Raw genomic sequence first — 288,358 nt, forward strand, 5'->3', positions numbered from 1 at the left:
CACCGTTCCGACGGTCCTAGTTCAGTAAAAGTTGCTGTCGAGCTAGTAACTTTTCACAAATTTACTGGTCCGACGTGACCAGTAAAAAAATATATCAAACTGGAAATGATATTTTCTCCTCTTTTGTAACTTATGAAAATGGCTCTGGCATCTTAAAAAATGGCTCTCCTGAATTATGTTGTGTGTGTGTGTACTGTTTGTATGTTTTTCTAGGAGCAGCAAAATAATCTCAAGTCTTTTTAAAATGTTTTTTTCTTTATTTTGGGAGACCAGTAAATTTTAGGTTTCGTTTGGACCAGTACAAAATTGAAAAACTGGGTATGTGCTGGTCCGACATGAACAGGTTGGACCAGTGGAATAAAAGGGTTAGCGAGGAGCTCAGGTTTAAGTGTTACATGTAACCTGTTGATCTTTTGGGGAACATTTCATGAAGAAATAGTGATTTTCACTAAGTATTGTTATAAGCTACTGAAATCCTTACATATAATTGGCTCAGAACAAAATGCTCCCTAGGAGTTCATATCTAGTTTCTTGGCACACTCGAAGACACCGTACACATTTGCAAACCTACAGTACTTTTGGGTGATTTTACACTTGGAAGTGATCAAATTTTAACCTAATTAAATTTAAATCATATCAGGTTTGAACATGAATTGGAATCGTAGATGTCGTAATTAGGAATCCTTAAGGATTTGTGAAACTTAGTAGAAGTCTGTATGCTTAAAAAGGAAGTGAACAGCGTTTGACCTACAAAATTGAAATTTGATAAATTATGAGTAAGAATTCATATTGGAGATACATGTATTTAAGTTGGCCATCAGTTTAAAGTTTATGCAAGGTTCAGTGTGGTTTTGGGTTAGGTGTAAATGAGAGCAATCAGATGAATGTAGCTTCTAAATAACAGTAAGTAGGGTTCATTCACCTTTAATAAGAGGTGTAGTGTGTTCAGTAGAATTCAAATTTATATTCTATTTTCTATTTCATTTCAATTAGTGTTTATGTGTATACATGTTAACTCTTTGCATGCTGAATAGAATTTTGGGGGATAATAATGACAATTGTTTCCATGTTATTTTCTTTAATTCAAGATTTCCATATTGCACCATTGATACATGTACTTATTATTATTATATAGATGTTATCCAAGAACTTTTGCTTTTTATTAGCTTATCTCATTTGAAGGTAGGGGAGAAAACTAATTATTACGATAAATTTGATTGTACGAATGTGCAAGATTGCAACATCAGCGCACAAATTTCCTGAAGCGCCATGAGCATCAAAAGGTGGACCTATTTAGTGTTCATGTGTATATTTTATTTTCTTGAAGCGCATGAGCACCAATAGGTGGACCTGTGCACTGTACTACAGTAGTAGCCACTATTATTATTATTATTGTTTTTATTTTATTTTTTGTATTACTTGTCCTTTTCTTATGTAAAGTAAAGCCTATTCACTTGCCTTCCCTGATATATTACCAATAAAGGACAGCACAACAGCTATAAAGCTGTATGCAATCAAGTCATTCACTTGAACCAAATTAAATTTATTCAGAGATGATGTGAGGCGACTGGGATGCTGCGTTGAATTCCCGGGAGCAACCTACATCCAGTTATGTCACAAGACAAGGCAGTAGATAGGAACATTGTAGACTGGTTCTAACAAGCTCGGTTGGGTATTACGGTGACACCGTTTCTGAATAGTTCATGGTCGTGTTGCATTATGCTTGCTTGGTGCATCCATGTGTCTCACTAGTCTTGCAATTTAGACAGATACTTTCTTCTGGTCATGAAACAATCTGGGAATTTTATACAGTGTAGGCCTTTGAAAGTTATTATATTCAGTTTATTCAGGGAGGTTGACTGCCACCTCCCTGGTTTATTTATTACACAAATTTTAATTGGATATGAGTAGTACATGTGATGTACGTGTGTCATTCTATTCACTCTTTCTTGCATCTTTATGAGCCTTGACCTTCCCTCCTATTGAAGGAGGAAAGGGGGGGTATTTGCTTGTCCCATTTTCTTAAAGGACAAGTCCACCCCAACAAATAGTTGATTTGAATGAAAAGAGAAAAATCCAACAAGCATAACACTGATAATTTCATCAAAATCGGAAATAGAATAAGAAAGTTATGACATTTTAAAGTTTCGCTTAATTTCACAAAACAGTTTTATGCACATCCTGGTCGGTATGCAAATGAGGAGACCGATGACATCATCCACTCACTATTTCTTTTGTATTTTATTAATTAAAATATGAAATATTTTAAGTTTCCCCTCATTGTCAAGTGAAACAATGATTAATTCCTCCCTGAACGTGGGGAATTGGCATTGTTTGATACTATATGGTTCAGTCAAGTTGGTCCTCATTGTCAAATCTGTAAAAAATGAAATATTGTATAATTCAAACAATAAAAAACAAATGAAATAGTGAGTGAGGGACATCATTGACTGTCTCATCTGCATCTCACTGAGTTGTGCATATCAGTGTTCTGTGAAAAATAAGGGAAACTTTAAAATGCCATAACTTTCTTATTCTACATCCGATTTTGATGAAATTTTCAGCATTCTGCTAGTTTGATTTTTCTCTATTTATTCAAATCAACATTTTTCTGGGGTGGACTTGACCTTTAACTTTCAGGTTTAGCAGGGGTGCATGTATGTTTTGATATCAATCATTGTAAAAAGAATTACTATGATTGCACATGTTTGTAATCTTTAATCATTCAAGTCAAAATCAATCATGTTTAAAAGGCATATTTGCCAAGGCAAAGGTCAATTGTACATTTAAAGCAAGGCCCACCTTTGTGACAAACGCTTCAAGTGTGTGAACTGCATGTAGCGTATTTGTTTTAAAGCCAAAGGTTTGGCAATGGGAGAGTTAATACTCTAGCATTTGGATTGCAAATGTCAGCTAGAATAATATTGAAAACTAAAGTGTAAACACAAATCAAATTTCGTTTATAGTAAAACTGGTTCTGAAGTGGCTGGAATCTTTATGAGTTTTGTGCGTATAGCTCATGTAATGTGCATTTAAGTACACTGCTATGTGGAGAGCTTAGAGTGCTAGCAAGTGCAGACCTTTACGTTTTTTCCAAAGCGTTGCTTTATGATGGTTAGTAGTGATTTTTAAATTATTTTACTCAAAGCCAGAAAAATTACCAGAAATATCAGGCGATGTCTTGCATGGATTTTATTCTGGAAGTTGGATAACATGAGAATCAATTTCATGCTATTAAATTTTCCTATCACTCAGTAAAGTTGACATTTGAGAGGCTTTATTCATATTGCCTGAATGAAAATTTTAGTATTTTCCATTCACTTTGAGTCAATATCTTCAACATATGACCAGACCATCTGACACTACTCCAACATTTGAACTACATTGTAGGTCTGTCATTCATCTAGGCTTGAATATGAACAGAGAGTCACTGCCACGTTGTGTAACTCACCTCACAGTGACCCAATGTTACATGGTGTGTTTGCCAAGTTAAGCGAGTGCGATTAGATATCATGCATGCCAGACGGATTGTGCAACTATGGAATGTATAACGATCTGTCTACGGGGTGTATTGATGACCCAGCGAGATGGGAACCGGGTGGGAGTAAGGTGGGAGTGGTATGGGAGGGATAGGAGGAGCATGCCCAGAGGGGAAGGATGATTATTAGAGGGGTACATGCAGGATCAGGAGGAGGATGAGAAGGAGAGGAGGGGGTATGATGAAGGGGAAACGTGGAGCAAATGAGGATGAAAGATGCGTGCCAGACGGATTTTGCAAACGTGGAATGTATAACGATCTGTCTACTGGTGTATTGATGACTTAAGCGAGATGGGAGTGGTATGGGAGGAAGGTGGGAGGTGTAAGAGGAGGGTTGGAAGGAAATTGGAGGGTGTGATTGGGAAATTGGTGCAAGAGAAAATTTACTAGGATGAAAGATGGTGGAATAGAAGCATTGATATGGATTAGAAGATGGAAGTATATTAAAGACTAATTCAATCATGATACATGAACATTATGGAAAGTGGGATTAATAGGGAAAAGAGAAGATACACACTATATGGGTGAGTGTAGGAGTAGAGTGTAGGAGTATAATAGCCTACATGTACAGTTTGCAAATATTTTTTTTGTTGAAATTCTTTATCTTTTTTAACTGCATGTTCAACATGACATCTTACTATAAATGCCATGGCAGTGAATCATAAGATGCCATTTTGTGATGTTGATATTCTTTTCAATATAATTGAGGATGCCTCCATGATTAAACTCGTCTAGAAAACATCAATGCACCAGTAATAAATTACTTCATCTCTATGTTCATGCTTTGTATTTTTTTGTTTTTTCAGCTGGCAGGCTCCATCATTAGAAGAGAAACAGATCCGACTGGTTGTCATCAAAGAGTGTGATGTGAAGGGCAAGAAAACTATCATCGATTCAAAAGCCATTCATAAAGTGGACCCCCAAACCACAGAGGTAAGTATTACTATTACATGTATATTTCATTAGGGCCCCCTTCTTACAAATGCTTGTGATTGATCAGATCAACCACAACTATGGAAAGCCAGCAACGCCAACACCTGAAATGTTTATGTTCAAAATGTTTTCTTAATATGATGGCTACTCATACATTTCATTGTTGTTGATGATGATGGCTTCAGTATAGTTGAGGTTGATTGGATCAATCACAACTCTCTAAAGACAGGACCCAGATGAGCAGTGTCTTAAGAGATTCTGAAAATAATTGGAAAAGAAATAGATGAGGCAGGCATAATAGTTTGATGCATAATGTTTTCTCTTTATTATATTCTAAATTTACATAGAAATTCATGAAAATTAAAATAAATTACTCTACAAAGCACATGTGTCTGAGCAGTTTTTAAAGAATGCAAAAATGTTTTATTGTAGAGCAAGAATATGCAATAGGTTTAGGGTCATTTTCCTTTTTAATCTACCTATGTGATTGCCACATCATTTCCTTTGTTGGTGATTACTGCTAATTGTCAGACCTTCATGTGACCTTTTGGCCTAGATGCAAGTTTGTTCTGGTCAAACATAGTTTTAATGGAGAAAGGCAAGCCCCTTTGCTCATGAAATTATGAATACAGTGAAACCCTATGTAAAATACTATAAATAATTAAGTTATGCCATGTAATACAAGCTTCATTGAGAAACCATATTGAAGGGAAATGGACAATGTTATACAGCCTCTCTTCATGAAATTATACTGTGAAATCTTATATAAAATAATTATTAACAAGTAAGTTATACCTATACAAAGTTCATGCTTCAGTGAGGAACCAAACATAACTGGAAATTGACAACACAGCCTCCCGCACAGCCTCTACAGACAGTGATCTTGATAAAAGATAATTCAAATTGATTTCACAGCACTATTCTTCATATTCACATTGCTATCATCTTGCAACTAATCTTGCTTTTCTCTCTATGTTTTTTACAAAATTTTCAGACTACTGCCAATAGATGTTCCAGCCGATCCAGCCATAATGCCAACGCTGATGTCAAGAATAACAGCAAACCAATTGGTTCGAATATTGTGGATGGCTATCAGGTAAGACTAAAATAAATCATTATCAGGGGTGTGAGAGTTCAGATTTTTATCTGATTTCAGATTTTTTTTGTTTTGATTTTCAGCTTAATTTCAGCTTATTTTTGGCCTTCCTCTGTACAAAAAGTATGGGAGCTCTTTCTATTTCAGACTTTTTCAACACTCTTCAGCTTTTTTCAGATCTTTTTATTTGTGACCACTCACACCCCTGCATTATGTAAAATGATTAAAAAGTTATTTATTGACCTGTTGTCTACTTGATGCTGTTACCTACTTCATGCTGTTGGACACTGTATAAAGCCCAACAGATTTATGGAATTCAATAGGCGGTGGGTTAACAACAATACGTTTTGTCAGTCTTTTATTACACTCGTCCAGTATCTGACATGAATTTGTTGAGTGAAATGCTGATTAGGGTCTATTCCGATTACTGTATTTTCCAGTGTATAAACCGCACCTTTTTTCCCGCTTTGTAATCCTAAAAAATTAGGTGCGGTTTATCCAAGGAAACAACTAAATTTCATCAGTTAACTGACTATGTTACTTTGGTAATTAAGGTTGATGATCAACCAAGAATTATATATAATATTTAATGTATAATTATTTGTTGGTTACTAAAAATAGAGAGTATATTTTGCGAAGTTTTCTTTGAAAAATCTTCTTTGTAAAGGTTGTTTTATATTATTTATTTAATTACTATCAATTTAATAATGTTTTCCTAAAAAAAAACTGATTGTTTTGTGATGAAAACTTTTTTTTTTCAGCTAAAATTGCATGGAAAATGCTCTTTAATAGGCATGTAATCGTTATCGATCTTAATCGTAATCGGTTATTAAAAAAGGCAATAAATAATGTCCTTTATTCTTTATTTCTCTCCTTTTTCTCTCAATATTAAAAAAAAAACTTTCCCTTTTTATACCATAACTTTGATATTCAAAAATGCCATTTTATGGTCTCCTTTTCCTTAAAAAAACCCTGGTTGTTTTGTAATGAAAACTTATTTTTTACACCTAAAAAATGCATGGAAAATGCTTTACAATAGGCATGTAATCGTAATCGGTTAGAAAATGGGCAATAAATAATGTTTTCTATTCATTTTTTTTCCTCAGTTTCTCTCAACATTTTTTTTTTCTTTTTCCGTATTTTGGCTATAAGTTTGTTTTCAATACTGCCATTTCATGGTCTTTTTTCCTTTATTCTACAAAGAAATTATTTATATTCTTTTTAAAATAAAGTTAAAGAATGAAGTAACCATTTTTTTAAATACAAAAATTAGGAATATATATTTTGGTCTTTCAAAGGATTTTATTGAAATTGGCTAACCGAAAATGCTATTAAACCAGGTTGGCCAATTTTTTTTTTTTTTAGCCTCCCGATTTTTGGGGATGCAGTTAATACACGGCCGCGGTTTATATTCCGAAAAATACGGTAGTTCCAATGGTCCAATTTTTCAAAGTCCACACCTTTAATGTCCATTCATTATCCAGATATGATTAACAACATTCTTCTCTCTGTGTATATATATATGTATATATATCTCTTTCTCTCTCTTCTCTATCGTAGTACACCCGTCCAGGATCCGATGTGAAGATGTTGGGTGAGATGCTGTTTGGTTCTATCCCGATGAGTTCCAACGGTCCTATCATCAAAGTCCACACCTTCAAGATGCCTCCAAAGGTGATGCTGTCAAGGGTCTTTCAACTCAAACCTCCAAATGAGCAATTGTAAGTTGATTCCCTGTTTGTCTAAAAATGTATCCATTTCTGAATATATTAAAAAGCACACAAATGATTTGTTCAGTAATTACGGGCAAGTTTTCAAACTGCCTGCTTTACAAACTTTACGAAACCAGCGGGTGATGCTGTCAGACCCTAGCCATTGTGCCTAGTGCTCTTGCAACAATTCAGGAAATTTGCATCATTCTTGGAGGCATATCTGATATTCTTCGAATTAAAAATATGTAATTCTGCAGAGCCTTATTCATGATATTGAGAAACAACTGTCACAAATCTATTTTGCTCCTTTATCTTCTCTGAGCATAGAATTTACTATGTAATGCATATTTGGGGATTCAATTTTATTGACTTTTATTTGGTTTTTGTTCATCAGTTTGTTTATTTGTTTGTTTATTTATCAGAGAAACTGATGGAGGAGACAAGGACTCCATTAGCCTCTACTGTGCGGACATGACCATCCCGAGGAGTATTAGCGCTAATAGCCTGCCCTCTGTTGAGATCGGTGAGTCATTTTTCATACAGGATCCACAGGATTATATTTGTCAGAATGTCAGTATGAATACTCTCTCCTGTCCAAGTTCCATATGTTCCTGCATATCCTAGTGGATATGCAGGAACAATGGTTTGGTTAGCAACTTGGACCGTGTTTCTTTGAGTCACTGCGATTCTGGATTAAATTCTGAATGGACAATGAAAGAAGGGATCAGTCGTGGTCAATTCTTGTTATTTATTATGTGTAATCTTGTGATTATGACAGATCTAATTGATAAAAAGGGTTTGAATTGGGATAAATGGTTAAGGTACTTTAGGCAAATGTATGCTACTGCCCTTTGTCAAAATCTAGCTTAGTTTCCTTTCAGTCTTCAAATACATGCATTAACAAAGGACTGGAGGATTTGTAAAGGTGCTGTGAAATCCAGCATTCTGGTGCCCGTTTCATATTGGACTTACAACTGTTGTAACTTTGCCATTATGGTAACTACCATGGCAACATGACTCAGCAGCCAATCAAAATTCAGGTTACCGTGGTAGTTGCCATAATGACAAAGTTACAACAGTTGTAACTCTTTATGAAATGGCCCCGTGGTGGGCTAGTTCCTTTGATAAGGCATTAGTCCTAATCACCATGTCCTACATGTATGTAGATGATGTATAGCCATCAGTCCTATGGTCTTGAAGGAGCATCCAGGGGTGAGGTAAAATAACCAGTTCAATTCAACCAATTTACTACATATATATCTGGGTTGTGCTTCATAAAAGTGTTCAGTGTGACTAACGTGTTTTCATGTGCCATTGCACACATGATATTTACTGCACAATCTCTGATCAATTTACAGTAGTGCGCGTTCCCTCAGCATGATCTGACCAAGGTCTTGATGCTTCTTATACAGCACGCAACTGGCAATTTCAGTTCGACTTTTAGTCACACTTAATCTTTACGAAACACCCCCTTGTTGCTATAAGTCTGTTTAATTTAACCTACGTGTATCTTGTAACACATCAAGAATTCATTTCCTTGTTTGTTATAGCTCGCAGCATGCCCATAGCGATGCCCACACCACCCAACAAACTAGGTCTGGATGATGAGAGTGGGGAGTTCTCAGGTAAGTCACGTTCTTATCATATTCCATTTATTCCTCCTCTACCAATGGTAGGTGATAGAGGCATTGTATTTTTCTTTTCCATTCACCATTGAGCTGTTGGTCAGAAGAAAGTGCCTTTTCATCTATTGCTCCATGCCACTGGAACTCCCTCCCTTCGCTCCATGAAATTGACAGCATTGAATTTTTCAAATCATCCCTCAAAAACCCACTTATTTCAGCAGTTGTGTAATAATTAGCATAATCGGATGTGCCTGTGCATATGAATGTTTTTAACAGAAATATGGCGCAATATAAACGCTGTTGATCATCATAAACTACATCATCAATAAGAAATAGTAACTGCAGAAGTAGGATCCGTAGCCTCTGTTCACTCAGTCTACATGTAGAAGCAGTTGGTGTACTTCTTAGATAGGACAGACCCATTTCGTCTGTGATCAATTTGGTCTATACTAAATAGGGTCCAATTTCCACCTACATTGTAGTCTAATTCTCATGTAGTCTAATGCCCAAGTGGTCTTAATTCTTAAAGTAACAGCAGATGGGGAAGTAGAATCAGTATTGGAACAGTATTGCTAAGGTCTGTGAAAATGACTCCAAATGGACCGATGATGTGTCATTAAAAATAACTTTAAATGGTCATTTGTGTAATTGTTGCTTATGCCATAGTACATTGTTAGATAAACTAGAATTACAAAAACAGAAAAAAAATTCCTGGTAAACATAAAGGTTCTATCAATTATATTACCAGCTCATTTAAAAAGAAGATCGGATATTGCCATAATATTCAAGGAAGCACATTGCAAATTCTCTGATAGTGTGGTTAATTTGGTTGTGAATTCGTCAAGCAATAGCAAGATGTAAGCGTATTTCCATATTGAAAACTTGGAAATTTAATCGCATTTGCAATGACATGATTGCAGTAGCAGAAGGATATTGTTAACCATAGAAGAACTTGGTTATCAGTAAAGAAGCATATTACTACTTTCAGTCTGAGTGGCCCTGGTTATCCTATTTAGCTTTCACAAAGTTGAGTTTTGAAAATCACCTGTTTTACGATCACATGTTTATTTTCACTTTATTTCCTTCCTTGCTGACTTCCTATTCCCGACCATTGTCACGGTTGTGTTTGGTTTTTAGTAGTACATCTGTACCTGCTTGTGATTGGAAAGCAAACACCTATCGTATGCATCTGTTTGCATGCACATTGAATGTCAGTCAGTGTTTAAAAGGTGCCCTGTTGTATTCTTGTATTAAAGGGATATAGACAAAATGAAAGATTTATCAAAGTGATCTTTGAAAGAAATCACCATATTCAAATAATTTTTCTTTTGCATCTATTCATATCTATCAAACCGAAGCAAAATTTTAGTTTTCATACTCTAGGAAGATTGAAAAGAGAACTTAATTACCTGGTGAATTAATCATCTGAATTATTTCCTTTTTCATTTTGTTCATCAGATATTTAAAATTAAGGGGGTGTTTAAGGGTTTGGGTTTTGTAAGGTTTGGATCTTAGGTTGATTGCATTGATGAACCGAATGCAGGTGAAAGTTTAATGCCTAGTTAGTGAGAGGTATCCACCCCAAAATTACTACGGAATAAAAGACATTTCAACTATTTAGTTGTGTAAAGCCAATTTTCTTTTACTGAAATAAGTTGTGTAGGAACCAAGCAGGTACCATTGTTTGGGCCTCGTAACACAATGTTTAGCATTTGATTGTAGGGCTGGTTTTTACAATTGACTACATTGATCATTATGTGCAATCTAGTGTACGGATCAACTGTATGATCGATCCTAAGGCTTTGCATTTCAGCCCACTTACTATGATTATATTTGGAACTTCTTTGTAGCTTAAAACATACCCTTGGTTTTAATTTGGTTTTATACATGTAGTGTGACATATTTTGATGCAGAAACATGTGACCTGTCACCCTCAAGGTATCAAACTATCAAAACAGAGTAGACTTTAAATCCGTGATGTGGTTGACATTTTTTAATATCACATTGGAAATTAGATAGGGTCACATGATAGTGGGTTATGTCGGAATGTAAAATATGAGTATGGTTAAACTAAAGCATACAGGGTCATCTTCAAAAGTTTAGATACTTGTCATGTTGGCTGTAAATCAGATTAAAGTGATTTGATTACCGTGAGATCTTGTGACATTTAATTGATCTAGTAATTGAAAGACCAAGGTCCATTTTGTCATGTGTTCATAATGTCATTTTTGGTAGTAATTAAAAGTATGAATCACAGATTTGTTTCATTATCACTATGTTTACATCCATTATTATGTGACCCCATTTACACCATTTATGTTGCAGGATTTTTAGCATGTGGGATATGATTTCAGGTGATATTTCTGTGTGATCATTGAAACTTTTGTTTATTGTCAAACTCTTAACATGATTTGTGATTCAAATCTTTCAAACAATGATAACAATGGTAATAATTATGTTTGTGCTGAGTCGTGTTGATTCTAAGCACATATGTATTGTTTTTTTTTAAATTGATATACTGAGTTTAAAAATAAAAGTACATTCAATTGATCTCTAAATCTTATGAATGAAATAAGTAATGAAATAGACGGAAAATAACAATCTTGTAATGTTCTCCACACAAACCTTTTTTTCCTTTTTAGCACCTATTTGTTGATAATTCAATTGTCAACTCTTAAAAACCGCAAGTATTTTATCGTGTATTATTAAAGGACCTAGAATGGCATTTTTCAACCTTTTATCCTTTTTACAGCATCTGGAAGCTTCTTGGCACCTTTCTTGCCATCATCTCCAGGGAGTGTTTCAAGCTCCGCCTCCAATGGTAGCCTCCACAGACGATGGTTACGCAACCAGGTTACCAGTATGGAGAATGTTGCTAGGAGAAGGTCATCAGAAAATATTTCCAACGTGGAGGAGGTTAGTGTTACCTTTAAGTGGGTTTTGTACAAATGGAATTTAAAAAAATCAAACAATATAAACAAATGAAAATTGTAAATAGCCGTTATGAAATTGTTGCCTAAAGTAATATCTAGATTGAAATGTTTTCCATAGTTATCTTGATATTACTTGTGGACCAATCATTTGAAGAGATTATGTGAAGGTGTATCATTCAAATCCGTAGAAACCACATGCCCACCAACATTACTCTGGTTACAGTATGATGAGATAAAGAGAGAAAATAATTGTCTTATATTCAGACTCTTCAAGATATTAATTTGGAGTGAACTTTTCTGCAATGTATGTCTCCATTTTTGTATGAGATCTTCAGCTAGTCCTGTTATAATGTAATTCTCATTTTTGGACTGAGAGATTTTTTATAAAATTTGGACCATGGCTATTTGGTAGGAGATTGATTATAAAAACTTGAAGTGAAATTGGAGAACATCTTTTCATTAGCAGACAGGCAATTTTGTCAAAACCATTTTAGTTGTCGAATTCATTTAATCAAATAAGCCTTGCAAAGAGAAATAATGAATACCATGTGATCTCTAGCAGCCAATCAGACGGAGGAAGCGCTACCCAAAAATCGGTGTCGCTGTTCTATTCAACCTGCCGGAGCAACCCTCTGGAAGGGAGGACGAAGAGTTTAGACGATTTTTCTTCTCCCACTTCTCTCTGCTTGAGGGACACTTCCAGAGACTGGTGTCTTCCATTGAGAAAGCACTCAATTATCATCGCAAGAGCTTCATTAGGCCTGTGATGGAGGTAGGTGGAGAAGGGATACTATTCTTTTTATGTTACATCGATTGGTGCTAAGAAAAACACAATTGGTACATTCAGACAGTACAGCACTTTATCCACTTACAGTTTTGATTCTATAGTTTTGTGAAAGATGTTAGTCATTGCATTTCCAGATAACAAATTTACTCTCCAAAATGTGAGTAGTGATGGAAAAAAATTGTGATATTTGAATATATATCTGAATTACATGCCTCCAGTTTTTCCACAATAAGTGATTAATATCGCGAGCTGTTTTGTACCAAAATCACTGAGCTAAGGAAAGAAGAGAGAGATGGAGAACTCCAAAGTGAGACGAGAAGTTTCAGAAAGGTCCTGCATATGGTGTATTGACATTTTATGGAATTTTCCAAAGGGTATGGACATTAATTAGCACATGAGTTGGCCACCTTTATGACTGAGGTTAGTCATTCAGCTCATGGGTACAGCCTTCCAGTTAAGAATTAATTAAGGGACTTATATTTCAATGGTGTTATCTTTACAGGCCCTTGATCACTTTAAGCTGAGTGTGATCCAGCTGTACACCTCACCTAGAATACAACGACCCATCTGGCTTAACCTCATGACCTACCCCCAGCAGAGAGGTCACCTGTGTGAGCATCTCATTCGAGAGTTGGGCAGGGTCCTCGAAACACACAACAGCAAACAGAACAACTTGTAAGTGATTTGAAAGATCTTTGTAGGCGATGCTAGGTATTTCTCTGAAGCCAATGTTTAGAATGAATTATGCATTTAGAAGTATTACATAGAAATATTCTGATTGAAAAAAATCAAAATTTAGTAAATGAGGTTATTTTTTAAACATTAAATTTTAAAATTATGTATGATTTGATAATTTTGATGTTTATTCTAGCAGCCATATGTTATTTAATGGCATTAGGATATACTTATATTTGCAGGTTGTCCTAAAATGTTGCACTTACATAATCAATCAACATATATCAAAATCACTTTATTGGTATTTACAAATTTTGATGATTTTTATGAACATTTCCTACAAAATTTTCATAACTTATTGGTCTGCAAAAGAACCTTCATTTTTAGTCGGTTAACATGTTGGTTTCAGAACATAGTGAATATGTAAATATACCAATGAGTTTGAAAGATTAGTAGTCTATGAAACAGATTTGATTAAGCTTTTGAGTCTCTAAAAAGGACTAAAAATATCCCTTTATTTTTATTATACAGTTTTATGAGTCGTCTGATGACGGGTGTCCTGATGTACCACCTAGCGTGGGTTCCTACAGTGATGCCTGCTGGTGCCACACCAAGCCGTGCCTTCCTTGACAAACATTCTTCAACAACTGTAAGTTTATAGATTATTTGACTATTTATGATAATAATCTGGTCTTGTAAAGCATATATCTCTATGCACTTCCAGAGAACTTTGGATGTTATTACCTTGGCTTCAGCTCACCATAGCTTTATACAGTGCACAAGCTTTCAAGGAATTTATTCTTGTCAGGTTTCCATTTACCTGGCCTGGGTAATTTTAAGTGTGGCATTGCTCAAGGTAATGAGTTCTACAGCAGGGAATTAAACATGTGGTCCAATATCCAGAATAATTCACTGGACCACAACACATTCATGGTCATTTTCACTTAGTTTAGTAGGAAGGAAGTATTACCCTTAGAAGGTTTAAAAGTTTATTTATTCTGCACTTTTTTCTCATTTTGTTACAGCTTGATATATTAGCCAAGTGTCATCCATACAACCCACTCTGGGCGCAGTTGGGGTGAGTCTTCCCCTATAATTTATGTGTATTATTAACTGTCTTTTTAATTCAGCTTAGCTTTTATATTACAATATTTTCTGGAAAAAAAACAAACTATGTAATAATCTTCCTTTCCACTTTCACAATGTTGGGGACCGTAATTTTGACCATCTGAGGAAGTTTAGTTGCCTTCATTTTACAGTTTCAAGATACCAACTTGCATTAAGTAGTTAATCAATGGATGCTCTGTTGATTGGACATTTTCAGGTACAGAGAAAGAATGTCTACTTCACTTTATAAATAAATATGAATAGTAGATATGACTAATTAATGTGAGTAAAAACCTTTTTTTTGCACCATTAGCAGAATTGTTTAGAATAAAATTCAAGATCCAATTTCTTTTGTTACATGCTTCATTTCATTATTTGTTTGTAAATTTGCAGGGATATGTATGGCAACATTGGCCTTCCAAACAGGGTAGCCAAGACGGTCATTGTTGGAAAGCGTGCTGATGTGGTCTGCCGGTTGCTTTACGTGTTGTCCTACTTCATCCGATGCAGCGAGGTCCATGAAATCAACGAGAAGTGCGAAGACATCATCATGGAATGTACACAGCTAGCACTGTCCGAATCTGACGATTCAATTGATCGTCGACGAACTTTGACTGAGGACATGTTTCTTGCCAAAACAGAAGACAGTGGCATTGAGGATGTAGGAGGTTTGACTCAAAGTGAATCAAGCAATAAGCCTTTGTTTTACATCCAGGATATGCCGAAGCTTGTGGAAACCTCTAGTGATGATGGGGTAGGGTTGGAGGGTGAGTCACAAGAAGGTTTGGCGGTAAGGAAGTTAAGATGTATTCAAGAGCGTAAGAAGAACAGAACTAATGTAATACTGTCCAACAACAGCAATGCAAGAACTCATAGTCGGTTTGAGGAGAGCGATGATGTTTTCAGGGACAGCACTGATTCTAGAACTTCTCAATTAAATCAGGTTGTAGGAGGAGGGGATACTTGCAAAGTTGCTGAAACAACTGCAAAGTCAAATTCACAAAGTGTTCAACATGATCAGGAACCTTCAATCGTATGTAAGACTTTAGACAACAGTTTGCTTGTATCTAAATTAGAAGTTGTAGTGCCTGTTGGTCGGGCTTCGAGGAACATTGAGGACCTTCTTAAATTTGACATTGATGAACCTTTAACAGCGAAAGATTCATCAAAAGATAGTAATGATAGAACGTTACATAGCATCAACGATTGCAATGAAAATGATAAGTTTGTGATCTCTAAAGTTGCGAAATTTTCAAATTCTCAAGGATCAGGAGAGAGTGTATCGAAACCAGATATTGTCCTTTCAAATGAACACAATTCTGACTCGAACCACCGTGTCCTGAACTCACACAAGGTTTCAGACTCCATAGATATCACCACAAGCCCTTGTCAAAGAACAGTATCACCACCAAGCAAGGAACATTTAGCGGATGCAACACAGCATCGGCTAACACCAAGTCATACCTCAAGTAATCACTCAGGCCAAGCCATTGGACAGAATCAACATCAAATGTGTAGACTCGAGTCGATAGAGGATAAAGGATGCTATGAACGATCATCTGATTTATACAAGCGATCTGTCTCAAGTATGTCGGCTGTATCTTGTGCCTCGTCAGCTCTTTCGGATCACACCTGTCTGGAGCATGAAGAACTTCCATTGGCTTGGTAAGAATTTAGCAATTGTATTCAAACCAAGTTATCTCTCATGTTAAAGTTACCAGGTAACTTAGGATTGTCTGTTTTATGTTTGGAGGTAGTAACTTGGAGAACAATGCTTCAGAGACGTGAGAAAGAACAGATGTAACCTAATTCTTTTGTGGTATGGTGTAATGAATGCAATGCCTTTTTTAACAGGATTGGGTATAGTTTGGTTTGCTTTTTTAGAAAAATGCCATTTCCCTCTCGAAAATGGATATTCAGTTTTTTATCCGAATTACTCCATAAATTCTTCCCTCTTCCTTTCAAAGGTTAATCGCTGACTGATCACTACCTCCCTCTTTGGTGTTAGTTAAAAAGTTGTGTCTTTGTACTCATAATTCCCCTCCTATTTTCTGAATACTTTAATTTTTAATTCACTCTTATCTTTAATTTCTTTATTAGCTCTGAACAGATGTTTGAACTGGAGTTGGAAAGGACCAAGTCCCACGTCGATAACTTTGGCCGCTCCCTTCTCGGAGGTTACTGTCAAAACTTTGTGCCTGACTTTGCCCTTCAAGGTGTCCCTAAACTGGACAACAAAATGGTGGAGAGGAGCCTCATTGATTCTTCACAGGTATTGTAATAATTGTTGTTTTCTTTTATTTTTCATACATTCATGGCACTGATGCCGTGAGGACTCAGCAGAGTGGATGCGTTTGCTCTATAAGTTGCATTGGTATTATTATAACTACAAAATGTTAACTGGTTCTATGAAAATAAAGAACCGAAATTAAATTGGGTTGAGGAGATTCATCCAGACACTACTGTTTTTTTTTAAAACATTATCTGGCTATTTTAGAAAAAGAGGGGCCAAAGAATAATAAAGGAGAGAATTTTCATGAGGCAGGTGTTTTAGTCCGGTCAATTGTTACAAGTGTTAAAACTTTTTTTTCAATTTATTTTCCCCAATATTTTTAAAGATTGTGGAAAAAATGTTACCAATTTGAGTATTGACAGTCTACCTCTTTGGGTGACATTAGATATAACTGCAAACACTTCTTATCCTTCCACCAACAGCACCCAGTCCTGGATGACTCCGTCTTGGAGGATGTGTACCTAGTGGCTGATACGGACAACTGGTCAGTTGAGACAGTGTCTTGCGAGAGGTATCAAGGATGCAGCAACAAACCTGTCAATCAAGATGTAGGGATCTCAGGACTTGTTGATCAGCTCTTGGAATCAGTCATGCAGCTCCACCGCATGAAACTCTCATCAGACTTTGTGAGTTGAAGCAACTTTTGTACATTTAATCCGTGAATATTTTTCATTGGGTCTATTTTTGAAGTTGACTGATAAATGTATTTTGAAATACCCACCCTTTAGTTTTTCATTTGTTCTCGCTATGGTATGTCAACATTATGATCAGGGGAGCAAATATTCAGTGATTTTTATTGACAATTGTTATTAGCTACTGTAATCCTTCAGTTATTACCTCTAAACAAATTAGATAGTGAAAATCACTGCCAAAATGCTTCGTGATATACTCAAGTGATATTTGTCATATTTGAAGAACAGAGGTTTTGAATTTGTTCTCTCTTATTGTTCCTTCCAACAGTGTCTAATGCACCTAGAGGATCGTCTGCAGGACGTGTACTTCCAGAGTACTTCAGTGGCGTCCTACCTAGAACACAAGCCTATGATCAAGGCTAAAGCCCTGGCTGGAGCTGTGGGTGTTGACTGCACAGATCTTCCCTTACTCTTGGCTGTAGCGAGTGTCCATTCCCCGCATGTCATTGCTAATGTTGTGAGGGAGACCATCGAGCAACAGCGGCTATTGGTTCAGCAGGACTCCCCCTGATCTACCTACGAAAAAGATTAGCAGATGATCAAGTCAAGGTCGAGCCGGTGTAAGTGTGGACAGTGATTGTGCTGATCTTGTGCCTTTGAAGGTAACAATTCCTCAGGCCTTTGAGCAACAGACCACAAGTAGAGGATTGAGGGATAGGCCTATCCAGTTGAGCTGTGGACATTGATTCTGCTGATCATACTTCAATGTGAAGCTAAACCATTCCTCAGTCCATCAAGCAACAACAGCATTTTCTGCTTCATGCAACTCTTTGGGACCTCTTTACCCAAATGACCAGCAAAGTATTGAGGACAAGGCCTATCAGGTGGAGCCATCTACATTGATAGCATTGATCATACTTCAGTATAACCTTTAGATCATTCCCTAGACATTTGGAGAACAGCCCTTTTTCCAGCAGGACTGTCTTCTATCTGCCTACCTAGAATGCAACCCTATGGTCACTACTAGGGCATTTCTGATGGAGCTGTAGACATTTACTGCGTACTGCATCCTTTGCTATCGGCAATAGCAAATGATCATCCCCAGACCATTGTACAGTAACACCTCACTGTTGGCTTTTGAAATTGTCCAGAATTTGTGCATCATCGATTATACCATACTGGTGACCATCAAACAACAGTATCTGTTGCTTCAGGAGGACATACCCTGATGGGTTCTCATTTTAGCTGATGTTCCCACCTCTCTCTAGTGACTGCGGACAGCCATCTCTTCCTGTTACACATTCAGTAGCTCAAGGGAACGCTATTTTCATGACTGCAGATGACATCACTTTGCTAACATAGCGTGATTTTTTTGTTGCAATCGCGCTATCAGTGGCAAGATCTGTAGGGGACACAATATGCAATCCCCCAACCTGGCTGTACCCAAAATACCTGGGACTACGAGGGTTAACTGATGTCAAGATATTGATCTTAGCATGCAAATACAATTCAAATGTTTTTGTTTTACTCTTACAAATATATGAAAGTTAAAGTTTAGCAATTGGTAAATATTCATGGAAGTGTTATTGAAAATATTTATGGATATCCAGTGATAAATTCAAAATGTTTCAACTCTAAACTATATGGGGAAATTTTGAAGTTAACTTATCGCACATTTAAAACATTACAAGATACACTGTATAAATGAAGTCAATTTGAGTGCCTTCTTTAATCTTTGCAGATGAGTAGATTTGTGGAAGGAAACTTGCTAAAGATGAGAATTATTGTGATAGCTGAAAATGGAAAATTATTCATTATTAGCAACGTATTTCAAAATGATTGTATGTAGATTGCCTTACATTTAAATTAATCTATATACATTGTATAAATGCAGTAATGAACATGTAATTACAATGTAGGATCGTATTTATTCACATTGTGCAATTTTTGATACAATTATGTAGACATGATAATATTTTCTGTGTAGCTAAATCACCGATAAGTATCTTGTTACCACATTGGCTACCTGTATCAAGTCATCCTTTAGCCTGGTATTCAGTTAAAAACTTTGAATTTCTTACAAAGTATACTGCTTGGCAAAGGATTTTGCTGATATGATGTTAATAACTAGCTATATTCCACTTTAATGTTGCACTTATCTTATTTGAACAATGTCTTGTAAGTGATGCCTCTATATGATATTGCTCTACATAAAGAATTCTCTTCCCACTGGTCATCAGATGCTGGGTTACTACTCACAGTGTACATGTATAAATCTCAATTTCCTAGGATTTCTTGAGTCGTGACATAAGTCCTATCCAGGTTAAAGTACAAGATCTGGCTTTACAGGACAAGTCCACCCCAACAAAAAAATGATTTGAATGAAAAGAGAAAAATCCAACAAGCATAATACTGAAAATTTCATCAAAATCGGATCACAGAATAAGAAAATTATAACATTTTAAAGTTGCACTTAATTTCACAAAACAGTTACATGCACATCCTTGTTGGTATGCAAATGAGGAGACTGATGACATCATCCACTCACTATTTATTTTGTATCTTATTATATGAAATATTCTGATTTTCTCCTCATTGTCAAGTGAAACAACAATTAATTCCTCCCTGAACATGAGGAATTAGCATTGTTTAATACTATATGATTCTGTCAAGTCGGTTCTTATGGTCAAATTTGTAAAAAAAGAAATATTGTATACTTCAAACAATAAAAAATAGTGATAGAAAAAATAGAAATAGTGAGTGATGGACATCATCGACTGACTCATTTGCATGTCACTGAGTTGTGCATATCACTGTTTTGTGAAAAGTAAGTGAAACTTTAAAATGCCATAAATTTCTTATTTTACATCCGATTTTGATGAAATTTTCAGTGTTATGCTAGTTTGATTTTTCTGTATTTATCCAGATCAACATTTAGCTGGGGTGGACTTGACTTTAATGTTCAGTCTCTAGGGGGCCTGTTTCATAAAACTTATTACAGTAACAAATTTGCAGTAACAGTTAATGGGTACTCCAATCCTTAATTTTGATTGGCTGAGTTTTAAACATGTTCAGAAAAATGTGTATTTGTTATTATAACTGGTCTTTATGAAACAGGTCCAATATGGTTAACAGTGCATGGCAATGGGCAGTCGGGTCGCTCAAATTGTGAAGCCAGCAGCATTGATATTCTCATCTTACAAGATACCAATTACCGGTAAACACCTAGGTGGAAACTGATATTCAGTTCATAGAATCTCACTTAAGTCAAAAGACATGAAGCCCCAATTCTTGCATATGAGAATCGTAACACCTCCAATTCATAACAATTTATTGTTCAATTTATGTATCGCATCCAGTTTTTGCTATATTTTGCACAACTTATTACGGTGATGACTGCATATAAAAACGTATACCTGCCGATCAAGGCATTCAAAATACGATGCAAGAATTCAGTCAGACCTAAGTAATATGTTCATATTTATAGGATACATTGTATATGCAAGAAAGGCATTAACTTGTTAAGTCAGTGGGGAATTTTTGCTTTCATCAGAAGTGGTCATGAAAACTGCCCATTAATTTATATTCTCAATAACCATATTGTGATGATTGTTCTAAATGCGAGAGAGAGAGAGAAATGATGGTTATTGTAAACCTTTATATGTGGTAAACTTGAAGACAAAAATGTACACATTAATTCTAGAATGAAAAGTTTGCCTTGCCAGCAGTGAAGCATTATGTCCTCTTGATTTCATGGGTGTGGTGGGGAGGGGGGCAGTGGGCATGAATATGGACAATGTGACTTAGGGGGTGTTGCAAGAAAATATTTGCGATCAATTGCAAATATTCTGTTGCAAATTTTAAACTGATAGATCAACGTTAGCTGTAGCAAATCAGATTAAACTTCTTGTTTTTAGGAGCAAATTAGCAATCAATCAATAATTTGCAATTAACTGCAAGACATATGATTGATCTAGGGACCAAAAATTGACTTGCAATTGATCGCAAGTTTCTTGCAACACCCCATTAGCAATACAACTATTAGTTGCAGGGAAAAGCATTACACGGGGGGCTGGGGGTGATTTAGCCCCCAAAATTATCAAAAGAGCACTGGAAACTGTAAAGAAAAGCAGTCCTGGAAAATCCCCATTCACTGCAATGTTAAAGCTTGTCCAATGTAGCAGATGTAGGCAGTAGGTTAAAAGTAGCCCCAGAAGATTAAAAAAAAATAAAAATCTGCCTGATGAGTTGTCTCACCATCTCTCCACCTTTCCCTTTCATTTTATCTCTCCAACTTCCTGGGGCATGGAGGTGTGGGGGGGGGGAGCCTCCTTTGTGATGTTAACATTTCTATAAAGAACTAAAAAGAAATCATATGTATGCTTGAAGTAAGCAACCAGGGGACTGATAACTTCAGGTCTTACCTGAGGGACTAACTCCAGGTATATGATTGTTTACTGGATCACATTTTTTTAATAGCCAGAGATCTGTTTGTTGTACTGATAACAGTTTTATTAATATGAATTGTAAGCATTGCTACTCTATAATAATGCAACTCACGCTATTACGATCCGACATGAATCTAACAAAATTTCCTTGTCAAAAAGAAGCTGCTGAAAACTGCTTATCTAATAAAAGAGAGCCAATGGAGTAAATTAGAAAGTCAAAAAGGGGCCTAAGCTTTCGATCCTAGACGAAGATTCTGCTAGGATCGAAAGCTTAGGCCCCTTTTTGACTTTCAAAATTTCCTTGTAACACTGAGTAAAAAGGAACTCATATTCCTTTGACTGAATGTTTAAACAATGGATGCTTCAATAATGGCTTGTTCTACCTAACCCAATCTACATTTTTGAATGCCCAAATGCCAATATTCTTAAATGATTATGGATTACCAGTACTAAACATGCCTGTCAAATGTGATATAGATTTGCCTCGTAATTGAAGATTTCTGAAATGATTTCAGTATTTGAGTGTGAAATCTGAAATGAATATTAAGTTATTAGCATGTATACTTGTGTAGATGTTTGACTAATCTCCAATGTAAAAGAACATTTATTTGGCAAAATGAATGTTATACTTCTGATTTATAAGGAGATGAATAATTTTACAATTCCATAGTCCATCTCCTTCACGAATTTATGCATTGAATCTGTAGCAATGAAACATTTTTTTTTATTTTTCTTAGGCCAATGCATGGTTTTCAGTGTCTATAATTTTCTTATTCCCTTTTTATCTTTTCTTAGAAAAAGGAATGAATATCTACCAGGCTTCATGTCGAAAAGCCAAATATGTAGAATCAATAAAAATATTATAAATTGTAATATAATTTAGAATTATTGCAGATTTTTCTCCTTTAGTTTGGAAAAAAAATCCCATTAAAACAGAAAATGATATTTCACTGTCTGTCTTACTGCAACTATGCTTTATCCTTGTTTTGTTTTTCTTGTGAAATGTATACAGGCCCATATTGGATCAGCTATTGACTATTATTTCCATTTATTTCTTGGTTATTACCCCATGATATGTAATTTCATAAGCAGATTTGAAGTACAAAGTGAACTGCTGGATGTTAAATTTATTATCTTATGAATGTTTATTATTTTTCTTGTATGTTTTTAATAGTAGTCTATTATCAATTAAGAATTCTTTCTTTATTTTTCTTTTGTTTGCCCTGATTGTGAAATTTTCTGACCCCCATCCCCTCTCTTTGTGTTTCACTGATTCTTTCACGGCCAGTGTGCCACCTCTGTGTGGTTTGTCTCCACAGTCTTGGTTCATGGTGGAATTTTTCCTTGCATCATTTCCGATGGTATTTCTGCCAATGCCTATAAGGGAGAATTCTTTCTCAATATTTCTTAAGCTTTATCCTCCCTTTCCTCTCTATCTATACCTTACTTGAATTTGAGGACTGCTTGAATCATAGTTAGGTATTCCCTTTCACATTTTTTTAACTTTACGTTACCTTGTATTTTCCTACAGTTAATTTCTTTACCTTTTACCTTACCTACCTAGCCTAGCCTTACCCTACCCTTCCTTACACTGATGTGAACCTTATTACTACACTTTACCTTTCCTTAACCTTTCTTCTGTTGAAATTTTATTTCATATTTGACCACAAAAAAGTGGTTTTGTGGCCTTGTTAAACTCATTTAGACCTACAAATATTTACAGAAGATTAACTAGATTTATTCAGATATTTTTGCAGGTTTCAAAAATATTCTTGTAGAAAATACTAGAAACAATACAGTAGATATTAATTGCATATTCTGATGTGAATTATAGGGGGAAATGTTCATTAGTTCTATGGAGTAAATTAAACTGATTAAAAAGTGCAAATCACCATTTGGTGAATTATCATATGAAATATGGATTGTAGTGCATCTCATTCTTTTAACATTCTTGGTGGTTAAAATTATTCAATGTTGGAGAAGCATCCTCCACTGCGATATATACATTATCATCATCGTCATGATCCTCCTCATCATTATTGTTATCATTATCATCCCTTTATCATTACCTTCATCATGATCATTATCATCATCACCACCACCATCATCATCAGCAGCAACATCACCATCATCAATCATTAATTATAATGGTCTTCCTCAACCACATCATCACAATCGCCGTAATCATGAAACAGAGAGTGAGAGAATGGAGTGAGTGGGGGGGGGGGGGTACGTGGGGGGCAGGGAAGATTGTGTGCAGGTGTGTGTTTATATTCAACATTTTTTTATAGGCCTATGAAGACTGGCTTGATTTGTAAGCAGCCGCAGTGGCTCAAATTCCAGATAAAATCAGAAAATTAAAATGTACACAATAATTGAATGTTACAAGTTTCTGGCTGATATTATAAAGGCATAGATGCTATATGTCTCATATTGTAGCCCCTCCGGCCCGTCCCCGCCCCCGGCCTCCCCCTTCAAAAATTATACGGCACCGCAACCCGTACCGTACGTATACCACCGTACGCTGAATCGGTGGAAGATGGCGCTAATTGGAGCTCTGCGGTGAGATCGTGATTAGAAACAAGTTTTGGTAAATATATCACATTGTAGTATTTACAATGCCAAATTCTTTCTCATGTTAATGAATAATGATGATGGTCTAATAAATAAACAAAAATGATATGGGTAATGTTTAAATATAAGCTGTTTAATTGAAATAAGACGCTGCCTAAGGCTAAGTAAAACAGCTATGACTGTCAACGGCTTGCTCGGTGGCCGCGCTGCCGGAGCTGATCCGGTCGGATCCCTAGCTGTCGCCGAATGCTGTTGTCGATCGCTGAGCTCGCGCTAGACAGCTGGCAGCCGTCTGTTTCGAGGAGTCTTTAACATTTTAATTTTTTATTAATTTCTCCTCGTACACAGACAGCTCGCTATCCGATCGTGCAGCCACCATTAGGGGTTAACAATGCAAAATCGCCCGGATGGGGCTTATCGATTTTTGTCTTTTCTTTTCATGAATAATTATAACGTTAGAAAGAACCGTACCAAAATAAAGATTTCCGTTTTGGCCTGAAATGCAACGAAACGGGGAAAAATAAACTTAAAAGGGGAAAAAACAGTGACCTACTTTGGCTGACGTGCAACTTCACTTCCCTGACCCTGTTTTATCCGAACTATGATACATAATAAACATATGGCCATTGAGGCCTGTAATCCCTATCATATGGCAAGTTCCCCCTACAGTAGAGGCGCACGGCCAATATTGGAGACTGTCTCCATTGTGGGAGATTATCTCCAATATCAGAGACTTTTGTAAAGAATTTGGGTATCCAATTTCAGAGACAGTCTCCAGTTTTGGAGACCAATTTCCTTTGTTTACATTTGCTGCAAAAGGATTACCTTGGCGGCAAATAAAAATGTGATAAGCAGATTCCTCATGAAAAATAACCCCTTTTCACCGTCTACTTTAAAAATTCACCGTCTACTTTTGTTTTGATAAGGAATTTTGTTGTCAATCACACACAAAACAAATGGGCTTCTGACCTCAGCGAGACAAAATTTTACGTGGAAAAAAATCATGCTTTTGTTGGTGTTGTTTCTTTTGTCCTTTTGCAAAGAAAGTCTCCAATGTGGGAGATTGTCTCCCCTATAGGAGAGAGTCTCCCAATATTGGCCGTGCGCCTCTACTGCCCTAGTCTGCGCAGTCCCCCTTGTCTTCGCACACGCGTATCTGCGCGATTCTACTAAAAGAAGATACGCAACGAGCACAAACTTTACACATGCAATACATAGACAGGTATTCATAAAAAATCCGACTCAAAATGGTGGAAAAATAATTAATTTAGGGCATTTCATGTGACGGCCTCAAATGCAGCCTTTCTCATCAAAATCCCCGAATCGTGTGCAAATTAAGTGAATGAGTGTGCAGACATGGGGTACCATTTTTTTTTTCAATCTGAAAATGACTGCCCAAGGTTTTTTCCAGAAAATCCTATATTTTCTTTCATTTTTTAATGAGAAATTTGGTACACTTACTCTTAATAATATAAGGAACATTATTAACTGAAAAATTTTGTGAAATAAAAAGAGATTCATGTTAAATCTTATCTCAAATTGTTAGGTGCGCAGACTTGGGGCCCACCATCATACTAGTACAGATCGAGCTAGAACTTCGGTCTCCGTATTTGGTTAGTGGAGCCAATGCTGGAGTTCAGCGGAACAACCAACATAACAGAGACCGAAGGTTTTGGTCTAAGCTTGCGCTAGCTGGGCCAGGTCGCAAGGAGACTGAAAAATCTGCTGTTTCGGAGGGTTTTTTTTCAAACATTTTCTGGAACTCTTGCCTAGTCCTAAACAGATGGAAGACTCCCATAGGACTTTTAGTAGTGGTGGTGGTTCTCCGTGCGATGCTAACGACTATCTAGACACCTGGCAGCCCTCTGTTTGAGAAGTTTTTTATTAACATTTTTTAAAATTTCTCGTACACAGACGGCTCGCGATCGTGCAGTCACCATTAGGGGGTTAACAATGCAAAATCCCCTGACATGGCTCATCGATTTTGTCTTTATTTCATAAAATATATAAAAAGAACTGGACCAAAATAACGATTATTCCGTTTTGGCCTGAAATGCACCAAAACGGGAAAAATAAACTTCAAAGGGGAAAAAAGAGTGACTTACTTCGGCTGCCGCGCAACTCCCACGACCCACGTCCCTGGTTTATCCGAACTTCATACATAAACATATGGCCAGTGAGTCCCTGTACAGATCGAGTTATAACTTCGGTCTCTGTAATTGGTGAGAGGAGCCAACGGAATTCAGCGGAACAACCAACATAAGAGAGACCGAAGCTTTTTGTCTAACGACTATCTAGATCTAGGCCTAGTAGTAGCAACTAAAATATGGCCTGGACTGGCCAGCCGGCTCTGGCTGGGGAAATCCTCTTCAATTTCTCTAGAGTCTAGTTTAAGTTAAATAATCCCACTTTTAATGGGGGAAACAAAGCGTCGGAATGAAAATTAACATTTAACGATTGCAATTAGCTTAGGCCTATCAGTTTCTCAAAATGTGATGTAAAATCCAAAATTTAATTCCAAAGAGCTGGTGACAGGTTGGGTGATCATTCATCGTCGTGTCTCACTTTTAGAAAATACGATTGCGCCAGCCAATCACGTTCGTGTTACCATCATTGCATGATATCTACCACCACTATGGCAGTACGTATGGGATGCTTCGGTCCATGGAGGGAGGGGATCGCCGTGAAGCAAAGTCTCAGTGGAGCATATCCTGACGGAAGTAGACTGATTATTTGGTCTAGATCTACATGTAGGTTGCCAGTGAAATTTGTGAATTTTGATAGATTGCAAAATCATATTAAAAAAAAGAGCATCTGTCATGTTAATTCATAACTCGAGAAGCTCTGGAGCCAAGAATGGTTAGACTGAAGTTAAGTTGAGGGGGGGGGGGGTATCATCAGATGTCACTTGTCAAATCTGTGTTCCATCTGTTTCAGTCATGATCTTTTCAAAAAAAGATTAGACCTACTCTAACACAGAAAGTTATTGCAATTGAATGGAAATTAAGAGAATAACAGGACTAATACAAAGTTTGCCCTTTAGAAGCTAAGTTAGACTGTGTGATTAATTATTCTAAGTTCTTTTCCATTATTTTTTTTTATCTAGATTTAGAATCCAGCCTGTCCAATGGCAATGCAGCATCAATTCAAAGAAAAGTGTCTTAGAAAGAGAGATATTCACCTAGATCAACCAGTAGACGTGTATTTTTGACAGTTAATCATCATCATTGATGAGGATTCATATTGTTCGATCAACTAGAATATAAGCTCAGATGCATCTAGATTCTAACTTTTCCTTGATTTTGACACTCAAATTTGGTCCTGGTCCAGACAGAAATGGTCAAAGTAGAACCTCCAAGGTCATATCAATACCAGTAATTTTTTCCCCTTCAATCTTGACTTGAGTACAAGTTCTAAATGGACCAAATCATTTTGGAAGAAAATAATGGTATAATTCACTAAAAATTTGTTTCACCCACATTTTCCACGATCAACCGCTCAAAGTTGATTTTTGTTTGTTTCTTTGAAGGAATAGTCCTAACAGTCACGTCTTAGCATTATTTTATACCCCCAAAAATAGATGTATAATCATTTCTTGATGATGATGATGCACAGCATTTCTTAAGACTATTTAAATAGTGCAAGCAAAAAAATTTTGAATTTCATGTATTTCGTCCTGAAAATTGAATGTGTGGAGCAATGTTTGTGTACTAATCAAAATGTACAAAAGCAGAGCAGAAAGTTTTACTATTATGTTCTGGCTGTATCAAAAAGGAACCTGTCAAGGACTTTTTGCAGTTAGCCATGAAGATGATATATGAAGATGATACATGAAGATGATACATGAAGATGATACATGAAGATGATAGGTGAGGTGAATGGGTACCTGGCAGGAATTTATTCCTTGAAATGCCCCAGCGCTGTAAAAGGCTGCGGGGCTAAAGCCAGGGTAATAATATCCAAGTCCTTTGGAAGCGCATAGAGACGTTATTTATAATGTGTTATGCGCTATACAAGAACTGACTATTATTATTATTATTATTATTACATATTTCAACAATCAAGCATTGTGAGCACGATGCGCGAGCTGAAAATATGTAATATTCCGATAACAATTTAAGCACTTTTTCAAGCACTGTATAAGGAAGTTGTGAAGTGAATATGGATCACACTTAATGAATAATGCAAGCTGATATTTTTTATTATTATTTTGACCTAGGACCGGGACATTCTCAGGATATTATGTCATCATATGAAAATGATGACTATCTTCCTATTCCTCTTTCTAAGCGTTAGATGAAACTTGTCAATATTCCATTCTGAAAAAAGGGACAATTTAATTATTAGGAACTTTTGAAAATGTTTTTATCTCATTAATTAATCCAATAAGCCTTAATGAGAGCACAAAATTTGTTGACATTAAGGCCTGAAAACTGGTAATTTTAAGCACTTTTGTAGTTATGAATAGGATGAACTTTATGAAATACTCGAAGAGAATAGGTACTTGACAAATTAAATAATGCGAATAATCAAATAAAGGTAAAAATGTTTAATATTCAGACCATAAAAAGGACATTTCACAGAGCACTTTAAAAAAAATCAGTTTGTAAATCACACAAAATAATGAAAGCTTGAAGCTGAGCTGAAATATGTTTTGTATTTTGACTTCAAAACTTGATATTTTAAGCTCCATATCAGCCTCTTAAGCAAGATATATATCATTGAACAGGCAATGCGAGCGCAAAGTGGGGGCAAAAATTTTATATACATGTAGTGACATGAAAGATTTATTTTTATTTTCCAGCTCTTCCCCATATTTTATTCACTCATCTTCCTCCTCTCTTTTCCTCTTCTTTTTTCTTCTCCCATTCTTTTTTTCTTTCTTTCCCCCTTTTTTTGCTCTGCCAATAGGGGGGCCCGGGCCCCTTGGGTCCTCCTGGATCTGCCTTTGATTTCACAACCGATTTTGCTGAAACTTGTTTTGAATTGTTCCTCTCATTTTACTATTTCCAATAAGATTGCCTGTCTTCCTGGGTTTTGGTTTCCTTAAAATGACTTTTCTGAACTTTGGGCACTAATCTTTAGGGCTATCGACTTCTGCATCCTCTTTGGAAATCATATAAGAAACTCACTTTTTTGTGAATAATGTTAATGGCCTAGAATCATTTCTCAAACAAAGTTCATAGTTTATCACCTAAGATCAAAGCCAAGGTCGAAGAAAGCCACCTACATTTCGACTAAACTCAACTGTGCACTCTTCTAACCTGGTGGAGTTTCATAAAGCTGTTCGTAAAGTCACAAACGACTTTACGCATGACTGGAACATGTTCTTAGGTCATAACTCAATTACATAGGGATATCACCTAGCACAAGAAAGGATCACCAGTCGTAAGTAAAGTTATGAATATCTTACGAACAGCTTTTTGAAACACCCACCAGCCTGGTGCGTTAAACCAAAGAGTCTTGCACTGTACGGTATTACTGTTTTTAAAAAGAAGTTCATCTGGAAACAGCAATAAGGGTAATTCATTTCTAACAACAGCACTTTTTCAGAATATCAGACATAGGCCTATATGCTTAGCTTTAATTTGGATCCCTTTAATAAGGACATGACTTGATAGAACAATAAAATTTTCAGTGAATGGTCAAACTTGTATTGTTAGAAATATTTATGGGACTTAAAGAAAAATAAAAAAGAAACAAATATTTTTTGTTGTGCTCATTTAAACTGAAATTTAGTAATCTATTTTGTTTTCATTTTAGGAGAACATTGAATCTTTTTTTCTACCATGCCGCGTGTCCAGTACAGCCGACTGCCAATGACGGACAGTGCAGAGAGCAGCCCAGCCAAGGATTCCGTGGCTTTAGACTTCAGCTCTGTACACAACTTCAAGTCTGTGTTCTCTTACAGCAAGGCTGTCCCACCTTATCTCAATGAAGTGAAAGGTGAAAATATTGATATAGAAGTGGTTTTGAGTTGAGTCTATGGTTAAAGAAAAGAGTTTATGCAGATTTCATGAATTAATTAAGGTTCTAGCATTGTGTTTTTTTATAGAAAGAGTCCATTAATGAATATTTGTCAGAGTGTGCTCAAAGATTTTTGGTATAGCTTGCAGGTTTATTGGCTTAATGAGCTCAAGGAGTTCACTTTTTTATTTATAGATTATTTATTTAACAGTTGGTTCAATCCATAGCAATTTAGTGCCTTGTGACAAAAATGTGCATTGAATGTTTTACCCTTTGTCAATATACGCATAATAAATTCATGAAATCTGCATAAAACATGGTGTTGAACCATGGTTTTAAAACAACTTTAGTGAAGTTGGGCCATTGTGGGAGGAGCCGTGGTGTAGTCTTTCTGACTCGTGTGTTCGAAACCCACCTGGCGTCCTTTGGCAAGGCGTTGATCCACAGTTTACCACTCTTGATCCAGGTGCTAAATGGGTACCCGGTAGGATGTGAAAGTGATTGTAGCTTGTCCAGTACTGTGTGCGCCTCGCCGGTGACTGACTGGAATACTACCCAGGGAGTGGAGGATGTGCACACATTGTGTGCGGGAATGACAGATTGAATCTGATGACCGGGGTAATAATATATCTGTAAAGCGCTTAGACACGTCGTTCCCATGTATTAAGCGCTATATAAAAGCGGATTGTTATTATTATTGTATATGTTTTAATGTTATTTTCTCTTATCCATGATGGTACCGTGCTAATGAATACACACACTTAAAACCCTCATGAGAACAATATTCGACTATCAGTTCTAACATTCCAAGCATACCAAAGTGTAGTGGCTGTAGAATCTTGATTTTCTGTGAATTTTGATGTCTTAATGTAGCAACCTCTCTCAGTACTATTTTCTAAAGGAACCTTTGAGCTCTAATACAAATTTAATAATTCGATTTCAGAAAGCTTACCGGTAATGCTGAAATTTTTATCCCATTCCAAACTTGAAAAGTGGTTTATATAAAAAGAGAAACAAATATGCAAACATTTTGTTCTGTTCAGGCACCCTATGTTATAACAGTTTCTCATATGTTATCATTTTCTGCAGAATATAAGCCTTCAATCATATCCTCTGTATGCAGTACTGTGGTTATTCTTTTGAGTTTTATCTTGCTTCTCTTGACCTTTCCTGTATCAGGATGGGTAGCCATAAAGGTAAGTGCATTCTATCTTATTGATATCATACTATATAAGATGAGATTTTGATTGTGTGTAATTGAGAAGATCTCCCAAATCTTTCAAATTCTCCCTTTAAGGCAAATATTGAAGAAGGCAGCTCCTGATTTGTACATATCTCTAATAACGCCAGAAAATTGACACATCATACATTCAAATTTATTTCCACAGTTAAAAATATACATTATATACAAATAATTGACATGAAGAGATATATTACATGTGGAGGGGTCAAAGAAAGCACAACTGCTTGTATAAATTGGCCCCAATGTAAGAATAAATCATGTTAATACATGTAAAATGAACAATATAATCATAATCATAACATAATTACAAATAAGTCTAAGAGAAAGAAGGAGGGGGGGGGGTGAAAACAAATCAATACAATAAAAAGTCATTACATGATTTGTGTGTGTGTTTCTCTTCCCCCAACATATTAAACAATGTACTTTTCTTTCAGATGGTTCAGCAGTTTGAGAGGATTGTTATATTCAGACTGGGTCGAATGAGAGCACCACAAGGACCAGGTAACAATTCTCTCATCTTCATATTGTATTTTTGTTTCTGCATGGCAAAGCTCAGAATAAAAACTGAAACACATTTTTTTTGTGTACAAACTCCATGAAAGTTCAATAAGAGGCATAAAATATTATGTTGGAGATGTATGCAGCATTTTTTTTTTCCTTGCAAAATAATCTGATAAGAATTGAGTGTTCAAACACATAAAATTATTCAACCTAAGTCATGAAGTAATATTAAATTTTAATGATATTATAATGACATGAGTCTTTACATCATTTAGAATCATGATGTCATAAGTTTGCCTGACCAACTTTAGACAATTTAGGGACTTGAAGGATGTATTGCATGTTTATTGGCATAAGTGAGGTGATCTGTTGAATCACCATATTCGAGCACTATCAATAATGTTGCGGACTTTATTGAGCAAGGCTTCAAGCTCTTTAAAATATTAGAATGTATTAGAATTTCATTATTATTTATTTGGTTTGATTATCTCTTATTTTCAGGAGTGGTTCTCGTCAATCCTTTTATTGATAAGTGGCAGATAGTTGACATGAGAACCAGAGCCTTCAATGTTCCACCGCAACAAGTGAGTCTGAATCAAAATAGTCTGTTTATACACAGGCTAAAAAGAAAAAAAAAGTAACTTTGTGAGAAAGTTGTCAAATTTTGATGTCTGTGTTGTAGTATAGTGTTTTGTTGGATGAAAAAAAGACATCCAGGAATACAAGGGTTTTGAAATATTTTGATGTTTTTTTTAAATGTCTTGTACTGAATTCAGCCATTCAATTCAGGAGCATCATTTGGTTAGTCTGCAGGCGCAGACCCTGATTGCAACTTTGAAGAACAGGTTGGTCTTCACACCAGACTAGCACAAGTGGAACTTGTTGTTTCATGAGAGGGATCTTCTGTGCACTTGCAGAAAGAGTTGCATTTATACCATTATAAAAATCCAGTGTAAGTCCTAAATGGTTACTTTTGATTGTCAATGAGTACTGAAAAGTTAGTACACTACTGATGGTTTCTTGCAAGATAGTGATTTCTAAACTTCAGTTTTATGTAGCCTATTGTTTCTTTGGTAATTCATTGAAAATATTGATTTACTGGCCAAAATACTGATTTTCAGCTTTTGATATCTTTCAATGCTCTTCTTCATGTTGGCAGCTCTGCTGGCATCAGATCTTCCAGTCATTTTGATTTTGGAGAAAAGTTCAGTTTTGTGAAGTTGATAGCACTTGTCCCCTTGTACTTTCACTTGTTCTTTTTGTCTTTCTCAGCTGTTGACGTCCAATGGTGCTGCCATCTCAGCGGGTGCGATAGTCTACCACCGCATCATGGACGTGGCGCTGTCGATAGCTTCCATCCAGGACATGAACCACGCCATGCGGAACCTTGGACACACCATCCTCCTCAACCTACTCAGCTCCAGGGAACTCTCTGCCATCGAACGGGACAAAGCCCTCATCAACGCTGAGATGCAGGATCTTATGAACACTGCCACGTTGAACTGGGGCGTAGAAATCAGCAGAGCAGAAATGTGAGTTTTGATTAGGGTTTATATGGATCACCTAAAGTCAGGGAATTAAACAATATGCATTTCCAGAAAAAAAAATCTTCTCTTGGGTTTGGACATTAAAAGAGCAGAAATATGAGCTTTGTTAGGGTTTATACTAGTCACAAAGTCTCTTAGAAAATCAGAGATTTTATAAATGCTTATTTCTAGAAACGAAAAGTCACTCTGATTTGGGGCATGTAAATGAGGCAAGCAGAAATGTGAGCTTTATTCAGCATTTTTATTAGTCACAAAATTTCTGTTAAGTCACAGTTTGATAGCTATTTCCAGAAGCAATAATTTAGGGGAAGTCATAGTATTCAATAATAACTTCTGGAAAGTCATGGATAATAATCTTTTCAAGCCATTTTTGCAATCTACTATTTGGGTTGAGCCTGTGTGCTATTTTAGTTACTTTGCAAATCAGCAGGTCAATCATATACGGAAGTTTTTTTTATGCCTCCGCCCTCTGGAGGTGGTTGCCATAGGCATGTGCTTTCAGGTTGTTGATCCGTCCTTCTTTCCTTCCTGTTTTCATTCTCTTCAAACTTATAAATGCTTGATGGATCAACACCAGCTCATAGAAGTGATGATTGGATTAGTTTTGACATGTCAGAGGTCATAATATTTAGCGTCGTGTTGTTGCAGGAACGCCCTTAGCACATACTTTCGTGCATTGTATGCGGGCAGAAACGCCCCTAGTTGCGCGCATAAAGGCATTGCTTGAGGGCGTTCCTGCACCGATAGGGTGCGCGGAAGTGTGATGCTAAGAGTGTTCCTGCACCGACATGACGATGTATACTCAGAACTTGCTTGTTCTTGTGATAACTAATGAAGAAGAACTGTACAATGTTTTTACATGTTTTATATTCTTATAGTTCTGAAATCACAGTGATTCAAGACGCCACGTCAGCTTCTGTAGACTTCCAGAAGGTGACTGGAGTCCTGGGCCAAGTTGCAGGACAAATGGCAGGACAAATGGCAGGTATGAGAACAAATTATTACTGCATTTCATGAATTTTCTATTTGAATGACAGTTCTTGTACAGATATTCTGATGAACAGTTTCTGTGTTACCAATGCTCTTCCTTGTAGAAATAAATGTTATAAATACTGTATTTAGAGCAGGCAAATATAATGGTTGTCTGGGGAGATTGACATTAAGAAAATGATCAATACTAAGAATGGAGGTGGAATAAAAAAAAATTATCGAGCATTCATCATGCAAAAATTACATTTATCACTTTTCTTTTAATCGATGCTATGGCAATATTTTATGTCATTTTTAATTGACACTTGACAGTCTAAAATAGCTTACATTCATTTGCAAAATTTATGAACATGGAATTGGTATGAAAAGCAATGCATGTGCAGTATCCAGTAAATGCATAGGTGTACCTCTTCACTATATATACTAATTTAAAAGCTTGTCTGCTCATCAATTCATAGCTGGAGCCAAACCCCAAAAGGGAGAGCCGTCATCGGCCCTTGCATCCCTCCTCTCCATGGTAACCACATCACCAAACCAAACCCCTGCCCTCACCATGGCATCCTCACCCAACACCTACCACCAACCACGCCTTACGGTACCCCATTCTGTACCCGTCGCATCAAACCTGGTGGAGCTGGGGGGTAATACTCCAGCCACGCCCGAACAACTCATCCAGCTGGTCCAACCGGTATTGGACGAGCAGCTAGTGGAAGAAGTAGGTGCGGTCTTCAAGTTCAACGTGACCGGTGCAAGCGGTGGACTTTATTATCTGGATTTAGCCAGAGGTATGTGTCTTGTATCGCCCCATTATCTATCTATTTTAACATAAGTCAAGTTGTGGTAACAGTAAAATAAATTCCAAGAGAATCCAACAAAATTAGTATTAAAGTGTTTGTAAGTTGAACTTTTATGTAGAGACATAATAATTTCCCAAACAATTCTTTTTGAAAGTGATTTATTTCTCAATGATTAGCAAATGGAATTCTGTACATTATCGGTTTTTACCTTGTATGCATATTTGTTTTGTTGATCTTTAGCTTGTTTTCATTATTTTGGTGATTTTCTTTAACAGCTTGCTGAAACAGTGTCAGACTGTGATCCTCTATGGTTATTCAATATCAATTTAACCCTTGTTTGAAAGCGTAACTGTGCTGTAACACATGCTTTGCCATAGGGCCATGTGAATGAGGATAGACTTGATAATTACACCATTTCACAAAACATTCAGAATTTTCTTGTTACTTTTGGTTTTAAAATTGTGATGTTACTCTTTATTGAAAACTCAGGGGTTCTTGGTACAATTCTGTAAATATTTCATTATTTGACAAATATTGTAATACACCAAATTGTGTATATTTTTGGTAGGTACATGTTTATAATATAAAACTACATATAAAAATATTGCATCCTGGGTAAGGCTCCAGGCTCCCTATGAGTAGTTTTTGTGTGTATGTTTTGGCATTTAACTCAATTTATTAAGCTAGTAGAATGCTAATTTTTGGCGAACATATAGATTTTTACATTTCTAACGAAACTCTACAAAAAATAATTGATTTCTTATGTACCTTATTGTTTTTTTAATTCTTATGTATTTCTTTGTTTTTTCACACCTTTGTTTTTTTCGATGAACTTTGTCGGGGACACTTTTGCGATCATAAATAACAAGATATATCCATCTAAACCAACAAAAGTAAAAATAATCATACATTTATGATTTTTGGTTGAAAAACACAATCTGCATTGACTTTGTACACGAAATCACGTTTTTGAGCAATTTTGGGACCGGCATGCGCTTACAAAATATTGCGTAATTTCAGAACCGCGTACCCGGGCGTCGCAAATTTGGTTTCAAAAGATGCGGAAGACTTGAAAGTAAGAAGTCAGTGAGCGACGCGGTCAAAAAAATTTGCACGGCGGCGTAGCGGCGAAATTTGTTGAGAGGGGGTCAAATCCCCCCAGTTTAATAATGGTTAATTCATGTATTCTCTTCTTGTGCTGTATAACAGGTGCAGGTCAAGTAGGTGTTGGACCACCCCCTTGCACCCCTGATGTCACCCTAACCATGTCTATTGATGACATGCGGGCCATGTTTGAAGGAGAGCTACGCCCCGCTGTGGCCTACATGTCGGGTCGTCTGGAGCTTGAAGGGGATAGGAATATCGCCATGACACTGGAGAAAGTCATCAGTAGAATACGAGAGGGCCACAGGTGATTGTGGAAGCTCTGGATGAGATCAAAAGTCAATAGCTTCATCGGGATCAAGCAGCCTTTCATCAGACTCCCAACTTAGTGACACTTGTCTGGTTTTAACTTGAATTTGTGCTATCATTTTCTGTTGTTTAGAAATGAGTACTGTACATGTATGCACATGCTTTTTCTCTTGGAGGGAATGAGATTGGGTAGCTAATTAAGTCACACAAACTGACAAAGGTAACTTTTGTAGGTTATTAATTTGAATCGATTCATAAAAAGAATGTCCTTTTGTATAACAGGTTGAAATCTGTAGAACTTTGATATTCAGAGAACTTATACTTGATAATGATAATAACAGTGGGTTCTTATAGATATGTCAAATATTACAGCAGACCTAAGCTCTTTATATATGACAAGATGGCTCTTGATGGGACACAGTAACCAATTTTTTTGCAAGGACTACTTTTCCTTTGTGGAGGTGCTTGACCAAGTAGTCTAAGGTCCCTGACTACACACTGGAAAGTCCAGGGTTCAAAACCTAGCCATGTTACCCATACCCCTGAGTGAAGCATTGTTTTCTGAATTTGCTCTGTCAAATGTTGATGTCTTTTGGAATTATTACCTTAAAAGTCAATCACAAACAATCATGTGATTGATACATGCCTATAAAAACTCAATTACACACACACACCTAGACCACAAGCTATTTACAACAGGGGGATATTATAAAGTGGACTTACATTAATCTTTTTTTTTATTTATTTTTTTATTTATCTTTGCGTCAATCCTCGCTCATTGGCCTTGGACATTCTGTGTTCTCTCTCAATATCCCACTTGTGCTGTAATATGAAATTATTCCCTATCTAGAAATTACTTTTCAAAAATATTGGAATTTTAGGCCTGGATATCTTGGATATATTATTAAGTGAATCAATTTATATCAATGAATTTGTAAGATTTGCCTTACACAAACATTTTAAGTCATAGCATGAAATTGGAATATTGATCGAATGAAGAATAATTCCTCCTTGAATATATAGATATGAGTGCGAGATCAAGGTAACAAAAAAGGCACAAGTAAAAAGGAAATGACAGTTTAATAAACATCAAAGATGCTGAAAGGGACAAATGGAAGGGAAGTTGGAAATGTTATTTCCCCCGAGATATGCTGCTATCTACAATGATATCATTATTTTTGTTATTATTTTGACATTGCTATGCATGGGAACGTAATGGTGCATGATTTTCTTGGAATGCTAATGTACTTAATGTGTCACATATAATTTCTACTTATTGCAATATAAAGTTATGTACCATATTTATGCAACTGGATGTACTAGCATTACAATTATTTATTTAGCAACACATTGCAAGTGTTTCCCTCTTTAATAATCATAATAGTGTACCTGTTTTCTGTCAGTGTAAGTTTAATGTGTATATTCTAGATTTAATTTGCATGCCAACTCACATTACACCTATCGTTTTTGTTTCCTAGTACTCGCGTTGTGTTTGTGCTGTAAATAATTGTGATGTAAAGTATTATGTGTACGATAGATTTGTAGATAATAAGAAATAGTTTTATTGTGTAAATAAAATACATGTACATGGAGACATAGTATATATTTTTAGTATACTGTTATTGTTTAGTCAACTACTAGTATGATGCCAAAAATCAATTCACTTTGATCATTGTTAAAAGGGGTATATTACATAATTGACCTGTGATTCATTGAATAGATTCAGATTTATTTACAACAGAACATAAAGAATAATACAAATTATTTTCATACATGTATAACAGACATTTACAATACAAATCATTGTCATAATTATATTTAATAGCATCAATGATAATTAACATATAAAAATATTTACAAAATATGATACATTTTGTTGACAAATTATAATATATAATTTAAATATGAGAAAGGCCCGAACCAAGGCAAAGGCACACTCATCCCGTGCTTGGCTTCAGCTCCCAGTGGGATGTGTTCACCGATTTCTTCGCAGTGGAAACTATGCTAAAATTATTTTTGCATAAAGTTTGTTCAAGCAATCTTACCTCAAACAGAAAAACAGCATGTTGGGTCAAAGCACTATTCTGAAATAAAAAATCCTTTAACATCTCCTTTCCTTTGATTAAAAAGAAATTAGACAAGATTACATTTACCCTTTTATCAAGGCCTCCATCTGATAAGTGTATAGGGTCTGATGCTAAAAGACTACACTCATGAACTACCTTGCCAACTTTCCTTGGCATGAAAACACATAATTCATGTCATCTGTTTCAAGAAAAATGTGTATGATATATGTGTATGATTCAAATAAGTTTTATATCAAAGCCTGTACTGATTTAATCTCATCAATGTACTACCCCCCCCCCCAAAAAAAAAGAAGAGTATTTCTTGAAGATGATGCATGTCCATTACATTTAATTTTGTCTTCTATGAGTCAGTTGCCAAAGCACAATGTACAATCAATCTCAAAGACATTGTGGGAATTAAAATCAAGAGCAAGGCTGTTTGTGGATAATTGTAAATTATTTTCTATCTCATCAATGTTTGTGCAATAGTAAATTGTATTATGAAAAAATGCAACTTTTTATGAGGTTTTTGTCTTGTGGTGGTTATGGGATGCCTCTCGGTGGAGGCTTTGGTGCATTGCACAGTGGTACAATGAGAAATAATTGAAAGTGGAAATAAATAGGAAATATAAGAGGTATAAACCTGAGGAACGGAATGAGAGGAGGGAAGGATATTTGTGGGGGGGGGGAGGAAAAAAGATAGAAGGAAAGAGAGAGAAGGGGGGGGGGCAGAGCACGGGTGAGGAAGATCAGATGAGAGAAATGGGAAGAGCAATGTTGTGTTATTGGGCTGATATGTTAAGGAGTGGGGTATATTCTCATTCAATATGGTTGCATGAAAGCATTCAAACTGAACTTGGCATGAACTTTAATTGTAGCCTTTATGTCTGGATTAGTAAACTGTTGCGAGAAATGTTTGGTGGGAAGGGGATTTATGTGCAAATAATTTTGATTGAAGGCTCTCCTGGGTAGAAATAAAATGTAAGGGGTAAATAATAAAGGTAAAAGCATACTGAGGCAAAACATCTGAAAAGGATGAAATTTTTAACAGTGCTAAATTTCTCAAAATTTTCGAAAAGGCAAAGCAAGTGAGGCCAAAATTTTAATTAAGTTGGTAACAGAGTTGGTATAAATAAACAACAATGAAATCAGACAAATATCCAAAGACATTCGACTAAAACTGATGTAAGAAACAACCATGATTCACTTGAAATATTTTCAGGAGGGGGGGATAGCCTCTTAAAATTCTCCATTCGTAGCCTGATGAGGAGAGACCTGATCAACATGGAATGCCTGGTTGGACATATTGGTCCACAAATGGCATTCACGCACCCCCTTCATTCACCACTACCACTCTTCTCAAGCTACAAGGTGATCTTTTGGTCTGCTACCAAGCCTTTAAACCTGTGGTGGATCAAGGATTGACCAGAGGGGAGGGGGGGGGGGTGTAGAATAATGTTCTGCCAGGAATTATTTTGTTAATAATTTTGCACGCATTTGTTCAAGTTGAATTTTTAATGTCGAGTTCAATGTTCTATGTTTTGGTATTATTTGCCCCCTCCCAAACATTGAAGAAGTAAAATTCTTTTTAAAAAAGGTGGCAATTTTTTTTTGCCTTTTTGAAGTGAAAATCTGATAGATTTGGACATAATATTAAAAAGAATGTTTGAACCCTTTTCTCCACATCCTGTTTTTTAATTCATTTTTTCCTTGAATCTTGAACATTTGAGGGTCAAGTATGATGGTATGATCCTGACCCCCCCCCCCCCCTGCCATCTACACCTCATATGTGTCTTGGATAGTGTGTACTAAGAGAAGGAGCTGTATATGATTAATGAACAGACACTCGTGCCTAAACCATCTTGGGGGCTAGGGGGGCCAAAGCACCCCCCCCCCATTGGCTCCATCCCTTCAATAGCATGCTTTAAAATATACACACTCAAATAGCGGAGCCACAATGCACCACGACAAAGGCGCTGCACCTGCTGCTAACCCAACGTCCGGGCCCAACGTGATCATAACTTTCAACCAATCAGCTGCAGCCGACCAACTCAGATGTGCTCTGGAGTATTAAGGTATTCATTACTTTTTATTTTTCTGTGATTGCAAGATTCATCACTAATTGGTTGTGGTGCAATGTAATATTTTTCTTTGTCTTTGTGTGTTTTAATGCATTGTGCTTCATCGTATTTCTGCGGCGAGATTCGTTCACAGAAGACTGGACAGATGCAGAGTGAGAGCTTCACTCCGGTTTCGCTTCGCCTGGCCGGCTTCGGCCGAATTATTATGGAGTGATGTAGGCCGACGAAGACGGAAAACAGGTGCATTGGCAGCAGCGGCGTGACTCCAGGCGGTTTCGCTCCTGGCAGCAGTCGAGCCACACTGAATTCTCTTTCGCCTTTCAATTAACTTATGTGATTAAGCAATTTTGAGTCACTTGTAAACGTTTGCTTCTGATGTTGATAATAGTTAAAAGTTTTGATCAATCAAATCATCTCGCATGATGGATACCAAAATTGGTCCCAAAAGTTTCAGTCTCTGTACATTGGTTGTCAGAAATCGTTAAATAAATCCCCATTATTCCTGTCTATCTCACATGACCCTCTCCCATTTATCTGTCTGATAATTGGATGAGTTTGATACACTTGTTACATTTCATAATATATTTTATAAAATAGTTTCATGATATATCTAGGCCTAAATTTTAATTTCCAATTAATTGAGCATGCAAAACGAAATGGGGTACAACTGCTCAAAAAGGGGTGCACAATTTGTTCCATTCATTCTCCAATTCCGTTTTCAGGGGCTCTGCCTGGGCATTTGGATAGGATTGGGGGAGGATGACCTAAAGATCAATTTGATTAATATTTTAAAAGTATACCGGCATATTACACTGGTCTTCTTCTGGAAACAGCTATACAGCTAGGCCACTGTCTGGTGTATTGTCGTACAGTCGGGGTACATGTGCATTAAAAAAAAGTCCTTTCATAGACCAACTCTTTTCTCACATTTTTTATATTCTCCAGTGTAGAGACTGGAATTCCATGCAGCCAGATGTTAGTTTCAGCAAACATATCCCAGAATATCCATTTTTTCATAACCTTTGTGCTGCCTCTTTCATATCTATTTCTTTCAACCCTTGAAAATGTACAGAAAGGCTAGGGGAGGGAAGGGGTTGTAATCCGCTCTGTCTCACTGCCACTGTGTATTTATAGAATGTGTTCTATTTTCCCAAGTATGTTGTCTTTTAAGTTAGAGAAAATTCCAATAATTGTGGCCTTTGTATTATAATCACAGTGATCTGACTTGAGCAATGAATGGTTGAATGAATATAACAGTAGATTAAAGTAGCACAAATCACTCCACTGATATCTTAAAATGAAAGACAGACATACTCATGAATTAAGAAGCAGGTGTAAAAGAGATGATCTCAGAATGAAGATAATCTTCACAAAGTTGCTAGAATATTTTAATTGTCAAAAGAATGTTTGGGTTCATTCTTTTGTCAAATTCAGTTCATATCAATCTTCATTTGCTTGTAGATAAAAATCCAGCTATCCCCCTCCCCTTTCATAAAAAAAATAATTCTTTACAAGAAAAGGATATGCTGGATCACATACATGTACAAAGTTTGATATGTTTTATTAGACTCAAGTGCAGCACAAAGGTCAACTGTTTGCCATTGAATAATCGTTTTGTTTACTGACAGAAATTGAGCAAACATTGTTTGCTGTGCCTTAATAGTTGCATGCTTGCTTTTGATATGGACCGTGGAGTATGATTGATCAGATATGAATTAGACATGATAATCGTATTCAACATAGATTTTGCTGGGAGTATTTATTGGTGGCAGCAGTGGGATTGAGCTCATCGATTTTGTGTGGTATGAATATGAATACAATAGATGATGTAATATGTGTACATGTATATGCAATGAAACTGCTAAGGAATAGAGTGCATGATAGTCCAGTCAAGATATCAGATAACTCAAAACAAATTTCAACAGATTAATTTTTTTACAGAATTGATCGAGGCGTACCAAATATCAAAAGTGTAGTAAATAAAAGCTGTGCAATGGTCTCTAATTTTCATTTTCAAAATGGCCACCAATCGATTATTGATATTCTTTGCACATGATGGCCATTAAGTAGTTATTTTCACTTGAACATAAGAGATTGAAATATAAATTTGGCTAGAAAATTACTAAATTAGAATATAATGGAATAGATTAAATTTATTGTCCATAAAGGAAATTCCTTTTTCACTGGTTTTCACAGATACAAAAACAAATAATGATGGCAACAGAAGAAGGAAAATAATCTATCCCAGGTTATCAGGATTCACATAAAATATACAATACACAAGAATTAGAATTACCAGGCACAAGCTACTTTTCTGCTTTAGTATAAGAATTATTTATAATACATGTATATCATTGTTTTCAAAACTGTGAAACTTAAGAAGGGCGAAAATACTCCTTGTTACCAGAATTTATAAAGGAATTCTTGAAAAATTGAAGTTATGTAGGCCTAATTAGTCTATGTTTCCTGTTCTTAATGTGACTAGTGAAGTTTTAGTAGATCGTATTTGACATGTTGTTTTGACTAAACCCACATTTATTTAAAAAGGGGGTGTTCTCATAGATATGGAACATATTTTTTATTGTCAGATTTTATTGTTCATTTTTTACTTGGGGTTTGCCAAATGGACGATGGCAGCTGGCTTACATTTCTTGAGTAAAATAGAGCTGAGGGAAAAAGGATGAAAGGAGAAAGAAGGAGAAAACTTGATCGAAAGAAATTATAGTTTCAGGTTGTGGAACTATAATAGGCCTACCACTATCATTTAGTTCGGGAAGAAAGGTCACTTCCAGGCTGTCATATGCCTCTCCCGCTTAGTAAGCATATTAACAATCTTAGCAGTATAAAAGTGAGCTATAAGCATTGCCATTTTTTACATTCTCATAAAAATCATGTTATAAAAAATCAGAGATAAAATAAGAGATGAGGGATAAATACCTTTTTTATAACATGAAATAACATGTTAATCCCTTCCTCAACCATGTTTGTTTTCTCCTTTACTGCAAATACACAATCATATGGGGAATTTGAGAATTGATAGATCTATATTCCAAAGTGCAGATGGTGTGTGTATTTTACATTTTGAACCTTAGCGCTTTGTGCAACGCCTTTCTGAGGTAATTGCACCTGTAATGAATTATAATGTTGGGGTGTTTGCTCTCCGGCTAAGGAAATGTGATAGGGAAGTAATCCTCATTATTCAGAGAAGAAGAGTAGACAGCTATTGTTTCTCAAAGTGATGCAGCTATTAGATTGACACTTCCATGCTTATCTCATTGAAGGAGAACAAACTGATGATGTGATATCCACCCATTGGACAGATTATCATCCACTCTCCAAGGTAAACTGGACTCGATTTCAAATAGCTTAAATATTAACAGCATTAACATAGTGTATACATCTCTGCATCTTTATATTGTTCAGAAAATGTGTTGAGGGGCATGGTTAGTAGTAAAAGCGGAGAAAGAACAAGATAAAAAAGATATGGTTTAGAGAATTAGTACTTGAGAAATGCATACATTGGAAAAAGAGAGTGCCTTGCTAATATATTGCTTGAAAGTGTAAGATTCTTGTAGATATTTTGCAAGTTGTTTCAAATCAAAGTTCTAGTTTTGAAATTTTATTGCCAACATGATTGTCTATCCAATTATGTTATATTGTTACTTAATTATATGTATAATCTGCAAAATTATTGTTTTATGATACATATATAATATAAAGAGAAAAATTAGCAATGATTTTCTTCAATTTAGGGCAGACTTTTCTATTTTACTCTGGTTTGAAGAATAAGTTCAAAGTATTGAAAAAAAAAGATGTAGGCCATTTGCGATGAAATAAATTGCAATGTCAACTGTAACTTTATTAAATTGATGGTAAAATTACATTCAATTGTGTGTTAATCATATTCCTTCATCTTACACCCGTAGAGCTTTGGTCATTAAACAAATAAGATATAATTAATTCGTTGCTAAATTAAACTGTAAGATGAAAAATAATGTAAAAAAAGTAGCAATTATTGGATAAATATTGATAAAATCGCTGTAAATTACAAGACCATTGTGCATGTGTTCCCAAATTTCATGTGAAACAGATCTTCCAATGTGGAGACTGACCATTCCAAAGTCTATTAGTAATGTATCTTTGATTCTCATTCTCCTCATCAGTCAAAGGAGTGTTATGTTTCATTCTATGAATAACATCCAGACTGGAACAGTTATACCAGCAAACCGAATCCAGACCAAACATGTTATTTCTAATGATATACCGGCCAGCAGTCAGTTTGGAGGGTAATTTGTCTACTGCCAACTCATTCACTCACCACATGGTCGCCTTTCATTTAGTCTAATGCCACTCTGTCCATCAACATTTCGTCTAACAACCATTTGGTCCAATCATCACTTTGTCTAATCACCATTTTGTCTATGACCATTTCGTCTCGTAACCAGTTGGTTTAATACCTATTTCATTTTCATTCATTTTGCACAATTAACACTTATTCCAATTAGACCAAATGGCATATGGACTAAATGGCTGTTGGACCAACTGGTTATTAGACGAAATGGCAATTAGACCATGTGGATATTGGACAAACTGATGGTAGACCAAATGATAATAGACTAGTTGGTAATAAGACGAATTGTCATTATACCATTTGAAAATAATCTGGTTTGGAGTTGGTTTTGTTGGTGTGTGACCAGTGGCATACCTGGCATATTTCGTCAGGGGGGGGCAAGCGACTAGGATGAGCAAGGTGGGGGGGTAGTAGGCATGGACGTATACAGGCACAAATTTTTCAAGGGGGGGGGGCTGATAATAATTGCCCAAATATCAACTTCACAGTTTTTAATTTTCGAGCGAGCAAAGCGAGCGAACATTTTTTTCCAATTATTATTTAGCCTTTTTACATTATGTGAAACGTGCAGAAATTATACATTCGGTCATATAATTACCAATACACAAGGATATTTGGGCACCTCGCAGTCCTCGTTGCCCTGCATTTTACAGCCCAGCCCCCCCTCCCATACACGTTTGGATGTGTAGGTCTGGCAGTGGCACTGAAGGTGGGAAAGGTTACCCAGGGGGTGCCCAATAAAACAGTTGGATCTTGCTTGCTACTACTGATATTTACTATCGGGCGATTGCACTTTATTGTCGAAATTAATTCTTTTTGTGTATATCATTCCAGAAATGAAATGTATTTGATCGTGATCGACATATTTCTAATCAAGTGGTAATTGCAATGTTTATATTAAAATTCTTCTTTTGTTCCCCTTTGAAGGTGTTTACATTATGTTCCCAATTCTGCTCATTTGGAGACGTTATAAAAGAGGTATTTGACATTGAAATCAGTTAAAAATAATAATATAAAAATAGTAATTGCGAGCGCGAAGCGCGAGCTGAATTTTTTCTAAGAATTTAGACCTAAAACGATACATTTCGTGGATTCAATTATGAATAGGATGGGTATATTCCTTAATAAATTATACGAGCGCGAAGCGCAAGCTAAAATTTTGATATTCCTAACTGGACACTAGACATTCTAAGCAGTTTTACAGGATGGGTATCTAAACAGTCGTGCGGGTGCGAAGCGCGAGCTAAAACTTTTGATATTCCGACTTAAGAACTTGATATTCTAAGCACTTTTAGTAATGAACAAATTAGTTTCTAACTGAATGATAAATTGATGTGAGTACGAAGAGCGAGCTGAAAATTTGAGATATTCCCCTCTGAAAAGTGGACATTCTAAGCACCTTTTTTTAAAACTATGATAAAAATATTAGTAAAAAATAATTAATTGGTGTGAGCGCGAAGCGCGAGCTGAACATTTTTGATATTTCGACCTGAAAACTTGATATTCTAAGCAATTTTTGTAACCGTGAACAAATTGGTTTCTAATGATATACTTTTGACATCTTTTATATTCCGACCTGAAAACCGTACATTCTAAACACTTCATTTAACTATGAACAGGATGGATATTCCTAAACAGTTATATGTGAGCACGAAGCGCGAGCTGAAATTTTTGATATTCCGGTCTAAGAACTGGATATTATAAGCACTTTTTGTAACCGTGAACAAATTGATTTTAAACCAATCAATTGACGCGAGCGCGAAGTGCGAGCTGAAATTTTTTAATATTTTAACCTGAAAACTAGACATTTATCTTAGGTATCCATCTAAAAAATTGATGCGAGCGCGTAGCGCGAGCGAATTTTTTATTGTTATAATTACATTACCTAAAAGTTGTTCTCTACCTTTTTCCTGTCTCTGGTCAGCCCAGTCTGTCCCCACTTTCGGTACTAGAGAACTCTAAAATTCGCATTGCGTAAAAATCACAATTTACCGATAAAAGTGTACAGTTTACCGGTAATTGACATTTACCGACAAAGATGGTGGAACTAAAAAACCGAATCAGTTGGAACAGTCCCGTGTGCCCGACAGTTTATAATTTTTTCCGACAGTCTGCAGTCCAGGTTTTGTTTTCCCCTTTCTTTTAAACTCTTTCTTCTTTTTCCCCTTCCCCTTTTTTCTCTCTTTCCTTTTTTTTGCTTCTCCTTTTTTTGCTTGTAACTCGTCAGAGGGGGGGGGGGGGGGCAGTTTGCCCCCCCCTAGGTACGCTAGTGTGTGTGACTGTAGCAGTCTAGATGATAAAAAAGTATATATTCCCTCTAAATAAAAGTGGCATATTTTTCAGCTGAAAGGTTTCAAGCAAACTTCTTTGTATCAATGCTCATACACTTTCTGACAATTTCTACTTTGTAAAAATATTAAAATTAATCTCTTCGGTCATGCATGAACGAAAGCATGTTATACAGGAAAAAATGTATTTTTTTTCAATTGTCAAAATAGTCATTTTCAGAGTTTCATTCATTCATTCATTTATTTATTAATTTTTCCAACAAAATTTACAATGCAATAATTACAATAAGTAAAACATAACATCAGAAAATATAAATGACATAAATATTCAAATAAACCAAATATAAAGAATATACACCTGATGCAGAAGATAATATTTCCAATTTGATAATAACAATATGCAAGATATGTTGGAAAAATGGAGTGGCCCACTGAAAAGCAAAGCTTGTAAAGTGTGGACCACTCCAGAAGAAAAAAAAAGTATAACACTTAAGTCTATATGGGCCAAAAGCAAACAGCAATACAAAATAGATGATTAAATAAAGATGTAAAAAAAATAATTATAATAAAGGAAATTAATATTAAAAGGTGAGCAGAGACAAAAAAGACATGAAGACACAACAAAACAAAACAACAACAACAAAAATAAGACACACAACACAACAGAGTAAAAATAAACAAACATTGCTGCACAGACTGCGAAAATCAGAAGAAGGGAGAAATGGAGAAAGAGAAAGGCAAAGAGAGAGAGAGAGGGAGAGAAAGGAAAAGAAATCATGGGATGAAGAGTGAAAGAAGGACAGATTTGAGCAGCAGGACAAACAGAAACACAATGCTCACAAAAAACTAACATATTAAATAAGAACATGGATAACATACTTAGGCAATATTAAAGGAAAAAGGGGAGAACAAGAAGGAGAGAATTAGAAAAACTTAACTAAAATATATGGTAAAACAAAAAACGATAACAACAACAAAGACATTAAGTATCCGTCTCTCCTGATGGTTTTTCTTGTACATCAATGAAAAAAATTAATGAGGATAACACGATTTCAAAGTAAGGATAGGTGTGAACCTATCCCATTCACACCTATCCTTACTTTGAAATCGTGTTATCCTTGTAGGTTTTTTGAAAAAAAATTACGACTGATTTTGCTACTAAAGTGTCTTCAGTTTGTTGTATTACCACAAAAGGTCACCTAAATATCTTGGTCAAGTGAGCTCAATTTGAAAGAAATGACACAAAATGATGAAATTCACTCCTAATTTCTGCATTGATAAAGTCTCCTGTCATCTTTGAATAGCAATTAAGCCTAAAAAAATGCTCACACATGCATGATTTGCAGGATCAGCTGCATCATTTTCACACAGAGGTTAGTCAATAAAGATAAAAATTACCAGTAATTTTGCTCAAAACATGTATTTTCATTAAAAAATTAAGCCATTTCGTTTGAGAACTTGTGTGATATGTTTAAGAACGCAAATGTAACTTCTTCCGGATAACATTAAAAAATCTCTATCAACAACTAGCTTCAAGTCTGAAATGAAAAAAATTGCCTCTGTCATTTTACATATGAATATTTTCCATTGTAGGTTTCCTTTTGAATTTAAGTTAAAATGATAATATGAACCATGGACAATTGTTGTTGCAGCATTTGTATTTTGCCCCCCATTGATACATTTGTTGAGCATTCTATTTTATTTAGTAATTCATGCCCGCCTCCCTGCTCAGGTCTCCCCCTCTCGTTCCCTTTCCTTCTTCTTTTCTCTGCCCTTTCCTTTATTGTTTATTGTATTATATTTTTCTCTATAGACGTATCCGGCCACAAGCTTAAGATTTTAGGGTATACGCCTTCTTCTTTAAACCCAGCATGTACATATTTATATTCTTCATAACTAATTGATTTTGTATGAATTAATGTTTATGAAAAATGTAATGAAAAGGAAGAGAATAAATGTTTATTTGAATTTGAATTGAATAATTTCTTGTTGCAAAGTGTTCTCAAGTATTGAACAAATAATATTATTATGGTTTATTAACGTTATTGTCACATTTTCTTTGTTTCTTTACAGATTGTAACCAACCAATATGTCTTGCCTATTTACCATTTTATTGCTAGCATCTTCTGTGTCCTTCGGTAAGAATGACTCATTTATTTCCCCAATTTCTTGTTTTACTTTTTAAAATCAATTTGCCATAATTGTTCAATTGTAGTAGGTGGTTTTGCTGTGTATGAATGTACATGTAAGTAGTCCTTGGAGAAAGGTAGAAAGTTTCAATGGGGGGTGTTGCAAGAAACCTGTGATAAATTGCAATTCTATTTTGGGTCCCAGAATAAATTGTTTGTCTTGCAAATTAATTGCAAATTTGCACTTGATTACTGCTTAGCTTCTAGCAACAAGGAGTATGAAATTGATGACATAGATAATAAAATTGCTACAGAAATTTGGGATTGATTGCAAATATTTTCTTGCAACACCTGTTAAGAATGTCTTTAGAAGATGTTGATAAACTTAAAGGAAAGAAAAGTAGGCTTTGTCTTCAACTTTATAAACATAAAAATTGTAGATGAGAAGTACCTTTATTTTTAATACTCAAATGATTGAAAAGGCACACTCGCTCATTAGCTCGTGTTATGGTTTTTCCCTCTACAATGAAAAATAACAATAAATACATGAAGACACACTGTACAATAAACTGATTCCTGAATTGAAGAACTGGTCTCATGAATTCATGTCTTCAAACCATCTAGATAAAATGTTACCTTTTGATCCTTCAATTTTAAGACCGCTTGCATTAATTTTTTACTGTATTTGTCTTTTGGGTTTGGTTCAATTATTCTCGAGGTGTTATTTGATTACTAGTAATCTAAAGTTCACATTTACGGTATAACCTCTAGTGCTATATGAGCCAACCTCAAAATCCTGTACAAGTACATGATTAAAAAATACCCACCTGAAAAATTCTTTCCTTTTCTATCAATTCAAAGAAAAGCTTTCTTTCGAATGTCATTTGAATAACAATAATAACAATTTATCATTTTGCTTCCATGAGGAAAAGGTTTTATTGTCATTTAACAATACAAGACATTACAACTTCAATAGCATATGAATTTTATAATATTTGCTCATGAATCATAACAACTTTATGGGAATTAAACCCTATCAATTTTTCATATATTGTATCCATTGTTTCAAAATCAAACTTTAATTTTAAAATTAAAGTCCAAAAGGTTGCGGATTACATGTATGTTTGTTTCTGTGTACTATGAAATTGAGAAGAAAAATTTGTGTTGTTTATTCTGTGATCTAGTTTTCCTTTTGATATACATGTATATTTTCTTCTTCGATTTACCACATGATTTAGAAAGTGTAATTTTGACACATGTATTTCCAAATCAGTTTTATTTTGTTTCTTTCTTTGATCAGGTCAGGGAGCTATAGTTTTTGATGAAAATTTGGCAAATGAACAGATTTCTGAGGGCTTAGAAATAGGTAACAAATTTCAAAGATTCATGTAAACACCTTCTAGTCCTATTAGTCCTATGGGCACATCGTGGTTTAGTGGTTCTGACTCTCGCCTTTCAAACAGAGGGTCATGGGTTTGAATCCTAGCCATGGCATTTTTTGCTTCAGCAAGAAAGTTATCCACACTGTGCTGCACTCCACCCAGGTGAGGTGAATGGGTACCTGGCAGGATTAATTCCTTGAATGCACTAAGTGCCATTGGAGAACTAGAAGCTCGATCTAAAGCTGGGGGTAATAATAGCAGTAGAAAGTGCTACATAAATCCAGCTATTGTTTTTTTTGCTGAGTGCTCATAGCACCATTGCAGCACAACTTCTTTTCAATTTCTTTTCCATTGCTTGTATTTTGTTTTCAAATTTCAAAATTGCTGAAAAAAAATCGTGCTAGAAAGAACCCCTCTATAGGCTCTATTGCCAATTATAATTATATACATGCAAATGTGATGTTCGTGTAACATTGTTAAAAAGATCATTTTGATTGCAAGAAATTTATTACATAATAGATTTCAAGTTCAAACATGGATAACTATGGTAGGATACCTTCCTCACAATGACATATCAAAATTTATCCACATTTTGAATTAATTTCCATTGGGAATTAAAATGTTTGATACCTATGTTACATCAACATTTCATAATCAGTTTCCCCAACCCAGTGGAATGAATAATCTAATTTCTTTTCCTGTCATTATTTTGCTACAGGTGCATATGTAGGAACTATCAAGGCTATAGACACTAATGATCCAGATGCAGCGTTTGTATATGGTATTTTTGACTTGACTAGTTCTCCTGATGCCTATGACTACCTAGAGGTTGATGGAGCATCTGGTGCTGTGACCATAAAGGTTAAACTAGATTATGAGGTAATATACGACAGAGGACGAGGGAAATGGCGAAGATGATTATGATTATAAGAATAATTGTATAGTGATCTTACATCAAAGTAGATGATGTTGACGATGATTATGGTGATATGTATTATTGTTGAAGTAGATGATCAATGAAGATGATAATGATACAGTGATAATTATGTATTTATGTTGATGTAGATGATGATGATGGTGACATGATGACCCGGGGGGGGGGGGGCCACTTACATTGACGAGTGGATACCATGCGCGACCAAAAAAACACGTAAAAAGGATGTATTTTTCAAGAAAGGGCACGTTACGTAACGTAATAAGGGTGTCAAAAACGCTAAAATAATGAAAAAAGGGTATCTTTTTTCGCTAGGAAAGCTTCGTGGTTAGGGTCAAATTTGCAAGGGTATAAAAAATTAAGACTAAAATGTTTTATAAAGGATCTTTGTACTTTTTTGCCCAAGAGTCAACACTTCGTGTTTAGAGTACGATTTGCGCGAGATGTGGGAGGTGGGGCTGTACCATAGAGATAGCAAACTAGTAATATATCTCTATGGGCTGTACTAAATCCAATAATGATGTAGGTAAAGGTAAAACTGACAATCGACGTCCGTAACATAACCCCATAACAATTGAAATATCGCTGAATACTTGTTTAGGGGTTCAATTCAGGGAATACTTGCCAATATAGTAATTTGTTTCCAATACTTGTTAAGGGTAGGGTTTCACACGCCAATAGGATGCATTTTCAAAATATGGAAAATATGTGTTTAGGGTGCTTTTCGAGACCCCATGGTTGCGCATGGTATCCACTCGTCAATGGAAGTGGCCCCCCCGTGCATGATGATAACAGTGATATAGTGGTTATGTATTGATGTTGATGATGATGAGGATGGTGATAAAAACTATGCTAATAATGATATTAAAAGTAGTGAATTAAAGGGTTAATTTCTATTTGAAATTACAGCTTAGCATCAATGTTGGCATGTAAATTAATTATATTCCTAGCGGAAGTAGTAGATTTAAGTAATGAGTAGCATTCTTTAGGTAGTAGATTGAGAAACATATCTATCAATAATTAAGTAATAATGCACAAACTGCTGTGGAGTAATTATAATAGAAGTAGGATCAATGTTGACAAAGATGTACTCCATTCTAACTGTACTTTCTAAAACTAGGTTACTGGAAACTGGTTCAGTAAACCAGTTTGGAGGATCGCATTGGTACATGTAGTGTTCCCATGTGATCACTCAAAAGTGGTTTTCAAAACCACCTCTCGTGAATTGCTCTTGCTGCTTCAGGAATGCTCTCAGGAAACTTGAAGCCACAGCCTAGACATTGTACACACGGTGTGTGGAGTACGTAGCGCTATCAAAATGTGCAAAGATCTCTTCCTGAAGAACAGTTGTGTCCTCAGTTATGCCACAATGAGTTTATCCATTGAAAACTACATCACAAGGTGGTTTTGGAAGATCTCCTCCAAGACCGCATTGACCGTCTCATCACTAGTTTCCACTAAACTAGTTTCCAGTTTTTAGTTTTAGAACAATAATGAGAATGGGGTCTAAGGCTCATCTTTTTGTTTCACCAGATCTTCACTAGCATGTCTGTCCAATGGTCAGCAGACAGTACAAGGGTAAGTTATCTTTAATCTATAATTAGAAAATTAATTGCTATTTTCACAAGTATAGTTATCAATTTTCAGGGTGGTTGGTAACTATATGCAAAGGCATGCCAAGTCCAGTGCATACCTTTCAATTTCATTGTCCAAATTGTTTTTTAAACGTGTTGCACTTCTGTACCAACATTCTGTATCAACATTAGTATGGGGTTATAATGTGCTTGTTTAAGATTGTGAAGGGAATACATAAATGATGGAGATGTATAGAATATGATGATATTTGTGGTGAATAGAAAACTTTGTTTCCATAAGAAAAGTCTTACAATAACATGGAAGTTTATGCATTCTAAATAAATTCTTTTGTTTCTTTTAAAAGCAATGTTTATTCATAAAATTTCACATACACATTAGGGGACATAATTGACTTTAAGTGATATATTTTCTTTGTCATTAAATGCAAGTTTAATCAGGATGGATGTCTTTAAAAAGTTTCTCTCCTATGCATTAATACAACTTTATGCTGCTATTTTTTTAAAGCGATTTGGTCAATCATTCTTGTAAAAGAATAGTACCACGATTGCATGATTTTTTTTATATTGTTTGTTAATTGAATTTATATTTCTTTTCCTTTTTCTTTTAGTCTGCTCCATTAACATTGTATATCACGGATGAGAATGATAATACACCCAAATTTCAAAATGAATCATATTCTACAGAGATATCAGAGGTAAGTAAAATTAATGATTTACAAGAAGATAACCAAGAACACTAGCGATAATAATAACTGTAATGATAATAATAATAATAGTAATGATGATGATAATAATAATGATAGTACATAATAATAATGATAATAGTAATTATAATAATAAAATAATAATAAAAAGTATGATAACTATAGAGGTATAACATTATCCCTAATTGCAGCTAAGATATATTATTCAGTGCTTCTTAATCATTTGATTCCATATGTTTTTTCACTTCAGTTCATTTATTCATTTCTAAAAAAAGGTAATAAGTACAGATATATAAATACATAAAAAATACATTTCAAATATAAACATCAATAATCTAATCTAATCTAATATACAATGATATTTGTGTATAATCATGCCTGTGTACAGTAATAATATGAGAAATGAAGAGGAGGAAAAAAGTCTCTTAAAATAATAAATGATAACTTGGAGGCTACTTGATATATACAATAATCAAAGCATATATGAGAACTTAGGTTACAAAAGTAAATGGATTAAGAAAACAGACTTACAGTATAAGATAAGCCAAAAAAAATGTATAGCAAATCTTCTATAATATTGTAACATAGCTGCAAAATTAGGAATATTTTGAATAAAAAGTATTGTTTTAATTTTCTTTTAAAGAGGGAAAGAGACTTGCATGTGCGAACAAATATCGGTATAGAATTCCAGCTTGTTGGGAAGTTAAAACGTATATAGCTTTTTGTACATAGGACTTTTCTACTTTTCCTACTTTCCATTATATGAGTCCTGTGACAATGTACAGCATTATTGATACAAAACACTTTACTAATCTTATTTGGTAATAGTTTTTTAAAGTAGAAAAACTCCAATATTGCAACTTGATATTGATAAAGATGGAAAATATTTAAAGTGTTCAGTTTACTGAATAATGGAGTTGAGGGTGAAAGATAATGACTGTTGGTCCATATTCGAAATGCTCTCTTTTGTAATTTAAAAAGTTTATCTAATTTGGATTTACTGCAATTACCCCAAACAGCAATACAATTAAGAATGTGTGATAGTATTAACAAATTTTTAATAGAGAGTAATGCAGATTTAGGAAGTCAACTTCTTTATTTATACATAACTCCAGTACATTTCGATACTTCAGTATTTAAATAGTTTATATGTGAATCCCAATTAAAATTTTCATCGACATGAACCCCTAAAAAACAAACAGCTTTAGACTTAGATAATTGGATTGAATCAATAATTAGAGTAAGATCATTACATATATTGCTAGCATTCGATAATTTGTTATGAAAGTATATAAATGAGGATTTATTAATGTTTACCACCAGTTTGTTGGCTTTAAACCATGGGGATACATGAAGTAATTCAGCCTTAATGTTTTCATTATATATTTAAAGTCTGGTTGAGTATAAAAAAGTGTTGTATTGTCTCCATGCATTATGAAATCAAATTTACCAGATGACATTACAATATCGTTTGCGTAAATAAGAAAAAACAAGAGACCTAATATGGAACCTCTGGGGACTCGGTGTTTAACTAGGCTATAAGTCGATCATTTATTGTTAAATTGTGTAAATTGACAATGATTATGTAAACAATTTTTAAACCAGAAAAATGGAAGCCCACGTACACCATAATATTGTAATTTGTTTAACAAAATATTATAATTTACCGTATCAAATGCCTTGGAAAGTTCCGCGTTACAGACGGGCGTATTATGTGCTCGCCTTAGCGACACTCTTGTTAATTAATTTTAATATACATTGTTACACATTGTTTGTATCTATTTTTATCTGTTATTCTCTTGATGATAAATAAAACTCAAAATGAAACTTGGATATATTTTCATTTCAATTATTGATAAGACTGATATTTCATACATTTTATTTTGTGTTAAATAAAATAAGATGAGAGTGATATCTTCGATGACTTTATTAACTTTTTATCTCTTGTCATGTTTAACTTCATTAATGTTATTTGTAGGATAAGCCAGTTGACACTACTGTTGCTAAGGTAACTGCTACAGATGGTGATACTCGGGATACAATAACATATAGCCTTTCTAATTTTACTGCAGTGAGTATTGATGTATTAGGCCTTTCTTGGTCACGTGTGACAGAAATTATGACAAATCTTGACTTTAATTAGTTATAAATCTAAAAAATTTAGAGATTCAGTAATTCAAAGGTGATATAACAATAACATGTTAAGACAGCTATCATTTGGAAATATTTTTTGCTGTCTCCAATATGCAGGTTCAAGGTCAAAGGTCAAAAGAAGAAGTGGGTCACCTAGCTGTGTGACTTTACACAGAAGCACCAATTTGAAAGTTTAATTTCATTTAGAAATTCCTGTGAATTTCAAAATGAAACTAAAAAGTAAACTTTCAAAATCATCAGTTATAAATCTAAAAAATGTTTAGATATAGAACTAAGTCCAGATTTGTCATAATTTTGGTCACACATGTGACCAAGAATGGCCACAAATGTAATGAATGTTTATTCTAGACATTTCACTAGTTAATATCATGAGGTATATTATACAAATATACCATGATGCTTGAGGATCTGGCGGTAGTGCATGGTGCGTGTATGCCTAGGTTGGAGTCAGATAAACTTATTGTTAATTTTTCCAGAGGGACAAAGTAGACTGCATAACGTCAGCAATGAAAATAGACTATTTCATAGGAATCATTTTTCCTAGTAAATTTTTTTCTTCTCTATGTACGCTCACTAAAGGTGGTTTCAGACCGCCTCGAAGTTCGTCAGTTCCAGGTATTCTCTGATCGGGAAATTTACCCCGATCAGAAAATACCAGGTATTTTGGTAATGTGAAAGCAAACTACGCGTAATTTCCCCGAAAGAAAATACCCGCTAAATAGTAGGTAATTGGCGAAATTACGAGAACTTTCGCAGGGATTTTTCCAAGGTCGCAGGTATTTTGGCAATGTGAAAGCAATTTACGGGAACTTTTAGCCCAGCGTGTTGTTGGGCGCGGGCGCCGTGGGTGGCTGCTGGGCTAGTGGTTTTGAATCTCGCGCCTTGCCTGCTTATTAGACCATACTGCGCATGCTCCTAACTTCAGGAATTTATCCCGAAGGGTATGTTTTGGGGCGGTGTAAATGCAGGAATAATTAATGGGTATTTTTTAGCCTAAAATGTTCTCGTAATTTAACGGGGATTCTTGTGATCGAGGCGGTTTGAAACCGCCTAATGTAACGATCTTGATCTTAAGACAATTAGGGATTTAATAACAATATAATATCTGGCTGTATGCAAAAATTTCATAAAGTAGCTTTTACTTTATTCTGTCAATGCAGACGTTGGATTCCATTTTAGTCTAGGCACCTTAACATATATCAGGTTCATGGTATTGCTGAATGCAAGATTTCATGCAATGCAGCATTCCTGATCCCCCATTGTTCAGTCAATGCAGAATGGCTTGCATATACATCAGTACACTGGCTAAGTCCTTCAGGTGGGTGTGTCCCGGGGGCGGAGGGGGGGGGGGCACTCGCATATATTGGTGATACAGGGACGTGCCGCTTTGATGACCCCCTTTTTCATAGATACTCCGTTTGACAAAAGTTATTATTTATTATTATTATTTGTTTGGCATCACCTATGCCTGGGAGGCGAAAAGCGAGCTGATCACTGTGACCCGCAGGTCTCTCCTCCCGATATAACTGATTGGGGGAGTGCAGGTGGACCACTACACCGGGGTTTCCCCCTACTCTTATACGAATAGTGCAGTGGGTTCTTAACGTGCAAAGGTGGTGACTCTCCTCTACACGGGGCCTCCATTTAACATCCTATCCGAGGGATAGAGTTTTTTCCACTGTAACATAGCCTCTATGAAACATGGGAGAGACGTTTACACACAACGCACATGGCTTCAGTCATCCGCCCGGGGTGGACTCGAACCCACGATCTTTGGTTCGACGGGCAGATGCATTACCGACTGAGCCAACTTCGCCAAGTTCCGTTCAGAAGCCGCCAAGCCCCGCTCGCAAGACCCCTGTTATGAGACGAGCTTGCACCGTACCTAAAGTGCTGCGATCCCTGTTATTCACACCGCATGGTATATATTTAATTTCCTAAGACCCCATACTTTACCCTTGTACTCAGTTCCTTAGACCCCCATTTCAGAGTTTCGTGAGGCACACCCCGATCAAAAAATAATCTGAGTGCCCCCCCCCCCCCGGAGTGTGTCATGATGTTGTTTCAAGCCATGGTGATCCTTTGATACTACATCAACACCAGTGGTGTGCATCATTTACAGTGAGAACTTACATGTACAAACAGCTTTATGAAACACACACATGGATCCCGTAACACAAAGGTTAGTGATTAATCGTATGCTTGATTTTCACGACTAATTGTTGATTGTAAGGTAGTCAATGGAATCAATCATAGAAAAATGTTCTATGATCATTGCTAAGCTTTTAAGCTTTGTGTAACAGGCCACCGGTGTGATATACCCCTTTTAACCAGTGAAACTTTCATATTTGTACTATAATATTTGTGATTCCCTGGATATGTTCTTTTACCAAGTGTATATGTTTCTCATGACATTGATACATTATGAGAATTTTTTCACATATAAAGGATCGATGAGATCTGGGCATGTTATTTGGAACACTTTAAAAAATGTTGTCATAAATTTGTTAATTCCTCCCTGAGATGTGACATCACTATGATTGTCATAGTGGTGTTAGTATTGTCTTTTCTCTGTCAGATAGTTCCGACAAATCTTTTCATAGACAAAGCAATCAAAATCACTGTTAGTTCCGGATGGAAGCATTTCTAACCAATAGGAAGACCCAGGAATAAGCCAATAAGATTTAAGTAAGAAAGCCATTTACCTGAAAATAAGCCAGCAAGCTTGCAGGAATCTTGACCTGAATGCAGACTCCTCTGTGTATCCTGAAAGTATTTGCTTTAACAATCATTATATCAATTGTGGAAGTGGTTTACATGTGTAAGTCCAGGAGTGAGATAATTACCATGTAAACCTTCAAACATCATCTAATCACCACATTATAGTTATATTTTTGCCTGACTGCATTATAAATGTCATTGTCATTGTAGCACACTTCAGTCTTGACTTTGAGTTTCTTTTCAAATTTATTTCTTAGAATTGTGAAATGGAGGACTTCCGGGTAGACAGCACTTCAGGTGAAATTATAGTTGCTAAGAAATTAGATTATGCTTCGGTTGTGCAGTATACAGTCTGTGTAATAGCAGCAGTGAGTATATCACAAGTTTTATTAATTTCAGGAAGGGTTTAAGAAAAATAATGTAGGATTCTCTAAGTGAACTTATAGTTTGTGAATATCTTTGTGTTACCTTCTGTGAAGCTAGGTACATGTATTTGACTCCTGTGAAGCTGTCAGTTTGATAATTGATGGGTGATTGGCATGAATATATATTAAACTTTTGAAGTCCCCAGAGTTGCTTTGTTTAGGCCATTGAAAGTAAAAAGACAGTATTAGAAAAATCAATGTTTGGTCCTAATCATGGGCGGAAATCCCAGGGGGGAACAGGGGGGACGTGTCCCCCTTACTCAAAATAGTAGGGGGGACACAATATCAAATGTCCCCCTACTATTTGTGGTCTTTTATGATGGTAAGAAATACATCATTCAAAATGGGATAGATTTCCGCCCCTGGTCCTAATGGTAGTTAACAGCCTGATCATGGGAATTGCATGTTATAATATACAAATGCAGAAGGGGGTGCATATCCGGTATCTATCTTACCCTTTTATGATTTTTTTTCTTGTGAGATATATAGGTTTGGGGAGCAGTTGCTTCCTTTTGAGAGAGAACCATTGTTTTTTTCCCCTGTAAAATAATTTGAAGAAAACTTCCTACCTTTTTTCACTGACATCGACATTTTCTGTGTTTCAAAAAATGTGTGCCATGGGTTTATGAAATTCTAGACGTGTGCCTGTCCTTACCATACTCATGTTTTATAAAATGATTTACTATTTACTATAGGATGGCAGGGGTCTGGACGATAGCACAACAGTGGTTATCTCCATCAGAGATGTGCAGAACCAACCCCCTGTTTTTCTTGGTCAGCCTTACGATAAAACCATCCTGGAAAATGCCGCAGTGGTAAGTTAAATTCCAATAAACTGAAATATCACACCTTGTATCACTCCTTAAATAATGCATTAAATTAAATCAAATTTTATGAGGGCATCGTAGTCTAGTGGTTATGACTCTTGTCTTTCACACTGAGGGATGTGGGTTTGATTCCCAGCCATGGCGTGTTTGCCTACAGCAAGAAATTTATGCACGATTTGCTGGTTACTAGTATCTGGTAGGAAGAAATTCCTCAAATGCTTGACCGCCTAATTAGGCAGCGCAGCTAAAGCCGGGGTTATAATAGCATGCACTTTGTTTCCTTAGGCAAAAAGCACTATATAAATCCAGCTATTATATAAATTATTACATTTATGAAATTGAGGCCTTGTGTAGGGGAGTCAACACCTTAAGATCTCGCAGTACTAACAGTATAAGAATGAGGGGAAATCTGATTTTAGAGGTCCACCTTCACCCCCAAATCAGATATATCTGAAACCGGTTTGCTGTTTGCCTCTGATCCAGGTACAGCTTACACCAAACAAATTACAATAATGACAATAATGTTGCTATGTGAGTGGAATAGATGTTATACATGTAGTCAACCTTGCCTAATTTAAATCTGTTAGGAATGGGAGAATAAATAGTAACTTGACAAATGAACGGTTAAAAGTATAGAATACAAAAAGAAGATTACTAAAGAGACCTTTGACTCTGGCGATTATTGGACTTATGCAAGTTTGACTTTGGCAAGGTTGCAGTCTTTACTAACTTTAGTCATGATTTTTTACCAATCATTGAAATCTGCTTCCTATTCCTTGTTTCGTAATCTGATGATGCTAATTATCTCAAAATTATATTGCCAACCTTTCTTTTTTATAACATTTTGGGAATCAGGTTTATCTGGCATTAGCATATTGTCTAATATGGAATGGATTGCACCTTTATTCTTCATGTTATTTATGTATTTATTTTTGTACTCAATTCAAAATGATTTGTATGAATATTTTTATTGTGATGTATTGCTTGGCTTGCAGGATGATGTCGTTCTAACAGTTGTTGCAAACGATGGAGATCTTGGTGTGAATCCCAGGAACACAATAAATTACACTTTGATTGATGATGGTAAGACACTTGGGTCATGCACTGAGGTATAAGGATCAACTATAGGGTTGAGTAGTTGGCAAGAAATTCACAGGTTGTACATTGTAGGATCGAACCCAAAGATGAAACTGTAATCACTGCTTTATGGTGTGATATTCATTGTTCCATTTCCACCCTGAGTCTGAGGGCCTCTGTTAAAATTTCCTCTGACCCAATTGCCAGTTGCCTGAATTTCTTACATGTCGCTTCAATTTTGTTTTCTTGGGTAGACTAACACATACCCCTTAATAATATGGGGATTTATCTGCATTTATATGTAGTAATAGTAGTAAAATTATGGTCTTGTTGAGTGCAAAAGTCATTGGCAATTGATTGATTTGATGATCATTTGAATCCATCATTTCATTTCATGAATACTGTCTTTAGGCTTCTAGAATTCACCCGGCATCAGCAATTTACCCAAGATACATGTTGGGCATAGAAGCAAATACATGTAGCTGAATGAATTATGGCAATAATAATGCTTTCTTGTTATTGTACTGGTTAGCTGAAGGTAGATAATAAAAAAAAAATATTGGGCCAACAACAGATCCTTCTGGTAAACCATATGAATGGGAATGTTTTAGTTACAGTCCACTCCAAATTTTGACATTCTTTACCCAGTTGATTCTTGGCATACCTCCTTGGCCCCATAACATAAAAGTTTCTATTATGGTATCTTTGCTATCCAATGGTAACTACCATGGTAATGATCAATAAGCCAATCAAAATCAAGGATTCCATGACAGTTACCATTAGATAGCATAGTTACCATAATGGTAACTTTTAGGCAACGGTGCCTTCCATCATATTAAAAAAAAATTCTTTGGTGCCTTTTGCATGTCCAAATACCAGCTTTTCTTTCCCTACCTATTTATACCTACTAGTGTTGTTTGTTTGTGCCCTGCCAATATTTTATTGATTGGTCTTCATTTGTTCTGTGATATGATTGTACATGTAATTCTGCTTTAAGGACGTTCCACAGTTATGTTTGTGCGCATTATGATCTGCGGATAGTTTACACTCTGCGAGCTGACGTCACAATGGATGAACAGGTGATTGATTATCTGCGGGTATGAGCTGATTTTTCTCATCTTCTGCACCTAAAGTGCAGATCCGATGCATTATTTCATGAAGCTAAAAATGGAATTATTCCATGGACCATTAAAAAAAATTCTCTACAATTTCAAAATACTTTACTCTGCAGTGCTGCCAAGAATAACGAATATTATCCTGAGTTTGAGTAAATGGTAGAGTGGTTTTGATTTTTTCTTCACATAGATACAAAGCATTCGGCGCATTTTTGGTGTTTTAAAAAGCACATTTGCTCTAATAAAAATGCTAATAGTTTAAAAACAAGTACATGAATCCCTATTTTTTTAATGTTTGTACCTCTTAGGTATACCTTCCTCTACAACTCTGCAAATTTTGGTGAAAATGACATGGATTTTTAATAAAGTGCAGCATTTATTGTACCTTTGTAGTTTGTTACTGAAATTTTACATTTTTTAGATTGGGATTTTGTTATCTTTTATGTCATTTTTAAGAACCGACAGTGCTGTTAAACTTAAAATTGTAAACAAATAGCACTATGAATAGATTCTCCATTCTAACGGTACAATTATTAACTCTCTTGCGAAATTTGATGACTTTTTCATGTATTTTGACTGAGTAATAGAGGTTTAAACTCATTGTAGTAATCTTGAGCGGTCTAAAAATGCCAAATTCTTTTGAATGCGCAATTCTTAAAAAAATCACTTTGGGTGAACTATGAAGCTCTGTAGCAAAAAATCAAGCTCATGGACCTATGTTAATTTTTGCATATTTCGAATATTAAGGTTCTAAAGTATCTATGTGCAAAGTTTGGTGAAAATGACATGGATTTCACTTTAACTGTGGAACATCCTTAAGTGGATATATCAAGAGATGTTGATTTTAGCCTTGCATCTCATGCTTATCTTGTCCAAGTTCTGCTCCTTGCGAACAGTTTAACAAATGGATCTTGAGCACAACTTCTAACTTCTTTTTGAGAACAAGTTTTTCATTCTTCCTTTCTGTTAATTTTTCTTTTATTCTTCACCAACATTAATTTTCCAAAGTGGAGTATTTTTTTACTAGAAATGCTATTTATAGGTATTATATCATAAATATGCGATATTGATTGATTGAATTCATTTATTTTCCATTAAAAATATACAAAGTCAAGAATATACAAACAAACATTAAAAAGTATAAAAATGAGACATTATACATATGACGTATCATACACATACTTAAAAAAACAGTTCATTATATGTATATATATATTGGCATTGTGACAAAAGTAAACATCCAATCTCTACTCACTTCTGTTCTTATATTAGCTGAGGGCACATTTTCTGTGCAAACAAATGGAGATATTGTGGTAGAGAAGGAACTAGATCGGGAGACGGAACCAATAACTCAACTTTATACCTTGATCGTTCAGGTAATGTCATATTCAATCTCTCTGTACTCCGGTGGCGGATCCAGGTTTTCATGAAAGCAGGGGTCTAGTAGCTAGTTCACGAAGCTGTGGGTAAAAAGATTTGATAGAGAAATGTCTTAAATGGCAAGAAATAGTGAAAGAAATGGTTGTTGAAAAAACATTGACCAGACCCCCCACCAAAAAAAAAGAAAATAAATAAAAGCAAATGAACAAAAAATAACAAAATGAACATAATTATGAAAAAAAGTTATCACTATAAAAAAGAATATATTCAGCTTAAGAAAATCTGACAAGTGGAAAAGGAGAAATGATTACAGATTTAAAGAACTGGGCCCCACTTGATCTGCCCGTGTTGTATACTATATCTTCTAAATGTAAAAATTTCACTTTGAATTAATGAACCGTTTATACTGATTATCAAAGAAAACGGGATCATCATAATCGTTGATCATTGAAAAAAAATGAGCAAACTCTATTTCTTCTCTATTTCTACTCTGCAGGCAATTGAAGATGATAGCTCCCAGCCATTTGCACAGATTAATACAAACACATCAATCTACATTCGTCTCTCAGATGTCAATGATAACATTCCTACGTTCAACAAAGAAGGACCAATTGACACAATCATCCCTGAACACTCTCCACGTGGAACTCAACTTGATTTTGGTCTGGAGGCTTTTGATCTTGATTCAGTAAGTTTTTCTTTTCTTCAGTGGTTATATATGCTTCTCAGAATGCACAACTTTTCAGATTATTATATGACTATTTGCTCTGAGAGTACATTGTTGCCCCACCAATGATTTAAGAAATTAATGTATGGTACTCTCATAATTTCTGTCCTGACGCAAATGGCACAAGATACTCCTTACCTTCAATCTTTGGTTATTATCAATGATGCAGTAAGTTATCACAGATGATAGTTCGTTATAGGGGTTGCACATGTGCATACATACTTTAATCTATACTAATACATATTCAAGTGTAGCAGGTACTTCAGTATACATTCAGTATAGTACATATTCAGTATACATATCCATGCACAGCTGCTATCCATATGCTATAACATATATACACACAAGAAGATATTCCTATATTCCTAGACCCCCTTCCTATTCTGTTGTCTTTTCTTATCAAATTCCCTTTTAAAACTAGATTGGATGTTTATATGCCTCTGTTTACTAGCTGGACCTTTAAGTGCAGTGTTTCTGACGGTTTGTGACTTGGGGGTGTCGTGGTCTAGTGGTTACGAATCTCGTTTTTCAATGAGAGGGGCGTGGGTTTTCTGCAAGAAATTTATCCACATTGCGCTGGACTCAACCCAGGTGAGGTGAATGGGTACCTGGCAGGATTAATTCCTTAAATGTACCAAGTGCCTTTAGCAGCTGGAGCTACGTACAGCTTGGGTAATATATAGTGCGCCATTGAATAGGAAACTAGATAAATTGGCGCCTCATAAATGCTTTATTTGATTATTATTAGTATTATCATATTTGACTTGTAACTAACATTTCTAAACATATCATATTTGTCTTCATTGCAGGGTGACTCGGGGAGAATCATTATATCGCTTGAAGATGATGAAGGTGTATTCTATCTAGCATCACATACCATTTTAAACAGTGGGGTGGTTGACATTAGGGTCGATAATTCAACCGCATTGGACTTTGAAAGGATTTCCGAAATTACATTCCATGTGAGTATGCTTTAAGTATGATTATCATCAATGTTTACTGGTACAGACAGTTGGCATGGGGTATTTTTCAATTCATTTTTCTCTTTCTAATTATGTTCTGTAGTTCAGCGCTTCACAAACCTGTCCGAACATGGTATGTCTGATCAGTCTATGCGGGTAAAACAAAACTAGAGCACGCTTAGGTACCATGCATGTTGCAAAGCATGCACATTCACACTAAGATGGTTCTAATGTAATTGTCGGACATTTGCGAATGCAGATTAGTTCTCAAAATATTTGTTTCAAGTGTGATTCAGAGCTTTGTGTTCAAATTTCATGAAACATTTTTTCATCTAAATGGCCGTTTTCTTAAAATTTTGGTAGGTGGGCCTTGGAAAAAATCTTAGAGTCAAAGTGGTCCTTGAGTAAGAAAAGGTTGAGAAGCGCTGCTGTACATGTAGGTGCTTGCTACCTTCAGAATAAAAAAATGAAATTAATTTGTCCTAACAGAATTCTAAAGAGACTCGGCATCTGTTTGGTTAGGAATTCTTTTGTGTTTCATAGAGCTGTTTGAAAAAAAATTCTACATAAGTGTAAAATTAACTACTGTAGGTTTGTCAGAACATATGGGTCTAACATTCATTCTGATTTGCATCATATTCTAAATGTAACATACTCATTTGGTATTGTATAAATATGTTAAACACATTATTTTAAATGCAAAATGTTTGGAAAAAATTAACAAAAAAAAAAGAAACCTAGCCTAGTAGAAACACAGTCATTGTTGTTAAAATGTTGGGGAAATTAAGCTATACATGTACATTGGCAATATTTTTCACTTTATAGAGTATGCCCTTCGTTTTTAAAATCATATGTAACTTTGAGATCAGCATCATGAAAGACTTGATATGTCCTCATTTCATATCTACTTTAGATTTCCTTTCATTGAAATATGTGTTGGTGGAGCGATTTGTCTGTTTAATTCCAATAACAAACAATTAGACTCTGGCTTGCTAAAAGAAAAAGTTGTATGAATTGTGGAGCGTTGTGGCCCAGTGGATTAGTCTTTGGACTTTGAAACAAAGGGTCTTGGGTTCGAATCCCAGCCATGGCGTAATTTCCTTCGGCAAGAAATTCATCCACATTGTGATGCACTCGACCCAGGTGAGGTAAATGGGTACCTGGCAGGAATTTATTCCTTGAAATGCCATATGGCGCTGTAAAAGGCTGCAGCGCTAGAGCCAGGGTAATAAGATCCAATTAAGTGCATAGGGACGCATTTGGCAGTGATATGCGCTATATAAGCATGTTGGTATTATTATTAGGCCCTTTGTAGCCTTTCCAGAAGTTTGCCAGACAATTACAAGTAGGGCCCCCTCTTGGTCATAAACGGGAGATTTAGAGGTCACACCTGTAAACATGTCCCTGTAGACACGCGTCTTAAATAGCATGTAAGAAAAATCTATATGAAATGGGGATTGAATGAGGGGGACTAAATCTTATGTGAGATTTCACATTCATCAAATCGTGTGTTCACCACCTGATTCAGGAAATGAATCAACCTGTATGGAAATGTCTCGTGGAAAAAAATCTCATTCATCACCTGAAAAAAATTAATATAATTTTTTCCTTCTGCTTGTAATTAGTTATGTGAAAGCTCTATTGCTTGATTTTTTTATGAGTAAGAGTAGATTATGGTGTGCCAATTTTCAATTCAGCTTATGACTTATGACAATATGACCAATAAACAAGTTTTGCCTCGGGCCCAAATACTTTTCAGAAAGGAGGAGGAAAAAGCTTTGGGAAAAAACATACCCTAAACACGTTTGGCTAGTCGTAAAAAATAAAGCTTTGGTAAAAAATGCTTTAAATACGTTTGACCCTGCAATTTGACTATTGACCAGTCTTTCAAAACCACTTTGTTTGGGAAAAATCATTGTTTTTAAATACCCTATAACGAGTGCACGCGCGGTCCGTGTCCAAAACTGAAAAAACACCCCTTTGAACATGTTTTTTTTTGTCACGCATGTGTACAGCAATATATTTGACTTGCCCTGGGATAATGAGGATTAATGCCTTACCAAAGGCCACTAGTGCACCAAATGGGAATCAAACCCAGGTCACCGGAATCCGTACTCCCCGCTCTACCGATTGAGCAATCTCAATCGGGTAGACGGACAAACATGTACTTTACATAATTGCTCCATCGAATTGTTCTAGACTTCTATAAATTCAATTGTCTAATTTCTGCGAGGATTTTAGTTTTATATCCAATTTTGAAATTTTATTAAATTTTTTTTCAGATAAAAGCTTCAGACTCTGAGACTCAGAACTCCAGTGATATCACAGCTGTAGTGATCTTGACAAACATCAATGACAACACTCCAACATTCAGTCAAGATCAGTATGATATAGCCTTACCAGAGAACTCCCCTGAGGGCACCTTTGTTATCCAGCTGGAGGTAAGATAGTGACATAACTTTCTCCATTTGTTTTGGACACTATCCCTCAAGATCTTGGAGTCCATATCCCATCATAGTTTGAATAAAAAAACTCAAATATGGATGTAACATGAGTCAGAATTGCAATTATTAAATGTTGCATTTAAAGATAAATGCCAGTTGTGGTAACGATTTCAAAATGAGTTCGTACAGAATCCAATGAAATGACCACCAAAGTGTCTGTTTGTATAAATAAAAAATATGTGCCAAAGGATTCTGGAAGAAATTGTGTAATTGCTGAGAAATTAGCAAATAAGCATGGGATTAGGGTCAAGCGCCGGGCTGACATTCAAAGCAATAATAATACACTGTCCCACGTGCGCTTATCTGTGTTGATGATCTTCAGTGTGAACATTTTTCGGCATAGATTTCAAGATTTCACAAAGTTCAGATTATGTAACTGAACCAGATCTAGATCCTCGATGATATAGTGACAATTAAGCCTTGCTTTACAGACTTTCTTGTGAAATCAGTGTTTACTGCAACTACTGGAATTTATCTTTAATGTTGCCAATTTGCATTATAAAAAGATTTTGTTTGCCTGATGTATAGCCGACAGTGGTTGGTGAAATGTCGCGACTACAGAGAATTGTGAATTTCAACTTTACAATTTTCAAAAATTTCCAGTAAAAGATTTTTATCTGTTTGATATTTCAAGTTTACTGGATGAACCATAATATTCATGGATTTAGGGATTTTATTGTTTCCATTGTCTTGCCAATTTAAGGAGTGCACCTTGATTAGCTTTATTTAAAAAGCTATGAGTTTATCTGCAAAATTCTCAACCATTCTTAATTTGGAGGAAATATTATGCATTTGGGCCATTCTGAGCTCTTGAATTACTATTATAGTTTCCTGTTTTTCTTGATAAATTGAACAATCCTATTAGGAATACATGTATCAGGTCTCCCATTTCTTCATGCAGAAATCATCCATATTTTCCGGTTTAATAGGTTGGGAGGTCTAAAAACTGTCCTTTTTAGAAGCAAATGATAATTATCACTATTATTAGTGAAAATATCTACCATTCAGGCATTTAGTGCCAGGAGTTCACTGGGCTAGTGCCAGTTGGCCCCAGTGCAAAGTGGCTGTGGCGCCTAATGTTGCCAATAAGGTGCATAGTGGCGTGCAGTGGCTCAACCTGCCTCCCAACTGGTGCGTGGAGGTGCATAATGGCACCAAATTAATTTTAGGCGCTGTTACGCACCTCCATGTGCCAGCATTACGAAAATACTCCATTTGAGGCGTCACCGCAGTTCGGATCGCAAACTGCGGTTTTAGACCCCATTTTTCATTTGAAACTCTCATTTTTCATTTGAACATTTCCAAGCCCCGATAAACCCATCTTGGCCAGGTAATCCTCATTGTCTCAATTTCACCTCCACACGCCAGTAAAGCCAAGGACAAAATGATAAACAACAGCTGTGCTATTACGTAAGACTTCTCTGCCTGTAGAAGGACCTCCGGAATGAAATTATTGTATTCGATATTTAATCACGTTTCCAAAGGCATATTGTATTCAGACATCCAATACTAGTCCTTTTTCAATTTCGAACGAAGAAAATCGACCTCAAAATAAGGAAAATAAGCGAATAAAAATTACAATTTGCTTTGCATGCAGGCACCGCCCTCAGCGCTGCGATGCATCCCATAGTTTCTGTCCGTCCAGCAAGAAAATATGGGATGCATGCCGTTCACTCGCGCATTGATACAGTCCTAACGTTCGGAAAAAAAAACAGCCAGACAGAAAGAAAGAAGGAAAGAAAGAAAGAAAGAAAGAAAGAAAGGAAGGAAGGAAGGAAGGAAGGAAGGAAGAAAAGAAGAAAGAAGAAAAAAGTTGTACTTCACCGCGTGTATACACGGAACTCCATAGCAGGCTCTTAGACACATTGCAATCCATCGTGTGTGGCCCCCTGCTGTGACTGTATGTGCTGGGCTGTCCTGTTATCTTCGAACCGAGGTCAAGAAACAGGTGTTTTGATACTTAAATTGCTTGCTGGGGGCAGTTCGGGCTTATAGTACTTGGAGAAGAGAATTGGTGAAAAAGAAACTGGGGTATAGTGTTCTCAAATGGAGGTTTTTCGTCATGAGTTGGGAAGCAGTTTGAGCCACTAGTGGACTCCTGGCATAAGCCTCTTTTATGATTGCTACATTTTAAATCTTTTGTGTTTTAGCTTTTCAGAGCATATAGTTCAAGAATAAAAACTTTGAAAATTTTCAACATCTGCATCAATATCATTGAAATATTCTTGCTAGATTATTTTCATATTGTGGGTATAGATATGAATTGGGCACTAAGAACTGAGATATTTCATGAACTGTGTTAATGCAAACTATAAAACTGATGAGATATTAGAACTTTCTTCTCAAACCATTTAAAGATTATTGTCTATCATGTTTCATTTTATTGTTTTAGGCTACAGATGCTGATAAGGACTCTGACTTGAACTATGAACTTCTAGGCTACAACAACGGGTAAGTGTCATTTCTCCTGTGGTAACAGCAAAGTCAGGGTGTCATAATTCAATCTTCTAAATGTTCTGAGGCATACACTTCAGTCTCCTTATTGCTGGTTGTTATTATCCTCTATCCATAAGAATATATTCTTATTTTGTGATGTTGCCGTCTTTTATTTTGTTTTCTAATTCTATATGATAATAATATGTTGTATTTATATAGCAATTTTAATAAGGCTTTTAAAGTGCTTTACCGTGTTATTATTAAACTCAAAATCATAATACTAATTAGTGAACATGTACATTTCATATCACAATTTCTCAATTTCAGTAGCTTTTAATTGTAGCTTGTAGCTCGCAATTAATTGTAAGTCTTGTAAAATCGCTCTTGCAGGTGGTTTGCCATAGATTCCTCCTATGGCAACATAACTGTATCTGCAGATGCTGAATTTGATGCCGAGCTATTGAGTGTCTATTTTCTAACATGTGTGGTCAGTGATGGAGAAAGGTTGTCTACAGCTCTGCTGAATGTTACCGTAACTGACATGAACGATAAAGCTCCTGTCTTTCAGTCAGAAGACTACTCTGTTACCATTCCTGAATATAATTTAGATGACTTGGGTGAACAAGAGCGTCAAATTCTACAGGTTGTGGTGAGTTGAATACTTTATTAAGTATTACTCTAAACCAGGATCTATGGTAGATCCGTGGTTTTACAATGGAAGCTTAGCGTGACACAAATACTTTATAATCGGTATTTAATTTATGTTAGCGGCAATTGACTAGAAATTGAAATTCTAATTGTTTACATTACCAAGCATGAAAAAAAGAAAGAAATGCAGCAAACATATGGAATCTACAGTGTAAGCAACATTTTTGTATGTTTGGTTTCCCTCAATGTTAGCACAGAAATGCTCCTTTAAGTTAAAACAGACTTCCGAATATGGGCCACTGTGTTTAATGTAATGTATTGTCTTACGGTTGCAGGCAACAGATGCGGATAGCTATGAAGTGAACAGGGTTTTGACCTACTCCATTGAGAGCGGGAATGAGGATGGAAAGTTTGATATTGATTCCACCTCTGGGATGATATTTAGGAATGCTAGTATAGATCGTGAAACAGAAGCTGCAACCTATGAATTGTTGGTAATGGCAACGGATAGTGGATCACCTCCGTTGAATGGCACCACTGATGTGATTATAGCAATTGAGGTAAGCAATCAATTCTCTATATTTACTCCAGACTTTTTTGAATTTGAGTTTGAATTTGAATTTATGAATAAACTTCATTCAGTTGACATGAACATTTATACAATGATAGCATGGAATAATTCTAACAGGTTTTTCTATATACAACAGTAAAATATCAGATTATTTTTATCACAAATACCGTTTTCATGGATTTCCAATGATTTTATTTATTCTGCCTATTTAAGTACATGCAATACAAAAGGTGTCAAAATTTGATATATGTAATTCAAACAGCATTCATTACAATCATAAGTGATAAAGTGAAACAAATATCTAAATTGATTTTCAAATACGCTATAAAAAGGTTGAAATCAAATAAACTGTCTTGATTAATCATAGTTCACTAACATTGAATATTTGAAAAAAAACCTAGAAAGTAAAAAAAAAAACCTGTCATTTTAATAAAAGCAACAGGGTGCTTATAATTTCAAAAATTGAAAGGAGGTGTAGAGATTGAGACAGAGAATAGCCAAAGAATCAAAACTAAAAACAATTATCACCCGTATCAGACATCTGAGCTGGTCATTTACAAAACCGTATTGCCCTACATTTTCTGAATATCGGGAAGGGTATATAGGTATATTGTTTGTATTTTCCTCGGTCTCAATGTGCGTATTTACTTTGTATGCAGAGACGACGCAAAATATACCTTTGTATTTTCCCTGGTCTCACATCCGGGCATTTGTGGATGCGTATAAACAGATACGCTTCATAAGGATCCGCGCACCAACAGTATACGTCATAATAAAGACAACGCTGGATCCGAGCGCTTGCAAGTATGTCATAATGGTAAAGTGCAGAGCCTAGACCAATATTAACATGACACAATAGAACTTTATTTTTAAAAGAAATATCCCCATTATCATGATTTTTGCTCTAGATATCTGATTTGGATGATAATAAAAATATTGACTGGCTCTTCTTTCGGGGAACATCAAATATATTGCCCTTAAATGACCCATATTGCCCTCGTCTAAAGACTCGGGCCAATATGATTCTTTTGCTGGCAATATATTTGATGTTCCCCTCAAGGCCAGTCAATATATAATTATAGCTGACTGAACTAATGAGATATGGTTTTAGTTTGATATCTTAAACCTGACCTGAATTGATGTCATGGTCAGTTTTCTCCTTGGAGTTGCTCATTAAGGGCCCATTATGAGCAAAAGCCATTCATGAGTTCATATCTAAATTTCATGGTAGGATGAAGCAGAGGTTTCTGAGAATGCTTGAATGTGACTGATGTTAATGGGAACATTTGAAGCAATAATATTTTTTTTCAATTTTTGTTGTTGGTCTTTTTCTCTTGCTCTTGTAGGATGTGAACGACAATGATCCATTATTCTTGGAGGATGTTTACACTGCAGAAGTTGCAGAGAATGCTGCTTTTGGAAGTAAGTTTTCTGATGTCATTTCACAAGTGTTAAAATCACTCTTAATGGGTTGTTTGAGTATAGTACGGTTTTATATATTTTTCTCATTTTCTAATTTGTTATAAAATCGACTGCATTTGATGTAATGTTGACAGCTTTGTTGTGCCGTACACAGCATGAGATATTGTGTTGATAAGATTTTGTTGTTGTAAATTTACGCACTAGAAGATTTACTATGCAAACCTAAGGTATTTATTTATTTATTAGAACAAAAGATCAGCATAATACTGTTTTTCATCAAAGACCTGATGAAAACGTAAAAAACAACATAAATCATATAATACATGAAAATAAAGTCAAAATCTAAGTCAAAGATAACAATACTTAGTAACATAAATAAAGAAATATTGTTTCTTAAATGATAATATGAATCAAACTAAAATATTTTAAGTTATCAAAAGGGAACAGTTACTAATGATAAAACTACTAATTGTATAATTTATTCACTGATAAAATCACTGAACAATGAAATAATTATGGCATTATAGAAAATTGAGTGAAACAAAGGCAATCGGCTAGAAATGTATGTCTAAACTATAACATATCAAAGGGATAAGATTACAATAAAGATTTAATGGATCAATGGAATATTCTCTTTATTTACAGCGAAAGTGGCCAACGTCACAGCAGTTGATGCTGACGTCGACAGCCTGGCTGTGCTGTACACAATAGAAGAAGCCAGTCCATTTCTGGTGAATCAGGAGGGAATAATTACACTAGGTGGGACCGTGGATTACGAGGTACAGATGACGTACAACCTCACCGTGACTGCTACGGATCGGGAGGACACATCCAGACAAGACTCCTGCCAAGTTTTGATAGCAGTAGTGGATGTGAATGATGAAAGTCCAGTGTTTAATACAACCTCACCTTCTTCGTTGTCAGTCAATGAGAGTATGTATTCACTGCCCTTCTGATCGAAGGGAGGGGGTGGAAGGGCTGACCCCCCCAATAAAAAAATGATAATAACAATTAATTTAATAAACAAAATAAAAAAATAACATTGAAAATGAATAAATAAAGGAAAATAAAATAAAACGAAAACAGATAAATAAATAAATAAAAAATTGAAAATGAAAAAATAAGTATAAATGAATAGAAAATAAACAGTTTCTGTCTATTTTTAGTAAAATCATATTGTTTGTATTTTTCCATATTGATTTCATTAAACTGCTTTAAAAAAAAATGGCTATTTGATCTATAACAGAATTATAATTATCTATTGATTACAATATTGATGATTCTTAGCTTGCTTGTTTTGCTGGCTTGCATATTTTGTATTAGTAGCCTTATACTTGCAATCCGAAACTCTGCATTTTCAATGTATTGCCTATATGCAACAATGTATGAAGTATATGTATTTATACACTGAAATGAAGATGCCATTCAACATGCTGTCTGAGTACATTATTTCAATGTTTATTTTACATAATCCAGTCAGTGTTATGACTATTATGTGTTCATCATTTAGATTTGAAGGTAGATGAACTCCTCTCCCTCCTCCCAGTACCTGCAATGGCAGTGACATTTCATGAAGCCGTTTGTCAGCAATTTTCCATTGTTGGTTGTTATAAGCTACTGAAATCCTTGCATGTGATTGGCTGAAAGCATATTGGTCAATGACTTTCATTAACAATATGCTTCATGAATCACTCCCCAATCCACTGATCATTTTCTCTTTACAGGTGCTACATTTTGTGATAGCCCTACTGGATCTGATGACTGCGCAGTTCTAATCACTCTGGAAGCCTCAGACCCAGATACCAATGCAGATCTGAGCTTTTCCATTTCAACGGTCATAGGGTATGATGAGAATAGCAAGATGGTAGAAACTAACTTTTCAAGCCAATTTGGAGTGGTCAGTGGGACGGGCGAGGTCTTTGTCCGGACAGAGCTTGATCGAGAAACTGTTCAACGTTTTGACGTCACCGTAGGGGTCAAGGATTTAAACGCAATGGGAGATCAGACTGACTCAGGTTACTAAGATGCTTAATTTCATTAAAGCATTTTTTTGTAGCCCTGCTATGTTTGCAGATTTAAGCAAGCAAATGCACCGAATAATTCACACAAGTAATATATCATGGCTTTAAGCAAAGATATAAACATAGGTGTTGGTTTTTTCAGATTCAGATTTATTTCCAACAGAAATAACATATTGATACAAATCGTTTTCATACATTGTAACAAATATTTTCGATACAAATCATTGTCATTATAATCATAGTAAAAAACATCCATGATAATTAACATATAAAGATATATACAAAATGTGGTGCATTTCGTAGACAAATTATAATATATAATTCAAATAGAAAAAAAAGGTATCTGTGAAAATAGGAGATTCACTCAAAAGCAAAGCTTGTATAATGTGAACCTCCCTCAAGGAAGAGAAAAGAGGAGAGAGAGAGAAAAAGAAAGAGGGGGGAGAGAGAAGCAATGGTTGCTATTTGCCTACGGAGAATTACTGAATAGATTAAAAAGAACAAGATAACCCACAGAACAAGACAAAACTAATAAAGACTAAAATACCATGAAGAAAAAAAAACAAGAACAAGAACAGGACGACAAAAGGAGAAATAAACATAAATAGAAACAGGACGAATTGCGACCGAAATTAGAGAATAAAACAAGATGATAAAGACTAATAAAAATAATTTGATGTCTGAGAGAGGGTGGTAACGAGCGGGAATTAGTAATGAAGACCTCGGTAGGATTTAAGTAAGAAGTCTTTCAGTTTTTTTTTAAAAGAATGTATGGAAGGGCTGTTTTTTATGTTATTGTCGAGGGAGTTCCAAAAACTAGGGCCATTGAACATAAATGTACTCTTTGCCAATAAAGTTCTAAAATGGGGTAAATAAAATTTGTTAGATTGCCTCGTAGGGTAATTATGAAAAGACCGATTAAGAGGAAACATAGAATCAAATACACGTGGAAGGATATTTTTGTTAAATTTAAATTTAAATTGCCCTAAATGAAATAAGTATAGGTCGCTTATCTTCAGCAATTTGCTGTCAAAAAATAGTGGGTCAGTGTGTGAACGAAAAGCTGAATTATGAATAATACGAAGGGACTTTTTTTGCAGTAATAACAGTCTATCTAAAATGGTTTGATGGGTGCTGCCCCAGGCAAGTATCCCATAATTCAAGTAAGGTAGGATTAAAGAAGAATATAGCATTAAAAGTGATGACGACGAAAAATGATATTTCAATTTATTGATAATGCCAATATTTCGCGAAATAATCTTACAAGTACAATCTATGTGGTATTTCCAGGAAAGCTTATTATCAACCGTAACACCGAGAAATTTTATGAATGTGACACTTTCTAAATTAGTGTCATCTAAAACAATGTCCATCGGAAGTGTATCAATGGAATTGCTAAATAGCATATATTTAGTTGTAAGTAGATTAAGAGACAATTTGTTGGATCTTATCCATTCTGTGACTTTTAAAAGTTCATTATTAATAGTATTTACTAAGGTATATGGATTTTTATAGGAATAAAATATATTGGAATCGTCTGCAAAGAGTATAAACGAAAGGACATCAGATGATTTACAAAAGTCATTAATATAGATGATAAATAATAACGGGCCTAACAAACTGCCTTGCGGGACTCCACAATTAATAGATTGCATGTTGGATGCATGACCATTCAAAGATACAAATTGACGTCTATCAGACAAGTAGCTTCTGAACCACTCCAAGGCCTTCCCTCGCACCCCATAATGAGAAAGTTTATGTAATAAAATATCATGGTTAATGGTGTCGAAGGCCTTGGAGAAGTCCAGAAAAATGCCGACTAGGTGTGAGCAATTATCAAAAGCGTGGGCCACTTTATCAACGAAATTCAATAATGCATGTTGGTGGGGGGGGGGGGACAAGGAGCACGCAACTTAAAGTAAGGGTCATGTTCAGATCAACATCACTTCATGTTGGGTTGTCAGTAATGCAACAAGTTTCATTTTCTATACCTAAAATATGTATGGAGTTCAGTCCAGCATCCTGATTTAGGCACCCCATCAAACACCAACACACAACACCATGCTTGAAATAACCAGTGGTTCAGACATCTGTTTACAAAATGCTACAGTATATTTCACGGCGCCTCGTAAGAAAGTGTATTGTAATATTATAATGAGATTGTGTTAATCATTAATCCTGAATGACTATGTGTTTCCACACATTGATGGATGCTTGTGTTCCTATAGTCAATCATGTTTATAGGTGGTTTGCTACCTCATACATTTTTCTAACACATGCTTCACCTTTCATCAATATGGTATACTGTTAGTATAGCCTGTTTATCCCACTGCTGCCACCATTAAAGCTACATCATTAAGTTCTTTGAGATGGAGATTTATTTTATGGATCCTTATAATCTTGAATCTTAACTGATGAATTGCTGAAAACCCCAACCTCTATTCCATACCTCCAGCCGAACTTGTGATCACAGTGTTGGACGTCAACGACAATCCTCCCGAGTTTATCGAGCTCCCAGATAGCTTCACTACTCCAGAGACTGAACAGGTGGGCATGGTAATCTCTGTGGATATTCTCGCTGATGACATAGATGCTGGAGAGAACGGCAGGGTCATCTATGGGCTTCTGGATGATGCTGATGGCCTTGTGAGGATTGATCCTGACACAGGTTTGTTAGAAACTTGACAGACAATCACTTTGATTGTTTGTGAGAAATACTAAGGGCAGTCTCAAGTCTCTTAATAAAGTTTTAGAAAATATGTGAATGCTTATGACTCTTATCTAAAGTAGATGTTTACTCATGACATGACAGACACACTTAACCTAAATCTTATGTTACGTTTCCAAGAAATTCATTTATTTATTTATTGATATATTCATATTCCACAAATCATCAAAGTACAATTCGTAATAAATCATTTTGACGATGAAATGAAAAAAAAACGTACCAATGAAATGAAAAAAAGTGGAGGGGCCTACTAAAAAAGCAAAGCTTGTAAAATGTAGACCCCCTATCAAAATTTTATACAAGGGTAATATGATATAAGTAGAGTAAAGATAATCAGCAAAATTCTATAAATTTATATAGATATAAACACTGTAACACAAATGTATATACACTATATACAAAATTAAATTATCACAGGAAAGATCAATTTTCATAGGAGCAAATGTCAGTTGAACTATAATTGGTGCTAAGCTTGCAGTTTTGTCCAGATCATAAACTGCAATACTCTTGTCTTGATGTTATTTCCAAAGTTTATCCTTTCTGAATGTTGATTCTTATTTATTCCAGGCATTCTTAGTGTGAACAATCCTATTGACAGGGAAATGAATGATTCTCTGACTATAATATTGTATGCTAAGGATTCTGGAGATCCACCTCTGAATACCACAATAACACGTCAGATCTTCATCACTGATGTTAATGATGAGCCACCGGTGTTTAATGAGACACTTTCAAGTGAAGCAAACCTTCTTGAGGATGCGGCCAACGAGACGTGGGTCTTGACAGTGCACGCTACTGATAAAGACTCCGACTTTGGGGAATTAACTTATTTCATTTCAGCTGGGGTTGGTGCAGAGGATTTTGAAATAGATCCTGAAAATGTAAGTATCTAGTCCTAAAATTTCATGAGTCTGGGGAGCGGCTTGTACCAAAATGAAGTGACCATCTGGAGCAGGCTTTTACAAAAATATCCTGTGACTCATGGTTATACCACAGAGCGGAACCATAGGAAATACAACACAGGAGTAAGGAAGTAAATACCTTATGATATTCCTGAGTTCTTTTGTCACAAATACCAAAGGACAATACCACACAAAAATCACCACACAGGATTACCACACAAAATTACCACACAACAATACCACACAACATTACCACATAGCATTACAACATAGCAGTACCACACAACAGAAATACCACACCACAGTACCATACAGCATTACCACTCAGCAGATGTACATTACAATTTTATCACACAGTACCACACAACGTTACCACACAGCAGTACCACACAACATTACCACACAGCAGAACCATATAACAGAAATACCACACCACAGTACCATTCAGCATTACCATTCAGCAGTATCACACAGCTGTACATTACAGTTTTACCACACAGTACCACACAATGTTACCACACAGCAGTACCACACAACCATTACCACACAGCAGAACCATATAACAGAAATACCACACCACACTACCATTCAACACAGGAATATCTTTTTTTTGTCTATGATATTCCTGTGTGCTATTGTCTTATTTGAATGATATACCTCATAACTTTTGTTGGCAAGGATAATAACATAGTCTTTATGGAAATCTACAAGTATGCAGATGGAGATGTGCATGGGAAAGGACCACATTATTGACATAATTTTGCTAATTGTTACATTTTCCAGGGAGAGATTACTGTCCAGAAGGAGTTAGATCGAGAAAGACAGTCTGTTTATACCTTGACCGTAGTGGCAAGTGATGGTACCAGACAAGACAATCTAGAGGTGAAATTAAATTCTTAAAGATTATTCCTTAAATACAAGCTGTTTAGTTGCTCAAGCTGAACTCTTACTGTAGGTATAGTAGGAGGACGAGCATAGTAGCAGTATTAGTAATTGGAGTAGTTGTTATTTGGCAGTAGTGTCAAGAATATTAGAAGTAGTCTAGTGGCAGTATATGCTATTTGTAGTAGTAGAAATTGTATTTGTAGTAGTTTTAGAAGTAGTAGTATTAGTAGTCATGTTAGAAGTGGTGGTAGTGGTAGTAGTCGTGGTGGTGGTAGTAGTAGTAGTAGTTTTAGTTGTAGTGGTAATATTAAAAGTATGTAGTAGTAGTGTTAGTAGATGCAGTAGTAGTAGTAGTAGCAGTAGTAGTAGTAGTAGTAGTAGAAGTAGTAAATGTAGTAGTAGTAGTAGTAGTAGTAGTAGTAGTAGTAGAAGTAGAAGTAGTAAATGTAGTAGTAGTAGTAGTAGTAGTAAATGTAGTAGTACAGTATAGAAGCAGGAGCAGCAGCAGGCAAAACAATAATTTTTCTTTTTCGGGAGCTTCTTTTCACAACTTACTGTTTAAATCTGCAACACTGGATATGCTCTAACACTTTAATGGGGATTTGTAGGGCTTCTCATTTAGTTTCCAGAGCTCTTTTGAGCATTTCAGGGGCTAAAGTGCCCCAACCCGTATGAATTTCTTTCGCTGAGTAGCAGTAGTAGTAGTTGTAGTAGTATTGGTAGTATAAGTGCAAATTGGTGATGCATCTGTAGGCTTCAGTCAGTATTGAAGACAATAGAAATGTACTACTGCAGCAACAAAACAGAGAGCATCAAGTGGTTCATATCATTCTTATGCCTACTTCCAAGTTACGATATGAATATGAAGTTCTTCTTTTTTCATTAAAGGGGAATCCAGCCTTGGCCATAAAATGCTGTGTGGGGAAGGAGAAAATAAATGAAACAGAATGGTGAAACTTTGAAAGAAATCGGACAAGCAATACGAAAGTTATAGCTGCTTTAAATTGAGATCACTAATACTATGTAGATTTCAAATTGGCAACTGGGTAAGTAAATTATGACAAGGGGCAAGGACAACTTTCCCATAGGCCATGTACTTTATTATCTGGGATTTGTGGTTTTCTCCTAAGTACCCATTCTCCTGGGGCAGTAATCCAAATATAACCCAGGTAGTATATTGTTTTATGTCCTCATGGAAGAAAAATATAATTTGAAATAAAACTTTGGGGAAAAATGACATTTTAGCCATAATATGTATTGGAGTACATGGAGAGTAGTCCTTGCCTTACATCACTATGACATCCCATATGCGGCCAATTTGAAGTCTCCATGGGTATAGTGATTACCAATATTTACAACTTTTAAAAATTCATAACGTTCTTGTTGTTTGTCCAATATTGTTCAAACTTTCACCTATCAACTTGTCTGATTTTTCTTTTCCTTATAAAAACAAGTTTTTATTTGGGTTGGATTACCCTTTAACTTCAATAATTAAGGTGACAATCAACATTCTAGATGTGAATGATAAACATCCAGTATTCACAGAGAGTTTCCCTGAAAGTACAGTGATTTCAGAGACTGCCGCGCCTGGATCTAGTGTAGCGGCCATCATTGCTACAGATGATGACGAGCCAGGAACCAACAACTCGGAAGTACGTTACTCTATGATCAATCATAATAAAACAGGTTTGTAATATTTACTATATTTATGTAATCTAATATGTCTTTAGGAAGGTCAAATGTGTTGACTTATCTCCACAACGTGCATATTCTTGTCTGCAAAAAATACTTCAATAAGGGAAACTTGAATATTAACAATTTATTATTGCTAAATTGAGGAATTGTTTGTAATATTTTCTTTCTTTATTTGGACCATTTGCATCTCTTTGGCGGATCATCAATGGTTTTAATATCATCTTCACCATCATGCACATTTATTGTTGCAAATTTTTTTCGTTTAAATGAATACATGTTTGCTATACAACCCATTAATGCAAAGTTGATGTGTATGCTATAGTTGACTAAGTGTACAAAAATAAATAACTCTCCAATTAGTGAGAATGTCATGTTAATTTTGGAACAAATATTTATTGATTGCAATAGGAATGTAATGTATTGATATTTGATTGCTTTTTATAATATATTTATTTCTTCCCAGCATGCTTGAGAATAAAGACAGGTTAAATTATAATTTTCAGAAGCGTGAACAACTACATGAATACAGTTAAAAGCAAGTAGCATTAGAGGTTATGACTTTAAAGCATTGATGAATCTCTCTTTATAGATTCAACTATTTAAAAAAAATAATTGTACTGTTTTTGTAAAAACACAAGAGGAAAATAGCTTTGTTTCCCAAATTTTCTGTGCTGAGAGGTGAATCCACATTCTCCTATTGTAAATCAAACTGCTGTTTATTTTTACATTGATAATACATTCAGTGCTGTTGAAAAAACTGAGCCGCTCACTATTTTTCCACTAATCAGATTTCTTTAAGATCAATTACGAGACAGGTGTGGTCACTCTTAATACGAGCACCACCGATAGCCTCATACCAGGGGTTTATGTTCTGGAGGTGACAGCCTTTGACCTTGGAATTCCCCGTCGTGAGAGCAAACCCAAGGACTTCCGGGTCATTGTCACAGACTACAATGATGAAGCACCTGTATTTGTCAATCCCACACAGGGGTCCATAGTCTATGTAAATGAGGTGAGTACTTTATTGTTATGCATTGATCAAGGGGGCGGCAGTGAGGAAGGGGAGGTGGACTCTTGCCCCCGTCCTTTTTAATAAAAATGTTAATAAATAGTGCCTTGTTATATTTAGTGTCCCTTTTATAAGTGATGATTAACCCTAAAAGGACTGGGCTATTTGAGACGTATTGAGGACTGGGGGGGCCCCCCTTTTGATCTCGGCCGCCATTCGTGCGATTGCGCCAAAATTTGGCATGCACATTCTTTATCACATAAACTACAAGCTTGTATAATAAAAAAAATTCTTCAAACTTTGATTTTCTAATTATTATGAATAAAATATGCAAATTTATTCATGAAAAACACTATTTGCATATTTAGCACCCTATTTCACTTCAAATTTTCTTCTTATTTGCAGATGTCATCTTTTTAATCTAATTTAAAGGTTTCCACAAAGAAAAATTGCAAAATTTAATTTTTCCTTATGTATTTCTTTGTTTTTTCATCTTTATTTTTCATTGTTTTTTTTTCATTGGAAATTATTACAGACCATTTAACAACTAAATTAAACCCTAAATTAATTCAGCCGACCAATTAGAACGAAAAATAATTACCCTTTTATGAATTTCATCTCCCATAGACTTTGTACACAAAGTATACAAATGAGCCATTTTCGGCATGATATTGCCTTGTAAAAAGTCATGTGACGTCGTGGTGATATACCCTTATGTCGTGAATTTGGTCTCAAAAGTTGTGCGGGACTTCAAAGAAAAAATTCATAAAATTTTGCAGCACTATCTTTTTGCATTTCGGAAATATTGTGCAAAGCGTCAAGGGGGAGGGCCATCATGTTCCTGTTTAAGGAGTAAAGACCTTACCATGATGACACCTTTGTTTTTCCTTTTTATTTGCTTGTTAACTTTTGTGGTAAGAAAAAATGACAAGGTTTTGAGGGTGAACCAAATTTTTATCATAAAAATTTCTGTGCCTGGCCCCCAAATTCTGAATTCCTGTATGTGCCATGGGAAAATTCATTATTTCCTCATGAATGAATTAATGGGTAGTAACAGAATGGAGATATTAATCATTGATGAAGGAAAGGGAATGAATGAATAGATATAAAGATATTAATTGATGGAGTCTGATTAAATAATAAAGAAATGAATAAGTAAGGGAATGAATGAATGAATCAATCAATGAATGAACGAAAGAGCATGCACGTCCACCTTGGATCATATCAATGTTTTGTGATGATGATCAGGTTGTTTTGGATACTAAAATCATTCCATAATATCCATATCAACTGCTGCTAAAATCGCATTGCTCATAAAATCCTTAGTGATGTGGATCATGTGTAGGTGCAATTGCCTGTTGTTGACCTTTGTGAATCACAGGTTAATCTATGCATGAAATTAATTTCAAATACAGCTTTTCACTAAATCTGAAACCTTGAACCTATCTAGAGAAAGATAATTTGTCCAATTACCGGTACCTATAACATTACAAACCATACATCATTTTTTTTGTAAACTTGTCCTTACAGAGTTATTCAGGTTATATAACCACAGCTGAGGCAACTGATGGAGATTCGGGTGACAATGGTGTTGTAACATTTGAATTTGACACTAGTCTAGGTGCCACAAAAGACTACCAATATTTCACCATTAACAATATAACCGGTGAAATCAACATAGTGGAAGAAACTGACAGGGAGACAAAAGAAACCTATATTGTAAGTCTTTGCACTAGTTTTATGGCTACAAAATATTGTCTTTGGTGTATACATGCTTTCAAAAATGCTTCTTGTCTCTTATAGTACATTGCTTTACCATTTGTTGAATTCAATCTCTGGTGTAGAATATTATATGATGTAGGGCCTACGTCACATAATTTTTAAACGTTTATAATTTCATCATATGATTGAATTTATTTCCACTATTTGCTGATTTTCAGGAAATGCATATTTAACATCAGGTGAAGCTGGATAAATATTTTTTATTAAAACAATTAATGATGTCAATGGCTGGCAACTTCCTAATTATGTTCAAGATGAATGAAAAATGTATATTGCATATTAATTTCTATGTAAATTTGTTACAGTTGTCTTGATGTTGTAGCTAATGAATTTTTCTTTCACATTGCAACACCCAAACGCCATTGATGCTCTCATATATATCTGCTTTTTAGAGCAATTCAATATTCGGGGGGGTGTTTCACAAAGATTTAAGTATGACTTACAGTCGCACTTAAATACCGAGTTGCGTACGGTATGAAAGGCTTGACCGCATTGGTCAGATCGTGTCATGAGGACGCGCACTAATGTGTATCTATCAATAAGATCGCGCGTTGCATATCTTCATGGTTGATTCAATTAATGAAAATTGCTGTTATTTCCCTTTCATGGTTCAATTAAATATGACACATATTTTTCTTAACAGCTTGGAATTATAGGAAAGAATGCAAGGTCTGACCCCATACGTACATCCCAGGTTACCTTCTCTGTTCAAGTCAACGATACAAACGATAATGAGCCCGCTTACTGGGGAGAGGTGAGCCATGGTTATCCCATTTCATAAAGACTTATTATAGTAATAATTGCATAATTTAACAAGTGTACTATCAGCCAATTAAGTTTAATCATTTCAGTAGCTTTAAACTGTTATAGAAAATTTGTTATTATAACAACTTTATATAATGAGCCCCCCACCCCTTTGATACTTGAGGGAAATATTCCTTTAGTAGTCTCTACTCCTTCATCCTACCTTTCTTTTTTCCCCTTTATTTTAATAGGAATCAAACATGTATTCATGTATTCATATATGCATATATTATACATAACTGAAATTAAGAATCAATTTTCATTGATCTATTGTGACAATTAATGGGTGTACACCAAGGCCAGCAGTTTGTGCTCAGTAGAATTTGAATAATCATACACATAATTTGGTATCTGACATTATCTTTATATTTTTTTTAATAAATCATTATCTTTATCATCATTATCATCTTTTTATCATCATCATCATTATCATTGTTTATATGGTTATTATCATAATCATTTGTAGTAATAGTAGTGGTGATAGTAGAAGTAGTATCACTATTCAATTTAAATTCAACATTTATTTCCAAAGGTAAAAGCATTAATACATTTCTAAAAGTATATTATTATTATTGGAAGCATTATTTATCGGTGGAAACGATGGGATGAAAACTGCCATCTTGATTGTTGTGAACATGAATTCATTGTATATGTATACCGTGTGGTGAATCCAAAAGCTAACGTTGCTGTGGGATAGAGTACATAGACTGAAAAGTATATTACTGCTATTTTATTGAAATAGACCATTCAGTACAGTGTATTATGATGTTTAAAACAATAAAATTGAGCATATAAAGACACTGTAATCTCTAACTATTGCAAGTTCCATTTTAAATTGATATGCAGGGCACTGGTCCCAATGGCCCACAGGAACCTCCAGAACCTCTGCAGCTTGAAGTACAGGAGAACCTAGAAGGTGGAACCTTTGTAGGAACAGTTCCTACAGCAATAGACCTTGATAGTGATCCCAGTTATACTCAGATCTTCTACTTTATAGTCGGTAAGTGGAGTCAAAACTCAGAGGGATAATGATTGAGGTGTCAAGGTGTGGAGTAGTTCATTTACTGAGTCTCATTTGATTGTGCTTTCGTTTTTCATTCTAAATCTTTGTCTTCTCGTTAATCCTGTTTTCTTGTTCTTAATCCCTTTCTTTCCTTTTTATTCATTCTTCTTCTCTTTTTGTATTCTTCTTCTCTTTCTCCTTGTATTTCTTCTTTCTCAGGTCTCCTTTTTCTTAATCTTCTCCTTATCCTTCCTCCTTTATGTTGCATCATTTTATTTTCTTTCTTCTTTTTCATCTCTTGATATTTCTATTACCTTTGGTTGACAGCTGATTCAGATGATAGTGAAGATTATGATGATGATTAGAGTGATAGTAGTGTTATGCTATAAATGGTACTAATGATGATGAAGATAATGATAAAGAAACATGATGTCTAAGATTTCCCACATTTGTATCTCCCTGGATCCCTAGAGGGAACAAATGAAGACTATTTTTATCTGGATGAAGTCTCTGGAAATCTCACCCTCTTGCGGCCCATTGATCGTGAGGTTAGGCCACAGTTTTCTCTGGTTATCAAGGCTGTCAGTGATCCTGAGTTTGTTCCCCAAGAGAATGAACCGTATGACCCTCTGTCAGATGGAACCTTGGCTAGAGTGACTGTCTTGGTGACCGACGTCAACGATAGTCCTCCGAGGTTTGATGCAGATCGATATACGGCAGGTAATGACAATGTTGTGATAATGACGATGATAATGATGTCGATGATGATGATGACGATGAATGATAATGATTATGAAGATAATGATGATGATGTTGGTGATGGTATTTTATGTGATAATGATGGTAATGGTAATTATGTTGCTGGTGATGATAATGATTATGATGTTGATAGTGATGATTATGGTAATGATATGATTTTGACAGTGATGATGCTTTTGATAGTGATGATGACAATGACGATGTTAATGATGATCCCATCTATCCCCCAAAATACCATGTCCTGCTCCCAAACTGAAATAAAAACATTACTTTAATATATTCTGTATTGCTTTCAGAAGTGTCAGTAACTTACAAAAAGCTCCTGCTTGTCTATTCTCAGCACTGCAAAATATTAACCAATCTATACTTGTTTTTACTCATCTTGACAAATTTTGTCAGTATTTGCATTCAGTTCATTTAAAAAGAAAAACTAAAGAGTTACCCATTATGCTGCCCTGCATTATTAAAAAAGTACATATCTACAGTGTATCCTCGTAATTGATAACAATATGTAAATGTGTACATTATTATTATTGAGTTAATGCATTTATCCATTATTTTTCCCTGTCAGGTGTGCTGTTCTCGACACCATTTGGAGTGGAGATCATTACCGTCAATGCAACAGATCCGGATGTAGGCAGCAGTGCAGTTGTAGAGTATGAAATTCTCTCTCAGACATCATACGGATTTGATACAGGCAAGTTGCTCATAGGTGTAGACAATGGTTATTGATGGGATAAAGACAGAGAGGGAGGGAGAGAGAAAGAGAGAGAGAGAAGGGGGGTGAAGAGAGAGGCAGGCAGGTGGAAGGGATCGGTACACACTTCATGATTAACGCTGGTCAGAAAGAGGAGTTTTTTTTTAATGTAAACAGTTTTTTATGTGTGATCAGTAAGGCATATCACATTGAAACTTCTCAGTTATTTTGAATAAAAATATACAATAAATAGGGTAATATAGATGTGGAGAACAGGAATATGGAAGCCAAGTTTTGTTGGCTAATATATTTGGCTGTTGTATTGGTTGGGCTTAGAAGTTTCATTGAAACAGACAAAATTACAAAAAAGCTAGGGTAAAAGAAAAATATATAGGGAGTGTCTATATTTCCCCACTCTGCATATAATATTGTAAACTATTAGAGTTACTTGGACACCAGCCTACTAAAACATTTAGGCTGATTATACTAAGATGGGTTGGAAAATATGGATTTCCTGTAAAATTGATTATATTTCTTCAATTGATTTGCAAGCCAGTGTTTTGATTTTTTTCAATTGTCAGACGGCAACTTGAAGAGTTCACCTGTGAATGTATTTGGAATCAATAGTTTTGGCCAGGTGATTAACAGCGTCATATTCCAAGACAGTGTGGACAGCTATTACATTGTGGAACTGCAAGCTACAGACAGTCTAAATGGTGACTTTAAAGACAATGCTACATTATCGGTAAGTTGTTAAATTTTGGAGCAAATTTAAGCCTGTTCCTGTTGTGAACTGATGTTAGTATTAACTCATTGGACACTGAATGATTTTGCAATAACACAAGTTTTCCATAGACTCCAGCCTGCATATCGTTGGCCTCATGCCAAAAGTGCCTAAACAATAAAAAAAAAAAAATTGGGGTGATTTGAGTTATTTATATCATTGTGTATACCTGTACATCTTGACATGCTTTTTAAAATATAATTATGAATTCCATAAAGCCCTCAACGAGTATCCCAGGTGCAGCCGTAAATATGCTTCGGTAACGGCCCTTCTGGCGTAAATTTTGCTTCGGTTACAGCCCTTTTTACAGATATAAGCGTCCATTTAACGATATGCCAAAAAGCCCTCAACACGTTTTTTGCATATGAAACTAAATATTTTGATCTTTCATCAAAATATTTGATATTGTATTGTGTAAAAATAGTCATTAAACGTACATGTATGTGTCAAGATTGAATTTAGAAACAAAGAAACAAACACAAACTTTACAATATAAGAAATGGAAAAACTTTAAAGGCTTTTATCTCGGAATGCCAAAAAAAAAAACGGCCAAGACCCTTCTGGCATTATAAGGCAGACAATATATGCAGGCCCACTCTCCAACAGGTTAAAGAGTGGCTATAATGATGTAAATGGTATCAATCATTCTGGTTGTTTTTATGTAGATGATGGTTGGGAGGGGTTGAATATGATGCCCTGATATAATATCTGCAACAGTACAGTCATGGCAGTAGTGGGCGTTTATTTTTCCTTCTTCATTTCCTTTGCCTATTTGATTGCCATTGTTTCTTTGCATTATGCCAAAGGGCGATTCCATATGTGCTGTACAGGACATTTCAACAACAATTTCTAGTCTCTTAGCTGATTGTTTGAGCAATTGAAATTTATTTTTGTGTCAAGAATAAAGTTTTAGTGGGTAGTCATGTAGAAAGCTGATTATAAAAAAAAATGTTTGATTATGGGTGAATTAAAGGTGAAAATGTTGTGTATTGTATGGGACTCAGAAATGTCCTGTACAATACACAACATTTTCAATTCTAATTCACCCATGGACAACATATTTTTGTTGGTTGTCATTTTTTTATGTGACCACCCTGTAGTACCTTATTACTACTACAAAACAAATTGAAGTTCCTTGTTTGTTTGGACAGTAGGTTGAAAAATGTTGTGAGAAAATGAATCTTTAGTAAAAATATTTTATTTCCAAACAAACTGTCTACCTTAATGAAGAGCTAGATTTATTTTCTAAACATTGATACATTTTCATTAACATTATATGTTAATCTTTCATAGTGAAATAGTGGTCCATTAACAACATTGTCTCTGTCTCATATGCATCAATGATAATGCTAGTATCCATAGTTATTCACAATTTATATGAATTATTTTTAATGCCTTTGTTGTTCTGATTCATTATATTTGAGTCGATATTCTTCCCATTGTCACTGATAGGTATATTTGATGACTGAAACTGACCAAGTGAGTGCAATATTTGCAGATGAGCCAGGCAATATCAGAGACAGACAGAACGAATTCAAGCAGTAGGTTCATGATGATGATGATGGCGGTGGTGGTTGTAATGATGATGATGATGATGATAACAATGATGATGATGATTATGAAGATGATGATAAATGATGAAGATAATGATAATGATGATGATGATTATGAAGATGATGATGATGATGATAACGATGATGATGATTATGAAGATGTTGATGATGATGATAACGATGATTATGATTATGAAGATGGTGACGATGATAACGATGATGATGATTATGAAGATGGTGATGATGAAGGTGGTGATGATTATGATGATGGTAGTGGTGATGTAATGAGGATGATAATTTTAAAAATTATGTTGGTAATGATGATGATGATACTAATGATAATAGTAAAACTAATTAAAAAACCATCTTTCTAGCCCAATCGACAGATGAATAAAATATTTGTTAAAGAGAGAAAAAACTCACACTTGTTAGATGTGATTGTTGGAGAATACTCCAGTATAATTACCAAATGTTTGATTCTTATACAATATATTAATTTGACCATTTCCTTTTTTTTTTTTTTTTTTACAGACTTCTGGAAGAAATCATGGAAGATGTAGGAGGATATGACGATGTTTCTGTTAACATTGACTCCTTAGATTTTGAGTTGGATGGTAACAGTCTTCCTATTCCAAATAGGTCAGCACCATATTTAACATATGACAGCTCATTCACACAGGGCGCAACAATAATCTCATCTACATTTTTGTGTACAGGTCAATGGAATATGAGGCCTCAAACAATATGTAGCATTAGCAATATAATTGGATCTCAAGTCAGGTTTTCCTTCATCCATGTACCTTATTTTGGATAGCTTTCGATTTCTCATCTATGACATAAAATTTTTCCCTGTGGCAAATCAGCCTAACTACACATGAATAAGGAGGAGAACGCAGTGTCAAGGGGGCAAAGATCATACACATCTTGGGCTATGTTGTGAAATCTAAAGGTCCCCACTGTAAAACTAATGGTACTTATTATTAAACCTGGGGGGTGTTTCACAAAGATTTAAGTATGACTTAGAGTCGCACCTAAATGCCTAGTTGTGCGCGGTATAAAAGCCATGACCACATTGGTCAGATCATGCAAAGAGGACGCGCACTATTGCGTATTGATCAATTAGATTGTGCGTTGCATTTCAGATACGCGTCGGCATATAAGTGCGATTTAAGTCATACTTAAATCTTTGTGAAACACCCTCCTGAATATATATTGGCATCAAATCATCTTTAAAATTCAGATGATGGGGTATAGGATAGCAATTAAAAATGCTTTCCATACAGAAATGAGAGTAAAGAAGTGATACATTTGAGATTTCACCTCCTTTGGATTTATTAATAGCAAAACGATTTTGGAATTTTAATTCATAGTTCATATTCTAGTACTTGCAGAAACTGTGTGGTGGCACTCAATTCAAACATTAACATGAAACCGTCTACAAAATTTCAGAATGGGATAGAAAATAGCAATCCTCGTCTTCCTAATGAAGCTGGATTATTTCAGTCATATACATCTATAGGAAATAATGTATGAATGCAGAGAAAAAAAAGTGACACCCTCTTCTAAAGAATTAAATGTATTTGAAGGTGTTATAATATAAAAGTATAAAAAGAGACTATTATTCTCATTTTTGTTTTCCCCTTGTAGAGATCATCAATTATTTATTCTAAGACAACAAAAAATGCTACAAATTAAATGAGTGTTCATGAATGAAGTATCTTTAAAAAATTGTTTCCTTCTTATTGCAAATATAGGACTGAGATGTTACTCCATGTTGTAGATGATCTAGAAAATATAGTCATTTCTCCAGCAACAGTACAAGAGTGAGTACAACTATGATGCTTCTTTCTTGAACTAAGTATTGAACCTACATGATACTTCAACTTACAGATCGAGCATGCGATCTTAAACACATAGGAGTAATGCCAACAATTTGTTCACAAGTTATTATTACCTTTTATTAAAGCCTCTTTATTTACTAGAACCTACATGAATTGCATAATATTTTTTAACAAGTTCATTTGTTGTAAGCAGTAGTTTTCAGGACGAACCCCCAAAAGTTAACCTTGATCAGGATGAAATGTACAAAATACTTCCACTTATAAATGTAGGGAAATTTGATATGGAAGATATTGATTTAATAGAAATTATTGATGAATATTCCTCTATCAGCCACGTTACATTATCAGTCTGAGCCGGATATGGCCATTCAATGCAGCAAAATGTCATGAAAACCTTCCTTTGATATGCTTCTTTTCTGTTCTTTGGTACAGAGTTATTGATGATGCATATGGATATACAGAAGAACTGCTTTCTTTTCATTTGATTGAAGTTGAGGTAATCATCATTAATCATCACTGCTTGCTAAAATTATATTTAATGTTCGTAATACTAGTTTTTCCAAAACATATGTAAAATTAAATGAACATTGTCAAAGTTCATCATGTGAATCTTCAAACCAAAATAAAATGTTGATTTTTTATTTTCATTCAATGAAGCACGCAGACTTTCAACAGTCAAAATGTTACGAAGTTTTCATAAAATAAATATTCCATATGGTATGGAGATGTGTGCAATTGGCATTAAAACCAGAGTCCAGGAATAGAGGCTCTGAAGTTGAGGACCAAGGATCGGCAAGCAATCTTCTTAGAGTTGATGACATGGCACTAGCAAATCAACTCAGTTTGAAACCAGGGTCATTTGATTTTGAAACCAAGCTTGTAACACATTAGTTCACATTAATTCATCCCTTGGGGGAAGATCAGTAAATCAAAACTGATGGTCCTTGAACTGATTGGTTACAAACATTACCGCCAATACTCATGTTTATTAATGAATATGATTAATTAATGGAAATGTATTCTCTCCATAGTGCTTATAGTTGATATTATAATTTGTTTATTTACATAAGAAAATATTTCATGATTATGATGATCATTCTTATGATTGAATTGTATGTGCATTGAATAACACAAAGTCAGTTTCCAATGGCAGATGACATTACTAAATTGCTCTAATTCACTTGACTATATCTTATCAATTTTTTTGCCATGAGTACAGTTTAAAACCAAGCAAGTTGAGCCTGATGTTCTAACAGCCTTACAGACTGCTAGTTTTGCTCTAGCATTTGTGATGTTCCTCATTCTTGTCCTTCTCATCATTGTCTTTTATCTTAGTGTTACCTCGTAAGTATTCCTACCAATTGTAAGCCAATCATTATTTCTTCACTATTGCGATCATTCAATAATTTTTTCCCAATATTTGAATTTATCAATATTTTCAAGTGCAGATAAAATATTGAAAAAAGCTATGATGCGTGAATGGGTGATTTCAAGTCCGGTGTTGGCCTTGGTGTTAGTGTCAGTGTTGGAATTGGGATTGATTCCCTAACTCCAAAATCTATTCAGAGTTTGTAAAACTGATCCAGATCATATTATTGACATCTCAACAACTAGTGAGTAAATTTTCAGGACCATCTTCAAAAATTGACCTAACGCCAACACCAACACTGATTTTGAAATCACCCACTGTGTGTGTAAAGTGAGTTGACGTAACTCAAACCCCAAAGTTTTTTTTCTTCATTCAATGAAACCAATCACAAGATCTAGATCAATACAAGATAAAATTGGTTATACCCTACATTTAAAGATGATATTTGGCCTCTGAAATGTGGGACTTGGGGATGAGGGAGGGGGGGGGGGGTTGCTGTCGGCATGACGCAATTAAAAAATCATATTTTCCCAAAGGAGATCAAATGTGTTTTTCATATTTTCCCAAAGAAGATAAAATGTGTTTTTTAGGTAGCAAAATATCCACAAATGTTAAACATGTCAGGAATGGTAATGAAATAAAAAATGGCATGCTATAATTAAGTGTAGTTTTAGTCAACTTTTGCCATTATTACTTATGATATGTGATAGTATCACTACTGATGTCTTTCTGGAGTTAAAACTACTGAAAATACTGAAAATTTCTTGTTTGTAATTCAATATTGATTTTTGGTTGACCATCTTCCCAATGAAGGGCGAACATTTACCATTTCAAGCTCCAAAAGAATAGAGCTTTCATTTGAAATAACAAATAGAAGACAAATACTGCAACTCTAAAAGTACTAAAACAAAAGGAAAAACATTCACTGTACTAACTTAACATTTTGAGCACATACTTCTTTTACTAACTTGCTTACAGAATCATGTAGCACACTGCATTTACATGATTTTTTGTACATACTCACAAACACTCATTGGTGTTCATTTTTCATGTTCAGAATTTATTTAAAAACTGTTACCAATACTGGAATGAACTAGTATGGTGATGGCAAGTCTTCCTTTAACACCCGCAGGTATAAAAGGCAGATACGAGCAGTAACGATTGATCTTTATGGTGCTGGTGAGAAAAAAGAGGCTCGAGCTCCTGGTACTAACATGTTTGCGGAGAGCAAGTAAGAAAGTTTATCAGTTCTTGGGGAAAACTGGTGCTTCATCAGATGATATCTTAGTAAAAGGCTAGGATTGTAAATTTGTTAATTTTTTTATTGGAATGAGTAGGCACCTTGACAAAAGTCAAAGCATTGTCTTTTCATTAGGGAACCCACAACCATCTTTTCATTAACAATTGTGACATTAAACCATAGATTATACAAATAATGAATGTTCATGAGTGCAATGGACAGAATACTTCATGAAGTGAAAGATGAAATGATCCATTCAACGAGGCGTAGGCGAGTTGAATTGATCATTTATTTCATTTTTCACCGAATGAAGTATTCTGTCCATTGCACAAATGAAAAGAACATTCATTATTTGGTTTCTATGACACCTAAATATTTATTCTTTTTTCATTTCAAATTTATGAATTTCGATGCAAAATATGCTCATGCAGTGCGAGCTCGGTCTGTTGATTTTTGCGTACATACAACGCGCTGCGAACACGAGTGGTTTTACTTGAGGTGCAGGCACATCAGTCTCGGGTGCGCGCATGCAATGGATCCAAAATTGCATGGTTGATGATGTCATTGTAAAATGGGCTGAATGATTGATATCGAACAACCAATCAAATGACAAGGATCTATCTAGGTGTCTTCTAAAAAACAATGAGGAATTTGGCAGTCTGCTATAAGATGACGTAGAACACAAGGGCATAGAATTTCGGCCTAAAGACACCAGAGACTTTTGGTAAGGTGCCTTACGTGCAACCAAGTCACAAGTACAAATTTTCTAACAAAAGAAGTGTTACAATCATTTTATATTATTAAAGACTTGCCAATGCCAATTTAAAAGGCCAAGGATATTTGATTCTTGCCTTAAATATACTTTCAAAGGTACAATATACAGTTACCATGTTAGTATTTTAGTTCATTTGCATTGCATAATCCTCTTTGATAAACTGCATGCTAGTATGATGATGTAATAGATATTGCCTAACACATAACAGATAGTACATATTGAGTTATTACCCTTTGACTAAACAATGTGTAAAATTATTGTATATTTTTCAATTCTTCAGAAATCCTATATACAATCCTAAGGCTACAGAGGTCAAAGAACCGCTCAGTGATGAGTAAGTTCCATTTTGTATTGGTTGATATGTATATTTTAACTTCAATACTCCTACTGTTGCAAGTATATCTGAATGTCTTTCTTACCTTGTAATTCTGTCAAGTTCCATCAAAATTGATCATTTGCTATCTTGATTCGATCACTCTTTCAAGGCCTCAAGAGAGTTACATGTCACAGTATTGGTTATTGGTTTTTTACTTACAAATTTGATCTTGGCCAACCACATGGAAGGATTCCAGTAGCTTGTAACAATTGTCGTTGAAAATCATTGATAAAGCACACAATGAAATGCTGTCTATATCATAAAATGGTGGCAGCGGTGGGATGTATCATTGGTCATGCCAATGGTATTTTAATGACAAATTTGTTCTCGGCCAATCAGATGCAAGGATTCCAGTAGCTTGTAACATTTGACAGTGAAAATCACTGACAAAGCACACAATAAACACTGCATTTATTTAATATATAATGGTGGCAGTGTACATGGGATGTGAAGTCATTTGATCATCACATCAATGCCTTTCGTCAGCGGTATTTCACTTACAAATTTGATCTCAGCCATTCATAGCAAGGCTTCCAGTAGCTTGTAACAATCGTCAGTGAAAATCATTGGCAAATCACACATGAAACCTTGCCTATTAAACATTACTGTGGCAGCAGTGGGATGTGAACCTAGAAAGTGGTCACATCACATGTTTGTCAATGGTATTTCACTTACAACCTAACAATTGTACTCCAGAATACCCAAATTATTGGATGAAAAGAAGTAAATACATCCATGAATCAAACATCCATTCATGTTTCATAGTCATACATGTACAGTATGAGTATAATGCTCTTTTCCCCCTTCTTATTTAACTTTTTTCTCTTCCACTATTTCTTCTTCCTCATTTTACTTTTTTTCTGTCTCCCCCTCCTCCTCCTTCTTTCCTTCCCTCTTCCCCTTCTCCTTCACCTCCTCCTCTGTTGTCTTCCATCTGTCATCATCCTGTAATTTACAGGGATGAAGCAGGCAAAGAAGCAAAGGAAAGCCTTCAACCCAAAGAAGAAGAATTCCAAGAGGTTGAACTCAGCTTTGATGTGGAGCCAAACTATGAAGACATTGGAGAAGGAAATAATCAACTTCTTGATGATGTTCTAGACAAATATGAGAAACAAGCGCATGTGAATCTGGGATTTGACCAAGGAGAATCTAATAACCAAAATCTTTACATATCTGATGTATAACAACTCTACTTTTCCTTGGATCACCCATCATGCAAGAGAGATGCCACAGCACCCCCCCCCCTGTAACCCAATGTTTTATCAATGCAGAATCTGACAAATACATTTGAGCAGGATTCCAACTATAACCTAAATCAAAGCTCAAAATGGTTAATACTTTTCTATATTTCACATTACATCCAACTTGCAGCGAGCCCTTTTTGGACAAAGTAAAATCATGTTAAATATTAGTGCCAATTTATGCAGGATATTTGTCTCTTTAATGCATCTATTATCAAAATGACTGAAAATATTCATTTATGTGTATAGTAAGTATACTTTCTTCTCCTAATAACGAAGACTAGAATAATGTTATTGTTTATCTTTCTATGTGTTGAAAAAAAAAAAAGAAGAACATTATATTGAAATGTGTCTGCAGATATCTCATAGATGAAAACACATGATTAAGATGTCTTAAATAGCTTTGTTTTTATCAGATATAGTTTCCATTGAATACATAAAAATTCATATTATTTGAACAGTATTCAGTGTTCATACAGTATTTTAATTAATTGTTGATGCCAAAAATTGCTTTTTCAGCATGACTACAGGTGTTGTAGCTACCAGATGATGGAAAAAAAATTGCACCCAGTTAATATCTTAAGTTATTGATAATAAATCATTGGACAGCATACAATACTGCTTTATACCAATGGGGTATGATTTTGTGCGGTTATATTCTAGCTAGGATAAACATGGGATATTGTTCAAGAAATGCTGACAATTAATCTTTTTTTTTTTTTCTTCTTCTTTTAATCAGGACTGCTCTTCCAAGGATAGTATCACACAAAAATGTTACCAAATGATCTATAGGTAAAAGCACTCGTATGAGAGATTTTATTATGCTTGTATATATGTATTTTGCTAATATAGCACTGTGTGAGCCTCAGTGGCGATTGAATGGAATACTACCCAGGGAGTGGAGGATGTGCATACTTTGTGTGCAGGAATGACCGTTTGAGTCTGATGAACAGGTTAATAATAGATCTGTGAAATACCCACAATATATGTCTTAAGCACATTGTAAATGACCAGATTAATTTTATGTGATTATATGAATAAATATATATTTGTAAAACTCTGTACTTGCATAGTAATTGTAATAAAGTAAATTGTATTGTGGTAGTTTTGTTGTGTACCACACAATATTTTGTGAAAACAGTCGTCATGAATATTCATTAGGTGGGCTGATGATGTCACATCTCCACTTTCCGTTTCTTATGTTATTACATGAAATTATAATTTTTTCATTATTTCATACTTGAGTGAATAATATGTCTCCCTTGTAATGAAATAAATTGCAGCAATAAATATCTAATGCACTAAATCAGTTGTCATTCCAATTTTTCTACTTCTTGGAGGAAAAAAATTTGAATAAACCTCATTTCATATAATAAAATACAAAATAATAAGTGGAGATGTGACATCATCAGCCCACCTAATGAATATTCATGATGACTGTTTTCCCCAAATGTTGCTAAACTTTAAAATTCAATAACTTTTGTTATTTGTTATCCGATTTTGATGAAATTTTTGGCATTTTGCTCAGTGAATTCTACTCTTATTTGTTAAGCTATAAATACTTTCAGCCCGGACCATCCTTTAAGTACACAATTTGTGATCAATCTCAGTTTGAGTTTGGTTTAGAATCAATCACAACTCTTTGTAAGAAAGCCCCCATGATGTATTCAGAAATACTCCATTTTCAGATGAGGACTGGCTAATTATGCTGTAACATGCAATTTTAATAGACCCAGGTCTACATAAATACAGGCTCAGTCTTTAATGGATTAATTCTTTTCTACAGATTTTGTGTTCGCTCACTATCTCTTAATTTTAATTGCAGTATTACTTGCCTCGATATATAAATACATTAATAGACAATTCAATTGTACTGATATAATGTCATTGAGTCATTGAAAATGAGCAGTGTTTATGTTTGTTGTATGAAATTTTGTGCCTCAGAATTAGTATTACAATAGTAATTTATACTATGAATCATATTTCATCTTTGCCAAATTTTGAAACTATTTGTAAATAATACTGAAATATTAAAAAAATATTTTAGAATTGTATAATTTTACCCTTTTCTGTGCCCTCATGTTCATGAATTCTGTAATGTGATTGGTCAGTATGTCTGAGAGATAATTCTGTTATATATGAAAATCACTGGAACAATAGGTTATATGACTACACCTAAAGAAAATAATAAAATAAATCACACTCTGCTTGATCATGGTATAGTGAAAATATCAATATCCTGGTTCCATATATAGTGAACAAGCAAGGTGTACATGAAAGGATTGAACATCAACAGAAGAAAACACATACTCAAATTCAAATTCATTTATTTCACATCTCTAAAAAAACGTACAATATATCGAGATCAATCAAAATGATTCCATAGTAAAGGAGTAATGAATATTGTAAAATGACAAATTAACAAAAATAGCAAAATACATAGGGTAATGAATGCGATGTGGGGGGATAGCAAAAGCCAAATAGACCTATCTAGGCTACTCCCTGATTAACATTCATTACCGAAAAAAGACCATCCTGCAATCAATTTATTAGATTGCAAGAAACACACATTTCAAAATAAACAAAATCAACAAACTAATGAATGTAAATATTTCACCAAACATTATAATTCACCTCTATTACCTGATATAAATATGTAAAAGATATATAGAAGTATTTTAGAAATGGAAAGCTGCTAAATTTGACCCTGTATAAAGACATGTAACATAGGAAATTCAAATACATGTACATGAATAATATCAAGTTCTACCCTGTATACAATGCTGTGTAATAGATAGGCACATTTTGTTTTAGATTGAAGGCATAATACATCTGCACACAAAGTAAATTAAATAATCAATCAGATAATTACATTGGAAATTGTAAAATTAACCCATATTTTGATAAGTGATTCCAAGAGATATGTGTTATCTCTTATCCCTATCAATACATCTTTTCGAGTTCTCCTCGCATTCATTATAACATTATTTAAAAAGTCCGTGATTAAATTGCACAATTTCTTAGGTTAATTATTCCAATAAATTTTGTATGTGATGAAATAATGATCAATAATACTATGAAATACTACGGTAAATAGAAAATAGATAGTTTATCGGTGGTTATGAGACAGCACAAGAATTAATTATATTTGATTGAATATAACAAAACTCCTAGACTCTAATACAAAACTTGCATTGGCCAATCAAAATAAATCATTGTTACATGTGCCCTTGTTAAAAAAAACTGTTCAGTAATCAGTCATGAATGTTGTTTATTATAACCCTTGTATTATTGAGCCAAGATTCATCTGCATGTATCTGTTTACATTTTTAACTAAACTGATCAACACTTTTCTGTATTATTCTATTATAAAAGCACACACACACAAATGATCGTGTACTTGCAAACCCATTTCACTTTGAATAATAAATAAGGCAGCTTTGCCAGCTTATCAAATGTCACTCAGGTAGGAAATTGGGTGTAACAGAGGTCTTGGTTTACTCAGATTATCTAATATTACATTGGATAAACCCATTGGCCCGTATTCTGAAGTCAGGTTTAACTTAGAGTAGACCATGGTCTAACTCTGTGCTAAAATTATGGGAAGCCAAGAGTGTCAAAATTTTTATTAAGTTCTATGTCTCTTATGTTTGCTTTGCTCTTTCCTGATTCATCGATGGTGAAGACAATCATCTATTTATACTTCCTAGACAATTATGAATGATTTGAGAGCCAAATGAGCTGAAATATGATATCTCTACCGTTAGTGATTTATGTAAAAATTGGCTTTCCATACTTAAACCACAACTTTAAACCTGAGTTTAAGTTTAACCGGACGTCAGAAGCCATTTGGTCTACTGTCAATATGGTCTATTGTCACTTTGTCTTACCATCACTTGGTGTATAATACTCTCGGGCGAACTTTCATTTGGTCTAATGCAAAGTTCATCTGTTTTTCCACTTTGTCTGCTAACTATATTGTATAGTGTCAAATGAAAATACAGACAATTAGACAAATAGCAATTGGACTAAATTTGTGGTCTAGTGGTTACGACTCTCGTCTTTCATTCTGAGGGAAGTGTGTTCGATTACCAACCATGGCGTGTTTTCCTTCAAGAAATTCACCCACATTGTGCTGGACTCGACCCAGGTGAGGTGAATGGGTACCCGGTAGGAAGAAATTCCTCCAATGCTTCAGTGGCTATATGGCGGCTCGGCTACCGCCGGGGTAATAATAATATAATACCAAATGTAAAGTGCAGTAGAGTATATTGATATAGTAGCTGTACTATGTAAATGTTCAATATTATTATTAAGTAGACAATCTGGCTGTACTAGGATTAGACCATGTGGGATTAGACCAAATGGAAAGTAGACAAAGTGGGTGTAGACCAATTTGTAATGAACCTTCCCATAGGCTTTGTACAGGAATCATCTAGTTCTGGTAGGCAACGGCTTAAACACGCACTAAGTGAACAAGATAGGCTCTCCATTTCACCCTGACACTGGACGACTAAATTGATACAAATTTGATACATATTTGTACACATTCAATTAACGCAAGCCCATTGAAATCAAATTCAATACATTTGAATGTAAACTCATGATTTTGATTGTTCTTAAAAAGATATAAACAATAGTTTGACTTGTTGCTTTTTTAGAAAAAGGCTATTTGAGACCTTTCTAGTACATCATTACAAGGAAACATTTTTCTACCATGTATTACAAAACTTCTTTTCATTTAAAAGATATATGATGACCAAAACAGGCTGTGAATAATCATATTCATTATGAAATACACTAAAATAATGTATGGATACTCTCAAGAATTACATGTTGTCCAAGTAACAAATATAGTATATAAGATCCCTTTTCTCTGAATAACTGTATTCAGAGTTTAGTGGATGTCTTGTGGTGTAGTGGTTCTGACTCTCTCCTTTCAATGAGAAGATCATAGGTTCAAGTCTCACTCTATGAAGTGATTTTTTACTTTTTTTAAAGAAATCCTTCACATTGTGTTTCACTGCTACAAGGTGGGGGTAAATGGAGACTAGTATTGCTTTGCTATACAAATGAACTAAATGATCATTATATAAAAACACAAAAACGTATAAGAGCAAATTTATTTTTCAATCAGGCCATCACTAATACGTTATTTTTTTGGGGCCTTCATCATTTTTTCTTAAAAAGTACAATTCTAGCACACCATGGAAGAAAGACACTCCTATGAAGATACAAAATAAATACAGGAATTCAGGAATGTTCACATCTTGAAATATTCTCCCTTCATATAGAGTACCAAAGTGCGATATCATCAATTTTCTGTTTGTGCAATTCAGCATTTTCATGACCGTATTTCAATAGAGCATGATTGAAAAAAAAAATCCCCACACACCTAATTTGACATGAATTGTTTCATAATGATCCAAGGTATGGCCAAATGAATACATAACTGGTGGGTGTTTCATAAAGCTGTTCGTAAGTTACGAGCGACTTTAAGAACGACTGGTGATCCTTTCTTGTGGTAAATGGTACACAGCAAAACGTCGATTGGTGATGGTTTAGTGCGTAAGAAAGATCATCAGTCGTTCTTAAAGTTGCTCTTAACTTAAATAAATAGAAAATATATAGGATTTGTATAGCGCACGTATCCACCTTGCTAGGTGCTCAAGGCGCTCCTATATTACCCCGGCTAAGCTAGTCTACCGATTCTGGTGCGCACAGCTTTTTGAGGAATTACTTCCTGCCGGTACCCATTTACCTCACCTGGGTCGAGTGCAGTGCGGATAAATTTCTTGCTGAAGAAAAACACGCCATGGCTAGGATTCGAACCCACGACCCTCTGTTTGAAAGGCGAGTGTCAGAACCACTAGACCACAATGCGCCCACATGACCAGCTTTATGAAACGGCCCCCAGGTCCTATTGAAATCGGTATACATGGGCCTGGTTCATTAGGAACTATTAAGAACCTGACCAACTTTACAGCGATTTGAATGAGGCTAGGTAGGTACATGCATTTATATAGCCGTATCTTGAGCCCCAATCGACTGATATCCATCAAATTTTGGTCGTGAATGTTTTACACCATGCTTCCTTATGATACAGTATCGAATATGGTGAAATCCCCCCCCCCCCCCCACAGAAAAAAATTATATGATGTCTTCGGTACCCTATTTGCTCCTTTATATTGGCTTTGGGTTTATAGGTATGTCTAATCCGATAGTTTATTTCTGCCTCAAGGCTTATCCTTGCTTTGTACACACTGCAGTGAATTCTAATTCATTGTTTAAACAACCAAGTAAAACAGAATAATAAGGAATAGTCTAAACACTGGTTGTACAATGAACTATTTTAACCACGAACCACACACATGCCATTACAATTCTACAGAAAATAACCATTTTAGTATGGCTTGTATATCTATATCTAAAAAATATTAACTTCGTAAGAAGTAATAACTGGATAATAAAAGAAAGACAAGTTTTCTGGAGGGGAAAATTATTCAAGGTGGTTGCTTAATAAGGCTATTCCTCTTGCAGGAGATTGCTAATAGCTCTACAAGTAACTGGGAACAATTTCATTTTTATTTTTATACAAAGAAGAGTCATATTTTATCATCTCTGAATACTTTAGCATAAAAAAGAAAAAGAAATTATTTTCAATAATTTGGCTTGCCATAGTCAGTCATATTTGTTTTAATTGTAAACCCATCACATTGATTAGTAGACAGGATAAATAAATATTAATAGGGAACTTTCAGTGAAGCATGCATGTATGCTCTGCACCCAATACAGGGGTTTCACTAGAGATTTATTTGCAATTAATTGCAAATATCATTTAAAAAATTGCTATTGATCATTTTCATCAATAACAAAATGAATAATGATTTTTATCGAAAAAAAAGGCTCAAGGAATTGTAAACTAAAAGTAATTGAACAACTTAGTACTGATTTAAAGTGACTTGCAATTAATTGTAATACTCGGTTGAAAAGACGTGAGTTATACATATAGATCAATTTTTACTACAACAAAATAATTCATGCTTTCTGTAGAAAGACTGTGACCTTCAAGTACTGTAAAGTTTCAATCGATTGAAGGAATTGTGATTGATTTTTACCTAAACCTGACTTGCAATTGATTGTAAGATTCCGTTGGTATTAATTATACTCTCGTTTGTTGATCACAATCTCATAGGGAAGAAGGACCCTTCCTCCAGCCAACTTGGGGATCATGTTGGTCAGGCACTCACTTTCCTTACCAGGAACCTGATAAAATAGGAGAAAATCTCAGTTAAATAAAAAAAGAAAGATGAAAGGAAGGAAATGGCCACTAGATTCTCTGTAAATACGAGATGGGTACAGGATTCATTCTAAAGTAGATATATGTTTTCATGTCATGCATAACAAGGCAAACGCCAAGCATTGTCTCGCCTGCATATTGCAGTCATGAAGAGACTGCATGTCAAAACTACATGTATGCTATATGACTTAGATGGACCTCTGTTACGAGTTTGGCGATCCCACCTCGAACTATAGAAAGTTATTGTGTGTACAACACAGCAGTGCCAGTCATGGAAAGTTCATTGACCTTTGACCTTAATCAAATTCAACTCACATTCGAACTTGACCTGCACCTTCAAGAGATGGACCTCTTGTTTGAATTTGGCAATCCTACCTCGAAGATATAAAAAGTTATTACTGTATGTGTACAACACAGCACAGTGCCAGTCATGGAATGTTCATTGACCTTTGACCTTAATCAAATTCAACTCACATTTGAACTTGACCTGCACCTTCAAAAGATGGACCTCTTGTATGAATTTGGCAATCCTACATGTAACTCGAAGATATAGAAAGTTATTGTGTGTACAGCACAGCACAGTGCCAGTCATGGAAAGTTCATTGACCTTTGACCTTATTCAAATTCGACTCATATTCGAACTTGACCTGTGCCTTCAGGAGATGGACCTCTGGTATGAATTTGGTGATCCCACCTCGAAGATATATAAAGTTATTATGTGTACAACACAGCACAGTGCCAGTCATGGAAAGTTCATTGACCTTTGACCTTATTTAAATTCGACTCATATTCAAACTTGACCTGTGCCTTTAGGAGATGGACCTCTGGTATGAATTTGGTGATCCCACCTCGAAGCTATAGAAAGTTATTGGGTGTACAAAGTTATTATGTGTACAACACAGCACAGTGCCAGTCATGGAAAGTTCATTGACCTTTGACCTTATTCAAATTCGACTCATATTCGAACTTGACCTGTGCCTTCAGGAGATGGACCTCTGGTATGAATTTGGTGATCCCACCTCGAAGATATATAAAGTTATTATGTGTACAACACAGCACAGTGCCAGTCATGGAAAGTTCATTGACCTTTGACCTTATTTAAATTCGACTCATATTCAAACTTGACCTGTGCCTTTAGGAGATGGACCTCTGGTATGAATTTGGTGATCCCACCTCGAAGCTATAGAAAGTTATTGGGTGTACAAAGTTATTATGTGTACAACAAAGCACAGTGCCAGTCATGGAAAGTTCATTGACCTTTGACCTTATTCAAATTCGACTCATATTCGAACTTGACCTGTGCCGTCAGGAGATGGACCTCTGGTATGAATTTGGTGATCCCACCTCAAAGCTATAGAAAGTTATTGGGTGTACAACACAATTGTTGACAACGACGACGACACCGGAAATAGTGATACCTATGTCTCGCTCCGCTACGCAGGCGAGACAAAAATGGCAACACTAATATTACCCTCCCACTTGCAAACACGTTTATATAAAGTGAATGTAATATACAGTTTACAGGTTTTAACCTGTTTATTCTGACTGAAAAATATATTAGTTTGAATGTTGCAATATTGAGAATATCACAAAACAATTTTATATCCTTAAATGGAATCAGATCTTGATACAATCATGAAACAAAACTGATTCACATTAAATAAAGTACAGTACTATACTCCAAAATACATTTTATACTTTATTAATTGATACCAAATAAATATAAACTAATATTTATACATTAAACATTTGAGAAACAATAGAAAATAAGTGAAACCAAAAGCACCAAAACAATTTAATATATGGAGGTTCCACATACTAAAATTACTCTTTAAATTGTTGAACAATACTAAATTTGTCTTGAGGTAGACTAATGGTGTGCCAAAGCAAATTCAAATAAAGATGTATTCAGAGGTCATAAGGTCACCTTGCTGTAGGTGTAGTTCTGCATGAACCAGGTAAAGATGAGGAATAGATCAGCCTTGGCCACAGCTTCACCAAGACAAACTCGACGTCCAGCTCCAAAGGGCATGAAGCTCGATGGATGATCACGAACCTTACCATCCTCCGAAAGGAAATGCTCTGAGAAAAAAATGGCAATAAATTCTATCATCCTCGGTTCATGAACATACTTCTAGATTAATAGAAAAGTAAAAAAGGAGATGCAGTAGGAAGGTGGTGAGGAAAAAAATGGTTGGGAGTTGAGAAGGGAAGGGATGCTTTAGGACCTACCTGGGCAGAAGTTCTCTGGGTCTTTCCATTCCCTGGGATCAAAGTGCATGGAGTGCACATTCATAAAGACTGTTGTGCCTTTTGGAATAGTGTAACCACCTGTGATCAATAGAAACATAAAGCAATTCATCGATCTCCTGTTAGTCTTGAAATCTAATTTTCTTTTGTTTCGAAGAACAGGAAGTTCCAGACAGTTGCTACATGTATAACTGATTTACTTGTTGAGAACTCTCTTTTCCTAGCATTTGCTCACTTTATTGACTCAAACAAGAGAAGTAGCGTACGCAGGGGGAGGGGGGGGGTGTTACAGGGGTTAAACCCCCCTTAAATTTTTTTTGATACCTTAACCCCCCTAAAATTTTGTTGACTTTTTTTTGCTTGTCTAACTTTTTGAGGTACGAAACAACGTAAAATTTTTGGTGAAGAACTTTTTTTCTTCTTTTTTTTGTCAACATTTCATTCAGCTTAACCCCCCCCCTCTTCAAAAATCCTGTGTACGCTACTACAAGAGCCTATAAAAAACATTTACTTTTTGGCATAAAGTTTGTTGAATATATTAAATGCTACACAATATTATCACTTTTGAATGAAAAAAAAACATTTTGTACATAAACCAGATTTATTATGTCGAGTAAACAAAAACTGAAATGGATAAGATCAGGCCTTCATGAAATTCAAATACTGTGCACACCTGAGAAAAAAAAGAAAAAAAATTGAAAAATTTGAGCTATTTTTCTGCTTCTCTTCACATTAAGTTGAATTTTGATTTTAAACTCAATTACACTACTCAAAAAAAGTTAAGGACCACTTTTTAAAACGTACATAAAGATTTTATACAAGGTGTTTTATTTCTGGAAATACCTCAGTACAACTGTCCTAAATGTCCTTAAACACGCTGTAATCAATTTCACGCATGGGTGGTTTCAGTTGTTGCACAATGTCTCTCGCATCACTGCACATCCTGAAAAGTGGGCCCCGAGGGGTATCAGCTACCGACATGAAGTGGTAAAAACGAATGTCTGAGTGTCTTTCAGGCAGTTCAGTAACGAGTGTGACCACCTCCTGCAGCAATAACGGCTTCACAGCGCTGTCTCATGGAGCTGATGAGGCGATTGATGTCTCTGACGTCCAGTGCATCCCATGCAGCCTCCAGAGCCACACCCAGCTGCTGCAGTCCAAGTGGATGGGCTTCGAGCTGGTCGAGACTCCTCCCCATCATGTCCCAGACGTGCTCTATCGGGTTTAAGTCCGGGGACCTCGCTGGCCACTCCATACGCTCAATCCCCTGGCCCTCAAGGAACTCGGTCACCACCCTAGCTCGGTGGGCACGGGCATTGTCATCCATGAAAATGATGTTTTGTCCCACATTTTCTGCAAATGGCACCACTATAGGTTCAAGGACCTCATCCCTGTACCTCACTCCTGTCATTGCTCCCCCTGGGACCACGTAGAGACGAGTACGGTTGGCGAAGGTGATGCCTCCCCACACCATGACGCTGCCTCCCCCATAACGGTCATGTTCTGCAATACAGGGGTCTGCAAATCTCTCTCCTGGTCGCCTCCAGACTCTCGAACGTCCATCATTGTGGTCAAGGGAAAATCTGCTCTCATCTGTGAACAGAACTCTACGCCATTGCTGTCTGGTCCATCTGACATGCTCCCGGGCCCAGTTGAGACGAATTCTTCTGTGAGCAGGGGTGAGTGGGACACACTGAGCTGGCCGTCTGGCATGCATATTGGCTCTGTGAAGTCGGTTACGGATTGTTTGAGTGGAAACAATCACTCCAGTTGCTGCAGCGATGTCATTGTTGAGGCGGCGTGCACTGTGAAAGCGGTTGCGGAGGCTGAGATTCGTCAAGTAGCGATCATCTCTAGGGGTTGTCGAAACTGGTCGGCCACTGCAGGGTCTCTCGGAGTATAGCCCTGTCTCTCGGTGTCTTTGATTTGCTCTGCTAATGACACTGTGTGACACGCCCATCATTCTGGCTACTCTTCGCTGACTGAGGCCAGCTTCCAGCATCCCTAGGGCTCTGGCTACATCTGTTTCACTTAGGTGGTGTCTTGGCATTGCTGTTGTAGGCAAGTTGTTGATTGTACAGACTAAAGACGGAAAATGCTTTGGAAGACACTTGTCTTATGGCCCACTGCAATGATGCCAGAGACATCATGAAAGAACTGCATGTGTGAAATTGATGTCATTGTGTTTGATGGCATTCTGGACAGCTGTATCTTGGCATTGCTATTGTCAGCAAGTTGTTGATTGTAGAGACTAAAGACAGAAAATGCTTTGGAAGCCACTTTTGTACGGGCACATTGCAATGATGCAAGAGACATGAAAGAACTGCATGTGTGAAATTGATTTCATTGTGTTTGATGGCATCCTGGACAGCTGTATCTTGGCATTGCTGTTGTCAGCAATTTGTTGATTGTAGAGAGTCTGGAGGCGACCAGGAGAGAGATTTGCAGACCCCTGTATTGCAGAACATGACCGTTATGGGGGAGGCAGCGTCATGGTGTGGGGAGGCATCACCTTCGCCAACCGTACTCGTCTCTACGTGGTCCCAGGGGGAGCAATGACAGGAGTGAGGTACAGGGATGAGGTCCTTGAACCTATAGTGGTGCCATTTGCAGAAAATGTGGGACAAAACATCATTTTCATGGATGACAATGCCCGTGCCCACCAGGCTAGGGTGGTGACCGAGTTCCTTGAGGGCCAGGGGATTGAGCGTATGGAGTGGCCAGCGAGGTCCCCGGACTTAAACCCGATAGAGCACGTCTGGGACATGATGGGGAGGAGTCTCGACCAGCTCGAAGCCCATCCACTTGGACTGCAGCAGCTGGGTGTGGCTCTGGAGGCTGCATGGGATGCACTGGACGTCAGAGACATCAATCGCCTCATCAGCTCCATGAGACAGCGCTGTGAAGCCGTTATTGCTGCAGGAGGTGGTCACACTCGTTACTGAACTGCCTGAAAGACACTCAGACATTCGTTTTTACCACTTCATGTCGGTAGCTGATACCCCTCGGGGCCCACTTTTCAGGATGTGCAGTGATGCGAGAGACATTGTGCAACAACTGAAACCACCCATGCGTGAAATTGATTACAGCGTGTTTAAGGACATTTAGGACAGTTGTACTGAGGTATTTCCAGAAATAAAACACCTTGTATAAAATCTTTATGTACGTTTTAAAAAGTGGTCCTTAACTTTTTTTGAGTAGTGTATATTGGGCACTTTTTCAAGGGCTTTATTGACATTTTAGGGGACAATCACCCTTTCCCCGGTCTATTTTTCTGACTGGTACTCACGTAAGGTAGTATCACAGGTGGTGGCGTGTGGTAAAAGGACAGGTGCTATAGAAGAAAAACGCACAACCTCGTAGAGTGTGGCTTCAGTGTATGGCAGGCTGCCGCGATCTCCAATGACCGGGATACGATCGCGCCCAATCACATCGTCAATTTCTTTCCTGACCCGGCCCGCGATCTCGGGGTGTTCTGTCATCAATGCAAAAGCCCAGGACATGGTATCTGTTGAGGTTTCAATACCAGCTAAAAATGAAAGAGAAAAAACATCATATTAATATAAAAAGGACCAGGCTAGGGGTTGACAAAAAATGAATGGAAAGGAAGGAGGCATAGTTCAGACTACTACTACTTCTACTATATGTACAAACTCCTACTAACTACTACTACTACCACCACCATCCAACACTACCACTACCACTACTACTACGACCACTACCGCTACTACCACTACCACTACCACTACTGCCACTACCACTACCACCACCACCACCACCACCACCACCACCACCACCACCACTACTACTACTACTACTACTACAACAACAACCTCTACTACTGCTATTTTTTCTATATACAACTACCTTAGATTGGGAGGGGATTAGATTGGATCACATATTACATACCACTAAAGATATCCAAGATAGTCCAAAGAAGCCGATCGTCGCTCAGTTTCTCCAGGTTCTTATCCTCTGCCATGGCTTTCGCTTGGGCATCCAGTAACAGATGGTAGATATCATTCACTTCACCTGGAATATATAATGAACATTTGCTATTAATGATCATAATAATGAATTATACTAATAATAATAGGGAGAAGAATAGGAAGAGTGGTATTAATAATAATTATAATAATGATAAGACTACTATCCTAGTGGTGGATCAAGGCAGGGACGCATAAAGCTCAATCTAAGAATATTTCATAAGTTATCATGCAGAAACAAACTTGCATATTTAGACCTTTGACCTGCAGACTTCGAATTCGAACTTAGCCTGTATTTTGGTGTCATCTACCTACACACCAACAATTTTTATGATACATTAAATATTTTTTGAGTTATTGCACGGAAACCAAGTGGGGGGAGAGACGGACGGAAGGACGGACAGGGGCGACGCTTAATGCCCCCTCCGGACTTCGTCTGCGGGGGCATAAAAACTACAATAAGCAGACATGAACCAAAAGTTAATTCATCAAATTCTTTCTAAGTCTTTGCTTTACCATATTCCCTTCTCTCTTTGAATTTATGCAAACAAGCGGATCAGAATTAGAGGATACAATTACCTTGTATACGGGTTTCCTTATGGGCAGCTATCATCTCAGTCACGATACTCTTCGTTTTGTGCATAATTCCTCGGATGACATCACGCTTTTGTGAAGGAATGTACTTCAGAAAAGAGAAAACATCCTCAGCAAATCCCAGCCCTAAAGTTTCATTCATCTCATCATTCAGCTCCATAATCCTTAGAATTTTGGGGTCACGCATGTCAAAACTACATTTGATAGAAAATGGTATACTAGTAAAGAAACGGTTAGATAAAATTAACAAGTGGAATCTAGTTCACCCTAGATACTTTTCAGATACAGGTATTATATAAAATTATTCCTATCAGTATCTACATTGTACAGCGCGTCCCCCAAAAAACGTCCCTCTGGCATAGGGCTAAATTAATTCTATAATGTGGTAGTATTCTGAAATAATGTTCATGAGTAGAAAGCTCATTTCATGATCTAACTCCTATGAAAATTTAATTGGTCGCGCTTCTGCGGTTTTGAATACACACTCTGTTACGTAACAGTGGTGCATTTTAGCCCATTCCAAGCTTGCAGCATAGATGCATTTCAACCCCCATTTTTACATCAAGGATCTGAACAGGGACAGTTCCCTAATCATATTTAGGCTCATCAAATCATAAACTTGGGCATGTTCAGAAGGGCAAGAAACATAAAAATAAGTTTGTTTGATGGTTGAAGGGGAATCAGTGCACCAACTTGGAAAGAAAATGTGAATGATGGATTAGTATTAGCTGAAAAATAAAGGGGAATCCACAAGTTAATCACCCTTTGCGAAAAGGAACTTTACCAGAGAAAAATTTGACTTTTCTTTTGAAAAGTTACATTGAATTAACTTGACCACAGTGGTTAAAAAGTAATGAAAACAAAAATGCAGTATTAGGCATGAAATATACATGATCGACCCGTTGTCTTAATCATTGTGCATCTCCTGTTATCGAACATGAAATGAACTGTTTTTGCCCTTCTGAACATGCTCAAGGTTGTGATTTGATGAGTCTGGTTCCGGGGTCTGGTTAGATCATGGAGAATTCCCTGATCTGACCAGGGAAATCTCCATGTTCAAAGGGTGTTGATATGCTAGAAAGAGCAGAACACGCAGCAGTGCTGCATGCAAACTTGGAATGGGCTGGAAAGCACCACTGTTACATAATAGACTGTGTATTCAAAAGCACTGAAGGGAGACCAATGACATTTTTATAGAAGTTAGAACATGGTATGAGCTTCCTAGTTCCATACATTACATTGAGAATAATGTTTATATTTTGAAGTAATTTAGCTGCATATCAGAGGGACATTTTTTGGGACGTGCTGTAGAAGGAAAGTGATAAGCCTGAACATGTCATCGAGGGAAAGAAATGTAGGAACAGCTTGTTGCCAAAGGTACCTTGGCCTTCTGCTCAGATGACAATGGAAATTATACTGCGAGGATTTTAAGAAAAAATTGTCGAATGAAATTATCACTGAAGAACTGTGGTTTGCTATCAGGGGATAATGAGATTTAATAAATGAGAAATCTTATTATTACATGTAATAAAGGAAAATAAATTGAGAATCAAGACTAGGATATTCGGTCCATTGGCCAAAATGTGGAATACCACAAGGATCTAATTGGCAGTCAGACCCCAGGTCCCTATGCTAATGAGCAAAAAGGCCAGATTCATCCAAATCATCTCATGGCTGAATCCTCCTCCTTGCAAATTCTCATGATTCATGAGATTTTCTTTCTCTAAGAATTTACCTGTTTTAACCTCAAGTCAAATGAAATACACATGTATCAATGCACCATCAGATAGAGTAAATTTACTCTTTCATATCAGTCAGTCGGCAAGCCCCTGTGTTAATGAGCAAATGAGCAAGATTTATCCAAGTCCTCTCGTGGCTGAATTCATGTCCCTGTAAAATCTCGTGAATTGTGAGACTTTCTTTCTCAAAGAATTTAACCACTTTTTCCTTGAGTAATATTGATTATTTTGGTACCATGGGATGATGGGCAAGAGTAAATGTTATTCTTTTATATTGGTCATTTCTTTTGAATGAAATATTTTGATAAATAAGTGAATTTTTTACCTGAAAAGATGCATCAAACAGAATTTTCTTCCTCTGTTTTCACTTGCAAATTGTGCAACATTTTGTGTTTTAGGCACCAACATTATTTATAACATCAGAAAGCTCAAACTCTATACTTTCTTACAATGTCACTCTTGATATGTGGCATCTTTTAGATGGGTCAGCAGCCAGCTTTTTTCATCAAGTTGCAAGACGAGATTTCTGACATTTCTGAGTAACATAAAATCCAGAGTTCTGATTGGCTGAATACTGTTTTCAAAACAAACAGGCGCGGGTAATTTGAAGAGATTACCACATGGTGAGTGTGACCTTGCAGAGGCCCAGTGTGGGGAACATTGGAATTTGCGTGGGTGTGTGGTCTCTATGACCAATCAGAGTGCAGTAGTCTTGTTTTTGAGCTGCAAAATGTACTTGGCCTATTAAAAGCTGGCTGCTGACCCATCTAAAATACATCTTCTTATAAAAATTATATCATATTAAAGCTTAGATCTTCAGCTTTATCATGATTTAAAAATCATTTGTGCCCTAACAGAAATTAAAAGTGAAAACAACTTTTGTTGCATGAAAAAAAAAAAATTTGTTTTATGTTTTAGATCAAAAGTTTTTCCTATATTACAACATCCTTTGAAAAATCCAAACACATGACCTGAAAGAATGATTCTTCTTCTTTACAAAGATACCAAAAACATGAAATTTGGTCAATATTTAGAGCAGCAATGGCCGAATAAAAAGAGGTGTTTTGGTTCGCACCAAGCTCATTAACTATGCAAAAACCCTCTAGTCATGAATATCACTCGGATAAAAGAAGCTACTTTTTCAGGGCTTGCCGACTGACTGATATTGGTCATTTATTTTATATACAATATTTTGATAAATAGGTGAATTTCTGGCCTGAAAATGTGCCTCAAAACCGAATTTTCTTCCTCTGTTTTCTTTTGCAAATTGTGCAAAACTTTTTATTTTGAGCCTCAATGATATCTATATCACCATAAAGCTGAACTTCTGTACTTTCTCACAATGTCACTCTTGATATACGGCACCTTTTAATCGGGTCAAGATCACACTTTTCCCATCAAGGTACAAGACCAGATTTCTGAAATTTTGGAGTAGCATTAAATCCAGAGTTCTGATTGGCTGGATAAGGTTCACAAAACAATAGGCGCGGGTAATTTGAGATTACCACATGGGGAGTGTGACCTTCCCGTGAACCCAGGCACTGGAACCGTTGGAATTTGCCAGTATGTGGTCTATTTGACCAATCAGAGTGTAGTATTCTTGTTTTCAAGCTGCTTTATGTACTTGGCCAACGAAAAGTGTGATCTTGACCCGATTAAACAAACTCTTATTTTGAAACCTATACCATTTTAAAGCATACATATCCAGCTTTATCATGATCTAAAAATCATTTGGGCTCAAACAATAATAAAGTATAAAAATAGCACCTTTTGTCAGGTGAAATTAATTATTTTTTAGCATAGTTTAGATCAAAAGTTTCACCTACATAACAAAATCCTTGAATAAATTCAAACACATGACCTAAAAGAGTGATTCTCCTCCTTTACAATAATACCAAAATCATGAAATTTGATGAACAATTAGAGCAGCAATGACCGAATGAAAAGAGGTGTTTTGGTCCGCATCAAGCTCATTAAGTATGCAAAACTTCTCTTGTCATGAATATCACTTGGATGAAAGAAGCCACTTTTTGGGGACCTGCCTACTGACTGTTGGGTACCTCTTGTACTCAATCTATCATTTTTCCACTACACCATGAATCTACATGTATGAATATATTCAAAATAATCTTTCGAAAGTAAACTTGTTTTTAAGCACAAGGAGATGAAAGTATTCAGGGGAAACTGGTATAGATTCTTATGCTAAACTGGCTGAAAATGTGGAGTGCCACAAGACTTGATATTACGACATCTGCATTGCTAGTCTAATACAAGTAAAGTATGGATAGTAAACTCCTTTTTAGATTCAAAAGAGAATTTCCTTGAAAAACAAGCATAGGTTCTCATAGTCTACCATTGACTGAATAGTGGGGTGCCACAAAGCTTCTTATTAAAATCTCTCTATTATTATTATTATTATCTCTCCAATATATACATCAACATTTCCAAATGACGATCACAAACCTCTTTCCAAAGCACATCTCAGAAAATATATTGTTCAGTAGAAGTGAGACAAGTTTCTTTGGATCGACTGGCTGACCAGCAGTTGCAGCAAGTTCAACCTCTAGCTTCAGGAAAGTAGATGAGAGGAGCTTCTGAAGAGGTTCCCCTGTTGCAAAGTGCCTGAAACAACAAATATGAGAGAGCTTTAATGATGATGGTGGTGAATGGTGATACAATACAAGTAAAGATTATAGCATCAACCTTTCAATAAAACCACAGGTACAGCTTTAACCCTACATTTGTTCAAAATACTACAAAGAGCCTGTGAATAAAAAAATAGCAGTTTGGGGTCCTATTTAGCTAATTAGAGCAATTCTTAGATCTTAAGCCTTAATTAGCATAATTCATTAGTTATGAGATTTTCGGAGGATTTGATCCGACAGTTTTGTAGATTATGCCATAGGTAATGTGTGTCACTTTTTGGGTTAAGATCAATGGGAGATCTTCTTAGGAGTTAAAAATAGCCCAGCAATTGTGGAGTTAAGCTCCCCCCCTTTCCAAGATGGTTTACATTGAAAAAAGTAAACAGTTTAAAAGTGACTAAATACATACATTTGTCAAACAATAAAATACATAAAAGAGTAATTTTTGATATCATGATTTTTCACAGTAGATTTGTCAAGAACATCACAAAGAGTGTCAGGATTAGTGCTGCAAGTCAGGTGGAATGTTCGGGTTCGGCTCGGCAATTAAAAAAAAAAAACTTTGGTTCGGTTCGGGGTTCGGTAATATTTGCCAAACTGAATTCTAATCATAGAAAATAAAGGGCCGCCAACCCTCAGCCACTTTGTCGCAACAAATGTCTGTCATATAACAAATTTTGTTTATAAAAAGAATGGTTATAAAAATTGTTGCATTACTTTCTCTTATTTATATTTTTCCTTAAACAAAATAAGAGCCATTTCTACTTTCATTTTCAAATAAGATGAAAATACCAAAGAAAAAATATTAAAAACAAAAGAATGAGGATAGAAACAGAATTTCAAAAAACGGAATATTTTTTTTCATGATTATTTCATGTATATATGTAGATATGATTATGATCAATTACAATGTCATTGCAAACGCAGCTTCTCCGATCGGATTCATCGGAAAGTGTTGATCAGGAATGTCGAAACTGGTCGAAATAGTAGACAAACAACCTCGATCCACTAAGCTGTTATTTAGACTTGTTGTTTCAACTTTCCAAATCAACTATTTCCGGAATGCGATCAGTGAACATTCGTTGATTTGCATTGAGTTTTTTTTTGTATCTCTTCTGTTCTTTCTAGTTTCTACCCTCATTTATTTATTTTTGTTGATATTGATGTGGACGTTTCAGAAGGTAAAATATATACATGTACTTTAACATTACCGGTACTTTGTCAGTCACAAGAAATGTATATCTTTGTCTTTTTCCATGGAGCATTGTGACCCAGTGGATTAGTCTCTGGAGTTTGAAACATAGGGTTGTGGGTTCGAATCCCAGCCATGGCGTAATTTCCTTTGGCAAGAAATTTATCCACATTGTGCTGCACTCAACACAGGTGAGGTGAATGGGTACCCGACAGGATTAATACCTTGAATGCTTTAGTGCCTATCAATATGGCGGGTCAGCTACAGCCCGGGTAATAATATGATACCAAGTATCAAAGTGCAGTTGAGTATATGCACATACACTGTTGTAACTGCACTATATAAATGGACATATAATTATTATCATTTTGTTTAATACAAAATGATTATGAACAATTACAATCACGATCGATTATGGCAAAAGGTAATTCAATACACTTCAGCTTAAAATGTCCTGTAATTTTATGAAGAAATAAATAAATTCATGTTTATTATAAATAAAAATCTCAAATTGATAAAAATTCAATCAACGATGAGACTGAAGCTGTCATAGTGGATTTTAAAGATATTTTGTGTGGAATTCTTATTGTTCACAATCACTAACCAATAAAAATTTTTCTTATCTTATACTTAAATCTATAGGGTCCCTTCCATTAAGTGTTTATCAATAATGCTTAGTAAATTAATGTGCCTAATTTTTTTTTACCAAACCACAGAACCAGGACTTTGTATTTGGTTCGGTTCGGAAGTGCCAAGTTCGGCGAACTTCCATTCGGTTCGGCTACAGCACTACAATATGTAGTTGGGATAAAAAAAAATTATGTTTGGACTTTCTTTTATTGATTTAGTGTTGACTTCCATATGTATGCATAAATTAGCATAGAGAATGACATCACAATTGTTTTCCATTATGCAATTTTCTAGATTATATCATAAGACATATGCATGCTGAGATTCTGAGGGGAGGCCTCAAAATATTTGCATCCCCAAAACTATATTATGCCTCTTAAAGTTGCATTCTTTACAGAGTACTCATGGTATACCCACCTAAGGGCGGTGTGGCCTAGTTTACGGTGCATTTTCCAGGTGTCGTCATACATTCCAAAAGCGATGTCCTTGTACCCATCTGTGGCCAGATAAGCTGGAATATTAAATGAATTTTTTTTTTTTTTACAACTTTACAATATTTAGGTATTGGCTAATACATGAATGTATGTTGGAAATAAAAAGATAATGCAAATAAATCACTTGAGGTGAAAGCTGTGGGGAAGCATGAACTCCAAGATGTAGATAATTTCTGAAATAAAGTTGAGGAAATATAACATAAATTCATATCACAAAGGAAGTGATAGTTTGTCTTACACACTGAATCTGTAAGATGATTATTTACTTTATATTTTGCATAGGAAACAAAAAAAGAAAATGGAGCACAATATTGTAGTTTAATTTATGGAAAATGTAAACTTAATACACTCTTACAAGTAAAATGGTACACAGAGCAATGAACTTTCACCTACGTCACTACAGTGTATGCCAATTTAACCAGAGATAATCAATGTACAACATACTTTTATATGCACACTCCAGACAAAGATAATGATTTGTTACCGTGACTCTGTAAGCATTCAATGAAGTGCAGAACACCACCTTGTGTATTGTTAGCAAAACTAGAATTTATTCAATTGTATCATTCACTTTTCACCAGTCGGCCAGCAGTATACTTCAAGTTAAAATTCACTTTATTTGCATCCATGAAAAAGGTACAATAACACATAAAATAATTACACAAACAATGATAAAAAAAATCAATACATTAAACAAAATATATAATGACAAAAGAAAACGGTAAAGCTAGAATGCAGTGGATGTAGGGGAATGGCAACTTAGCAAAGACCTATCAAGGCTAATCCTCCTTATTTCTATGCAATGGTTAAAAACAAAATGATACAAAATAAGAGTGATTAGTACATGAAACTAATTCAGTTCCTGTCATACTGATCAGTCCCCAAGCTCTTCTCATCCATACCTGAAGGGAGTTTTGGACGGCCTGCAAACTGGACGCTTTGCTTCAGAAGTGCTTCCTTAATGACCTCTTGATGATTCAAGGCAACCATCCAGTGCTCACCCATCTTAAAACCAAAGATGTCACCGTACTGCTTGCCCCAGCGTTGAAACACTACCTCCAGGTTGTCATTTAAATCTGAACATTTAAAAAAATATTACATTCTTTTAATACCAGAAATCATACTAAATCCTGATTTATTGCACATTCCATAGGAAAAAAAGAGACTGTGTCATAAAGCACGTCAATGTTTTTCACTTGTAATGTTGTGGCCGCAGAACAGTTTTAAAGTGGTGAAGGTGGGAGCGGAAGGAAAGTGAGGGATTGGCCACGCAAAAAATCACAAGAATGGTAATATTTACATTTTTGTACACTTTTATGGAAAAAGAGGTGAACTCTGTCCAGGGTTGGGCTCAATTACAAGGTAAGTTATCAATTACGTAATTAATTACCGTACATTTTATGAGTAATTGTAATTGTAATGTAAAAAAATGTTATTGACTTCAATTCTGTCAATTACTTTTAATTGCATCCAATTATTTTACAATAAACTTACTTAATTCATGATTTAATTTCATAACAATTTTCATGTAAACTGCTTCAGCAATCAGCCTCAAAGAGAGTAACAGGCAGAATCCATTCTCTTTAACATAAACCTTCATCTTTTAAGTCTCTCTGTAACTTACAATTACGTTGAAATAGGTGGTAAAAAGTGTACAGAATACAAATTGGTTTCAGTTGAGTTATGACTTTTCTAGAAAGTAATTGAAATTGTAATTGACAAAACTAATTGAAAATTGTAATTGAAAAAAAAAGTTAATTGAAAAGTAATTAATGTAATTGAATATTTCTTCAATTACGTAATTGTAATTAAAGAAAGTATATAATTGAGCTCAACCCTGTTTCTGTCATGTGATAATAAGCATTTTGAGTCATTGATTCATTGAATATTATAGAATCAATCATGCTTTTTTTCAAAAAAGGAACAGACAGCAGTCAAAGCACTAATTCAACTTTAATGCAAAACTCTGATCATTGACACAAATCATCTGTGTAAAGCTACTTCACTCTACTATTAAACAAACGCATTTATCCAAGGCTTAATTTGAAAATGACTATCATCAATCGGCAAATGAAATGCCGCTGTCATGAGCTCCTGACTCATGATGATAATGAATAGGCTAATTAGGGTACAACAGGCTACTCGCATCTTATCAATAATATTTTTTTCAAATGAAACCAGGACCTGCTGATCAAGTTAACAAATGAACTTGTACTTAAAGGGTTGGTTACACTTACCTAAAAGGCTCCCAATGACAGGGAGTCCTCTGGGTCCAGGAGGGAAGTTCCTAGGTCTGACTATCGTCCATAAGGCCAGAGAGATGGCTGCAACAACAAGTGTAGCTGTGATGGTCAATCCATTGACCTGTGGTAAGGTTGCATCTCCAAGGAGGTCTATCATGATAGCATTGGTCTCTTACAGCTAAAAAAACAAGAGAAAACAAAGAGAATATAGGATCATGATGCTGCTATGGACTTTCCAGATTTGCTAATCCCACCGCTGCCACCATATATTGAGTTGTGATTTAGACAGGCTTTAGAGTATGCCAAGGTACCATTAAATCTGCCAAAGTGAATATTCAGGCAGGTTTCTTGATTTTTGTCAAAGTTCAGTGTAATAAATGGGATTTTTATAAATCAATATTTTAACTAAAAGAATTATCATCCAAGAGGAGCAGGATTCAACATCAGTGCTGTATAGAATTCTGCATTAATGCTTATAGTATATAGGTCATTACCAATTGTGTGCTGTATTATATGGTATTTATTCCAGGTTCTTGCCAAATTGAGCCAAGCATCTATTCTAACTCGCAGCCGAACTGGCCAAATTTTCTTATTTTAGTATGCCCATCTACCATTACATCTGCAGTGCCAGACCAACAGGTTTCTTGTTTAATGCAAAAATTCTGTATAATACATGTAGGTCCATTTTAATGGAATGTCGGAATCAATCAATCCCAAAATGTCATATGAAACAAATCAATGGTGTTAAGCCATCAAGAGTAAGTTTCCAGCTCATACTATTACAGTAGTAGATGGTATTTTTGTGCGCTCCAACACTCATTCAAGGTTATATCTGTGTTCTCTGTTACTGTTAGGACTCCATGTGTGGGGTAATAAGGTTGGCCATGGTTTGGTTATTTTCCCTATTTAGTGGGGACAAATGCTTTTACACTGTCAGAGTATCAGCTCCCAGTACAACTATTCATCATATAACTTGGCTCTGACGTAAATTAAATCCTTTTTATTTTTTATAGATTAAAAATAGAGATTGTTGAATGATAATTTTCTTGCAATTTTACTTACCACCAATAGAGGGCCTAGGAAAGAGTTCCATACGCACCCCATCCAAAATAACAAAAGATTGTCAAGACTTCTGGTTCGTTTGATTACTTCAGATTTCTCTATCAAGTTTTAGTGTTGCTTACCTTGCTTGGGACTCGAACTCACCTCGTAACTGCAGTAAAGACCTCTTCCCGCTATGCTAGTGAGAAGCGCTGATACCGGAAGAGGTTTTTTAGCGATTGAGCCGAGAGTTCCGACTAGTCTAGACTCACAGACCCTTTACTGACTAAATAAATCAATGTCTATGGACAATTACACGCACTCGATCCTGTTAAAAAAATTGACAGAATAAAGCCATATTTTGGTGTGTACCGGTATTTCCACTCTCCCATCATATCAGACTGATAAATCCGCTGATTTGGAGGAGGTTTTCAACATTTTCAGATTTTTTTGTCCTCCTCCTACACAGATGGATGACGGCAATTGGGCTCATAATGATGAGCAAACAACCGCCTCTTAACTACAGCATCTATGGAAAAAGGGTGCTTTTGCACCCTCCTCCATTAGTCCTAAATTTTGCTTTTTGACGGGGGAAAGAGGAAGAAATAATAAAGATGAATTTATATCAAATAAAATCAGCTTACCACCTTTCTGAAAAATATGATGCAAAATAGCGAATTTTGATGACAACGGATCGGGATCAGCCAGGCACGTTCGTACGCTCAGCTGTAGCTGCGCTGACAGTGATCAAAGAAGAACCTGGGCTGATCCTGATCTGTTTTTCATAAAAATTCGCTATTTTCCGAAAAAGGTGGGAAGCTGAATGTATTTAATATGAATTTGACTTTACATTATTTCTTCCCTTTTACCCTGTCAAAAAGAACAATTGAGGAGTAATCGAGGAGGGTGCAACAGCGCACCCTTTCTCCACAGACGCTGTAGTTAAGCGGTGGTTAATTGTTTGCTCCACCATTTTTACGAGCCCATGCATGCCAACATTTGGCTAGACCAAAAGCTTCAGTCTCTGTATTTTGCTTGTTCGGCTGAACTGCGTTGGCTCCACTCACCAATACATAAACTGAAGTGTTGTTGGCCTGTACGTAAAGACAACGTGTTAGCAGTAACGTTAGATCAAACATTCCGCGGAAACTCCATTTTCGGATCGTTTTTTTGTACAGAAAATGTCACATTATAAAAAAGAAATTACATCCAACTTGACAATAAAATATATAAAATTCAGAAATATTGTACCTAACAGAGCAGTTACCGCTAATTCCTTTGAAATGATGATCAAAACATAGTCATCCTCGATCTTTTCGATGGTAATCGTAAGTTGCCATCTTAGATGACGTCATCATCCTGACAGTCGTCTTTACCTGTCGCCATATATCGCGATTCGTGCCGCTGCATTGCGCTTGTCTAGTATGTGCATGCGTTCGGTACATGTCGCTCGCATATTGAAAATTTGAATCGGAAAGCACTGATAAAAGCCTAACTCAACGAAAGTAGAGTTAGAGTGACGTTGATGTTCACATCAACGGGAGAGACGTATCCCCATACTTTGATGAAGTCGTTTTGGTTGAATTGCATTTAAGGGGTAAAGATACATGTAAGCTCCTAATTGGTTGTTTTTATAGAAGTGACAGTGGAAGTAAGGCAAATAACATGGCATTGTTAAGTACAATAGCGAGTATTTCAAGGGCGAATTATAGTCATATTCTATTAATGGGGGATTTCAATTACCCAGATATCAACTGGGATTCATGGACGACTTCGAAGAATGAGAATAGTGAAGAATTTCACTTCATTGAATGTGTACGTGATGCCTTTTTGTATCAACATGTAACACACCCTACCCGGTTTAGGCATGGTTTCAAACCGAACATCCTTGACTTAATTTTTACAAATAGAGATGATCTTATTTCAACAGTTCAACACTGCAGTCCTTTGGGTTCTAGTGACTGTTACAATATCTGCATGTTTATGAGATTTGAGGAGCATGTAATGATCCTGCCAAAAGAGGGCGCTACAAACGTTTACTTATTAAATGCTACTCTCTCGACTATACAGAAGCTGTGTGATTCTGTTTGATTCTGACTGATAATATAACTTGAAACATGATGGCAGCGGTGAAAAGTTACCTATTTCCGTAGAACAGTTAATATTCTTCTCTCTGAACTCTGTTATGTATCTGCAAACTGTGATTTGAACTGGATTTCGCCAGCTTTCTGAGAGTCATTCCTGCATGTGTCCCACATATGTAAGTCTGTGTACTGTTTTCTACATTCGGTATCGCTATATTGGTGTGAATTATCATTCTGACTTACTGTGACTACTGTTGATTGCATGATGACTGATGATAATCATAGTGATGGGTCTCCTTCCGAGCTTCAGCATGGAGCTACTTATGCTAAGCCTTCCATTCAACCCCCTGGGCATTTTAATGCGTCTGCTGGAAATAATGTCGCAGAGGAGTGGAAAATGTGGAGCCAGCAATGGGAAAATTACTCTATTCTCACAAATCTCTCTCAACAACCTGATCGTTATCAGACTGCCCTTCTCCTTCACAGTGTTGGACCGGAATGTCTTCGCGTCTACAATGGCATGAAATTTGCTACTGAGGCTGATAGCATCAAATGTTCTGTGATTATGGACAAGTTTAACACACATTTCCTTGGAGAGAGCAGAGAATTCTTTGAGAGATTTAAATTCAACCAGCGCAATCAAGAGAGTGGTGAATCCATTGAGCAGTATGTCACGGTTCTTCGTATGATGAGCAAAACGTGTGGATTCTGTGATTGTATGAAAGACAAGCTGCTTGTTGATCGTGTCCTACTCGGTGTGCGTGATGATCGAATGAGAGAACTACTCATTTCGAGATCTGACCTTGACCTCACGACTGCTATAGACGTGTGTAAAGCTGTAGAGGCTACTTCTGTCCAAATGAAAGCTCTGAGTCAAAAGAATGAAGACATACATAAGGTTGGACAGAGACATTTCCCAAAGTCTGGAAGAAAGAAGTATAGCACGCAGAAACCAACAGGGAAAGATCTACAGGAAGGTAAATCAGAGGTTAAGAAGTGCAAGTTCTGTAACAGGGTTCATGAGATGAAAAAAGAGTCCTGTCCAGCATGGGGACAAAAGTGCAAAGCTTGCAGTAAGCCTAATCACTTCAAGGGATCTTCAGTGTGCAAGACCAGGAATGTTCACCATGTCGGAGATGATGACTACTCATCCTCAGCTGAAAGCATTAGTTTTGTGCAAATTAATGCAGTGGATATGGACAAAGAGCCAATTATCTGTAACATGCTTATCAACAATCAGAGGGTACCGTTCCAGCTGGACTCAGGTGCAACAGTGAATCTTCTTCCACAAAAGTATCTAAAAGAGGAGGATGTAGTTCAGAGTGCAAACATCCGTCTATCTATGTGGAATAAAGCTACAACTCAGGCTATTGGCAAGTGTAAGGTGATAACCAGAAATCCTGCTACTGGCAAGAAATACAAAGTTGAATACATTGTAGTAAAAGAAGATCTACCTCCACTGTTGAGCAAAACAGCAGGGGAAAAGATGCAGCTCATTACTGTTCATTATGATTCCCTTGAGCTAGTACGCAGCATAGTTCCTGAGGACATTGCTGAGATAATACCTGACAAGTATCCTGATGTGTTCTCGTCTTCTTCAATTGGCACTCTGCCTGGAAGTCCTGTTCATCTGACAGTTACGGATGATGCAATGCCTACTGTTTGCCCAGCTAGAATCATCCCTGAATCCTTGAAAGGCAAAGTAAAGGATGCACTTGATGATCTTCAGGCAAAAGACATCATCGAAGAAGTCAGCTCTCCAACTGATTGGGTAAATCAGATGGCTGTGGTGCAGAAAAAATCTGGTAAAGTACGTGTTTGTCTAGACCCCAGACCTCTCAACATCGTGCTTAAGAGGGAGCACTATCCCTTACCTGTCTTAGATGATATTCTACCTCAGCTTTCGGATGCTACAGTCTTTTCAATCTGTGACTTGAAAGACGGATACCTTCACTGCAAGTTAGATGAAGAGTCTAGTTTACTGACTACTTTTGCCACACCCTGGGGAAGGTACAGATGGAAACGTCTTCCATTTGGTTTGAAAGTCAGTAGTGAAATCTTCCAAAAGAGGCTTCACCAAGCACTTGATGGTCTTTCTGGAGTCCGCTGTGTGGCCGATGACATCATCATCTGGGGCAACAGTGATGCTGAGCATGATGCCCGACTACATTGTCTACTGAAGAGATGTCAAGCTGTTGGCATTGTGTTGAACAAGGAGAAATGTCAGTTCCGACTGAAGGAAATCACATTCCTTGGCCACATCGTATCCAGCTCTGGACTCAAACCTGATCCATCAAAGATCGAAGCTATCCTGAACATGACTGATCCTTCTTGTAAAGATGACATCCATCGCTTGCGTGGCATGGTAAACTACCTATCCAGATACCTACCTAAGTTATCAGATGTGATGAAACCTCTCAATGACTTGACGCATAACAACTCAGCGTGGACTTGGGACTCCAACCACGACAAAGCTTTCAAGGTGTTGAAAGAGATGCTAGTGCAAGCACCTGTGTTGGCCTTCTACGATCATAGCAAACCGCTAGAAATTCAGACTGATGCCAGCTCCACAGGCGTAGGTGCGGTTATGCTACAAGATGGAAGACCGATAGCCTATGCTAGCAGAATGCTGAGTGATGCCGAATCCAGATACTCTGTCATTGAGAAAGAAATGCTTGGTATAGTATTTGCACTGGAGAAATGGAATCAATACACCTATGGCCGTGAAATAGCTGTGTTCACTGACCACAAACCTCTTGAAAGCATCTGCAAGAAACACCTGGATAGAGCTCCAAAGCGTCTGCAAGGGTTACTGCTACGAGCTCTTGCATATGACATACAAGTGAGATATCTCAAGGGCAAGGACAACGTCCTGGCTGATGCTCTTAGCCGTGCTTCTCTTCCCTATGAGAGTGGACAACATGATCTAGAAGTGGTGAATGCTGTTAACCACTTGGCACTCCCTGATGACAAGATAGCAGAGATAAAAAGACAGACTGCCAATGACCCTACTCTCTGCCAACTCAAAGACACCATTCTTGAAGGGTGGCCAGACCACAAGTCACAACTTCCTCAGTCACTCACCCCATACTTTGGTTTCAGAGATGAACTTTCTGTCAGTGATGATCTAATCTTCAAGGGTGAACGGCTTGTAGTCCCAAAACAAGTCAGGCACAAAATGAAAGAGGAGTTACATCGTGGTCACAATGGTGTCGAGTCAACTTTGAGGAGAGCTCGTGATCATCTCTACTGGCCGGGCATGAGTAAAGAAATCAAGGAATTTATTCAAACATGTGCCACATGCCAAGAAAACTCCAGCTCACAACCTGCCCAGCCTCTGATGTCGCACCAGATTATAGACAGACCATGGGCTAAAATAGGACTGGATCTTTTCCATCATAGTAATGACACATATTTGATCATGATCTGTTACTACTCAAACTACTTTGAGATAGAAAAACTACAGAGGACAACTGCCCCTGCAGTCATCAAGAAACTGAAACACCAGTTTGGGAGATATGGAGTACCTGAAATCATTGTATCTGACAATGGTCCTCCTTTCTCCTCTAACGAATTTGCTGAATTTGCCAAAAAGCTTGGAGTTAAGCATAATACCATCTCTCCATACAACAGCAAAGCTAATGGCAAAGCAGAGTCTGCTGTCAAGACTGCAAAAAGACTACTTACAAGATGCAAGGATACTGGAGATGATGTTGATCTAGCCTTACTCAACATTCGCAACACCCCTACACAAGGTATCCAGAGTAGTCCAGTCCAGAGATTCATGGGTCGTCGGACTCGTACTCTCCTCCCCACTTCGACTCGGTTGCTTGCACCTGATCGCAACCCACAGGCTGATCTTGAGAGACTGAAAGAAAGCCAGAAACGTCAAGCAAAGTATTTCAACAGAGATACAAGAAAGTTGAAAGATCTCTCACCAGGAGCAGTCGTAAGAGTCAAGCCATTCAACAATAACAAGAAGTGGAAGAAAGCAGTTATCCTTAAGAAACTGGATGACCGTTCCTATGAAGTTCGCTGTGAGGGCCAGGTTCTCAGAAGGAACAGGTTCTCAGAAGGAACAGAGAACACCTCAGAGCCACATCTGAACCACAAGATGTACATGACACTGGTCCTGCTCTTTTCAACTGGAGACGTTCTGATGGTAATCCTCAACCTGATGTACCAACTACTGAGCGCCATACTTCCTATACCAGGACCCAGATATCCCAGAACGCGGATATTAACAGTCCGGAGAAGTCGCGTGATCCAAACTTGAATACCTCAGAAACGGAACCAACTAACCCAGCTTCCCTAAGACGATCTAGACGTCAGCGACGCGAACCGCTTAAGATGAGGGATTTTGTTACGTTTTGAACATTTAAACCGAAGAAGGAAAGAAAGTGAATGCTGAAATAAATAAACTGAACACTAACATTTCTTTAAACAAGTTTTTTGCTTTTTTTTTAACTCAAGCAAATTTTGAAGTCAGAACTGAAGCAACAACCAACTCATTTATCAACTCATCTATCTGGACTTTTTATTTTGTGAAATCAACCTGGACAATTTTACCTGGACTTTTAAAACATTTTGTTTGCAACTGGAAGAACTGTTTTTAACTCAATTATTCTTTTTTGCAAGTATATTTTTTGTGCAACTACAAAAATGTGAAAGTCTCATAAACTGGTATTTTGGTTTTATATTTTGGAAATATTTACAGACATTTAATTGTTTGGTTTATTATTGATTCTTTTCAATTATATACATTCTCTCTAGCACAAAGCTCAAAGAAGGGAGGATGTTACAATATCTGCATGTTTATGAGATTTGAGGAGCATGTAATGATCCTGCCAAAAGAGGGCGCTACAAACGTTTACTTATTAAATGCTACTCTCTCGACTATACAGAAGCTGTGTGATTCTGTTTGATTCTGACTGATAATATAACTTGAAACAGTGACCATGCTATATTGCTGTTCAAACTAAACTGTTATTATGATCAGTCCAGTAGCATGAAAAAAGTATTTCTTTATGACAAAGCTAATTTTGTTGATATGAGGGAAGCCTTGGCTTCATTAGACTGGCGTACTCTCTTTGCATCTACAGATAATGATGTCGAAAGGCAATGGTGCATCTTCAAAGGTAAATTGGAAGCTGCTCAGGACAAGTGCATTCCAACAAGAACAATTTCTAGAACACAATCGTGGGGCAAGAAAGGAGATTTCCCCATAGATAAAGATACTCTTTCACTAATAAAGAAAAAACATAGGAGTTGGGAGCGCTATCTTAGAGATAAAACAGAAAGCAAGAAGAAGACTTATAACAGGCTTCGAAATAGGGTCAAAACAGCTACTAGACGACTCCAGAAAAACTATGAAAAAAATATCGCTAAGGCAGTTAAATTGAATCCAAAGAGATTTTGGCAATATGCGCATTTCAAAACAAAGATTAGAACTGGAGTGGCATCTCTTAGGAATCCACAAACAGCTGAACTTGCTGAGGGAGATCGAGATAAAGCAGACATTTTACTTGATTATTTTTCTACTGTTTATACCACTGAGCCTCCTGGTGATATTCCTACCACTGCTCAGCATAGTGTAGTTGAAGATTTTGGTGAAATTGTGGTAAATGAAGATAATGTCCTTTCTTTGCTTTCCAAACTTGATGTTTCCAAGTCTCCAGGGCCAGATGGGTTCCATCCTAGGACTTTACGTGAAGTAGCTCCAGCAATTGCTCTACCTTTGAGTATCATTTACCAAACCTTTTTGCAGAAAGGTGTTGTTCCCTGTGACTGGAAATCTGCCAATGTGAGTGCTGTTTTTAAAAAAGGTGATAGATCACTTCCATCAAATTATAGGCCGATAAGCCTTACATGTATAGCTTGTAAACTTTTGGAATCCATGATCCTTGATCATATGAACTCAAATAGATTTTTCAGTGATAGGCAGTATGGTTTTTTGCCTGGTCGTTCTACTATGCTTCAGTTGCTTAATGTCGTTGATGAGTGGTCTAAAGCTCTTGAAGAAAGGGGTACAATCGATGTGATTTATTTAGACTTTATGAAGGCCTTTGACAAGGTACCTCACCGTCGACTGCTTGAAAAGGTCCGTAGTTTTGGTATAAATGAACAGGTGATTAGTTGGATCGAGGCATTTCTTGTTGGAAGGAGACAGAGAGTGTGTGTGAATGGCGAGTTCTCAAGTTGGGGACATGTAGATAGCGGAATTCCGCAAGGGAGTGTCCTTGGACCTGTGTTATTTTTGTTATATATTAATGATCTCCCAGATGTTGTTACTGGAAGTAACGTTTATCTTTTTGCTGATGATACCAAGTTGTTCAAGTATATAAGAGATCAGAATGATTGCAATTCCCTCCAGAGTGATCTTGACCATCTGAAATGCTGGTCAGAAAAATGGCTGCTGAAATTCAACCCCAAGAAATGTAGTGTACTCTCTATTAGTAACACGCAGGACCGACAGGAAGCTTTTGCATACACTTTAATGAATGATGCGCTTGAACATGTCACCTCCGAAAGGGACTTGGGTGTTGTAATTGATGATAAACTCAGCTTTGAAGAGCACATGCAATCGAAGATAAACAAGGCCAACAGGCTAATGGGTTCGATCAGACGAACTTTTGTTTATCTAGACAAAAATAACTTTGCATTGTTGTATAAGTCGCTTGTCCGACCACAAGTTGAGTATGCCCATGCTGTGTGGAACCCCGTACTGAAGAAACATATACATGCATTAGAGAACGTACAAAGAAGGGCAACAAAATTAGTCCCAGAATTAAGGAAGCTTTCCTATCCACAACGACTTAAACAGTTAAAAATCCCAACTCTGGCGTATCGAAGAGTTAGGGGTGACATGATTGAAACATATAAACACTTTAATAATTATGATCTATGTACAAAACTTAATTTAGAAGAAAAATATAGTGAACATACCAGAGGTCACAGTAAAAAATTGTTCATACCAAGGACAAAGACCCAGAAATATAGGAATTCTTTTTATGTTAGAATACGTAAGACATGGAATAGCCTAAATAATGAAGTTGTCACTGCCCCAAGTGTGCACAGTTTTGAAGCTGCCCTGGATAGATGCTGGAAAAATGAGCCAATAAAATATGACTACGAAAGCCCTGTTCCCGGAAGTGAGCCAGCCATCTTGAGGAGGAAAAACCTAGAACTGAATACAGAGGCATAACATGCCTACATTCAGACACTTCCCTAGGTATCCCTAGGTATATAGACAAAACACTGTAGGCCCGAACTAGGCGAAATGATTACACATGCAGGCTCACACAAACGTAGCCTACTACCGTCGGTGAATGGGGATGATATAAAAAATAATGTCAGAATAAATCCCCAGAAACAACGGTTATTCCTGTCTAGACAGCTGGCAGCCGTCTTGTTTCGAGGAGTTTAACATTTTGTTTTTTATTTCTCCCCGTATACAGACGGCTTGCGATCGATCGTGCAGCCGCCACTGGGGGGTTAACAATAACAGTGCAAAATCCCCCCGACGGGGCTCATCGATTTTTGTCTTTATTTCATAAAAATATATAAAAAAAACTGGACCTAAATAAAGATTTTCCGTTTTGGCCTGAAATGCACCAAAACGGGAAAAAGTAAACTTCTAAAAAAGACAAAAACAGTGACTTACTTTGGCTGTCGCGTTACTCCCACTTCCCTGACCCTGGTTTATCCAAACTTGTCTTAATTCATAAACATATGGCAATTGAGTCCCTGTGCAGATCGAGTTAGAACTTCGGTCTCTGTAATTGGTGAGTGGAGCCAACGGAGTTCAGCAGAACCAATTTAATACAGACTGAAGCTTTTGGTCTAATTCCTGTCTAGCCAATGTCATTGGTCTAGTATTGACGGAGGGATGCCGCAGAGCCAGGCGAAGTCTCAGCGGAGCATATCCTTGACAGAAATAGACCTATTTATCGGTCTAACTTATTAAGACCCTAGCTACTTTTTTTCAGTTGCCTGCGCCTGTCCTCCTGTAACGTTAGAGAGCTCTTGCCGCCGCGCCCGAGTTCCCCGCGATAGCTGAACCGCGATCGCGATGCGGGATGTGCATTGCAGGTACCGTAGTATTGGGATTTAATGAAAATATACAACACTCATTCAAATGAAATGCGAAGAATGCACTCACCAAAGTATCAACTACTTGACTTCACTAAATGCCAATAATACGTCTACACGTATTTATATCACTGTAAACTACTTATTTCTGGGGGCCAATCGTCACGATCATGTGATGTATTGTACATATTAGAAGATAAAGTAAACAAAACAAAATAGGCGTGGCTAGTTGGCTACTATCAAACACATGTGATCACATGCTCGACTGCTGCCCCCAATGCAATGTAGACAAATTAATAGATGGAAATATATTATTTGTCTATGTTGGGGGAGGACCATAGAGATTATGAGGCGGACATACTTGTACCCGACTGATAACATCCTATACGCCATGTAAAGTTCTAAACATAGAGATTATATCTCTATGGTTCTAAATTATCGTAAATTAATAGGGGGGGGGCCACTTCCATTGACGAGTGGATACCATGCGCGACCAAGGGGTCTCGAAAAGCACCCTAAACACGTATTTTCCAAATTCTGAAAATGCACCCCTTAACAAGTATTGGCGTCTGAAACCCTACCCTTAACAAGTATTGGAAACAAAACGATACTCTTGGCAAGTATTCCCTGAAATGAACCCCTAAACAAGTACAGCGATATTTGATTGTTATGTCACGAGTCCATCGATCGGTCGTCGGTTTTACTTTTACAGTTTACACACCACTTGGTTTAGTACGGCCCCAGCTTCCACACCTCGCGCAAATCGGACTCTAAACACGTAGTGTTGGGGCAAAAAGGACATCCTTTATAAAACATTTTAATTTTGTTTTATCATTCCCCCAAATATGACCCTAAACACGTAGCTTTCCTAGCGAAATAGATAGGCCTACCCTTTTTTCATTATTTTTGTGTTTTTGACACCCTTATCACGTTACGTACGTAACGTGCCCTATCTTGAAAAAGACATCCTTTTTACGTGTTTTTTTGGTCGCGCATGGTATCCACTCGTCAATGTAAGTGGCCCCCCGGGATTGCCCAGAACTTGTTAGAAAAAGTGTGACTATACTACAACCATATATTAATAAAAAACGAATTGAATATCTAGTCGTAATGACGTCATATAGCAATCGTACTATTGGCTAAGATTTGAAACCAATTATTGCCTTTAAATGCTTGCATTAATCATTCAAATTTTTATATAAGCAAGTTCTTACAGGCTATAATTTTGAACATCAAATAACTAAGAAATACTTTTCATTCACATTTTCAGAGAAAAGAAGCAAAATGCAATTTGTTCCAAAATCGGATCGTGGATCAGTCGCGTAAGGTCATGGCGAAAGAGGTATATACCTCCTATTTACCCCAATTATATTGTAGAGTGGCCAAATGTTCAAAGATATACTTCACAAAATCAGTCGTAAACAAGCAAACTGAAATCATATCAAACGGCCAGAAGCACTAAATAAGAACAAGCTAAAATATAATTGTAGTAATTGAACTAAACTGAAAATAAAGATGTCGATAAAATGAAGTCCAGTGATGCTCTGATTTATTGGCCTGCATGAAATCCACAGACCTCACTAGGCATTGCCTTTACAAATAATATATTCAAATATATTCAAAAATAGTGTCACATGATGAATTCAATCAATGGAGAAACAGAGAATGGAAGAACCCAGAAAAGACGTGGAAGAGCCAAGGGTGAAAGGTGAACCAATGAGGATGAGATAGGATGATTCTGATTTTTGAATATGAATGAGAAAAGAACAATAGAAACATCTGTATGGAGTTGGTATGGCAATGGAATGATGTGATGTCGAAACTATAAGGAATGAGAGAAACAGGTGTATGATAATGGCATAGAAATGGGAAGTGAAGATAAAGTATGGAAAGCAAAGTGTGTAATAAACAATTAGATTATAACATGGAAAAATCCAAGCCTTACAATATCTTTCTTCGGAATTTGAGTTCCCGCGAGTTCGAGCCCCTGATAATTATGTACGTGATATCATAGGCGGCGGAAGCGGGGGGTGAGGGGACCTGCCCCCCCTAAATTTGAGGTAGGGGACGATCCCCCCTAAATTTTGTGTCGATAACTTTTTTTTTTTTTTGCTTGTCAAAAAATTTTGATGGTCCCCCCTAAAATTTTGGGTGATAAACTTTTTTTTTTTTTTTTTTTCTTGTCAATTTTTGTTGTCGCCCCCTAATTTTTTTGGCTTCCGCCGCCAATGCAAGATATGTAGCCCTACCCCGGGAGCCCGTATAGCCAGCCCTTTCCCTGAAAAATCGCGATAAACTTCTTCTTGACGCCCCCCCCCCCCCGGAGCACTTCCATTAACGAGTCTTACCATGCGTGACCATGGGATTTCGAAAAGCACCATATCAAGTATTTTCCATCTGCTGAAAATGCACCCTTTAACAAGTATTGGCGTATGAAACCCTATACCCTTAACAATATTGGAAACAAGTCGGTATACCCTAGACAAATATAGGCCCTATTCCCTGAATTGACCACCTAAACAAGTACAACGATAGTGTTATGTCAACGGCCGTGATCACGGGTGTCGGACCCTAAACACGTATTGTGGGGAAAAAAAGATATTTTAGACCTTTCATATACCCTCACAAATTTAACCGTAAGCACGTAGTTTTCCTAGCGAAATATTTTCCCCTTTTTTCATCACTTTAGTGTTTTTGACACCCTTATCACGTTGACGAACGTAACGGGCCCTATTTTAATTGAAAAAGAGATCCTCTTTACGTGGTTTTTTTTTGTCACGCATGGTATCCACTCGTCAATGGAAGTACCCCCAAACACCTGAACACTCAGTTGCAAATTTATATACTTACAATCACAGACACAATCGTCATTATCATGTGAGACTAGTAAACAAAAGAAAATGGGTTCAATGGGTGACACCAATCGTCATGATCATGTGAGACTATAGTAAACAAAAGAAAATGGGCGTGGCTAGATGGCTACCATCATGATCACATGCACACCGACAGTATTAAAGGTTATACTCGGCTGGAGCATGACGACCACCCCCTAATACCCCAGGCGGTGAACAATGCAGATAATCGTATAACAAACAAATGGGTTAGATCAGCCCCCCCCCCCCTCTTCCAAGGTTTCAAAAAGCAAGCAAAATTAACTTCTATGTGTAAGTAACCCAACGTATTTCTGGAAAAAAAGAAATTCAGACCCCTATTTCAATTATTGTTTTCCTCGCGCTGATCGAGTCCCTTCCCTTGAACCTAAGAACGCGTTTGCTGGAAGCCTACAAATACAAACGGGGTAGGGGAAGGGGCGGGGTCGGACTAGGGTATTCTTCAAATTATACGAGTCATATTAGATCGATAGGCCTATTTATACACTAATATTCTATCGGAATGACACATATTCGTTTCAAATTTGTCTTCAAAGGTGGATGGTTAAGAAAAAACTTGCGTCACATTGAGCGCTTATTAGCTTTGAAGAAATAAGCCCAAACTTTGAGGGGGTAACAAGATGGCGGCTGGGGCAAAATTTAAATTTAAAAAAAAAATGAAAGCGAGCTAGTGAAATAAAGGTCTATTTAATAGAGCTTGTCAAAACGTTCGGAAAATGAAATTATTATATTCCCTCTCTCCCTTTTCCAATTTTTTGTTTTTGTTTCCTTCAGTTTCTTTTAAAAATTGGACATATAAAAAAGGAGGGGAGAGGGAAGGCAAGTGGACTCACCTCTCCCCATTTGTTTGTAAGTGTAGTGGCAAGAGGTGTAACTTTCAATACAAATTCTTTTCTCCAGAAAATGACGGGGAGAACAATATAAAAAAAGAAACCCGATGTTCATCCTTTTGTTTTTACTCTCTTCTGTCAACCTTACATTCTCTTTTTTTTTCTTTGCCGGCGGACTGGGAAGAATACAATTTTCCACAATGTGTGCATTTTCACAGTGTGAATAGTCCACTATGTCAACACACTGTGATTACTCTAGTGTGATACTGGATTCTTTTCAGCGCGGGGGTGTTGTATTCCCAGAGCCCCCCCCCCCCGAACGCCCGTTTGCGACTTCCAAACAGAATATTATTTATTGTGAATTACATCTTATTTTTAAAAAAAAAGCTGAAACAAATTTATGAATGAAATGCAGAAACTAACAGACCACGCGTGACCCTTAAAATACCATTTTAAGTTATTTATTTCATTTTTTGACAAGTTAGGCCCCCATCTAGTATAACTGGGAATTGTAGGTCTATGCCATCTACAAAAATAAATCATTTACAAATATTGGTTTCGTGTTATTGTTGGTATTCATCAAAGAGAATAAGAAAAAAAGATCAGAGATACTTATTTTGTTTAGTAGATAGGGGAAAGTGGGCATGTGCCTCCATTTTACCAATACCCTGTAATTAGATGTGGCCCTATATTGAGCTCCTTTTTGTAAGTAAAAACACTCTTCTTATTACCAGAAGAAAAGCGCCAAATAAAATGAATAATTCTTATTCCCACTCCCCAACAAACTAAAATGATAAATCCGGGATTTATCTTTGTATGTGGGGGGGGGGGGGGGGGTTAAAATTATAAATACGTATGATCAAGGAATAGAAAATCATCATCTAAAGTGTTAATATAAGTATTAAAAACAGTTTTATTAGACATCATTCAAATGAGTTTTTGTTGAGTCGAAATGCAAATGCATAATAGTAATAAAAACAAACATAGTAATCGATCAAATAACAAAACACTGAGTCAGATGATATATTACTGACATTATAAACACACAAATAATCAAATCATTAGGCCTACAACAAGTGATACAAATATCCTATCCATTAAAATTATTTTTTTAAATCGATAACTAGAAAAATGAGAAATGGCGAGTTGTTTTATCAACTCGCCATAATAGTTTAAAAGTTTATACCTCATTTTTACCCATGAATTATTTACTAGACAGACAAGCTTTCCATCAAGAGTAAATCAAAATAGAAAATAACTATATACCAAATACATTATGCAATTTCGAAACAATCCCAATAAGAAAGGTTGTAATCCAGGGGAGTGTTTCATCAACATTTTCATCCGACAAGTTGTCAGATCTGACATCTTTCTCTGATGATGATTGGCTGAGAGGTACTGTTACTATGGTAACTGTCGGATAAAATGGGACTTGTCGGATAAAACGTCCGACAAGTCCTTTCATGAAACGCTCCCCAGAAGTTATCTTTCAAAATTATATGCTCCCCCTAGGTATACATGATTTTTTTTTGTCCTCATCAAAGGTATTTATTACATTAAAATCATTAAAAACAAACACAAACAATATATATATAGTTTCACATTTCACAAGCTTTTGATTTAATTGTACTGTTTGTCTGTTATTTTTATCTTATTACTCTTTTCAAGAAATCTCAAATTAATGACCAATTCTCTCTTGAAATCTTACAACATAGAAAAATAACTGTATTTTTTTTAAGTGAACTGAGCCAACACATATACTCTATAAATCGTATATTGTGCAAAAACCAAAATTACGTTCAGAAATGCCATGTTTTCATTTTCAACATCGTGGCCAATCAATAATGCTTTCTCATTCATTTGAATATTCACATTAAACTGGATCTTAATGAAATACCGTAGTTTCTGCCAAAATAAATTCACATGTGGACAATGCAACAAAACACGAGGTAAACATGAATAGATGATAACAACTTGGCGGGGTATAGTTGAAATCATTGTCACTAGATTGTACTTTGCACTTTGTTTCATGTAAAAGAGGAATATCTCGTGCATGCAGTTGGCCGTACAATTTTATTTTTTTCCATACCACGGAAGCAAGTCAATAATTTTACTATCCCATGTACTGCGGCCTTCATAAAAAATTGAGACAACACTATTTAGCATACCCTTTTACATCATTTAAGTATGGGCAAATACACAATATCATACAAATCTCCATAATCACATTTTAAGATAATCATGAATAATGTGTATACACTATAACCATGTAATACATTAAAACTCGATAATTTTATATAAAACAGCAATTTCCTTCCACAAGTAGATTATTATATATACACTGGGCATTCTACCACGTATATTAACCATAAAGTGTAAACTATCATTATACTTTTACCTCAAAACCCATTTCGTTAATGATTGCCTATTCATTTCTAAATGTTCTGAAGATTTTCACACGACTCTATTTCTCATGTGTGATCCGCTAATTGCACAATATCACAATTCTGCATTGTACAGTCCATGGTAAGCCTGCAATGGGACTCTTTATAATTAGTGTAGCTGCTATACCGAGGGATAAAACACAATTATTTATGCACGTACGCTTTTTATCTGTTAATGCCGAGTTATACCAGAATAGTAGTGGTTTATTGGCAATACATGATTGGCAGCCAGTGGCTGAAATATACATGTTTACAAAATATAAGAACATACAAAATATTATACAATATTATACCATCGAATCTAATAAAGTGTAACAATCTTGTAATTTTTTTTCCTGTCGGAAATGAATAAACACGAATTTGAGTATGGATTTGAACTCGAATTTGAATCGTACAATGAACAACCCTTTCACGGCGGAGAACATGTCGTGCCGGGCCACCAACATAGTCCTGTGTCTAGTCATTCCCGCTTGTTCATCACAATCTCATAGGGAAGAAGGACCCTTCCGGCAGCAGACTTGGGAATCATGTTGGTGAGGCTCTCACTTTCTTTGCCAGGAACCTGATAAAAAGAGAAATAACAATTAAAGTCCTCAAATTTTAACTCAGGTCACAAAGGAGGATACACTGTAAAAACTGTGGTGTTATAAGTGACACCAGTTGGTGTTAATAGAGGACCACACCCTGAGGTGTTAAAATTACACCCTAGAGATTGATAACACCAAATAGTGTAAATCTAACAACCAAAGGTATTGTAATTACAACACCTTTGGTTGTGAATTTAACACCGGTGTAAAATAACTGGTGTGGTCCTCTATATGTACATTGGTTAACACCACAGTTTTTGCTGTGTATATTTGCCTAACTTGGGAAAGGTCCAAAAAGTCGACAAGACAAGTAATATGAATTAAACAACAGTCTAACCAGCTTCAAACAGACCGATGAATATGTCACTGGACGTATAACTTAAAGGTCAAGTCCACCCCAGAAAAAATGTTGATTTGAATAAATAGAGAAAAATCAAACTAGTAAAACGCTGAAAATTTCATCAAAATCGGATGTAAAAATAAGTTATGACATTTTAAATTTTGCTTAGTTTTCACAAAACAGTGATAATGCACAACTCAAATGGGACAGTCGATGATGTCCCTCACTCACTATTTCTTTTGTTTTTTGTTGTTTGAATTATACAATATTTTATTTCATATAGATTTGACAATAAGTACCAAGTGGACTGAATCATATAGTATTAAACAATGCTCATTCCACTTGTTCAGAGAAGAATAAATCGTTGTTTCACTTGACGATGAGGAGAAAAATAGAATGTTCCATGTTTCATATAATAAAATACAAAAGAAATAGTGAGTGGACGACGTCATCGGTCTCCTCATTATTTTGCATACCCACCAGGATGTGCATAATTGTTTTGTGAAATTACGCAAAACTTTAAAATGTCATAACTTTCTTATTTTACATCCGATTTTGATGACATTTTCAGCGTTATGCTTGTTGGATTTTTTCTTTTTATTCAAATCAACTTTTTGTTGGGGTGGACTTGTCCTTTGATAAACTTTGCCGGTCTGGAGTCGGTTTCGTTGGTCTGAATGTGGTATAAAAACACCTTTCAAAGTTCGACGACGCCATTTGCAGAATTCTTCTTCTCATTAGAAAAGCTTGAGAAATATCCACAACCTATAACATGGACAATAAATCCACCTCATCATTAATCCTCAGCCCAACTCTTAAGGGGGATGGTATAATCTGTATCTATGGGATTGTATAAGTCCACATATTTCAGTTGCATCGATATCTACAGGTATATAACATTTGAAGCAAAAGGATCATATATAAAATGCTGAGCAACATTTGGAAGCTCCTTACGCAAATCGTTTATCAAAAGAATGTTCATACCTATAATCCTACCCCTTTTCCAAATACAGATCAACGAGGCTGTGTTCATTTTGTTTTGCTGGAAAACGTTTTTGCTTTCGTTTTACATCATTTAAATTGCTTCAAGGATTTATCTCAATGAATACTGTCACAGTTTTAACGGTATGATTAAACTAAAACACAAAGAAATGTGTGAGGAAGGATATGAGAGCATATCACCTTGCTGAAGGTATAGTTCTGCATGAACCAGGTAAAGATGAGGAATAGATCGGCCTTGGCCACGGCTTCCCCTAGACATCCTCGACGGCCAGCCCCGAACGGCATGAAGCTCGGTGGATGCTCACGGATTGTGCCGTCTTCCGAAAGAAAATGCTCTGAAAATAATTATACAATTGAAAAATGTTGTCCAACATCAAATATTAACATATTAAGTCATAACTATTTAAAGTCTGACATATCATTCTTGAAGTATGGCGCATCACATGGCTTCGTATTCGGACCACTATTATTCTTATATACCTCTTGTGTATAGTTCTCCACGAAAACAAGGCGTAGTAAATAGCTGATGGGAATGCTTATTTTGAGTGTCCTGAACACTTAATGCAAAAGAAAAAAGGTAACTTTTGTAAGTAGCTTTATAATATATACCAATTGACCATGCAACCTTAAAGGGAATTAAAGGGAGTTTTCTATTCGAGGACATACCTGGACAGAAGTTCTCGGGATCTTTCCATTCTCGAGGATCAAAATGCATGGAGAAGACGTTCATCATCACTGTAGTGCCTTTGGGGATACTGTAACCTCCTGTAATAAAAGAAGATCTTGATAATTCATTGAACACTTGAGGAAAGATTGTCAGTCCTCTATCTAAATCACTTTCATTGAACGACACAATAGAGTTCATTTAAAGTTATGCCTACTTGACGTGAATGGCTTGTGAAACATTTTTGCTGAATATGAAAACTGTACTTACGCAAAGTAGTATCACAAGTCGTGGCGTGGGGGATGAGAACTGGTGCTAAGGATGAATAACGCAACACTTCATAAACTGTTGCCTCCGTGTATGGTATGGTTCCACGATCCTCGATCTTGGGGACGCGATCACGCCCTATCACACTGTCGATTTCCGTTCTGATCTTCTCAGCGATTTCGGGGTGTTCGGTGACCATTGCCAAAGCCCAATAGAGGGTGTCTGTGGATGTTTGGATACCAGCTGAAAAAAAAAAAGACATAAACAACTTTTTTTTACAAATAATTAAATAATAATAAAATATGTTAAATACATTCATCTGTTAACATGCAAAAACTTTTTTTCACATTTTCTAATCCAACAATGTTATTGTAGTTCAGAGGAAAAGTCTCTTCCAATTTATTTCTGCAAGATACCCACTTGCATCAACCTGGGCTGAGTGCAGCATAATGTTAAGTACATGTATTACGCCATGGCTGGGATCTTAAAAGATCAATCCACTGGGTGCTGTGGCGAGCGCCTGTAATCCAAACTACACAGGGATGTTACAACCTCATGCAGAGGTTCAAGGTTCGAGCTCTGGTCACGTCTTTCGGATGGTGATGTTAAAGGTGGGTCACCGAATAGATAATTATATCTGATGCACGTTTGTTAATAGCTCAATCACACACACACACACACACACACGCCCCACAACTTCCGGTCATTACTAACCACTGAAAATATCCATGATAGTCCAGAGGATTCGATCATCGCTCAGTTTCTCCAGGTTCTTATCCTCCTCAATTGCTTTCTCCTGGGCATCAAGTAGCAGATGATAGATGTCAGTTACTTCACCTAGAAATGCATTTAACAATGATTGATGATAGACGTTAACCACATAACGATATAACTTTATTGCGCCGAACTCTACCAAATGAAAATGAAATATACAAATCTTGTTCGTCAAAACAAAGGCAACCCATTTTAGGAAGCTAGTAATTACTTTGTAGAATTGCACGATTGCACTTATTACAATTATTTTATGTTCATTTTAGATTATTATCATTGATTACTTTCATTATTTCCAAATGTTGAATTAAAAAATGATATTACCTTTTACATGCTGTTCTTTGTGATCTGCGATCTGGTCGATGACAATATCCCTCATCCTATTCATCAGCCCCACGCAAATGCCACGCTTTTTGGAAGGAACGTACTTTAGAAATGAGTATATATCCTCAGGAAACCCTAGACCTACCTCTAGATTAAGATCATCGGAGATCTTCATGAACTCGAGGATCTTCGGGTCATGCATGTCGAAACTATATTGGAAAGAGTGAAGAAAGTAAAGGGTCAGTTAACCCAAAACAAGGGAGGTTTGAAAAGCAGTGGGAAGAGTGACCAGATATCTTACTTACGAAAAATATTCAGACACGATCAATGTGCCAATAACCAACAATGAATAAACCATGATGAAATTCGTGGTAGAATCAAAAGTAAGGTTTGAGTTTTTATCAACTGAAATTCTGAAAATAGAACCTCTCGCTAAAGGAGCCCCCAAGGCTCCATATTAGGACCTTTCCAGTTCAGTGTATTCACTAATACACACGTACTAACGTACAAAACGTTTCTATTGACAGTAAAGCTCTTAAAACGTGAAGAATATTTGAACAAAAATGTACCATGTTCTTCTGGTCCTCTTGGTATAGTCTGCAAGCACAGACCTTTGGTTTTCGTTTATAAAGGTGTATAATGCAGAGTCTGAAGTAATGAGACTTGATTCACTCATTTACTGTGACTGCTTGACACGCACAATAGGGGGTTGACGTCTAGTCTTGAACCTACGTTATTGTCAAATGTCATGTTTGCAGCGACTTACTTTGACGCCAGGGAGTAATATTTTACGAAGTTATAGCTCAACTGTAGAGAACTGTTCACCCTAAAATTACAATTACATTTTAAATTCTTCAAAAAATGATAACAAACCTCTTTCCGAAGCACATCTCAGAGAAGATATTGTTCAAGAGAAGCGAGATGAAGCTTTTCGGATCGACTGGTTGACCTATTGTCTTTTCAACCTCAACTTTCAACTTAGGGAAAGCGGATGAGAGTAGCTTGTGGAGGGCTTCTCCTGTAGCGAAGTGCCTGTAAGAACAATTCAACCATCGGGATGACCACAATAACCAAAATCATGATAATAATGTTTATATAACGACGATGATGAGACTGAATAATGGTAATAATAATTATTAGTATTATTGTTATTATTATCATTTAAATGATAATCAATAGTAATAATAATAATGATAATGATAATAATAATAATCTAGGCCGTAAAGGCGCATTTCTACCATTCCCGCGACAGGAACGGGGGGGGGGGGGGGGGTTCATACAGCTGTTCGTAAGTTAAGAGCGACTTTAAGAACGACTGGTGAACCTTTACGGGCTAAACCATCGTCAATGAATAAAACAGTGAAAATCATTTACCCAAGAAAGGATAACCAGTCATTCTTAAAGTCACTCTTATATTAACTTACACACAGCTTTGTGAAACGGTCCCCAGGCCCCGTGTGTGGGGGTGTATATGTGTCTGTACCTTCCCTTCTTTATTGAGGATGAAAAGGCCAACCTTATCTGAAATTATGACTTTTTATGTGCGTTTTTTATTCTCTATCCCTCTACAGATTATTTCTGAAGGATATAAAGACCATTTTGGAAATAAACTGTTTTTGCTCGCCATTCTCTTCGTAAAGACAAATATATATACACAGTGTATATACTTTTTTTTCAATTTAGAACCTTATTTTCATTGTAAAATCATGGATCTGCTCAAATCATCTGCCCCTGAATAAAAGCTGTAATGTGAAAGTATATATATATCCCTGCTTAAGAAATTGTTTTACTTCATTGTTTTGCTTTAAAAGTTTTTCCAATGACTGGATGTCGCACTTTTCACATACTATTTTGATCCTGTCCCACCCGCTAAAATATTGTTAATAATGTTATCAATAGTATTATTCTCATTATTTTTATTATTGTTATTACTATTATAATCATTATTATCATTATTATATATATATTGTCATTATTATTATTTTCATTACTGTTATCATTATCATTATTATTTATGACTAACTTATGCAGTAGATTAATAACACCAAGATAGCGTTTCATGAAGCATTTTGTAAGTGATTTCCTCTGACTAATCTGTTTTGAGCCAATCAGATGCAAGTATTTCAGTAGCTTATGACACTATTTGTTTCTTGACAATCATATGGTCCTAAACTAACCTCAGAGCTGTGTGTCCTAGTTTACGATGCATTTTCCAAGTATCATCGAACATTCCGAAAGCGATATCTTTGTATCCATCGGAAAATAAAGCACCTGCAAAGATGAAAGAAATTCGTCATTATCAGATTATAAAAGAAAATCTTTGAATATATTGCTGCCGTCCTATTTAATTATCTCCCATGTGATATACAAAAATGCATGTCCCTCCATGCATTAAAAAAAACACACTGTAAATCAATAACATTCTGACTGTCATACATGTAATTACACTGAATAACTTGATGTAAATGTAATGATTCCATGAGTAATTGTTGATTTCACTCTATGTATATCATCTTTTATTGTTTTTACTATATTGAATTTTACATATAATGATTTGCTATGATGTTGAGGTGTTTGTTAAACTGCAGGGCACCTTCGGAAAGCAGTTTTGCATAACTAAACAGGCCTAACCTGCAGTATAAAATAAATAAAACCAATAAATAAATCAATTCTCACTATCAGGTATTTTTCAAATCCGTGTTTGTGTATGCTGATATTTCAAAAGAAAACAAAGACATATTGAAATACATGTATATTGAAAGACACCATAATGAAATTAGGGTATTAAAAATGAGATACTGTATTAAAATACATTTACAATAAACAATATCTGTAAAATGGAAATGCGAGTGTACTTTCATTCTTATGTTTTTTTTTCATGACCTGGAATGAATTGATAGTATCGATCCTACTAAGTACACCATATTATTTTTTTATTGAATACTAAGGGTATCTTCGAGTTACACTACCCAGACAACTCCTTTTTATACCATACTTCATTCTTTCTTCCATTCTCTGTCCCTTGTCCCTTTTCTCCTCCGTTCCCCCATTTTTTCCTCATCTTAAAAATAATAGGAAGCATTCATTCCCTTTCCCGCCTTACCTGTGGCGCCGACCATGCATTAACATTAATTAACGAATATCTTTTCATACATTTTTAAAATTTACATTGATTGCCTAGGTCTAGGCCTGTACTCTTTCTTTACCTGATGGGAACCGTGGACGGCCTGCAAATTGGACACCCTGCTTGAGAAGAGCCTCCTTGACGATCTCTTGATGGTTTAAGACGACCATCCAATGTTCACCCAACTTAAAGGCAAATATATCACCGTACTGCTTTATCCAGGCCGGGAAAATCTTCTCCATGCTATCATTAAATGCTAAAAAATAAAAACAATGTGAGATGCATTCAGTATCGAAAACTAGACTCGTATACTGCCATCGCCGAAAACTCAACAACCTCCTGCCCATATTACACTGTAAAAACTGTGGTGTTAAAACTGACACCAGTTGGTGTTAATAGAGGACCACACCCTGAGGTGTTATAATTACACCCTAGAGATTGAACATAACACCAAAGAGTGTAAATGTAACAACCAAAGGTGTTGTAATAACACATATAGGTGTTACACTAACACCATCAATTTAACACCGGAGTAAAATAACTGGTACGCCCCCCACATTAAAAGATGAAGGTGTGCACTAAAACAAAATTAATGTATTATTGGTTTGGGGTTATCATTATATTAACATAATTCTGGCAAAATGCGTTAGGAACGTTGAGAAAGAGCTAGAGAGTGAGAGAGGCAAATAGAGACAGGCGTTGCAGCTAGAGAGACATAAATATACAGACAGATGAAAAGAAAGAGAGGGGTCTGATAGATGGAGATAGAGAGAACGAAAGACGGCGAGCAGTGAGAAAAGTAATATCAATATTGGGACAGTGATTTCGCTTATCATGTTAGGCTGTCAAATGTGATACAATACAGTTAATTTCTTAAGTCGTACACATCGAAGGCCAATTGGGATGCTAGTTTACTCTAAGGGGTGTTGCAAGAAAATATTTGCAATCAATTGCAAATATTTTGTTGGAATGTTACAATTGATGGATCAATTTAGACTATAGCAAATAAGATTATTCTCCTTGTTTAAAAAAAGCAGATTAGCAAATAATCACCAATTTACAATTAATTGCAAGACATATCGTCCCTGTTTTCACGAAGTGACGGATACGAGAAAAATCGCATTTTTTTCAATTTTGAGTTTTTTGCATTTTTGGAGATCTTTAATTCATATCTCGAACCTCAACAAGTTTCAGATCACAAAAATGTCTAATTACGTTGCTATGACAACAGTGCACACACGAAAATACCCAGATTAAGGATTTCTTGTTTTTACGAAGTGACGGATAAGCAGCCGTCAATTCGTGAAAATAAACGAATACGCTTTATCACTCAAGAGTTTTTTCACGAAGTGACGGAAGGCAAATTTTTACAGTTTGGAACAGCCGAAGACCATGAAATGGTGAGTTTTTTGTAAATGTAGGAAAGGAAATAAATGTAATGCAGCTCTTTAAGTCATTTCGAGTAATTTCAACCCTTTTAAGCGTCACTGATCGCAAAAATCCAAAAAATAACGTCCAATCTTTCCATACATTGCCCCACATATTTATTTTCGTGTCAGTGAAAATTGAATGGAGTATTGCGTGTCATTTTTTGTCCTCAATTGAACTTGAATGTTAAGTTTAGTCAAACTATAAGGGTTAGAATATTTTTCCAACATTAAACAAGACTAAATAGATTTAATGAAGGCTGAGGATTTGGTAAAATAATATATAGGGGCATTAGTTTAGGCCTAGATCTAGATAAATTTACACGAATTGCATTGCCATTGGACTCCAATTCCAGAAGAATCCAATGTTAACTCGTTATGTTCTAACTTGTCTTCATAGTATTTGCAATAAATTTCCACAAAAAAATCTGAAATGAATACATAGATTATATTGTCTTCCTTACTGTAGTGTTAGTTAACTCATCATCTAAATTCAGTAGTACTTTCAAACATATGTAATGGAAAGATACCCCCTCCCCAGGGGAGGGGGGGGGGGGCTTTCTATAAATGACAGTGAGAATGCTGAGATCATGAATTAATTCAGTTAAGTTAGTGGCCAACCCATTTGTGCAAATAAGTTGAGTCCTTAGTTAAAATGAGGATTACTGGAGATTTCTGTTTTAAATAAATCATCTCGAGTCAAGAGTCAGTCTACATCTAATGTAGATAGAGCTTTATAATTTGTTGTTTGATGGCCACTCCCTCGCCCTTATCTCTATGACATTTTACAGAAAATGAAAGAATCTACATAAATAAACTGCACCTCGGTTCTGATCATAATCATGATGAAGATATTTTCATTTCTTTTCAGATGCAGTATATACAGTAAGCAATGTTTCAGAGAACAATGAGAGAAGTCCTGGAACCAATACACTCGCTATTTAACAATAAAATTCCAGGTGAGAATTTTCATAGTTTTATAATCCAACATGACATCTTGTCAGTATCAGCCATCCATTCATTTGCACTCACTTCCAAAATTAATTTCAATTGCAAATCTAGTAAATAATGAAGTTATAAAAATATATTGACTCAAAGTTATAGTAACCAGAAAATATTAATTTGGGAATATGTTAGCATTTAGCAGATATAAATGTATTTCTAAGTTGTAAAAGAACATTATTCCCATTTTGACAAATGCATTGTGTACTGCCCTAGAGCATTGAAATTTGACATGTGATCATATTTTCAGCTGAAACTTTCTTATAAATTGAAAACATTTAATTGGAATATTTGCTGTAAATATCAGTGGTAAATAGAGTGTATAAAATATATTCTTAATAATCTTGTAGTACCATACTGACTGGGCAGGTTTTTGTTTGGAAAGGGCAATTTAAAATATTGAGTCTGCTATCAATTCTACAAATTCGATATTGGATTGACAAAACACTTTGAAAACAAACAGTTGATTTGTATATTATTTCATTCTACATACTTAGGTTGTATCCAGGAGCCAACATGCTTGTCAGGTGGGTCATTGATAATTCCCTGAGCACCGCAGATGTGATCTGATTTGGTGACATGACAGTTGAATTGGTAGTGACTGGATTTTAACAGTGTGCCCTGGTTTTGAATTGTTGAAGTAACCAAACTAAAACATCTTCTGAGAACTCTGACTGCGATTCTGATGATGAAACTCTGTCTACACTTGTGAAAAGTATGAAGGAATTGGCTCTGCCTCATGGCCTTTTAAGGCTCTCACTTAACTTTTTCTTTAGTTTCCAGCTGGGTAACTGATGCCAGTTTTAACTTTCTTGTGACTTTGACTTCAACATAAGTTTAGTTTTAATTTTGATAGGATTTTCAAATCTGGTTTAATTTTTAGAGCAGTGTATTACATAAAGAAACCATGTTGCTTGAACTAGTCTGTGCTCTTACAGTGATATAATTATGAACTCCTTCAAATATGTTTTATATATACAGTCAAATATAAAGTTCAGAATAGTCATTTATCTGCTATCCTTACCACATGCTTAAATTGCTTATAAAATACACATCGTCCGCATATGGATGCAGAAGAATTACCCTTCTTTATTAATTTTGTTTGGCATGTTTTCATTTTGCTTGGTGCCATCTAAAAAAAAAAATCCTGCATATAGATATCTACATTTTTGTAAAACAGAATGTTACTAGCTTTATTGTGCTTAAATGTATTGTATTAATACTTCATACTTTCTTATAAAAACATAACCATACAATTTAGACTGACATGCATTGTGAAACTCGATTGTTACAGGATATATTATAAGTAAGGGTGGAAATCATATTAAGTTTTTCATGAATTCATTTCAAAAGCCAGATGTGTTAATACAGACCCCCCCCCTTCCATGAGGTAATTTTTTTGGGTCTATCAGGGGTGTGAGAATTCTTAAGCTGATTTCTGCTATTTTTGTTTTTTATTTTCAGCTTGATATCCCTTTTTGTGTACAATAGTTTGAGGGCTCATTCAATTTCATCCCCTAAAACTCTTCAGCATTTTCAGCTCTTTATCTTTCATTCACACCTGGTTTATGCAGTTTTACAGTTGATGTGTCATCATTTTATTCTAGAATTTTCTAATGAATGCTATTCAGGAAAGAAATAATACATGATTATTTTTAGCAGACATTTTACATTAGCTTGAGGTTAAAGATACACTGCAGCACATGTTTTTCTGTATATTTGTAGTAAGAATTCAACTCATTTGTACATGATCCCACTAATTCAAAGATGTTACTTGCTGACAATTTATTGTAAAGTTTTCAGAGTTGGAACTAAAGTGTATTTTAATGTATCTTTCTGTTTTTGGACTCGGGCAATAATTTGCTATTAAAAAAACAAGTGTTTGATTGGAAAATGTATTGATGAGTGTATTTAGCCAATAACTTGAGAATGATGGAAAAAATACAAATCTACTTAGTCATTCGTATTTTTATTACTGCATTTTTTTTGTTGCTTTTGACGCTGTCGTTCGGGATTTCGATTATAAATTTGTTAATAAATGATCCTGTTTGATATGTAGTTAAATAATTGATTTAAAATTATATTTCCTTGTTTGAGTTTCATTAGTTGATACATGTAATTGTTTATTCAAAGGTTTACATGTTTCCTTTGGTAAAGATTATCTTTTAGCACTTTTTAGTACTTGACAGTGTGTAAAAAGATGAAACAACTCTCAAGGCAACTGTGTCGACTGATTTAATTATGACATTCTTTTAAAAAAAGTGTAGTGAATGTAATAAGTAATGGTGAATATGTTACTTCTATTTTGATGGAAAAGAAATATACCATTTTACTTGAATATGTGTATGTCAATACAAATAGACATAGAGAATACAACTTTCCTGCACCACTAGCATTGATTATATTCCAGTATTCCTGTGATGGAAAATTTATTCATTTGACATTGGAATGTTTTGAATGTAGAGTAACTTATTGAATTTGGTACTAGTTAGCAATTCTGTATTTCAAAATGTGGCATTCACAGACTAGGATTGCTGATTGTGTTAAGCATATAAAATGACAAAATTCTGTCAATGTGTACCTGATAATTCACTTCGTATACATTTCACAGTGCAATATTAGATCCATTATAATAATTATGAATGTCGTTGTGTTTGTCACTAGCGATTATGGTCTGATATATTATTGAATTAAAAATATATTTCCATTGTTAACATTGTATGGAATTGATATTTTAATGAATGTATTAAGCATAACCATTATCATAATGATTGACATGAAAAAAAGTTATATTTTACTTGTCTATTTGTCACTTGCTGCTATGGTTTCATATGTTATAAAATTAAAAGAGTTCTTCTAAATCATTTACATTGCTAACTTTGTGGAATTTATTTTATATAGTTAGTATTTTCAATGATTTATGACAAGTCATAACTCTTATTTTGCATGATAAAGGTATTTTAATATGATGTTCAGGAGAGAATACATGACTATTTTGATAAAGGAAAACTTGAGTAGAGAGAGAAAGAGAAAGGGAGCAAGAGTGGTTGTACTCGAAATTTGCTCGCTTTATTTTGACAAATCCATATTATTCTCATTTTTTGTTGTTGGGGGGGGGGGGGGGTGACAATCAGGCATAATTTACCAATTCTTGCTGCCGTTTTGACAAGTTAGTTCCACATTTAGTTTTGTACCATTTTCGAGGTAATTAAGTCTCAAAGAATAATTTTGAATAGCTAACTCGGCCTTAACAGAGAATATATTTAACATTATAAACAACATTTAAGAAAAACTTAATTGGGATTTCATATTTTTAGGGGGGTAGGGAGGTTAGTAAACTGACAAATATTTGTAATGTCGCATTTTCTACTCCAACGGAGTCAGTGCTTAATAGTCCTTTCTCAAACATAGAATTTCAAAGACGAAATGTGTTGTATCTCTTGTAGTCATTTTATTCATATCCTGTTAGGAATTTTCCTTATATCAGAGTTCATCTCTCAAAAATAAAGATAATATTGAAATAAAATAGGCCTAAGTATAACATGTGTGTCTATTGGTCTTCCTGTTATTACTTGAAAAATGAAATCAAAGTATTTAAAGTGATTTTTTTATTAAAAGAAGTAAATGTAGGCCTAATTTATCTGACATTTGGAATTGATTTTTCTTACAATAGCAAATAAAGAAATTATGTATATCTAGACCCTATTTATCGAATTGCATCGACAAGGCTATACGTGGGACTAAAGGCCCGGTCACATATAGCCCGACGCACGACCCGCGCATTGAAAATGGGAAAATAGGGCCAGTGCGTCGTTGTGCGCTCAACTCCTGTCAGAATTTGTGTCAAGCCTCGCGAACTTGCATCGAATACATAACATATTGCTAACGCGCTGCGCGTATACTGGGCGCATTTTGACCGTGCACAGAGCGCATATACAAAACCTCCCAACGAATGCATCACGTATTGCGAGCGTGTTGAACGAAAGGCTAGCGCATGCACTGCGACAGCACTGCGAGTACAACGCGCAGCCCGCGACCGAAAATTTTCAGTCACGTGACTGTGGCTGCAAAACTAAAAAGAACCTCAGGTCAGATGGCATCTTCGACCTCGGGCCAGATGACACCAAGAGATTTGAATACTCCTACTTTGTCTGGTGCCGGTGAGAATCAGTCTTGATCAAGATTGGGAGGGATGCTATAGAAAGATGCACAAGGACAGTTTTGGTTTTTAATGCATATTTCATTCTTAAGCTTTCAAAAAATGAGGACGCGGTAGCGAATTTTACGCATCTATTAATTTTTAAGAAGTTGACAATAGTAATGTTGGTTATTTAATTTTTTGAATGTGAAAATGATATTACTTTCTTCATCCGTGTTTAATGTTCATGAGTTTTGTAAATAGAAAAAACGTTATAAGTTGTACAATTATGAAGTTGGATATTTAATATTTATTTGAAACAAAGCATTTCGTTTTTGCCTATTTCTCACATAGACAGTGTAATTGTATAAAGATTGAAAACGAGTTTAAAAAAAGTAAAAATAAATGATTGCTTTTACACAAAACGTTTTGTATTATTCCATTTCATTGTTAAAAAGCGATTGTTGATAGAGAAAAGGTTAGTTATTTGATCGTTTTAACGTAAAAATAATGTGTTTTGTATTCATCCGTTTGTCAAGTTAAAACATAAAATTGTTACAAGTATTAGGAATAGAAAATTTGTTATTTCATATGTTTAATTGAAATAATATGCTATGTGTCTGCCCATTTCTCACGTGGACAGTGTAGATTGGAAACAAGTGGTAATAAAGGTCTTGGTAAATGATTGTTATCAACCTCTCATTTCAACTGTTCAACAATGTGCTTGTATTCGATTTTAATATTACAAATAATTATGTCAAAAGAGAAAGCTGGTTATTGAACATAGTAACATGTTTATTTCACCTTAAATCGATCGATTTTGTCCTTCTGGAGACTTTTAGTTGGTGAATAGTCAGTGACATTTAGTTATGCTGATGTTGGAGAACTGCAATTTTATATTTCAATTGAGTGTCAGGATCATCCATCTTCCGAGATGATTCTTTCGAGGGCTGGAGGAAAAGTGATGAGGAGTTGGTGCCGGATCCACTTATATGCCCTATGACTACACGCTAGGCACACGCCGGGTATAGGTTAGGAACACGCAAGATAAACGTTGTGTGCGTTAGAGACACGTTCAGCACTCGTTCAGCACTCGTTCAGCTCGTTCATATTCGTTGCGTGTTCGTTGGAAAGCACGTTATGTGTGCGCCAGTCGTTCGTTCGAAATCAGCCGCCGAACTTGCGACGGATACTCAACGTAGGCTCAGCGTACGTCTAGCGTTGGTCTAGCGCGCTTTGCGAATGTTCGGCGACTTCATGGCGTATAGAGTCATGCGTCGAGCTCTGCGCATATTTTTGAGCATGCTCAAAAAATCACGACGCACAAGCGAACAGCGTCGAATACATAACGTTGGTAAAACGCGCTCGTCGAACGCTTAACGAACAATGGCGCAGATCTAGCGAGTAACAACGCATTGACCAAAACTGCCAAAATTCAACACGTGGGCCATGCGCCCCTCGTGCGTCGCCTATATGTGACCGGGCCTTTAGGCGAAGCTTCTTCCCGTCACTTCGTAAAAACAAAATTGCAGCGCGTCCTTGAATTTCGGATTTTCACGAAGTGACGGTTATGCGCGCGGAATACTATCCGTCACTTCGTGAAAATAAATCTAAGCGCGTACCGTAATATATTTTTTTCACGAAAATATGGTTCTGCTTACAGCTCATTATCTTCTTAAATATTAAAGGAAAATGCAAATGATTGGACTTGAATATTGTCCAGAATATGCCCAATACGAGGATATGACATTTATCCACCCTGCATACGTGGGAGACGTTGAGATTGAGGTCTAAACCTTTGAACGCGATTTACTCAAAACTAACTTTTTAAAAGTTGCGCGCTCATCCGTCACTTCGTGAAATAAGGGACGATATGATTGTTTTAGGATCAAAAATAGACTTGCAATTGATCGTAAGTTTCTTGCAATGCCCGATTATAAGAAGCAGATATAGAAGCCAAAAAACCACCAGAATGAGCTGAGATACCGAAAGGATTAAATAAAACTTAACAACATATTCATAAAAATCCATTCAGAAAAAAAAGGGGGGGATAAATGAAACAGTCCAGCATAACAGGTTCCCTATTGATCGATGAAATAAGAGATTGCACTTACAGAAGAGACTTCCAACCAGAGGGAATCCTCTGGGTCCTGGAGGGAAGTTCCTAGGTCTGACTATCGTCCATAAGGCCAGAGAGATGGCTGCAACACCAAGTGTAGCTGTGATGGTCAATCCATTGACCTGTGGTAAGGTTGACTCTCCAAGGAGATCTATCATGGTGATGGCGTCAGTCTTTCACTGATTGGTGTCGACCAGAATGATAAAATAAGTATTGGGTAAAGAATATACTTATGCTATAATCAAGGGGTAGATATATCGTATGCACAACCTGAAGAGGGGCCCAGGAGAGTGGCGTCAACTACTGTGCCTGCTCCGTTGATTGATACACCCAGACTACGTACACCCGCGACAGGGCCGGCGTATATGAGTTATACTCACGTGGTTATACTGTGTATTATGAGGAATTACTGATCCGTTTATTACTAATCGACCTTCTTATCGTATGAAGCAGCGTTAGTATTGTATAAGCAAAGTGATAAGTCCCATGACTTCAGCAAATATTACATCACAAATCAAATCGAATAGTTCCCTGTTTCAACATAGGGTGACGTGGAATGGTTTCCGTGGACGTGGTCCGCCTTTTTCTCCAAGGTTTTCTATTTTGCTCCACTAGACCACTACTGGGGTATGTACCGGGGGGGGGGGGGTAGAAAAAGGAGATTAGGAAATGGAAGGGAAATATATTTTTTCTCCTACATATGAGGCAGAAATTGCGGAAATAATTCATGGCTTGAAAAATAAGCAAAACTCGGGGCATGATGGCATCAATAACATTTTGTTAAAAAAAAATTGTAATACCATTGTTAAACCCTTGGCATATATCTATAATTTATGTATGTCTACTGGGATTGTTCCTTCATCTCTGAAACTAGCTCGAGTTATACCTGTATTTAAAAAAGGTGACAGTACTGCGTTAGGTAATTATCGACCCATATCACTGCTGACCTGTTTATCTAAAGTACTTGAAAAATTTAATTTGTTCGTACGACGAAATTCTTTAATTTGCATGATTTATTTTATCCCTTGCAATTTGGTTTTCGTGAAAATCATAATACTACACATGCATTATTAACAATAGTTGATAAGATTACCAGCGGAATCGACAAGTTTCAACATACTGTTGGGGTGTTCCTGGACATCTCCAAGGCTTTTGATACCATTAATCATGAAATTTTATTACACAAACTTAATTACTATGGATTCAGGGGAATAGCCTTGGAGTGGTTCAGGAACTACCTAGACTATAGAAAACAATTTGTCTCTGTCGAAAACTTTAACTCCGAAACAAAACTTTTGGGTCCCCTACTTTTTCTTATATACATAAATGATTTTTGTAAGTCCTCCAATAATTTATCCTTTATTCTGTTTGCTGACGATTCTAATATTTTTTTCTCCTATAAGGATCCACGCCATTTGCTTGCCACCATTAATCACGAACTAGTACGTGTATCTGATTGGATCGAAGCTAATAAACTATCACTTAATCTAAAAAAAAAAAAAAATTATATGCTCTTTAGTAATATCATAGATGAACTTCCAGGATATATAATTTTCAAAAATACTAATTTACAAAGAGTTGGCAGTACTAAATTTCTTGGGGTAACTATTGATAATAATCTTTCCTGGAAAGAACACGTAGATCACATTTGTAAAATTATTTCGAGAAATATTGGTATCATAAACAAAGTAAAAATTTTCTTTCCCACTCATATACTATATTTGTATTCAACTTTGATCCTGCCTCATTTAAACTACGGTATAACAGCATGGGGGAATTGTAATGACTGCCTCCTGAACAGAATTTTACTTTTGCAGAAAAAGGCTATTCGTATTATTTGTCATGCAGATTTTCGTTCACACACTGACGAACTTTTCTATAAATATAATATGTTGAAGATTGGTGACTTGTATCGATACAATCTCGGAAAACTCATGTATAGTTTAGATAAAAATGAACTTCCAAATATTTTTTATTCCATGTTTACTAAAAATGTCGATATTCATCATTATCCTACTAGGTCCGCCGGGCTCTTTCATCCACCAAGAGCTAGAACCATCCTTTTGAATAAAACATTTATTTTTACAGGTATCAAACTTTGGAACTCCCTTATAGAATAATTTCGTAATTAACACACCAACACATTTAAGTTTCAGCCGAGGGTTAAATAAAATTCTTATCCTTGGGTATATACCCCAGAACTCAAACATTTCTGTGTAAGCAGCTACCACCTCTTTTGTTCTTCCCTTCTTATTTTCTTCCTTCTTCTCTTTCCCCCTCTCCTCTCACATTTCTTTTCTCTCTCTCTCTTCCTATCATATTAATGTCTAGTTCTATTGCTTTTCTAACCTTTTTGTTTGTCTATGTTTTGTAGTGTGTTTTGTTTTGTTTCTTTTCCTTTTCTTTTTTTGCTGTCTTGTCCTGTTCTGTCCTGTTTTGTTTTTGTTTGTGTGTGTGTGCCTTTTTTGTTTTTGTCTTTGTTTTTAGTATTCGTCATGTCTTGTCCAAGTGATAGTCTGTTCACACACTCCTGAACTTATGTTTTTTTTATACAGCAGGGGTATGATATAATTTTTTTTTGTTAATTGTAACATAGTAGGCATAAAAAGCTTGACCCCACTAGTATTCTTTTTCATTGTACAAACCTTTTTAATTTACGATTTTAATTTCATTGATCAAAGATATACTCTAATTAACTATTTATTGCAGGGAACCCATACTAACAAGCTTTGCTTTCCAGTGGGTTCCCTTTTTTCATTTCTGTATATTATATTTTTTGTGTTTTGCTATACATTGTAACTTTTGTTAAATTTTGGAATGAAAAAGAATAAATGCAATCAATCAAATATGAAATCATTTCATGGAAGTTATGTTGACACCAGCCACTAAATTAGATTATCATTTTAAAAGGTATTTTTTGTTGTTGCTCGCTCGCTTGCTCTGAGAAATTCGGGGAGAAATTGCCTTTAGATCTAGACCACTGAACTGGAAATACGTGGAAGTCATGTTCACCCAAGCAAAACATCGCCGACGAACTCGATGACCGCCGCCATTTTGCTAGGTCAATTGTTCGAGGGCACACAGGCCTAATTCATTTCCCATAGACTCGTGTGTTAAAGTGGCACATAAAAAGAATTCATAAAAAATAAGGAGGAAATTCGAGGGTTGAATGTTTACTACCAGTAGATAGGATAAAGGTCTGACAGTCCATATCTGCCCAGAAAAGGGTACCTCGGCCGGCTCATTTTAAAAATAAATCAGCATTTATGAAGACTACACCTGCCGGGACCAAATTCATCACTTGAGAGAGTAAAATGACCCTAATTCTTCCGCCAGTAAAAATATAGTTCCATAGTGGTGATACATCTTTCTAATTTGGAAAAAGTAAGTTCAGTAGGTACCCTCCCTAGAATCAGTGTTAGATTGTCAGTCATATTCATTTATTTTTGTCAATCAGCAATATTAAAGTTCAAAATTGAGCAATGGGTTGGCTCGAGTGAATATCTATGGCCTGCCAGTTGTGATTAGGCCCGTGCGACCTCGAGGTATCACAGGCCTAATTCATTTTCCATAGACTCGTGTGTTAAAGTGGCACTTAAAAAGAATTCATAAAAAATAAGGAGGAAATTCGAGGGTTGAATGTTTACTACCAGTGGATAGGATAAAGGTCTGACAGTCCATATCTGCCCAGAAAAGGGTACCTCGGCCGGCTCATTTTAAAAATAAATCAGCATTTATGAAGACTACACCTGCCGGGACCAAATTCATCACTTGAGAGAGTAAAATGACCCTAATTCTTCCGCCAGTAAAAATATAGTTCCATAGTGGTGATACATCTTTCTAATTTGGAAAAAGTAAGTTCAGTAGGTACCCTCCCTAGAATCAGTGTTAGATTGTCAGTCATATTCATTTATTTTTGTCAATCAGCAATATTAAAGTTCAAAATTGAGCAATGGGTTGGCTCGAGTGAATATCTATGGCCTGCCAGTTGTGATTAGGCCCGTGCGACCTCGAGGTATCACAGGCCTAATTCATTTTCCATAGACTCGTGTGTTAAAGTGGCACTTAAAAAAATGCATAAAAAATAAGGAGGAAATTCGAGGGTTGAATGTTTATTACCAGTGGACAGGATATATGTCTGAGATTCCATATCTGACCAGAAAAGGGTACCTCGACCGGCTCATTTTAAAAATAAATCGGCATTTATGAAGACTACACCTGACAGGATCAAATTCATCACTTGAGAGAGTAAAATGGCCCTAATTCTTCCGCCAGTAAAAAAATAGTTCCAAAGTAGTGATATATCTTTCCAATTTGGAAAAAGGAAGTTCAGTAGGTACCCTCCCTAGAATCAGTGTTAGATTGTCTATCATATTCATTCATTTTTGTCAATCAGCAATATCAAATTTCAAAATTGAGCAATGGCCGGGTTGGCTCGAATTAATATCTTTGGCCTGCCAGTTGTAGTTAGGCCAGTGTGACCTCGAGAACGCGCCGTAGAAGAAAGTAATGAACTAAATGTATGATATTGATGATTCACCTTCGTGACAAAGGATATTTCTTGGCCTCTGTCAAACCATCACTTAATGTACATAAACTGTGTCCTAAACTTATGAAATGACTAAGGCATGAAGACACGTGCAGATTTTGTTTATAATTTCTCTTAATTCAGTGAGTACTCCCTTGCCAAGAGTGTGCAATTATTGGTGGACCTTTTCCAGTGTAAAGGTATTTAATGAATTGAATGCAATTATACAGGAAATCTGCACAGTCCATCTGTGGTTTATACTTGTGCCAGTACGTGCAATTATTTTAGAGATTTAACTCAGAATTGTGCAATTACATTTGTATTCATTGATTTGTTGTCACTGCTTGCTTGCTTTTCAAAAAATAATTCTTAGCCATTGCCAATCCAATGTGTGTGTATGGGTGCAATTTATTAACTCAGGAATGTTCTTGCTATACGTACTTCAGCTTCCCTTTTTTCATTTATGGCAATTGAAAGTATGTGCAAGATGCAATATGTTTTCTCTATAAATATAAAATTAATACTGATGTACTTAGTGTGGCAAAGTGTATTTTTTATGTCATTAAGCCAATCATGTACAAACATATTTCTTTATGCATAATGTACTGGGACCTGGTAATTCATGTAGTTTAAAAAAGGGGGTTAAAATATTTGACAAGAGGTAGTGGTCTTGTTGTGCAATTTTTGACATGTGGAATATTTCATACTGACCAGGATATGCATATAACTGGTATGTGAAAATAAGCAAAATTTAAAGTGTCACAACTTTTTAAATGGAATTACCATTGCTATAAAAAATATGCTTTTCTGATTTGTGCTCTAATTTGTATTAGTAAACTTGTTAGAGTTGACTTGGTTTTGTTTATCCATCACCCATTCATTTATGTAAAGGTGTATTGATGTATAATATGTAAGCATATGGCCTACATGTCGTGCAACATCCATGCTCTTCCAAATTAAATTTCATAAGAATTCAAATTGTATTGGCCCATTTTTATATACACTGTACTTATATGACTTAGTACATATTTCATGGCTGAGCACACGAAGGTCCAACTTTGAAGGCTTCATTTAAAAGTAACAACATTCTTGTCCTCAAACTTCTATTCAATTTTTCACCCTGAATGTGTAATTGAATGAGAGTATGAGAGGGAGGGAAGGGAATATTTACTCAAAATTTATACAGAGAAAGTTGAAATGAGAAAGGCAAAATGGTAAAGATGGAGAGAGAGAAAAAGAAACAGACGATCAACGAGAAGAGATAGAAAGAAGAGGAAGATCAAAGAGAGAGAGAGAGAGAGAGAGAGAGAAAGGGAGAAATGACGAGGGATGAGAAAGAGGCGAGGAGAGAAAGACGAGACGAGAGGGAGATAAAAGAGGGCTCGATATAAGGGAGATGGGATATAAGAGGAAATAAAAGAGAGATATATAAGGGGGATAGAGAGAGAGAGGAAAGGTAAGAGAGAGAGAGAGAGAGAGATGAGAAAGAAGAGGAAAATCAGAGAGAAAGAAGAAATGAAAGAGAAAGGAAAAGTAATAAAGAGGGAGACCGAGATGATAAAGGGGGAGAAATAAGAGAGAGAGGGGCATGAAAGTAGAAATGGAAGAAATAGAAGGGGATGGAGAAAAGGGAGGATAAGAGAGATGGACAGAAGAAGACGATCAGAGAAAATGAGATGAGAGGAATAGTTGAATGAGAAGGGAGGTTTTATAAAAAAAAGCTAGAGAAAAGGGACATGATTTCTAATCGTTAAAAGAATTTGTTTTTAATGCAACCAGCTAGTAGGCCTTTATTGTTCAGACAAATTGTAGGCCTACTCAGAAAGCAAATTTGTTGTGGGGCCTTTCTTTGTCACAGTGTGCGCGTGAAAAATGTCGATTTTTTAATGATTTCATGTCTGTATGTTGACTCCCCTTTAATACAAAAATGTGACTAAATCAACATTTTCAGTTATGAAAGTATTCAATAACATATAGTTCATGATGTAACAAAGCAAACTAAAACTTTAAACAGCACAAGGAACACTTTCTTTGCGTTCCTTTCTCCCATCTGCCTACACGCAGCGTTTGTCGACCAGCCAGTATTGACCTAGCAAAATGGCGGCGCGCTCAGTCGAGCGTGAAGCCCGATGCTCTATCTTCGTTGCCGCACGGCTTTGTGTACGTTGGGAATTGGGACACGTATTCCACGTATTTCCAGTTCAGTGATCTAGACCCACGACATTTCCTACCCACCAGAATGTTTGACATAGTCATCACGCTAGTGCACCTTATTACTTCCAACTATTATGCTTAATCTGAATATGAATCCAGGCTGAATTGGTCCTCTGCAAAAGCTTGAATCTGAGACTTGCCACAAAGCGTGATCTTGATGAATAAAACAGGGCTGTTAAATGCAGTCGTAAATGTGCGATCGGATAGGTCCGCTAATCATGTAATATCTCCAGTTCCTTTTTCGTATGTTATCACATGAAATCATAATTTCGTTCATATCTTCGTACATTTGTGTATGATATGTCTCCTACGGTAAGAAAATAAGTCAAAACCATTATGATCTTATTCATTTAATCAGAAGTCAAGTCATTTTTTCGGTCTTGGTGGACAAAATAAGAATAAATATAGGGCCTATAATGTCATATAATAAAATGCACAGAAATGCAAAAGAAAGTGGGGATCGACATTATCAGCTTACCAATTGAATACATGCATAGAACTGAATATGAATCCAGGCAGAATTTGTCCTTTGCAAAAGCTTGAATCTGAGACTTGCCACAAAGCGTGATCTTAACATAAAACCGGCCTGTTAAAAGTAAAATCTCATGTTGATTCCACATATCCAGGCATGTATCATAACTTGTGGGTTCTCGTATATACTTGTGCGAATCAATAGCGCAAACGACTGATTTATTTTGAATAAGACCATTGTAAGGGTATAGTTGGTTTTCCAGCATTACGCATGTTACGTGTGTGTGTTTTTTTTTCATTCATTTCAATTCAGTTGCTATTGGGGTGCACTGGCCTTTGCCCTCAGAATGTCTGTTGCATTATTTTGATTTACAATAAAAGTTCAATGTCTGATCATAAAACTGATAATAAAAGGGGTACTGCGGGCTTTAGATAATTACATAAAATAAATAAACAAAAATTACATACATGTACATGTAGTATATGGTATATACATATATATATATATATATATATATATATATATATATATATATATATATGTATATTATTAATATAAGATTGATTGATTGAATTTATTCTTCTTCATTTCAAACAAATTTACAAAATAAAGTAAGAAAAAATCAGAATATGAATAACAGAAATGAAAAAAGGGAACTCACTGGAAAGCATCGCTTGTTTATGTGAGTCCCCTGAAATAAATAACTGATTAAAATTTATCAAATACAAATAGAAATGTATACATACATACATACATGCAGTCGTAAATGTGCGATAGGTCAGCTAATCATGTAATAACGTTCCTTTTTCTTATGATATCACACGAAATCTTAATTCATTTCATATCGTCATACATTTGTACATGATATGTCTCCTTTATAAGAAAATAGGTTCAAGCAAATATTATCTTATTTATTTAATCAGAATTCAAGTCATTTTTTATCGTTCTTGGTGGACAAAATATGAATACAATTTCATATAATAAAATGCAAAAGGAAGTGGGGATATGACATCATCAGCTTATAATTTTGAATACATGCATAGAAGTTTTAAATCGAAGAAATGCCAAATCTTATAATGCCATAAGTTTATTCTTCCTTGTCTCATTTGATTTAACTTTCAGTTTTTTGTTCGTCTGATTTTACTTTTCAAATAATGTTAGTTGCAGCCTAGTGTATCCCTTTAATGATTTTTTTGTTTTAAATGATATTTTATTTCTTCCTCGTAATATGATTTTACAATTCCAAATATCACGAAACAAGTTATTCACAAGCTAAGTATCTCATATAAAAAAAAAATAAGAGCATATAAATTCATATCAAAATTATCTCAAATCGTACAATTTCTTCAAAACATTAAGTTTTAACCCGAAAAATATATATATTTTTTCTTTTATGTGAAAACTCTTATAACTTTTTCCCCCAAAAAAGTACATAAAATAGAATAAAATTACCTCAATATTTATATCATGTTAATATCAAAATTATGTCAAATCAAATAAACTACTTTTCATGAAACTCTATGATCCTTAAGAGGAAGGTTACACATATATAATCTTTCACTCACCCACGCACCCCACACTCCCTACCACACAAACATACCACCCCAAAAAACACACACGCACACGCACACACACACACATGCACACAAAAACCCTCACGCACACACATCATACAACAGGTAGCACATCCGTTCCGGTCTGTCGATCTGTAACTTTGTATCATTGAAAAAAAAAGAATAAAATAAAATAGAATACGATAAATGAAAAGTCAAAGAAATGCACCAATTTATTCCCATTTTCTTAAGTGTACTCCCAAATTCCCTGTTTTCTTGGCTATATTATATTCTCCGTTTCTGTAACCTTTAATCATATCTGTTGTTCTTTGTACGGACGGTAGCTCGCACTTTTCTCTAGAAATAAATGTTTTAGCAGAAAGATTATACAGTTTATTGCATGTATTCTCACACATTTACCAGATAGACCGATTAAAATTGTTTTCCAATCATCAATCCTAACTTCCTTTAAATGAAGCTTTTTGATGACCTCCTTCCATAACTGTTTAACCTTGAAACAATCTAAAAATAAATGTTGGTATGTTTCGACCTGTTGTTTACAAAAAGAAAAAAAAATTGTCTGACTCAAAACCAAATTGGAAGAGCTTCTCTTTTGTATACATTGCCCCATGTAATAGTTTGTACTGAAACTCCCTTTGTTTACTACATATAAAAGCATTTTTCAATCTTGTAAAGGTTTCTTTCAACTCCCCTATTCCAAGATCATATTCACAATGTCCATCATAAACCTTTAATGTGTACTCATTTTGAAATTGCTCAATAAGGTAATTATATACATATCTGGCTATTAAATCCATAAATTTATGTAGGTAACCAAAGATCTTCAGTTCTATTTGAAAATTTTCACTATCTATAACTATAAAATCACTTTGTATCCATTCTTTTTTAATCACATAAAAAATTATTTGAATCATCAGCAGATTATCAGCAGTGTAACCCCGGTTATGGAAGTATGATACTGGTCTTAGTTGACCTCCTACAATAATATCTGATGCTTGAAATATCCCTTTCTGAAAGAGTTCAACATAAAAAAACGGTTTATTATGAAGACACATAAATCTGTTATTAAAAATCACAGGATTGATCTTGTTTTTCTCAAAGTTTCTACATTGATCCAAATCTTGCCATGCTTTCAACATATCTTTATAAAATATTTGTATACCTTGTAAGTCCATTTTATTTGCATCATAATTACAAAGAAATATACTCCGTCCTCCCGATGATCTAAAAAAAGTAGTCAAAGGTTACTTTCCAACCTAAATATTTCTCACCGTACAGCAGCCTTTTAATCCACATAATTCTCTGAGTTTTAATGAAAACTTCAAAATCAGTTACTTTGAGTCCCCTTGCACAATAGTCTTGATATAGAATGTTCCGTTTTATTCTGTCATTTCCACCCCAAATGAAATTTTAAAAAATCTTTTCAATTTCTTTAAAGATATTTTGAGGAACTGAAATAAGAGAAGAAACATAATTTAATTTTTAAAATACATGCATTTTTAACGATCTAATTTTACCAAACATTGTCAGATCTCGTTGCCTTCACCATCCAATTAATCTTTTGATTTTACTCAAAATTACCTTATAATTTAAGTCATCTTTTATTTTGGAGTCTCGTGAAAAATATACCCCTAAAATTTGTATATATTGCATTCTATGTCCAAACAGAGGTAAAACCGGCCTATCACATTCTTCCCCCAACCACATAAAATTTGTCTTATCCATGTTTATTTTTAAACCACTCAATTTCTCAAACTCTCCGAAGACTTTCTTCACCCTATTAACTGATTACGTGTCTTTTAGAAACAATGTACAATCATCTGCGTACAATACTTGTTTTATTTTTCTTTCACCAAACCCAATCCCTTCAATACCCGGATCATTTCGAATAAAATTAGCAAGTAATTCAATAGCTATAATAAATAAATAAGGAGAGAGGGGATCTCCTTGTCTTACTCCTCTTTTAACCTCAAAATATCCAGTTGAGTGTCCCCCATTCATCACTGATCATTTAATGATCATCAAAAACTATAATGATATAGCGCCATCTGTAGCCTTCAAATGCGAATGGGTGTTGTGGGTGACACGAGCGCCAACGTTAACCCCAAAGATAATGTGTTAATAAGCAATGAAAATAAATCATAAAATGATAAGGATGGGATTAGATGGAATAATAATTCCTACAAGTACATAGGAATATATGACATTCCATATCTGACCAGAAAATGGTATTTCGAAAACAAATCGACATTATTTTATTAAAAAAAATTATGACGAGATCTCATTCATAAGCTTAAACTGTAAAATGGCCATAATTCCTCCGTCAGTCAAGTAGTTCCGACAGCTTAGTAACATCCCCAATTGGACAAAGTTAAGCGATTGCCCATGATCCTAGAATCAGTGTTAGATGGGGGAATCATATGCATACGCTTTTGTCAATCAGCTGTATCAAATCAAAAATCTTAAGAATATATGCGTAGAATATCTTTATTTGCCCTCGGTACTATTGTAATCAGGCTCATAAGTGCCACCTTGTGGCGTGCGCCTGTAATCATAACTACAAATGGGGAAGTAACGAATTCATGCAGGCCGAGGTTTGAACCTCCCTTGTTATGTAATTTTATACGATTTTTTTTTATACAAAAGCTATAATCATTGCATCGGGGGGGGGGGGGAAGATCCAAGAAATCTTTAAAGAATTATTTACGCAACGCAGTACTTAATACAACAGTTTACAGAAACAACTTTATTCAGACCTACATAGTGTGGAAATTGAGGGGACCACTGCAAAGTACTTTACAGGGGCCGGCCCCTGCTTTACATGGTCAATAGAATGCAAGAACTTGAATGAATTTGAAAGTTGGGAAAAACCCTTTACCGTATGTGATGGAAGGATAGCTCCAATGTGGATTACCTGTTGGCTAAACTGCACAAAACTCTACATGAATCAGGTTTTAAGAGCGCCATCTATCGAAGCATTCCGGTTAGCCTAAAAATGTCATAACCATAATCTTGAGATTATACATGCATAAACAAATTATCATTATCACTTTTTATTGTTGTATATTTATTTTTGTAATTCATTTACTTACAGCTGATTTATAATATATTGATTATTTATTTATTCATCCATTTAATTATTTATTTAATCATTAATTAATTTATTTATCTATTTATTCATTCACTGTTAAAAAACCGTGATTTTACAGAAAAGGACGATTTTGCAGAAAGCAATAACAGAATCATTCTGTAAATTCATAAAACAGGAACTTTTCTGCAATTTAACACAACAGGTCTGTTCAAAAGGGGAAAAAGGGTTTTTTAATTAAGTAAATTTGTAAGATTCCATACACCAAATACCAATTTCCTGTAAGATTACGCAATCTGGCAAGATTACAAGTGCAGATTCTGCTGCAGGAACTTCTTTAATTTTAAGGATAAATTTTCTAACAGTGTTCATTTATTTCATAATTTTTTTGTGGGGCGGAGGTGCATATAGGGCTTCAAGAAGACCGAAATCTAAATCTTTTCTCGCCCGTTATCAGAAAGAGAACAACGTACAACAACATTAATCATTCCCGTCATAAGATTGGTAGTAAGATGATGAGATACTTTGTCGTTTTTTATGTTTTACTTTTAAAGTATAGTAAAGTCAAATTTTGGAAAACATGCTACGAATATTGACCTGTCATCAATGTGTTTAAATAATTGTTAGTAGCATATAGTTATTAGCATGATCTAATACGCACAAATGAAATCATTATGTTTGCTCTTTAAAAGGCAATAAGACATAACATTTTTAACATTTCAATAATTCAGTAGAACAAGGAAGACTTTGAATTTTTGAAGTCTTCTACACTATATACAAAAGTCTGTTTTATTTTTTTTCATTGCAACGCAACCTCGTCCCCGGTAACCAGTCACCCAGCACCACAACCATCCTCATTTATATTTTCACCCATTTTCAACATAATATATAACACACAAAATTCAAAGATAATCTAAATTACAATGGTACAAGAAAGAGCGAGGTTTTGCAAATACTGACTGCGTGGTTACAAAAATGAAAACTTAAATATAATCGTTTTTTATATTGATGTAGTCATTTATAACACCTAAAAAAGAGCGTACTGGCGATCCTTGAACACATACGGTATCATACTTATTGCTATGAGTCTCTTATTTGTAATATTTCTGGACCCCAACATGGCGTTTAGAAAGTTTATCTTGAGGATACAATACAAATTATACAAGCAAGTGATAACTGATTTTTATTATGTAATATTGGATCCAGAATGGTGTCTTAATCACGACATCGAGATACTCTCGATCTGTGGTAGGTATATCACCACAAGAATAAAACATAGCCTTCTTCGTTCTGTCTCAAGCAAGCAAGTTAGAAGTTAAGGCCTCGTGGGGGAATACACTCGTTGCACTTGACGCGGAGGTTTTGCTCGTGACCATATTTTGGAGCACTCGACCTCCCGGGCTGAGCCCCATTGAATGCCCTCTTCACCCATCGATCTGGCCTGTGATACACGAGTCGCGACATCGCATCCCGAATATTGATTCAAGAAGGTGGCGGGGATGAGGCTCGAGCATCTCATTCATTCCCTCATACTTAACATGCGCGGAGATTTCTTATAAAAAAAACGGTCGGATGTGGGCGGGCGGCGAGGGGGGGGGGGGGTGAGGGCGGTTTCCATCTAGTTTTCCCATTTGTTGACGTACACCCACCCCCCCCCATCCGTGAAGAATTATGGTATGAAATGCGTAAAGATTTCTTATCAAGGTAGTTATAATTGTAATTTTTTATGTGTGTGTGTGTGTGTGGATTGGTTGGAGCGGTTACCATCTGTGCCAGCCATTGTTTACTGGATAGTTTTCTCCCCCTCCCCCCACAGTGAATCATGATATCGGTATGAAATATTGAGAACAATCATACATTTGTGCATGGAATCTTTAAGGCGGTCATACTGCAATGCAATCGTTAAGAAATGAATAAACAGTATTAAAAGCTAATAAAAATAGAGCTCAACTAATACAAACCGAAATAAAGGAGTAATTCTTGAAGTTAAAAGTTTATCAATGGTTAAAAGTTATCAATATAGGTAAGAATCAAGATAAGTTTGCAATATATTCCTAATTACTGTCCGCGTGAAATCATACAAGAATTTAGTAATTACTCTTATCGGAACTACCGGTATCTGAAAGGAAAATGAACAGATCAACGAAAGTTTGATAAAACAATTAATAAATAATAAGAAACTTATTGTTGTAATGTAGATCCTCTCGTTGGCAATGGGATAATTATGTGCGATGTCACACGTGAACAACTTTCCCATTACTTTTGTATATATTTCACTTAAACTGCCTCTTTTATCACATCTATCAGTAGATCATGTATTATTTCTATAGGAGGGCATGTAATGCAGATTTTCAAAGAATACATTATGGATAAAGAGTTTGTATCACCATAAGAAAGAGCAAAAAGATACATTTTGGGGGTAATTTATAGTCCATCAAAGGGAAAGTTGTAACATCACATATCTTTGTCGCATTGCCAATGGGAGGATCTCCATAACATTTGTGATCGTAATATTCAAATGCTCATAACTTTCTCATTATTTGTCAAATTTTTCTCAAAATTTCTTTGACCTTATTCTTTGATTTTTTTTCTTTCCACACAAACTAACTCGTTACAAGGGTTTCATTCCCCTTTAGCTAACTAGAATTTGTTTGCAAATAGTCGTTAAAAAATGAGAGTTTTCTTCTATCAAAATGGGTTCATAAAAGTTGCAATTTGATATCAAGGTACGTCACATTAAGCAACGATACAGTACTTTTGCATATGGTATTCATGGGAAGAACTTGAAGTAGTTCACAACTACTTCCCTAAAAGAAAAATAATTTGTCCTTTCAAACGATCATTCTTCTAATCTTTGCGTTATCAATTGCGGTGTGCCCCAAGAAAGCGTTCTGGGGCCCCGCCTATTCATATTGATTTACGAGCAGTCGGTATGTACTCGGAGGGAAGGGGTTAAACCGTCGATTTTAAGAATAAATGAACCATTCCAAGAAAAATCGAACGGTGTTTTTGAGTTTTTAGCATGTTTAAATTACTAGACAAATTTTAAATATTTATGATAGCTGAAAAAATGAAGCTCAATTTCATGGAAATATTCCAGGGGCGTTCCATCAACTAAAACCGACGATTATTTTAATCAATTCGGAATATTAATGAAAACAACCTAAATTATGTTAATTGAATAGATTAATTTTGACTACCGAGTTATATTGTTGGTATGTCGAGTCTGAATAATTTTGCTTTAAAAATGTCTTCGTCTGGTATAGTTGGGTATGGTAGGAGTAGTAAGTATAGGTGTGGTTAGTGTGGACGTCTTAGCCACATTTAAAGGACTCATTTTGGTTCCACTTGAATTATCAAACCAATTGAAAAAAATTGTTTTCTTACAGGAATCTCTCCGTGACGCCAAAGAGCTCGGTCTTTGTATTGCAAGTTTCACTCATGTTTTGATCAATTTTTTTAGTTCACGGATTGTGGGTGTGTACGTGTGTGTGTGTTTAGTTATACAAATGTGTATCAAACAGAGATGATTACTTACTTACGTATAGGACCGACCATTTCCATCACCATCCGAAAAATGCTTTGCTCAGGTTCACAAGTGCCGTTGTCGGGCTTCGAATCATGCTCGTCTGTGTAGTCAAGGGTCTTATACCACTCGGCCACAGCAACTCCGAAGCAGTTAAAACAATACCGTTCTATATCAAGGTATTAACCCCGGTGAAAAGTTTGATTGTTGGCCAGGGTTATTCGCATAATTATGTCATTCTCACATTCTCGATTTAAACTAGAACTATCACTGAAGGTGATTAATACCCCGACCATCGCCGTTACCATGGCAACAGTTTGCAACGCATGGACAAATATGTCTTCCCCATCTTTACCCAAAGACCTATGCGTGAGCAAAATATCATGAGAATTGGTTAAAAACTGATGAAGTAGTTTGAACTACAAGATTTTTTGTCTAATTTTTTATAATACCCCCATCTCACTAGGAAGGCGATCGTGGCGACCATGGCGATCTGTGTAAATCCCGCAAATCGTAGCAGAATCTTCCTCGAATTCTATTTTTAGCCTGCGAGACGATTGCACTGCAACTTCTATGCGACCGACCTGCGCTGAAGGCGATGGTAATACGCTGAAAGTACGACGATGCCACTTTCTTGCGACGATTCGAGGCAGATGTGATGCGCTGCTTCTGCGATCAAAGTGATCGTAAAACGAGGCTCATACGCTAATTAGGACCTCGGTACGGTGGTGCTACGAATGAAGCGATTATGTTACGTTCATGATGGGCTCTTGAAACGATTTCAAGCAATCGGCATACTAATTGCGGCACATGACACATTTTTCAGTCAATTGCCAACCTCCGACCAACATGGATGTCCAGAATTTGGTTGGACTTATACATCTTGGCATTCTAAAAGAACATCAGTTAAAAGTTGAATGCGAGGACAGGAGAAGGAGGAGGCCAAAAAGATACAGGGTCCGATCCTGGCTGTCACCTAAGTCATAATATACAATATTTTTAAAATTTCATTCAAAAGATGTCGATGAGCCTTATAGTTAATATGAAGGATGCATCCAGAATTTCATAAAAGAGCATAAAAATCTTTGATATTCTGTTTATTTTTTTCCACAAAAGTTTTTCACTCAAAAATATTTGGTAAATTCCTTTCAAATTTGCTGACAAGAAGTAGTCTACTGATGTGAGAGCACTCATAAAAAGGGAAGGGGGAGGGGGGCACAATGCCAGAATCTCCCTAAAGATTGCCTTTCCCAATCAATACATTAGTGATCGAATCATTAACAAAATTTGATGTTGTCTACTGTCACTGTGGTTAGAATTCAATTTATTTTCAAAACATAATCAATTTATTTATTTCTGCAGAGGTAACCCATTTCGTCATCAAGACATAATTATGTGAGCGTCTTTTTTCTCTTTCTAGCTGGCTCAGCAGTAAGATTTTCATCCTCCTGTACCCCCTCCTCTTCCTCCTCTACCACCAGTGGCGTAACTACGGGGGCATGGGGGGCACGTGCCCCCCCCCCCCCAATCGGCTGGCAAAAAAAAAAAAAAAAAAAAAAACGGGGGAAAAGGAGAAAAAGAGGGAAAAAGGAAGAGAAACTTAGTGAGGAAAGAAAATATTATTGTTCATTATAGTGTAATATATATTTTTCATAACTTTATGAAACATTATTTGTTTCATTGTGTCTTCATTGTTCCTGGTGCTCGCATACACTGTTTAACGAGATATATAATCCTGTTGTACTAAAACCTCCCGTTTTCAAATCAATATACAACAAATATATTTCCTCGCAATTCGAGTTATTATTGTTTTATGTAGTGACATATTCTTCTTTTTCATGACTACTTAAAGTGATTGCCCTATTTTAAGGTCTTAATATAAAACATTTCCTGTCCATGCTAACGTTCGCATTAGTGGATTGGTGAGATTTGTGCTCTTCATGAACTCCTAAAATCAGTCCTTAAAATGTCAATTTTTCTGCTCTGAATATCAAAGTCATTTGGTTAGTGAAATACGTAGGGTCTTAGTGAATTCCTACAAACAAGCCTTAAAATGCCCCTCTTCAGGTCTGAATTTCCTAAATTTTTAGCTCGCGCTTCGCGCTCGCAGTATTTGATTAGTGAGATGCGTATGATAATCATGATTACAATTACTTCAAAAAGTGCTTCATGTGTTTAAATGTAATTCTAACAAAATCAGCAAGCGCTTGGCACTCGCATTAGATGACTATGGTGAGATATGTATACTCTTAGTGGATTCCTAAAAACATAATCCTTAAAATATCTATGTTTGGGGTCAATATATACAAAAAATTCAGCTTGCGCTTCGCGCTCGCGTCATTTGGTTAGTGAAATACGTACGGCCTTAGGGAATTCCTACAAACAAGCCTTAGAATGCCTCTCTTCAGGTCTGAATTTCCTAAATTTTCAGCTAGCGCTTCGCGCTTGCAGTATTTCATTAGTAAGATGCGTATGATAATCATGATTACAATGACTGTGTTTAGATGTAATTCTAACAAAATCAGCAAATGATGGCACTAGCATTAGATGACTATGGTGTAATATTTATACTCTTAATGGATTCTAAAATATAGTCCTTAAAATTTCCCTGTTTAGGGTCAATATATACAAACATTTTAGCTTGCGCTTCGCGCTCGCATTGTTTGTTTAGCGAGACAGTTATTATCATGATTACAAAAAATTTGATTACAAATTTGATTACAAAAAAATGTCCCTTTTTAGCTCTGAATATCAAAAATTTTCGGCTCGCGCTTCGCGCTCGCACTATTTAATCAGTGAGATACATATCCGTTTAATGGCACAGCATTTCCTTCAAATATCTCTATTAGGTCAGTATACCTGACAACTGAGCGCGCCTAAGTGACTTGAAATTTTTGCTGGTGCCCCCCAATGCCGTGACCCACGGTACGCCACTGTCTACCACCACCATAACCCCTTGATCTTCCTCTTCGACCGCCGGCCTAAGAGGGGTAGCTTGGGCAGCTTTCCCTTTTCTGGTCCTTTTTCTGGGAGGTATGTTTGAAAACGCCGTGGTATCGCCTCGTAATCTGTTGCAAATATGATAATCCGCCACCATCGGCACGGCGTTTTATAGCAGCGCGGACGGTTGTTGCGCAATCGCTGCCCAGTCATCAGCGGCGCAGCAAAAGCGCAACGCGAACGCCTGTAGCGGGCTGAGAACGTGTGCCACATGCCACCCAAAGAAGGTAGCGTCGTGGTGGAAGCTGTGTGAAGCGTGTCGAGCGCAAGGCAGTCGCCTTGTAAACGGAAGCAGCGTAGCAGAATTGTCTTGGGAACGGGCCTGAAAACCACGGGCGATCGGTGCCGCTTTTAATGCGCTTATACTACGCTTTATGCGTTGGGGCTCCGTTACAGCTACGAATATGACTCGATTGTGATGCGCTTTAGCACCTCCGCGATCTCGCTACGTAAGTTTTGAACATGTTCAAAATTTTGTGGCGACCAGGAAGATGGTGGCGATCCTTGCCGCTTCAGAAAAGATCAAGGTACGACGGAGAAGATTGAATAGATCAAGGCACGATCAAGCTACGTTATACCACGCTTTGTCGATTTTTGACGATCGCAGTGGAATCGCCATCTAGTGAGATGGGGGTATTATCAAAGCAATACGATTTCCGACACATGCAAAAAATATGTCCTGCACACCTTTACCTCAAGACCAACGTGTGAGCTAACGTTCACGAGAATTGGTTGAAAAGTGATTAAGTAGTTTGAACCAAAAGATTTTTACCTAACTTGTGACATTAAGTTGTTACCATGGCAACGCAATTTTCAACACGTACGAAAAATGTGTATTGCACATCTTTACCCCAAGACCAATACGTGGTCCAAATTTCAAGAACATTTGTCAAAAATTGAGAAAGGTGTTCGATGCGCAAGATTTGCACCTAAATTTTGGCATTTTATGTCGTTACCATTGTAACACAATTTTCAATACGTACGAAAAATGTGTCTTGCACATCTTTACCCCAAGACCAATGTGTGGTCCAAATTTCAAGAGAATTGGTTAAAAATTGAGAAAGTAGTTCGATGAGCAAGATTTGCAACGGACCGACCGACCGAACGTACACTGATTCCTATACTGTGTGTATCAAAAAAAAGTTTACACTCTGAAAAAGCCCTGGGAATTAAAAAATATACAACATGTGGGTAATTTTTTCACAAATATTTTTGGGTTTGGGTCTCATTTATCCAATAAAAGTAAAAGTTTTGACAGAATGTTACACTTGAGTGAGCACTGTCCATTTTTGTAAAGCTCGCAGAAATCTGTTCGCGCAGAAATTCTTGTTTTTACGCTGTGTCAAGGAGAAAGGGCAATATCAAACTTAACCTGCGAAACATTTCTCATACGTTTCCCTTGCACTTTTAGTCAATTGAAATAAAACGGATATACATTCAAGCTTTTTGTAACAATTTTGCCACCCAAATTGAAATTTCAACACTTTAGTAAGCACAACCTTTACCCTTTTTTGTGCCAGCTGGATCTGACGACATAACTGTATCTTAACAAAAGTTATAACAGACATCTCCAGCATTTTTTCACTAAGTTTTTATCATTTAAAGTGGGATTACATTTCATTTAATACTTGTTTCTCCACACTCTCCCCAAGCTTGACAAGCCTAAGCCATTTCATGTAAATCACAACTCAGTGTAAAGCAAATATCGTCACGATGGCCTCGGTGTGTAGGGGAGTGGGGTGGGGCGCAATGCACTCTTCGAAGTGTTTTGGGCAAGGAAACAAGTTTAAAAGGTAAAAGATATCTTCAAATCAATGTTACTAGCTAAATTCCACGTGTTCTTCATGATTAAGGTCTACTTTTATTTGCATAACTATTTCAAAGTTCTGCGCAAATCATTTTTCACTAACTTTTCAAAAGTAAGTGGTGCTCACTCAAGCGGAAATATTTTTCGACTGTTATATCGTCATTTGTTTAAATGGTTCTATACCAATGTTAAAATGTGGAAAAATCTTCAGGATATTACAAATGTATAATTTTACAGTGCATACTTTTTTTGATACGCACTGTATAACCCCTTCAAACTTCAGAATGAGACCAACACAAAGTGAATTGTTAAAAAAGTGTAGAAACTTTCTGAGATCTAATAAATTTGAGATGTAATAAACTTGTTTTATGCTAACAACAGCACAGGAACCCAAACTCATGGGCATATAGAAGTTATTACTGCTTTTTGAATGTCAACGTCATAGATAATTCTGCCAATGATGTCAAGGATGCAATATGGAGATTATCCCTTTCCTTGTTTACCACCTATATACAAGACTCTACATGATTCGAAAACAAACTCAGAAGGCATCTTCACATCTCTTAACATGCTTAAGGTCTCTTAGATTTCTCCTAATATGCATTAGACGAGATCATGAGAGCCGATCAAAGCGAGGGAAAATTTATTCTTAGAGTCCTTGACGAGCAATAATTATGCAGATGACTTCGGCTGCGGTCGTATGTGAGCGGGGCACCGGCAGGGGACTGGAAGGGTCGCCCGCGATACCCGTTGGGAGTCGACTGATCCGACATATATGACCACTCACTGTCGTGCTCGATGAGCGCCTCGTCTGGTACTTGAGACCGAGATTACGGCTTGCCAGGGAAAACTCAACAACGGGAAAGCGAGAATATAAGAAAACAGGAGCTGAACAACAGCAGGATAACCGCATGGGAAGTGACTTTGAAAAGAATAGAGAAGACGATTGTATCGACCTAAAACATTGGTGTCTTGCCCTACATAGTTGCTGCTGGAATAATGTCTTCAGAACATTTTTCAGGGAAAATTATCACACTTTATCACAAACGTAATCATATCTTTATGACAAAAATAGATCAGAGATCCGGCGGGTGGTATACAATATTGAGCTCTTTATACAGTATTTTTTTCCCGCTGTTCCTTCTCTTTGAAGAGGTTGGATGTCATGGTTTTCCATCTGTCTCTATACGGTATACATCATGATATCAGTGTTCTGCATGATAAATACGTCCTCAGGAGTAGGCTATTCCAAAGAAAAAAATGGGGTAAAACTTGCAAATTCAGTTAATTTTCATGTTAAAGAGAAATTCCAGTATTTGCAGTAAACACTGATTTCATGAGAAAGTCTGTAAAACAAGGCTTAATTGTCAGTATATCATCGAGGATCTAGATCTGGTACAGTTACATAAACTGAACTTTGTGAAATCTTGAAATCTACGCTGAAAAATGTTCACACTGAAGATCACCAACACAGATAGGCACACGTGGGACAGTGTATTATTATTGCTAAAATAAAGACCCGACGGAAGTGACCGAATCCGCGCTTATTTTGCTTATTTCTCAGCAATTACACAATTTCTTCCAGAATCCTTTGGCACATATTTTTTATTCATACAAACAGACACTTAGGTGGTCATTATATTAGATTCTGTAAAAAGTCATTTTTAGATCGTTACCAAAACTGGAATTTATCTTTAATCCTTGTAATATTTCATAAGTCTTTTCACTCAAAATAGGCATTAGTCAATATTACATTAAAATAATGTCACATGACAGCCGATTTGACATTATGTCATTTACGCCTGGTGACAGGATGTTAAAAACATAGCCATGATAGTAGAAATAATTAGTATACCGTTAGAATTAGAGTATCGACATTACTTTTTAAAATCTATTTTATTTCCTATGAGCTTAAGCACAAACTTTAACAAACCTTCATCTTTCTTCTCTCTTTCCATTCCTCCTTTAAACCGTGACTCATAAAATGGGTCATGGGCAAATATTTCTTGAGCAAATGTATGCGTAGAGCATCAGAAGTACTTTACCTCTTTTCTTTCTTTCACTAGGCTCTAACCTTCCCTCTCAACAGATTGACATCGTTTATTTTTGTAATTTGTTATTAGTCCAAAATGATGTGTTGAGGAGCGGAATTTCAATAGAGGGGGTCGTGGCTGAATGAAAGAAGGGGGTAGGTTTTGCACTCTTGGGAGGAGCCGCACGGCAGAGAAAACTTGGTGTCTCGATATCCGCCAAATCTAAAGTCGATGTACTTTTTGGTTTGCTGATGTATAAGAGTCTGAACATGGTGAAAATGTAAAGAATTGAGTTTGAGACGGCAAAGAGGAAGAAAATTTTCAGAATTATTTGGGAGTCGATAACATCGTGAGTACAGTTGGTAATACATTTCTAGCAATAAGATTATAGCCGTTGAAAGATATGGAAATAAGAAGAAATGAAATCAGAATCACTCATAGTGTGATGATAAATGGGTTCGGGAAGGGGAGAAAGTGAAGCAAGTGAGCTACATTATAGTTTTCCCAGAAGCATGAAGGAAGGGTAAATGCAATGAAAAGTTTTGTCAGTGTTTTTCACCGGCAGATGTTATAGGCTACTGTAAATTCTTGCATCTGATTGGCTGAGTGAAAATCACTGACTAAGGCTTTCACGAAACTCTCTCCCGGTTGATCGACAGAATGGGAGAATGAAAAGACTGAGCGGAAGGTGGATGGATAAAACATTCTTACAACCTTCACGAGGAATTAAGATGAAAGAGAGGGGAGAAAATGTAAAATTGAAGGGTGGTTGAGTGGTTTGCCTCCACATTTTGGGGGCGAATGATCGCATTTCGACAATGCCCTCCTTTCGGCTGTGTGAAAGACGCCATGACAATGGCCCGTCGACTCGGCTGTAAATGTTTACCCACGCAAATCCATTTATTTCGGGTGCTGAGCTCGACCCCAGGTCGCCTCCTGCTTATGTTGTGAAGGTGTTAAACCTCTACAATCATTACCATGTCTTTTCTGCAGGTGTGAGTCGGTAATCGGAGTGTGGCACTCATCCGATTCTTGCTCAAAAATTTCTATTGATCGGGACAAAATCCAATCCGTAAGGTAGTTTTCTTTGGCAGATCGAACCTCATTTTGGTGGTAACATAAAGCAAACAACCGCCTTTCTGATATCACCAATATTAAATAGCCGGGATATACATACACTATTACCAGAGAAAAGAGAAAGGGATATGGGACACTAAGTATTCTTAGGTGCATTTCAATTAAATCTCGACTCGCGCTTAAAGAGTGTGAAAATAAATAAAATATGAGAACGGCTTCGGTACTTTGGCATTTCATCCACGTTATCGAAGCATCGTATTCTTCAATAGGCGGAACGGGTTAGATGTAAATCGGAGAAGGCTCGATCATAAAGAAGATAGATTCAAGATGGCGTCTAGTCTTTGAGAGGGTTGTGGTGAGAGTGGCGGTCCGCGCATGGCTGCAAGCCAAGAGAGGGGCCCCGGTTTAGAGAGGAGGGATGAGAGCGTAGAGACACCGTCACCTACCCTCTTCACTCGTCTCACTTTCAGGTGTTAAAACGCATTATGCTCCTTGATCGCCATTACTGCGCACATCACGCGCCCGTTTGTCACTTAAAGAGCCATTACCGCTTCCGCCTGGCCCGCTCCCGGCCCGCCGGTACGGAGATCAGTTTCTCAAGGGCTTCTTTCGTGGTGCTCCATGAAATGGCTGCTTTCTTTCCGGAATAAAACGGCGACTTCTCTCGCTTGGCCGTTGACCGCGTATCTCTAGTCCCCCTTTCTTTCTCCCTATCTCTCTCTTTGCTCGATGATGTCGAGTGGCACACCGCCATACGCTGCTTCGCATACGGAATAGATTCACGAGGCCCTCCTAAAGATCGAGGACAACTTTTGTTGGGAAAGCTTGGAACGGACCCTCCAGCTAATTATCAGCTTCATTCAAAAGCACATTGAAATCATATTAAAGCCCCATCTAAAAATGAGGTTATTAGTGAATTTGGTCCGAGTATCCGTTACCAGCCTAACGCTCAGTCTACCGTAGCATTAGCAGTCCTCGCTTGAACAATCCCAACTGCAAACTAGGATAAGTCAACCCCTTGTTGTCAATCACAGAACCTAAAACCAAATGTAAATTTGTAGAACCACTGTTGGTGGGCTGGTGTCCTAGTTTGAGAGTTCTTTTCTTTTCTTAAACCCAGTCTCATTTTTTGAGATGACGAGCGGAATACGACAAAGCCTGTTCCCGCCATCTTGTCTGACTTGGAAGCATTAGACAGGTGCGAAGTTTACCCTTCTAAGAAACCCCACAACTATGACTCAAACTTCTCTCCGTTAAAGAGTAGGCCTACGCCCCAACCATACAGCTCACAACTTTCTAATAATGATCGCTTGAATTTACAACAGATTTATACCCACCAGCCCGCCATCCTGGGATAACGAAAATATTGGATGAGAAGACATTTTTGTTGTAATTGGGTATTAAATGCCATAATAAATGATTAAAAGTTCAATGATATGCACTTTCTTGGCCTTAGGACATTGTAGGAAGCCGAAGTTAAGAAGAAGAGGGTGGCGATAGCAAGTCCTTGATAAATCCTTGACAAATTATTGTAATAATAATTTGTAATATTATCTGAATATTATGTCATAATCTATCATAAATTTGAATTTTGTACTAAAAATTTCGACATTTGTGCTCTCTCGCAACTTTTTATAAATTTTACCCGATACGCCATATAACCCCCTTTTTTTATCGTTACTCCACTGTAAATATCAATTCAAAAAGCTACAATAAATGAAATATTCATCACTTTAACCTAAAACAAAGGCAATCTCAGTAATGCGAGTTCATTCTTCATCTATAATTATAAGGGTATAGAAATCTTATGCATAACTGATAAAAGTGTTGCATTTATTATTAAAGAGTATATCGATCCTTATAACATTTTTTTGAATAAATATCTAGTTTTTTTTAAAGAAAGTGTAATTGGTGAAGTGAATGAATTTGGACAATTATGACTCCTTAAAGGTTTTCAATATGTTGCACATTATAATATTTCCTTCTTATTACGGGAGGATTATCGTGTTGGCTTTACTCAAAATCGGTCAAATTATGGCACACCACAATTAAGCTATTGTTTAATCTCGAATTACCTCTCGGCTCCTCTTTCTTAACCGTACAATCTCTATGCAAGAAACTTAAAAAAACGGTCGTTGACTCGAGTCAACTATAAACGAAAACCGGATTGACAGCTTGCTCCAAGTTGGAGTACTGTTCGGCTTCAATTGATCAACAATAACCAACCATTAGCCGCAATACACTATGCTATTGATTCCAAGTGTTCTCGGGGGCACAAACGCCGGAATGTGCCCGGCAGGAAAAGAACCTCCCAAATCCTCTCCTTTTAAAGAAAGATTACGAAGTAGGAAAACACCGCTATGCTTTCTTTCTTTCTTTGCCCTTGTCGTTGAGGAGAAAAGAAGAGGGGAAAAGGTGTTCCTTTGAGAGCAAAACTGCTTTGACGAACTGGCGTAGTTTAACACGGTTAAAGGTAAGAGCTTTAAAGAGGAAAGTGGAAGCATCATAGGTTGGCAATTTAGATCGATTAAGCACATTGACACTTTTAGAACAACATGGAAGTAGGGAATTTCCCCCTTTCAAGATTCTACTCAAAGTTTAGTTCGAAGATTTCAAATTATCTAAAAAGAAATCGAAATTAACAAAAACACAAAACTTGAGCCTTGCTGAAAATCATAGAATTGATTTCCATCGAAATTGTATTCATTTCGTTGTATCAGCCTAATGTTTGCTAGGAACATTTACTTTATTACAAACGAAAATTCTACTTCTGCCGCTTGTCAGTATATAATTCGAGTATCCCTCAAATGTATACATTTACCTATTGGGCCTTTAAACTCTGAGGAGGATGAAATGTCGCTGTTAAGAATCGAACCACCAACAATAAAACCAGCATTAAATTGCTAGCGAGAAGAAAAGACCTCAAAGAAGGAGTAAAATGCGATTTTGATTCTCTGAAAGCCTCTGAATAGTTTAATCCGATCAAAGACTTGGAACAACACGTTTGAGCTATAATCCGAGCCCTTCCCTAAGGCAACTGTCAACCTAAAACCTCATATAGCCACATCATTTTTCTATACCTGGGACTATTGAAAACCACCACCTCCTTTGTATCAACACTGCGACACAATCACACGTATAATTTGATCGCTCCACGGTTTTATTACCGAAACGCCGAAGTATGGCAGTGTGGCTTTCGAACAAAACGGAGATTAGACTTTGCTGACAAAGTTTGTGACACGTTTTAAAATAATAAAGACTGAAAATGGGACACTTTATCATTCATGTTCTTTGCCTACAGTATATTTTGATATCTGACAATAAAGTTTAGAAATGATCATCACCTCCCCCTCTCTCTCTCTGATTTGATGCTGTCTTGCATTGATGTAACATGATTGATTAAACGTGATTTTAGTCTGTAAAGTTGTCTTTGAACATTATATTGGAAAACAAAGATTTGCGCTATTTCAACATCTAACAAAGATTTCACTGGAATAATTTTCGTGTATAGCCTTTACTGTATATTGTGGGTTACCCCGGTGCAGAGCGATTGAGTGCTAATGTGTTTAAATATGTGTACATATTATCTCTCACACATGCACGCACCCACACACACTTCCTACCCACACACGCGAAGCCTCGCATACACGCACTTTCATACCCATTCTCTCTATGTTTCACAAAACGCATAAAAATCCGCACACACACACACCCTCACACACATATGTACACCTCTGCACCCATAAACCCATTCACAGATATCCGACCACACACCCACACACTCTCAAACACACATGTTCCATCTCATCACAAACACGATGAAGTGTCAAATTTCGTTTTTGTTTTCTTGGACTGATTATTTATTTTAGGTCATTCTTGGCTCTGCGAATTTCAGTTCTGAATTCGGAAGATTAATCTCTGATTTACGTGCATTAATAACAATTTCATTTTTCAATGTTTGGTTCAATGTTCGATGATCGCATTAAAGTAATTGAAATCGTATCAATTTTTTTTACGAGCAATCAAAATTGTTTAAATGTAATTGACTAATACGCGATATCTCCGTTTTTTAAAAAGGGTATATAATTTAACATATTCATAGTAATTTAAGAAAAGATCAGATCATTTTATTTTTTGGATAGACTTATTAAATCTATAATAATCAATGAATACTTATGTTGACGCAGATTTGAAAACTCCCTTTAAGCCCGTACCGTATGACGACAAAATAAGAGACAATGTGAGAGAAGACAGTAGATTGAATATCCCTGTCGTTCTTGATTGCTTTTTAAAACCACTTTCCTGTCATTTGAGAACGAGAACACAGGTGAAGTTCATGTATTTATTTCACAATGCAGGCTGTTTTTCAAAGCACCATCTTTGTTAGGCCTATATGCATCAAAATGACAATTAACAAAGCAATGATGTATTTCTAATGTCTCATTTCCGTTCTGACTTTTGTTTTGATTCTCACAGACATCACATAATACTTACAATTCAGATGATCAGTTTTGTTTCTTTCGGATTTGAGGTTTATAAAACATCCGCTGTTGAAAGACCGAAGTAGCTAGAGAGACAAAGAGAGAGAGAGAGAGAGAGAGAGAGAGAGAGAGGAGAAGAGAGACTGAGAAAGACGTATGGACTTGAATCCCATATATCCATTTCAAAATCAACCTCAATGATTGATTAATTACTTGAAAAACCTTGCGGTCACCTAAATTACCACAATAAAGATTTACTTACAAAAATTCTGACACGCTCTGTTTCTTGATCTTCGCCATTAAAACGCAGAATAAGTCTTTATTACTTTATGGGGTCGTGGTGTGGCCCACTCTTGTCCTTCCCAATTGTGGCATATATAGACTCGATCTAGAAAGCCAGTCATCCGAGTCTTCCTTAGGTCGAGCTACATTATGTGACGCCTTGGGACGAGACACACCCTCGGCAGTCTTAGACCGCCGTATCCTCCCAGCGAATTGGGGGTAATTATTAATTTATACAATAGAATTAGATAGGCATACATGTACATATCTCTTTCATGCTGTGTAATGAAGCCGTACAATCACGACATTGCCACGGAAAAGGCATTTCCGGGGAGCGAGTAATAAAATCAATCTTAGCATAGACAAGAGGATTGGGCAGACATCCTGGAATCGTAATGCCAAGATTCCGACGGATTTGTGCGCCGCGGACAATAGCGCTTGGCGCGTCCTAGTCCCACACGCATCGATTGGTGGTGGTGGGTTTAGCACCTCTACAGCCGGTGTATCTATACCGCACCTGCTGTGGTAGCGGTCGCCCTCCCCATCCTCATGGCTGCGTTGTCAACAGAGAGAATGAGAACAAAATATGGGACATACCAAAAATAAAAATGTCTACTCAGAGGCTCGAAACTTGCCGGCGGATATGAGTGTTAGATATGGTTTCCAATGAATGACTGAAACCAAAATCTATTATGTTGGAATTCATTGTGAGGCGATTGTGGGCTGAATAGAAGCAGAGAGCTGTGTAATTACAGCTTGTTTCTATTGATTGTAATTGTGATTTAATTCCTCTTCTCTTACACGTCATCTTCATTACGTGGATGAGGGGGTTAACGAGCAGAATAGTTTTCGTCGCTGGGGAGGTTCTGTGCAACTATCAAGGTCAAACACGCGCCAGTCTGTCAGTCTATGCCACAGCTAGAAATGATAACACAACACAGTGAGGTGAAACTGGACAAACGAACTAAACAGACAAGAGGATTTATTATATTGATACAATATCTTCGAGTATGGTTGATATACTGGAAGTATGCTCCAGGAAGCTAAAATATGATTGACAGAGGTCACAGAAAAATAATGATTATTTGACCAAAAAAAAATTCTGAAGTGTTTCATTTTGATAAACGATCTTTATGGTCAGCCGGATGTGACCATGAACTTAAAATCAATGATTTTAAATGACTTTAAATCCTACTCCCATAATATAAATTGTATCTGTGCGGTGAAAAATATCGTTCAAAAAATAAATAAATATAAAATCAATGCCTTACTCTTTAAATATATTGTTATGACAACAAAAATTGATGACATGTGGTACCGTTAATCACATGAGTTACCGACTGTTTGATGGTGGAGGTTGTGATGATTATAATGTTAACTTTGAGAAAAGGGCAGATAAATGACTTCAAAAATATTAATGGTAATTGTTATGAAAACAACAATAATGGTATTAATAATAATAATGAAAATGATGAAGATAATAATAATGATAATAATTTTAATAATATAATAATAATGATAATGGTTATGATGGTAATAATGACAACAATAACAACAAAAATACAAATAAGTTATCATAATGAAATGATAAAGTTATGCAAAGTTATGAAACATAATGCTAATAATCAAGGATACTACGCAGTCATAAAGCCTGAGCTACAAGGAATTCCATACTTATTCATAGATTTGAATGAAATACATACAAGAGATTTAATGTATCAAATGTATTTTGGTTATAAGATATGTACATATTTTTTTGATGGATAATACCTTAAATGGGGGTATTTCATTAATTAAATTGGTTATAACGAACACCTGGCTATTCGGCGAATGAATAGTGATGATAAAAAAGGGGGATTCAGTTCTGCCTTTCGCGATACTTCATAGCCAGTTATTGCGTCTTTAAACGTTTATGAAAACTTGTTTTATTCACAGGCGAGCTGCTTATAGTCAACACGTTCTACACCCGGTAAGGAGGTACTTGGTGAATCTATAAATATTAAAAGAATACAAATCTGGATTTTGTGATTACTAACGAGGCGCATAAGATGTATCAATATTTGAGCTCGAGTGTGGCCCTTTCACGGTCAGACACCCTCTGTAATATATATAACTCAAACACAATGTCAAACAATTTGTCACTACAATAGCGATCATTACTCGCTCCATAAATCCCTCGATTGCACCTCTCACTTCTGAACAAAAGCACGAAAAGGAGTCGTGAGAGTGAGTAGGGGAAGGTAAGGCAGTCGGGAGGAGAACGGGAAGGAAATGTTGACTAGAGAACAGAGAACCAAGAGGAGGAAATACACAAATTCTAAAGCGAAAGAAAACAGAGAACAACAAGATAAGGGAAAAGGGAAGGAAAGAGGAGAATAGGAATTTAAAAAAATGCAACACCTGATATCTGGAGAGATCGAAAAATATTAGATGTATAAATTTCATAAATGCATACAGGTAGTAATAGTGGAAGTAGTAATAGAAGAAGGAGAAGAAGAAGATGGAATGATGGTGAATAATCATCACAGTTTAGTCATTCCATCACCAACCAAAATCAATATCAAGTTTACATGGCTGCTGTAATCTTATCCAAGAAATATAGCTATATACACTTGCACGCAGGCCAATATCTAAATGTGTAATTTTGCTGGAAATTAAAAAAGTGATTGGCGATGAAAGACAGAATGAGAGAGAGAGTGAGAGAGAGAGGGGAGAGACAGAGATTATATAGCATGTGTGTGTTTGTTTGGTGTGTGGGGATGTGTTGGAAAAACAAAAGTGTGGGTAGGTGATACACGGTGGTATTCGGATGTGTGGGTGCTTCAATGTGTATGGTGAATTATAGAGGGGTATAAAAGTGTGAGTGCGTTTTTGATGAGCAGAGAAAAGGCAAAAATTAGAGTAGAAAGAAATGTATTAATTTTTAAAGAAAAGATGGAAGAAAAAGGACGGTCAAGAGAGTTGCACACCAGGTGGATAAAAGGGGGAGAGGCTTGGAAAGTACTAGATGCACACTTTTTTTTGAAGGGGGACAGAAAAGGAGAGAGAGAGAGAGCGTTAGAGATGGGGAGATTGACTAGGAGAGAGAGGGGGAGAGAAAGAGGAAGGAGAGGAACCAAACATGTTCCGTTTACCCCCAAAATACCACGAACAAAGGGGACCTGGTTGATGCGGGGGGAAATATATCGACGGATAAAAGGTAAATTATTGTCCGCATAATATCACAAATATTGGCTCAATGTGTCCCGACAATAACTATTATCGCCTCTTGCAAACGCGTGAAAAGCAAACTCTGCTATTAGTATCTATAGCTCTTACAATAGCATTTCTATTCTACATATATTTCTTTATCCCATAAGTTTGAAGGCCAGGGAGCAGAGCAGTGGCCTATTCACAGTTCTGTATTGACGGTGACTAAACATTTATGTATGGATTCATTGATATAGGAGTATCTAAAGAGGGTATTACTCAAGCACTCGTTTGCTGAATGGAATAAAGAAGAATTTCAAATTTGTCATGATTAGTATTACTCACGATCACAATCTGTAACCTTATTTCCTTCAACAAGAAAATTTCCTTGACATTATTAGAGATTTCAGATTACGTCTTAACAAAAAAAACTGTTGAAGTCACTCAGTTTGGGAGTGAAATGTTTTGTTAATTAACAAAAATATAGATAATCTGAATTAAAAAAAACCTTACCATATATGGGTAATGAATGCTCTTCTTTTACTACAATTGTTGTAATTAGTCTCCATAAAAACAAAATTTGAAGAAAACCTAACTTTAATGACATTTTCTCAAATATGTTGCAGTCACCCCTGCAAGCATAATTTAACAGAAATGTGCTAGTCTCGGTTAAAAGAGGATTATTATTTCCAAAAAGAATTTTAAACCCGAGTTTAACCCAGGTTTAGTTAAACCTGACTATCGGAAAACCAAATAATTAAACTACACTTAGACCCGGGGTAAGGTTTAGAGGAGGTTTAGTTAAACCAGGGTTAACTTTAGACTAGGGTTAAATTAAACCTGCTATCAGAATATGGGCCATAGACAGTTGCTGAACCCACCAGTGTAATTCATATTTTGATCCGCCGAATTTAGGAGTCTAGAAGATATTTCTAAAAAGCTTTCTGCTTTCTGCTTGTCTTGTATATAGTGATGACTTCGTTTTCGCTTATTCATTTATAATAGATATATATTTATTTATTTATTATTTATCTTTTTTTTTATTCATCTACCCCTGACCAGTAATACTAAAATAGCATATGCAGTTAAGGTTGCAGTACAAGAAGTTATAAAGTCACATATACGATGTACATTGGAGTGTGCGTGCAAGGTATTTGCCTGCTATAGCGCGTATTGGGAAGTGTGCGTGCGTGTGTGTGATTGGTGTGCATGGGCGTGGGTGCGGGTTTATGTGCGATAGGTTCCCACAGGTTATTTAACACTGTGGTGTAGTGACTTAGGTATCCGTGTGTCATATTAGGTGATAGAAATAGACAATGGAAGTGACTCTAGCAGCAAGACGCCATTTGAGTGTTGACTTCTCCAAAAAAATGTCCTATTTTCGAAAAGTGTTGAAATCTGAACGGTGAATGAAATTGTTAACAATAGTAACTGATAAGTGATTTTATTTTCTAAGACCGATGACTTTTGTCACAATATCGATATACTTTCCATCAAAAAGCCAAACATTTACAGAATATTTATATCGTGATGGTTTAGGTAAATAAGTTTGGACGACAAGAAATTAAAAAATATAACAATACATACGTTACTTGTCACAGAGCAATGTTGATCGGATGATCATTAGGACATTTATACTATTGCATTGCAAGTATGAAGTTCAGTTTCTGACAAACGCACTTTTAATTATGTACACCGCTCCAAACGCCTCCCATACACCACCCCACACACATTCTACGAATAAAAACCTTTAATATCATGAATATGCATCCCATACATTGATTGACTCTAAGTTTACTTTTGGAATTATGATCAAGTTAAAATGTTAATGTAGGAATTAATAATGAGGAAGAAATAAAATATGATTTTAGAAAAAAAAAAATCCACATCTATCCTTGTCTCATTCTCACCTGCGCGTTAAATTTTTTTTTTTTGTAATTAAAATGATTTTTTACAATAACCACCTACCGTCGAATTCTGGGCATTTAAAATTACTTTGTCAAAGAAAAGAACCTATGTATATACGTCTGACAATATTGAAAATTAAATGAAGGTAAAAAACTAGGATTTACAGATCATTTTAAGTTATGTTTGAATATGTCCCAAATATGATGATTGAATGAATACTTATATGATGTCTTCCTTAGCATACCATTGGCCGATTTAATCTTTGCTCTAAGGACCCCCCCCCTTTTTTTTTGGGGGGGGGGTAAATTAATCCTTTCTGCCTATGACTTTGGGTAAAAGTTCACTCTTAAAAAGGATTGATCAAAATGACCATCCTCTTGGTTTATGTGTGAAAAAATGGTTAAAATCAACACAATTTTGGTTAAAATCTACAAGGAATTTGGTTGAATTCGATCAATATTTATCGGTCGGACACATATTAACCAAGAGAATAGTAAGTTTAATCATTTTTAGAGTGAATTTAATGTGCCAAGTAGGGCTTACTATTAATAAATCAATTTTCGAATAATTTCCACAATCGAATTAAAATGAAAAAGTTCTATTATTAGACCACCTTATGATAACATCCTTTTCATTGAAATGAAAAGAATATCATTATCTTAGGTTTTTTCTCTTTCCCCTTATGGTATCTTCAACTTTTGTTGATTCATTCTCTAGTCATCTGGTACCAATGTCAATCATATCAATAACATTCTGACCTTCATGAACGGTATCCGTATACAGTCTTATCGACCTTGGTTAAGTCACGTCTTAGCAACAAAAAATAGATACAACCCAAACAGAAAAATAAGAAAACACGATTTCTTTTCTTCAAAGAAGAATAAGAACAATACGGAAATAGAAAAGGGGTATTGTTGAGGGTGCTTTTTTAATCGACGCCCGCATCATGGGAAAACTTCACCCCGCGTAGACTACTAGACCATCTTGTCGCCGAGTTTGTGTTTCTCTTCTTATTCTACGATGACTTTTGATAGCTCTACAGACCCAGTATCCCACAACAGACCAGTCATCGGAGATGGGAGGAGACAGGATTACAAGAACATCACACATTTTCCATTGTGGTCGTTTCGAATTTGCCAGAACACAAATAGAAGGGGCGGAAAAGATGCTTGCATTTAGCATTTTCTTTTCATACCACTACCGTGTGATTACGGCATGGCCATGGCCTACAACGTGGAAGGACAGATAGTTTTTGTATCGGAACGCTATTTGTCCGTCATTATCATATCTCTATTTTTCTAGCAGCAATAGCATGAAAAACTTAACACGAAATAGTATTTTCTCTTTTCCTCGACCACAGTGGGAAAAACCAAAAAGAGATGACCAAATCTTCGGGTCTGAAATTAGAGATGAGACACAAAATGTGAAGGGAAAGGCCAAATTAATTGCAGCAAAATTCAAAATTAAGAAATTGTCATGTAATCGCAATTGGTCAGACATTTCTTCTTTTTTAAGAAAAAAAACCCAATTCGATTAGCAATCTGATTATCGTTTATAGTTTTTGATCATATACTGTAAAAAAATTCTTTTTCATATTTGCATTTTAAAATTTCATAAGGACATTGCATTGGTTTCAATAGCTCTCAAATTCTTTTTTATCATTCTAATATTTTCTACAGTCTGATTACTTATATGGTCTATACCCTTATCTGAATAAAATCAATTATCAAAATAATATTGAAAGTCTTTTTTTTAATGTATTGATCCTTTGTTTTTTCTATTTTCTATATAGAACCTAAGTTGGTGATGTAACTCTACATATTTTCCAAGCGCAAAATTAGATTAAAAATACAGCCAAGTTTTTACCTTTACACTTTCGTTTTCGTGTAGTTCATTTCAATAATATTTCAATACCATTACACGATAATAGGATAATAGGTTATTGTTATAAGTATGACATATCAATAAAATAAAAACAAACAAGAATAATGATAATAATGATAACATGCATTAACGCAAAAAAACATTTTTATATAGCGCAAGAGTTTCTACTGGAATAAACAGATTTTCAATTTTAGTTTGAAATTATGCAAAGTTGTTGAATTTCGAATGTCGAAGGGAATTTCCTTCCATAGCTGTGGGGCTGATATAAGAAATGACTTATCTCCTTTGCCGGAGAGGTAACCAGTGTAATTCTCTCAATAATGGGGTAACTGGAGAGAATGGAGAGGACAGAGTAATAATCATACAGATCAGGATAACACAGGGCGAAAAATAGAAATTAAACATTTACATGGTGTCTAAACAGAAAGACTAGATTTGCGACAAAAACTCGACGCAATCTATTAAAATCTGATATAACGAGAGCAATCTCATTTGTTTGTAAGCTATTTTAGGTTAACAAACGAAAACGGGTATATTTAAAAAGAAGTCGAGAGGGATTAAACGTTCCTAACAGTTTTTTTTCAAAGAGGGAAATAATATAAATGAAATTAGCAAAATATTAATCAAATTGTGTTCTTGCACATGTCAAATTTTTGGTTTATAACCAATCACTCTTTTCGCTTTATTTATTTTTAGAGGATAAGACAGTATTGCAACAACATAAAAAAATTGCAGCTTTTTCATGTCTCGATTCCTTCTTTCATGTCTTTCGCAAAGCATTAATTACCATAAAGTTCATACATTTTTCATGTTCTTGTAGTTTCCTTCAACCTAATGTTAGAGTTGTTTTGCTATGTTTAATCTATTTTGGATATATTTCAGTAGACACTGAATTAGCACAGCCGTTTTAGTTTCTCCTCAAATGTCAGCTATCAGCTTAAATATTATGTCTCATTGAAATCAGTTAATTATTTAATTTTCCTGAATTAACTGAATTAATTTCTGCATTTCTTTTAATTAATAATCTGTAATTTGTCTCTTTTAAGAATTACTGGTCATTGTTAGGATTCTTTGTAGCGTTATGAAAAGTAGGTAAATAAATGAAATTACTGTGATGAAAAAAAATTATGAAAGTTCGTTCATTTTCACATTAATTACGTTGTATATTTTTTCTTTATGACCGACGTGTGAATGATATTGTTTAAAAACCCACAAAGATGAAAAACTAACAAATTAAGTGAACGGATAATCAAAACTTGAACTAACCGATTATGACTCAATGGTGTTTTTTTTAAAGGATCCTTATGAATATATTTTACATATACATTGCGTGTTTAATTATGAAATAAACGATACTCAAGATACTTATTGCCCAAGTAAACTTACAATCTTTGAAAATATATAAATTGAAAATATGGCATTTATATTTCATTTTATTTTCTTCCTTTATTATTATTTTTTTCTCATCTTTTTTGTATATCACAGAAAATTCAAACCAAAACCGGAACAAAGTTACAAGAGTACCCCACTCTCCTACCTTTAAATCATCCGCAATTTGTTTGTAGTATTTATACCATTCTACAAGTGTATTGAAGAGGTTGTATATTATACCTCTTTCGTTCTAGATCTTGGTAGCGTCTTTTAAATGCAGTTTATGCATTAATTTCACTGGTAATGGGATAAGCTCTTGAAAGAGTGGTATTTGATTGGCTTGAGAGCATATTTGTCATTTAAAATCAATGGCAAGACATTTCGTGAAACGCTTCCTTGGTGAAGAAGATATAGGAAGAAGTGGCGTCGAAATGATACCGACTGCTCGTTCATTCATTGGTGGAATTAATGCCGGATGCATATCTTGCTTAGCCGCCAATGGTCACAATAGATCCACTTTACATCAGGACCAATCCAAATTCCACAAAATGGGGAAGAACTCTTAGAATTTTTTTTAGGCGTTTAACAAAACCACTGCCATGATTCTGTTACAGTTTGACAAAAAATATGACAATTATTGGACTCCACTTAATACACAATAGCGTGAATTCAAGGGAAAATGGTGATTACAAGTTTTATTTAGTATGGCGGTTAAAATTTCTTACCTACATTAAAATGGAATAGTCGATTGATTCAAAAGTGTCAGAGTTTAATGAGGCGCGATGGATGCAACTCCTCCCCTTTTACTACGAGTATTCATTTGATTGACGGACAATGAAAAACCGCATCACGACGAACCCCCGCCATCCTCCAGGCCTTTCACAGCCACAACAATTTTACGTCGCCGCTGGTTTGGGCGGAAAATAAAGGACGGTCCGTTGTTTTGCAACACTTCAGCTGATCATCGTTAGACGAAAAATCCAAAGGGTCTTAGGAACTTGATTCAAACTTATCCTTGTCTCCTCTTTAACTTTTGCTTTCTTCTTGGATACTAACTCTCCTTATACCAATTCCTGGACTTATTACAGACTTTCTCTCGACTGTAGTTTCGGTAAGTAAGAAACGATCTAATTATACCTGAAAATTTTCCCCTGAACTAGGGCGCGCGAACTTTTTATTTTTCAAATCAATTTAACAATTTAACTTGTCCCTTTCAATCATATGCTTACATGTACATACTATGATCATATCAATCAAAGTGCAGAGATACTCGGGTCTTATTATTTTCCTTTTGCAACCATATTTTGGTTGGTATCAAATTATCTTAATAAGAATTATTTCCTTCTGTATGTGGATTGAAGCATGGTTTGCTGAGACCCGCGCGACTCTAGGATTGCTTTAATGTCATATCTGTTATAGAACTTAAATGAAGCGTGATCAGTAGAGGAGAAGGATCTCAAACGCAGAAAGCGAAAGTCCTAAAACAATTAGCAATTTCACTACCCTGTCTGTCATTTGATGCTTTGAAGTCGCCCATGCTTGAGCAGATGTACAGAAATTATAATGTCATCTCTTCTAATATTCGCTATGGTTTCCAAAAGACAAGAATATCCATAGATTATATAGCTGTAGGAGAGGCTCCCATCAATTCAATAATGATACTTTTTTCCGATTGTTTGACGTACAAGGAATTATGAGAATATAGTTGCAGTTTTATGCTTACTTTGAACATCACTAAATATGAAATTCAGATTCGCATGAGCGGAAGAGGTAATGGAAAGTGTATGCTCATGTTTTTCTTATCTTTCCCATTTTATTTTGAATTGCTGTTTTATTTCATAATTTGAATCGTTAGAGTAACAAAGTGCCACAATTTCTCTATTTATCAGATCTCGCTCAGTGAGGGGAGAAATTAGTAAAATGATTGACACATTATTTAAGCAATCATTATGATTAGGATCAGGATGTATATGAAATGAGTATCTGATACATTGTAACTGTAAGTTTTACTCTCAAGAACATTCTTTAGTTTATAATGTTTTTTTAAACTATATGATTATCAAATCGCTGTGTTATATTCATTGTGAAAGTAAGCCTATATATTTTCAATATCCTAATGTTCATGCTGAAGAAAGCATGACTGTCTTCACGTCCGCGACCAGACTGTTAATGATAACATGGTATACGGCATTATGGATTGGTGTTTTATAGACCTACATTTATATGATTCGGACAGAATATTAATATCGGAGGTATCTGAAATGACAAAACACAGATATCTTACGTACCTTAACTTTCATTAACAGAAAAAGTAAGTCATATCAATTCACCTCTCCACCCACTCTCTCTCTCATTCTCCCTCTTCCTCCAATTCTGTATAGCATGATCGCCCCTTTGTTTTATCTACAAACACACTGTATATATTTTTTCTGTTTCTTTTTGTCCACCAGAATTTAGCTCCTCATGATAGCGAAAAGTCCGCCATTTTCCTATTTCTGACCTATTGCGGTTAATTTCAATATACCAGCTCTGCAAAAAAGGGGAAAATTTGTATATTTTAAAATATTCAAGATGGGATGGATGTACTATTTTCCTGTCAGTTACCACGGGGAGCAAGAATGAGAGAACAAAAAAAGATAAAGGCGATTTCATCTTTTTTAAATGTTTTTAGTTGAAGTATTTTTGAAAAGTAAAGCAATTTAAAAAAAAATATTTTTGTTGTTGTGCAAATGGCGACCTGAAATTTATCAGATATCAAATTTCAAACTATTTTTGAAATGAAATGTCATCACGTAGATAGCAATCAGCATTCTACCTTAGCTAAATAACAATACATTTCCGCAATTTCTAAAAACATATTATATCATTACTTAGAAAAGATCTTTTCAGGCATGTTTTTTGCAAACAAATATAGGACTATTTATTATACTTTCTCATAGTCAGTGTTTTCACATTGAAACAATTACACAAACTACAATTTACATTATGTCTTTTAAAAACATGTTACTGGTTGCAAAAGATTTCTCATTAATCAATGTTTCAAAGATTTGAAATCAAGCCCTCAAAACCTAAATAATGACGAAATCAGGAGGAAGATATAGTGATTGAGTATAAAACGATCCTTAATTTATTCAAAACTTATTTGAAGTAGCTGGGTTAAGTGAGAGATGCATTGATAAATGCATATAGTTTCTGGGCAAGCAAGCATTGCAAGCTAAGCAAATTCAAAACCCTTGAATTAATATAATATTCCAAAACCTTTACGCACTTTGATAGTTCCCTCGAGTGCGTTCAGTTTATTGAACGCCAAACATAAAGTATATGCTTATATACGCCTTCAGGTACAACTTGACACTGCCCGAGTATCAAGCGGCAAGACACGTTTACCAACCCGCCCGCTGCGGCGTATCTGTTTGCCCAAGAAATACCCCTTTCCGACGAAGAAATGGCAGAAAGGCCATGGCTTTCATTTACGCTCCATGCACTTGTCCGTGGTGGAGCTCGGTCTCTTTTCCAAACAAGAGCCAAGTGGTTAATCTGCCCATTTTGATGGCGAGTAATTAGTATGAGCATTGCGGTTTGGGGGCTTTGTCGTAGGGATCCCTATGGTATCTTATTGCAATGACGGCGATTGGAGTAACACGTGCGGCAAACTTGTTGATAAGATACTGTTAAAACGCCACTGCTCTAACCAACAGCGGTCATTTGATTCCAAAAGCTCGCAGTGGACACACTCACTTATTTCAAACACCGCCCCTCCCAATACTCACGTATCTCATAAAGATATATATCTCTTAGGATTCTGGTGTCACTTACCTAGAAACTCTGTAAAACCAACGGGCTTATTTTTGTGTTTCTTCACGCAGTTTTTGTTTCTGATCATCGGATTTTTAATTTTCTTCCGCGTTGGAACAACGATGCAGCATTTCGGAGGTTACAACCCCGCAGCTCTCGGCGCCATGTACAGCATGCACCAACAGGCGTTACAGATGCAAGCTGGTTATCGCCCGTCCACACACGCACTCTCCCTCGCCGAAAGGCTTGCAGGTGAGTTAGTCGAAACTCTTGTAAATTATTTTACTTTTTAGAAACAAAATCCATTTGTTATGATTTAGAAATTCATTCATCGCTATACCCTTCCGGTTGACTTAAGCTTTATCAAAATTTTAAATACGCCCTTTTAAAAATACTTTTATTTTCCCCACATCCGTAGGTTCATCGAGAAGATTATACAACTTTGTGTTATAAGAAGTTTACTTCAATCTTAAAAGGGGATAGGGTTATAACCTGCGAATAAAAAGTTTTTAAAAATGTAATTGCTATATACCATCGGCTTGTGTCAGGGCTAAAAGATAATCAGCAGTGTTTAGCTCATCGTATTTTGTATCAGGGGAAATCATTTGAATATATAGTTCTTTGTGGCATGGTTCTTTAATTATGTATGCCTTTATTTTGAAGGAAATTATATTAAATGTATTAATCATAGTCTTCTATTTTCAAGTCACTACCTTTTACAGAAGGGGGGGAATACACATGTTGGATTCTAAGGTGAATAGCCCAAAAAACAAATTATGAGAGCTGTAATTTGACTGTCAATGATGTGGTGCAAATTTCTATTCACATTATAATTTCAAACATGTATTCAGAATTAACTTGACCAAAGTATGATTTTTATCTACTACGTATAAATTTAAATGTTTGAGACAGAGGAATAATGATTTCATATAACGAATTTTAATGCTCAATTCTATAGCGTCTATTAAAAAATCTTGTCAGCATTGATACTTGATTGTTTTAAAACTTTGAAACATCAAAAAGGCATTATGCTGCATTGCGTAGCATTTTCTTTAATTCATTATTCATCGAAATTAATATTATTATGTGAAAATAATTGGATTGATATGTACTTGATGAATATATTGATTTTCATTTCCTTTTTTAAAAACTATTCGACCGTTCGTTTTAGTAATAAGTTATTGTCACTAGGTATGTGATGTTTTGATCAGCTTTTTCTACATCAATCATAGTAACTCAGTTTGAAGAATTACCTATCTATTTATATCATGCACATCATTGTTTACTTATCCCTTTGTTCTGTTTTTGATGTATAAATTAATAGCTTACCCACAACTAAAACCCTATATATGTGCATATGTTGAAATTAATTTGAAAAGTTCATTTAAGTTCCATTATATAAGTTTATAACATTGTTCTATTATTGTAGCTCCTGTTTTTATTTCTTCTGATATATCTCATTCTGAGTATTATTATTGTAATGATAGAAAATATCATTAAGTGTCAATAGATGGTGAAGTCTTAAATTCTTTTCAGCTAATGTATTTTCATATACGATAATTTATTCAATTATAGCAGTTTTACTTTATTTTCAACATGTCTCCGGAGCTTTCAGGAAGAAGTATTCAAATTTTCCAGCTTGTTATTCGTTTATTTATTCCCCTTCTTTCTCTATTTCTTTGAAGAATCCCTTATTCATCAGATATGAAGGAAATAAATAGGATCGAGTTTACCGGTATAAAAGCCGAGCAGTATATACTACAGAATTTTATAAACTGTTTGAAATCACGCAGCGATACATTGTACTTACAAATTTAAGAATCATACCAACTTTTCTTCATTCTTTGAGTTAAGTGCCTACCTAGTACGCACCATTAAATACGTGTTCATTCTATACTGATTACAAATTTTATGACCCTGCGCCGCGCAATTATCCTCCTTATTTGGGGGAATGTTCATCATATCGTTTGCTGTATTTTCGCAATAGTGTGAATTATTAATCAATGGATTGGTTTCAACATACATTGTAGTTGACATAGATTCAAACATTAAACGTTTTCAATCGTATTCTTTTGTGTTTTTATCATAACGTTGATTTCATGGAATATTCATTATTCATTCTTTCTTATGCGGGACTTATAGGTCTCGTTATTAATTTCCTTTATTAATTTAGTACAAAGAGGAAATTGTGTGATACCAGAAACACGCTGAGGTCGGCAGGTGTTCGTCCGTGAAACCTGATCCTTTCTGAGAAGCTTAAATAATCTAAAATCTACCTAATCCCTCCCGATTTAAACCCTAAACGTATTAATAAGAACAAATCCTCAGGAATATTAAACGAAGTTCATGGGGGATTTTTGATCCGTCTTGTTTCACGCCTCGCGAATCTTGTTTTAATTCGCGGCGCCGTATGCCCAGCACGTTCGTCATTCTCCGGCAGCCGGAAAATACCGGCAGCTTTTGGGGGCTCGCTGCGAGCAGCTACACCCCATGGGAGAGGCGGTATGATATTGCAGGCGTTCGCTCGATACATTTATGGTGCGAGATATTACCCCCTTTTATCGGTCGAAATAGGGCTTTTGGCATATTCCCTCTTTTCCGGAGTAAATAGTGGCGAGTTTGATTTCAGACAGCGCTTAATGGGGGCAGATTTGTTGGTCTTTTCTAAAGCGGAGAAATCGGCTTGTTTGGGGGGAGTTGATGTATGTTTAAACGCAAGAAATGATGTATGTGGTTTTGACGAGGGATGATAGTTATGAGGGTTTTCTGATGATGCTGTGACATAAACTCTTCAGAATATGGCATGAGTCATTTTGTCAGGAGAACTTGAAACGTGCTTGTCCGCTTCTAAGAAAGCTATCCGTGGTATAGGGATCGAATGGACGGACTTGGTATCCAACGATAGGGAACAGAATACCCACTTGATTTCCAAATATCACTCCCATAGGTGTTGGAAAGGATTTAATTTCCCATCTGGAATTTGTGAAGCTTATGTTGACCTGTTACATAAAAAAAATGATGTATTTTTTGGCCTCGAGAATTGTATCTAGATAAAAATTTGTTTTAAAAGCTTTGAAAGAGTAAACGATTAGTGGTGATTGCTATTTTGTATTTCAAGGGTTTAGAATAATGATATATTAAAAGAAAATGGTTAACGTTAAGATTAGTTTATTCAATATCAATGATTGTGAAGGAATAGTTCAATGATATCAAATCAGATAAACATCTAAACTGACCTGTTTCTCTAAATAACATCCTTTCTCTTCGTTTATCACTTTCGATGGAAAAGAAATGGTAAGATACCAAACGCATCCATCGATATTGATTAAACAACATAATTTCTCCACTTCATTCTTCAAATGAATGGCTTACTTTAGCATTGTTTAGAATTGATGGCATTTATTCGGAAATATCACTTGTGGGTAATAATGATAAAAAAAGAACCTCACGAAAACGTTGAAATTCATTTCACAGAAATGTGTTAATAATTCACGCAATCGCTATTCGATTCTCTTATCTATATTTGTTCATACCACAATCTAATTAAATCTAAATTATCTTCTTTTCTTCTTTGTCTTTCTCTTCTCTCTAAAAGCAGACATCATACTGGAAGCTCGTTACGGGGCCCATCGAAAGCAACGGCGCAGTCGCACAGCATTCACCAATCAGCAACTAGCTGCTCTTGAGAAGACTTTCGCTAAGACGCATTACCCTGATGTAGTTATGAGAGAAAGACTCGCTATGTGTACAAATCTCCCTGAAGCTAGAATACAGGTAATTATAATTATGATTAAGTCTGATATATTAGATATAAATCACCTGCATCATCAGCGTCATAATCACTATGATCATCTTCATCTTCATCGTCTTCCTCATTATCATAATCATCGTCCAAGTTATTGCTGTTATGAAATATAATATGATCTTTATTATAATTATTATCATTATTGTTACCATTATTATTGATATTATTATTACCATCAACATTACCATTGTTCCATGATTAATTGTATTATCTTTATCCTTGATGTTATTTTTGAAATATATTTGGGTTCATTTGGTTCTTTTCTCATGTGTCAAATCTTTTTTTGTACATACTGTAAGTAAAAATAATGAAAATATGAAATATCCACGATTGATTCACCAATTTCATTTACTCCTGTAATAGCAAATCACTAGTTTGCCAGCTAGCTAGTTCTAAGAATCTCTTTTACTCTTCGAAGGAATAAATAATTAGCGATGTTTACAACACAAAAATCAATAAGATGTACAATTAACGAGGTATGAATCTTTTAAAGAAGATTAGATACGCTTGTGATCTGTGATCGTGCTGTGTAAATATAGACAAAAAATCATTTACCAAACTCTAAATTCTCAATATTTAAAAACAGATGTGGATACTAACTATGTCATTAAATCATGATTTTTTTTAACTCCGCCATCGAAAGGATACATTAACATATTTGAATTATACTACCTTATATGCCATCAAATTACGTTTTAAGTGGTAAAATTATATCACAATCAAACGTATATAGCATCAAAAACAACAACAATTCCATTAAATGTCTAAAGACAACCACTTTGGCGAGAATATCAATTTATTTCACTTAGCTTACTTTAAAGTGTAACAAAACTCTACAAAATACATCGATTTATCTTTATATCTCCCTTTTCAAGGTATGGTTCAAGAATCGTCGCGCTAAGTTCAGGAAGCAACAACGCAACAAGTCCATCAACGACTGCGACGACGACAACCAAAGCAACCCTGACAAGACCGAGGAGAAATCCATGACACCCGAAACCTCGAATTTGGTCGACGATGAACTGGACAACGGTTGCCGCAGGCACCCAACGACGGATTTTAGTCGCGAGCATTTTCATCCGGCGATGATTTCCCCTCGGTCCGACGGCGTTCTGTCACGCGAATGCGACGTCGACGTCGACGGCAGTGATAAGGACGATGAGGATGAGGAGGAAGAGGAAGCGGTGGATGTTCGTGGTGCCGTTCTTTCGAGGGACATTGGAAAATTTCGGGAAGAAGAGGACCGGCTAGCGCGGTTATCGAAACCGGATGAAGATGAAGTCGATCGGACTTCGGTTTGTAGCGGATCCCAGGAGAAAGATGGCGACTCGTTCTCTGCATCATCCCCGAGGTCAAACTCTCAAGAAAGTGAGTCAAACATTGCCCTCTAAAGAGACTTCGCTTTAAATCTACTTTTATTTACGCTTCCTCTGTCTTTTATTTTCATTCTTTAAAATTTTCGATAGGAAATATGAATAGGCATAATAACTATTTTTTATGACGATTCAAGGTTTTGCTGTAGCCAAATATTAGGTTTCACAAAAAATGGAGAGGTTACTCGATGTAACGAGATAATATTCTACAAAAATTAATTGTACTGTTGTACGTGGATTTAAACGTGTTAAAACAGTTGCCCATAACCACCTTTTTCAAGAACCAATTATAAATTTTAAGTCATGACTTCTTCGATATTATGTCTTTCTTAAAATCTCAAATTTTCTAATGACATCCATCCATGTCTCTTTGTGTTACAGAACAAGGTGACAAGTACGATCCAACTTCATCATCGGGTATCGAGACCATAAACACGAAGACCTCGTTGAACCTTCCTGCGTTCCGGCCTCCTTTTCTTGACGTCGGCACAGCAGGGTTTTTCCCTCGGACCACTTTCGGCGCTCCACTCGGCTACTTGCCCGGATTCGAGAGACACCCTTCGATGCTCCCTGCCTTCTTTAGCGCGCACCATCTCCCCTCAGCCTTAAACTGGCCTTCGGGACCATCCATGTTGCATTCCGCTGTCTCCTCACCGGTCGTTGGGCCCAATGTCCACGCAAGTAGCATCGAAAGTCTACGCATGCGCGCTAAGCAGCACGCAGCTGCTCTCGGAGTGAACATGAGTGACTAAATCTCATCATTCAAGAGAAGACTTTAAACTATGCTATTTTATGGACAACATTAACTGGTTAATGATCTCAATTAGAAGACAGAAGAACTATTTATAGATGAAATTATATTGTTCAATGAACGCTCGCCACATGATGTGTTTTATTTCGTTGACTTTTCTTGTTTAACTTTGGAAATATCTTTCTATGCAGATATTGCATAATGCTGTTATACTTCGCCCTGATATTGGACAAAATGTTTCAGAGTTTAAGAGCAAATACTTGTACCTTATTCTTCGTCCATTTATGATAGACTAGTCATTTCTCACTGAAGTGCAAATAGCCACACAGTCTTTAAATTCTGTAGGAGTTTGATTTCCTAGAATCCATATTTTAAAATGTTTATCTCACGAATATATAACTGTAAACCGTATTCAACCATGGGCTACTTAGTCCGATGGTAAGAAATTATTAGAAGTATTTTTTGAATGCCAAAGATATAAACGTGCTTGTTGTTATAGCCAGCTCCAGTAAAGCCTTTGAATTTACACATAAATTTTGCTTTAGACAGAATACTATGAAATTTGATAGATATCTTTTTTAATTCGCTTTGTTTTGATAGCCCTTAACAAATCATTTTCATAAATCAGTAGGCCTGTTAGTGTTGAATTAGACTTACTGATCAATATGGGTTTTGTTATCATCAAGTTTAAATTTTATCTTACACATTCATAGGAAAACGACCCAAATCATTTTTTTACATCCTTCTAAAAATAGGTGATAAGAGGGATGAAAATATTAGCCGTCAAATGATTACGGCAGTGTCACTAAAAGAGCCTTTGAAATGATTACGCTCAAAGTTCTCTAAAACATTTTTTTTCAGTGAAATTAGCGTACTTGTTACAAAGGCTCACCTGACCAATGCATATCAATTCAATAACGCGTTAATTGATTCATCTGCTCCTCACATTGTATTGAATTTTTCTTATATATTATTTGCATTTTGTTGTTTGTTATTTGTTATTTATTAATGAGACTGTCTTGAAAGCTACAATATTCAACGAAAGTTGTGTTATCAACGTTCTTATGTGAGAACTGATATAATGACAATGATATTGTATTGGTACCTCAGTTACATCGGCAAAATGACATTGCATCATAAATTCCATTAGGCTCCCGCAACACAACTGTTCTCCAATCGACTCTAATTTGAAATAACGTTTCTGATTGGTCAACGTCCATCCTGTTGAGCAATTTCTGCATGCAACAAAGGTTGTGATTGATCATTGACACTATTCAATCATTTACAGCTTTGTGAGGCGTATCCCTTGGCGCTGGCTCAAGTCTATCGCTTTGATGTTACTGAGGTATTAATAGTATGGCACAAATTATAATATATGCAGGTACTTATGAACATTCATATATGATATGTATATAATGGAGATATAGAATGCTACGAAATGTATATATTTGGTGAAAATGCAGTTTGCTGAAAAAATGAAAGAATTGTAGAATAAAATGATAATAGTATAAACCGGATTTAACCTTTCGTATTTTTGCAACATGCGTTTGACAGGAGAAATATGTTTTAAGACAGCAGAAGAGATTGATTTGAAACGATGAAGGAAGATGAAGACAGAGTTGTTAGGTGAAGGACAAGATAGAGAGAAAAAGAGACAAAACCTGTTAAAAGAGGATTAAAAAACCTTATCAATATAATTGAAGAGAAGGTGCTGAAAACGAGTTGATACTGCAAAGAGGACAGGGAATGAAATGGAGATGAAAACGTAATAAAGCAACAGGGAGTAAGATAAAGAGGGAAGGGGGTGAGTGAGAGAGAAAGAGAGAGGAGGCAGGGGGGAGAAGAGAGAGAGGGAGAGGGGGGCAAAATAGAGTGAAACAGAATATCAGACAGTGAGGGCGGTAAAATGAAGAAACTAGGAATAGTCAGAAGTCTTGAATATACATGCCTTACATAAAATGAAAAACAAAAATCATAAGAGGCAATTTTTGCAATACAAACATATACAATTAAGTAAAAGAAGTTTAACTAAACTATATTTTGAATAACTGACTGAGACGAGAAAAACACGAACATAGGGTCTTGTTAAAATGTGCAAATATAAGCGGTTGGATATGGATAATTGAAACGGTTGGTGGAGGAGGACTGGCAGAAGAACGAAATACAGAGGAGAGTGGGATGGCATTTGGAGATTTGAAGAAAGTTGTAGTAAAAGTTGTAGAAAAAGAGAGAGGGTTGAAGAGGGAGTGGGAGAAGGTGTAATGTGGTAGTGGTAAGTACAGGGCATAAAAAGGAAATATCTCTTGTACGTAGAAAAAAAAAGAGAACGAGCTTCTGATATCATAAGATATAAGCGCTATACATAGGTAAATACGTTTAGCAAATGCATTTAGTGTGAAAATACTAAATAGATAATTTTTAATTACACGCCCATAAATGAAATAATAAAATAAAATAAAATAACATCAAATGTTTGAAATCAAATGAAATGAAATAAAATGAACTAAACTAAAATAAATAGATAAATGAGTGAATAAATAAGATTTTAAAAATGTTATCTTGATGTTGAAACATATCACAGTAAATTTGATCAAAATCAGATGATTTATTTCTTCATTCACTGTAACTTTTCGAAGAAAAGCAGATATTTTCTGAACTTGATTAATGGCATGATTGATTGATAACATTGATTGACTGATAATATCCTTTATCTTCTTACTTTCAATCTTTTCTCTTGCTCTATAAACAGACACGTGGGGTCTGTAATACTTAAGCTTTTTAGTAAAGAAAACCAAACTTTGAAAAAAGCAGTCAAATCTAACAATTGAAAAGAGTTAAAGCCTCTCAAAGATTCCTTTTACTCCCTTCCACCACGACAAAAGGGTACCAGTCTACCAGTCACGCCCCTTCCTACTGGTGTAGTGATTAACAGCGTTAAGCTCCTCTTCCGATCCTTAGAGGGGTAAACATTTACCCCTCTACCACTACTCCCAGCTCCCTAATGTACACACTCTTCATAAAAGGAGACAATGCCTTACTAATAGCCTTAAAACCAACCTATACCCCCTTTTTAACAGTTTGGCGATAAGATTCTCTTGCATTCATCGAAAGTAGAAAAGACAACGACCCCTTGATGGGTCCATCCGATTTTTTCTCTTTCAACCCTTTCTTTTGTTAATTGACTCAGAAGTGAAATCCTCATTTAAGGGTCATTCACGGACCGGGTTTGTGTTAATCTTTTGGAGCTAGTATTTGCCAGTTGCATTACTAACGGGTAGCTTCTAATTTGACATGCATCATGCCATTCTTTCACCCTTTTTGTCAGTCAGGTCGAACCAAAGGTAGACCCTCTTTATCCATTCAGCATACAAATACCATACAAAAGATGAGGCTTCGTCTTCAAACATTGACAGAGGTTTTGGATTGGAAGGGAAATTATCACGTAAATCATAGACTGAAATATATAGCTCAATTACATGGGTTTGACCTGTCACAATCAGCTCATCTTACCGCATTTCAAATTCCTCTTGAATTGTGTCACACCTGCATGAAGATCGACCCTCACTGTAGCGCAGACGCAGTACACATCATTTTTGTTTTTGAAAAGGTGAGCAAGAGAGAAGATCCACATATGAAAATGAAACTTTTTGTAACATTTTGCTCTATTTTGTGTCAAAAGTACCAATTCGTGATACAGCAAAATTGTAAAATACATGACGACTTTATCGGATAAAGCTAGCAAAATAAAAGATAGATAAACCGGCCTACATGTAGTTGGTGGTGAGACCATAAACCAAAAATGCGTTTATAACATGGCACTGTTACGTCTTATTCAAGGAAAAGACTTAACTACATCAATACAGATACGACAGTGCAATTGCCTTTAATTTCTATATCTAAGAACAAATAAATGACGGAAAACCTCCCCAGACTTCTTCTTCTACTTCTGCTTCTTAACTTTCTCAGTTAATACATTGCCACAATCAAATCAAATAACTGTGGATCGATATGACGTGTCCATCTTTCTAAATCTTATATAATCATGAAGATCGAGACGAGAAATCTGATAGATTGGTCGTTTAGTAGTATTCGATTTTCTTAAGTCCATATTTAAAGAAGATTTCCTCCCGCGCTGCGTGTATTCTACTCCGAAAAATATCGTCCGCTTGTTTAAATCATCTTGGTTTCGTGACGTAGATGAATTTCTCCACTAATGTGGATTCTTTGATATTGATTTCGTTTTTTTTTTTCATTCCATCACGGTCTTTCTGTTTACACGTTTATATGTCTTCTGTGTCATCTGTTGTCCATAACTACACCAAGCTTGATAAGTCAAAAAAGAAACATAAACACCTGCTTAAGGAAACTTTTTGAAAATATCTATTTACCATTACCAACATATCCAACATTCCAACATTCACGAAAATATCAAAATTTCTATCGACAATTTGTAAAATATGAGTGTATGATTGTCCGCTGGGGAAAGTATATATGAGAACATGGCAGAAGGACTCTAAAACATGTGTAAAATGTCTAAATAAATAATTCACCTTTATTAGTACCATTATCATCGAAGTCAGATGAGATACATTGCCTGGGAGAATATTTTAAACTACGTTAATCTGCGCGTTTCGCCAGGTACACTAGATATGTATCAATTTCCTTTTGAATTGTAATCATAAAAGAGTGAAAATGAGACAAGAACGGCAATGTTGGCATCTAGAGTGACACCACTAGAGCAACAAAAGGAAAAAGACAAATAGATTAAAACACCTGCATTTTACCTTTCGCACCTGCATTGCGGTTATAGGACGATTTTTCCAATCAAGAGGGCTCGTTTTGAGGCGACATCGCTTGCCAAACATTGAAACCATTTTCTGAGGATGGGGAGGCTTATCCTTCAATATTGACAATTTAAACGTAGCCGAACGAAAGACGGGCCATCTCCCTACTTACCCCCCTCTCCAGGGAAGTGATGGCTGTGACAGGGGAGGGGTGAGAGAAGAGTGTTTAGAAGGGGACACAATTATATCTTTATGTATAGGTGCAACATGGTGCTGACTTAGGAATTGTATAATGATACTTACCTACTTACTCTCTTACTTACCGTAGTCTACTTACTTACCAAATAATCTAGTAAGTTGGTAAGGAGACTTATTTAGATTTATATTTATTTTTTCCGTTCGACAAAATAATACTTATTAATTACTTTCTTACACTTTGTTATTTTTTGTAGTCCTCCTTACCCACTTACTTATTTACCTACTGGCCATGCTAACCTATCTACTTAATTACTGACTTACCCTACTAAAAAGGTAATTCTGATTTATTTATACTCTTTTCACACAATCTTTGTCATATTTGTGAAGTGATGGGCTTTAAAATGCGAAAGGGGTACAGTCTTCATTACTTACCCCAATATCTTTCTACCTCAGAGTAAGGTGTGTTCATGCATGCATGTGTGACAAGTCTTTGGCGGGAACGGTAGATGTTGTACTAAATGAGGGATGTCTTTAATGTTATGACGCCAAGATAAAGCAGTTGAATCCCTGAATTTTCGACTAAACTAACAAACACATTTGATGTTAATTTCTTGGAATTATTTCATGCAAGTTGTCAGCACTAACAAAAAGTTAGGTGACAGTTATCGTAGTATACAGAAATCAGAGACCAATGCTTCTCAGCCAATCAACAGCCACGAATTTAGTCCCTACTGACGGTTGGCGATGGAGAAATGTTTCTGAAGTAAACCCCTGTTTATTCATCATCATTATATTTGTTGCTTGATTTTTATTTCAATTCACCTATATTTCCTTTGGTGATCTCAACAATTAAAACGTTTCAAGGTTACACGGAAAGGTAGTATTATCTACTTAATTTAGGTACCTGAATTTGTGGTTATGCTTAAAATGGTAATCGAGTTTTTTTTTTTTTTTTTTTTTTTTTTTTTTTTTTGGGGGGGGGGGAGGGTAAATAGTTCACAAAGAATGGTACACCCCATTCCACGCTCTCATAGCTACTCTACACAAATCCACATGGGATAGCCTATGTGTCAACTTCTCTTTGCTTAAGAAAGCTGACGTTTTAATGACATTATAGCCTCAACGGGCTACTTTACCCCCCTCCTCGAGATAATCATCAATATTTGCTCAATAATTACCCCAAAGTCTGTCTCCTGTCCATGAAAAGTCACGTCCATCGATGTATACTTGGTCTCTCTGATGAGATTAAGGCAATAAAGTTACTCTATTGGTCTTTCCGTCTGGTTGCAAAAGACTATCACAATTTTCTCAAATGAATGAGTGGATATTCCAAATTCGTAACATATGAATCTCCTCTCCATTTGAACTCTGCAGTTATCTCCCTTTTTTCACGTCGTCATGAAGGTGCTAACTATGTACGATTTTCGTATAAATTTTAAGTAGTTTGGTATGGTAATAATGATTAAAGCGTCATAATTCTGTTATTGTACTATGTGCAAGGATAATTTGATTTATTTTCTTCAGTTTGTATAAACACAGTAAAGGAATAAATATCTTGAATCTTGATTCTTAGATCGATGTTCACTCACCTTCTCTCTTTAGGTTCATATAAAATGATCACTTGATAAACCAATTTGATATGTTTTAGCTTAGTTTTTAAGTTCATTAATCTACAATGTATTAATTACTAATGTTAAATAAATTGTTCAATGTTGCATTTAAAACATTCATCACTTTAGATATTTATGCTGACATATATTTCTTTCTCTTGAAGAGAGAGTCCACAACCATACAGTGATCAGGTCTATTCCTTTACTTGTGTAGAATAATGTTTTAAAAAGTTACCACACAGTGTAAAGAGAGAAGATTTTTTTTTTTTGATTTGGCGTTATTTTACACTTTTTACAAGTAAATACAATACAAAACATTAGAATATCAGAAGACTCAACACAATATAAATCAGACTTGTCATACTCTTTCATCTACATGCATAGAGCGATTTGAAATTAAAGACAAGTTTAAAAAGGTGACATATGGAGAACTTGCATAAAAAGCAAATCTTGTTGAGTCTGCAAGATCTAGACACGTATAATAGACCAATTACATAAGAAAATGCCAAAACAAACCAATATAGGGGTACTTGAAATATAGAAAAAAAAACATAAAAAGGTTTGTCACTATTACTTAGCCGGAGGGTATTACCAAAGTTTATGAAAGTTCATATATATCTGACACAGGAAATTATTAAAAAAAATTATCAGCATTAAATTCAATTTACGTTTGAAAATATGAAGTGAGTAAGTTATTCTATATCATAGGGAAAACCCGTTTCAAAACCTGGGTCCTTCAAAAACAATAATTATCTGAGCCAAACAAAAAATGCTCACGACATGAAATAAGTAAACTGAACAAGGTGTGATGAGGTTAAAAGCAAAGTTGTAACCATTTCCAAAATCATGAGAACCTGTTCAACAATACTCCAAAATCATAAAGGGCAAGAGCTTGGAGGAGACGGGGGATCAGCTGACACACGATAAATGCCACTTAGTAACAAAGTATAATTCGGTATAGTTTTCCCGCCAATTCTATATATTTGATTGAAATCAAGATGCGCTGCATTAAATCTATCGAAAAGGGGGTTCATTTTACATCTTCCACTTCAATACATCTCAGGTCTCTCTTCCTGCCAAGCGACGATGTTTTCTGTAGATTAACGTGTAATGTAATTCATCCTGATCTTGTCCTCACTCCAGAAGCATTTTTTGCAATTGATGCAGAAATTCGCTGGCCATTCTTTAACTGACGATCACATTACCTTTCGCTGAATTTGAGAAGATATTTTCCCCGTCGTGCCATTACCCAAATCAAAATAGGCCCAAGATTTCATTTCGCTACCCGTTTCGTGACAAAACGCTCTTTTCTCTATCTGACGTATATATTTCCTTCTCAAAAAAATTAATCCTATTTTCAATTCAGAAGGATGACAGCATGGAACGCACAGTGTGTTCATTTAACTAAAGAAACGTGTTCAACCTAATCGGGCATCATTAGGATGTTGTTTATTTAACACAGCGTTTTATCGGAATTAACAATCAAATTAATTGAAATGATTCGGTGGGTCGAGTCGAGTTTCCACCGAACTGATCAGAATACTGGTATTAGTCAGGTTCAATTTCCCGCCTAGCTTTTGTGAACGGTCGCGTGCGCTCAGCGGATAGATTTTGTTAACGCGCGAATTGCTGGGAGGCTGTCATAATGGCTAAACTTTTTATTTTAGTTGAGGAAAACTGTGAATGTTGGGGGAGAAAATGTCATGACACTTCCCGCCAGCTATCAACGCCAATTACCTCTTATTGCTCAGAACAATTCGTCTATTTACCCTCACGCAATGGGCATGTTAAAGATTGGAGTCTGTTGGGGTCTTTAATCTCGATTTGTGTTTACGTTTATCATCACAGACGACAGCTCAATACATTATGTACCAACCGCCACCAGTTGGGCGTACAATACAAGATTGATACGAAAATGACTTAATTTGATAGAACGGCGATGTTTTCGAAGAGAAAACGACGATCGGAGGTAAACATGCCGGTGAAGTTTCATGCGGCCTTAATGGAATTACGGCATACTGGAGACCCATCGTAGGGGCTGCGCCGGGTTGCGCGCTGGTTGCCAGCCCGTAGCAACCAAAGTGTGTTTAATCTGTAAGTTAAGATTTTAATGTTGAAGACACTTCAGTCTGCTTCCGACTCGCGCGGGAAGGAGGCGGGAAGAGAGAGACTCGCATCTTGGCTCGCTTGATCGCAGTAACTATCCATTAGGATAATAACATATAAGCTGGAATTAAGTAACAGTAAACATGTGCCAACCCCTCTATCACTATCGATGGATGAATACACACAAGAGAATTTTACGAGTCAACTAAAGTCATCACCATCTCAAACTTATCAATCTCTCTCTTGCCTCTTCAAGTCTCTCGTCTCTCTTTCTTTCACTTTCTCTCTTCTCTACTCCACCTCTCTATCTCACACACTCACTCACGCACACCGCCTCTCTTTCATTTTCTTTCCTCGTCTCTGCCTATCTTCGCTTTCCCTGACCAATTACAATTACACGCCATTTTAATTTTCAATAATGTTTCGATATTGCATCTCGTTAATATTTAGTAAAGTTCATGTCAATTGCTATTATCAGGTTATGATCACCATCTTCTATGACTATTCCGATGCATTACCACAATGATCTGGATGTGTGTTATATTCTGGTTTTGTTTCTAGCGCTTTCTTTCCCCTAGTGATTTATTTTTTTCCCTTTTGACTTATATTTCCAGAATTTCATCTCTCACAGATTTTCATTTAATAATGATAATATATTTTTGTATTTTGTGTAATGTAATTAGGATGCCTTTTGAGGATATGATATTCTTATGCCCTTTCTTCGTGCCTTTAATGCTTAATGTTTCTTACAAACACCCTTAAACAGCTTGAGAAATTCAAATATTCTCCTCCTCTTTTACCAAATTTATGTTTCTCACTCTTCCTCTATCTCATTGTCTCTTTTTTTTTATTCCAATTTCCTTTATTTTTCCGACGCTTGTATTCCATTGAATGATGTTTTATAATTTCTCCCTTTCTTTCTTCATTTTCCTCCTCCTCCTTCTCCTCCTTCTCTTCTTCTTATATATCACCTTTTCTCTTCTCACCCACTCTCTCTGCACCTCCCTCTCTTTCTTACCCCCTCCTATATATCTCTTTCTTTACCCCCACTCTACACGTCTCTAGCTAATGGTTCAACTTCCGATCTTATACCGATCACCACGCTTAAAGTCTGCTCATCAATCCAGAGTTACGGGTAGGTACTTAGTGGGTAATAAACGTCCAATCACTCTCGATCTACTCACCCTTTTAGACCATGTCACACCAATCAAACCGTCCCCAGACCGATCAAAGCTATTACGTTATTTCCAATGACATACCAACGATCGGTTTGGAGTCAGTTCTATTTGTGTGACTGTAGCATTATGCTTTAAAGCGACCTCACAGTCGTCTTCATTTTTTTTTCTTCTGGAAACAATAACAAGAGTAACAAATGTCGAGGACCGAATAGACCCCTGTAGAATTAGGGTTTACAAAAGGTTAGCGCATATCTCGCGCTGGTAAGTATGCGACCAATGATCGAGAGTGTGAGTGGGTGAACGGGTGTGTGATGATAAATGGTGCGCGCGAATGAGGGGGCGTGGCATAGGGGAGTGGTCGTTGACTGCGGTATGCAATTGACGTGCTGTCATAAGTTTGTAAAGACAAAGTTAGTAGTACTACATGTCGCCGCTCGTCGTAAAGAGCATTTTGATACTTATCATGCTTATAAATGACAAGATTATTTTAGTTCTGGAATATATATTGCTGATTTCACTTACGGGAACAATCAACATTTTCCAATCATCTTCCGGTCTTTATGGCAGTGTTCAGGGCCATTTGGGTTATTTTCGAGCGTTATTCTAAATGTTAGGGGTTTTTTGGGGAGGGGGGAGGGGGCAAATATAAAGTAAGAAATGCTTCACTTTAATCTTTTATTTAAGGGACAACAATAGTGTCATTAATTCAACAAAATTACAGAGGCCCAACATTGTTTTAAAAAATCCATGCAGTATTACGTATATCGTTATTTCCGGTCATGTTTATCTTCATTGTGTTGTTAATAAAAAAAAAATAAACAAATGAGAATTGAATAAATCTGGAAAATATTCAAATTTTTGAGCTTGCAAAATATACTCTACCATGCATTTTACCCGCAGGAGGGGACAATCGTGTTCATCATTCTCAGAATTCTCCCTTTCTCCATCTTCTCCATTCTGTATCTGGGATGCGTGGCGGGCTGCGTGAGTCTAGTGAACACACCGGAAAAGCCCAGCACGCCCTATGAATTTCTATAAGGATGACCTACATGGATTTCGATGGCTTGGGAGCATCAAACGTGAGAGTTGTATATTATAAAATGTATCTAGATATTATTTATCATTCAGTCATTCCAAACAAACTTCTTGGACAGCTCTACTGGATTCAAACCAAACAAACATGAAAATCTTATGTCTCATAATGTCCGTTACATGTACCATACCCTCTCCTAATGAATTATATTGTAATTTTTATTAATGTATGATTCAATATTTTTTTCGAATTTACTGGTTGTAATTTTGAATTTATATTGAATTGAGCATTCCTTGGTGTGGATATGTGTGCATTAGAAATGTTGTTACCATTAGTATTTATCATAGATGTAGCGGTTTAACCACAGGACATGTGTAAACGTAATCTTCATGTGTTACGTTTGTCATTTTTTTTTCAAAACAACATGACGTTACTTTATAAAGTGCAAATGATCGGTAATTTAATTAAATATACAGTATTTGGACGATTTTATACAAAAGACAACATGAAAGTCAATTTGTTTCAGATTTGTTAGATTTGCCCAATCTCTTATCAATAATGCAGTATCTGATCGCATTAAACAAGAAAAAAGGCACTTGGTTGAAAATGAAAATTATTCTTTACCACTAATAGCTTAAACAGTCATCAAATTCGTGTTCACGCAAGGAACATGAACGGTTGTTAATAGAACGACGCATGATAGACAAGAAAGTCCAATTCAACTCTCTGGACAGGTCTTTTACTCGCCCAGATATTAAATAGATCATAACGAAAAGACAGAATTGAATTACAATAATGAAACAATGCTCATACACGAATCGGGCGATAGGACTCTAGGTATATTTCCCGTTTCTGCCTCGAAAATATCTCCAATATCTTCAGGATTCGATTGAGGGGTGCTTCGTTGCCCCCACTCCGACCCTTTTGAGAAGATCTCACCCAGTTCGTAAATAGATCATAACGGGATGAAGACATCAGACCTGAGGGGTAATCATGGTGACAGAGGGTGACATGATCAGGGTTAATGAATGCTAGGAGGGGTGTCTAAAGGCTTCAACCGTCACGAGCAATTTGGCGCGAAAAAGAGGGCGCGGATCATGACTCATTGTGACGGCGGGAAAACGCTTTTCTTTTCAAACACCATCAGATCGTCTGCGCACAGAAGAGATATCTTTAAATCACTGATGAATGCGTAGATGACCGACTGTAAGACATTCCAAATACGACTTTTACTTCTAAAAAAAAAAATCACAAATTGTCAATCAAGTGGATGCAAGCCGATATATACAACGGTTTGTAGTGCTTCTTTAATCCAAATAATAGTAAGACCTAATTTCGTCATAAAACCTTTAAATTTTTGTGTTCGATCCGAATTCCAGTTTAGTAACAAGCATAAATTTTAGAATGGTTATATGATGAACAAATACTCTAAAAATTGATGCTTGGATATTTTTTTTCTCTAAGGACAAAACAAGTCAGGTGCCATGTTACACTAAAACTGTTATTAGCGTCCTTTACTGCACATTAATATACTTGGGTCGAGAGTGGCAATTCTATCATCAACGTCCTGTTAAATGCCGCTTATGATTGAACCCAATATCTGGTTGTCCACAAGCAGGAATCATTTTTAATCAAACCATAAAAGCTCTACTTCCGAAACTTTGATAGAGGTCTAAAACAAATAAGACGTAATCAAGGTAAGATATGAACTAACCGAGTCAGCACTAATTACATGTACTATGAATTTTTTCTTCAAGGTAATCTTTCGAACCGGTAATGATTGTATTTCTAGCCAGGCGAGGTCTTGGGGCTTAGTCACTTGACCCCCTTGTAAGAAAGATGTGTGGGGGACGCACGACTGGTGATATTTTTTGTTGGGGAGTGGGGGGGGGGGGCTTTTATCAAAATGGACCCTAGCATCATTGATCCGCAACTGTTTTGAGTAGCTCTTTGCCGAACAAACATAATTAAATTCATAGTTTTCTATTGACTAGTCAAAGGTATGATTCACTGGAGTACAGTTAGAGGGGGGGGGGGGGCTAGGGGGGGGGGGGACTTGGGGGACATGGAACCCCGAAAAGTTTTACGACCAAGAAAAACAGGGAGAAAATGAAAGAGAGGGCTACTCTTAGACAGATCCATAATTTGTATTGTTTCTTTGAATTAAATCTTTATCAGAATTATGGGTATAATCACCATTTCATTGACAGATTCCTATTCTGATTCCATAGACTTAGTTGAGGTACATGTAGGTAAATTGGTGCTTGCAGCAACTTCTGCTTTAATAAAGGTGTTTTCTCCAAAACTATTCTTTTTTTTCTCATGGATCTCAGTGGGATAAGAATCTTTTGTGATTTCAGGGTTGGAAATTAGGTCATAGTCTCTTGGTATATCCCATCCCCTGGCCCTACCTCACGGTATGACCCGATTAAATGTCACATTACACCCTTCGTGTTATCCCATCTACCCCTCTACCAAAACCATTGACCCCTTTCTTACCCCTTATTCTCTATCAAGACTTACACCTATTTAGACTGTTAAAGAATCGCGACCTGTTGATGGCGTTCCAACTTGGACGAGTTACACATTTGCTCCTAGTGTTTAATTATGTTTATAAAATAATTCACACTTTTTACAATTCCTTTTCTAGCCCACTTTTGTGGGGTAGGAAAAGAAATTCCCTTTAGTTCCCTTTATTTTTTATGCTGCAGCCTTTATGTTATTTTCCCTGACATGTCTGACTAGTTGTACTCTTCCTTACTTACTTTTATTATCTCTTTTCCTTCCAATATCTTTTAACTTCGTCCCTATTCCTATGAAATCTTTGAGTTTTGTTGACTGAACATAGATTATCTCTAATAATGCTATACATTTAGATGTCTTATGGGATTCCAAAAATTTTGACCTCTAATATTCTTCTTTTACATCGGAAACAAATAGTGTTTTCACAATCAAGGATACTAGGAAAAGGAAATCAGTTTATGATCATGACATTTCATTCGGTCAGTCCTTTGCTTCAAAACGCGTTTAGGATATAACAGGATGCCAGTTTTGCACGTTTTGCTCCAAGGAAAATTAATAGATATCAGTGAAGTCATTTTGAAATTTTACATTTCACATTTCACATTATTCGCTAGCAATATTTGTTATTGATTACTGCTCTACCATGTCTACATGCGTTATATTTAATATAATTTTCTTTACCTTTTTAGCCCACCTTTCCACCCCTACTTTCATCTCATAATCCCTCATCCTCCATCTTCTTTCTCCCTTTCTTACGAATGGTTTACCATCCTTTATCCTGGAATGACCCGCCTTTTCGGGCTTGGAAAGCTCGGTCTTTTTTTCTCATGAACTCTCCTAGCTCTCACCTTCTGGCCCAGTTGGCTATTATTTGGTGTAAATCCGGCCAGGTTTTTATTGCTGTATCGTCGCACCAGCCCCTTCGTCCTCGGGGACTTGTCCCTAATCCGGGGGTTCTAATCCGCCGGACAATAACCGAGTCTACTCTGATTACGGAATTTAACTCCACCAAATTACAAAATACCCCACATTTCCATCAAAAGGGCGGGTTCCCTTACCGTCTTGGGCTTGCAAGATTCGGGTTGTTCTATTGAAGATGGTGTTTTTGTACGTTGGTGAGTTGGCCCGTAGGTCCCTCACCAATCTGCAAGTGTCTAATCCGTGTTGGCTTAAACTAAACAGTACTCCGAATATGGTGTTGGGCTCTCTCTTGGCATTAGTCAACCATCAAGTCCCTCAAAGGTAATACGCTTGTTAATCCCCTTCCCCCAACCCAAGGCACCTTATGCTGCTTACTGTCTTTCCATTCAGTCGGCGAGCCGTACTAATATTTACAGTAGCTTGTTTTCACGTCTTACCTTACGCCTGATTCGTCTGAAAGGATTCGGCTTTGCATTGAAGAGGGGCGAAAGTACCCCTATTCACCACCAGTGTTTACCCCTTACTACATCGACAACACCGGGCTTTAAATTGCAATTAAGCGGGTAAATAGGGGTTAGCTACCAACCTACCTGTCAATCTCAATCGATATACCAGTAATGGCTTCACAAGAACAGTCGAAGCTTCAAACGATTCTTTTCAATATTTTGGAAGGCGTAATTTGATAAAGTACTTCTTTTAAGACGCTGGTTTTTATGCCCCCATCCCATGTTATCTTTTGGTAAGGAAGGTAACGGGATCCCCGCCAACACACTGCTTTGCCCGCCATTTATGGAGCACTGACCCACCTTAACCCCTCTTCGGGAACTTTAACTCCTCACCTTAAACGATTTACTCAGGTGCGAGGACGGAGGAGAAAATGGGACTTCAAAGGAATTGTTTAAATTGTTGAGTAAGAAACAATTTGGACACTGATTACACTCATCCCTCGAAAGATTACGTCAACTTGAAGATTGTGAAAATTCGTCATTATTCACAATACTGAAGTCGTAGATATATTCATATAAATTGACAAATGATCATTATGACAAAATACGATAACATTGAGTTTGTCCAACAAAATCAGCAAAGGAGCAACATGCTACGAGAAGCAGTCTCTGAGAGTTAATTTCTAAATCGAAGTTAACATTTTCTCATTATCAAATAAATATGATACAATCTGTTTTTTTATAGAATGTTCAAGAAGAAATAATAATAATAATAATAATTTGCATTTATATAGCGCTTTATCAATCTACGACTGCTCAAAGCGCTTCACAATTATTATTACTCAGTCACTGAATTCATAGCATTTCAAGCAGCCTGTTAGGAGCAAACTTGCTAAACCAACCACAATGACGGTTGTTTCCTACCAGTGCCCAATTAGCACCTGGGTGAGAGTGGCACAGTGTGGATTGACGCCTTGCCAAAGGACGCTAGACCATGGTGGGATTCGAACACACGACCCTCTGATTACAAGGCGAGAGTCAGAACCGCTACACCACGGCGCTTCCGTGGTGTAATGACTTGGCAATATCAATAGATGTTAATCTCTCTATCTAGATGAGTTAAGTCGTAATTTACATTTTTCCTCACACTTTTCGTTTAATATGAAACAAGAGTGCATTTTATAGGTTTTACTTTTTAAATTACACAACTATTAATCATGAAATCAGAATATTTTTTTGCAACTGTACAGTATTAGTCTCCTAAAAAGGAACAACATGTAACCTGGTAAGAAGAAGAAAACTGGTGATACTGATTTGTAATAGTTGATTTTAACATTTTCATGAGTCTGAAACTCGTTGAAAAACATGATTAAGTACGCCATAAAATCGTTCATTTCAGTCCAAGGATGATCAAATCTTTGAATACATGAACATGATAGAGGAATGAAATAACTTGTTTTCAGTTTGTCCCATAAAAATTCATGGTCGTTGAAGTTAAATAGTATAATGGTTCTATTTCCCTTTTCCTTTATTATTTGCAGTCGTACCCATTCGTTCTATCATGTTCACATAAGGAGATCAATGACATGTCTGGTTATTATTACACCTACTTTGTTTTCAGAATGTTGGTACAATACGATCAATGAAAGGGCTCCAAAGTATTACACCCCGTTTGTTTTGAGGGTTGAATGTCATAATATCCTCACTGATTGGGGTTTAAGAGGATGACAGAGGGAACGTATCAGATTCGTGATTCCGACAGAAATGAGTAATGTTTGCATCTTTGCAATGAAAACAGCTCATAAAATGTTCTGAAAGCACTCATTATTCAGAGGAATGCACGATCCCCACAAAAAAATGTTCGGAGATTATTTTCATTATTTGACGTTGGTAGACAAGAAGAGGCGTACTAGGGAACTGATTCCGAAGGAGTCCCTGTCTTGTTGAAATGGTCATTTGGATAATATCGATATAGGGAGAGGAAAAGGTTACATCACCCCATTTATGGACCGGCATTCATTTTTCATCTTTCTTGTTCTATAAAAGACTGTTCGCCAAATTAGGGCAAAGTAGGCCTAACTCTTATCCCCCATAACAGTCCTACTCGACTAGTTGTCAAAGAGACTTTTCAAAATCAGTTGTCTCTGTTGATTGCAAAGAAAACAGGACAAGGGCGTTGATATCGGCTGTCATAGTGACGAGTCCGACCTTGTCAGAGTGTGAAACCCGTCAGCTTACGAGCCCAGGCGTCACCGTACAAACCAATGGCCTTAAACTTAGGAAAATAAGGGTAAATAATAGGCAGTTTAGCCGGTTGCGATCCTATCCTCAGGATTCTCTTTTTTTCAACCGTATTCTTTATCGACTGCTACCATGGTTTGTTTGCGAGGATAGAGGATGGGGCAGACATGGCGGACGTTTCCCACGCCAGTGGGTCCAACTCAGACTGGTCTAACGCGAGGAACCAAGGTCTCGATGAATGCAGCCTGACGCGTAAAGGAGGAGGAAGGTTCGTAGCATCGGAGACGACGAGTCGCGGGCAACGTGAGCGACAGACACTCACTGTCAACCCATGTTCTTCGCACTTCGTTCAATACCGAAGGTGTCCAACCTTGCGTTCTTTTATCCTCCCTTATTTTCTCAATCATACACGATATGCCCCATTTGACCCTGTATCTCGGTTACAGCTCAATAGTGGCTTGATGAAGCCTGGGGCGTGCCTTTCAGTTTGCTAAATCACCGATCCATAAGCTGATGCAGATCATTGGAGAAAGACCAAGACTCACTTTGGCTAGAACTTCCTTTGTTGCCCACAAAACCCCATCAAATAACAGATCAGGAGAAAAATAAGAACAAGAAAAATGGAAATGATCTACGAAAACACAAGCTGTGTAATCCCGATTTGGGGAGGATTTTCTCACGAGTGCAGCCTGTATTTTGATGGTGCTTCGCTGTCATTTTTCAGCAGCCGCACATTATAACAATAGTATGGCCATCGTGCATGACAATGGTGGATATTAAGAAAATAAACCACAAATTCGTTTCCTTGTATCGTTTGGAAAGCAACACGTGCGCATGGCCTGGATATATGTTCCATGTTTTGATAAGTCGATTTGTTTTTGAAATCATGAGGAATGAAATGACGAAGATAAGAGGAGCTGAAAAACGATCAACTACTATACACGAAAAGTCGTAAGAGATACATTAACGAATGAATAATTTCAGACATTACTATACTCTATGGCAATCACACTTTATTACACGTTTCATCAATTGTGATTTTGAGCAATAAAAACGTTTACATTGAAATAAAACTTTATTCAATCAATTACAATGTGTATACCGTACATTAAAAGATATAAAGCCATTTCATTGAAGGCTTATATCAATCGCCATACTGATATCCCCTCATAATAATTACCACGTTACCATGAGTTTTCTTAACGTCACATTTTGTAATCATCTACATTCCGTTGTTTTCTTTCTCCAAAATAAGTTCTCTTAAATTTCACACCATTTTCCCGTTTGTGTTTCGCTAAATGAGAGCAAGGTCGAACCCAATTAGTCTTTTAAACATTGAAAAGCGAGAAAAGGGGATGAAATAGGAAGAATGGGTCAGAAAGAAGAGAGAAGAGAATAAAAGTAGGTATGGGACATACCCCATGTTATCCAATTGAGAAGAAGAAAATGACGTTCCCTTTTAGGTCGTCTGGTTTTCTATAGAAATCCTCTGGTGCCGTCCTATGATTAACTCTCCGATATGTAGTTGTGTGTAGGGGTAGGAAGCGTCCTCGGTTTGCCGACTTTGCTCACGTGATGTCCGAAATTGTGCCCAGTTAGTGAAATAAATTTATTTTTTCTGTGTATGTCTGTATGAGACCGCAAACACACGTCCCCACTTCGGCGATTTATGATAAATGAGTTCCCGATTGTCAAATTACAAGACGTCGTGTGGGTGAGGGTGTATGTGTGGTGGGGGTGTATGTGAGGTGGGGGTGTATGTGTGGGGTATGTCCCTGGGCACACGTGAGCTTGTGACAAGGCTTTATTATTTATTTCTGTGTACATATATCCCTAGTCGTGGTGTAACGTTATTTGGCCCACACACGCATGTAAACACACATTTAAAATAAAATTTCGCATATTGAGATACATACCAGACGTTACACTCTTAAAATGTTGGGCAACATACTGTCCACACAACAAGTACTTAAAAATTCATCAAACTCTGGGTAGTTTTCAACCAATACTGTGTAGTTTTTACCCAAATCACTCATTATTTGTTTAAAATTACCCAGAATTGGATAAAGTTTTAACTAATGTTTGTGTACACAGTATGTTGCCCAACAGTTTTAAGAGAGTATGGCTTAATCACTACACTTTAACTGAATGAAGTATGAATGAATTCAAGGGGCAATTCAATTAAATGATATCATTATCATTCCTTTATTATGTGAAATCATATTTACACACACCATTACGATACCTAGTACACATGATGAATGCAGTGACGAAATTTAAAATATATATCCCTTAATTTGACAAGGCTAACATTGTACAAAAATAAAACAAATTAAGGTTCATATAGTGGATTTTCTATGCTGTTGAACTATTTTACCTCAATTTATCAATCCTCAACATACTGAAATACCAACATAATATGTCTATAAAGCTGCCTATTCTCTGTTATGGTGACTTAACAATTTAGTTTAATTGTTTCTCTGAGAACAGTGAATGCCAAATATTAATTCACATCACTTTCGGTTTTTTGGTTGCCCCAAAAATGATATTCACCGGGAAAATTATGGCAATGGCCAACTTAAGAAAAACACCACATAAAATCAACGTTATCTTTCACATTAACTGCTAAAAAAAGAGAATAATCCAAACCCCAACTGTAAAAAGGGATATTCAGCTAATTCTCATAGAATTTTCATGTGCATGCTACCGACATATTGTTTCTTCCCGCCTTTTTAGACATTAATCACCATTACGAATTCTATCTTTCATATTGATATAATTTATGTAAATGAATGAACAACCAATGAGTTGTGAAGGTGTCCTTGATGAGCTAATTTCAAAGGTTCCTTACAAAGCGAAAGAAAAATATCCGAACAAAGGAAATAAATATAAGAATTAATGATTATTACGCAAATTATACACGACTTGCTACTTTCATATCGGTAAGAAAGGAAACAAAGAAAACTGGGTGTTGTTTAAGTTGTACAGAGTGGCGGCGCCATGTAATTTTGAATGAGATGTGGGGGCAACATGGCCTAAGATACGATTTAGCATTTTGCATAAAAATAGTGTTATTTTATGGTTATATTCTATGATATATGACTACCTCTTTCCTCACACTCTCCTATACTTTGTTTCCTATTGTTTGATCACTGGGATAATAAGGAATGACAAGGGCGGCTTCCTGCCGCTACCATGTAGAACAGCCCTTGAATAAATGTTAGGTTTCTCCACGAAACAGATTTGTTTCCATTTTGTGTTGCTTTACTCTTAAATAATAAAAACTGTAAAAGATAAGTGAACTTTATAATTTGTTTGAAGTCATGTGAAACTCTACACTTTTAAAATGTTGGGCAACAAACTGTCCACACAATTGGTTAAAAAATGTATCCAACTCTGGGTAGTTTTCAACCAATACTGTGTAGTCTACACTCAAACCACACATTATTGGTTTAAAACTACCCAGAAATGGATAAATGTTTTAACAAATTGTTGTGTGGACAGTATGTTGCCCAACATTTTTAAGAGTGTATAAAGACTGAAAGCTTGACCATGGTATATATTTAGATCCATAGCCAGGCCCCTGGGAACAATTGCTAACTGCATGGGGTTGCTGATGTAAATTTGAAAAGTTAAAAAAAAAAAATCAGTACAAAATGGAAGACAAATTGGTCGCGAAAAATTTGAAAAGCAAAAAAAAAAGATAAATAAAATAAAAAAAGAAGAGTTTCACTACAAAATGAAGTTCATTTTAATAATAATAATAATAATTCAATATTTATATAGCGCCTATCAAAATTTATCCAAGCGCTTTACATCACAAAACCTAGGTACTTAACTTAATAAACTAATCTCACTTATCAACTTAACTACCTTACATAACTAAACATCCAACGTAACTACCTTACATATGTAAAATATCAACTTAACTACGGACAAATTAACTGTAAAAATCATACTATTGACGGAAGAGATATGTATTAAGTGCTACTTTAAAGGAACTTAGAGGAGAATGGGATCTTAAGCTAAGAGGAAGTGAGTTCCAGAGTTTAGGAGCCACAACTGAAAAGGCTCTGTCACCATGGTTGTGAGAGGTTGCCTTGGGAACAACTAAAAGGTTCTTGTTGGATGACCGAAGTGATCGGGAGGATTGGTAGGTGTTGATCATGCTCGCGATGTATGAAGGGGACTTTCCTTTGGCTACAATTCCATTTTGTACACATCTTCCAGAATACCTGGGAGTGTAGCATCCCCGGTTCCCAGGACCATGTCCATACTTCTTTTAAAATAAATTGTCACAACTCGGGTACATTTATGATTCTGCGATAAACTAAACGACAATCCGTCAAATTGTCGAATACCCTTCATGACAATGAACAACCAATAAGTCTTTGTCGAAAATTGGCGAATCAAAACAGCGAATTCGTCCTGGACTCTGGACTAACGACATAAATGCAATTTTTCGTCAGCCCCGAAACTTAGGACGAAACTGCTCTTCCGGTTCACCATTTTTTTGACAAGGACCTCCCAGCAGCTGTTCATTGTCATTTGACGAGCATTTTCAATACATTCACTGTGTTCTTGACTCCAACATGCGTCATGGAAGCAAAAAATCTTTATTATTTTTTAAGAGCAATATACCCTAATCGAACTATTTTGTGTAGATAATTATATTATATTGGATGGCTCAGAATGGAATACCAGAAATATTCCAAGAGTTTGGGCAAATATTCCACGAATCGTAGATGAGTATATAATTATTATCATCTATCCCACCCCTAGCAATCAATGAGAGTGAGAAATTGATTAAACAAGTCATATCACTAATCACAATATGCAGTGGCGTACCGTGGGTCACGGCATTGGGGGGGCACCAGCAAAAATTTTGAGTCACTTAAAGAGCGCGCGAAGTGCGCTCAGTTGCCAGGTATACTGACATAATAGAGACAATTTTAGGATAGTGTCATTAAACGGATATGTATCTCACTGATCACATCATGCGAGCGCGAAGCGCGAGCTGAATTTTTTTTAAAATTCAGACCTAAAAAGGACATTATAAGCAAATTCTTGTAATCATAATACATACCTGTCTCGCTAAACAAACCATGCGAGCGCGAAGCGCGAGCTGAAATTTTTGTATATATTGACCCCAAACAGGGACATTTTAAGGACTATATTTTAGGAATCCATTAAGAGTATACATATCTCACCATAGTCATATATTGTGAGTGCCAATCTCTTGCTGATTTTGTTAGAATAATATACATCTAAACACATGAAGCACTTTTTTTAATCATTGTAATCATGGTTAACATACGCATCTCACTAATCAAATATTGCGAGCGCGAAGCGCGAGCTGAAAATTTAGCATTACGTCTTACCCCCGTTTGGGAACGGACCGCAGTTCGGATTGCAAACTGCGGTATTTCACCCCATTTTGCGTTTGAAAATCTAAAACATCATTTCCAAGCCCTGGGGGTCGTTTCATAAAGCTGTTCGTAAGTTAAGAGCGACTTTAACAACGACTGGTGATCATCGCCAATTGTACCATTTACCGCAAGACATGATCACCAGTCGCTCTTAACTTACGAACAGCTTTATGAAACACCCGCTTGGCCAGGTAATCCCCACAGGCCAGATTATGAGCGTTGAGCCAAGGACGAAATGATAAACAACAGCTGTGCTATTACGTAAGTCTTCTCTGCCTGTAGAAGGACCTTCGGAATTAAATTATTGTATTCGATATTTAATCACGTTTTCAAAGGCATATTGTATTCAGAAATTCAATGCTAGCCCATTTTCAATTTCGAACAAAGAAAATCAACCTCGAAATAAGGAAAGTAAGTGAATAAAAAATGGCGAGATGTTTTCCCGGACCGCACTCGGGCTGTTGTGTTATCTTCGGACCGAGGTCAAGAAACAGGTGTTTTGATACTTACATTGCATGCCTGGGACAGTAGGGTTTTCGTACTTGGAGAAGAGGGGTATAGTGTTATCAAACGGAGCTCTTTCGTCATGGGAAATTCAGACATGAAGATGGACATTTTAAGGCTTGTTTGTAGGAATTCACGAAGATCATACGTATTTCACTAACAAAAATATGTGAGCGCGAAGCGCAAGCTGAAATTTTTGCATATCATTGACCCAAAACAGGGATATAAGGACTATTTTTTTAAGGAATCCATTAAGAGTACATATCTCACCATAGTCATCTAATGCGAGTGCCTAACGCATGCTGATCTTGTTAGAATTACATGTAAATGACACATGAAGCACTTTTTGTAGTCATTATCATATACGCATCTCACTAACCAAATGATGCGAGCGCGAAGCGCAAGCTGAAAATTTTTGATATTCAGATCAGAAAAAGGGACATTTTAACGACTGATTTTGGGAATTCATGAAGAACAGACATATCTCACCAATCCACGAATGCGAACGTAAGCACGGACAGGAAATGGTTTATATTAAGACCTTAAAATGGGGCAATCACTTTAAGTAGTCATGAAATAGAAGCATATGTCACTACATAAACAATAATAATTCGAAGTGCGAGGAAATATATTTGGTGTATATTGACTTGAAAACGGGAGGTTTTAGTACAACAGGATTATATATCTTGTTAAACATACAATGCGAGCACCAGGAACAATGGAGACATAGGCCCAGCGCAAATTATGTTTCATAAAGTTATGATTTTTTTTAAATGTAATATAACATAACATAATTATAACATAATATAACATTATAATTAACAATAATTTCTTCTTTCCCCACTACGTTTCTTTCCCTTTCTCCCTCTTTTTATCCTTTTCCCCGTTTTTTTTTTTTTGGCCAGCCGATTGGGGGGGGGGGGGGCACGTGCCCCCCATGCCCCCCCCCCCCCGTAGTTACGCCACTGACAATATGGCATCACCACTTCATAAGATCAAATTTGGTCGTTGCGACTTGCATGTAGTTCATTATGACGTCATTGAGCGTAATTGTGACTTGGATCTATGCTGTGCATCGCATTGCTGTCATTGTTGTTGTACGTGTTGTATAGTTCACGCATTCGCGCATGCGCACTAGACTGTTCAATATGGTCTCGTACTCAACGATACAGAAGCCTAAAAAAGGGATATTCGTCGGATTTCGGTCCTTTTTTGGGATACACTCTGATACTGCACAGGCAATTGATGCAGACCAAAATACGCGTATTCAATCTATGGCTAAACGCCTTATGTAGATGATAAGCGATACTGTGGAAACAGAATTAATGGAAAAGATTTATTTTTTTACAGGAAAGGGCCCTGTTGTTGCCAAGGCGGATTATAAATTGTATGACTTTAACCACTTGTCAAAGTCGTCTGCTAAAAGGACGTTAAAGGCATGTGGAGTTTTTCACTTGTGTACATGCCGTCGAATGTCAACCCGTAAACTCGCGCGCGGAGCAAATCATTCAATCGATAGATTAATTGTGCTAGAACTATTCCAAATCGCCCCATGCAATTCTCTTGATCGATTATCCGCCTCATTCCCGTTGCGCTTTATTTGATTAACGGCCAAACTCGATACGCGCTGAATTGGAAATGCGGGTTCAAATTACTCTGAGAGGTAGACTTCTGACGAGATGCACTCTTAATTCATACAGAAAGACTAGAGGGAGAAATCCTTTCCGAAGTAAAAAAAAAAAAGTGAGAAAATGGAATTAAAGAAGACAGAAAGGAAGAGAGGAGGAGAGGAAAAATTCTGGTAAAAACAATCATGCAAACGGTCAAATTAGCATAGCACGCATTGATTGCGTTTCAACCAATTACCTAATCCGCATTCAACTTTAAGCAGATGAAGATGCAGTTCACCGTAGGTTATAAATCGACTGAATCCAAAATTGGCTTCTAATTTCATCCTGACTTCCCGTCTCCTTGTCCCCATTCCGAAAACCGAAAAAACTAAAGAAGTATAAACCCCCCTTTTGCTTCTTCATCCTCTTCTTCTTTTTATTATGTCCGCGAGGGAGATAGCTCCGCTTTTCTCTTTCAATTTCCAATGAATTCCCACATAACTAGCCTAACGTATTTTGTTATCCCTGCATAGTCCGCTTAGCCTCTCTCATTTCACTATAATGACCAATTGAATATTCATGTTAATGCAAATGTGCCAATTCGCCTCGCAAACTGAAAGCCGAACCTTTTATTTACTGCATATTGGAATTGTTTTACCATTCCCATATTCTTCGGTTATGTTCCCAGTCTTGCTTTGCATTCTGATCGATTTGGGTGAAATGATAGAAAGAGATTGCGAAAGAGTTTCAAACTATGGAGTCCTTAAAAAGACAAAGCTAGCGTTTAAACTTCAGAACCGGTTTTCGTGTTAAATTATAGGCAGAACAAGGTGAACCACGAGATTGTTTCATGCTATTCACTATTGAAATGGTATATTTTTTTTTACTGAATAATAAAAAAAATAATGAAAAAAAAAAACCCCATAAAACTCCACATTTATAATGACGAGGATAAGCCTAATTGTTTCCTTGATATTGTACCGTAAAATGTTGCAAAAGGAGCATTTTCTTTTTCAGTTGCTCTGAGAAACACAAACACGAAAATTGCATGAGTTTAAACAATGAAAATATGTTAATGAATAAATTTATATCAACGTTGGTATAAAGCCTTTTAAACTATATCCTGCATTCGTTAATCCGTTCATACATCCGGGTCATAACTACTCTATATTTCATGTCATGCAATGTATATGTATATTCTCTCTCTCTCTCTCTTTAATTCTGTCTCCCCACCCTCTTTCACTAATTCACTCAGTCACTTCCATATGCGCTTCCAGCATAAAAAGTCAACTTAAATTCACAAATTCACATCACAAAATACTGGTAGGAAATGGTAATGCAATTGCTTTTCGAAATTTCATTGCTTTTCTTCACAACTATTTATCGATAATGAATGTTTAATGAATTTTCATCATTCCACGGAATTGATGTTTGTCGAAACGGAAGAGTCAATATGTCACTTGAAGTATGAGCTGATCTCAATTATAGAAGCACAAGATCAATGCTATCAATACTTGTATGTAAATAAGATAATGGACTTTCCTTAGGAAAGGTATACCAGTCACTCAGGTTTGTTAGTGTTCGTTTTCGGTGGCTCACCGACGCGATGAGCAAGGGATCCGCCCCAGAAAGAAAATGAATTGTTGATCATGCGAACGTAACGATTGCATGTCTTTGTTTTATATGAAAAAAATATGTGACCTTTATGATATTAAATTTAAGATCCTTGTTAGTAAATGGCAACGATAAGAGTATAATGGACATTTTGAATTATTGTATTGATTCACATTAATCCCGTATATTTGGTTCAATATATTAAAAATGGTGTTTATCAAGAGTGGCAAAGAGCTCGAAATATCATTACGGCTACCAACTAACGATTTTCCGGGGGGGGGGGGTGAGCAGGAGGAACGTATAAGTAGGAGGATATCATCCCCCCAAAATAAAGAATAAGAAATAAATGAATGAATGAATTAAAAAAAATCAGTAAAAATAGAAATGAATAGATAAAAACAAATAAATAAATAAAAATAAAGTACAAATAAATTAATAAATGAATAAAAGATATGCATAAATGAAATATATATACAAACACAATTTTTCGTGTATGATATCCATCCAAATGAATTGGGACTTGATAGGAAAGAAATAGTTTCCTTTAAAAAGGCTTTCAGATAAACAAAACACTTTCCAAGTCTTTTAAGAGCAGCATTGTGTAAGCGTGACTATCCTTAAAATGGATCAAGGATAGATATGCAATGATCATCCCTTTCTATTCTAAAAGTCATCCTTGGTGAAGATATCGTATGGAAAGAAAGCATTATGATTAAGAACCCCTTCTTAACGCCACCTTTTCAAGACGAAATGCGTCTCGGTCATGAGGATGACTTAGTCTTCAAACAATACTCTTCGACCTTCGAATCACGCTTAGCTGCAAACCCCTTCCCACCCTCCACACTCGCACGCCACCAAAAAACCTACATCACCAAAAAAGAAAAAGAAAAAGGAAAAAGACCAGATATGATTTCCTCCATCTTACTCCTACCATTTCATCGATTTTTGGAAGCGGTGGCGGTGGTTTTATAGACGTAGCTCCATTACCTTCCTTCATGGTCTTAGTGAGCGCTTTTCAAATTTGTCATTCTTGATCTTAAATGGTGTTTGATTCCCGATAATATTGCTATGCAAGCAGATAGCCACAAGAAGGTAAACACATTAACCCGGACAGCCTTTCATACAAACTGCTTTTCAACCATCAAACTATCGAGTTAAAAAATTGGCGTAAAAGTACCTGTTTAATGGATTGTAAAGGGTATCTTTCAGAAAAATCTATTTTCACTGGATAGTACTCATACTGATTAAACATGTATTGGTATATGTTTTATATTTTGGTTTATGAAATACATGTATGGTGCTTATCTCTCTACCCCTCTCTCTCTCTCTGTCTGAGTCTCTCTTGAATCTATGTCCATCTATCGCTCTCTCTCTCGTCTATCTTTCTTTTGTAGAAGTTTTCAAAAACATGCATTTCCTTTTGGAATAACATGTTTGATAGCATATTCTTATTTGGTATTTTAATCTAAAGATATTTGGATTATAGATGCCTTCAAACATAAACAAATCCATTATTTTTTCTTTTGGAAAATCATACAATCTACAGAAATGTACAACCATGACAACTCTCTCATATCAGGAAAGAGCGAAGAAAGAATATGATAGAGTCAGGGAGATGAAGAGAAATAGGGAAGTGAATTAAGGGAACGATACAAGAGTGATAGCACGAGGAAGAAAGAGAGCGAGAAGATCCCCACTAGTACCGAAAAACATCGTCGGTCACATGATTTAGCAGTCGAATCGGATTGCTCTGCTGCATCGTATCTAAAACTCGAGAGAACTACGGATGCCTCATCAAAATTATATCCTTAATTGGAAAGAGAATGCCTTGGGTCCGCCAAAGTCCTTTGTAAAGAAAATGAGAAGAAAATAAGTGAAATCCCCTGCAATTCAGCCCTGCCATTCCGGGGAGATAATGTCATAACTACATTGCGTTATTATCGGCACTTGATTGAATCAGACGGTCCAAATGGCTAGCAACAAGAAAGGGCGGGAAAATGGGCAACTCTCCGATTGCACGACGATGAAGAAAGATGGACCGCCTGAGCGCATCACCACTCGCATTATAAACCTACTTACTAAACGTCTATTACATTATTTCTCACACGTTTTGCTCGCCGATAGGTTTTTTTCTCCATCTTCACACAGATCAAGACTGGCGGAGTGGCTTCTAGCTAAACACTACCTGAAAATAGAGGAGGGAAATTAAAAGAAGGGGAAGAAGAAACAGAACGGAAAAGAAGTTTAAGCGGTGGAAAAAGAGGGAAAATTCGCTTTCAGTCGGTGAGGTACGTTTGATTAGATTATGGAATAATTCTGGACAAGGAATGGGCTCTTTTTTCACAGCACTCTATTGAAGGTAAGCGATCTCAGCGAGGCAAATTATACATGCCCACAGATAGGATCAATCGTTGGGATTGAATTAAAGCAAAACTTCCAGGTTTAGTCCCCCCTGAAAAACTGAGTTGAACGAGCGAGCGAGCTCAAGCTACTATAAGGTATGCCAGCAGAAATGTTCTGTTTACCCTTCCAGGCAAATGCCTCAACCAGTATTGAGGTTTGAAGAGTACTGCCAATGTCTTCAAAGAGAGTAAGAGAGAGAAAGAAAGGGAGAGGGAGAAAGAGAGGGAGAGATAGGAAGGGGGAGAGAGAGAGAAAAAAAGTTTACCACCAGCAAATTCACTTAGAGTTATTACTTACTCAATTGTACACTTGAAGCCATTTCTGTTGATTAAAATCTTAACAGAACAAACATAGATGGCATTAAATCAATTTTTGCCTGAAAATATTGTTTTAAAAAAAAGTCCCCTCATTTCCGCCGTCGACTGCTCTTCTCTTTCTCTCTCTCTCACTCTCTCTGTCATTCCAAAAGCTGTTATCCTATTGTGTTGCAGTTCCAAAACTTTTAACTTTCCTAGTATGTGTGTTTCTCTGTGTGTGCGGGTAGGTGTTGAATGTCATGAATGTGTGCTCTACCCCACTTTATTCACATACCCATTCCTTAACAGCTGTCCCGTTTCATTTCTTATTACCTGTGACCAGGGCGACGCCATGGTAATCAATAGGAGGGAAGAATAAAAATTATGACTGTATGTGACATCTTTTTTTAACTTCTTGAATAACAGAGGAAATATATTTACATAACCCAGACATCCCTTTTACATTATTTTTTAACCTTTCTTTCTTCATGCTCTTTCTTTCTTTGTCCTTTTTTCAGCACTTTTTTTACTAGCTGAAAATCATAGGGACTGTCACACTTCTTCCCGTGTCTATGTCCAATATCAACTTCAAATTCCCTTTTTACAACTATAAATAAAGCCATTGCAGACATTGTTAAATACCGTTTATTATATATATATATATATAATATAATATAATATAAGAGAAAACAATACACATATCACACACTTAAAGGTATTGTGTTACATTCCCATCTCACCACTCTCTCTTTCTCTCTCTCTCTTACACTTACACACATACATGCGCACAACACACACAAACTCTCCACCAGACAACACAAATGCGAACGGTAATGCTGACAGACACAGGCTACGCGTACAAGCACCCTCACGCACTCACCGTACCCTCATCGCCCAAACTTTCGACTAATAAGATGAGCTATATTATCCTCTCCTCCCATTCCTGTCTTTATTACTTTCCTCAAATGCATTTCCTCCTCCCCCCCCCTCTCTCTCCATCTTCTCCCCACCTATTCCCTGTATCACTCTCAGAGAAACTCTTGACTTCCTTTTTTATCTCGAACACCACTTTTGGAAGATTCTTCGCACCCTCCCTCTTCATCTCCTGTCCTCTTCCTTTTCTTCATAAACCAATTAGCGGTCGCCGATTGGGCGATCGGTTTTTAGCACTCGTCAGGTCGATCATGCCATTTTAGCGCAGTTTAACCAAATGCAATAAGCGGTGTTAAATATCGGCGCATAATAGCATTGACATGATCAAATCTGAAACAGTATACAGACAGTGTCAAAGACATGGACTGTAATGGAGTTTGTCGCGGCTTGATCTTTTATTGTCATCGGGGAAAATTAAATTTGATACCATTATTTTTCTTCGCCCTTTCAGCGCGCCAAAGAGAAGGGAGAAAGTAATTTGGTAAAAGAAGTACTCAGCACACAGCTGTAATCTGATTTGTGCTCTGCTGGACTCTGTCGACTATCATCTCTTCACCGCAACTTTGTGAAATTGTTCTTATCATTTCTTCTTTGGAGTCTTTTCCTCTGTCTTTTGGTGTATTATACTCAGATTTCATCCACTCTCCGCCACACACACACCCTCGCTCACATCATCCTCACTCGCTCACACGCCATCACACACACACGCATGCACCCTCCCACTTATGCCTGCTCACACATGCAACCACCCACATACATACACTCCCTCACATACCCCCCCCCCTTCTCTCTCTCTCTGCCTGCCTGTCTAAATCTTTTAGCCAATATTATCTTCTCGTCTCTTTCCAGCATTAACCCGTTAGACCGGATCATAATTTTTAATGCATAAAAAGAACTGATTGATAATTATTGATCTGCAGCATTTTCACTAACTGAAAAGTTTTTATACACAACCCCTTCATTCTTCCTGGGGCCGGTAACAACAGGGTTAGCGATTAATCGCTAATTTGATTGAACAGTTCTGAATGGTTCCTAGTCAGTCTACTGAGCAAAATGCGCATGCAACAATGATCTAGATATTTCATTTAGCGATCAATAGCTAACCTTTGTGTTACGGACCTAGATCTGTGTTGCGTACATGTTTACAAATTATTATGTTCTTGTTTTGCAATTATTTTCTTATTGTGCGCTCTGCAAATCACAAGCTATTCAAATCGTTTCCCCTCTCTGTCATCAATGTTTGATACAATCGTGAAACAAACGCTTATATTTAGTTCCCACGGGTCACTTCCAAATCCAAGTTTCTTTCCCTCTCCCCCTACTCTCTCTCTCTCTCTCTCTCTTTCTCTCTCATTCTCCTGCTCTTTCCTATGAACAGAAAAATGGGCCCTCTTTTATATAACGTTTTGATACCATGCTACTTGTTACGATCTTACGAGGACAGGTTTTAGCCAAGCTGCTTGCGAAGCGATCCTCAACTTCAGAACCGCAAAGAAGTCACGGACTACCGCTTGCCTTACAGTGTGTGTGGTAATTATTAATGAGGTGTTTTAGTGCTGTATTGATTGGAGTAAGTGGTAGAAAGCCTCTCACCAATCTACTACAGCGGGAAGCCACGAGGAAAAGTCGATTCCTAACTCACCAAAAAGACCTTTTTTCTCCTTCCGTTTCCTCTCCGATTTTGTTCTCTCTCCCTTGAAGCCGGGCTATTGAATTTGAATTCGCTTTCGGTGGCGATCCCGAGTGGCTAGAGAGACGCGATCGCAACGGTCACATTTTGTTTCTCGAGTGTTTATGGGATGACGGCGGGTGAGTTAGCCGCCACCAACTCTCAACGATTCATTACGCTTCCATCAATAATTCGTCAAAAATCGTTTTTTGCTTCTTCTCTTCTCTTTCATACCACTCATCTATCCATTGAAGATAAAGGATATTTAGACTTTTTAGGCTGATATGGAAGGGAGAATCGTCCCTTGCTCACACTCTCGCTTCGTAAGAGGTCGGAATAAGTACACTATGGGATTTAGAGTACCCAAGTACCGTTGCCTTTTGTTAACTACAAAATTAGGCATGATTCATAATATACAGAGCGAAAATGGATTTAAAAAGCCAGATATTGAGAGTTGGACTGAATACATGTTAAAATGCATAACAAGTAAAACTTGGTTGAGCTCAAATCTTTATGGAAATCGATGCAATTTTCTCTCTCTGTAGCTATGAAATGAACCCCAGAATTGTCAAAAACCTTATTATTCACTGAGCACAAATGATATACAGGCTTGTTGACGAAAATATAATTATTTTTACAAAAAAGGAAAATTTTCCAATAAAAAGATAATCAATTACGGGAAAAGCAAGTTTATTTGAAGTATACAATCTAAATCACCATTGTCAACTTATTTTTATTTCTTTATTACACTACTCTGTTTTAGAAATATTGAAATAAAATAATAGAAATACTGGTTTTGCAGAATATTTTTTTTGAACACTCTTAAAAAAAGAAAACCCCGAAGAGTTACGCTTTAATAGATTATTTTGAAAAATTTTATTTTCAAGTTTAAATATCAAAACATAATCAACTTTAGAAATAAAGATATCTCATAGTTTTCTTTACATAATTCATTTGCAATTTGTAATTGGTCAAATTAGTATATACGGATAAAAACTTAACCAAAAACTTTTTTATGGAAAGACTTTGTTTCGCATGCCATGTTTATTTATCTCATTAGTATATATTATTTAACCATGTTGCCCTAATATGCTAAAAGTGACGACGCTAGTACAAAACCATACACGCTCTATAAACTCAAAAAGAGACATTAAGCTATTGAATTGTATGAAACATTAATAAGGTCCTTATTCATAATAAACATCTTTCTCTTCACCCCTTGACCAACAAAACAAGGACATTTTGTGTGTACGGACCTGTACTTGCTTAGCAAATTAATGTGAGAAAAATAATCCCTCGTTAATCATAAAGGTACGGAAATCGATTCCATTTAATGTGATTTCTGGTTAATGCAAGGACCAATGCACCAGTTGTTTGAGAATAAATCACACGCTCACATTTTGTCATTTTGTGGTAAATGATAGATTTTTTGTTTGCTAAAGAGTGAATGGGGAGGGCGGAATGAAAAGCTATATTTAATCCATTTATGCATGATCTTAAGGCTATACTAAAAGGAAACACAACATAAAACTCCAACGCCTCGGTGATTTGGAGAAAGACTCGTGGTGTTTCCCACATTAATTACACTTTGTGGAAAATTAATTGATAACTTTATTTTAGGTCTCTCCACCTCGAAAATAAGTGTCTGAAAATTGTATTATGATATTAACGTTTCATCCGGTATTTGTACCGCATTGGACTTGTACCATTGAACTAAACCAAAGAGGGTGGGCTTATATGGACCTCAGAAATAAACAACAATCACCAATGAACGAGGGTTGATTATGGATTATTAATTTGTTGTGAACTAAATTTATCAATTAGATCACATGTCTTGAGATGTAAAGGGAAAGGGTACTTCAAATGTTATTATTATTATGAATTAATTCATATAATACATCAGTGAAATGTGTCTGTTTCTAGTTGCGTATATCTTTATAGAAAGAGGTAGAAAGACAGAGATAGGTGGAGAGAAAGAAAAGAAGAAAGGAAGATAGAAAGACAGAAAGAAAGAAAAAAAGAGAGACAGAAGGAAAGAAAGAAAAAAGAAGAAAGAAAGAAGGAAGGAAATAAATAAATGAAAGAGAGAAAGAAAGAAAGAAGGAATGAAAGGAAGAAAGAAAGAAAGGAATGAAGGAAGGAAGAAAGGAATAAAGAAAGAAAAAAAATAAAGAAAGAAAGAAAGAAAGAAAAAAGACAGAAAGAAAGAGAGAGAGAAAGAAAGAAAAAAGACACAAAGAAAGAGAGAGAGAGAGAGAAGGGATCATCTGAAAGCATAGCATATTTCACAGAAAAGGATATGAATGAAAATTGATATCTTAACATACACTTCACTACGATATTCAATATGTCAATTGTAATTAATTTTATGAATTGAACACGCCTTGCAAATTAATCAGGTAATAATTTAACCTTAATTAAATTATATATTGTGTATAAATGACATAGCTGTCTTCTTTCAATATGCATTATACAATCCACCTTTTTAAAGATGTTTTCTCTGAAAATAATCAACGTCTTCCCACCAGTTACAAGTTTATCTTTAATTTTAGCTATTGTGTAATTACCAGTAATAGCTGTCTTCGACAAGTGAGTGGTTGTTGTCTTTAGTAGAGCAATTACTATTAATTTGTCGACAATTCATCAATTATTTGACAGAATGGCCCGTCCTGGGTAATTCCAGCGAAATCTGTCGGAGAGCGGTTGGGACCGGGCAGCGGCGTGTTAACGCCAAATTGCGCTGCACAATTAAACAGTCACAGCCCCATCCTCCTATAGCAACGGCCTGCTTGGTTGAAAGAAAAGAGATAAGCGACATTATGAAATGAAGTTGTATTTTAACAAAAGAGGAGTGATATAGCATAAGTATGGCCTTGTTCCTAATCCAATAAAGTCATTCTGCTCCACTGGACTACGCTGGTGCGATTTTGTGAGATGTAGAAATAGTCAATAATTTATCACATGGAACTGTATTTGAATAGGGCGTCCAATCTCTCTCCCTCTCCAAGTCTTTGTACAGAGCATGTAAACAGACAATGGATTCTTCCTATCCGCCAACAATGCAACACGGTAAGAGAGGGAGAGAGAGAAAAAGAAACGGGGAGGACTGCACATGTAGTCTCCGGGAGCAAGGCATCGATTTCTGATTTTTTTCAGACAAGTGGTCTGAATTTTGAGACTACTAGACTCGAGTGGTAATTATGTACTGTATTTTTTTCTTCAAATTTGTAACGACCTTTGCTAGGCTTCTGTCAAGAGAATTTTCTTTATCAAAACTCGTGGCGCCAATGAGTTAGAGTCTGTGCATGTAGACTAGAGCGTGGTGAGAGAGATGGAGAGAAAGAGAGAGAAGAGGGAGTACGATGGTTGGGGATATAATAGGAGAAATCGAGGATGAGGGGGATGGTGAGAAGAATACAAGAAAAGCTGCTATCCTGCTGAGTAGCAACCATTCAAGATTGGGATGAAAGAATAGGTCATGGTTTCCAACAGAGCCCACCACCCGTCGAGAAGTCATCTCCTCTCCGACAAATCTCCTACCCCTGCTGTAAGGCGACATCTAGATTTCCCCTCTTTTCTAACAAATAATATCCTAATTTCTTAAAAACTTTTCACAATTCCATCGAGCCAGATCGCCCCTCCTATTCTTCCGATCCGTCCAGCAAAGGGACCGGACCTTCTGGTCATACTTACTTATACCAACAAAAGACGCGCGACCACGAAGGATAGAAAATTAGAAGAGAATAAAAGCTTTAATAGTCCCACACTATCACATCAGCGCAGTGCCATCGTCTTAATTCGCTTATTCCTGTTTTTCTTAATCGGTCACAGCAGGCTATAGGAAATATGGACCGTATTCCTCCAAGGGTAATTCAATTAGATAAAAATGTCTTCCCGCCTATCATAGGGGAATCTTAATATTACACTTTCCGTTAAAGTCAGGACGCAATTTAGCAAATAGCTGATTACGACTTCTAAGGCATAGAAAGAAGTCGAAAATTACACATTACCTAATTAAATGGAGAAAATGCGCGGACAATAGAGCATTTGTGCTTGAATTGATAGTGATGATTGCTCCTTATTGAAGGCTTTTCACAGTGGTAATGACGCGAATGAACAATCATACGAAATTCTCTCTTGAGACCAAGATTTCTTTCACAATAATTGTTCATAAAGTTACGGACAACTTTACGAATGGCTGGATATCATGAAAAGCCAAGCGAGCTTCTCGATTATTTTAAATCACATTTGCTTACGGTAGAAAATCCCGATATTGATTGATATTTACATTATTATTATTTGTGTCCAAAATCTATTTTTACTTCAATTCAGGTGACATCATTTGATGTACATCCATGTGGCAGTTGTGAAAGAGTGATTGGTGAAAACGAGAGAGAAAGAGAGAGGGTCGTCCCTGATGTAGGGCGGGGTCATCGGTAACCTCGTTTTAGTAATCTTACATGTAATTCTGTAGGCGTTCTTTGTCAATGCAACATTACATCAACATTAATTCCACGATAAGGTTTTAAATGAACTTTTAAAATTAGGGTAGGACACGGTTGCAATAATGGGTTGTAAATTGAATATTGAATTTCAACATGTAAAATGAAAAATAGTAAATGAAAATAAATGAATGAATAATCATTCAATAAAGATTATAAGTTACAAAATAAAAATATTTAATGCTTCTAAGTAGACTTAAAATTTATGTAATCGTTAAAGTGATTCAGAGGGCAGTTGTCCAAAGCCCGATAACACATAGCTTCGCGATTGGTCGTATTGTTAATTTATACGACTGATTGCACGAAATAACCAATACAATCAATCATAAAATATTCTCTACGATCAATCGCAGATCGTTTTGTTATGGCTAGGGTCCAGATTGATAATGAAAATCAAAAGTAATACACTAATTGCAATTTCTTAAAAAGTGTTTCATAACAAAACCTCTTGATCTGACACGGCAGGTTTAATCTGCTTATCATAACAACGACAAAAATCGCAACCATAAATGTTACAACACTCCCCTTGCCTTAACTCTCTCCTAAGAAAGCAAAAATAGTCCCTTGGGTACATTTGAAATGCGTTACATGCTGTGCGAAAGATTAATAGTCACTCTGATATTTTGAAGTCAGTTTTCCTCGATTAGCTTTGGGTTATTTACTTTCTAGGCATGCCAAGAACCTGTCAAAAATCAAGTGAATTAGGGGTGTACAAGGGAGACAAGGGGACTTCTTTATCAATTAAGGGGAAAAGATAAAATGGCACCCCACCTAAATGTCATCAAATGCAACTATTACTAATTCCCAAAATAATAGGGAATAAAATACCAACAGAGACATGGACTAATGGCGCCTTATTTGAAATATATGTATCTATTCTGAATCAGAAATAAAAACCGTATGTGATATGAAAGAAAGAGCCCCTTAAAAAGATGACAAAATAAGTTAATCTACGTCTAATTCCAGCCAACCGTATCCTCGGCTGTCAAATTTGGACATGGTGGATGGGATATACAGATTTATGAACTGAGAGGGGAATCTCTAATCATTTAAAGGAGGGGACTAGGACACTTGTTCTGATTTCCTGCTCGTGTGCGCGGGAAAAGAAAACACTATTTTCGGGATTATCACCCGAAGCTATCGAGCAATGTGATTTTCGCCGCTTCAACAGGACCGACTTCTCTGTTTCTTTAACCTGTTAACGCGGTACATTCGGGACTGGTCAGAGAAAAAAGGATGAAATGAGAGGAAGAGGAAGAAGATTGATATTTTCACTCGAAGATTTCCTTTCCCGTTTGATTTATTACACATTGACACACAAACACACACCCTCCCACACCCCCTGACCTACTCCTGTTATTTCTGTTTTACCTGTCACTATGTATACGACTACATTCACCATTTGTGCATCTAATCAAATGTTTACTTTGCTTTCTGTAGATGAATTTCAATATTCGAATAAAGTGATTTTTTTCAGAAAAAGGGCAATCAAAATTTTACTTCGGCTAATATTAGAATACATCTATTACCACTGTTTACATTTACTACCGCTATGTCTACATCTACTACCACTAAGTTTACATCTGCTACCAGTCTTTCTACATCTACTACCACTATTTCTACATCTACCACCATTATTTCAAGATCTACAACCACTATATCTACATCTATTACCAATTTGCCTACATCTACAGCCACTTTATCTACATCTTTTACCAATTTGCCTACATCTACAACCACTATATCTACATCTATTACCAATTTGCCTATATCTACTACCACTATATATACATCTATTACCAATTTGTCTACATCTACTACCACTAAGTTTACATCTGCTACCAGTCTTTCTACATCTACTACAACTATTTGTACATCTACCCCACTATTTTTTAGATCTACAACCACTATTTATAATTCTACTACCACTTTGTCTACATCTACTACCACTATTTCTACATCTACTACCACTTTGTATATATCTACTACCACTATTTCTGCATCTACTACCTCTCTTTTTACATCTACTATCATTATTTCTACATCTACTACCACTATTTCTACATCTGCTACCATTATTTCAACATCTTCTACCACTATGTTCACATCTACTACCACTAGTTCTACATCTACTAATACTATTTCTACATCTACTTCCAATTCTTCTACATTTACTACCACTTTGTGTACATTTACTAGCACTATGTTTACATCTACTACCACTATGTTTACATCTACTACCACTATGTATACATCTACTACCATTACTTCCACTACCACTATTTCTGCTTCTACTACCTCTATTTCTACATCTACTACCATTATATTTACATCTTCTACCACTATTTTTACATCTGTACCGCTATTTCTACATCTACTACCACTATTTCAACACTAATGTCACTATTTCTAAATCAACTACCACTATTTCTACACCTACCACCACTATTCCTATATCTACTACCAGTTTGCCTATACATCTGCTACCACTAAGTTTACATCTGCTACCAGTATTTCTACATCTACTACCACAATTTATAATCTATCACCACTATTTCTAGATCTACAGCCACTATTTCTACATCTACTACCATTATTTCAATATCTCCTACCACTATGTTCACATCTACTACCACTAGTTCTACATCTACTAATACTATTTCTACATCTACTTCCTATTCTTCTACATTTACTACCACTTTGTGTACATCTACTACCACTATGTTTACATCTACTACCACTATGTATACATCTACTACCATTACTTCTACTACCACTATTTCTGCACCTTCTACCTCTATATCTAAATTTACTACCATTATTTCTACATCTACTACCACTAGTTCTACACCTTCTATTACTATTTCTACATCTACTTCCACTTTTTCTCCATCTACTACCACTATTTCTACATCTACTACCACTATATTTACGTCTACTACCACTATGTATACATCTACTACCACTATGTTAACATCTACTACCACTATGTTTACATCTACTACCACTATGTTTACATCTACTACCACTATGTCTACATCTACCATCACTAAGTTTATATCTGCTACCGCTATATCTACATCTATTACCGGTAATCATTTACCTACTCCTGACCTACTCCTGTTATTTCTGTTTTACCTGCCACTATGTTTACATCTACATTCACCATTTGTGCATCTAATCTAATGTTTACTTTGCTTTCTGTAGATGAATTTCAAATATTCGAATAAAGTGATTTTTTTCAGAAAAAGTGCAATCAAAATTTTACTTCGGCTAATACTAGAATACATCTATTACCACTGTTTACATTTACTACCGCTATGTCTACATCTACTACCACTAAGTTTACATCTGATACCAGTATTTCTACATCTACTACCACTATTTCTACATCTACCACCATTATTTCAAGATCTACAACCACTATATCTACATCTATTACCAATTTGCCTACATCTACAGCCACTATATCTACATCTATTACCAATTTGCCTACATTTACTACCACTATGTATACATATATTACCAATTTGTCTACATCTACTACCACTAAGTTTACATCTGCTACCAGTATTTCTACATATACTACCACTATTTGTACATCTACCACCACTATTTTTTAGATCTACAACCACTATTTCTAAATCTACTGCCACTTTGTCTACATCTACTACCACTATGTCTACATCTACTACCACTAAGTTTACATCTGCTACCAGTATTTCTAAATCTACTACCACTATGTCTACATCTACTACCACTATGTTTACATCTACTACCACTATGTTTACATCTACTACTACTATGTTTACATCTACTACCACTATGTTTACATCTACTACCACTATTTCTACATCTACTACCACTAAGTTTACATCTGCTACCAGTATTTCTACATCTACTACCACTATTTCTACATCTACTACCACTTTGTATAGATCTACTACCACTATTTCAATATCTACTACCACTATGTTTACATCTACTACCACTAGTTCTACATCTACTAATACTATTTCTACATCTACTTCCAATTCTTCTACATCTACTTCCTATTCTTCTACATTTACTACCACTTTGTGTACATCTACTACCACTATGTTTACATCTACTACCACTATGTTTACATCTACTACCACTATGTATACATCTACTACCATTACTTCTACTACCACTATTTCTGCATCTAATACCTCTATTTCTACATCTACTACCATAATATTTACATCTTCTGCCACTATTGTTACATCTGCTACCGTTATTTCTACATCTACTACCACTATGTGTACATCTACTACCACTTTTTGTTCATCTACTACCGCTATTTCTACATCTAACAGCACTATTTCTACATCTACTACCATTATTTCTACATCTACTACCACTATGTTTGCATCTACTACCACTATGTTGACATCTACTATACCACTATGTTGACATCTACTACCACTATGTTGACATCTACTACCACCAAGTTTACATCTGCTACCGCTATATCTACATCTATTACCGGTAATCATTACCTACTCCTGACCTACTCCTGTTATTTCTGCTTTTCCTGCCATAATGTATGCGACTACATTCCCCATTCGTGCATCTAATCAAATGTTTAGTTTGCTTTCTGTAGATGAATTTCAAATATTCGAATAAAGTGATTTTTTTCAGAAAAAGTGCAATCATAATTTTACTTCGGTAATACTAGAATACATCTATTACCACTGTTTACATTTACTACCGCTATGTCTACATCTACTACCACTAAGTTTACATCTGCTACCAGTATTTCTACATCTACTACCACTATTTCTACATCTACCACCATTATTTCAAGATCTACAACCACTATATCTACATCTATTACCAATTTGCCTACATCTACAGCCACTTTATCTACATCTATTACCAATTTGCCTACATCTGCAACCACTATATCTACATCTATTACCAATTTGCCTACATCTACAACCACTATATCTACATCTATTACCAATTTGCCTACATCTACAGCCACTTTATCTACATCTATTACCAATTTGCCTACATCTACAACCACTATATCTACATCTATTACCAATTTGCCTACATCTACAACCACTATATCTACATCTATTACCAATTTGCCTACATCTACAACCACTATATCTACATCTATTACCAATTTGCCTACATCTACAGCCACTTTATCTACATCTTTTACCAATTTGCCTACATCTACTACCGCTATGTATACATCTATTACCAATTTGTCAACATCTACTACCACTAAGTTTACATCTGCTACCAGTTTTTCTACATCTACTACCACTATTTGAACATCTACCACCACTATTTTTTAGATCTACAACCACTATTTCTAAATCTACTACCACTTTGTCTATATCTACTACCACTATGTCTACATCTACTACCACTAAGTTTACATCTGCTACCAGTATTTCTACATCTACTACCACTTTGTATACATCTACTACCACTATTCCTACAGCTACTACCATTATTACTACATCTACTACCACTATTTCTACATCTGGTACCACTAGTTCTACATCTACTATTACTATTTCTACATCTACTTCCAATTCTTCTACATTTACTACCACTTTGTGTACATCTACTACCACTATGTTTACATTTCCTACCACTATGTCTACATCTACTACCATTATGTTTACATCTACTACCACTATGTTAACATCTACTACCACTATGTCTACATCTACCATCACTATGTTTACATCTACTACCACTATGTTGACATCTACTACCACTATTTCTACATCTACTACCACTATGTTTACATCTACTACCACTATGTTAACATCTACTACCACTATGTCTACATCTACCATCACTATGTTTACATCTACTACCACTATGTTGACATCTACTACCACTATTTCTACATCTACTACCACTATGTTTGCATCTACTACCACTATGTTTACATCTACTACCACTATGTTGACATCTACTACCACTATGTCTACATCTACCATCACAAAGTTTACATCTGCTACCGCTATATCTACATCTATTCCCGGTATTCATCTACTTACTCCTGACCTACTTCTGTTATTTCTGTTTTTACTGCCACTATGTTAAAGTCTACACTCACCATTTGTGCATCTAATCAAACGTTTACTTTGCTTTCTGTAGATGAATTGCAAATATTCGAAAAAGTTATTTTTCTTTTCGGAAAAAGGGAAATCGAAATTTTACTTCGGCTAATATTAGAATACATGTATTACCACTGTTTACATCTAATACCGCTATGTCTACATCTACTACCACTAAGTTTACATCTACTACCATTTTTTCTACATCCACCACCACTATTTCTACATCTACTACCATTATTTCTACATCTACTACCATTATTTCTACATCTACTACCACTATGTTTACATCTACTACCACTATGTCTACATCTACTACCATTATGTTTACCTCTTCTACCACTATGTTGACATCTACTACCACTATGTTTACATCTACTACCACTATGTTTACATCTACTACTACTATGTTTACATCTACTACCACTATGTTTACATCTACTACCACTATGTCTACATCTACTACCATTATGTTTACATCTACCATCACCAAGTTTACATCTGCTACCGCTATATCTACATCTATTACCGGCATTCATTTACCTACCCCTGACCTACTCCTGTTATTTCTGTTTTTTGGGCACTATGTTTACATCTACATTCACCATTTGTACATCTTATAACACTACTTACATATCATGTCCCATTACTTCTACTATTTCTTTAGTTCTTTGTAAATATTTAAATTCATTCTTATATTTGTCTCGCATTTATAATGTAACATTATTTGAAAGAATCGATACACATAGAGCTGTCTAAGTGTACCGAATCTTTAGAATAGTGATGGAAAAAGTGATTTAGAAAATGTACAGTCTCTTTATCTTTGATATACGGTTTTGTTGCTTGATTTTTTTATTTCTATATGTTATAACATGTTACTAAATATCTTGATACAAAATTGAAATACGTATGGTGCTATTTCCTTACAACCGAACGACTTTATAATTACTTGAGAAATATTTTGTTCAAATTTCATTCAATTTATCCATTGGTTTATATTTTGTGCGTATTAATTTTGCAACTATTTTTAGAAGTATATTCTAACAAGCTGGCTTCATCAAACTGCAGTGTAGGTATACCATGCCTACAATTTCCAAAATGTAATTCTATGTCTTTTCAACTAATTCATATTTGTACCCAACATACTTTGAATTTTTTTTACATTATGATTTAAGTCTTGTTATATTGTGGCTATATCAACTTCTATTTGCAGGGTAAATTGTAAATAATATAGTATCTACTATGCTTTAAGTCGAAATGAGAATTGAATTATCAATGATTTTTTTTTGTTTACAAATGATTTGATTGAGAAATAAAAGTGTAACAAAAAGTATAGAGTCATAACTGATGTTCATTACAATTATGCGGTTGACCTTTTCAAATTGGCAAACATTTTTTTATCTAGTTTATTATGTATTTCCATCAGTGCATAAATGTAATTTAAGGTCAATGTTATTTGTGATTGTCATTTTATTCGTTTAACTCCTCCCATGAAATAACATCTTAATGGGTGATTTCACTTAATGATTGATATTTCTAGACAGAGGTTAAACAATTTATCTTATAGACGGTTGTTTTCCCAGCGTTACATTAATTTGTTTGATGCATTTGCTTGGTTGGTTCACCAGACTGTTAAAGTAATCATTTCAGCGGGTGATTCTTATACATCCATGTTGCAAAAATAACAAATGGATATAACTTCTCTCCAAAATGAAACCGCACACTTCCTTCAGAACTGCCTTGTCAAAATATGAATTGTGGTGATTTCTTGCATTGGTATCGAACTGGAAACACTGGAACAGAATCGGTTTGCATTATTAATCATCTCGATCAAATTAAATGGGAGAGAAACAAGCATATTACGACTCGGGGGCTAATAAATGAATTGAATGAAAACGGGCGGAATCGAAATGGCACTCGCAAAACAGTGCGGTGATCATGGTGGTGATGAAGGCGGTGTAACTCAGGAGAAAGCACCTTACGGCAGCCATGATAATTGGTATTAATTTCATCCAATTATTTGTCTTGTTTACATAACAATGATTACCGGATAGCCAGTCTAAATACAGGCGAAAAAGAAGGTAGATCGGGAATAAGACAGTTACGACTTTAGTATAAAAAAGTTAACAATTCTCTACTGAGATAAATGCATGATTTTCTAACACCTTAAAAAATAGCCATTCTTCCAGATTTCGTTTCTTCTCGGAGATGTTTATTTCTGTTTATTTTTCATTATCAACTTTGCACTTTTGCTCCCCTTATAATTGCTTCGTAGGTCTGTATTTAACACAACAGGTACATGCACTCCTATACTCTCTCGTTCGCTCTTGCGCACGTTCACCCGATCATCTTTGAATCGGAGACTTCGCGGGGAATAGTTATGTTAATTTCTTCAATTGGTGAACGAATTCTCGGTGCTTTTCTCCAAAGTTGGAAATCAAGTCATCGGATTCAATCTTGCTGAAAGCACTGTGATTGTTGTATAAGCGAGCGATTATTCGCCTCTTTTCATCATGGTCGATGGGCCAGCAATGGAAGAGGACAGGGCAAAATTTCCTATTACCTTCGCTAATACGCGAAGTCAAGTCACCACAAAAAAGGCGCTTTACCGCTTCCCGGTGCTCTAATCAAATCACACCCCATCCTTTCCGCCAAAAGTCACTCGACGCTCCGCTTGTCAAGATGACGGCCTCCCCGTTCCTTCTTTGCATATTTTTTCTCTATTTTTTTCTTCGTTTCTATCGCTTTCTCTTCTTTCTCTCTTTTTTTCATCTCACTCTCTCTCCTCATCCCCTTTCTCTCTCTTTCAATCACTTTCTCCGTCTCCTATTTTTTTTCTTGGCTTTCATAATCTAATCTTAACTCTAAACTGACATGCTCCTTTACTGCCCCTCCCATTCCCGGCCCTCTCTATCTTATTCTCCCTTCTTCTCCGATCTTTCTCCACTTACCAGGTTTATCCTCTTTCATCATTATCTGTAATTGTTTTTCTTCTGTGTCTATCTAGCCTTCTTTCTCCCCCTCTTTACTTATCTCTAGCCTTTTTTTTAATTCAAACGCCTCCATCTCATAATTTGGCTTTTCCCATTTCAATATTTCCCCTTCGAAACCCGTAAATTTCGGATACTACCTCTCTCCATCTTCCCCCCCCCTCTCTCTCTCTCCCTCACTCTCTCGTACCTTACCTTGCTATTTAACCCTCTTTATTTCTACCATTATTTAGGTTTACATTCAGTTTCTTGCTTTTCATTACCAGACTTTATTTTATACAAATCGTTTTTTTTACCTTGTGTTTAAAATCTTGAAAAATTATAAAGAAAGGTCTTATGTTTCTTTATATGTTATATTTTAAGATGATTTGAATAATACAGTGAAAACAATTGAGAAGAATTGAGAGTGGGAAAGAGAGAGCAAGAGCTAGAGAAAGGGATAGATAACAAAATTCAAAGACGACTGTGATTTTCAAAGTCATTTTACTTCATTTGTCCTATTAGCGAGGGGAAAAAGAGCATCGACCAACTACTGTCTTAAGATTTACCCCCGATTCACCTGAAAGCAAGATAAAAACCAGAGAAGAAAAGACGGAAAACATAATGGTGAAGCGTGACCGAAAGAGAAAAATTCAATCGATTAGATATTTGAAAGGCCAGTAATTCAATCAATTCTTACTCGCCACACGTTAAGCTAATGAAATTAGTCGGTGGAGCTAGTGGATCGCGAAGCCGAGTTAGGGCGTCGGATTTCAGTGGGACGTGCGGGCCGGCAGACGAGGGGGGTAAATTGTTAAGGTATACACTCTCGACTTGAGACCCCGGCGCTCTTAATCGCTCACTCATGCCCGCTCACAATGGCAATATGCTCAGCCTAAAGACGATTTGTCTTCATTTTTCTTCTCTTTTTCCCCTTATCTTCCATGTCGTTTTAATTCCTCGGCACACCTTTCAGGGGTACGGGTCCTAGGAGAGGGATAATTGTGTACACAAGCTGGTGCCACGTCGCTGACTTCGTATGGGACTAAGGCAGCGATAATGGCTCGCAGTTGATGAATTCTACAAACAACACTTACCCTCAATTGCATATCCCTACTCATGACATTTCTTCATTTCTCTTTCCATCTTATATTTCCCCACTCAGTCTCCCCCTTCTCTCTCTTTTTTTTCAGGCACACACACACCCACCCCACGCACATAATACCTTTTTAGATTAAAATCTTTTCCGTTTATTGTTAATGTCATATGATTATCACATTTTCCCCTCTCTAATACACACACACACACCCTCACACCCTCCCTCACACACACCCTTTTTAATTTGTTTTTAAAAACAAGTGCACACCTAGTTACCAATAATGCATTTAGCATTTCCATTTATTTGAAAGCAGGATAAAAGAGCATTGTAGATTAAATTGCCTTGCTCTCACGGACATAGGTGCCACGGCCGGGGACCCCGGACTTTCCATGTATAGCCAGGCATCTTAGACCACTCGGTCACGGCACACACACACCCTCACACACACCTTCCTCACACACACAATCTCTCTCTTTGTTCCCTGGATTTCCACCATAAGATCTCTGTTCCTTTATCTTATTATCTAACTTACTTTCTTTGCCATTTTCGGTGTTAAACAATCCACCCAGATGGTCTGTTTCAACGCCCCTATTTCTGTGATTATATGATGAAGTATCCCATTCATAATTCTCCTCTGCCACCCAATACGATATGTTTTATATTAATTAATTCTAAGTCCCAATAACTCTTATTATTCATTGATAATATGAAATATAGGATAATGCTTATATTTATAACCAACTACGTACTTCCTTACAAGACGAAATTTTATTTTTATAAAAATTTGAAAGGTTTTTAAACATCTGGAACATTCTCAAACATTATGCTGTGTGGGAGGAGCAAAGGTACGGATTTGCGAGACTTTCTTTTCTTCATGAAGGTCTATCTTAATTTGAACAGATAAATTTCTCATTTGATTTATGAAAATGTAGAAACGATCATCCATTACTTCATGTATTTAATTATACAGTAAATGGTACTTCATAACCTAGTTTAGCGTACAATATGAATTTGGTCTAGTATTAACTAAAACAAAGTTTTTTTTGTCTTTAAACAATAATGTTCAAATTCTTTTTTTTCTTTTTTGGCTTAAATGTTGTACTTTGCCGTTTTGATTTGTAAAACAGTTTTAAAACTTTAGTAATGCCACAAAAACATTAACAGAACAAAAGGGTGAAATAATTGATCCATATTCCATAATAAAAAATAACCAAACTGATGTATACCCTCGTTACAATTTTAGATACTTTTTGTTCATTATATTATATACTATTTCATTCAAATACAAAATAGACAGTGAATTACAATGAAATGGAAGAAACGTAACATGGCAAAATGAAAAAAAATTCTTGAAATATCAGATATTAATTAACACAAGGGTACATTTTTATCCTGTTCCCATCCTAATGATTTGCATTTCTTCTAAATCAGTTGATTTTGAGGAACTGACAAGTGTCGTGCCATATAACCATGTCGCCTCAGTCTCATTGTATTTCTCCTTCGCGTTAGATAAGAAATTAAACGATACGCCCAAATAACAAAATTACGTTCTTACGTCCATGTAATGTATTACATTCGTTCACCTGAGATTGAGTTTCGTAATTTCTGATGAGGAATGGTAGGGGAAGGAATAACTCGGGAGGATAAAGTGGAAAATGTTCGACTATTGTATATGGCTACATTTTAACCTGATAGATTTATTAGCCATCGTTTAAAGTATCACCTCTCCTAACCTTGTCTATTGTTGGGGCTTGTACGGTGAGCAACTCCTAATGGAATTGTCATATGCGTAAAAATGGCAAAAGACGTTATTATGCCCTTTTCAGTGCTGATATTTTTTCTCTTTTTGGTCATGCATTCGATTGGTGAAATCAATGATAATTTCATCACGGCATGACCGAGGCCTCTCTCTCTTCATTTATTCATGTAGGGCGCCAACAAGGCTATTATAAAGCCATGCACCGATTGGGATTCGTCTTATACATTCTATAAACAGATATCCCTCACCATATTCACGCTGCCGGTTTTCTCTTTCACTCTTTGACGATCATTACGAGCTGGTCATTTTATCATCCACGTATTTCCTTATTTCCGATTTCAACTTTCGAAATGGAGCACAATTTCTCGTTCTTACAATCAATTATTTAGGACTATTAATGTACTCTGTTTCAGCTGTGAACTGAGATCCTTTGTCCGCCATAAAGTGCTTAATGGCCTCAAATCACGACATTCGACTCTTTTTAATTTCTTTACACCGTTCGAACTTTTAGCAGCTAAAATGTCCCCTTACAATTTCATTAAATCCTTATATTTTCCCTTCCATATTCTACCCAGAGAAAATTGAGCTAGTCATGCTTTTTACAGCCTTTTCTATTCATTTTGAATTGATTTCGTTTGCATATGACTTCAAATGTGCTAAATGCTTAAGAAATGAAGAACGGTAAGTATTTCCAATGAACTTGAAAGAAAGGCCTGTAGAGAAATCGTAGAAAGAGAAGAAAATGAAAGACTGAAAGAAGGGGAATGAGAAAGAAAGAGAGGATGAGAGAGACAGAGAAAGAGAGGGGGGGGGGGAGAGAGAGTGGGTCGTGAGGGGGGTAGACTGTAATGGAGTGTATTTGGTTCAGCCTTGAAAGAGTGATAAATTAATATTCATTTTCAAAAAGCTTGAAATATTGTCAGAACGCTAACATAATTTTATTTGAATCCAATTATTACAAGAATGATATTCCTTCCAAAAAGAATCATATTTTTTTTATCAATTTGTTTCACCGTTTTACTTTGAGTAAAACGTGTAATTCAAATTTAGATAGATATTCTTCGTTTACAATCCTTTTTGCCAAAAGGTTTATTTGCGGTACTTCTTTTTAATTCCAGAAAATCTCGCATTCGACATTTCCCTTTACTTTTCATTCCAGCTTTTCCATGCTTGGGGTTGGGGAGGGGGGTCACAAAATCATACTCAACAATTGTCTAGTGTACTCAAGGGATGATGCTGAAAGGTCACGTCCACCCCCGATAATGTTGACTTGAATCAATATAGAACAAGCATAACCCTGGACATTTTATCAAAATCAGATGTAAAATAAGAAACTTGTGACATTTTTAGATTTTTGCTTAATTTGCACAAGACATTTATATGCATAACTCAGTGACATGCAAATGAGAAAGTCGATGATGTCCCTCACTCATTATTTTTCTTGTTTTTTGTTGTTGTTTGAATGGCATAATATTTCGATTTTTACTGATTTGACGGTAAGGACCAACTTGACTGAACCATAAAATGTTAAAACAATGGTAAGTCCACATGTTCATCGAGGAATCAATCGTTGTTTCACTTGACAATGAGGTGAAAATTAGAATATTTCATATTTCAAATAATAAAAATAAGAAAAAATAGTGAGAGAGTGGCGTCATCCTTCCCGTCGTTTGCACACAGACCAGGATGTGCATGAATTATTACTGTTTTTTGTGAAATTAGGCAAAAAATAAAAATGTCATAAATTTCTTATTTTACATCAGATTTTGATGAAATTTTCAGTGCTATGCTTGTTGGATATTTCTATTTTTTTTTCAAATTAACTTTTTGGTATGGTGGATTTTTGGGGTAAAAAGCTTGTATTTTTCATTACAACTTAGTTAATGATCATTAAAAACAGAAAAACGGTTCAGTTATGCTATTATCATTAAATCTTCTGACCGAATTCAGAAGAATTTATGGAAACTTGGAACGAATCTGAATAGCTGTATATTAATAAAGATTTATGTAATTTAAGAGAAAAATATAAAAAAGTAAATATAAAAAAGTAAAGAAATAAAATATGTAAAATATATCTGGCACAATCTTCCCGTTCTACATGCTCAAAGGCCAATTGGACTTTATTATAATGCAAACATTAAATGATGATAGTAATATGGACCAATGATAAAACGCACTAACTATATGCATATACTCTAGTGCGCTTGACATTTGGTATCAAGGTATTACCCCGGCTGCAGCCGAGCCGCTATATTGATGTTCAAGCATTCCAGCAATTTCTTCCTACCGGATACACATTCACCTCACCTGGGTTGTGTGCAGCACATTATGGGTAACTTTCTTGCTGAAGGAAAACACGCCATGGCTGGGAATCGAACCCAAGTCCCTTAGATTGAAAGACAAGAGTCTTAACCCCTACGATCATGCCCCCATCAAACGTTTTAGAATGCCCTTGCATTGGAACAAGAGTCTGACTGAAGTTTCATTTCGTGACAAGTGATTGATGATAATTTCTTGCCATTCAGCTCGACTTCATCGGAGCGTCCATCGAGTCGCTCGGGTCCTAGAGCGGGAGCGCAGCGGCTTGGCTTCTTGGAGGCGTTCGTAGTCATAATTTCATTTGAGACCACTGCCCTGGGGGAGAAAGCATTAGTTATATTACTCTTGAATGAACGCCCAATATCAATCGATTGAATCGCCTCCTTTTCATTTGATTGTATCATGACTTCAAGATAGATCTCTGAGGTATCCTTTCTTTCTTTTCTTTAAAAAGACACGCTAGCACAATCGCCATTGAAGAAAAACAATATCCCTATTCAGTAGAAATTATACTTTTAATGTATCTTCCCCAGCTCGTCAATACCGGGGATACCGGTGTTGTATTGTCCCCGGAATCCAAGCTTTTCTTCTCATTCTTATCCAAGACCTGCACAGCGGATATTGCGATTCAAACACTCACAATAGGGGTATATTAAGATTTTTCACAAAATAATGAAATCAGATAGTTACAGATCGAGCTACTCTTATCGAATTCGTCTTTATAAAACCGCATTTTCGTCTACTTTTGAGATTTCTTTTCATATTTAAAGTAGAAGAGTGAGTGAGGAAGAGGGGGGGGGGGGGCAGAGACAGAGATAGACACAGAGAGGATGGTTGCGTAAAATAAAAAGGAAATAAAGACAGGGATCACAGGAGAGTGCAAGGCATAGAGGACCAGAGAGGGGGAGATAGAAAAACGGAAAGAGATACACACAAAAAAGAACAGGAGAGAGGGAGACATAATCGAGATAGAGATGCAGAATGATAAAATGATAAACAGAAAGGGAGGATGAGACAGAGACATAAAGAAAAAGACGAAGAAACGAGAGAGAGAGAGACAGGCGGAAAAAAAAGAAACATCGCTGTCATGAAACAGAAAGATTAAGAATATTGGAAGAGAGAGAGAGAGGGGGGGGGGGAGGAGAGGAAAACAGCCAGACAGAGTGAGGGAGAAGAGGAGAGAGTTTGGATTGGAACGCGGAATGTGCTGGTTGAACAAGTGGTGATTAGAGACGAGCAAAGTAGGCTTTCAATATAGGTGATTTGTTTCTGGCCGGCTAGAGGAGTCGCCCTTGATAGCGAAAAGCGGATACGACGATACAAGCGTGCATGAATGCGACAGACGCCACGGAGATCGCATAATATCCGCCAGCGTTTTAGACTAATATCAGCCTCAAAGATTTCACATCCTCATCAGTTATCTTAGGAGAAAGATGCGAAAAGCCCCAATTCCCCTCTCCCTCCATCTCTATTTTGTTGTTGCTTTTTTTTTCTTTATTGGCGTTAATTGTAATAAACTAATTTATTAGCTGGTACATCAATGTAGCACGAGAATGCCCGAGGATCGTATAAACATTGTGTATCATTTGTGCGTATGTAGGGGTGGGTGGGTGCCGGGTTGAGAGGGTGTTTGTGTGTGTGTGTGTTTATGTGTGTATATTGTAATACAGACATGCACCCACACATCTCATGTAGCCCAAACAACCGACGCACACACAAATCACCCTGCACACTCCAATCCTCTCTCTCTCTCTCTTTACCCATATTCCATCGACTTACCCATGGCTTGGTGATTACTTGCTTTCAGAATTGCTTTCACAACATTCTATTTTATTTCTTATATTATCTTCAGCTACTGATATATATATATTTTTCCATTCCCCATAAACTGTCTGTGTTTATCCCTTTTTCCAAACATGCCAAACTTTGCAACACATTTTAACATTTCATCCCCTCCCCCTTCTCTCTCTTTCTCCCTCTCTCAACCACTCTCATAATTTTTTTCTTTCCTTTTGTCTCTCCTTTTCATCTTCCTCTCTGTCTCAATCTTCTCCATTTCCTCTGACTCGTTACAACTCAACACGCGATCGATTCAAAAAGCAAAGTATACAATCTCTCATTTAATTACTGATATTTTTCTCTAATCTAAAATATTCTATCTCTCTCAAGAACCCAATTAATGAACCAGTGATATTCTGTTCTCTTTCTTTGTGTTGTCAATAAGCATTGCCTTGTGCCAGTTCCGCCTTACAGCAGACCCATCCCACATCAATTTTTTTCTCTTTTATATCAAAATATTAGATCATGCTGTTGCATAAACGCCAACGAAATAAAACGGAAACGTTTTGTTCTACAAATCGAGCGACGAGGTACAGCATTTTTTGTGGCATTGCTCTCGTCCATTAAATATCTCCCCGTTTAGTATCCTCAAATATAGATTTCCACGCTAGTTTTTTACCTCTTTCTCCCGTGTAAACAAAATGTTATAAACTTGTTTTTCTCATCAAATCCATTGTTAATGCCAACATGATCTAAAAGAAAGGTTTATATTGTTCTGAAATAGAGTTGTTTACAATTATGACATTGATGCGTCTTCGATACGCACAATATATTTAAAATGAAATGACATTTTCAAAAGGCATTGACTGATATCATGAATGAGAATGAAATGAAAAAAGAAAAAATAGGGTTGACTAACATTTCATTAACCTGTTGACTTCGGAATGATTTCAATACCAATTGGTTCGAGTAGGCACTGGGTCTGTTAAATTTTTATTTAATTCTAGCAAAAACCTACGAGTGACACTTTTTTTATTGTAGCATTTTATTGTAGCATTAGGCAGCTCTAGATTTGATAGCAACTTCTGCCACAAGTTAATTTGTCAAAAAGAATTATGACACTCAAAAAGTAGGTGTTCTGCACAAGCGCATAGCGATATTTTTGGGGAATTCTGCGTCACAGACATGACAGAAGTTGAGTCGCAAATTTAACTGTCTATCAATATATTGGATTTTACACATATCTTCGAGAGAATATTCTTCAGCTGTGAATCACGACTGGGCTTAAGGTTCTTTCTAAAATGAGCAGGAGAAATTTTCATGAATTAGCTTAAAAACAAGGATTTAAAATTAGAAACTGAATATGAGCCTTTAAAAATCGTCAACCATGGAGGCTACACAGGATCTGAGTCACGTGATAATACAGTATTTTGTAAGAAGTATAGAGGAAGGAACTTATCCAAGATGTACTTCACTTTTCCTCTTATGGGTCCTATGCAACTCGCATCGCGTCACGAAAAGTTACCAAAGTTTTGGTTAAAGAGGAAAAATTGGCCCGAGGCAGTGCCAGGAAAGTCGACTCTCAATCGATGTTCATGCAATCAGGAGATACCTCAAGAAACCTAGACAGAGGCCAGCTTCTGGTCATATCAGCGATTCCTTAGAAAAATAATCTGATTTTCACCCATTCCCTCAATCTTCGCGTCTCATCCTCTAGCCTGGTATAATATGAAGACGATCTATTATCTAACTATATTGTTATTTGGTCTGGCAGCATTGCTTGTTTTCATTTTTAGGGCATTTTGGGATCTACCCATTTCGCCTCATGTGTCTTGAAGCACATCATGACATTTTGAAGAAAAAAGGAATAAGAGAATGTGGCTGCTGTTATGTCATTCGAGTTCATTTACTCGTGAATTCCAAACTATTGCTCTTATAATAATAAAACCATGAAGCTAACTCCATGGTAAAACAGAAAGGGAAAGGAGGTACGGTCACAAAAGTTGCAAGAAATAAAGATTAATCCAACAAAACTGCAAATATCAGTTATTGTAATTTGATAAATTAACCACGCGGTGCGGTAATGTATAGAATGTAAAGATGGTTTAAGGAGAAGTAAAAACAGTTAAAAAAACGTTGTAGATGATACATTTAACATAAATCTATAGTAGGATTGAAGAAATTCAGAAAAAATAAATAACCCTCGAGTTATATTCACACACACAAATATGTACTTCATCTTATCTAGTATTTTTTTCCAAAGCCTATTTCTTCTACTATCTTTCTCTTAGTCTTCCTCTTCTAATTTCGGCAATCTAGTTCTTTTTTCCCCGTTACTTTTTCCTTTTTCTTCCTTCGCTTTTTATTTTCTTATTATTTTTCATCTTTTTTGTTCTTTCTTTTTTCCCTACATATTGTATGTGATTTTATCTCGAAAATGTAATCAGAGAGAACCTTAAATCTACTCTCTCTATATTATATATATCATGTCTATTTTTCATTATAATTTATTTTCATATATTAATATATGCTGAATTTCCCCTGCAAATAAACCTCAAGGGTAATTTTCAAAGCGGGCTAAATGCTGGCTGATTTAAGATTATAAAGGGGGTAATGTCAATATATAACTTAATAATCGTCATAAGATCGTTTGGATCAATAATTACCTTTCACTCTTCACTGTCTACCTTCTCGAAGTCATAGAAATTCCTACAGGCAGGCTACGTTCTGATGCTTATTTTTCCGACAAAAGATACAATTTTTAATATCCTGTTATAATCTGTCGAATAATGAAGGACTAGCTACCAATCTCGATTCACTTCGAATTCGTGATAATAAACATATTTGCTTTACTGAAGGTACAGTCTTCCCGCCAATGACTTTTAATTTCCGCAGTACGGGGTTTAAACCGACTTCAATCGTTAGTCCCATGCGGAGATTTCTTTGCATGGTGATCGCCTGTTAATCGTCCATAATTGCTGAAATTTCTTACTGTTTCCGGACTCTTAGAAGGGAAAAACCCACGTGAGACCGTTTTTTAATACGATTTCTTTTCCCATTATCCATGACTGCAGGTAAAATGCATGGTTTATTTATATTTCTAACCGGCATTAGTTTGCCTGATTACTCTTTGAAAGAATTTGGTAAGAAATTCCATCAATTTACGATTTTCTTTTCCCCTTTTGTGCATTTTGGATCGATTTAGATGCATTCCGCAAGGTTGCGTTACATACGATTTAAAACCATTGTGTCTTGTTTGACATTCCTTCATAAAATATGAGAGGTAGTCAAAAATATTATCAAGGGGGTGTAAAAATTGTTTTTAAAAATGGTAAAGAGGCACAATTAGGTGCATTCTAATATCAGTTAACATAAATAAAACATAAAAAAATAACAGAACAAGAGAGCAAAATGAAGAACCCATATCAATATCGTATTATAATTTTTGCACACGAATCATTTTAAGTGCTTTCATAACAGTATGACCCCACATGATATCTAGTAGATCTGATTAGTGTAACTGGCACCATATAGACAATATCTCGCTTACTAAAACGCTAGCATCCTATTTCGGTATAGATTGGACTGTTCTTAAATGGAAAGAGTCATACCACGTGCATAGAAATCAAAAGATCATAATAGTCTCTCTGATGATTTCTCGGTGCCCTTTGATGTTCCACAGGATGCTCGGTTGGGTCCCCTTTTATTTACCATGCAGACTGGTAATCTTATTTTAAATGTTCAGTCTTTCTCGAGATATCATGCCACTGCTATGCTGATGACATACAATCTTGTATCATTCAATCCTGATGATCATGCATTTCTGTGTGTATCTCTTCTAGAAACATGTGTTGACTGTGCATTTATATTGATGCTGCAAAATAAGCTACCACTACATCACTACATCGCCGACACGTTGGACTACTGAAATTCTCTATTGTATGATAATTTCAAGTAATACTTTGCGCCGAGATCAAAACGCACGTGGAAGGTCAATTTGTGGGTGTACAAATTTACACGGCGAACTCCAATTTTATAGACCCTATAATGGTTAGCCTACTGGTTGTATATAACTATAAAACACTTTTTGGTCAAAGCCCCCGGTTATATCTTAGAATTAAAGCCAACTTTTGCAGTTCTAGAGATTATTTTGTCTTATAAATCTCTCAAAACGGAAGTATCACTATCGAATATTTGCTTGTGTCACAATTTTTTAATAAGTTTAAAACACACCTATTTATATCATAACAAACGTACCAGGGACTCTTTACTTTTGTTGAATACTTTATACGCTTTGTCTTTTTCCCAAATCCCAGTATCTGTTTTTATTATGATAATATTAGAAAGGTTAAGAGCAAGATCAGATATCATATCGAAAAGGATCGGGTAAAACATATTTTATCACTATACATCGATAAATGAAATTAATTTTATTTTATTTTCCCACAGCTCCCCGCCACAGCTTTTGTTTGGGAATTCAAGATACTGCCCCATTTGTTAGTGGGTCTGACTCTCTCATGTTGTTTAATGACACAATTCCTCTGATCAAATTAAGCGTTAAGAAAAGTACGTCCCAATCTCCTCTCCTCTGTTTCACATATTATAGTAATCTAAGAACTGTCATCATACATAAATCAATTATCCTATACTGTTCCTTCAATTATGTCATTGGAGCTAATAAGATCAACTGGCATTATTGAAGAAAATCCTTATACGCTTGGCTTTGAATTTATTCCCTGCAATCTGCTCCCGGATTGATTTGTTCGCTTTGAAGAATGGCGTCTACCAGGTGTCTGGGTAGAAAGAGACGCCCTTTGGATGGAGTCGGCTGAGGGATCACACCTGAGACCCTACTCAAATCAAAGTGTAATGGCCCGGTCCCTCATAATAAAGCACTGCAGTTTATTGGTTTTATTTTTATTGTCATCAAACAGATCATCCAAAATCATTAATAATACCTTCGGAGATTGATGGACCGTTCTTTCTAATTGTAAGGGTTTGCGAGTGAGGGGGTGTTAGGCTGCGTGAAGTCGGGTTTTGCGCGAGTGTGTGTGAGGGTGTGTGTGTGGGTGTCTGTATGGCAGTGCGTGGGTGTGTTGGTGTGTCAGACAGCGAGAAAGTTCTTGTGGTAAGGCGGTGTTTTAGGTGAGTGTTTGGGTATGTGTGCTTGTATTTGCGTGTGAGTTGCATTGGTTTGGGTGTGGGTGTGGCTGTGTGTGTGTGTTTACGTGTGTGCCCAGTTCTGCCTGCCCCGTTGCCCTATCTATTACCCTTATATTATTTTTCATAAACCGCCTCTTTTTTGTTTCATTCTCTCTTCCTTTTTCTCTCTTTTATCCGTTATAGGCATTATCCCTGCCCCTCACACGCACACACTCACCCACACACCCACGCCTACCCCCTAACAGAACGCACTATAAACAGAATTACTTCATGGGTTAATCTGAAATATGCATTTGAAGAAAAAAAAATCAACGACAAATGTTTATTGATGGTGCTCGTCATGCCTTACGTCCGCCATACTCACTCTAAAACACTGAGTAAATGTTTACCCAATATTGGGTAGAAAGGGAACATACATGTTTGCCGGTGTTTTTTTTAAATCCCATATTGGGGTAAATGCATGTTTTAAGGGTATATTTCAACGCAACATTGCGTAATATTTACACAATATTTGGTATCTTTTTACCCAAACAACATGTATGTTCCCATTTTACTCAATAAACCTTATTTTAGTACGCATGTACTTTCATGAACATTTCTTTGCGCTTGTTTCAGTCTGTTTTAGAACACCTATTATTCATTTTCAAGGGAATAAGTAACTTAGCCAAACAGACCCTTCATCACAATTTATGTGGTTTTAATGGTATCTTCAACGTCATTGAAAATGTACAATACATTCACATTAAAAATAACGTTTTGAAGTTCTAATTACTTAACCATGATGATGTCATCAGGCCTATCAACCTATCAAACATAATATAAGCAGCATAGATTCCTTTTCATTCGAATGACTAATCAATCAGCAATAATCAATAAGTTAATTAAACTTATGTACATCAATCGATCGATCAATCAATCATTAATACCAAGATTTTCGAATATCAGAAACTGAACAAGGACATATTTGCCAACCCTTATCGTAACCCTAACCATACTCCAATCATCGTATGGTAAAAGTTCAGATTCAAATTGCACAATTATAGATCAACGAATGACGTAATGGATGTGTAATCTTTTATCAATCTCCTCTCATTTTTTTTTCGATATCACCGAAATGCCAAGGATTCTCCTAGCAATGTGATTATTTAATTGTAAATACACCAAACTATTTTCACTCTTCTCAGTAGAATCTTAGACGGTTGGTTTGCGCGCGTAATCACTCTTATCGTTAAAATTGGACCGTTCAATTGAAAAAGGAAAATGCGTTGTTGATTCGATTTGCTAAATTCCAGATTTCGCATTTCTCTAAAAACGTTTCCAAGGTTCTACCTCCTTTTACTCGCTAGATTTATTTGAAAGTGGCGCCTAATGAAATGTGGCAGAGAGCGAAGGGGATCTGCAAGTGAACCCATTGTCAGTGGGAAAATTGGAATCCTAGAATTATTGCGACTTGACGGGATTGATTTGATGAACATGAAGACATAATTGACTTCTCAGTACCGAGTTCCACCCATGGAGAACCACGGGGAATAAATTGATCGAGGAAGGTGGAATTACATTAAGGAAATCATTTTTCAAAGGTTTTTCATTTTCTTATATTCGAGAATTAGACATTTTGTTCGATTTGCGCTGCTTATGGCTATAATTCGAGAAGAAAAAACGTTTAGATGGAAAAACGTTGAAAAAAAAAGTCCTTGAATTTCCTGATTTTTGTAATTATCTGTACGCTCACCTAACGTGGAGGATGAAAAGGGCGTTGCAGTCAATATCAGAATTAAAAGAAGATAGAATTGGAAGGAAAAGGTCTAAGCTTGAAAGTTATAGGATATAAAATACATGTACTCTTTGTGGGGATGACGATGAAAGATGTGCCTTTGTAGCCTAAGGAACTGCAAGATGATCTATTGATAATGAAGATGGTTTTCCGAATAGTCAGGAGATATCCGTAGAATTTTATTTCGTTTTAAGTCGTGATATAGAATTTCGTGATTAAAACAAGACAAAGACGGACAGGTATACATGCGCTAAAAAATTGAGAAAGAAGATGAGGAGAGAGAGGGGGAGGGAGGAAGAGGAAAGGAGAGAGAGAGAAAGAGAGAGAGAAGTGGGGAGAAATGGAAGGGTGGGAATGGAAAACCGCAAATGGGAGACTGATACAGGAAGAGCGTACGAAACAGATAAATAGAAACATAAAGAGAACGAGTCGAATAAGAAAAGTTCATTTATGGAGAAAAACGGGGACTGAATTTCATGAATATACGAAAATTAATATCAGTGAATAAGATTAGCTTTAATGAATAAATCAAGAGAAATTACAATACTCCCATGTACATGATAATTTGCTGTTAACGCGTGAGGGTGTGTGTGAGGGTATGTGTGGGTGTGTTTTTCCCCCTATAAACCTAGAAACGGGACATTCCAAGCACCTTTTTAAGGATGTCCATCTAACTAAATAATTAATGCGAATGCATGCGCGAACTGCATATATTTGATATACTGATCTGAAAAGGGGGGTATTTCAGGTATTATGAGAATTCATTAATATGATATGTATCTCATACTAACTGAATATTTAATGAGACCAAATCGCAAGCAAAATAATTTGTGCATGTTGACTTTAAAATGGAATATCTTTAACCCCATATTTTCCTGTTTAGCAGATGATTATTATTATTATTATTTTTTATTTATTTTTTTTTTTTGGCGCATGCTCAGAAGAATGTAAACATCTACTTCTTTTCGGCTCAGACAAAATTACATTGTTTCTCGTTAAATTCCTGTTTTGAGGTGACGAAATTGACACTCTGGAGCGTTTTTTAGTAAAGACGGGCACGAAGCCCGGGGATTCGAATGTAAAGACCAGAAAATCGACGAGGCTTTTTAGTCTTGCGCCGCCTTGGGGGGGGGGGGGGGGGCGGTCGCTTTGCCCCCCATGCCCATGGTAGGCAACAGTCACATCAATTAAACATATTCTAGACGGATCAAAGCTATACAAGCTACTCTTGTATTTTTTTTAATCAAACATGATTATCATGTGACGTACATTTTTCCATCTCTTTCATTTTCCTGTTGATCAACGAGGTCCGTTTGTGAGTGCTGGGGCTGGATTCTGGAGACCTTTAATCTCTCTTTTTCTTATTTCCTTTTCTATTTTAATTTCCCCTATTTCTTTTTAATTTAACTGGTTTATGCTCAAGTTGTTATTTTGATTTTTATATGCTATGTAACAACAAGAATATTTTTTAGGAGGCTGCACTCTACAAGCTCTGCTTTTTATCAGCCTCCTCCATTTCCAACCTGGTATGTAATAATCTTGAAAATAAGTTTTGTACAGGGATACTTGAAATATGTTTTGTTATTTTGTATGTCAAAATGTACAAAACAAACTGTAATTGTTGAAAATGGAAATAAACGAAATGAAATGAAATTATATTATTTCGAATGGGCAATGCATCGTTCGGTTTGGAAGCGCTTACTTTGGTGAAACTTGGCATGATTATCATCAGTGAGTAACCTAATAGATATACATGCACTTACTGACCTCGTTAGGTCCATTACTTACTTCCAATTCGCCAAAAGCATAATATAAAAAACGATTTCAATGCAAGAAAAGAATAACTGGGTCTCTCTTTGACTTTTCTCCCCGTTAATCATAGCGATTGCTCCCACTTAAGTGAGTACGATTAAAGGTCTTAAGGTGTATTTCGATTGTTCGGAACCCTACACAAATTATATAGGGTGGGGATATTGATTCAAATCCGAGTCAACCTAAATCTTTTGTGAGTATTCGCGGATACGGCTCAAGAAAGTGGAGTGAAATTATTGATTTCGAAATCGCAGGCTATTGGTTGAGGGATGTATCCTTGGAAATGTATTCTACTTTCTAAACGCGTCTGCATTTTGTCTGAATACCAGTGAATTCCATTGTGATGGTTCAAATCCAATCGGAATGTATTCTATTTTGTCTAGAAGCAGTTGGTATCCTCAGTGAGTATGATACCACCAGGTTAAACCCATTTGATCTACTATCAATTTGATCTCATTCACATTCAGTCTCATGCCCACCTACTCTAATTCCATTTCGTCTAATCACCTTTTTATTTTATTTCATTATTCATTTGTTCATCTGTTTATTTTATTTTATAACTAATCGTTTACTTTTAAACACCTTTTATGTGTAGTTAAGTAAATGCTGAGAAATAAGTGCAAAACTTTGTGTCATGTGTGTAAATTTCATTTGGGTTATTTCATTGATTACAATTAAGGTATTATGTGTGCACCGCTGAGGGCAGTGTTTCTTAAAAGCTCATTTTGGACGTGTTGCAAATTTTGTAGCATTTTGAAGGAAAATATATGCTGTAATTCAGCTGAATTCGTAATGTACACACGAAGACACAAAATAGTGCATAGATGTAAAACAAAATTATTGTAAACATATACCAATCTAGATTTCCAATGTTGTGTATATCTTTTACCAAACAGTGGGAAATTAGGTTTAAATTAATAAGTCAGAATTGTTTTACAACAAAGATTTGGCTTATAAAACTAGGCCACTGATTGTAGGGTTATGTGTAAATGAAACTGATTTGATAAATTAGGACATGCAAAATTATGCATGCATTAAATATTTAGCCAATCATCTAGATGAAGGAAGTATATTATTTCAAGAGAATAATTGTGCGATTTTTGCCAATATGACATAAAAACAAAGGTATGTTTGTGGATGAATAGATAAAGCTATCCTATTCATGTAAATTCATAAAAGACAACAAAAATGTCAGAATTAAGCACATTCTTAGATTTTGTCAAGGATTGAAATAAGAGAATTTACTAGACAATATGTAGCTTGGATGCATAAAAACACATAAAAGGTGTTTAAAAATAAACGATAAGTTATAATTGATATGAATTTCTGTAGAGAGGTTTTTAATAATTTTGCTTGTGGCCTTGAAAGGAAAAGAGGTCTTATTTGAAGCGATAGCTGATTTAATTCATTCACTGCAGATTAGTAATGAGTACTCTCATCTATGCATTAATGCAATTACCAACAATTTAGGTTGTAACTCTTTTGGTGGAATTTGTGAGAAAACCTGAATTCCTGATATGGTGATGATGTCCTACGTCATAGATTTAACTACATACAATTGAGTCAATACGGTTTGGATATAACATTTAAATGTACATGTAGTCTTGAAATTTGAAATAATGACAGCTACTCTTTTTTTATATAACAGTGAATCATTTATTAAGGAAACAATTCCATTACTGATTGTTTACACTGGTTTTTCTGCACTCTCTTTATGCAGATTGAATAAAATCAACTATCCAATAAAAAGCGGCGTCCGTTTCTTTTGACGAGTGATCCAATTTCATTTTATAACATTTTTATCTATAGTTCATGTTTGTTTTATTATTCATTATTTTATTTATTATTACAATTTGTATTTTTTTCCTTTTTTTTTCTTTTGGGGAGGGAGGGGTACTTATAAAGAGTTCATCTAATAATATGCATTTCGATTGTAAAGCATCAGGACAAGAGGGTATAAAACGAAATCGCTATAGCCCAACTGTAATTCAGGAGAAATGGTACATGGCCTAAATTACAATTGTACCAGACAGAGTGTATAGACCAATGTGAAGTTTACCATGTAGTATAAAGACATGGTTCTTTCATGAACCACACATTCCTCCCCAAAGAAATTACACCCTGTACAGAGGTATACAAAAATAAACACAACACTTGGTCAAACATTAAATAATACTTTCCTTTTTAAGTTTTAAGAATAAACGTGGCGTCTAAAAAGCCCCCTGGTTCTAAAATTGCGACTTTAAAATGACTTGAGTTGTGAATTTATCAAACATTGGAGTACAAAAGGTGTCACTCTTCCTCAATTTTCCCTCTCATAAAAATATTGACATTTCAAAATAAGCAATAATGGCTTTTGTGGGGAGGAAAAAATTGTCGCAAAATCTAATATTGGCAATTACAAATATTTTGCATCGCCTTCTTAGGTTGATAGAAACAATTAGCGGTTATTGCTAGAACAATAAATGGGCAATTTCTCATAAATTAATCTTACTGTTTATCACCAAATTATGATTTGTCTTTCTGTTTTGACGACGTCTCAGTTGTCATTTTTGTCAGTTTCTGAAACAAGATATTTGTATGATTCTTTTAAAACAGTGGCTAGAATTATTCCAATGTTTTTCCATGGCTAAAAACCTTTGGCAGAATGAGGGGAAAACCCGATACTGTAGTTTCGATTACACCACAGCGACGGGAAATCGGTTCTGGTTACATTGTTGTTTCTTAACCCGAAAAGGGGATGAAGCGAATTCATGAATGCTAATTTGCATAGATGCAGGTTTAGCAGTCATATCAATTGCGATAATTGAGAACAATTAGAAACTGATATCAGTCGCTGTTTTCTAAACTGCATCCCAAATGCAGCTGATAAAAACAGGGGATACTTGCTATTGAATTCGTTGTGTAGATGTAAAAAGGGAAGTTTCTTATTAGGTAACAAAACAAATTATTTTTCACGCAACATTTTCTAGATTACAGAAAGAGCAAAATTGAATAAATATCTTTGTAATATATACACAAATGATTCTTGGTCGGAGTTTAGAGAATTTCTAACAAATATTTCCTGTGAATATTTGATCTTAAGTAAACAATTATTGAAGAAAATTCATGTGAGAGAAAGAGGAGGATGAATTCGGTGATAACGATGATGAAAACGAAGATTTGTGTTATGGTAATTAAGATTGTTGTCTTTATGTTAATGCTATCACTATGATTTTTATCACTATTGGTGGTGATGATGATGATGATGATGATAATAATGATAATAAAAATGATGATCATGATCATGATGAAGATGGTGAAGAAGGTGGTGGTGGTGATGACGATTATGATGATGATGGTGATGAAGATGATGGTAATGATGGTGGTAATGATGATGATGATGATGATGATAATGATGGTGGTGGTGGTGGTGGTGATGATAATGATGATGATGATGACGATGATGATGATCAAGATGATCAAGATGATGGTGATGATGGTGGTGTTGGTTGTGGTGGTGGTGGTGATGATGATGATGATGATGGTAATGATGATGATGATTATGATGATGGTGATAATGAAGATGATGATGGTAATGATGATGATGATGATGATGATGATGGTAATGATGATGATGATGATGATGATGGTGATGAAAATGGTAATGATGATGGTGATGATGATGATGATGGTGGTGGTGGTGATGATAATGATGATGATGATGATCAAGCTGGTCAAGATGATCAAGATGACGGTGATGAGGATGATGGTAGTGTTGGATGTGGTGGCGATGAAGATGATATTGATGATGATAATAATGATAATAAAAATGACGATCATGATCATGATGGAGATGGTGGTGGTGGTGATGACGATTATGATCATGATGGTGGTGGTGGTTGTGGTGATGATGATGATGATGATAATACTACTACTAATAATACTAATAACGTTTTATTTACCCAGGGAAGCCACTTCAGTTAGGAAACTGCTCTACCAGCGGGCACTGCATAACATAATATGCAGTTATTATCCTTCTCCAATATAAATGCTGAGCGCCTAGCAAGAAGGCAGAAGGTCTCATTTTTGTAAGTCTTTGGTATGACTCGGTCGAGGATCGAACCAACGACCTCCCGTTCAAGAGTCGGACGCTCTACCATTGAGCCACCATGACCGGTTATGATGATGATGATGATGATGATTATCAAGATAATCAAGATGATAAAGATGATGAGGATGATGAGGATGGTGGTGGTGGTGTTGGTGTTGGTGGTGGTGATGATGATGATGATGATGATGGTGATGATGATGATGATGATGATGATGGTGGTGTTGGTGGTGGTGGTGATGATGATGATGATGATGATGGTGATGATGATGGTGATGATGATGATGGTAGTGGTGATGGTGGTGGTGATGATGATGATGATGATGGTGGTGGTGGTGGTGACGATGGTGACAGTCGCTACTCACCGAGAGTTTTTTGCCTGAGGGAAAATAATTAACATGCCAAATAAAAAAAAAATCCTTGCTTGAAATGAGGGGATATATCCGAGAGGTTGAAAATCAGAGAAAGGGAGAGGGGATACCTCATCAACCGATATGATAGAAACTGATCTGGGGAGCCACTACCAGTTTAATATCCCTCTTTTGGTTTTGGGATGGGGGTGTGAGGAAGGTCTCAGTGTACCCCCATAGATGCTCATCTTCTCACTGCCTTGGGAAGTCAATAGAGCACTGTGTAAGAACGAACAGATGAACAACTATTTGCACATGATATAGCCAATTGAATCCCCTTCACTGCCATTCGACCCGTTCACATCGCCGCCCTCGAACATTGACAGCCAATGAACGAAATTAATTCCGTTTCCAACACTTCTGTTATTACTTTACCATCTCGAGTACCAGTTATTTACCATCATATGTTAAACAGCAAGGTACAACTTTAGAAAACAAAACACTGTCAAACGACCCGTGCACATTTCCAACACTGAACGTTGACAGCTTATAATGATTTGACTTTGAACAAAATAAATCTTCTTCCAAAATTGTTTAACATCAGGAAACTGGCAACGAGTGCCCAAATTTTTTAACATCACATTTTTAAACAGCAAAGTTACACATTTTGAAATCAAAACATAACATTGGCAGTGTGAACAACCTAGGTCGGCTATGAGCATGACGCGGAAATTGGATGATCATTAGTGAAAGTTGCTGAAACGCATTGAAGTAATCAAAATAAGCGCTAACTTCAACCGTAACTATTCAATAAAATGAGTGTCAGTCACGGATGAGCGTAGCGAGTACAAACATAATCGGGATAAGGAGGGAGCAGTAATGCTAATAAATGCCTCAACGCGACAAAACACGCATGAAAAGATGTAGCAGCTGAGTAACATGGCGACAATAAATGAAATTGAGAGACAGGTTTCCGTTTAAAGGTAAATTTGTTCTTTTATGAAGGTATTGACAGGTCCTCTGCGCCTTGTGTTTAATGATTGTCCCGATGAATATATTTAACACGGCAATAGTCCAATGAATGCCAAGGATATTCATTCCAATCAATTGGTTGCCGTATTTTTGCTGATTAGGGAACCATGAGTGGCCAAGTTGGCGGGTGCCCTACCAAGAAACTCTTGCGCCTTTAGGGCCCCCTTTATAGCTATTTTACTTTGTATAATGTTTCACTGTGTATTGCACCATTAGATATTTGTAGTTTTTATGTGTTTATTGGTAGTTTAAATAATCAATCAAATGAAGTGAGTTTATCTATGAATATAGATATCTTTATATCCATGTTTTACTTTTGGCAAGTTATTGGTTCTGTATTTCCTGTATTATGATGATGTTTGTCGGTGTGAAACCCGTAAGAGAAGGCTTACAGACTAAAACAAATATTCAGATAAATAAGAGATGACAAGATCCCCAAAATATCCATCAGGAACCGTCAATCATTTTAATATAAAAGCGTGTAGGCTTTTACGATGTTTTGAAAATCTTAATGATATTTAGTTTTAAAAATTACATTGTCAGATGAATGGAAAACTAAAATAAAACATGAATATTTTTTTGGTATGAAACTACTTATCTAGCATTGAGTGGAATGAGAATTCCAGGAACTAATCCTTTTATATATCCTTTTGGGGAAAAAATTACTAAATTGCATGAAAAATATATGAATTATTTTTTTATTCGAAAAATGAAAGTATGCTGAGAATATTCGGGAAAATATTATTCCATACAGAAGTCTTTCATTTCTTATTCGGCATAATTTTTGATAAAAAGAGATAAATATAATTATGATTCATTTAGATAACAGAGTGCACTGACATGTAATTTCTAAGGAAAAATGAGAATTTGATAACATTTCTGCCAACGTTTTATAACTGTCGTTTTTCTAAATTTACCACAGGTTCAACATATAATCACATGGGTTATATCTTGAACCTGGTGATGACATCCCGGAAGGAACATATAAAACACAAGTTTCCTTTTAATTTTTAAGAACTAGGGGTGAGACATTTTATTAAAAAAACATTAGACAGATGAATATATATCCCTAAAATTGCACAATGCGGACCAAAAATCGAATGTAGGATTTATTGATAAACGAAATGAAGAAAGAAAGAAAGAAGTCCGACCGGAACCATTAATTAATGCATTTCAAAGGAACGTAATATTACCCAAAGAATATCAAGCGAAACAATCACATTTTAGTAAATTCATAGAAAAATATTTGAAGATAATTATTAGAAACGTTCTTTTCTGAGTAAATCTGGGGTTCATCATTTAGAAATTGCACAACATTATACAAAAAATACAAAACAAAACAAAAAGGACACCCATAAATGTGCGTATGGGTCAGAACTGTGAAACATAATTCCGTACTCATACGCACACTAATAGGTGTTTTAGGGGTAAAAGTTTGTTGTGCGCCAAATCACCCCTTTATTCAAAGTTCCACTTTAATGTCAGTCACATAAACGAAACCGATTCTATCCCGATCAAATCCATTACATCATTTCCAATGACATACCATCGGTCGGTTTGGAGTTGATTTCGTAGGTGTGACTGTATCATATACCTTTTACACTGGGTTGGTTACACGGTGGTATTTCAATCGAAACAAGGCAAAAGTGCAGTTAACATATAGAGAGATCAGCCATACACACACGTGGGATGGGGGGTTAGCAAAAAGTACATGTTTTATCAAGGGACGTAATATATCTATACGTACAGTGATAAGTAATATTCGACAAAAATAATGATGAGATAGATGTACATTGGTAAAGGTATAAGCAGTGGCGTACCTAGGATTTTCCACAGGGGGGCAATTTCGTCCGCCAAAAAATTTGACAAGCAAAAAATAAAATAAAAAAGGTCTTCAACCACAAATAAAGGATTTCAAGACTCGTCAGGGGGCAGGGATATGTCCCTTGCATGGGTTGTGACTCGTCAGGGGGGGGGCAGTCTGCCCCCTCTGTCCCCCCCGTAGGTACGCTAGTGGGTATAAGATTTATTGAAATGAGTGGGGTAATAAAGTAAGAAAAGGAGGGTGGTGGTAGTAATATTGGTGGTGGACAGGTGCTCGTGACGGCGGTCGTATTGATAGTTGTCATGCTCGAGGTTTTTTTTTAATTTGATGATTTGCTGATGTACAATCATTAGCTAACTGTTGTGTTTTAATTTGGAAGAGCTTAGCCATTCATTTTCCATTCCATTCAATGAAAATGTGTTGATTTTATTTTTGACAGAGGCAGAAAGTATTCGATAGGGTATCTTTTTATTCTGTTCGTCTCTGATCGAATTAATTCTTCTTCTACTTCTTTTTTGTTGGGCGTAGTATAATTAAGTTCCCAATCAAAATTGCGATCCACAATGGCGTAACGAGCCAAAAGTTTTGAGGGGGCTAGATATGGCGTATCGTGTAAAATTTTCATTTAAAAAACCCAATTTTGTTATAGATTTTGACATGATATTCAGAAAATGATATCATATTTAAGCCCCCCCCCCCCTACCATCTGCACGCCAGTAGTGATCCATACCACCCCAAAGGTATCTCTTAAACAGTTTTATTAAATAAAGACAAAAAGGTCCAATTAAATAAAAGAAAGGAATAGGCTAACTAAATTAGACTTTCATTTCAATGAAAATTTATGTATCGTGTATTACAATTCACATTCCTTGTACAACGTTTACAGTGTCACTAAATTATCAAATTATGTTAATATCTAAAGATTTTTTTTTTTGCTTTCGAATGAGCTGTACTATTATCTGTTATTCATGGACATGATGAATCAAGAGTATTCTAGATATTAATTCAACTTCAAATTCGATCTTAAAATTTATTTAATTTCCAACAGAAAGAATGTAAAACGCAATCATTACATACATGTATAATTACATTCATTTATAACTAAAAATTGATATATAAAGAAATATAAAAACATTATGTTTTGAAAGGCAATTCATAACATGGATTTTAAAAAGAAAAATATGAGTATCTTTGGAAAGGTTTTTTTTTCTTTTTCTATAATTTTGGCACAAAATACGTTTTGGGAATGGTTTTCGTATAACTCCGAGTCAAAGTACTCGAAATTGAAATATTGATCGTACTGGACACTGTCGTCTCGGAACAATTTTATTCCCAATTCCGTGACAACCGGGTTGTTGAGTTGGACTAAAGAAATCGGCAATTTTCCATTTCTGCAGCATTTATTCTCGGATATTGCCGACCGGCGGGCGAAAGGAGGTTTCAATAACGGTTTGCCGATGCAGCTTCTACGCGGCAACTCCCCCGTGCGAATACCGACAATGTTTGGTTACAAACCGCTGTTCAAATTCAGCGACTAAAATAATCTTGATGAGAATAGCTACTTCTTATTCATAATGTGACTGTATTGTAAGACGATCGAGTTGTGAACACGGAAGGTAATAAGCCTAGGCCAATCATCTTTTTTCTTTGAATGACATAAATTCGTTATTACCCAGGAGATTTAAATTGGCTCTTTGGAGAATAAGCCCATCTTTCTTTACTCTTAAAATTGTTTTATTGGGGAGCGGGAATCTGATGAGTGGCAAACAAATTTGACAGATAGGAAAATTATTTCTTGAGTAAATCTGTTTGATCAGATTATCGTGACATAGATTTTCCCGAACCATGTTTTGAATTCGATATTTTGATGAGGACTGGAAGCGTGGGTCTGATAATATCCTCGGTAAATCTCTGAAATCATAAAATTTTTGAGTCGTCCATCACTGCAGCAATTTGTTGAAAACAAAAGTGTAGGAATGAAAATGATAACAACAATTTTAAAAGCCCCCAAGGTCCCCCGTAGTGATGATGATAATGATGATGATGATGATGATGATGATGATGATGATGGTGATGATGATGGTGATGAGGAGGAGGAGGAGGAGGAGGATTATGATGCATGATGATGATGATGGCGATGAGGACGACGACGATGATGATGGTTAAAAAATATCATATTAACTAAATCAATTAAGATATAACTCGTTAGATATCTGCAATCAATGATAAAATAGAAATGATTGTATTGATAATGATATAGTTATAATGAAAATGACGAAGATGATGATGGTGATTCTGATCACGATAATGACGATGAAGACAATAATAATGATGATGGTGATAATGATCGTCACAAGAATAAATCAAGAAAATTCTAGCAAAGGAATCCGTACGAGGGATGTCACTATAGCTCTAATGATAAAAAATGGCACATGATTATGAACAGTGTAAATTAATGAATATATACCACCACAAAGAAAGTATTTACACAAAGTGTTGCATATTTAATTTTCCTTTAACTCACAATGCAAACTGACATTGAATTTACACATATAACATTTCAAATTTGTCCAAATACGTAATCACAAAAATGATCTATTTAATGATCGATATCAATTTTTTTTTTTACTTTTCCTAAAACTCCCAGCATTTTTTTTACATGTTTTAGATTTTTTAAAATGCGACGATGAATTTAAAGCTTGCATATTTTATAACAACATAACAAAGTATGTCTACTGTTTAGTGTATATCGTTAATAAGAGGGCTCAAGAGAAACTTCTTCAGTGCATAATTAGATTCATGGTTTTACTTGTAAATATATATATCTAAAATAAATGCAAAATTAAATAGCATATAATGTATGTTGATAGGCGTACTATAAATATAAAATGTAAAGGCTGGGAAATTAAATAAATCAGAACTAATATTATGATATTCACATGAATTATAAAATGATATTTTCGTTTTATCAACAACAATCTTAACTGCAGAGAGAAAAAAGAATAGGACCTCAATTATTTCTTCAATTTCATAAAACGTTCACCAGGTAATGTCGACCTGTTTTCAGGTTTTCTAGGTTCGACAGGCTGAGGGCGCTAGAGCTTTAGAATGTGAGTACACAACACTTAATTTCTAGAAAACAGGCTTGCAGAGAACGTCCTAGCCGTAGTGAAATGTCAGAGATGACGAGTACAAAAAAAATCATCTAAATTTGCAGCATAATTATAGAATGGAAACAGCAAATATAGTAGAACAGTGCGCTAATGCCTCTTTCTGTCTTTCAGTTTGTTGGGTGTTGATGGGGAATGCGTGCACTGTGAGTGTGCGCGTTTTGTCGAGTGTGTAATTTTAAACGATAGTATTCCATATCTCTCTTTTATTTTCATTTTGATCAGCCGATTACTGTAATAAAATTATCTTCACTTTGATTTTTGTCTTTGATTGCTTTATCTAGAAAATATTTTTTCATATTAATTATTACTCATTTTAATTCCTTCATATGAATTTATGATAAATCTAGTTGGGAAATAGAGGAAGAGAGATTAAATGTGAAGATAGGCCTAAATCAGCGAACAATTAAGAGGTGTGCTGAAGTTGAAGGGGTGCTCCAGGCTGAAAATACTATGATTTTAACAGATAAAGAAAAATCAATTATGGTATTTTTTGTTCCGGTGAAACAGTTTTAGGCATGTCTTCATGAATATTCAATGAGCGAACTGCTGATGTCATATCCCCACTTGTTCTTTTGTATTTCATTATAGGAAATAAGGTTTATTCATTTTTTCCTCCAAGAATTAAAAATATTAGATTGACAACTGAATCAGTGCATTTAGATATTTATTGCTGCAACTTATTTCATAAGAAGGGAGACATATCATTCACACATGTATGAAAAAAATGAAACATTCATGATTTCATGTAATCGCATAAGAAAAAAAGGAAAGCTCACCTAATGAATATTCATGACGACGTGTATATAACTGTTTTCACATTATATTGCTAATATTTTAAAATTCAATAAATTCGGTATTTTTTATCAGATTTTGGTGGATTTTTTTTTTTGTGTTTTGCTTTGTGAATTTTGCTCTATTTATTAAAATATAAATATTTTCAACCCGGAGTATCACTTTAAAATTGGAGAAGAAATATAAAAAGAAAATAGATACAAAGTAAAAAGAGAAATAGAAAAATACTTTTGAAAGGAAAGAGGAAGAGATGTGAAGTGCTTGGATCATTTTTTTCGAATGGTGTTATAAGAATCAACACAAACTTACCGGCAAAGATATGAAATCATGAAGATTGAAGAATCCATGATACATCTCTTGAGAGAGGGATTTCTGTTTGCTCTGAGAGAAATGAACGCTGACGGCGCTATAGCATTTATGGCAATGGAAAACATTGATGTAAATCGAACACACTATTATACAGTGCGTATCAAAAAGAAGTTTACACTTTGAAAAAATCCTGTAAAATTACACATTTTTAATATCCTGAAGATTTTCCCACATTTTAACATTGGTACAGATCCATTTAAGCAAATGACGATATAACTGTCGAAAAATATTTCCGCTTGAGTGAGCACAACTTACTTTTGAAAAGTTAGTGAAAATTCAGTTATGTCCTCAGATCCAGCTGGCACAAAAAGGGTAAAGATTGTGCTTACTAAATGTTAAAATTTCAATTTTGGTGGCAAAATTGCTACAAAATGCTTGAATGTATCCGTTTTATTTCAATTAACTAAATGTACAAGGGAAATGTATGAGAAATGTTTCGCAGGGTAAGTTTGATTTCGCCCTTTCCCCTTGACACAGCGTGAAAACAAGCATTTCTGCGCAAACAGATTTCTGCGAGCTTTACAAAAATGGACAGTACTCACTCAAGTGTAACATTCTGTCAAAACTTTTACTTTCATTGGATAGATGAGACCCAAACCCAAGATTATAAGTGAAAAATTACCCACATGTTGTATATTTTTTAATTCCCAGGGCTTTTTCAAAGTGTAAACTTTTTTTTGATACGCACTGTACAGCAGACAGCGGACGATTTCTTTAAATAAATTCATTTTCATCTATCTAATTTCCTGCCATGATACCCCTTTCTTTATTTATTTCTTCATATGATATTTTGTAAGACCCGCTTATATTTCTGCTTCTTTCTCCCGCTGTCGTTACCACCCCCTCTCAGACATCTAGTTATTTTTATTAGTCTTTATCATCTTGTTTTATTCTCTAATTTCGGTCGCAATTCGTCCTGTTTCTATTCATGTTTATTTCTCCTTTTGTCGTCCTGTTCTTGTTCTTGTTTTTTTTTCTTCGTGGTATTTTACTCTTTATTAGTTTTGTCTTGTTCTGTGGGTTATCTTGTTCTTTTTAATCTATTCAGTAAGTCTCCGTAGGCAAATAGCAACCATTGCGCCTCTCTCCCCCCTCTTTCTTTCTCTCTCTCCTCTTTTCTCTTCCTTGAGGGAGGTTCACATTATACAAGCTTTGCTTTTGAGTGAATCTCCTATTTCCACAGATACCTTTTTTTTCTATTTGAATTATATTTTATAATTTGTCTACGAAATGCACCATATTTTGTATATATCTTTATATGTTAATTATCATGGATGTTTTTTACTATGATTATAATGACAATGATTTGTATCGCAAATATTTGTTACAATGTATGAAAATGATTTGTATCAATATTTATGTTATTTCTGTTGGAAATAAATCTGAATCTGAATCTGAATCTTTTTCATTCCCCTCCTCCTTTTCCCTTCTGCTTTATTGTTTTGATATAAATCATTTTTTACTTCATTATAATTTTCAATTCAATATGAAATGCCGGGAAACTATATACTCTACAACATACATGATAGAGTGCATTGAGTTTCCAAATCAGTTCGAGGGTAAGTGGACATATTTGGAACAAACCAACCTTTTTACATTAATTCCAACATCTTATAACCAATATTATGTCATATTATTGAGAATTTGAAAAAAATAAGTAATTTGGAGTTAATTATTTCCATGTTGCAGAAATAATTATTCGTGTAAATTCAATATGATTTTACAACTGGAATGTTACAAATAATTCAAACATGTCATAACAGTCGTGTACAACGGATAAGAGAATTTGAGAAGGATAATGTTATGCAATGGCTGAAGGAAATACAGCAACAAGATAGATGTTTTGCTTCGTGGGCTCAATGTTTAAGTGCGCATTAAATGAACATATATTAACACTTGGAACCGAGAAGTTATATAGCAATCGTGTTCTTGCACACAGAGGTGGATCCATAATATCAGGATGGGGTGGGTGGCACAGAAAATATCACTCCAAATGTATTGCTCACACATTCTCCTATAGAACTTTAATATTTGACAGGCACACACATCCACACATCCCACTTGGCCTATTCTACAAGGAAACTTGAAATCATTATATTATATTTAAAAAAAATAAGACATAGACCTATATCTATAATAGCTACATCATACTTTGGAAAAGAAAAGACCGTTCTAGAAAATAATAGACGCATGGTTGGTATTTGTTCTCTTTTTGAAATTCTAAATGGTAAAGCGGTGTCTACTCTTGTGATGACAGACTTCCGCAAGGCTTTTGACCGCATAAATCACACGGTTGCCATTCAAAAGATGATCTCACTTGGTATCAAACCTACACTGATCCGCTGGATAGCCGATTTTCTTGCAGAACGGACTCAGTGTGTTCGGTACAGGGGTGTTAAGTCAGAGTGGGTGACCCTTAATGCAGGAGTACCTCAAGGAACTAAACTTGGACCCATTGTGTTCCTAATCGTTATCAATAATGCCCTACATGACAGTGATAATGCATATTGGAAATATGTTGATGATGTGACCGTGGTTGATACAAGATTTGCAGGAGATCAACCAGATGTCTTGGAAAGGACACTGCACAATTTTGCTGAATGGTCCACATCTAATGGAATGTCTCTAAATCCTGCCAAATGTGAAAGTATGCAGGTGTGCTTTATGAAAAAGCCACCCGAACCAGCGTTACTAGCAATACACGGCCAGCCATTGAAGCAATATGTGTCTGTCAAATTACTGGGAGTTCATATTCGTAGTGATTTGAAGTGGAATGATCATGTTGACTTCATGATAAAACGTGCCAATGGAAGGATACATATTATTAGGATCCTAAAAGGACATGGATTGCCAACTGAGGACCTTTGTACTATCTACATGGGCTTCCTCAGGCCCCTATTAGAGTACGCCTGCCCAGTGTGGAATGGAGGACTAACTAAACAACAAGTGAGTCGTCTAGAGAGGGTGCAGAAAAGATCCCTCAAAATAATCTTGGGACCCAATTTCCAGTCATATGATTCTGCTCTGAATGTATTGGAACTGTGTTTGACTTTTGCCGAAAGGCTGATTTCAAACGAGAGGGTATCCTATCTTATACCCCCTCCTAAGAACACCAGAACTTTGCGCAAATCAAACACAAGAGAACAATTAAAATGTAGAACTAATAGATTTCGGAACAGTCCAATCCCATACTTGATCGACCTCCTGAATTCTCAATCATGACTTGATAATCAACCCACATCTATATATGGTATTTCTCTGTCTGCTGCTCTTATCAGTCAATTGATTTTTATTTATTTTTTTTTTTTATCATTATTATGTCACATTATTTGTATAATATGTACTCTATTTCTACTCGCAATTATGAACATTAGTCAATTATTTTCACCACTTGTATACAATCATTATGTTTTTAAGTATTGTAGATGACATAAATATTCTGTTTGACATGCTTATAGAATTAGCCAAATTGTATATAATCAAATATCATTTAAAAATATATGATCTTTGAAAATCAGGTATTATTGTATTACACAAGAATTGAAAAATTTTTGAAAGGTAATTTTTCTTGCGCATATCATGTGAGGATATAAATCCATAATCTCTTAAATTTGACAATGTATACTTACTAATTGATGGACTCGTATGATCTCTATGTTGTATTCCTTTCCCTTCCTTGCAACTCATTTCTTCCTGTTGTTTGTCTTTCTCTATCCATATTTCTCCCTCTCTTTTTTATCCATCTCTCTTCCTCTCTTTCTTTGAAATCTTGAATTGTAAATACTACTGCTTTCTCTTAATGTACAAGAACTATATACCGGTAAATGATAATCTGGACACTATACCAATATGTGTTAAGGATAATATTTTACTTTCAAATTCTTCTTTGTTTATTCTTACGTAAAATTTTGCAGCCTTACAACTTCATGTTTTCACCTCCTTCATAATGTTTGTACCTTCTTTCCTTCTGACCCTCTGCTCCACTCCTACCCTTCACCCCCTCCCTCTCTCTATCCCTATCCAGCCCCCCCCCCCCCTCTCTCTCTATCTGCCTCTCCTCCTTCCCATCTCTCTCTCACAACACAAGTAGTTTTCAATACCATACTCTTTATCCGTATTATTTATTTGGTAATTATCTGTATTATTGTTTGAATATTTTTTGTGTATTTATTACCTTGTGAATACATCGCAATTCGGCCTTAGCCGCGATGATGTATTGATTTTATTAATAAACAATTTATCTCTATCTAAATGTGCCCTGGTTAATTTAGCTATATACATTATCAATCAACTATATTCGCCACCGCCTTACTATATACAACGGTAAACATAAATTACCCTATATGCTTCATAAATAAATCAATGTATGTAGCAGGAAAAAATAAAACGACCAAGATAGGAAAATTACTTATATTTCAGAACAAAATGACTTAATGAAGCCCGGCCCCTAGGAGACATTGCTTGTGCAATTCGGTCTGATAAAGTTGATTGGTCTGGTGTTGGCTGTGTTTTTAGAGAAAATAAGAGGGAGAAAATGTAACGTTCACTCATAACTTCGTCTCGAAAATGTGCTTTGTGCTCACAGAACAAAGTTGTGAAGTGGAGCAGAGCGATAAATACAACATCAAGTACAAGTCAATACGTTATTTAGGGGAATGAGATATGTCGGGCAACGTTAGTCAAATTTGGGCATGCTTGTCGTTTCGCCATGCTCTACTCCACCGACTCTGTCAGCCTGTAAGCAGACTACTGAGTAGTCCACTAATGAACGTGCAAATCGCTAAGTCCCTGGTTATGTTTCTTGTAATTATGTTTAGTACATATCGGTCAGTGTGTACATCGCACTCATTATAAGTGTTTTACAGAGGGTTTGGTAATTGGGTTAATAGTTACAACGTTCAAAGAAAGGACCCCTTGTAGAGAGGGACTTCGTGCCTAATGGATAAATCGTTTGGCCATTGCCTCTTTTTCGCCACATGTAGCCATGGTAATAATGGGTTAAATCAATTTCTATAATGGCAACCGTGGATTAGAAAGCATTGGAGAGTAGCACATGACATCCAAAATGCTCTCCCTGCTGACATATTCAAACCGTCACTGAAACTCCTTTTTTTTCAACACTAGCATAGTTTTTTCATATATATATACATATAATTGTACATGCCTTAATTTATATTGTCTGTATAACTTAATTGTAATTATTTCGACCACTTTACTTTCTTCTGTTGAAAATGAAATAAACTGAAATTGAATTGAAATTAATGGATTCATTGCTTACACTAGTCAGCCCGCCTGTGCGCTTTGAGACACACATATAAAGCGCCCTACATATGTTATTATTAGTATTATTATGAGTAGTAGTATAGGCCTACACACTAGTGTACACAACAGCTTAGAAGTTTTATAGAAGTATACTGTTATTATCACAAAAGTTTGGTAACTGTAAAACGAGTGGTCTTGGTAAATAATTGGTGGCAGAAACCTATTCGTTATTTTATTTTCGAATCATTTGTATTTATTCAGTACATAATTAGAATGCACCATCATTAATTAATACTAATCATGCTAATAAATACACAAATGTTTTATAGAAGATTTCTCAAGAAAGCAAGATATCATTCCGTCTTCCTCTTCATCATTCTGAGAGGGAAAACAAATGGTAAAAAGTAAAACAGTTTCTTTAAATCAAATCGAATCTAACCATTCCCCCAAAAATGGATTGATATTACAGCACTATCAGAGAAGGGCGTATTCCTTTTCTCCTTTCTCCTGAATATGGAATGAAAAATATTTCCTCCTTGTTTAAAATCAGACAAAATCACATTTATAGTATATGCAAAGCTCTAAATGTATATATTATTCTAATGTAATCATGCCATCAAAAATTATTGAAATTTTACAAAAAATCGACATCTTGCAAAATTACACATTTATACATCGTTCATCCTTCAGTTCGATTGGGTTGCACACGAATAAAGTGGAAAATGATTTATATTTTTTTTTCCAATGCTCACTGAACTAAACAAGGCGAACAGGTAAATAAAATCGCTTAAAAACTTAATTTGCTTTCGCAAAGTGCAATGGCATGTTGACGCTATCAAAGAAACTGAGTGAGAAATAACAAGTTCACCATGGGATATAACGTTGACAATATATTCTAAAAAAATCCTTTCCCTGATCTTCCACGGCAATATACTCCTGAACCGAACCCCATTTTGGTTACACACGAACGAGATTCAACGATGTCGCAAGATATACCTTAATCCACGGGAAGGTTCTGGCAAGTTGTCCAAGCGACACTTAAAGATATAGATGAAAACCTGACTGAAAACGGGATGTTTGAAGGCATAAATAATAGGATTGACTATGGAATTGCTAAGAATCAAAATTGAGAAGCAGATAAAGGGAATGTAACTATGGGGGACGATGGAAAAGACGCCATAGGGTAAGACCAACACGTAGAATACACAGACGACAGTGGCAAGATTTTTGGTCACTCTTATTTCACGTTCGTTCCATGGATTGGCGCGTTGTTGTGGCTCGACTATCTGAAGGGGTCCCGTGTTTAGCGTGGAAATCGGAGGGAGGCCTGTGGTTGAAACATCATTTTGGTTATTCTGCCTAGAAGCTTTGGTTGGATTGCTTCGCGTGACAGCTATCCGACGAGCTTGCCTGCGAACGTGGAGAGCGATGCTGACATAACTCGAGGTTATCACCACGAAGGCCGACATGACAGAGAATGAAAACACCATCGGCATGAAAAAGTCGTCTTGTTGTTCATCGCTCCAGACGCAGGTCTTGTAACGTTTGGAATATCCCAGGCTTCCCAGGCCAGCGATCTGGGGAATGATCATGAAAATGAGTGGATAGGTCCAGCTAATGATGACCATCAACACGAGATTCCTTCGAGTATACACTCGTGTATAAGTATGGTGTGATCGAGTGATTTTGATCCATCTGTTCAAGGCAATCATCGTTAAAAGGACAATGCTTGTTACATTGGTAGTGATGATGATCCCTCCTGCAACGGCGCACAAAGACCCGATCGGTGGCGGACCATTGCGGGTGAGTACAGAAACAACCTGCACAGGAAAGAAAAGGCAATTCAGAAGATCCGTCACTGCTAGGCATGCCACAAAGACGTTTGTTGTAGTCTGGAGTTTATTTGAGAAATACACCGCTATGATGACGAGGCTGTTCCCGATGACACCTACAACTGTCATGAGACACAAAATACTTGCTGCCAGAATTCGATAGCCATAGTGGCTGAATTCAAAAGCTGTCGTTGCATTAATTTCTTCATAAGCAGTTGTTACTACCATGGTGAGGGAATAACAGTATTTATAGGTTGTCGGTAATTTGTAGTGAAGCACCCCTTACAAAAAATTCCTGCAGTACTTTAGTGGTACTCTGTTGTACCTGTGTGATACTTCTGTCATACACGACGGTACCTCAGAATTACCACAGGACTTCTGTGGTATCACTCTGTGATAGTTCTGTCATACTTCTGTGGTACAGGAAAATATAAAAATTTCCTGCAATACCTTAATGGTACTCTGTCGTACCTGTGTGATACTTCTGTTGTACAAAACTGTATATAGAATTACAACAGGACTTCTGTGGTATCACTCTGTGATAGTTCTGTCATACTTCTGTGGTACAGGAAAATATGACAATTTCATGCAATACCTTAATGGTACTCTGTCGTACCTGTGTGATACTGCTGTTGTACAAAACTGTATATAGAATTACAACAGGACTTCTGTGGTATCACTCTGTGATAGTTCTGTCATACTTCTGTGGTACATAAAAATATGAAAATTTCATGCAATACCTTAATGGTACTCTGTCGTACCTGTGTGATACTTCTGTTGTACAAAACTGTATAAGGAATTACTACAGGACTCCTGTGGTATCACTCTGTGATAGTTCTACTTCTGTGGTACATAAAAATATGAAAATTTCATGCAATACCTTAATGGTACTCTGTCGTACCTGTGTAATACTTCTGTTGTACATAACTGTATACAATATCACTCTGTGATAGTTATGTCGTACTTCTGTTGTACATGAAAATTCTAAAATATCCTGCAGTACTTCTATGACAACCCTGCGATACTTCTGTTGTATATGAACATTTTTTAAATTTCCTGCAGTACTCCTATTACTAAGCACTTCTATGGAAACCCTGTGATACTTCTGTGGTACATGAACATTTTGAAATTTCCTGCAGTACTCGATCCTATTAAAGACACTTCTATGAAAACCCTGTGATACTTCTGTGGTAAATGAAAATTTTGAAATTTCCTGCAGGACTCAATATAGGCACTTCTAAAATTCTATGGCAACCCCAGTGCTATACTTTCAAAATTTCCTGCGGTACTTCTCATGCAGCCACCCCAGAAATATGACTGAAACTGTATCACAGACGCTACTGGTGTATTTTCTGTGGTACAGTACATGAAAAAATTAGTTTCCTTCAGTACTTGTATGGAAGCCCTGTTTGTACCACAGACTAATTTTTTTATTTCCAGTGAGGGATTTATCTTTTTTTCAGTTTCGGGAGAGGTCAGTAGCGTATTGAGTCTTATATTTTTAGAAGGCCATATGGCTTAAAAGGGCACCATTCATTTAAAAAAGTACAATTTTTTATATGAAAATTTAATTTTGTGATAGCTAGATTGTGACATATAGGCCCTATTTCAAAATTATATTTCACCCTGTCCCATTGTGTAGGTCTATATCAGCGAGGGGGGGGGGGTTATGCCTACTGAGACTCAGAGGTTTTAAGTTTGATAGCTTCTATTTCTACGAGAAAGGGTACTATACGTACTAGATCAAAACTAGGAGCAAAGCGCGAACTGAAAAATGCGAAAAATTATTGACCCCAAAATGGGCAACTTATATTTTGAGGACTATTGTTCGTTTTCAGGGTTATTTCTTTTTCATGCGCTCTTTTAAATTTCAATTATCATTTTTGTTTTGTTTGTTCGCCACTTATTTTTCATAAAAAACAGGATCGATGAATAATAAAAAAATGACTATATTTAAAAGGGTACGTGTTGAAATATACAGGACACACCTAACACTCTTAGAGCTTAATGGTTGTGAGGAAGCCGGGTTGAATTTCAAAGAGATATTGTAATGAATAAAAATATAAGCATGAACGTATTATTCTACTTCATCCATCTCTTTCTAACAATACAAGAAAATAATTGAAGGGGAGGTCAACGCTAGAGATAATCAATAAATAGAGTAAAATTCACAAAACAAAATGCTTAAATTTATTCAAAATCGGATGACAAATAACGAAGTTAAGTTGAATTTTAAGGATTTGCAATATTCCCATGAAACAGTTTTATTTAGGCATGTCTCATGAATATTCATTAGGTGGGCTGATGATGTCATATCCCATGTTCTTTTGTACAATATATGAAATTAGATTTATTCAACATATTTCTACCAAGAACTTAAACAATTGGAATGACGACTAATTAACCGCATTAGTTATTTAATGCAGCAACTTTACAATGGGGACACATTATTTACACATGTATTGAAAAAATAGATAATCATAATTTCATATCTAACATTAAAAAAGAAAAATGGGAATGTCACATCATCAGCCCACCAAATGAATATTCATGACGATGTGCACACTATCTGTTTTCACAAAATATTGATAAACAATTAACATAAGAAAGTTCAGCGTTGAATGTTGATTAAAAAATAAATCTCAGTTTAAATGCTATCTAAGATTTTGTTTTACACGTTTCATAACCAAGTTTTAATGCGATTCTGGCCCCTTAAAGTTTTTATTGCGAGAAAATACATTTTTCCAAGTTTCCCATCTATTTTTTTATTTATTTTTTTTTAGTAAAAAGGACCTATTTTCTTACAAATATATTATTATAAATAAAATTACTTCAATATTTGTTCTCCTATTCACAATATTTTTTACAGGTGGAATAGGATAAACTAAAAATAGGATATTTAATTTCCATTTTAAGGCCTATTTTTTGCTTTATATCCCCGGTTTATATCTATGCCACCTTGCAATATGTTAGCCAGGCTGGTTTATATCTATTTCTTTTTAAATCAAATAAAATTGGATATTTTCAATCTATTTTTATGATGCGAAGCTATATATAGTTTGTAAATATGTTTTTTAATTGCAAGAACAATCTTGTATCTCTGTTCACATATGATGGCAGTTTATTTTGCTTCTTTTTTTCTAATTTGTATGAAGTTTGTATCTATATATTTTCAAACTATTTTCCATCCTTAAAGTGTCACAACCGATATCATATTATTTTTTACCTCGTTGGCAAAGTTATTATCTTTTCTTATGTTTCGCTTCAAAATGGTATCTTTATATTTGCTTGTCTTGCTCCTCCACCCCTTATCAAAATACCCTGCCGGCACTTGATCTAAGATTATTTTCTTTTACTACTTGAACCTTATAAAGGGATCTTTCCTTCGATCGCAAGAAAGGATAAAATGTGTGTTTTTGAAAAGAAATAAAATTAAAAATACATAGGATTGGAGCTGTGATTTTCCTCATTGCTTTCTTTGTCATCCTACTTGCATACTAGTAGGCCTATATAACATATTTTCAGTAAAATTGTGAGACATGTTTTTAAATCCTATCCTTATATATTAAAAAAAAGAATAAAGAGAAAGAAAAAAATTAAAAGACATAGAAAAGAAAAAGAAAGGAAGAAGAAATAAATATTTGAATTTTACTTTATTCAATTCCTTTACGTTAATAATATGATATATAAATGATGGCGAAAATAGTCAAATTGTCTGGTTGCCAAGTAAAAAGTAAGACCCCCCCCCCCCCCCCTCCGAGCTCCCCGTACAAACGCACGGACTGTACCGTATACGTGTTTCCGGTTCCGCCATTTGAAAAAAAACGTTCGTAACTGCTCAGCTGAACCCGAAGCTTGATGAAGAAGGCCGTCAATATTTCAACAAAAACTAACAGAATATGGATCAGATTCGGACAACGACTTCTTAAGACATTCACACAACAGGCTAAACAGTAAGTTAGATCCATTTTTCGTAGTTTGGCGCGGCATGCACTTAAATTTCTTCGACTTTTTAATCATTACCGTACGGCCACTGCACTGCCGTTGTTCCCGATCGCTTATCGGGTGGGGGCTGATCTGCGGTGTGCGCGGCCGGGGACGGCCAACGGCTGGCTAAGTTAGTAGTACCGGTATATTGATGGCGGCGGTGAGGATGTTTGTATTGTCATGATTGTAGCCAGGTCAGGGGTGGGCGCTAATGCAGTTTCGCACCGGCCGATTAATACCAGCATACCTCATCACCAATATTTGTTCCCAAATGTCATGACAAGTCTCTCAGTCACATTTGAAGTCAATATATCCACCACTTTTCAAAATATCGTGATCGGGAATGGCTGTAGGCTATAGCCAGGCGGCTTCTAGAGAGTGAAAATCATTTACTAACGTAACTTCGTAAGGTCACTCTCATATGAAGCCAGGGATCCTTTCTCATATACCCACACAGAGGAAGCCAAAACTTGAAACTTTCACCCCCGGCCCCGAGATTTCTACTTTCCTTCTAAAAGATCTAGCCTAACGTTAGACCTAAATCATGTACATGGGATAAAACTTAATTTCCAACATTTCTACGCTCTCGTCGTTATTTTTGAAGAAGAAATTCATTCCAAAAAATGCGAAAAATATCATGATTAGACGGAAGAGACTTGCCCGATGTTTACGCCGCCATCTTGTTTTCTATTGTTCTTCGCCAACGTTAGTCGTTACAGACGCGAACTTCGAGACCATGAACTCGATCTGATATTCTGAGTGACAGAGGTGGGATTTTATGGGGGTGGGGAATATAAAATTCATGCAACATCTTGATTTTTAAAAAGAATTAAAACTAATATTCTTACTTTACACAAAGTTTCATTTAGTTCCATGCTTTTATCAGTCTCAAAATTGGTGATTTAGAGCCAACATGAAGTTCCTCACACATATTTATAATTCGCTGCCGATTTCAAAACATTGCATGCGGATGCAATATTCGCGAGATACCGGGCCTGGTCTGACCCGACCGACCTCACACGCATGCGATGTATTGAATATTGATACGTGTGAGAAACTTCATGTTGGCTCTAAATCATCAATTTTGAGACGGATAGAGGCATGGAGAAGAACTGAAACTTTGTGTGCAGGAAGAATATTAGTTTTAATTTTTTTAAAGAGCGTGATGTTGCATGAATTTGATATCCCCCCCCATAAGATCCCACTTTTTGTCACTCGGAATAAGACAGATCCAGTTCACGGTCTCAAAGTTTGGGTAGGTGGAGCGTAGTGTAGCAATAGTGAAGTGGAGTGGAGCCTGCACAAACTTCACTCGAGGTAGGCAATCCCACAAATTTAAAAGAGGTTTCTATAAAATCAAGTCCGGCCTTCTATGAACATGACAAACTTACGAAAAGATGTGAAGTCAATTCACCCTAAATATCATCAATATCCCTCAAATAGCTTCATTTAAGCACTAATTTCTCTTCCGGTTGATAAAATATGGATCCGTCTTTAATTTCCAAAATTGTTCGTCTAACTAGCTAAAGGACGCATGTTTTATCTACATATTAAAGACACTACATAGAAAAGACTAGGCACAAAGACTATTATACATGTAAATCGATGCAAAGCATTACGCGATGTCGGCAAAGTGCCCAATCTTCTTATTGTAAAGACTTTAGCGACAATAACAGACTGTGAGTAAGGTTAAAATGCTCCTCTACTTTTAATGTTTTCATTAGCGCTGTTGTCGGGAACAAAAATCCATGTCGACATGTCGCTTAAAAATTAATCCCGACATCGACAATGTCGACATGAAAAAGGGACCGTAATTTAGCCTGGGCTCCCTAACATAAAAAAAAAGCATTCGATCGTGGAACAACACTCTCAATCAAATATATTCACCTTGACACGAGTGATATCCCCACACTAGATCTATATAATACAGGCTCAGTTCGGGAATTGAGCTTCCAAAATCACCGATTTAATCCACATTTTTTTTCTGGAGAATCAAGTTTTTGTACCAGGATCCGGTTTCGAAAGCATTGCTCAATAACACTCGTAGCCAATTTGAGAATCACCAATTACAACAGTGATCATTGCTGCAAACGCAAGCTCCTCAATTTGACAATGAAAAGTAATGAAAATCGACCGATAATTTCAGTATCACTTCCGCGGCGATCCGTGCAACGATCTCCAAACGAATGAAGGGAAGTTTTCTGTGACTTCGTGATATGAAGTAAGCGCTCAATTGCGACAGTCACAACTTTGACAAAAACACGTGTTCGCTGCTGCTCACGTTTATGTGAAAAGTAATGCATTGAGGAGCAACGTATTATCAAGCACGGTGAATAGCGCGCGATGGGTACATATTTCCGTGGATGGGTACGGTGAATGCTACTCTCGCTATAACGGGATATCGAGGGCGGCTCGATCGGGCAGGCCGGCCCTGCACTGACGTATTTCTACTGCCGCACAGCTCGCAGATATTCTTTTTTCATTTAATGCGCTGCTAAGCTGAATAAACCTTTTAATCGCGCCAATTACTGTGGATAAATGCTTCTAACTTTTCAGCTAATCTTTACACTCGTGATTGTAGGCTAGACCCCTTTTTATTTTATGTTTACATGTCGATGTGGGTGCGTGCATGTCGACATGTCGGAATTTTGAAAATCCTTCGTATGTCGACATCAATGTCGATATGAGGCCTATCGACAACAGCACTAGTTTTCATTGATTTTATGTTGAATATTATTAAAGAATATGACTCTTTGCACCTGAATTGTAACACTGAAATATGGAAATGAAGAAGTTTTATCATGTATTTTTATTACATCATGTATTTGTATTAACCTGCAAATAAAATTTTACTATGTCACTCAAATTCATTTCATTTCATTAAAGATTCAAAGAGGGATCTCTGGATGATCGAGCAGCAAGTCCAGCATTATGTGGGAAAGATACTACAGGTGTACACAGAAAAGGCCATGTTCTTGTACAAGACACGGTTGGAGTTCATAAAAGGTGATTATATACCGGTAGGCATTCACTTCAGTAGATATTATAATTACAAAATTAAGCAGATTGTATTCATGCAGTGGCATACAGTGTAATCCTTGTTAGAAGATGTAGATTTATTCTTCATTGTTTTATTAAAGAGTTTCAATATGTGCTTATGACAATTTGTTTGCATTATAAATTGTTTGTCACTCTTCGGCTTAGTTTGCTTTTATAAGCAAGAATATGCTAAGAGAGATAGCCGCAAGGACCTCATTATCCGATAGATGTGTACTTGTGAAAAGAGATCTAGATGGGGGCAAAACACCTTATTTCTTGTATTTTTATGTTGTTCATGTTATCGTAATGGTATGTGTTTTTTTTTCTACAGATTAAGCTGCCTCGTGCTATACAGACTTGGATAAAAACAAGCTGTCCAATGAATGGTGACTACTCAAGAGGAGCCAGAAAGTCAACTAAAGCCAGGGTATTTTGGGAGTTGATATGGCCGGGGAAGGGGGGAGGGGGGGTTTCCAGGGCCCCCCCCCCCCTTCCTTGAGATCTTGACCGCACAATCGCGTCTAACATTGGCACATGGGTTGTCTAGGGCATAATTTACAAAATTAAATTGTAAATTATTTCACGCAAATTGTTAGTAAGTGATAATACTAATTTATGCGTAATTAGAATACAAAATCATACTTTTTCCTCTATTGCATTGACTTTGTACACAAAATCACGTTTTTGAGCAATTTTTGGTATGACATGTACTTACATAATGTCACGTTATTACAGAACCACGTACCGGGTGACACAAGATTGGTCTCAAAAGATGCACAAGACTAGAAAGAGGCATGTTTTAAAAAAATTGTGCGACAGCATGGTCGCAAAATTTTTGGAAGGGGGGGGGGGTCAAATTGGTCCAATTTAACTAAGGGTTAATAACTGGGAGGCTGTTAGCTGCCTTTTTACTTTCAAGTCTTGCACATCTTTTGAGACCAAATTTGTGATGCCTGGGTACACTGTTCCGAAATTTCGCAACATTTTTATGTATTAATCCAACACAAATACTGTTTCTTGCTAAAAATTCACAATTAGTATACCAGTAATATACATTTATCAAGTCAAATTATTTAATTACATTTATAATCATAAAAGCTTTGATAAAGTATAAAAAAAAACAAAGAGTTGTATGTAGGCCTGGGACTTTCGGGTTTTTTCTCTTCGGGTACCCGTGGTAATTTTCGGGTGGGTACCTGAAAATCATGTCACTTGAAATATGACTGGTGGAAAAACCCCATAGGTGACGTCATCAAGCCAATGCGATGCAAGCCAATTTATGAATGAAAATATAGTAAGCATGCGCATTGCAAGCCTCCCGTGCCCCACGCAGTATTCCATCGAAACAAGTTTCAATACTCTGTCACCTCGTACCAAAATCGACCTAGAATTCCACTTTCCTATATATCATATGAATTATAAAAGGTTTTCTCACCGATACTGCACAGGTAAGCAAATTTTTATTCTTGCTTTTCCGTCAAAATCTTACGAAGTAGCATCGATATTACATCGTGTTCGTGAGTTTGTATCGCTACGTGAACAAAGTCAATTGATTTCCGGGTTTCGGAGCGTCAAATGCGCCAGCCAATCACGATCGTGTTCCCATTTTCGGTTTATGATGAACTAAAAATGGTAACAAGAACGTGATTGGCTGGTGCTTCGTAGGTCGATTTTGGTATGAGGTGACAGAGTATTGCAGACTTGTTTTGACGTAATACTGCGTGGGGCTGAGGCTTGCAATGCGCATGCTTACTATATTTTCATTCATAAATTGGTTTGCGTCGCAGTGGCTGGATGACGTCACTGCGCTGCAAAAGAAACATGGCGATGATTGAACGATCTCGGTCACATCATCATCACTTGAAAACTTGTATATTTATGGATATTTAGAGGGTAATTGGTGAAATTCAAAATGAGGCTTGTGTACTTTTGTAATGAGTTACAATCATGTCTTACACTACGCAATACAAATCAAATACATGTACATTATACTGGTGAGCAATTTTCGGGTATCGGGTATTGATTTTTCTACTCGGGTACCCGGGTTTTAGTCCCAGCCCTAGTTGTATGAAAATTTTCAAAAATAATGAAAGGTAAAAGAAAACAAGATTACAATGTCCATTGCAAGGGGGCTAGTCTAGCTATTCAGGATAATTGGGATTTTATTCAGTTTTTAATTGACATAACATTATGACAAGATCCCTCCATTTAGTGTATAAACAGCACATGGCCATGATTGAAATTCATATAACATTAAAGTATGCAAACCAGGCAGCTACATGTACATGTAGGACTCACTGCTTGTCAATTCTATTGTCTGCCAGGGTCAAGTGACATACAGTGCACATGTATAACATGTGTGAAAGTACATAAGAAAATCAGCTTTTTATTTTTGTACTGTAACATTGGGTGAACTGGTGATCACTTTGGATATGATGCTCTTCATATTGGTTTATTTTATGTATATGAATTTTTGGATAATCATTAAGAATTAAAGCCATTTACTTAATATATGGAAGCATAAGCCCATCAAAGAACAGAATTATGTCATGTACAGCTAATTCATTTTGCGTGATATTACAATTGTAATTGTTTACTTGAGCAAGTAATTTGAATTGCTGCATGACCTAAACAATGACATGTTCCAATTCGAATAGTAACATGAC

The 288,358-nt window shown here is 36.1% G+C and overlaps 10 protein-coding genes and 2 long non-coding RNA genes across 24 annotated transcripts in view; 8 read left to right on the plus strand and 4 right to left on the minus strand.

The window, feature by feature from the left end:
* The first annotated feature begins 3,703 nt into the window (after window positions 1–3,703).
* On the plus strand, window positions 3,704–21,685 carry LOC129282093 (folliculin-interacting protein 2-like). Of its 2 annotated transcripts, none has more exons than XM_064112727.1 (14): window positions 3,704–4,471; window positions 5,466–5,567; window positions 7,128–7,288; window positions 7,702–7,802; window positions 8,830–8,904; window positions 11,657–11,820; window positions 12,400–12,609; window positions 13,127–13,299; window positions 13,831–13,948; window positions 14,325–14,377; window positions 14,800–16,071; window positions 16,507–16,678; window positions 17,122–17,325; window positions 17,660–21,685. In XM_064112727.1, the coding sequence occupies exons 3-14, from the start codon at window positions 7,155–7,157 to the stop codon at window positions 17,900–17,902; spliced, it is 2,919 nt and encodes a 972-aa protein (XP_063968797.1). In that variant the 5' UTR covers window positions 3,704–4,471; window positions 5,466–5,567; window positions 7,128–7,154; the 3' UTR covers window positions 17,903–21,685. The 2 variants fall into 2 exon arrangements, with proteins under 2 accessions (XP_063968797.1, XP_063968796.1); XM_064112726.1 differs by having other exon boundaries at window positions 12,397–12,609; window positions 17,660–21,679.
* A 2,594-nt stretch (window positions 21,686–24,279) lies between these two features.
* LOC129281188 (stomatin-like protein 1) lies at window positions 24,280–39,333 on the plus strand. The gene is made up of 9 exons (XM_064112999.1): window positions 24,280–24,369; window positions 30,117–30,299; window positions 31,410–31,516; window positions 31,998–32,064; window positions 32,566–32,648; window positions 33,337–33,596; window positions 34,490–34,596; window positions 35,060–35,386; window positions 36,608–39,333. The coding sequence occupies exons 2-9, from the start codon at window positions 30,143–30,145 to the stop codon at window positions 36,811–36,813; spliced, it is 1,314 nt and encodes a 437-aa protein (XP_063969069.1). The 5' UTR covers window positions 24,280–24,369; window positions 30,117–30,142; the 3' UTR covers window positions 36,814–39,333.
* Window positions 39,334–40,810: 1,477 nt separating this feature from the next.
* LOC129282092 (cadherin-23-like) lies at window positions 40,811–97,090 on the plus strand. Of its 5 annotated transcripts, none has more exons than XM_064113508.1 (40): window positions 40,811–40,952; window positions 44,240–44,298; window positions 49,671–49,735; window positions 51,027–51,092; window positions 51,827–51,987; window positions 53,576–53,620; window positions 54,246–54,332; window positions 56,320–56,412; window positions 59,474–59,584; window positions 60,337–60,456; window positions 61,464–61,551; window positions 63,933–64,036; window positions 64,537–64,728; window positions 65,577–65,729; window positions 68,012–68,170; window positions 70,626–70,684; window positions 71,060–71,318; window positions 71,653–71,877; window positions 73,235–73,310; window positions 73,956–74,243; window positions 75,035–75,325; window positions 77,787–77,999; window positions 78,627–78,940; window positions 79,745–79,843; window positions 81,343–81,532; window positions 82,330–82,553; window positions 84,081–84,269; window positions 84,976–85,086; window positions 85,983–86,136; window positions 86,611–86,859; window positions 87,470–87,595; window positions 88,177–88,340; window positions 89,832–89,920; window positions 90,464–90,571; window positions 91,687–91,755; window positions 92,206–92,269; window positions 92,993–93,117; window positions 94,275–94,373; window positions 95,438–95,491; window positions 96,492–97,090. In XM_064113508.1, exons 3-40 carry the CDS (start codon window positions 49,687–49,689, stop codon window positions 96,715–96,717), a joined length of 5,493 nt encoding a protein of 1,830 aa, XP_063969578.1. In that variant the 5' UTR covers window positions 40,811–40,952; window positions 44,240–44,298; window positions 49,671–49,686; the 3' UTR covers window positions 96,718–97,090. The 5 variants fall into 5 exon arrangements, with proteins under 5 accessions (XP_063969578.1, XP_063969577.1, XP_063969579.1 ...); XM_064113511.1 differs by lacking the exon at window positions 40,811–40,952 and adding an exon at window positions 41,180–41,198; XM_064113507.1 differs by lacking the exon at window positions 44,240–44,298 and having other exon boundaries at window positions 40,813–40,952.
* Window positions 97,091–99,084: 1,994 nt separating this feature from the next.
* Window positions 99,085–131,247, minus strand: LOC129281938 (steroid 17-alpha-hydroxylase/17,20 lyase-like). Of its 3 annotated transcripts, none has more exons than XM_064113513.1 (12): window positions 131,134–131,247; window positions 121,054–121,216; window positions 119,842–120,025; window positions 118,507–118,680; window positions 117,528–117,621; window positions 115,107–115,265; window positions 110,890–111,098; window positions 110,234–110,356; window positions 109,614–109,853; window positions 106,307–106,405; window positions 106,002–106,156; window positions 99,085–104,040 (listed from the first exon to the last, which is right to left on the minus strand). In XM_064113513.1, exons 3-12 carry the CDS (start codon window positions 120,002–120,004, stop codon window positions 103,933–103,935), a joined length of 1,524 nt encoding a protein of 507 aa, XP_063969583.1. In that variant the 5' UTR covers window positions 120,005–120,025; window positions 121,054–121,216; window positions 131,134–131,247; the 3' UTR covers window positions 99,085–103,932. The 3 variants fall into 3 exon arrangements, with proteins under 3 accessions (XP_063969583.1, XP_063969584.1, XP_063969585.1); XM_064113514.1 differs by having other exon boundaries at window positions 121,032–121,216; window positions 131,134–131,198; XM_064113515.1 differs by having other exon boundaries at window positions 120,910–121,216; window positions 131,134–131,198.
* On the plus strand, window positions 123,238–127,248 carry LOC135157453 (uncharacterized protein K02A2.6-like). The gene has a single exon (XM_064112800.1). It carries the CDS (start codon window positions 123,238–123,240, stop codon window positions 127,246–127,248), a length of 4,011 nt encoding a protein of 1,336 aa, XP_063968870.1.
* A 5,984-nt stretch (window positions 131,248–137,231) lies between the features above and the next one.
* LOC129281192 (steroid 17-alpha-hydroxylase/17,20 lyase-like) lies at window positions 137,232–160,447 on the minus strand. Its single transcript, XM_064113541.1, has 11 exons — window positions 160,214–160,447; window positions 152,989–153,172; window positions 144,390–144,563; window positions 143,361–143,454; window positions 142,057–142,215; window positions 141,184–141,392; window positions 140,803–140,925; window positions 140,092–140,331; window positions 139,824–139,922; window positions 139,338–139,492; window positions 137,232–137,790 (listed from the first exon to the last, which is right to left on the minus strand). The coding sequence occupies exons 2-11, from the start codon at window positions 153,149–153,151 to the stop codon at window positions 137,689–137,691; spliced, it is 1,518 nt and encodes a 505-aa protein (XP_063969611.1). The 5' UTR covers window positions 153,152–153,172; window positions 160,214–160,447; the 3' UTR covers window positions 137,232–137,688.
* Window positions 145,610–149,599, plus strand: LOC135157554 (uncharacterized). Its single transcript, XR_010296539.1, has 3 exons — window positions 145,610–145,707; window positions 146,606–146,693; window positions 147,234–149,599. It is a non-coding gene; the product is annotated as an uncharacterized LOC135157554 (long non-coding RNA).
* Window positions 160,448–190,237: 29,790 nt separating the features above from the next.
* On the plus strand, window positions 190,238–200,667 carry LOC129282230 (diencephalon/mesencephalon homeobox protein 1-like). Of its 6 annotated transcripts, none has more exons than XM_064113290.1 (5): window positions 190,238–190,538; window positions 193,294–193,474; window positions 196,821–196,996; window positions 197,903–198,395; window positions 198,782–200,667. In XM_064113290.1, the coding sequence occupies exons 2-5, from the start codon at window positions 193,345–193,347 to the stop codon at window positions 199,150–199,152; spliced, it is 1,170 nt and encodes a 389-aa protein (XP_063969360.1). In that variant the 5' UTR covers window positions 190,238–190,538; window positions 193,294–193,344; the 3' UTR covers window positions 199,153–200,667. The 6 variants fall into 6 exon arrangements, with proteins under 6 accessions (XP_063969360.1, XP_054774133.2, XP_063969362.1 ...); XM_054918158.2 differs by having other exon boundaries at window positions 190,314–190,538; window positions 196,818–196,996; XM_064113292.1 differs by having other exon boundaries at window positions 190,315–190,538; window positions 193,351–193,474; window positions 196,818–196,996.
* A 15,691-nt stretch (window positions 200,668–216,358) lies between these two features.
* LOC135157454 (uncharacterized) lies at window positions 216,359–240,463 on the plus strand. The gene is made up of 3 exons (XM_064112801.1): window positions 216,359–216,459; window positions 236,796–237,022; window positions 240,033–240,463. The coding sequence occupies exons 1-3, from the start codon at window positions 216,359–216,361 to the stop codon at window positions 240,461–240,463; spliced, it is 759 nt and encodes a 252-aa protein (XP_063968871.1).
* Window positions 240,464–240,467: 4 nt separating this feature from the next.
* On the minus strand, window positions 240,468–241,802 carry LOC135157455 (uncharacterized). Its single transcript, XM_064112802.1, has 3 exons — window positions 241,400–241,802; window positions 240,518–241,140; window positions 240,468–240,476 (listed from the first exon to the last, which is right to left on the minus strand). The coding sequence occupies exons 1-3, from the start codon at window positions 241,800–241,802 to the stop codon at window positions 240,468–240,470; spliced, it is 1,035 nt and encodes a 344-aa protein (XP_063968872.1).
* A 35,973-nt stretch (window positions 241,803–277,775) lies between these two features.
* LOC129282090 (rhodopsin, GQ-coupled-like) lies at window positions 277,776–278,894 on the minus strand. The gene has a single exon (XM_054918025.2). It carries the CDS (start codon window positions 278,892–278,894, stop codon window positions 277,809–277,811), a length of 1,086 nt encoding a protein of 361 aa, XP_054774000.2. The 3' UTR covers window positions 277,776–277,808.
* Window positions 278,895–282,466: 3,572 nt separating this feature from the next.
* LOC135157487 (uncharacterized) overlaps window positions 282,467–288,358 on the plus strand; it is a 7,134-nt gene continuing 1,242 nt past the window's right edge. Inside the window, exons 1-3 of the long non-coding RNA XR_010296488.1 lie at window positions 282,467–282,619; window positions 285,540–285,659; window positions 286,024–288,358. The exon at window positions 286,024–288,358 is cut by the window's right edge and continues 1,242 nt beyond it. This is a non-coding gene — a long non-coding RNA (uncharacterized LOC135157487). The remainder of the gene's footprint in view (window positions 282,620–285,539; window positions 285,660–286,023) is intronic.

The sequence above is a fragment of the Lytechinus pictus genome, chromosome 18, assembly GCF_037042905.1.
Source record: "Lytechinus pictus isolate F3 Inbred chromosome 18, Lp3.0, whole genome shotgun sequence".
Classification (NCBI taxonomy): domain Eukaryota; kingdom Metazoa; phylum Echinodermata; class Echinoidea; order Temnopleuroida; family Toxopneustidae; genus Lytechinus; species Lytechinus pictus.

Coding starts and splice junctions, on each gene's coding strand:
- LOC129282092 (XM_064113508.1), top strand. CDS start 49,687: ATGTCTTGCCTATTTACCATTTTATTGCTAGCATCTTCTGTGTCCTTC. Junction 54,333..56,319: donor ATTCTACAGAGATATCAGAG/GTAAGTAAAATT, acceptor TGTTATTTGTAG/GATAAGCCAGTTGACACTAC. Junction 78,000..78,626: donor GAGGATTGATCCTGACACAG/GTTTGTTAGAAA, acceptor TATTTATTCCAG/GCATTCTTAGTGTGAACAAT.
- LOC129281192 (XM_064113541.1), bottom strand. CDS start 153,151: ATGATAGATCTCCTTGGAGAGTCAACCTTACCACAGGTCAATGGATTG. Junction 143,455..144,389: donor CCGTCCACGGTTCCCATCAG/GTAAAGAAAGAG, acceptor TCATCTTTGCAG/GTGCTTTATTTTCCGATGGA. Junction 140,332..140,802: donor TATCATGGATATTTTCAGTG/GTTAGTAATGAC, acceptor TTTTTTTTTCAG/CTGGTATCCAAACATCCACA.
- LOC135157453 (XM_064112800.1), top strand. CDS start 123,238: ATGACTGATGATAATCATAGTGATGGGTCTCCTTCCGAGCTTCAGCAT.
- LOC129281188 (XM_064112999.1), top strand. CDS start 30,143: ATGCCGCGTGTCCAGTACAGCCGACTGCCAATGACGGACAGTGCAGAG. Junction 30,300..31,409: donor TTATCTCAATGAAGTGAAAG/GTGAAAATATTG, acceptor CATTTTCTGCAG/AATATAAGCCTTCAATCATA. Junction 32,649..33,336: donor TCAATGTTCCACCGCAACAA/GTGAGTCTGAAT, acceptor TGTCTTTCTCAG/CTGTTGACGTCCAATGGTGC.
- LOC129281938 (XM_064113513.1), bottom strand. CDS start 120,004: ATGATAGACCTCCTTGGAGATGCAACCTTACCACAGGTCAATGGATTG. Junction 118,681..119,841: donor TGTCATTGGGAGCCTTTTAG/GTAAGTGTAACC, acceptor TTAAATGTTCAG/ATTTAAATGACAACCTGGAG. Junction 106,406..109,613: donor CACCTGTGATACTACCTTAC/GTGAGTACCAGT, acceptor TATTGATCACAG/GTGGTTACACTATTCCAAAA.
- LOC129282093 (XM_064112726.1), top strand. CDS start 7,155: ATGTTGGGTGAGATGCTGTTTGGTTCTATCCCGATGAGTTCCAACGGT. Junction 12,610..13,126: donor TCATTAGGCCTGTGATGGAG/GTAGGTGGAGAA, acceptor TTATCTTTACAG/GCCCTTGATCACTTTAAGCT. Junction 13,300..13,830: donor AACAGCAAACAGAACAACTT/GTAAGTGATTTG, acceptor TTTATTATACAG/TTTTATGAGTCGTCTGATGA.
- LOC129282090 (XM_054918025.2), bottom strand. CDS start 278,894: ATGGTAGTAACAACTGCTTATGAAGAAATTAATGCAACGACAGCTTTT.
- LOC135157454 (XM_064112801.1), top strand. CDS start 216,359: ATGGCGGACGTTTCCCACGCCAGTGGGTCCAACTCAGACTGGTCTAAC. Junction 216,460..236,795: donor ACGCGTAAAGGAGGAGGAAG/GTTCGTAGCATC, acceptor CATTATTTCAAG/ATCTACAACCACTATATCTA. Junction 237,023..240,032: donor TACATCTACTACAACTATTT/GTACATCTACCC, acceptor CTACATCTACAG/CCACTTTATCTACATCTATT.
- LOC129282230 (XM_054918156.2), top strand. CDS start 193,033: ATGGTATCTTATTGCAATGACGGCGATTGGAGTAACACGTGCGGCAAA. Junction 196,997..197,902: donor TCCCTGAAGCTAGAATACAG/GTAATTATAATT, acceptor TCCCTTTTCAAG/GTATGGTTCAAGAATCGTCG. Junction 198,396..198,781: donor GAGGTCAAACTCTCAAGAAA/GTGAGTCAAACA, acceptor TTTGTGTTACAG/AACAAGGTGACAAGTACGAT.
- LOC135157455 (XM_064112802.1), bottom strand. CDS start 241,802: ATGCCGGTAATAGATGTAGATATAGCGGTAGCAGATGTAAACTTGGTG. Junction 241,141..241,399: donor GGTATTAGATGTAAACAGTG/GTAATACATGTA, acceptor TTGTGATGGTAG/ATGTAGACATAGTGGTAGTA.